Source organism: Mytilus californianus, unplaced genomic scaffold (genome assembly GCF_021869535.1).
Source record: "Mytilus californianus isolate M0D057914Y unplaced genomic scaffold, xbMytCali1.0.p SCAF_3, whole genome shotgun sequence".
Classification (NCBI taxonomy): Eukaryota; Metazoa; Mollusca; class Bivalvia; order Mytilida; family Mytilidae; genus Mytilus; species Mytilus californianus.
The window spans coordinates 4,051,658-4,340,015 of NW_026262679.1; the positions used below are offsets into that span (position 1 = coordinate 4,051,658).

General features: G+C 32.4%; 8 protein-coding genes and 1 long non-coding RNA gene across 15 annotated transcripts in view; 4 read left to right on the top strand and 5 right to left on the bottom strand.

The window, feature by feature from the left end:
- Window positions 1–7,830: 7,830 nt before the first annotated feature.
- On the bottom strand, window positions 7,831–27,384 carry LOC127732919 (cingulin-like). Its single transcript, XM_052242133.1, has 10 exons — window positions 27,296–27,384; window positions 26,236–26,350; window positions 25,238–25,339; window positions 23,754–23,818; window positions 23,424–23,528; window positions 20,114–20,310; window positions 19,687–19,861; window positions 17,095–17,237; window positions 15,622–15,790; window positions 7,831–7,955 (listed from the first exon to the last, which is right to left on the bottom strand). Exons 1-10 carry the CDS (start codon window positions 27,308–27,310, stop codon window positions 7,887–7,889), a joined length of 1,155 nt encoding a protein of 384 aa, XP_052098093.1. The 5' UTR covers window positions 27,311–27,384; the 3' UTR covers window positions 7,831–7,886.
- A 10,521-nt stretch (window positions 27,385–37,905) lies between these two features.
- Window positions 37,906–45,220, bottom strand: LOC127732931 (uncharacterized). The gene is made up of 3 exons (XR_007996507.1): window positions 45,143–45,220; window positions 38,278–38,362; window positions 37,906–38,054 (listed from the first exon to the last, which is right to left on the bottom strand). It is a non-coding gene; the product is annotated as an uncharacterized LOC127732931 (long non-coding RNA).
- Window positions 45,221–48,168: 2,948 nt separating this feature from the next.
- Window positions 48,169–76,776, top strand: LOC127732903 (junction-mediating and -regulatory protein-like). The gene is made up of 10 exons (XM_052242111.1): window positions 48,169–48,220; window positions 50,327–51,244; window positions 54,274–54,355; window positions 54,777–54,867; window positions 57,429–57,594; window positions 59,836–60,005; window positions 60,383–60,469; window positions 63,484–63,579; window positions 70,417–70,966; window positions 74,727–76,776. The coding sequence occupies exons 2-10, from the start codon at window positions 50,356–50,358 to the stop codon at window positions 74,951–74,953; spliced, it is 2,358 nt and encodes a 785-aa protein (XP_052098071.1). The 5' UTR covers window positions 48,169–48,220; window positions 50,327–50,355; the 3' UTR covers window positions 74,954–76,776.
- Window positions 76,777–86,733: 9,957 nt separating this feature from the next.
- LOC127732911 (myelin expression factor 2-like) lies at window positions 86,734–107,122 on the bottom strand. Of its 2 annotated transcripts, XR_007996505.1 has the most exons (15): window positions 106,963–107,122; window positions 103,693–103,895; window positions 100,850–100,910; window positions 99,663–99,756; window positions 96,914–97,093; window positions 95,804–95,957; window positions 94,791–94,886; window positions 94,158–94,238; window positions 92,750–93,327; window positions 92,281–92,332; window positions 91,672–91,770; window positions 91,144–91,212; window positions 88,904–89,001; window positions 87,515–87,587; window positions 86,734–86,891 (listed from the first exon to the last, which is right to left on the bottom strand). XR_007996505.1 is itself a non-coding variant. In XM_052242122.1 (12 exons), the coding sequence occupies exons 1-12, from the start codon at window positions 107,040–107,042 to the stop codon at window positions 91,154–91,156; spliced, it is 1,737 nt and encodes a 578-aa protein (XP_052098082.1). In that variant the 5' UTR covers window positions 107,043–107,122; the 3' UTR covers window positions 90,797–91,153. The 2 variants fall into 2 exon arrangements, 1 of the variants encoding a protein (XP_052098082.1); XM_052242122.1 differs by lacking the exons at window positions 86,734–86,891; window positions 87,515–87,587; window positions 88,904–89,001 and having other exon boundaries at window positions 90,797–91,212.
- An 8,433-nt stretch (window positions 107,123–115,555) lies between these two features.
- LOC127732906 (CREB-regulated transcription coactivator 1-like) lies at window positions 115,556–171,214 on the bottom strand. Of its 4 annotated transcripts, XM_052242115.1 has the most exons (14): window positions 171,073–171,214; window positions 170,841–170,957; window positions 170,587–170,715; window positions 169,402–169,463; window positions 164,754–164,789; window positions 148,825–148,919; window positions 142,537–142,604; window positions 139,944–139,984; window positions 138,209–138,536; window positions 134,733–134,948; window positions 133,040–133,249; window positions 130,026–130,284; window positions 126,819–126,932; window positions 115,556–123,099 (listed from the first exon to the last, which is right to left on the bottom strand). In XM_052242115.1, the coding sequence occupies exons 1-14, from the start codon at window positions 171,181–171,183 to the stop codon at window positions 122,882–122,884; spliced, it is 2,004 nt and encodes a 667-aa protein (XP_052098075.1). In that variant the 5' UTR covers window positions 171,184–171,214; the 3' UTR covers window positions 115,556–122,881. The 4 variants fall into 4 exon arrangements, with proteins under 4 accessions (XP_052098075.1, XP_052098076.1, XP_052098078.1 ...); XM_052242116.1 differs by lacking the exon at window positions 164,754–164,789; XM_052242118.1 differs by lacking the exon at window positions 134,733–134,948.
- A 12,051-nt stretch (window positions 171,215–183,265) lies between these two features.
- LOC127732917 (uncharacterized) lies at window positions 183,266–196,644 on the top strand. Its single transcript, XM_052242129.1, has 6 exons — window positions 183,266–183,404; window positions 184,260–184,404; window positions 184,986–185,475; window positions 191,608–191,726; window positions 193,233–193,379; window positions 193,846–196,644. Exons 1-6 carry the CDS (start codon window positions 183,285–183,287, stop codon window positions 194,088–194,090), a joined length of 1,266 nt encoding a protein of 421 aa, XP_052098089.1. The 5' UTR covers window positions 183,266–183,284; the 3' UTR covers window positions 194,091–196,644.
- A 10,954-nt stretch (window positions 196,645–207,598) lies between these two features.
- On the top strand, window positions 207,599–217,322 carry LOC127732918 (N-methyl-L-tryptophan oxidase-like). 2 transcript variants are annotated; one of them, XM_052242131.1, is made up of 6 exons: window positions 207,599–207,757; window positions 210,870–211,014; window positions 211,843–212,335; window positions 215,356–215,474; window positions 216,040–216,186; window positions 217,054–217,322. In XM_052242131.1, the coding sequence occupies exons 1-6, from the start codon at window positions 207,650–207,652 to the stop codon at window positions 217,296–217,298; spliced, it is 1,257 nt and encodes a 418-aa protein (XP_052098091.1). In that variant the 5' UTR covers window positions 207,599–207,649; the 3' UTR covers window positions 217,299–217,322. The 2 variants fall into 2 exon arrangements, with proteins under 2 accessions (XP_052098091.1, XP_052098092.1); XM_052242132.1 differs by having other exon boundaries at window positions 207,623–207,757; window positions 210,870–210,988.
- Window positions 217,323–224,577: 7,255 nt separating this feature from the next.
- Window positions 224,578–234,192, top strand: LOC127732928 (oligoribonuclease, mitochondrial-like). The gene is made up of 6 exons (XM_052242146.1): window positions 224,578–224,734; window positions 227,989–228,072; window positions 228,836–228,913; window positions 230,639–230,859; window positions 233,128–233,181; window positions 233,853–234,192. The coding sequence occupies exons 1-6, from the start codon at window positions 224,642–224,644 to the stop codon at window positions 233,917–233,919; spliced, it is 597 nt and encodes a 198-aa protein (XP_052098106.1). The 5' UTR covers window positions 224,578–224,641; the 3' UTR covers window positions 233,920–234,192.
- Window positions 234,193–236,326: 2,134 nt separating this feature from the next.
- LOC127732894 (myosin-IIIb-like) overlaps window positions 236,327–288,358 on the bottom strand; it is a 56,808-nt gene continuing 4,776 nt past the window's right edge. The window contains exons 2-30 of one of the 2 annotated variants that reach the window (XM_052242070.1): window positions 269,513–269,578; window positions 268,764–268,894; window positions 266,422–266,627; window positions 265,899–266,055; window positions 264,585–264,690; window positions 263,998–264,120; window positions 263,528–263,636; window positions 262,716–262,835; window positions 261,299–261,399; window positions 259,136–259,222; window positions 258,596–258,661; window positions 256,773–256,889; window positions 255,982–256,093; window positions 254,482–254,549; window positions 254,158–254,214; window positions 253,858–253,977; window positions 252,156–252,241; window positions 251,907–252,002; window positions 251,514–251,605; window positions 250,229–250,393; window positions 249,537–249,679; window positions 248,967–249,157; window positions 248,390–248,479; window positions 247,020–247,137; window positions 244,030–244,077; window positions 243,313–243,387; window positions 242,934–242,969; window positions 241,061–241,333; window positions 236,327–239,543 (exon numbers count right to left, since the gene is read on the bottom strand). In XM_052242070.1, coding sequence (XP_052098030.1) covers window positions 239,520–239,543; window positions 241,061–241,333; window positions 242,934–242,969; window positions 243,313–243,387; window positions 244,030–244,077; window positions 247,020–247,137; window positions 248,390–248,479; window positions 248,967–249,157; window positions 249,537–249,679; window positions 250,229–250,393; window positions 251,514–251,605; window positions 251,907–252,002; window positions 252,156–252,241; window positions 253,858–253,977; window positions 254,158–254,214; window positions 254,482–254,549; window positions 255,982–256,093; window positions 256,773–256,889; window positions 258,596–258,661; window positions 259,136–259,222; window positions 261,299–261,399; window positions 262,716–262,835; window positions 263,528–263,636; window positions 263,998–264,120; window positions 264,585–264,690; window positions 265,899–266,055; window positions 266,422–266,627; window positions 268,764–268,894; window positions 269,513–269,578 — 3,183 coding nt within the window. In that variant the 3' untranslated portion in view covers window positions 236,327–239,519. The remainder of the gene's footprint in view (window positions 239,544–241,060; window positions 241,334–242,933; window positions 242,970–243,312; window positions 243,388–244,029; window positions 244,078–247,019; window positions 247,138–248,389; window positions 248,480–248,966; window positions 249,158–249,536; window positions 249,680–250,228; window positions 250,394–251,513; window positions 251,606–251,906; window positions 252,003–252,155; window positions 252,242–253,857; window positions 253,978–254,157; window positions 254,215–254,481; window positions 254,550–255,981; window positions 256,094–256,772; window positions 256,890–258,595; window positions 258,662–259,135; window positions 259,223–261,298; window positions 261,400–262,715; window positions 262,836–263,527; window positions 263,637–263,997; window positions 264,121–264,584; window positions 264,691–265,898; window positions 266,056–266,421; window positions 266,628–268,763; window positions 268,895–269,512; window positions 269,579–288,358) is intronic. The other variant, XM_052242071.1, reaches the window with a different exon arrangement.

Here is a 288,358-nt window from a genome sequence, read left to right on the forward strand (position 1 = left end):
GTTGTTACTTTGAAGCCGATCCATCATCCAAGATGGCGCAAGAGAGGGACTTAGTTTAACATAGGACCCTATTGGAAATACATACAAATGTCTTCTTTTAGAGAACCCCTAAATGGAATGAAATAAAACATGGCATGAATGTTCCTTATGAGGTGCTGACCAAGTGTTGTTACTTTGTAGGCAACAATCATCCAAGATGGCTGCCAGTGGGGGACTTCGTTTAACATAGGACCCTATGGACAATACATACAAATGTCTTCTTTTAGAGAACCACTGAATGGAATGAAACCAAACATAACATGAATGTTCCTTATGAGGTGCTGACCAAGTGTTGTTACTTAGAACCCGACCCATCATCGAAGATGGCAGCCAGAGAGGGACTTAGTTTAATATAGGACCTGATGGGAAATACATACAAATGTCTTCTTTTAGAGAACCACTGAATGGAATGAAACCAAACATGGCATGAATGTTCCTTATGAGGTGCTGACCAAGTGTTGTTACTTTATAGCCGATCCATCATTTAAGATGACGCCAGAGAGGGGCTTAGTTTAACATAGGACCGTATGGGAAATACATACAAATGTCTTCTTTTAGAAAACTGCTTAATTTATTGAAACCGAACATGGTATTAATGTTTCTTTTGAGGTGCTGACCAAGTGTTGTTACTTTGTAGCTGATTTGTCATTGACCTTATAAAGTCATTTTCTACAATTTCAATGAATTAAATGGTAATTTCTGTAAACTTTACAAAAGTCTTCTGCTTTTGATTAAATTATGGGGCCAATATTAAACCAAATTTGGCCTCAATCATTATAAGGGTATCTGTTATGATTTTAATCTATTTTTACATGATTTCTAAAACCAAAGTAGAATCAGGTGAGCGACACAGGCTCTTGGGAGCCTCTAGTTTAGTTGTTATTGGCTTTGAATTAGCTCTCAGTTACTGTGTGTACTCTTAAATCGGTACTTTGTGTCTTTTAGCTTTTTAGATGAGTCAAGCCATTTTGATCTTTATCAAGTCTGCAACATTTTTGTGTCTTTTAGTCTAATGTTAGTTGCTTTTTGTGCATTTTGCCAATCTGATGAGTCAAGCAATTTTGATCTTTATCAAACCGGCAACATCTTTGTCACAGAAGTGACACATCAATAATTTTGTCAAAACTTCAATAAATTGTAACAGCAAATGTGCAATCAAGAATTTGTTACTTAAAAAAAAAACCTTTAATTGGAATTTTCAGAAATTTTGACAGAAGCTATTTTATGACCAAAAGACAGTATCCGAAGCAAAATTTTGAAAAATATTTATTTTCAATTTGGTCTTGCCTGCAAGACATAAGGATAACAATCTAGCTATGGCGTAAACTATTTGTATAAAGCTTTATATTTCAGAAGGTAGAAGACCTGGATGCTTCATCCCTTGTATGCAGACACCTTATGTTACGAAGTTTCCGTCTGTCATATGTCCATTGTCCTTGACCTCATTTTCATGGTTCATTGGACAATGTTAAGTTTTAGTGGCTTGGTCTTTTTCTCAACATTGTTCCTATTGAATTTTGTTTTTTTTGTGATTTGACAAATAAATACTGGAAAATGAGGATGTATAAATTAAGGTCTTCTTAAATGTATTCTTTAACTAAAAAAAAAATGCAAATTTCAATAGCAACAATGCTAAAAATTTTGTCAGAGATCAACTTTTTATGATTAAATCAGTGTTTATATTGAACAAATTGAAAGTATATTATTGATATTGAATTAATACAACATCACATGCAGTTTTGAGAGTTGATGCATATATTTTCATTTACTTAGAAGATAATTTTTTTACTCAGGTAAATTAATCAATGAGTGATGGATTTCTCTAAGAAGAAATTTAAAGGTCCCATTGAATAAACTACTTACATTAATAGCTATTGTATTTATTCAATGGGACAATAGAACTGACAGAAGTTTTAATACCTTGACCAAGAGGAGATGACTCTGTGGAAATGTTTCGTTTGGTTCACAATAACATAGTGTGGACCAGATCACATCCTGATACTCAACCTGACCACTGGAGCATGAACAAGAAGTGAATGTTACATTTGTTTGTCATCTTAGGTAAAAATGGGGATAATAAAATAAGAAGATGTATGATTGCCAATGAGACATCTCTCCAAGAGAGACCAAATAAAATAGAAGTTAACAACTATAGGTTACCGTAAGGCTTTCAACAATGAGTAAAAGCCATACCACATAGTAAGCTTTAAAAGGCCCAAAAATTACATATTAATCGTATTTGCTAATTATTTCTACTGCCATCATCAGTCACAAAAGTAAAACAAATGTGTTGCCTATATATATATTTAGGTCACGCTGAAATGCGATTGTATGACGCTGAAGTGTCTTTTGTTTTTCACACTGAAGTGTGATGGTGGCATTGTGACGCTATCTTGTTTGCTACGCTGAAGTGCAATGGTGGTAACGATGAAGTGTGATGGACTACATAATCTATATTTTTCATGTTCACGTGCTGATGTAGATTTCAATTTGTTTGTCAGAAGTTGCTTTTTATTTTATTTAAAGGAAAACATAAAGGTATTACCTGTTTAATTTAAAACAGTCATGGTAAATAGTCGTTGCATTTCCAGTCCTAACTGTAACGTTGTTGTGTAATTAGTAAATAGCTTGGACAACAAAAAAGCAATTGCTCAGAAATTGACCACTATAGCTGCTGTGAATTATCACAAGAAATGAGATAGATCACCCGGTAGATGGTTCTTTCTGCAACTGGAGAAACTATTGAATGTTTGGTATTTACATATAACCAACTTTAAAAAACTCTCATAATAGTTGGACATCTGTAGATTTTAAACTAGTAATTGCGTGTCTAATAGATCATCACACATCAGCGAAAGGTCCATTGCACTTCGGTGCAGACCATCGCACTTCAGCGTCCCCATTGCACCTCCAGTCCTACACATATATATATATATATATATTGCAAGTTTCATCAAAGGCAACTGCACAATATATACAGCTAAATGTCCCCACAGACTATCAAGGATGTGACATCAACACCAATTTTCTGAATAAGAAAAAATCTTTTAGTCATGTCACTGATGAGGTTGATGACTTGGAACAGGCACATGAACATGTTGAGGGGTTAAATTAGTTTTTATTGTCGAGCCTGCGACTTTTGTTGCAGAAAGCTCGACATAGGGATAGTGATCCGGCGGCGGCGGCGTTAGCTAACTTCTTAAAAGCTTTATATTTTAGAAGGTGGAAGGTCTGGATGCTTCATACTTTGTATATGGATGCCTCATGTTACGAAGTTTCCGTCAGTCACATGTCCAATGTCCTTGACCTCATTTTCATGGTTCAGTGACTACTTGAAAAAAAAGTTAAGATTTTTTGTAATGTTAGATTCTCTCTTATTATAAGTAATAGGATAACTATATTTGGTATGTGCGTACCTTGCAAGGTCCTCATGCCCGTCAGACAGTTTTCACTTGACCTCGACCTCATTTCATGGATCAGTGAACAAGGTTAAGTTTTGGTGGTCAAGTCCATATCTCAGATACTATAAGCAATAGGTCTAGTATATTCGGTGTATGGAAGGACTGTAAGGTGTACATGTCCAACTGGCAGGTGTCATCCGACCTTGACCTCATTTTCATGGTTCAGTGGTTATAGTTAAGTTTTTGTGTTTTGGTCTGTTTTTCTTATACTGTTTGCCATAGGTCTACTATATTTGGTGTATGGAATGATTGTAAGGTGTACATGTCTAGCGGGCAGGTGTCATCTGACCTTGACCTCATTTTCATGGTTCAGTGGTCAAAGTTAAGTTTTTGAGTTTTGGTCTTTTTTTCTAGTACTATATGCAATAGTTCAACTATATTTGGTATGTGCGTACCTTGCAAGGTCCTCATGCCCGTCAGACAGTTTTCACTTGACCTCGACCTCATTTCATGGATCAGTGAACAAGGTTAAGTTTTGGTGGTCAAGTCCATATCTCAGATACTATAAGCAATAGGTCTAGTATATTCGGTGTATGGAAGGACTGTAAGGTGTACATTTCCAACTGGCAGGTGTCATCTGACCTTGACCTCATTTTCATGGTTCAGTGGTTATAGTTAAGTTTTTGTGTTTTGGTTTGTTTTTCTTATACTGTATGCCATAGGTCTACTATATTTGGTGTATGGAATGATTGTAAGGTGTACATGTCTAGCGGCCAGGTGTCATCTGACCTTGACCTCATTTTCATGGTTCAGTGGTCAAAGTTAAGTTTTTTGAGTTTTGGTCCTTTTTTCTAATACTATATGCAATAGTTCAACTATATTTGGTGTATGGAAATATTTTATGATCTATTTGGCAGTCACACAGGTTTTATTTGACCTTGACCTTATTTTCAAGGTTCATTGCTCAGTGTTAAGTTTTTGTGTTTTGGTCTGTTTTTCTTAAACTATAAGCAATAGGTCAATTATATTTGTTGTATGGAAGAATTGGTAGCTGTACATGCCTGCCTAGCATGGTTCATCTGACCTTGACCTCATTTTCATGGTTCATTGGTCAATGTTTAGTTTACTTGGTTAATGTTAAGTTTATGTGACAGTTGTAATAAAGCTTTATATTTAGGACTATCAACATAATATCAATGATTAGTAAAGAAGGCGAGACATTTCAGCGTGTGCACTCTTGTTCTCAATCAGTGGACTTACAAAAGGTAATACAAGAGTATATATTTAAAACAATTAGTTCAGGAAAAGCACTTTCAACCGGGCACAGGCTGAAACAATGTAGTCTACTATATGAAGCAGAAACAATGTAATAGACATACCAAAAATATTTTACTTCTAAATAAAAAGTAAGAAAACTAGAGGCTCTGATGAGCCTGTGTTGCTCACCTGTATTTATGTGCATCTTTAACAACACTCTAACATTGTAGATTAGAATATAATTAATGACTTGCAGCATCAACTATTTGTATAAAGCTTTACATTTCAAGGGGTAGAAGACCTGGTTACTATATACCATACAGATGGGTATTAATGTTAAGAAGTTTCTGTCTGTCATACAACCATTGTCCTTGACCTCATTTTCATGGTTCAATAACTTCTTCCAAAATCTAAAGTTTTTTGTCTTGTGAATTTTTAAATTATTATGATTTATAGGATAACTAAATTTGATGTACATCATCCTTACAAGGTCTACAGTTCCGTCATCAGGCTTCATACATGACCTCATTTCATGGATCAGTGATCAAGGTTAAGTTTTCATGTTCAAGTCTGTACTCAGATACTATAAGTAGTAGGTCAAATATATTTGGTGTATAAAATAATTGTAACATGAATGGTTATTTTTCCTTTAATCTTCGAGTGAGTTAACTTCGGTTATTTTTAGCAGAGTGCTGAATGATTTTTTAGTTATTGCACTCTCCAGTCCAGCCGTGTGTCGCTTGTCATAGGAAAAGCAAAGAATGGGAGGAGCTTAGACCAGTGCTCTAACTTCCATCTCAAGTTTGTTATTTCACTGTCTAGCTCTGCCTCTTTGGCCTAGTAAACAATGAAATCAATGACCATAAAATGTCCTAATAAATTTTAAACAAAATACATACACAAGTTGTCAACAGTAAATAAAAAAAAAAATCAGGAAAAAGGGGGGGGGGGGGGGCTTGCCTTAAAACTACCCAAACTTGTAAACCTAACCCTAAATTAAAAATGGTTTCCTTTACTTCAAACAAATGAATGCCAGAGGAAAGCTACTAAAAGGAATAACGTGGTCTATAAAAAAAGAGGCGATATTGATAAATTGGTGGATACTTGTTTTTATCGTGTCAAAATGAATATTCCAAAAAATTGTCACTGGATTCTTAGTCGTTTCATTTCCTCAACTTTTTAAAGGTATATCTCGGTGAATTGAGCATGCTTAAAATACTTTTCTCTAATTTTTGTGCTATTTTCACATTTCTTGATCGGTGTGAGAAAAATATTTCTCCTCGCTAGTGAAATATCTGTTCTCGGCAATTGATTAGTCGAAATTTGATTATGACGTTAAAATGTTTTGTTTTCTTCTGAATTTTCCTATTGTGACGTCATGAAAAAAGGAGACCATGTCTGATGACGTCGCATATAAAGAACACAAGTTTCTGAAAATCTTTCAAAAAACGAAGGATAAAAATCATCAGAGAAACAGATTCCGACACCATAACTTGTGTATTACGATATTTCTCGCCTAGCGCTTTAAATAATAAAATTTAACTGTCTCGAGTGGAGAAATATCGTAATACACTTGTTGCAGTGTAGGAATCTATATATCTCTGGATCTTAAACAATCAACAGACCATTTATTAATCGATCATTTTCATGGTGTTGGGAAAGGCAGAAAACCATCACAATAAGTTTTAAAAAGTTTCCTTTGTTTATCTCTTCTAAAACTACACTTCCTATTGGTTTTGAAATCATGCAGTATGGTTTACATCTAACAATATTTTACATCTATCTCCTCAAGAATTTTCGCCTGGAGAGGGGGGCACTTCAGTGATGCAGAAATTTCTCTCTGGTCTTTAAACCATGATGAAAGTATCACGGCAACAATTCATTTACATATACATCTATCATTAAATCAAATCCTACTAAAAAGTCCGTTCCTTGAGTTCATTTTCTGAAAATTAGAGACATTTTGTCATAGAAAGCGACATGTGTCATCGCCCATTTATGTTACAAATCATAAATAGCCACGCCTTACTCATTTACATATTTAATCCACTCAAAACTACGCTTTTGGTACATTAAATATGTTAATTCGTAAAAGGCGTGCTATATATATAACTTGTAAGGTAAACATGTCTGTTTCACAGGTTTCATCAGAACTTGACCTCATATTCATGGTTCACTGTTTAATAATATGTTTTCAAGGTTAAATGCGTTTCTCAGATACTATAAGCAATAGTTTATTTTAGGTCAACTTTATTTGGTATATGGAATGATTGTAAGGTGTTCAAGTCTGTCTGGCAAGGTTCATCTGAACTTGACCTCATTTGCATGGTTCATAGGTTAATGTCATGTTTTCAAGATTAATATAAAAATAAGGAGATGTGGTATGATTGCCAGTGGGACAACTACCCACCAAAGTTCAAATGAAGTGGATGTAAGCTATTATAGGCAACCGTATGACCTTCAACAATGAGAAAAACCCATTCCATATACATTGTAGTAGGCTATAAAAGGCACCACCATGAAAATATGAAACATTTCAATTTAGAAAACTAACAGCCTTATTTATAACAAAACTTTGTGAGCGGTCAACCCTCCCCTAACATGGGACAGTGGTGTTACAGCACAACATAAGAACAAACTATAAAAATCAGTTGAAAAAAGCTCAACTCATCAGATTGATACAAAGCAGAAAAACATCAAACAGAAACACAGACTGGACATTGCAGGTAATTTATCCATCCCTCATCCCTAACAACAAAAACAAAAACACAGACTGGACGTTGCATGGTATTTATCAATTCCTCATCTCTAACAACAAAAAAGACACTAAGTACAGATATGAGAGTAGTAAAGTCCATTTCTCAGAAACGGGGCTTCTGGCGTACACAATTTTAATCCTGGTATCTATGAAGATTTTATATACTATAAGCAATAGTTTATTTTAGGTCAACTTTATATGGTGTATGGAATGATAGTAAGGCATACAAATCTATTTTTTTAAATGTAAAAAGTTAACTGACAAACAGACTGAAGATGGAGCAAAAGTGATGGTAAAAGGGCATCCTGCCTTATAGCCAGGTAAGCTAAAAACAGTATATGTCATCTTCTGGCCAAACAAAAAAAAACCATACTATTTTGTTTTGAACATGTATTGATAATAATCTAAAAACAATTCTGTAAGCTAAAGTTTTAAGGCTTTCCAAATTTTCCTTCCAAGAAATCCACCCATTCTTGTAATGTCTGTATATCTGATAGTGGCTGAAAGAAAAGATATATATATATATGTGTATATACAGGTTAATTTAGGCAAGTTTCAGCTATTATCAAAACTAATTACTGTTAGTATTCTGCTTTCCAATTTAGTTTTATTTCCACTATATAAGTTAATTTACAATTGTGTTGCCAATTTTCTTCATAAATAGTCTTAATATTAATATCAAATAGGAAAAAAAAAACAACCTCTAATTACATTTTCCCCAAAGTAAACAGTTTCATGGAAATCAGTTGACTTAAATTGGTACAATATGAAAAAAATCAATTTGTAACACAAAACAATGGATTAAAAGAGATTCATCTCAAGATCTGTGCAAGTGAATATTTTTAGTGTTTAGTGAGTTTTTCTAACATTACTGCTGAACTTTCAATAATCATGCTCATTAGCACCTGAAAGGTAAGAAGACTGCCAAATGGTAGTTAATGTTCCCTACTGGTTCAACTAAATAGAATATTGAAAGGTGTCACTCTATTCCAACATATTATTTTGACTCTGAACAAACAAGTATTTTCTCTTAATGATAAACTGATGAAAGCTTTTGTAGAAACATGAAATATGCTGTTGAAGTCTTCTGTTGAAGGGGGATTAAACCCATGGCCTTCAGCAGCAAGGTGAGCATGCCACAATGAAACCATTGAGGGATAATAAAAAGTATCAATTTACTGACTGTTTGGTTTAAGTTAAAAGATAACATACCTTACAATCCTCTACATATACATTTGCTGGTAGTCCACTGGTATTGGTTAGTTATCTCCCCTTTAAGTTAAAAGATAACATACCTTACAATCCTCTACATATACATTTGCTGGTAGTCCACTGGTATTGGTTACAGTTATCTCCCCTTTAAGTTAAAAGATAACATACCTTACAATCCTCTACAAATACATTTGCTGGTAGTCCACTGGTATTGGTTAGTTATTTCCCTTTTAAGTTAAAAGATAACATACCTTCCAATACTCTACATATATATTTGCTGGTAGTCCACTGGTATTGGTTAGTTATCTCCCCTTTAAGTTAAAAGATAACATACCTTACAATCCTCTACATATACATTTGCTGGTAGTCCACTGGTATTGGTTACAGTTATCTCCCCTTTAAGTTAAAAGATAACATACCTTACAATCCTCTACAAATACATTTGCTGGTAGTCCACTGGTATTGGTCAGTTATCTCCCCTTTAAGTTAAAAGATAACATACCTTACAATCCTCTACATATATATTTGCTGGTAATCCACTGATATTGGTTACAGTTATCTCTCTTTTAATTTAAAAAATAACATACCTTACAATCCTCTACATATACATTTGCTGGTAATCCACTGGTATTGGTTACAGTTATCTTCCCTTTAAGTATAAGATAACATACCTTACAATCCTCTACATATACATTTACTGGTAATCCATTGGTATTGGTTACAGTTATCTCCCTTTTAAGTTAAAAGATAACATACCTTCCAAAACTCTACATATATATTTGCTGGTAGTCCACTGGTATTGGTTAGTTATCTCCCCTTTAAGTTAAAAGATAACATACCTTCCAATCCTCTACATATACATTTGCTGGTAGTCCACTGGTATTGGTGAGTTATCTCCCCTTTAAGTTAAAAGATAACATATCTTCCAATTCTCTACATATATATTTGCTAGTAACTGGTATTGGTTACAGTTATCTCCCCTTTAAGTTAAAAGATAACATACCTTACAATCCTCTACATATACATTTACTGGTAAACCATTGGTATTGGTTACAGTTATCTCCCTTTTAAGTAAAAAGTTAACATACCTTACAATCCTCTATGTATAGCTGGTAGTCCACTGGTATTGGTTAGTTATCTCCCCTTTAAGTTAAAAGATAACATACCTTACAATCCTCTACATATCCATTTGCTGGTAATCCACTGGTATTGGTTAGTTATCTCCCCTTTAAGTTAAAAGATAACATACCTTACAATCCTCTATGTATACATTTGCTGGTAATCCACTGGTATTGGTTACATTTATCTCCTCTTTAAGTTAAAAGATTACATACCTTCCAATCCTCTACATACACATTTGCTGGTAGTCCACTGGTATTGGCTAGTTATCTCCCCCTTAAGTTAAAAGATAACATACCTTCCAATCCTCTACATATCCATTTGCTGGTAATCCACTGGTATTGGTTAGTTATCTCCCCTTTAAGTTAAAAGATAACATACCTTCCAATCCTCTTCATATACATTTGCTTGTAATCCACTGGTATTGGTTACAGTTATCTCCCCTTTAAGTTAAAAGATAACATACCTTCCAATCCTCTACATATACATTTGCTGGTAGTCCACTGGTATTGGATACAGTTATTTCCCCTTTAAGTTAAAAGATAACATACCTTCCAATCCTCTACATATATATTTGCTGGTAGTCCACTGGTATTTATTAGTGATCTCCCCTTTAAGTTAAAAGATAACATACCTTACAATCCTCTACATATACATTTACTGGTAATCCATTGGTATTGGTTACAGTTATCTCCCTTTTAAGTTAAAAGATAACATACCTAACAATCCTCTAGGTAAACATTTGCTTGTAGTCCACTGGTATTGGTTAGTTATCTCCCCTTTAAGTTAAAAGATAACATACCTTACAATCCTCTATGTATACATTTGCTGGTAATCCACTGGTATCGGTTACAGTTATCTCCTCTTTAAGTTAAAAGATTACATACCTTCCAATCCTCTACATACACATTTGCTGGTAGTCCACTGGTATTGGCTAGTTATCTCCCCCTTAAGTTAAAAGATAACATACCTTCCAATCCTCTACATATCCATTTGCTGGTAATCCACTGGTATTGGTTAGTTATCTCCCCTTTAAGTTAAAAGATAACATACCTTCCAATCCTCTTCATATACATTTGCTTGTAATCCACTGGTATTGGTTACAGTTATCTCCCCTTTAAGTTAAAAGATAACATACCTTCCAATCCTCTACATATACATTTGCTGGTAGTCCACTGGTATTGGATACAGTTATTTCCCCTTTAAGTTAAAAGATAACATACCTTCCAATCCTCTACATATATATTTGCTGGTAGTCCACTGGTATTTATTAGTGATCTCCCCTTTAAGTTAAAAGATAACATACCTTACAATCCTCTACATATACATTTACTGGTAATCCATTGGTATTGGTTACAGTTATCTCCCTTTTAAGTTAAAAGATAACATACCTAACAATCCTCTAGGTAAACATTTGCTTGTAGTCCACTGGTATTGGTTAGTTATCTCCCCTTTAAGTTAAAAGATAACATACCTTACAATCCTCTATGTATACATTTGCTGGTAATCCACTGGTATCGGTTACAGTTATCTCCTCTTTAAGTTAAAAGATTACATACCTTCCAATCCTCTACAAATACATTTGCTGGTAGTCCACTGGTATTGGTTAGTTATTTCCCTTTTAAGTTAAAAGATAACATACCTTCCAATCCTCTACATATATATTTGCTGGTAGTCCACTGGTATTGGTTACAGTTATCTCCCCTTTAAGTTAAAAGATAACATACCTTACAATCCTCTACATATACATTTACTGGTAATCCACTAGTATTGGTTAGTTATCTCCCTTTTAAGTTAAAAGATAACATACCTAACAATCCTCTATGTAAACATTTGCTGGTAGTCCACTGGTATTGGTTAGTTATCTCCCCTTTAAGTTAAAAGATAACACACCTTACAATCCTCTATGTATACATTTGCTGGTAATCCACTGGTATCGGTTACAGTTATCTCCTTTTTAAGTTAAAAGATTACATACCTTCCAATCCTCTACATATCCATTTGCTGGTAATCCACTGGTATTGGCTAGTTATCTCCCCCTTAAGTTAAAAGATAACATACCTTTCAATCCTCTACATATATATTTGCTGGTAGTCTTCTGGTATTGGTTACAGTTATCTCCTCTTTAAGTTAAAAGATTAAATACCTTCCAATCCTCTACATATACATTTGCTGGTAGTCAACTGGTATTGGCTAGTTATCTCCCCCTTGAGATAAAAGATAACATACCTTCCAATCCTCTACATATCCATTTGCTGGTAATCCACTGGTATTGGTTAGTTATCTCCCCTTTAAGTTAAAAGATAACATACCTTCCAATCCTCTACATATACATTTGCTGGTAGTCCACTGGTATTGGATACAGTTATTTCCCCTTTAAGTTAAAAGATAACATACCTTCCAATCCTCTACATATACATTTACTGGTAATCCATTGGTATTGGTTACAGTTATCTCCCCTTTAAGTTAAAAGATAACATACCTAACAATCCTCTATGTATACATTTCCTGGTAATCCACTGGTATTGGTTACAGTTATCTCCTCTTTAAGTTAAAAGATTACATACCTTCCAATCCTCTACATATACATTTGCTGGTAGTCCACTGGTATTGGTTACAGTTATCCCCCCTTTAAGTTTAAAGGATAACTTACCTTCCAATCCTCTACATATACATCTGCTGGTAGTCCACTGGTATTGGTGAGTTATCTTCCCTTTAAGTTAAAAGATAACATACCTTCCAATCCTCTACATATATATTTGCTGGTAGTCCACTGGTATTGGTTAGTTATCCCCCCTTTAAGTTAAAAGATAACATACCTTCCAATCCTCTACATATATATTTGCTGGTAATCCACTGATATTGGTTACAGTTATCTCTCTTTTAATTTAAAAAATAACATACCTTACAATCCTCTACATATACATTTGCTGGTAATCCACTGGTATTGGTTACAGTTATCTTCCCTTTAAGTATAAGATAACATACCTTACAATCCTCTACATATACATTTACTGGTAATCCATTGGTATTGGTTACAGTTATCTCCCTTTTAAGTTAAAAGATAACATACCTTCCAAAACTCTACATATATATTTGCTGGTAGTCCACTGGTATTGGTTAGTTATCTCCCCTTTAAGTTAAAAGATAACATACCTTCCAATCCTCTACATATACATTTGCTGGTAGTCCACTGGTATTGGTGAGTTATCTCCCCTTTAAGTTAAAAGATAACATATCTTCCAATTCTCTACATATATATTTGCTAGTAACTGGTATTGGTTACAGTTATCTCCCCTTTAAGTTAAAAGATAACATACCTTACAATCCTCTACATATACATTTACTGGTAAACCATTGGTATTGGTTACAGTTATCTCCCTTTTAAGTTAAAAGTTAACATACCTTACAATCCTCTATGTATAGCTGGTAGTCCACTGGTATTGGTTAGTTATCTCCCCTTTAAGTTAAAAGATAACATACCTTACAATCCTCTACATATCCATTTGCTGGTAATCCACTGGTATTGGTTAGTTATCTCCCCTTTAAGTTAAAAGATAACATACCTTACAATCCTCTATGTATACATTTGCTGGTAATCCACTGGTATTGGTTACATTTATCTCCTCTTTAAGTTAAAAGATTACATACCTTCCAATCCTCTACATACACATTTGCTGGTAGTCCACTGGTATTGGCTAGTTATCTCCCCCTTAAGTTAAAAGATAACATACCTTCCAATCCTCTACATATCCATTTGCTGGTAATCCACTGGTATTGGTTAGTTATCTCCCCTTTAAGTTAAAAGATAACATACCTTCCAATCCTCTTCATATACATTTGCTTGTAATCCACTGGTATTGGTTACAGTTATCTCCCCTTTAAGTTAAAAGATAACATACCTTCCAATCCTCTACATATACATTTGCTGGTAGTCCACTGGTATTGGATACAGTTATTTCCCCTTTAAGTTAAAAGATAACATACCTTCCAATCCTCTACATATATATTTGCTGGTAGTCCACTGGTATTTATTAGTGATCTCCCCTTTAAGTTAAAAGATAACATACCTTACAATCCTCTACATATACATTTACTGGTAATCCATTGGTATTGGTTACAGTTATCTCCCTTTTAAGTTAAAAGATAACATACCTAACAATCCTCTAGGTAAACATTTGCTTGTAGTCCACTGGTATTGGTTAGTTATCTCCCCTTTAAGTTAAAAGATAACATACCTTACAATCCTCTATGTATACATTTGCTGGTAATCCACTGGTATCGGTTACAGTTATCTCCTCTTTAAGTTAAAAGATTACATACCTTCCAATCCTCTACAAATACATTTGCTGGTAGTCCACTGGTATTGGTTAGTTATTTCCCTTTTAAGTTAAAAGATAACATACCTTCCAATCCTCTACATATATATTTGCTGGTAGTCCACTGGTATTGGTTACAGTTATCTCCCCTTTAAGTTAAAAGATAACATACCTTACAATCCTCTACATATACATTTACTGGTAATCCACTAGTATTGGTTAGTTATCTCCCTTTTAAGTTAAAAGATAACATACCTAACAATCCTCTATGTAAACATTTGCTGGTAGTCCACTGGTATTGGTTAGTTATCTCCCCTTTAAGTTAAAAGATAACACACCTTACAATCCTCTATGTATACATTTGCTGGTAATCCACTGGTATCGGTTACAGTTATCTCCTTTTTAAGTTAAAAGATTACATACCTTCCAATCCTCTACATATCCATTTGCTGGTAATCCACTGGTATTGGCTAGTTATCTCCCCCTTAAGTTAAAAGATAACATACCTTTCAATCCTCTACATATATATTTGCTGGTAGTCTTCTGGTATTGGTTACAGTTATCTCCTCTTTAAGTTAAAAGATTAAATACCTTCCAATCCTCTACATATACATTTGCTGGTAGTCAACTGGTATTGGCTAGTTATCTCCCCCTTGAGATAAAAGATAACATACCTTCCAATCCTCTACATATCCATTTGCTGGTAATCCACTGGTATTGGTTAGTTATCTCCCCTTTAAGTTAAAAGATAACATACCTTCCAATCCTCTACATATACATTTGCTGGTAGTCCACTGGTATTGGATACAGTTATTTCCCCTTTAAGTTAAAAGATAACATACCTTCCAATCCTCTACATATACATTTACTGGTAATCCATTGGTATTGGTTACAGTTATCTCCCCTTTAAGTTAAAAGATAACATACCTAACAATCCTCTATGTATACATTTCCTGGTAATCCACTGGTATTGGTTACAGTTATCTCCTCTTTAAGTTAAAAGATTACATACCTTCCAATCCTCTACATATACATTTGCTGGTAGTCCACTGGTATTGGTTACAGTTATCCCCCCTTTAAGTTTAAAGGATAACTTACCTTCCAATCCTCTACATATACATTTGCTGGTAGTCCACTGGTATTGGTGAGTTATCTTCCCTTTAAGTTAAAAGATAACATACCTTCCAATCCTCTACATATATATTTGCTGGTAGTCCACTGGTATTGGTTAGTTATCCCCCCTTTAAGTTAAAAGATAACATACCTTCCAATCCTCTACATATATATTTGCTGGTAGTCCACTGGTATTGGTGAGTTTTCTCCCCTTTAAGTTAAAAGATAACATACCTTCCAATCCTCTACATATATATTTGCTGGTAGTCACTGGTATTGGTTACAGTTATCTCCCCTTTAAGTTAAAAGATAACATACCTTACAATCCTCTACATATACATTTACTGGTAATCCATTGGTATTGGTTACCGTTATCTCCCTTTTAAGTTAAAAGTTAACATACCTTACAATCCTCTATGTATACATTTGCTGGTAGTCCACTGGTATTGGTTGCAGTTATCTCCCCTTTAAATGGGTAACCAGGGGGCATCTTCAGTGTAAACATTATGGTGCCTCCTTTACCAACTAACACTCTTACAAGGCCTTCATCTTGTATCCAATCAACAGCATGACTACAAGTCAAACTTATAACATCAACAACATGACAAATAAATTTCATTTTCAACAAGATGACACATTACTTTCAATGTCAACAATATGACACATAACTTTCGATATAAACAACATGACACATAACTTTTGAGGTCAATAACATGACAAATAACATTATTAATGTCAACAACAAAAGTTTCAAGGAGAAGGAAAAGATTTTTGCAAAAGTTTAGAGACGACAAGGGATGAAACATGCTAATTGATAGCAATAGCTTACACTGACCCTTTGGACCAGGTGAGCTTAAAATGATGAAGCATGTTTCTACCATTGTTTTCAATGTAGACATGAATATTACATTGAGCATAATCTGTAAAAAAAGTTTGTAGGCATGGTTTCAAAATGTTTTTCTGTCAACATGACATGTTTTCTATAACATTTTTTAATTTTTGTTTGTTTTGCAACAAAATAAATTCAAGCCAACTAGGTAACCACTTGGGATCAAATGCAAGGAATCTCTTCAAAACTCATGGAAATGATAACTTTGATTTAGGCTCTGTTAACAGACTGTAGCTGATACATTGGTATTAGTTTTGTTAACTCACAATGCATCCTTTAAAGAAGACTTAAGCTATTTTAAGTGTTTACTTTTGTTTTTAAAAGCATACATTTTCGAATACTGGATTCTTTTTTCAAGTTTCTACTTTTGAGAAGCATAAAATAATGGATTTATCTTTTCTATTTAATTTAAAAGCATTTGGATGTACAAGTAAGTTTACACAATCTCACTTGAGTGTATGTAAAAAAGAGGAGGGTATTTTGTTAAATGTACCCTCAGTTTTATATGTTGACCTATATGATACATAATAAACAGTAAGGATATCATAAAACAGAAATATGGAAAAAAAGATATTTTATTTAAAAAAAAAATCATGTACATGACATATACATATAAATACAGTAATACATAAATACAAAGGGATTCGGAAACAAGGTTTCCCTTACTGTAAACCAACTAATTTTCACGAGCCATTTATTTTCGAGACTTTCACGAACACAAAAATAACGCAAATATAAATCGTGGTGAATATGTAAAACTTAGATCTTTTTTTAAGTAATTACATCAAGTAAATTTAAAAATCGCAAAATTTAATCTCAGCAAAGTGGACTTGAAAGGGCAAAAAGAGATATAGAGTATCCGCGAAAATAAATTGGCTTACAGCATATTAATCCGTCTCCCTGTCAAAAAATTCTTTCAAACAGATATGGATGTTTAGATTTCAAATTTTGTTTTAATGAAACAAGTGCCAAGCCTGTAATTTTTACCTTTCAGAAACTTTGTCAATTTCTGTCATGATAGGATAATACATGTTCCATCTTTCTCTCAGCTGTGTGATCAGTGATCTTACATCATTAGTCCTCACTGCTTCCTCTATCAAGTCTGTACAATGTAATGTTTCTATATTCACCTGTATAATATATTTAATATAGTACCTCACACCTGTAAAACTAGATAATGCCTGCCATACAGTAGCAACATACCAGTACATAGCCAATATAACTAAAATCTTTGATAACCCCTTTTTAAAAAAAGAGAGGCTCTAAAGGCTCAACAATGGACACTCTCCAACACTGTAGACGAGAATAGAATTCATGACAAAAATCTTTGTTTTGTTGATCTTGTATTAATGATCATTTAGTATGTTTAGTTTCTCTCTATCTTCTTTAGTGTTTGCTCAAAACACATAAGAGGGTAAAAAAATCCTGATCTAAGGCAGGGCTTCCAAAAAATATTTGAGCCAGCCGGACATTTTATATCTTATCCCGATTTTAATCCCTTAAGACTAAGTCACAAAAGGCAATTATGGTAATTATGGTAATCAGATGGCCATCCCAATGATTGACATTAGATTAAAAAAAAAAACGATATTAAACTTTACTTTGATGTGAATTTGATGTTCGGACGTAAACTGTTAAATTGGCCGTGCATAATTGGAAGTATGCACATCAGTGTGCTCATAACTGCCTTAGACTCTTTATTTGTGCAAAATTACGTTGTCAAAAACTTTACTTTCGTTTTTAAAATCACATTTTCCTGATACCGGATGTTGACCTGACAATGGTAAAACATGGACCAGAAACGGATACGTAAAATACGTGTACGTTTACAAAGCACGACTGAGTGAAGTAGCTCTTTCCACGTTATTTCTTCAACAAAATACTTGAAATGAACGTTAGTTACAGGTATCAATGATAATTTTTATCATTTTTTAAGAAATGTAGGATGCATAATTAAATTTCCCTACTGCGCACATGCGCACACGTGTTCTAGTTCATACAACGTAGTTCTTACGATTTTTCATTTAAAACCTTTTTAAATTTTTCATCAAATCATGTTTATAAACGTATTTCTTATAATTTCAATCTTTTGGACTATATCAATTAGATAGAAACCGCTGAAATGTAAGAAATTAACTTTGAATAGACCGATCAATTTATACGATGTCCGGTACTGGAAATAGTTTACCTGTCACGTGAACAGGTAGATTTCAGCTGTCCAACAACTAATTAGCCTTGATTAAAATTAGAAAGTATTGAAGTAGGGGTTGTTTTGATATTAATTAATCATCATGTCACTTTTATGACCGGAAATGTGTGGCTGTTAAAGGCAAAAGGTTGAGTCAAAAAGATAGCGAATTATGCTAAAATGACCGTCTCTTAAAAAAGCCTTGACAACTAAAAAGTAGATGACCGTTTCATGCTTTGCCCAGCCGGACTTTTACCGGACATTATACAATTGTCTGGAATATATGACCGTTTTGGAAGCCTTGATCTAAGGGCAATCACTCATATAAAGAGTGACAGTCTACTAACTATATCGGCAAATTTTGACTTGTAAGTAGATCTTGCCTTGCTGATCATTTTTGTGATTTAAAGTGTCTATTTACCTATTTCAATTTTTATCATAAAAGGCAAAACGCAAAAACAAATGTAAAAATCATCATTAAAGGGCAATAACTCAATAAAGAGATGTCGGACAAATTCCTCCATATTGTCTTAATTACAGATCTTGTCTTGCTGATCATTTTTGCTTATTTAAGTTTCTATCTATCTATTATAATTTTTAAGATATAAGGCAAAAACGCAGAAAAAGGGCAATAACTCTAGTAAGTAGTCAACTGACGATTTCCACCATGCAGACATATTTTTAGATCTGGTCTTGCTGATCATTGTAATTTAAAGTTTTTTTCTATTCTATTATAGTTTTCAAGATAATAGGCAAAAATGAAAAAAAATTGAAAATTTGTCATTTAAGGGCAATAACTCCTATAAGAAGTTGTCTGTCAGTTTTGACGTATATGGACAATTGGTAGAGCTCTACATTTTGAACGTTTTTGCCCATGTCAGATTATCTCTTTTTATAACGGTTTTCAAAATAATAGACAAAACTTGCATTTTACCCCTATGTTCTATTTTAAGCCATGTCCGCTATCTTGGTTGGCAGACAGGGTCATCGGACACATTTTTTAAACTAGATACCCCGATAAAAATTGTGGCCAAGTCTGGTTAAATTTGATCCAGTAGTTTCAGAGGAGAAGATTTTTGTAAAAGTTACCAGACGACAAGGGACGCCAAGTGATGAGAAAAACTCACCTGGCCCTTTGGGGCAGTTGAGCTAAAAAGGAATTGCTTACCCTTCAAGAGCACCTGAGATTACCCTGTTTTATGAAGTTAATGTTGCTCAGTCTTTATTTTTCTATATAGTGTTTTGTGAACTTGTTTGTCTTTCTTTTTAAGCCATGGCACTGTCAGGTTCTCCTTGAGTTTTGAATGTCCCCTTGGTATCTTCAGCAACTATTTATAACATTGAGATAAAAACACTATTGAAATGCTTCAGGTCATCTAAAGGCTACTTACATCAGCATAACTAAGTTTGACATGGCCATACTCATCCTGTCTCAGCGTCATTGTAAGGTATAGTGTAGCTTCTGTCTGGGAAGTGTTTACAAATTTTATTTTGATTTGATTGTTATCTGCTGGACACTCTTCAATTCCACCAAGTCTTTGCATTTCTTGTAGCAGTTTTTTTAAACTGGAAGAACAATAAAAGGCACAGAGGTGTGAATAATAAAATCAACAAAACATATATCAATATGTATGACTTGACTGAAACAAAACATTCTGGAAGTATCACAATTATAAATCCTTGTGAAACCAACCATGGTCAATAGAATCAAGCAATTTAAGAATTTCAGACTATTATGCAGGTATGCAATAAATTATCTAATTCATATCTTTTATAAATAAGTTATTATGCATACATAAAATTGTCATTTATTCATACTTAGCTAAATCCTCTTTTGCAAGGAAATTCTTGACTTGTTGTTCCTTCTGGATATTAAGCTTCCCGTCTTTTTCATTCTTCATTCTCCTTGAAACTGTTTGTACTAAATCTCTATAATTCTGTATTTGTTTTACCATAGCCTCTTGTGTTTTTCTTCCATTTTGAATTTCCTTATCTAATTTGTCTATTTGCTCTCTCTGTATAAAATGTTGAGAATAAGAGTTATGCCAGTAGTGAATGACATGCCAATCTTCTCTCCTACTTATTGTTAACTGTGGAATTATTCTGATATAAAAAAGTCCTAAATCTATTGAACTATAAAATCGTAAATCTTTAAAATCATAAAAGAACTTGTTGTCATGAAACACTATATACAAATTTTGAAAATTCCCTTCAAAGCAAACTTGATTAAAAGAACTACTTGTAATTAATCCGTTCTTTGAGAGTAGTTAAACTTAAAATCTGAAAGCCTTTAAAATCAAAAGAAAGTCTCTCTTCATGGAATCAAACATAGGATAAACATTTCAAAAGATGAATTTTATCAGAAACATACTTGGAATTGTTTAAATAATTATTCTGGAAAACAAATTAAAAAAAACATCAAAATTAAAAGCAACTTGTCTTAAAGGGGCATTAGCTGTCAAATTCATGTTCACTGATTTGACTCAAATTCCCATATTTGATTTATAACATACTAAAACCAAAATCCAAATTACAAAAAATCTAAAATAAACAATTAGCAATGCATGCACTCGATAATATGTATCAACATATTGTGTGTATTTTTGTCTAGACGTCATCTAATTAACCATCGAGATGACCTCCGAAGACTGCTGACAGTCATATAACCCGATATAAACATATGGTTCATCCTTGATTCACTTTCAATGTTGAAATTCTTTTCCTTTTAATAGCTGAATACATGCGTAACCCATCTCCAGCTAAGGGGTTAAATTGAAGGTCACATGAATACGGATTCAATGAGGTCTAATTATTCCCTTGCAAGTGAATAATTCATCAGCGATGTTTCTTTGCTCATTTTGACAAAATTTAACCAAATTGGCTGCTAAAAGTGAATTATTACTTCACTATTTCACTTATATTAATGATTGAACAAACAAAAATCATATTCTATTTTTTTTTTTATATCTTGTTGCTAATGCCCCTTTAAGAAACCAAACCTTGCAAAGACTTTTGTCATGTTGATATTACAGAATCTAACAAATGGATTCAATTTTCTAGCTCAAATAATCAGAAAAATTTATCTACACAACTGTGCAACAAGTCAATGATCTATGAAATGTAGGTAAAATAGGGACACTTGATAAGAAACTTCTCAAATCCCTCATAGCAAATAAAAGTAAGGCAGAGTTATCTCCCTTTTCTTGACGCTACAGGCTTTTAAAAGACTCCTAGATGTATGACCATATCAATTGCATGAAGATAATCATTGAAGATACTTAATATTCAAAAACTAAACTCAGAAAACCAAAGTGAATAAAATATGAAATGATGGTTAGAGTTTTTGATAGGAAGATGACAGTCTCTAGTAGATGTAGTAAACAGGATGAGGATGAGCAATAAATCTCTAAAATACATCACACAGTAGAGCATGCTCATATGAAGCTGGATACCAAATTTTACAAATCTCTTATTTGACAATGAGCAAAACATGACCAAAATTTTAAGGGAAGGAAATACGGACAAATGTAAACCAGTTTATCCCCTCCTTTTTTGGAGAGGCAATATAGAAAACCCAAAGTAGGGATCTCCATGGAGGAAAATTTAATGATGGAGGAAATTTCACCATGACAAAACCCCACGTCTACAGCGTGGAGTGATCGAAGATTTCATTCCCCCATTTCCATTTAAGGAATGGTGAACAGACTGATATATTGCTTATTATGTTTATTTCATCATAGAATAACCAATATAATAAAATTCTTCATTAATTGTCATTTGTAACAATTCCAATGCCAAGCCTGCATGGCTGACCCTTAGTCAAGAATGACCACAAGCTGTCCTTGAGGTTCCCAAGTCGTTTTCTTGCTATTTTGGTAATTGTTTAGGGCTTAAAAATCTGGGGGATCTTTTTTTCACTGTCAAAGTCAGAAGTCATGAACCAGTATCAACGATTTGCAGCATCAACAACAAGAAGTTTCGTAACTGTTTTGTGAAACATTGAAGAAAGATTTGGAGGGCAAACGTTTACAACTTAAAAGGTTTTAATGACTTTAAATTGCAAATTTCATAGTAATATACTGTGCAACATGCATCTTTTGATTCTGAATTCAATCCGGATGTATCAATTTGATTGTAAACTACGAAATGAATTAGGAATTAAGATACAAAATTTCTTCAGATTGTCAAGTTGCAGTTAATCAGTTAATATCCATGCATTTACTTTTAAACTTGTAAAGTGATTCACTTTATCTATAATTGCTATACTCGTGTTATTTGGCATGAAATTATGTTCTGTTTTACGTCTTATTTTGAACTCTTTTATAAGGGGGGATGCTCAATGCGTAGGTCATTATAAAAGCATGTATTCGACTTGTTAAACGTTTTCTTCGTAACTGGATTAATTTATTTTTTAATCTAAATTTTCATTAGCATTTGCTGAAACTTTATTAAATAATGCAGTCAATCCTCAATCTTGATCTAACGATCTCCTGTCAGGTGTGTTGATATACCTGTACAAGTGATTAGCGATCTTCTGTCATATATCCCTCAGGGCTTTTAGACCCTTTGGATTATATAAAATAAGTCTAAGGGTTATGCAGTTACATGCAATTGATTATAATTGCTATCAAAAATGGCGGCGGCTAGCAAGACTAAAACAAATTTTGATAATGCTGGGATCATTTGACGATGGGGAAAGATAATTTTATGATGGCAGAAGATATTTTAACGATGGCGGTGCGCCATCATAAAACAGGTCATGGAGATCCCTGCCAAAGCAATATGTGCATGTCACAGTTTTACTTTGAGTTAGATTCAGATGTTAACTGAAGTCTATGAAACAATGTATATCAGAGTGGCTTAGTTTTGAGAAATGTTCACCTACACCTGTCCACACATTTCAAAAGTTGCTTGACTGTTCCTTCCTTATTATCTGATCTCAATTGTTAAAGTCCAATGAAGCATGAAATTAATATCAATTATTCCACTTTTTGAGGTTTACCAGACAGTTTCCATCTTTTATCAACAAATGTCTCTAAACACACCTTTATAAATTGTTAACTTAATAATTGTACCGTAGGCTAGAGACCTTTTCTGTACAATAACCTTGATTTGATTTGTAACACACCTTTTTAATTTTTACTTCTTCTAGAGTACCATCAAGAGAACAAGTCCCACCGATAGCTTTCATTTTTTCTTCATATTGTTTCTTTATCTGTTCTGCCCGTGTCAGCTAAAAGTATATAAATCAAAACAAGATTTATGATATACTGTAAATTCAAAAATTGTTGCAAGGTTTTTAACAATGCGAATAATATGACAAAGTGAGTATCACAATAATAAGAACTGGCATTCTGATATTCTTAAACATATATCGTATTCCTGAAATCGAAATAATCTCACATTTTTGTCCATTTTTCAAAAATCGATACATTGTTACTATTTATATCATAAATACCTTTTCTCCATCTTCTGATATTTTATTCTCAAGATCTTCAATGTTCTTCAGTAAAAGATTGTGACCTAAATATACAATTACATTTAATATCACTACAGGCTGACCAGCTCTTGTTGCAAACTTCTCTTAACAGAAATTACATCTATCAGGACCACCAGAATTCCCCCATTTGGCATTTGTTGTCAAATTCTGTGATTAATAAGTCATTTGATTGATTGCTGGTGTTTAATTCATTTTCAGCACTATTGCCTCTATCGTGGCAGTCAATTTATATTGGTGGAGGAGGTAAGTGTCTGGAGAGAACCACCAACCTTCATTAATTAGTAATCCTAGTGGCAGTCAGTTTATATTGGTGGAGGAGGTAAGTGTCTGGAGAGAACCACCAACCTTCATTAATTAGTAATCCTAGTGGCAGTCAGTTTATATTGGTGGAGGAGGTAAGTGTCTGGAGAGAACCACCAACCTTCATTAATTAGTAATCCTAGTGGCAGTCAGTTTATATTGGTGGAGGAGGCAAGTGTCTGGAGAGAACCACCAACCTTCATTAATTAGTAATCCTAGTGGCAGTCAGTTTATATTGGTGGAGGAGGCAAGTGTCTGGAGAGAACCACCAACCTTCATTATTAAGTAATCCTAGTCATTTGAAACGAAACATGCACTTAATCGGTAACAATTTAATACCGGTACTTATAAACTAGAAAACCATCATGTCAGCAAGAACCTGACTTGCACATTTTTGTGGACTGATGCAAACATAGCAAACGTTCATGAGATAAATTCTTATAAAGTTTGACCCTAGGAATAAACTTAGAATGTGTTCTACATAGATACCAAGTTTTGTTTAAATCTGAGTACTATGAATGTATTGTATTATTATGACAGCAGTTTAAAAAATGAATGACTTACAACACTGGGTATCAATTTTGAATAGCACATACATTATACCTATATCTATCAATTATTGTTGAAATCCAATTACAAATAAATATTTCCAATAATTTGTGATTATTAAATAAAAACTAAGGTTTTACCATATATTATTTTGGATTGTCACAAAAATCAATTAAAAAAATCTGTAATTTGGAATATCATTTCATACCTTTAAAATGACTTTTTCCTACCCTGTCACAATTTAATTATCTTAAAATTTGTGATTTTTTTAAACAAAACTAAGTTTTTACCATAATTTTGTTTCCAATTTTCACAAAAATAAAAAGAGGCCTTTGTTTTATAGTTAATTCAAAGTAATACTATAATGTCCCTTTGGTATCTTTTCCTCTCTTTTGCCTGTAAATGGTCTGTAAACTAAAACATGGTTGCCCTTAAGTGGAGTGATATTTTCAGCTGGAAAAATATTTAAAAAAATCATGAATATCTGCTGTAAAAGCTACATTGTATACACAGGAAAATTTGCTCAGATGGGAGATAACTCCTATTTAAATTTTAATGTTAAAATATTGAAAACATAATACTAAAATGTGTACCTCCTTCTGCTAACTCTAACAATTCATCAATCTGTAACCTTTCTTCCATTATCTTCTCTTTTATTTCACTACATTTCTGTGCTGTGTTTTTATACTGTTTAACTAACAGAATAGTAGTATATACAATCATAACATGTGAAATACTAATACAATGAGAGAGATAAAATCATAACATGTGAAATACTAATACAATGAAAGAGATAAGATTAATTATATTGTACCAATATTATCTGGAGGTCTACATGGAAACTAGCATAACAGTCATCAAAGAGAGTCTTTTTAGTATACATCATTTTACATTTAGTTTACCTCCATAGTATACTTATAGAAATCATGTTATTGACACAGCATTTACTTAGTTTTAGAGAGCTATGAAGTATATTATAATGAAATGATGCTTTTTTATTAATAATAGAAGATAACTTATCTGTCCATCATCTGTTAAATGTTAATTTTCTCTTTCCTGATAAAAGAAGGACCAACAAAGAACAGACTGGAAAACATAACTATTGTAGGGGCATAAAAACATATTTATTGTAGGGGCATAAAAACATATTTATTGTAGGGGCATAAAAAATGCTGTCTAAGATCAATCCTATAACAATTCATTCCATAATTTTAGTACAAAAAGAGAGAAGGAAGACATTTACATTCCAAACATGTTTGCACCGTCAGATTTTCTGTAGATATCATGGTTTTCAAGAAACAAATGTATAACACAATCAACTACATTTTAGTCATTTGTTCTACATAGATATAAGAAGATGTGGTATGAGTGCCAATGCGACAACTCTCCATCCAAGTCAAAATTTATAAAAGTAAACCATTATAGTATATCTACATGTATTTTTCAGTCATGGCTACCATAATCAGGAATAATATATGTAATGCAAAATCAGATAAACAGAAAACACTTTTGTACAGTCTGATAATACAATGTACTAATATTTTGAAAAGAATCAGTACAAATATCCACAAAATTATATAAATATGTTTACCCATTTCTTCTTCTTCTTGTTCTGTTGGCCATGTGTCTTGGTCCTGCTGCAAATACTGATAAAACAAAAGCTTCTTTCCTTCTGAAGTGCAGTTAACCTTTAATTCTGGCTTAATCTGAAAAAGGATATTTCACCTTAACAATTCACCAGTCAAGCTGCTGACTAAATATGAAGTCATTCTGTTCAGTAGTTTCTGAGAATAAGTTGTGATGAAAATATTTGTTGGGTGGACAGACAAGGTGATTGCAATATAGCCCCAACTCCTAGATTCAGGTATAATATTTGAACAAGAAAACACTCTACTTTGATATTGGAAATGTTGATGTTTAAAGAATTGACTAAATTAACAATAAGGGTTAAAAAATTCTGAGGGACATAGATTAAAGATGAAAAACTTGAGTTATCAAACTTCAATTGAATTTCCATAGTAATTTCAATTTTCAATTTTATTATAATTATTTACACAGATGGAGAAAAGTAAGTGAACCAAAAATTATAAATCATGAAACATTTTGTGTCTAGTTGTAGACAACTCCTAGATGTTCCAGCATATAAATTACACAGTGGTGCTTTTTTACAATACTATCTGTTGAATCTTATAAATGTTTAATTTAATTTAATCTTTTGTATGTTTTTCTATTCCATGTTTAATCCAACCACAATTTTTGTGCGCCTGTCCCAAGTCAGGAGCCTCGTTTCAGTGATTGTCCTTTGCGGCTGTCTACTCTATTTGTTTTTTGTTTATTGTTTTTAGCATAAATATGGTTGCTGGTTTTCTCTTTTGAATTGTTGTCCCTTTTTTATACTGGGGCCTTTTACAGCTTACTATACAACATGGGTTTTGCTAAATTTTAGAGGCCATACAGTGACCTATATATCCTGTCCTTTGGTCTCTTGTGAATACTAGTTGTCTCATTGGCAATCATACCACATAATGTACATGTATTATCTCAAACACAATCTTGTGTAATAAGTTATTACCCTTCTTTAGTCATATGAGTGTTTCTTTTGTCATGTGCTGAATACTGGTGATATGTTATGTATAATAGTTATATCTTACCATCTGTGATCCCATAAGTTGTTCAGATAAATCAGACAATTCATTTTCATTTGGAATATCAAAAATCTTTTTTGACCTGTATTCCTCAAGGATTCTAAATTGAAACAGAAAAGTATACATTTGAAAAGTTTAGTCTTATCATGATAATGGACCATTTAAAGTTGCACTGCACTGCATTGCAGAATAAATGTGGATAGTGTCCACATGTGGACACAGATGATACCCCCACTTGCATATCATATAGTTATAAAGGGACATAACTGAAGAACGGTAAAAGTGACGCTACCCAAATTTATACTTGATCTGAGTTTTGTGGTAATGAATATTGTGTATAGGTTTCATAATGTTTGGTTGGGGCAAACTGAAGTAACAGAATGGAAACTAAAAATTTTTTTTTCCTTTTTTTTTCTTTAAAATTTTCCATTTTAAATTGGTTACTTCTGATTTATATATAAAAGCAAATAATAATGATATGGTTTGAATAGGTAAATTAAAAAATTTTAAGTTCTTAGACCACATTCATTCTGTGTCAGTAACCTATGCTGTGTCAAATATTTAATTACAATCCAAATTCAGTGCTGTATCAAGCTTGAATGTTGTGTCCATACTTGCCCCAACTGTTCAGGGTTCGACCTCTGCAGTCGTATCAAGCTGCGCCCCAGCGGATCATTTTATTCCATTTATAAAGGGGCATAACTCTAGAACGGTTAAAGTGACGCCACCAAAATTCAAACTTGATCTGTGTTTTGTGATAATAAGCATTGTGTATAAGTTTCATTACATTTGGTTGAGGCAAAACTTAAGTTAGTGAACGGAAACAAAAAATTTTGCAATTTTTCTAATTATAAAGGGGAATAACTCTAGAACGGTTAAAGTGACGCCACCAAAATTCAAACTTGATCTGTGTTTTGTGTAATAAGCATTGTGTATAAGTTTCATTATATTTGGTTGAGGCAAACTCAAGTTAAGAGAACAGAAACCAATTTTGGGGCGTATGGACGGACGTACGTACAGACGGACAAGGGTAAAACTTAATGCCCCCTCCGCTACGCGGGGGCATAAAAAAAAGATAGACAAACCTATTTTCAGTCAATACTTTTGTCTTTGAAGAATGATAGATAAGATTCTTGAACCAATCATATGATATTGTGTTTTTATCATATGATATGATTTCAGTTTCCTTTGCTCACTTTTTTTGCAAAATTTAAAGAAATTTTTTTTTTTTCCAATCATACTCTCCATATTCCATCTATCATGTCTATGTGAGGAAAACTTCAATATGTAGAATACATTTGTATAAATAACAAATATTATATAATTAGAGAATTGTTTGATCAAATTGAAATTTTATGTATTCTAAGAGTTGGTCATGCTATCAAGACATTTTAGGTCAATCATTATAAATGGAAACAAAGGAACTCGTTCTTCAATTTTCAGGTAACATTTTTATGGAATTATAGAACTATTTGATTAATATATGATATAAGTAAACAGCAAGTCATAAAAGGGTTTACAGAACGCAAGGATTCTGAATTTTGTCTTGTAAATGATTTACACCTGAAAACGACGAAGATAGACATATCAGCATGTTATTTATATAAGTTTACAAAAAGAATTGAATTATTTATCAGGTGAGTTTTTCCCTAGAAACTCATTTCAGTTCATATCTTATAAATTGTATGTAGAAAAAAGCATTAAAAGATTCATTTCATTAGGTAAAACAAACTGAAGAAATTCAAAATATTAAACAACTAAATTTGTTTAGACCGGTGGTGTTAAATGTGCACCTCTCAAAAATACTGACAGAAAGAATAATGATTATCAATTAATTTTACTTTCAAAAAGAGTCTTAAAGAATGTATGTGCAAAGTCGAACAGGAAATAAAATGGAAATTTCAAGATGAACAAAAAATTTTAAAAAATAGCTTACACATTACTTTTCTACCAATTTGCCCGATACACAGTGAATAACGAGCTTCAAACCCATTAACACATGAAATAAAAACATGTTACACAAAAACAATTCTTTACCACCACTTCAAAATCAGATTTCTAATGTACAGTGTGTGGCCATAAGTATTCATCACTTTGGATTTTTCACTATATATTTCATATAAAACTACGTTTTCTCAAAAAATTATTTTGTGGTCATTTGTGGTTTGATTATAAGCAACTTGGTACCAATAGAAGCAGAATTGTCACAGGTTTATTTGTTTATTTGGTTGTATTTTTATTGTGGAGCATTTTCATTGTCTCATGAGATAAACACAAATATCATTTTCTGTTCAGAAATTTGCTATATATTTCAACCAAATTAAATTGTGAAAAATAATTATACGTGTTCACATCAGGAGAATACAAAAACAACTGAAGACAATACATGTGTACTATGACCAAATAAACAAATATTCTTTAGACAATTCTGCGTCTTTCAACACCTAATTTATAAAAATCCAACCATAAATGCCTTCAAAATCTATTTTTTTCAAAACATGTTAAAGATATATAACAAAAAAATGTAGGTGGCGAATACTTTTGGCCATGTACTGTATTTCATACAAGTTTCGTGAGGTCCAAAACAATATCAAGAAATACCGGTCGGTAGGTACAAATGTTGAGATCATTGATGCACTAACAACTCTAAACAAGCCTACATGTAGAGTTCTGGACTTTCTAAATGACAAGGCATGGACTAGTGAGTTGCTACAAACCGAAACTGTATGTTTTCAATATCAGTCACACTTGCATGGTGTATTATCATGATTATAATATCATGACCTATTTACTTTGGATCTTATATCAACTGAATCTTTGTAATCTAGATTATTTATTACTAAGGTTCATGTGGACCCAATAGCCAAAATGACTGCGTTTTCACCCCAAAATTTACTCTAGAGTACAGACAAACCTGTGTGTCTGGAAAAGTTTTAAGGCATAGCATGCCCTAGATAAATCAAATTCAAATGCATTGTATGTTTTAGAAAATTAAAAACCTGAACTGGATTTTGCAGTGCACTTTTTTTTCATTCCTACAGGAGGTGCCAAAATAAACAAAGTTCTGAAAGAGGTTTGAGAACTTCCCCATAGGTAATAATTGAAATGGAAAATAGAGGGACAATAGATACCTGACAATAATTGGTGATTTAAACTGTGTCACTGAGTGGACCATATCAAGTGAAACTCAACTGTTTGTTAATTTCATCAGCTTCTGTAGGGACGAAAAAAAGTGCACTGCAAAATTCAGTTAAGTTTTTTATTTTCCAAAACATTCTGAAAATGCATCCATTTTAGCCATATGTACATGTATGTATCCACATTAGCAGAGGTATAGGGAGAGGGTTGAGATCTCACAAAACATGTCCAACCCTGCCACATTTTTGCACCTGTCCCAAGTCAAGAACCTCTGGCCTTTGTTAAAATTGAGAATGGAAATGGGGAATGTGTCAAAGAGACAACAACCCGACCATAGAGCAGACAACAGCCGAAGGCCATCAATGGGTCTTCAATGCAGCGAGAAACTCCCGCACCTGGAGGCATCCTTCAGCTGGCCCCTAAACAAACAAGTATTCTAGTTCAGTGATAATGGACGTCATACTAAACTCCAAATTATACACAGGAAACTAAAATTAAAAATGATACAAGACTAACAAAGGCCAGAGGCTCCTGACTTGGGACAGGCGCAAAAATGCGGCAGGGTTAAACATGTTTTTGAGGTCTCAACCCTCCCCCTATACATGTACCTCTAGCCAATGTAGAAAAAACAAACGCACAACAGTACGCACAGTAAAACTCAGTATAAGAAAAGTCCGAGTCCGATGTCAGAATAGGAAACAAAAGAAAATAAACAAAATGACAATAATACATAAATAACAACAGACTACTAGCAGTTACTGACATGCCAGCTCCAGACCTCAATTAAACTGATTGAAAGATTATGTCTTCATCATATGAATATCAGGCACAATCCCTCCTGTTAGGGGGTTTAGTATTATACCGTCATAAAATATATGAGAAGAACATAACCCGCGTCATACCAACAACTGGTTTTAGAATAAATGTGTTAATTTCGATGCAAAGACCCTATAAGTGAATCAATATTAAAGCCAAAATATGCAATCTTTAATGACCTGACAACAGTATTGTAACTATTTCCCTTCTTAATAAGTCTGTTTAAAGGTTTTGTTAGCTTTTGAGGTGAATACTGACATTTTTGTGCTTTGTAAAGAATAATACCATAAAAGATTGGATGTGAAATACCCGAACGTATAAGATGTCTGCATGTTGAGTTATATTAACGAATGATTTTAGTCTTGTATGTTTTTTTAAATTTTGGTTCATTTATATGTTTCGGAGTTGAGTGTGACATCCATTTTTGCTGAACAAGTATACATTACTATTTAGGGCCAGCTGACGGTGTTTTCTGCTCTTTGGTTGGGTTGTTGTTTCTTTGACACATTCCCCGTTTCCATGTATGTACGTAGATCCCTTTTTTTTGGGACCACCCCTTGAGAGCTGCGAGGGTACAGTGGAATCCGTGCACAACTCCGTATCAGGATTTATGGAGATGTGTCACTAACGTATTTACAACAATATTTACAAGGACAATCCCCCACCTGAACACAAAGGAAGTGCTAGGACACCAGGCAGATTCTGTTATTATGGTGGAGGAAGCCGAAGTACCCGGAGAATACCACTGGGCTGCTCTGCATGGAACAGACAAACCAAAGAGATATCAACCGATTGATCTCCAGGTCAAAGTCGGGGGTAACTTTGACCAACGGTGGCCCCCAGAGTACCCATTCTAGTTAAACTCTGGTCTGGGTACCAGAGATATGCGTGGAACGGTGAAAATCACCCTCCTGATGTACTGAAATTTCCAGCGCCCCGAGTCAGAATCGTACTCAGGACCTTCAGCACTATTTCCATCGGTCTTAACCATTAGACTATGAACCCTCACCATAGGCATAGGGTCCACGTACATGAACCTTAAATCAATATATATGCCAAATGTTTATGCCCTTCGGGGCCTTAAATTGGAAATAAACACATTTCTTCTTCTAATGTATTTGTATTTTGAAAACAAAATTAACATTATACTTTTTTGCATCTTGCAATTTCACAAAATGATCTGAAATCTCTGTTTGTTGATGTTCTTTTACTTTCAGATCCATTTCGACAGGGGAATATAAGTAAGGGGGAAGGAAACCAATGATACTATGCTTGGAAGATTTCGTTCGAACCTCTCTGGGTTTGACTATAATTTATGAGAAAATATCAGAGCTGTTCGAAAAATAATTTGTGTCATGCTATTGGTTTAAAAGTTTTGACGGTAGCATGACAATAAGTTATAACATGAATATTTATATATTTGAACTCTGTTTTTCTATCACTAAAAGGTCAATACACAGTTTTGTTTATCTAGGCGGCGTATTAATCACAACCACGCGCCACCGTCGTTCCTCCATTATACTGTTGTAGAGAGTATAACCATTATCGACAGTGTTTTTTTTTATTAATTAATTTGTTTTTTCTGCTTTTTGCTTCTTATTTTTTTGTGTGATCGAATTAATAGAAGATAGTTTGTCGTTAATCTGCAATACTTCATGTACACTAGCTTATGCTTGGTCCGCGGTGTATTCGACTGACTGTTTCATTTTACCAAGGATTTGATTTCACTATACAAATCCTGGATTTTACCATAGATGTGCGTGTTTTTTATACAGCTATGATTTTACGTACGGTTGTTTTTCTCTCTCTTGTTACACTAGTCCGGAAACGTGCGCATTATCCTTTTTTTTCAAAGCCGGGTTTTTGGTGATATTTTCATTTTTCTTTCTTTATTTGGGGGGGGGGGGGCCGGGGGGGGCCCGGGGGGGGGTGCATTTGATAGTAAAAACGGTATATAGAAAATGAAATATAAGAAATAGTAAAATAAGCAATGAAAATATCAGAAAACAGAAATAGAAAGTATTGACTCCGAGGTCATAAAATGATTGGGCTATTATATTATAATTCATGCAATTTAAATTTTATGACTCCCTTTCTATTTCTTTTTAATAATCGCTGTAGCCGTAACCTTTGATATTGGTATTGTGTTTGAAGTTTAACACACGGTTTTCATTACCTTTATGGTTTATTCCTTTTCAAAGAATTTGTCAGTTTAACTGATTGTATTTTTTCTCATTATGAATTTAAAAATTTGAACTCTCGGTAGGATATGCAGATATACGAATGAATATATTTTGTATAAATTCATGATTTCCCTTAATACGTTATTTCATGATCATATCTTACTTTTTTAATACACGGGTTGGCAAGCGATCCGATAGGTATTTATTTTTCTTTCATTGGATAAATAATCCTACTTATTTGTATTGATGACGAAAAGGGATGTTACCACAGATGTAGGCCAGCCCTACATGCATTTGCTCCAGTTCCAATGTGTGTTTTCAAAATACCCTTGAAGAGTAATATATATGCATTGCTTTACATCATATTTTACCCTTTTTTCATCTTCAAAATGTTTCATATACCCAGAGACATATATATTTTAATTCTTTGTCAAGAGACAATATAGAAACAATTGCTAAAAAAATATACCACACTAGATAATTAAACTCACACAGACAGACATCCGCGCACGTATATATGTCTCTGATATACCATTTCCGTTGCTGATCCAGGATTTAAAAAAAAAGGGGGAACCACTAAAAAACATCAGGAGTGGGGCATACAGTCTATATGCAATAGACATGTAGTCCCATAAGGGTGGGCGGGTCCACTTGTCTACCCATCCCCTCACCTCAATCCAATTATGTATGGATTAAGGGAGAGGGCGTAGAATGCGTACGCCCCCTTTAATTGGATAATATATCATTGTTTAGCATTAAATCGTACAAGCAATTCTGGACCGCCCCAAATCTTTACAAATTCTTTTGATTCTCGTTTTGAAAACACACTATCAGAATCGGAAACGAAAATAAAATATGAATGCCAGCAACCAACGACAATCACCGAAATACTGCAGCACCTGTGTTGAAGACCCAGTGGCAGATCCAGAACTTTTCATAAGGGGGGCCCGCTGACTGACCTAAGGGGGGGCCCGCTCCAGTCATGCTTCAGTGATTCCCTATATAATCAACCAAATTTTTCCCACGAAAGGGGGGGCCTGGATCCGCCTATGAGACCCATTGGTGTAGGTCTCATTGGGGTCTAAGCGTGACGCGGGATTGCCGATTTTTTATAAGCGTGACACGTGAAAGTCAAATTATTGAAATAATAACGGGAAATGAAGTCTAGCGGGATACGGGAAATGAGAATTGCTTACGTACATAGTGTAGGCGGGATACGGGAATCTGTCAAAACAGTAAGCGGGATCCGGGATCAGAACCACCCAATGAGACCCCCATTGGTGGCTATGGGCTGATTTCTGCACTTTGGTCGGGTTGTTGTCTCTTTTAACACATTCCCCGCTTCCATTCTCAATTTGATCCCCCATGACATGGGACAAACGCATACAGAACCTGGCAGGGTTAATAATGTTTGTTAGTGCCCAGTCCTCCCTGTGACTCGAGACAGTGGTCAATTTAATCCATGACCCACTCTTTGTGACATTTTAAAGATAAACAAAACTTCGTCAGAAAGACACAACAAAGTATATAAGTTCAGCACTGATCCTGATATGAAGCTGTTATCAGTCACAGCAAAACGGTAAACTACAGGCTCAATGCGCCTAAAATGCTGATCTTTTTTTGTTTCAACTCGTCTTTTATTGACATACAATATTTAAGCAATATTTTACACACCACTAAGCACCATCGATCATGTCACTTTGGTTTGAATTGGTTCAGTAGTTTCAGGGAAGCTTTTTTAACTAGACAATAGTCTCTGTCACTCACTTGGATCTACATAAACTGTTATCACAGAGATATGTCTCGCCTTTTTGTAATTTTGATAATGCAAATGTTGAAATTCAAATAGCAATACTTTCACAGGTAAGTTATGCAAATATTCAAAGTCGATGAACCATGACTGAAGGTACATGGCTAAACAATCTCCATGGAATGAGATGTGCCAATGCTAATACAACTGCATACCAAATACCATTGACCTATTAAAAGTCGTTCCCTTTAAACAAACCTAAACACAAACATTAACTTGTAAACTATGTAAAAGTTTCAAAGTCAATGAACCATGATCAGGGGTGGGGCTATATAATCTCCATGGAAACGATACTTGCAAATACCAATACATTTGCATACCAAATATCATTGACTTAACATTAGCAGTTCATCTTAAACTGATCTAATCACAAACTAATACATGTAAACTAAGCAAAAGTTTCAAAGTCAATAGACCATGACTGAGGGGGCGGGGCCAAATATTCTCCATGGAAATGAGATGTGTTAATGCTTATACAACTGAACACCAATTAACATTGGCCTTACCACTCATGGTTCCCCTTGAACTGACCTAATCACAAACTAATACATGTTAACTTAGCAAAATTTTCAAAGTCTATAGACCATGACTAAGGGGGCGGAGCCAAATAATCTCCATGGAAATGAGATATGCCAATGCTTATACAACTGCATACCAAATATCATTGACCTACCACTAGTGGTTCCCCATAAATTGACCTAATCACAAACTAATACATGTAAACTATGAAAAGTTTCAAAGTCAATAGACCTTGACTGAGGGGGCGGGGCCAAATAATCTCCATGGTAATGAGATGTGCCAATGCTAATACAACTGCATACCAAATATCATTGACCTACCACTAGTGGTTCACCATGAACTAGACCTAATCACAAACTAATACATTGTTGACGCCGCCGCCGCTGACGCTGGAAACAGCATACCTATGTCTCGCTTTTTGACTCCGTCAAGGCGAAACAAAAATGTATTTGCATCTTCAAAAATGACCACTCTCTTACATTATAGACCCCATTCTAATTCAGCACTCATATCTTATTTGTTAATCAATGCATATTGCTGATCATTTTGGTTGGTTACAGTTTCTCTTTTAAACTACTATTGAATTTGCCCAAAATGCAAAAATTGATTAAATCACTATTAAAGGGTAATAATTCCTTAAAGACTCATCCAAAAGTGTTTGCTGTGTACAGACTGACCAGAATAAAAATCAACAAAGTTTATACTAGACACCATAAGAACCATTCACCTCAAGTTTGGTAAAAAGTTTACAATGGACAACAAGTAAGTTTATACAGTAGTTCAGTGGCTTTATGGGGATGTGAGCTAAAAGGTTTACAGATGACAAACAATGAACTGAGTATGAAGACACAATTAGTCACTTTTGCCAGATTAGCTTAAAAAAAAAGGATTCTCTCACAACTCATCTATTTTTAATGTGTGTATATGTCAATGTATACATTGTTTATTGTATTAATTTGAGTATTTTCTTGATCCAAAACAAACTTGTTTCATAGGTGGCTTTCAGTTGTCTGCTCTTTGGTCGGGTTGTTGTCTCTTTGACATATTCCCCATTTCCATTCTCAATTTTATTGTTTCATAAGTTTATGACACTTGCCTTCCTCATGTCAGGTCAAACTTGATATCATTATGATGCCAATGATGATTCCAACAGTCTAAATTGTTATCAGGTCAAATATTTGCAATATTACAAAGCCTTAATGCAGATTTTTTTAAAATTTGTTGGACAAAATGATATATTTTAAAAGGGAATAAAAACAAAGAAGGCAAAAACAGCATTATTATTTAAAACACATAAAACTTCTGTATCAGACAATTACTTTATTTTTGGATATATTGTAATGTATGTGTCAGAATTAGATCCTATCAAACTAGCTTAAGCAGTAAATTTTTTTTGTTTTAAATATGTACTACTTTCCAGTATGTTCTTTTTCGACTTAACCCGATTGAGTGGTGTTACATCTTACAAAGTCTATCCAAATTATTTTTGCAAAGAATTCTGCTAAAGCCGGTGCTAGGGGCTGTCTTCAACTTGCAGTAAAGTGAGAGTTTTTTTGCTCCGAGTTGAGGTCTCACTGTGACTTTGAGATGAAGAACAGCAATAAAAGCACTGTTCCTTTGCTTTTTTGTTGTGCATTTACTGATTTTGTGTCATGGATGGATACTTCATATCCTTTGTTTTTCTATTAATATTGAAAATCTCTAAATCCAAGTCACTGCACCATATCCTAGGGACAGGTCCTCAAAATAGTTGTCAAACTGATATGTACTGATAGTAATACAACTTTATATTAAATATCAATGATCTATCACAAGTAATACCTGTCAAACTTACTAACTTAAGCAGCAAACTTAACAATTGTTGATGCCAGAGCCATCATCGCCAGAAAAGGAACCCTTATGTCTCACTTTCCCGGACTTTCATCGCAGGCGAGAAAAACATATATAGTCGATTGATTATAGCTTCTCATACAAAGAATAAAATTATTAATGTTTAAATAACTTATAAATAAAAAGTCAAGTAAAGATAAAGTCACATATACATGTACCGGTACATAAAACTATTTAAGCTTAGTTTTCAGAATGAATTCAATTAATTTGCTTTCATACACTCAAATGGAAAAAAAAAGTTAGGTCTTTAAATAGAATATAGAACTCCTTACACAATTTATTCCTTGTGAAGAAGCTAATGAGGAATTGAAGAAATGAATTAATATCAGTCATTTCTTATGATTCAAAACAGCATCTGTATGTAACTCCTTCTTTCCACTACACAAACTTCCACAATCAGATGAGTCTCCTGCAAAAATTGAAATTGAGAGATGAAATAAAGAATAAAACATTTTATAGCAGTAAAAGGTAAACTGTTTTATCAAAATCAAAACATAAAAACTTTATTTTAATTTAACTACAAATGGTACAGTGGCCAATTACAATGCAAAATATTAATACCGATTTAATTTTACTATTGAAATGTCCCCTATTCAAAAAGAACAAACAAATTTACCACTGTGAAAACTCACCTATTTCACCAGTACTATAAAGACTGTTTAATATCTTTATCCAATCAGTTTTTCCCACTTAAGTGACCAACAGTGAACAAACAATCTGTAAATAAAAAAAAAATTGAAATATTACACTACCAGTAATATTCTTTGAACTGGAAAAAAGTTTTTTGTTCAAATAATGTTCTTTCATCCATTCTGTTATGTCAGGGTCTTGTATAAGGTATGGGTTTTACTCATTGTTGAAGACCATTTGTTGACTTATAGTTGCTTTAATCCTGTCATTTAAACTCTGTTGGATAGTTGTCTCATTGGCAATCATACCACATATATCCTTATTTTATACAATACTTGTTCTGTGCATTTAGTATATGAAATTGTTCGAGAAATTGAAGAAATTGATTTTTTTTTCTCCTCTTAAAATAACTCAGGGTTTTTCTGTGTAAAATGTTTATATATGGCAATGGTATTATGAAACTACAATGTGTTTGAACTGTTCTGTGTAAAATTAAAATTAAATAAAACATGACAATATTGACAGATAGTTTCCAATGTGGCACATATTTTATCTGTCCAAGGACAATTATATATTACTTGAGAAAAATTTGTTGGGTTCTTATATACTTCTATGTATTAAATATCTTACAAAATGTAGTCAAGAAATCCCTAACAATGTAATTTCCCTATAATATCTATTAACAAGCAGCATTATCCATAACTCCTGTAAAAACAATTTGACAGCACAGTTCCAAGACCTTGCTGGTATTAACCTTTGATAATGATTTTAATAACTTCTGACACCAAAAAATGTACAATGTATACCTACCATCAGATGGACGCAAGGTACAAAATATTCTATATCCCCCATCCAGCATGGGTCAAGAAAACAACAACCACATTACCCTGTACAACATGCATTTATCACCAACTTCTGGGGGTATTGCCTAACCTTAGAAAACCAGGTTTATAATAATTTGCCAACCCTGTAAAATTCAATGGCAAACTTTACATGTTATGTAATGTGAGTATGAACACTGCTTTGTGCTAGACAGACGCACTTTAGCCACTTAGTCAGCTTTTTAACATGCCATTTCTACTGTAAACATTCTACAGGAAGACATGAGCGGCTTAAGGTATCAGACATTTCACAGAGATGGATTTTGCTCCCCCCCCCCAATGGAGCTACATTTATGGTTAATTAATATATATGATACAGACTTGTTTCACTCCAAACATTATCTAGCTTTGGGGGTTTTCAACTCTAGGATCTGCATCAGTTTAATTATTGTCCTCAGCTGACCAAGTATTTACTCTAGTTACCCCTCAAAGCAGAGGGTGCTTAGCAGAGAAGCAGCAAAACCATTTTTCAAGTCAATAGATTGACTTGGCCCCAGATCCAACTTATAACTTCCCATGATTCATGCCTGCACACTACAGTTTAGTTACATTTTGTACCTGACATTACTACAAGACATCTGAGGCAGTTCATGTACATTGTACATATACAAACTGTATATATACATGTTTGTGTAAATGTAGAAGCAGCCTGCACTGTTAGCCACTAATCCAATTCCCCAGACTAGTAAAATTTTATTTGGACTAGTTAATTTTTGCAAAACTTTGTTTAACTTTAGACACACAAGGAAAATGTCTGAATATTTGCCTTCGGACTAGTAGTTGGAAAAGATTTTGGTGCAGACTGTCTAAGAAGAGGAATGTACAATATGTATTTCTATTAAATAATTAATTGCAATTTTGCTATATATATACATGTAATATATGAGCTTTTCTATTGTGGTAATGTGAATAAAAAAGATACAGCCAGGGTATATATCAATGTATGATGAGACAGCAACCATATGACACAACTAAATGACATCTAGGCCCTACATGTACATATAAATGTGGGATAGATGATCAGATGTACGGCACATAGTCATCAATATTATGATGGAGTGCGGAAACTGAAAGAAGAAGAAGATGGACACATATATGATAGCCAAGGCAGCTGACCTTGGCTATGGATTATACCTTCAGATAACTACCAGACACACTGCATAACTCAACATCCAAGCTGAACATGTATATTGTTTTGTACATCATGCATGTTAAACACTAATTATTGCATTACATATGGTTGTAAATTGCAAATCACTTTTGCTTCTGAACATCCTTTTCAGAATTAGGGACTATTTCTAGAGTTGGACATGTATTGGGTGGTAAACAATTATTGACGTTGTGTTTCATTAGCATATCAATAAAATAACAACAGTTGAACGGCAAACGCTTTAATGGCAGTTGAACGGCAAACGCCTGAATCTGACAGATAGAGGTCAATTTGTCGACAAAAAAAGTACCCGTATGTAAAATGTTTACGCCCACAAACAGCGCCACCTATAATTTTTTCTACGGCGTCTTTGAGAACGATGTTCCGTTCTGTAGTAAATTAAAACATTAAATTAACTAAAACATAGAAAAGTAAGTGTATAAAACTAATTAAAAGATATATTTGCACATGACTGGTTATGCATGATACGCTGGCAATGTGCGCAATGTCCTTTAATCCAAGATTCAAAATTAGTTTGTTTCCTATGTCAAAATGGCGGATTCCAATGTTTACATTTTTCCATCGATTTGAGAGCTGACACAAATTCGTATCCAATCATTAATTTGCATATTATGTACTGTGTAGGGTAGCTTATCCAATGGGATTTACTGTTATAAAGTGGCTATACGTTACCAGCCATCGTTACAACAGTGCCATGTGTTTTGTGTGTATAGCTCAGGAATGATGTGTATTCAATATTTACGGTAAATAATCAATGTTATGTTCATTATATTTCCATGCATACACAAGTCATAACAGCAAATGCATTTTTTATAGAACTTACTAGGTAAACAGACATGTTTAACTGTCTGCTTTAGCAAAAATTCGTGTAAATAAACCCGATGGGTCGTTATGAATATTCAAGCACAGCAGACAAACACGTGGTAGATTATTGATGTTTGTTTACCTAAATTGCACGCTGTTGTTACTAAATACTTAGAAATAACCATTATCGTGTTATCATTGTTTAACAGCAGATAAAATTAATTTTACAATTGCATTTAACTACTTTCAAGAGTTATATAATACACCTTGCCTAAGAAATCCTTTACTAGGTCCTTAAAAAAAGAGGCTGTAATAATGTACATGATGTAAATTACCATATTTACATTCCAGCATTTTTTTGCATTTGATATATTTCATATACATGTACATGTATGTACATAGAGAACAATAGAGTAAATGAACATACATGGGTTTAATTCCCACCCTAGGTATTAATTTTAATACTCATTAGAGGTTGGAGCAAATAGGGCAGATTGCAATCGACCATAATGTAGTGTCTAAAAATGCTGATTGATGTGGCCAAGTCCTCAACAACCTTTTTTCTAAGTATACAGCAGCTCCTTTAAGGATTAGTAAGGGAACACTTTACATATAGTCCAGTGGCTAAGTCCTGTCTTTTTTGTCTCTATTATTTCCTTATTTATATTATTATATTTCTTATATTCTCTTGTACATGTAGTAAGCTAAAAAGCTATCATTACTCTTTTTCCTCATCTGCCTGATAACAATGAAATGTATTCATTGTTGATGTCTGTAAAGTGACTTATAATTTAACTGCTAACAGACATTTGGACTCTGGTGGATAGTTTCTATACTGTTATCTCATTGGCAATCATACCACATCTCTTTATTTTAGTACAGGTTAAGTATTTAAAGTAAGTGACTAACAAACATTAAATCATTTGAAAGAAAAATTCTGCAATGATTTCAGTTTACATATATCAACAATAAGATTTGGTTGTATAAATTGTGTCATTATGTTTATAATGACCACTGTAATTGTGAACTGCCATGACTGTCTTGTACAAAATATATTTGAATAAGTTCCCTAATGAATAGTATATAGATGTTTAAAAAAACAAATGTATGTACTAGTTCCAGATCTATCAATTCAAAAATAATTGATGTTTTTTTTAATTAATTGAATAATAACAACTTATTGCAATAATCATGATAATCATGATATTAAAATACAAACTAGCATTCTTATATGTGATACATATATAACTTAATGCAGCTTATTCTGAAATTGTAAGGTATGTCATAAAAAAGAGATTTTTTGTAAAAGTTACCAAAATTGTCTGTATTTCAACCACATTTAGGCCTAGGAACCTTAAATTTTTAAGTGTAGAGGTTGACAAGTCATGACTGTAAATTCAGATATTATCATGAGGTTTTTATTAAAGTAAATAATGCGATTAAATTGATTATCTCAATAAAAAGAACTCTCATTCTGATTTGATACTATGAGATTTTTTCTGATATCAGAAAAATAAATATCTCATTGTTGTCCATTCTTCAAAAAATTTCTGAACATACTGTACATGTATTGAAGTCAGCTTTGTTTTTGTCTGAGACTACTATAACATGGGAAGTGACCAATCTCTATGTTAATTGTTATAGTAGTCTCAGGTTTTTGTTTTGTAGTTCAATTGACTATGCATTTTGGAGCAGTTAAATATGAATTTGGATTAAATTTGAAGTTGATTCAGTATATTTTATGACATAATAACACTCTTTTATTTAAACAAAGCATTTTCAGACTTTATTTACAGACCAGCTTAGCTAATCATTCATTATTCAATCAATAATTTAATTAAAAGACTCAACAGTTGTTTGTAGGACTTATGAATTCAAATATAAGGGAAAAAATCAAAACTTGAAGTAATACATGCAATAGGAATTATGAGAACTGCATGATATCAGATTGCAATACAGCTTTTTGTTCAGTTTTTTCTTTGTGTTGATTATAATGTTTTAAATCCATTTCTGGCTTTTTGGATGTTCAGATTTTTTCTCTTGATTAAGAGCGAGCAACGGAACTTGTACATCTTATATAGTTTCTTATCTCGGGGGTGGATCAAGCAAATTTTCAAAGAGGAGGGGGCATGTATTGTCTACATTTTATTTTTTTCCATATTGTATTTTAATGTAATGCAAAGTTAAATTCTATTGTAACACAAGTTCTGCTGACAAATGGCTGATAAACCCCTCTTGTATGTAATTATTTGGCATGAAATGAAATATGTTTTTTCTGTATATGGAAATTAGGAATAATCCACCCTCTCTTTATAAAAGACCTGGATCTGCTTAAAAGTTCTTGCTTTTCTCAGAATTTTCCATTGTTACATCAGGAATAAAGGCTACCAATAATCATGCTTGACAATCATTGAGGTCACACATAAAGAACCCATCTCTTTGCAGATCATAGTAGAAAAACAAAGATACAATGTAGTTGGTAACATAAATGTATTTAAAAATATCAAGAGAAACATTCCCATACAGACTCTCTGTCAATAAGTTATTTTTCCACTCTTAACAGTGAAATCTTAAATATGTAAATTGATAGGCAAGCCTCACATCTTGAAAAATAAAATGTCTGTAGGAAAGAACTATTGTTTCACAATTGATGCTGTGTTAGAATTTATAATATCACTCTTTTTTCTCCATATGATCAGCATAAAAAGTGACAAGTTCTTCAGTCTAAATAACTTTGTTAAATCTCATTTCTGATGGAACATTTTCAGTGCACCAGATTAACAACTTTCTATGTTAGATACTTATTTAAATATAAAAATTCAAGTCTAATTTTAGAGTGAAATTTTAATATATTTAAACAAACTGTTCTAAACAACCAACATGTACAAACACTGAGTTTATTTTCATATCCTTTCTAAGAATATTGATACAAAGAAAGTAAAACAAAGACTTGTATCATTCCATCTACCAAAAGGTTGTTTGAGAATATACAAATAAGTCCAAGTTTCAGAGAAAAGTCAGTTATCTATAATTTTCTTCTTTGGAAGTTTTCAAAAACCTGTTTTAGGGTACTTGAAAAAATGCCATATTCAAACATTCCATGACTATTTTAATGTTACAAGAGTAGAGGAACATAAAATATTGAATGGTTATTCAAGAAAGTGTCGAAATATAACTACAATCATTAATTTTACTCTAATTTACTGTTGTGAACTTGCAGTTTCCTACGACGCGTGTACGGAGTTATCTCCCGTTGATCTCCGCTTCGCCACGAATAAGCTGACACAATTGCGTATCCGGGGAATTTATGATCTATAATTAATATATAAGATGCAGAAAATGGTTTTACTTCATATTTTATACCCCTCCATACGTTACCAAACCCATTTAAGAAATGATTTGGGATTTTCCGTAGACCTACGCAAATTTTCCAAAAAAAATTTCAACTTCCATCGTTGTTTTAGATTACTTTTATAACACCTTTCATAAATAAGTATACATAATAATGAAGCTTATTCACTCAAGATTTGGACCCTACAAGTTTTATTTATGTACGAGTTACAATTAGACGATACGAGGTAAAAAACCAAGAGGTGTACACGTTCACAAGAAAACGGTAAACTCTGACCTTTTATCACGTGACCAATGTCTTGAACTTAGACGCCACATGCAACATGTGCAACTGAAAACTCGTTATTTTGTTTACCGATCTTACTTTTTCAACATATAATATCAAGTAACAATAATATATCAATTATATTTTAAGTTATAACTTAAAAAAATATGAAAGTATATCTTTTATACGCCAGAAAATTGAAAAAGTTGAAATCCCCATTATCTTGGGATTTCAATTTTAACATTTTTCAATAGCACAACTTTTTTGCAGTCAGATTTAACATATTTGCACCGTGTGATTATAATAGGCATATAGATAAATCGAAAGATCATGATCTAAAATAAATTATGGCGAAGATACAAGTCATTATTCTTCATACGATCTGCATAACCAACCTTTTTGTAAACACAAAACTAGATCTTCCCCGGATCGCCGCCATGTTTGCATTAGATTAATGAGTTCTTTCCCCTTACTGATTTCGATCTGGAAATCGTATCTGGCGCTTTCAGGGGAGATAATATTTGAGATTCTTCGTCTTACAGACGCTTGAGAGTAGAAATGGTTAAACTTGATTCTGAATCAAAGGGCTATCCGATTGTCTCCAACTGACGCGACAGGCAAACGTTAATCCACCATTTCTACATGAGGAAATGCCTGTACCAATTCAGGAATATGACACTTATTTTCCATTCGTTTGATGTGTTTGAGCTTTTGATTTTGCCATTTGTCAAGGGATTTTTTGTTTTGAATTTTCCTTGGAGCTCGGTATTTTTTTTTTTTATATTTTCTTTTTACAAACGAAGTTAGTCACAAGTGATTCGGCTAGAAATGGCGATACTAATTTATTAACAATTTATTATACAATGTATCTTGTGTCTTATGTAAAATGTAAATGTAATATGAGGCAGGCGTTACCTGTGAAAGGGGACGAAGTCTGTATGAATTATTTTTTTTTAATTCAAACATATGTTTTAACTTCAAAATCTGTTCAAAAAGAACGGAAATACCCTTACGTTTCCGATTTCGGTTCTGTTGTTCGGAATTTTAGTTGTGACGTTATTTATATTATGACGTCATATTCAATGTAAACAAAGAAACGCTATCAGGTAACGTTTTTTCATATCAAGTCATTCAAGGAATTATTAAAAATGGAATTGGTATTGCGTTCCTTCCTATATTTTACTAGACTGATAAATATATATTTTACTCAAAGACTCATGCAAACGAGACCGGAAAAAGGAAGTAGATTTCTGCGCAAATGCGGGAAAATAAAAAAGTCTGAAAATAAAAAAGTTAACGATTTTGAGTTCATTAGTACAATGAAAATTTCGGGAAATTTTCCCGATTTTTTTTTTTTTTTTTTTTTTTATTGATTTTTCTACCGTAATAGGGGACTTCGTCCCCTTAATATGAGGCAGGCATTACCTGTGAAAGGGGACGAAGTCTATATAAATTTTTTAATTCAAACATATGTTAAGTTCTAAATTTATCTGTTAAAAAAGAAACGGAAATACCGTAACGTTTCCGATTTTGGTTCTGTTGTTAGGGATTTTAGTTATGACGTCATATTCAATGTTCAATGTAAACAAAGAAACGCTATCATCAGGTAACGTTTTTTCATATCAAAGACTAATTACAAATGAATTTGTTATTGTGTTCCTTCCTATATTTTACTGGACTGATATATATTTCACTCAAAGTCTCATGACAAACGAGACCGGAAGAAGGAAGTAGATTTCTGCGCAAATGCGGGAATTAAAAAAAGTTACAAAAAAAAAGTTAACAATTTTGAGTTCATTAGTACAATGAAAATTTCGGGAAATTTTCCCGATTTTTTTTTTTTTTTTTTTTTGTTGATTTTTCTACTGTTATAGGGGACTTCGTCCCCTTATTATTGCGTTCCATTTCGGAATTTGATACTACTACTGTAGTACCATCGAATATCAGTTATCTTGTGTCTTATGTAAAATGTAAATGTATTATTGCGTTCCATTTCGGAATTTGATACTACTACTGTAGTACCATCGAATATCAGTTTAAATTAATCTTGCTTTATTTCATAAAAGTTATAAATTATTTATTCGATACTGCAGTATTAAAAACAAAATTAAAATCAAGTTTAAAGACAATATTTCTAAAATAACATGCAGACAAATGTTGAAATCTACAATAAAGACGAATTGTATTTAGAGTAGGCACATATATATGTATAATAAAAAATAAACATGACATCTGCAGGGGCGGATCCAGCCATTTTTAAAAGGTGTCATTACGGTATCAGTGGTAAAATCAATAGATGGATTGCCAGCTTCTTATCCCATCGAACGCAAGCAGTCGTAGTGGATGGAGAGAGCTCATCACATATTGATGTAGAATCTGTAGTTCCCCAAGGCTCTGTACTTGGTCCTGCATTATTCTTGTTTTACATCAACGACATGCCAGATGGGGTCAAATCCACTGTCCGCCTATTTGCTGATGACACAATAGCATATCTTACCATCTCATCTGACAAAGACTCAAACGACCTTCAAAGCGACCTGGACAAACTGGGAACATGGGAAGTCAAATGGAAAATGTCCTTCCATCCGGACAAATGCAACGTTCTTACCATCAGCCGCAAAAACAACACCATTCCAACATCGAACACATTGCATGGCCACAAACTTGAACCTGTCAAGAGTGCTAAATACCTTGGATGCACCTTCACATCCGAACTGAAGTGGAATGATCATATCAATAACATATGTAACAAAGCCAATAGGATAATAGTCTTCCTTAAGAGAAATCTAAACATAGGAGCAACTTCAGTCAAAGAAAATGCATACAAAAGCCTCGCAAGACCAATAATAGAGTATGCAAGTCCAGTATGGGACCCATACTTTAAAACCGAAATAGATCGTCTAGAAATGGTCCAGAGACGAGCAGCAAGATATTTTTCCAACAAACACCATAATCACTCAAGTGTCAGCAAAATGATTGAGCACCTGGAATGGCCATCTCTGGAAAGAAAGGCGAAAAGACGCTAGACTAACTATGCTCTATAAAATAGAAAACAACAAAGTGGCTGTAACTAAGGAAGGTCGTCTTATGCAACCAACACGACTGTCGAGGAACATGCACGACAAAAGTTTCCAAATTCCAGCATCCAGAAGTGATTACAGGAAGTACTCATTTTTCCCGAGAACGATCAGGGATTGGATTGGGAGCTCTCCCTCCTGGGGTAGCATCAGCACCGTCAGTCGAGGCCTTTAAAGCCTCGCTGACAAAGCTGAACTAAATTATCAAATTGGGGGGTGGGGGGAGGGGGTCTGTATGCGCACCTAAGTCATGGCATAATAATCAGCTCGTTGATTGTGGCCATTATCAGGCAGAAGCAGAAGAAAGCCACCGGGTCTCAAGCGTACGCCTATTTACAGAAACAAGTCCTTCCAATGTTTACATCATTTTCTTGAAAGCTATCTAAACGAAAATAGGTGAATAAAGACTAGAGTTACTCGAGACATCTTAAAAAACATCAAAATATACAAACATAAAGTAACTACCAACAAGACACCATAAGATTATTGGAAATTTAATGATATCAAGTCGAGTTATAATCGGATTATTTTAGTCATATGATTGATGGTCACTCATATCTAAAAATGTACTTTTAAATAATTTCAGTGTATAAGAAATCTGATTGAAATGAACTGTCAGAATCACTCTGCTTAAATCTATTGTGAATTGTCATGAAAACTATATATTTCATCAATACAGTGTTCTAGTCAATAGACAATAGACAAAGATCTATGGCAATTGAAACTTTTAATATAGTCAATAAATTAGCACCTGTCTGTTTACATGATTTATTAAATATAAAAGATTGTAAATATTCTTTCAGATATAGTAATATACTGGATATACCACATGTAAAAACTACACAGTTTGGTAAGAAAAGTTTTAAATTTGCAGCTGCTACTCTGTGGAACAGCCTACCTGACCATTTCAGGACTGAAAACAGTTTTTCTCAATTTAAGAGCCTTATACAGTCTTGGAATGGTTCAAAATGTTGTTGTTCTGCTTGTAGATAAGCTTTATCATATTTTAGAAGTTGCTCTAACATGTTATTATGCCTTAAATTTTTGCATGTGTGCTATATTCTATTTGTGCTTAATTTTAGTTGTGCTTAATTTTTAGTTGTGCTTCAGCTTTGGCTTTAGATATGTATTTTAAAAGTGCTTTGCATGTATTTCGATATGACTGTGCTGTTATATATCCTGTCTGCATGTTGTGTGTTTTAATGTTGTGTTTGTGTTACCTTATATTCGGTAAAAAGCTCTTAAGAGCTTATGTTTGTATTGTTATATGTGAACCGAATCAAAATAAAACTTTCGTATTCGTATTAGTCAGGATTTCAAGTATATAAAATAAGGGGGTGCACTTAAACATGATCACCCTTTAATAAAAAGGGACAATAACTATACATTTGCATTATCAGACAAATCAGAAATCAAGAAATTACATCTTTCATTGAGCACATGTGTTATATTAATAGACCTGCCAACTATCCGATTTTGGGTGGTTACTATCCCATTTTCATTCATGTAATGTTCCCCTCCGCCTATAAGTTATAGCCTAGGTCATTCATATTTGATATATAGAATGATTGTTAGGTGTAGAGTACATGCCTTTCTAATAGGGTGTACCTGAACTTTGCCTTATTTTCATGGTTCATTGGCCTACATTATATTTTTCTTTATAGGTTTATACTCCTCATACTTCAAGTAGAAGGTCAACTTTTTTCTATCTATAGGTGTACATGGCTTTTCTTACCTTGATTTAATTTTCATAGCTTATTGGTCAACATAAATTTTTCATGATTAGGTTTGTTCCTCAAATTAAATAAGCAATAAGTCAACTTAATTTGGTTTGTAGAATTATTTTAATGTGAACTTGTCTAGCTAGCTGTCACAGTTTATCTTTGACTCCATTTCCTGTTTCATTGGTCAATGTTAAGTTTTCATAACTAGGTCTGAATCTCAGATAAATTTTTTGTACTTTAAACTACATGTATAGGTCATTTATATTTGGAATGATTGTTAGGTGCACAGTATATGTCTTTCTGAGAGGGTTAAGCTGACTATTACCCCATTTTCATTGTTGATTGGTCAACTTTAAGTTTTCATGATTAGGTTTAACCTGGCTTATCTTACCTTGACCTCATTTTCGTGGTTCATTGGTCAACATTTGTTTTCATAATTAGGCCTGTGTCTCTCAGATACTATAAGCTATAGGTCAAATATATTTGGTGTATAGAATGATTGTAAAGTGTACATGTCTAAGGTGGTAGTGTTCAACTGACCTTGATCTTATTCTGAATTCTAAAAGAGAACTAGATGAAAATGTACTAAAGACAGTTGCAAAAATATGGATTTTCTGTAGATAAGTGGTAAGAAATGCATTTGAATAGAAATATATCGACTATGTTTTATCTTAAGTGTGAACAATATTTTATAATGCAATAAAAATACATCTTATACAATATAAATTTATCTTTTAATAATTTATGTTTTATCTTAATTTCCATTTACATTTTGTAGTATGTTTGAGGCCTATAATGAAATGGTAAATGAACCTTATAAAGATGTATAGTTATGAACGTGCAATGATGGAAGACACTTGTCAAATGGACAGTTTAGAGGACTGGGTACCAGTTAAACCAGGTCTCTTCAATACTGATGCAGAATCTTCCAAACGTTTTATATTCATGGTCAGCTGGAATGATGTATACAGAAAAGTTGCCATTACATGTCGCCAACACAACCGAGTGGCTAGTGACATAGAGGACAGTCAGAGTAGAAGTGGAATGTTTTCATTCAGTGAACTCAAGGCAATTCATGAGATACTGTGTCTGATTCATCCATCACTTTTGTCATATCTACCTCCATTACCTGATGAACCTCGATCCTTATGGGCATACCTAGGATACACAGGACCTGATTATGACTATGAAGAAATTTGTGTCCAACTAGAGAGATATTTTGTTAGAGCATTAGATACATGTAAAGAACATCTACTAATGACAACATTATTTGAAGAACCTGATACCAGGGAATATTTTGACAATATGAGTGAACTAAGAAGACAAAATCTTGAAGGTGATGTCTTAAAATGTGAAGAAAGGTTAAAAAATGTGATATTTTTAAGGACAAATGCCAGCAATATGCATGACATGAAAGATGTATATGAAAGTGAAGATGATGCTGTGATGAAGCTGCATGAGTCTTTAGCTGTGTTGTATAATTATCAACAACAGCCATTTTTGGACCTGAGAGCCATATCTCGTTATAAAGTAGCAGAAGCTAAAGAACATTTAGAGAATTCTGATCTTGGTGAAAGGTTTAAAAGACAATATGCTACTATATTTTCTGAATGGCAAACACAATTAGAACAGGCCATGGAAAATATTCAACAATTATACATAAAGTATTATAGTACAAGTTGCCAAATATATCAAGGTAATTAAAATTGTCTTTAATAGACATGTATATTTTTAATTAGACAGCTAATATTTGGAAATTGTCCAAAAATTGTCATTAGTGGTAAACTACATGTATTTAAAAAAAAAAAAACAATATTTTATTCAGTGAAGTAAATAATGCTACATAAGATAATATGTTTAGATATAAAAACATTGGATCCAGAAACAAGCAACATTGCTTATTTTAATCTGTCGCTAAACTGGTAAACTATCGAAGTATAACTTCATCTCTTTTTATTTGTGGATTGCATAACATCTACTGGCACATTTTACATTCAGATTTATGATAAGAATGAGTTAATGGCATAGGAGTCGCTTGAATTAAACTAACATAATTATTTACAAGGAAACAGTATACAAGAAGACAAGTCATTCCCATTAGCGAAGAAGAAAATGCTCATTTCACATCCTTACTTTTTATGCCCCCGCTGTAGCGGTGGGGGCATTAAGTTTTACCCTTGTCCGTCTGTACGTACGTATGTCCCAAAATTGGTTTCCGTTCTCTAACTTTAGTTTGCCTCAACCAAATGTTATGAAACTTATACACAATGCTTATTACCACAAAACACAGATCAAGTTTGAATTTTGGTAGGGTCACTTTTACCGTTCTAGAGTTATGCCCCTTTACAAATGGAAAAATTGCAAAATTTTTATTTTCTTCTAAATATCAAGTAATTTTTATACGACTGCAAAAAAATTTTTGTGGTCGTATATTGGTATGACGTTGGCGTCGTCGGCGTCGTCGTCCGAAGACACATTAGTTTTCGCACTCTAACTTTAGTTTAAGAGAATGGATCTCAATGAAATTTTACCATAAGGTTCAATACCACAAAAGGAAGGTGGGGATTGATTTTGGGGGTTATGGTACCAACAGTTAAGGAATTAGGGGCCAAAAAGGGGCCAAAAATAAGCATTTTTGTAACTTCCAGACATAACTTGTGTGTAAATGTATGGATCTCTCTGACATTGTACCACAAGGTTCCATATCACAAAGGGAATGCAGGGATTGATTTTGGGGGTAATTGCCTCCAAATTTTAGGAATTAGGGGCCAAAAGGGGCAAAAAACAAGCATTTTTCTAGTTTCATGACAATAACTTGTGTGTTAGTGTATGGATCTCTCTGACATTGTACCACAAGGTTCCATATCACAAAGGGAATGCTGGGATTGATTTTGGGGGTAATTGCCTCCAAATTTTAGGAATTAGGGGCCAAAAAGGGGCAAAAAACAAGCATTTTTCTAGTTTCATGACAATAACTTGTGTGTAAGAGTATGGATGTTTATGAAATTGTACTACAAGGTTCCATATCACAAAGGGAAAGCTGGAATTGAGTTTGGGGGTAATTGACCAAAAAGCTTAGGAAGAAGGGGCCGAAAAGGGGCCAAAAATAAGCATTTTTCTAGTTTCCAGACAATAATTTGTGTTCAAGTGTATGGATCTCTCTGAAATTGTACTGCAAGGTACCATACCACAAAGTGAAGGCTGGGGTTGATTTTGGGGGTAATTCCCTCAAAATTTTAGGAATTAGGGGCCATAAACGGGCAAAAAAACAAGCATTTTTCTAGTTTCAGGACAATAACTTGTGTGTAAGTGTATGGATCTTTATGAAATTGTACTGCAAGGTTCCATATCACAAAGGGAAAGCTGGGTTTGAGTTTGGGGGTAATTGCCCTAAACGTTTAGGAATTTGGGGCCAAAAAGGGGCCAAAAAACAAGCATTTTTCTAGTTTCCAGACAATAACTTGTGTTCAAGTGTATGGATCTCTCTGAAATTGTACTGCAAGGTACCATACCACAAAGGGAAGGCTGGGATTGAGTTTGGGGGTGGTGAATCATAAGGGGGTTCAAAAAATTTGGGGAAGGATTTTTTTTTCCTTTTTTTCTTTAGAATTTTCCATTTTAAATTGGTTATTTCTGATTTATATATAAAAGCAAATAATAATGATATGGTTTGAATAGGTAAATTAAAAATTTTTAAGTTCTTAGACCACTTTCATTCTGTGTCAGAAACCTATGCTGTGTCAAATATTTAATTACAATCCAAATTCAGTGCTGTATCAAGCTTGAATGTTGTGTCCATACTTGCCCTAACTGTTCAGGGTTCGACCTCTGCAGTCGTATCAAGCTGCGCCCCAGAGAGCATTTTATCAAAATTGGAGTTATCTTCCTTTGTCCATGATTATAGTTGAATCAACTACAATCAATGCTTTATACAATGCAATGTTTAATTTTGACTTCCACTGATAAAACACAGATCAAGTTGAATTTGGGTAGTGTCACTTTAACCATTATTGAGTTATGCCCCTTTATAAATCAAAAGATTGCAAAATTTTTAGTTTCCATTCTGTAACTTAAGTTTGCCCCAACCAAACAATATGAAACCTATACACAATATTCATTACCACAAAACTAAGATCAAGTACAAATTTTTTGTTTCCGTTTTCTAACTTTAGTTTGCCTAAACCAAATGTTATGAAACTTATACACAATGCTTATTACTACATAATACAGATTAAGTACGAAATTTGGTGGCAACACTTTTACCATTCTTGAGTTATGTCCCTTTACAAACATAAAAATAGCTGAATTTTTCGTTTCCGTTTTCTAACTTTAGTTTGTCTCAACCAAATGTTATAAAACTTAAACCCAACCGTTCTAGAGTTATGCATGTTTACAAATAGAAAAATTGCTGAATTTTTAGTTTCTGTTCTCTTCTTAAGTTAGCCTCAACCAAATGTTATGGGACTTACACACAATGCTTATTACCACAAAACTCAGATCAAGTTCAAATTTGGGTAGCGTCACTTTTACCGTTCTTCAGTTATGTCCCTTTATAACTATATGTTATGCAAGCGGGGGCATCATCTGTGTCCACATGTGGACACTATCCACATTTATTTGCTTCAAACCAGCTTAGGTTCATGCATTCAAAGCAAAACCACTACCATAGACCACCAAGAATCTTATACCTAGAAATGCAATCGAATGTTATATTCTTTTATTTAGCCATGCTCAGTAGAATGATAGAAGATAAGAGGTTGTATGGAAAAACTGCTTTTGAATTAATAGGATCTGAACGACTGCTCAGGTTAGTTTTAATACTTATAACATGTGTATAAAACCTGTTTTGGTTTGTATGAGGCATATTTATATGTTAACTTTTTACTGCAGAAGAATATTGTAATATTATTAGGAAATAGATACTGTTAGATTTGAAACAAACATATGATTATTGAATCATGCTTAGATTTAACATGCAAAAAACATGTATTTAACATGTTTCAGCTATTTGGCCTTTTCTGTTCAAAGTACAATTTTTGTAGAAATAATTGAGACAGGTGTAATAAAAAAACCAGAACTAGTAATTATAGATTTTCGTAAGAATTTGTCATAAATAAAGATTCATTGATTTATGTATTTGACATTGTAAGTGGTTTTATTTTTGTATTACCTCACAAAAGAAATAGATTAAAAGTTCTTTTCCTTTATTTACCACTTTTATATTCTAGGATACAAGAAGAATTGAGTACAGAGAAACTGCATTTACTGAATAGTGAAAAGAAGTTGTTAGTTCTAGAAAAAGATAAAGTTTTTGAAGAGGTAACTTTGTCCTTATATCAAAGAAAATACATTACATCCCATGCTAGGATACTTTTTGCACTTTTTGTAAACAAAGACCCATTTGAATGGGAATGATGATGCTGCTTGATTAGGGCTGTCTTATGATTTAATTTTAATGTTTGTGAAAAGGGTACTTTATTTAACCTCAAGCACCTACAGTAAAACATTTCTAACACCTATTTGAATCATAAATATTTTTTCTGGAAACTTGGTTTAACTGATATTTTTCATATATAGAAAAACAAATTTAGGAATCAGGATATAGGTTATAGGTTTGCTTAGTTTTCATATTGGGAAAAATAACACCAGTACACTTTTTCAGTCATAAAGGTGGTATGAGGTGTAATCACTGTATAAACCAGCTCTATTGTCAAAGTATTTGTAGTTGTATGAAAGCCATTCTAGGTTTCTTTTTTTTAGCTCACCTGGCCCAAAATGTCCAAGTGAGCTTTTCTCATCACTTGACGTCCGTCGTCGTCTGTTAACTTTTACAAAAGTCTTCTCCTCTGAAACTACTGGGCCAAATAAAACCAAACTTGGCCTTAATCATCCTTAGGGTATCTAGTTTAAAAAATGTATCTGATGACCCCGCCCATCAACCAAGATGGCGGCCATTGCTAAAAATAGAACATGGGGGTAAAATGTAGTTTTTGGCTTTTATCTCTGAAACTAAAGCATTTAGAGCAAATCTGACTGGTTAAAAAATGTTGATCAGGTCAAGATCTATCTGCCCTGAAATTTTAAGACGCATCAGACAACCTGTGGGTTGCTGCCCCTGAATTGGTAATTTTAAGGAAATTTTGCAGTTTTTGGTTATTATTTTGAATATTATAATAGATAGTGATAAACTGTATACAGCAAAAATTTTCAGCAAAGTAAGATCTACAAATAAGTCAACATGACCAAAATTGTCAATTGACCCCATAAGGAGTTATTGCCCTTTAAAGTCAATTTTTTTCACAATTTTTCGTAAATTTTTGTAATCTTTTACAAAAATCTTCGTCTCTGAAACTACTGGGCCAAATTAAACCAAATTTTGCCTAAATCATCGTTAGGGTATCTAGTTTAAAAAATTTATCTGATGACCCCGCTCTTTAACCAAGATGGTGGCCATGGCTAAAAATAGAACATGGGGGATAAAATGCAGTTTGGCTTATATCTCTGAAACTAAAGCATTTAGAGAAAATCTGACATGGGGTAAAAAATGTTCATCAGGTCAAGATCTATCTTTTTTTTTGAAATTTCAGACACATCAGACAACCCGTTGTTGGATTGCTGCCCCTGAATTGGTAATTTTAAGGTTGTTTTGCAGTTTTTCGTTATCATCTTGAATATCATAATAGATAGAGATAAACTGTAGACAGCAAAAATGTTCAGCAAAGTATGCTCTACAAATAAGTCAACATGATCAAAATTGTCAATTGACCCCTTTAAAGTCAATTTTTCACAATTTTTCGTAAATTTTTGTAATCTTTTACAAAAATCTTCTCCACTTAATCTACTGGGCCAAATAGAATTAAACTAAGCCAAAATTTTCAATAGGGTATCTTGATTGAAAAATGTATCCGATGACCCTGTCATCCAACCAGCATGGCCTCCATGGCTAAAAAATAGAACATAGGGGTTTACTATAGAAGTCTATGGGAAAATTGTAAAAAAACAATTTCAAATGGTCACAACTTGAAAACTAATTTAATTATGATAAGGGGTCTTCAGTAACTATTGTAAGACTACAATGGGATGACTTGCTTTAAGTTAAACTACTGGGCCGAATTAAACCAAACTTGGCCTCAATCATTATTAGGGTATCTAATACTATTTATTATGATTTTAACCTTATTTTACAGTAGATACAGGTGAGCGACACAGGCTCTTGAGAGCCTCTAGTTTTAAATATACAGGCAAGGTAAAGTGTCTCAATCTAAATTATGGACATTTGAAGTAGTTGCTCATGCATTTTTGAGTTACAACTTCATAATTTTAGCAAAATATAATTAGTTTGTCAAAATAAGAGTATGATTCATGTAAATTTTCAAGTTTCATATGGAATGGGAAAACATTGTTTGTAATTAAAATCAAATGCACACAGATTTGAAACTCAATATAAATACATCTGAAACCTTTGAACTGAATCAATAAATTATCTTAAAAGTTTTCTTATTAGTAAGTATCAGATATGCAACTTTTGAAAAGATTGGTTGTCTGTAAACAGAAGCTGTCTATTCATTCTGTGACCAAAATCCTTGACCTAGAACTCCCAATGGTTGAAAAAAAAGTGAATGCCTGCAGTCAAAACCGCTCTAAATGTTTTAAAAATATCATTAAAAGATGCCCAGTTTGTTAACAAAATAATTGGACACCCTTTTGCAGTATCTCAAATCATTTGCTTTTGTTGTAAAATAAAAGAAGGAACCTATTTTGGAATGTGATGTAGTACCCCTAGTACCCCTACCATGTACACAAAAAAATCTCATACTTATTATAGTTCATTCCATGACCTTATAAGAACTTTAAATAAATGCCTGTTATATATTTTACAGATAGCTAGTTTAGATGAAACTCCTAATGTACAAAAACAATTGGAAAAGTTAGAAACAAAGGCATATGAATGGCATATCAAGATCTGCCAGCAACAAATGAAAATTCTAGATGAAGAAGAGAAGATCTGTCAAGCCAAAATGGAGGCATTAAAGAAAAATCTAAAAGGTTAAAGAATTTAGGGTTTGGAATAAAAAGATTAGTCTGCTTTAGATTTTGTCAATATGAAAACAAGTGGGTCAATATGTGCAATTCATTTCAGGTAGGCGACAATGGTAACCTTTTCTTCCATTCCTCTGTCCCTATTGTAAACTTGGATATGAATGATAGTTTGTTTTCAAAAGCTGAGGCATTTTCACAGATGTGGTTAAATTTTCTGGGTACGAAGTGTGATTAATTTTTTTTACAAATTTGGAAAACCTGAAAAGACTCCATGTGATGCAGCTTCAGCAAGTAAAAAGTCCACTTTTTTCACACAGTAAAATTCTCTGAAAATTCAGTTCTTATCAAGCATTTAGTAACTCCTAAGTTTTACATCTTTATTGTACAGTCTTCTGCTCTTCAAAAAAACACAAATGGTTAATTAGCTCAGTTAATTACTAATGTCCAATATCATTGCATACAGATTTTTATACGACCGCAAAAAAATGTTTGTGGTCGTATATTGGTATGACGTTGGCGTCGTCGTCGTCCGAAGACACATTAGTTTTCGCACTCTAACTTTAGTTTAAGTGAATGGATCTCAATGAAATTTTACCATAAGGTTCAATACCACAAAAGGAAGGTGGGGATTGATTTTGGGGGTAATGGTACCCACAATAAAGGAATTAAGGGCCAAAAATAAGCATTTTTGTAACTTCCAGACATAACTTGTGTGTAAGTGTATGGATCTCTCTGACATTGTACCACAAGGTTCCATATCACAAAGGGAAGGCTGTAATTGATTTTGGGGGTAATTGTCTCCAAATTTTAGGAATTAGGGGCCAAAAAGGGGCAAAAAAGCGAGCATTTTTCTAGTTTCATGACAATAACTTGTGAGTAAGTTTATGGATCTTTATGAAATTGTACTACAAGGTTCCATATCACAAAGGGAAAGCTGGAATTGAGTTTGGGGGTAATTGCCCAAAAAGTTTAGGAATAAGGGGCCAAAAAGGGGCCAAAAATAAGCATTTTTCTAGTTTCCAGACAATAACTTGTGTTCAAATGTATGGATCTCTCTGAAATTGTACTGCAAGGTACCATACCTCAAAGAGAAGGCTGGGATTGATTTTGGGGGTAATTCCCTCAAAATTTTAGTAATTAGGGGCCATAAAAGGGCAAAAAAACAAGCATATTTCTAGTTTCAGGACAATAACTTGTGTGTAAGTGTATGGATCTTTATGAAATTGTACTGCAAGGTTCCATATCACAAATGGAAAGCTGGGTTTGAGTTTGGGGGTAATTGCCCTAAACGTTTAGGAATTTGGGGCCAAAAAACAAGCATTTTTCTAGTTTCCAGACAATAACTTGTGTTCAAGTGTATGGATCTCTCTGAAATTCCACTGCAAGGTACCATACCACAAAAGGAAAGCTAGGATTGTGTTTGGGGGTGATGAATGATAAGGGGGTTCAAAAAATTGGGGGGGATTTTTTTTTCCCTTTTTTTTCTTTAAAATTTTCCATTTAAATTGGTTATTTCTGATTTATATATAAAAGCAAATAATAATGATATGGTTTGAATAGGTAAATTAAAAATTTTTAAGTTCTTAGACCACTTTCATTCTGTGTGAGAAACCTATACTGTGTCAAATATTTAATTACAATCCAAATTCAGTGCTGTATCAAGCTTGAATGTTGTGTCCATACTTGCCCCAACTGTTCAGGGTTCGACCTCTGCGGTCGTATCAAGCTGCGCCCCAGCGGAGCATTTTATTTTAAATTTCTATAGTTGTGTTCCTAAATTTGAGGCGCATTAGAGGTATTGACCCAAGTGCAATATAAGTATATAAGCCCAAAAAAGGCTTCATCATACCTTCTTTTTGACCAAAGTAGTGATATGGATTTGTAAAGTAATCTTCTTCTTTTTTACTATTGCATAGGCAGTAAATGTTCTTATTTCTTAAAATAATCAATTTCCTTTCTTTGTTTTTTTTTTGGTAGACTAGTTTTATTTTCTACGTTTTATCTATATTCATCTTGGAATATCAGAGGACAGATTATAGCTAATAGTAACAATCTCTTAATTGTTTTAATTAAGAAAGATGAAAGAATAGAGTTTTAATTATATTTGTGACAAACTGCTGAGGAGAAAATAAGCAAATATATTTAAGGTATTTTAACTGAAATAACTGACTGATAACAGTATCTATCAAAACAGAAAGTATATAAGTATTTCTCACTGATTTATAACAGTACTTTTATCTATTTTAGCCAAGGAAGATGAGATTGTATTTTATGATGCTGTTGAGGACAGTTCACAGTTAAGCCCTGATGAAGATGAAGAACAAATATCATCTTTTAGCAGTAATAGTGATTTAAATACCATTAGGAGAAAAATGACAGCTATCAATAAAAAGAGGGCTACATTGAGGAATAAGAAGGTAAGTGTTTTTCAGCAGTATGAATTTATATGTGTTTTGCTTTATACAAAAAGTGGTTGGACGTCATCACTGAAATAAGAAAAATTTTAAAAATGCCTACAGAAAATCATTCCATTGAACAATTGAAAGCTAACTTTGTTGGAATGTTTCTTTGAATATCTTCTTTCAAAATTACATCCAGGTTTGTCTAACTACCAAGATGGTTATCATGACTAAACATTAAATAATAAAAAATCAATCAGATTTTTCTAAATATCTTCAATTGGATAAATGCAATTGAATATTTTCACTTTGGTCATAAATATGGAAATAAAGTATTAATTTAATTGCTTTTATTTAAATGATTTAATGTAATGAATATTGTTTTGTTTTTGTAGACTGCAATAGAAAGGCAAAGAAAATCGAAAAAAGAAAAGAAAGTTGAGGAAGAAGAAAAATTACGACAACACCATGCAATACAAACTGTATGTTACTGATGGTTATGTTTTGTCAGGGAAAAATCCTGCTAGGAATGAGACATTATTGTGGTTTTTCTTGGTTCATTAACACCAAATGCTAAGTATTCTGATTAGTTCCTTTTCTTGGTTCATTAACACCAAATGCTAAGTGTTCTAATTAGTTCTTTTTCTTGGTTCATTTACACCAAATGCTATGTATTTTAATTAGTTCCTTTCCTTGGTTCATTAACACCAAATGCTAAGTATTCAAATTAGTTCCTTTTCTTGGTTCATTAACACCGAATGCTAAGTATTCTAATTAGATTAACACCAAATGCTAAGTATTTTAATTAGTTCCTTTTCTTGGTTCATTTACACCAAATGCTAAGTATTCTAACTAGTTTCTTTTCTTGGTTCATTAACACCAAAAGCTAAGTATTCTAATTAGTTCCTTTTCTTGGTTCATTAACACTGAATGCTAAGTGTTCTAATTAGTTCCTTTTCTTGGTTCATTAACACCAAATGCTTAGTATTCTGATTAGTTCCTTTTCTTGGTTCATTAACACCAAATGCTAAGTATTCTAATTAGATATAAGAAGATGTGGTATGAGTGCCAATGAGACAACTCTCCATCCAAGTCAAAATTTATTAAAGTAAACCATTATAGGTCAAAGTACAGTCTTTAACACGGAGCATTGGCTCACACCGAACAGCAAGCTATAAAGGGCCCCAAAAAATACTAGTGTTAAACCATTCAAACTGGAAAACCAACAGTCTAATCTATATAAAAAACGAGAAACGAGAAACACTTATGAACCACATCAACAAACGACGACTACTGAACATCAGATTCCTGACTTAGGACAGGTGCAAACAATTGCAGTGGGTTTAAATGTTTTAATGGTACCAAACCTTCACCCTTATCTGAAACAATAGTGTAACTTCACAACATAGAAAGACACACTATAAAATATCAATTGAAATGGCTTAACTCAATCAAAAGACATATTAGACACCAGTGAGCATACACTGAACAAATAAATTTGATCTATGATACAATGTAAATACAAAATAAATAAACTAAGGGAAGAATAATTAAAGGAACATGTTATAACGCTGTGAAATGTTAAACAATTTAGGAAAAACAATATGCTTGAACAAAAATATCAGTCATTTGCAATTACTTTAAACACAGGTGAATGAAAATAATTAGTTCCTTTTCTTGGTTCATTAACACCAAATGCTAAGTATTCTGATTAGTTCCTTTTCTTGGTTCATTAACACCAAATGCTAAGTATTCTAATTAGTATTCTAATTACTTCCTTTTCTTGGTTCATTTACACCAAATACTAAGTATTCTGATTAGTACCTTTTCTTGGTTCATTAACACCACATGCTAAGTATTCTAATTAGTTCCTTTCCTTGGTTCATTAACACCAAATGCTAAGTATTCTGATTAGTTCCTTTTCTTGATTCATTAACACCAAATGCTAAGTATTCTGATTAGATCCTTTTCTTGGTTCATTAACACCAAATGCTAAGTATTCTAATTAGTTCCTTTTCTTGGTTCATTAACACCAAATGCTAAGTATTCTGATTAGTTCCTTTTCTTGGTTCATTAACACCAAATGCTAAGTATTCTAGTTAGTTCCTTTTCTTGGTTCATTAACACCAAATGCTAAGTATTCTGATTAGTTCCTTTTCTTGGTTCATTAACACCAAGTGCTAAGTATTCTAATTAGTTCCTTTTCTTGGTTCATTAACACCAAATGCTAAGTATTCTGATTAGTTTCTTTTCTTGATTCATTAACACCAAATGCTAAGTATTCTGATTAGATCCTTTTCTTGGTTCATTAACACCAAATGCTAAGTATTCTAATTAGTTCCTTTTCTTGGTTCATTAACACCAAATGCTAAGTATTCTGATTAGTTCATTTTCTTGGTTCATTAACACTGAATGCTAAGTATTCTGATTAGTTCCTTTTCTTGATTCATTAACACCAAATGCTAAGTATTCTGATTAGTTCCTTTTCTTGGTTCATTAACACCAAATGCTAAGTATTCTAATTAGTTCCTTTTCAGAATAAGATCTTTTCAGACACCATTGTTATGCAACATTATTAAAGTATCAATGCATATGAGCTTTAACCAGTATGTTATGGTCTGTTTTCTATTTCATGCAGGAGTGTTTATACTCAAATGTTCAGTTTTCTGATTACTTCCATTTTAGAACAAGTAATGTTTACTGCCATTTGTTATATAGTTTGTTGTCAGAATATAATCAAAACAAGATTTCCATTTACCCCTGTGTATTGATATGTTACATGAAGACCTGGTAAAAGCTTTAAGTGTGGTTTATTACAGAATGCTGCATTTAGTAGTCTTATATACATATAAAAGACTGTACAGAAACATACACTGACATTGAATATTTGGAATGAGTTCTTGGCAAAATGTTATTTTATTTTTCTTGCCTACATTGTGTAGTTTGAATACTCATGGAAATAATACATTTTACATTTGCCTCCTCTGAAAACCTTTCAAAATGATATCAGAGAATTGTATTTATATTACAAGAATATATCAGATTCCTTAATGTGTCTGATAACAAACCACTCACCTTTAAAAGCTTATAAACATAAATTGTTTAGATCAAACATAATGTTCATGAATATGTATGTATATATATATATATACAATTGAGAATGGAAACAGGGGATTGTGTCAAAGAGACAACAACTTGACCAGAGAGCAGAAAACAGCTCAAGGCCACCAATGGGTCTTCAACTCAGCGAGAAAATTCCGCATCCGGAGGCGGGCTTTAGCTGGCCCCTAAACAAAAATGTATACTGGTTAAAAAAAAATGAACGTCACACTAAACTCCGAAACATATAAATGAACCAAAATTCAATTTAAAACATACAAGACTAACAAAGGCCACAAGGTTTGTGAGATCTCAACCCTCTCGCTATAGTCTTTTTTATGGTTTTTTGTAAGTTTGGCTATACATCATATTAGTTATACCTTAATTCCATTTACAGAAAATTGATAAGAAAAAGGAAGACACAACAAGAAAGGCTGATTTTATTGTGGAAGAGAGAATGAAAGCAATAGACAGAATAAAAATGCACAAAGTTGTAAGATTTTGATTTTCATATTGCATCAATTACTTCTTTGAAATGCATGTGAAATTATTTATTTTTGGTGTTAAAAAAAATTAATATAAAATAAATAGATGTGGTATGACTGCCAATGAAATAACTATCCAACAGAGGATACTTGAAAGGGATTTAGCTACTATAGGTCACTGTAGGGTCTTCAGCAAAACTCATACTGTATACTCAGTATACTCAGCTGTATAAGGCTCAGACATGACAAAATATGAAACAATTCAAACGAAAAAAAACAATGTCCCGATTTATGACAAAATGGTTTTGTTGTTGTTGTGCTTTAGAAAATTCTGTCTTGCAATAATTTGTTGTGCATCAAGTTATCACCACTACCCTGGACTTTAATATTAAGGAGTCCATAAGTTAAATCCCTAATTTATATACTCCTTTGATGATATTAACATGATAATACTGAGATTTTTATTAGACACATTTTGCAGACAGACATATGTTCTTTTGGGGGTATATTCCACTATGGTAGCATTTTTCCTTTTTGTCGAGCCTGCAACTTTTGTCGCAGAAAGCTCGACATAGGGATAGTGATCCGGCGGCGGCGGCGTTAGCTCACTTCTTAAAAGCTTTATATTTTAGAAGCTAGAAGACCTGGATGCTTCATACTTTTTATATATATATGCCTTAGGTTACAAAGTTTCCATCTGTCATATGTCCATTATCCTTGACCTCATTTTCATGGTTCAGTGACTACTAGAAAAAAAAGTCAACATTTTTTGTAATGTTAATTTCTTTCTTATTATGAGTAATAGGATAACTATATTTAGTATGTGCATACCTTGCAAGGTCTTCATGCCCGTCAGACAATTTTCATTTGACCTCCACCTCATTTCATGGATCAGTGAACAAGGTTAAGTTTTCGTGGTCAAGTCCATATATCAGATACTATAAGCAGTAGGTCTACTATATTTGGTATATGGAATGATTGTAAGGTGTACATGTCCAACTGGTAGGTGTCATCTGACCTTGACCTCATTTTCATGGTTCAGTGGTCAAAGTTAAGTTTTTGAGTTTTGGTCTTTTTTCTAATACTATATGCAATAGGACAACTATATTTGGTGTATGGAAATATTTTATGATGTACATGTCAGTCTCGCAGGTTTTATTTCACCTTGACCTCATTTTCACGGTTCATTTCTCAGTGTTAAGTTTTTGTGTTTTGGTCAGTTTTTCTTCAACTATAAGAATAGATCAACTATATTTGTTGTATGGAAGGATTGTAAGGTGTATATGTCTGTCTGGCAGGTATCATCTGACCTTGACCTCATTTTCATGGTTCATTGGTCAATGTTAAGTTTTCATGGTTGAGTTTGTTTCTTAGATACTATAAGCAATAGGTCAACTATATTTAATGCATAAATTGATTGTAAGGTGTATATGTCTGTCTGGCATGGTTCATCTGACCTTGACCTCATTTTCATGGTTCATTGGTCAATGTTAAGTTTTCTTGGTTAAGACTGTTTCTTAGAAACTATAAGCAATAGGTCAACTATGTTTGTTTTATTGAATGATTGTAAGGTGTACATGTATTTCTCGTTTGGTTTAACTGACCTTGACCTCATTTTCTTGGATCATGTTAAGTTTATGTGTTACTTGTAGTAAAGCTTTATATTTAGGACTATCAACATAAAATCAATGGTTAGTAAAGAAGGCGAGACATTTCAGCGTGTGCACTCTTGTTTATTGACTTGCAGCACCTCAAGATGATGGATTTGTGGCTTATCATTGAGGATGACCTTTAAACCTTGGCTTTTGACCTTTAAGTCAGAATAATCGATTTTTAAACATCCACCCGTAAACCATATATTTATTTATATCTTGCTGACCATGGCCAGACCTTTCAAATACACCGAATATATTCTAAATTGCGTTGACATGACCTTTCTAGTTCATCATAGGTTTTTTCCCCATGTGGCATCCCTTGCCCTGCCAATATCTTTGAAAATCCCCACTTATTAACCATATATGTTCTTAATAACCTTGATTAGACCCTTTTATAGTCCACCATAGATTTTTTTCCTGGTGGACATGCCCCAGCCCCTACTCATCAATTGTTCATATTTACACCCTTAAATCTATATATTCTTTATTGTCATGACACTTTACTTTATCCCTTGGTTCATGCCCTGTCCGCTTATATCAAACTTTACTCAACATGCTCAAGGGATGTCTTTACATGCTATAGATAAAGGTGAGACATATGTTTAATAGATATAAGAAGATGTGGTATGAGTGCCAATGAGACAACTCTCCGTCCAAGTCACAATTTGTAAAAGTAAACCATTATAGGTCAAAGTACGGCCTTCAACATGGAGCCTTGGCTCACACCGAACAGCAAGCTATAAAGGGCCCCAAAAATGACTAGTGTAAAACCATTCAAACAGGAAAACCAACTAAAATAGTTCCACTAAGTTTTTATACGACCGCAAAAATTAAAAATTTTTTGGTCGTATATTGGTATGACGTTGGCGTCGTCGTCGTCGTTGTACTCGTCGTCGTCGTCCGGCGTCGTCCGGCGTCGTCCGAAGACACATTGGTTTTCGCACTCTAACTTTAGTTTAAGTGAATGGATCTCCATGAAATTTCACCATAAGGTTCAATACCACGAAAGGAAGGTTGGGATTGATTTTGGGGGTTATGATACCAACAGTTAAGGAATTAGGGGCCAAAAAGGGGCCAAAAATAAGCATTTTTGTAACTTTCAGACAATAACTTGTGTGTAAGTGTATGGATCTCTCTGACATTGTACAACAAGGTTTCATATCACAAAGGGAAGGCTGTAATTGATTTTGGGGGTAATTGCCTCAAAATTTTAGGAATTAGGGGCCAAAAAAGGGGCAAAAAACAAGCATTTTTCTAGTTTCATGACAATAACTTGTGTGTAAGTGTTTGGATATTTCTGAAATTGTACTACAAGGTTCCATATCACAAAGGGAAAGCTGGAATTGAGTTTGGGGGTAATTGCCCGAAACGTTTAGGAATTGGGGGCCAAAAAGGGGCCAAAAATAAGCATTTTTCTAGTTTCCAGACAATAACTTGTGTTCAAGTGTATGGATCTCTCTGAAATTGTACTGCAAGGTACCATACCACAAAGGGAAGGCTGGGATTGAGTTTGGGGGTGATGAATCATAAGGGGGTTCAAAAAATTTGGGGGGGGGGGATTTTTTTTTTTTTTTTTTTTCTTTTTTTCCTTTTTTTTTTCTTTTAAAATTTTCCATTTTAAGTTGGTTATTTCTGATTTATATTTAAAAGCAAATAATAATGATATGGTAGGAGATACACACCAAACAGGATGTGTAAATTATTATATAATAAGTATTGTGCAATAGCAAGAAATTTTCAATTGCACAGTATTGCACAATAGCAAGAAATCTTCAATTGCACAGTATTGCGCAATAGCAAGAAATCTTCAATTTAGCAGTATTGCGCAATAGCAAGAAATATCCAATAACACAATATTGCGCAATAGCAAGAAATTGTCAATTGTACAGTATTGCGCAATAGCAAGAAATATTCAATTGCACAGTATTGTGCAAAAGAAGATACTTCGTATAAATTGCTTATTTCTTGATCAATTTCAATGGGGTTTTATTCTTGAATTCTTGGGGTTCTTTAATATGCTGAATCTAACCGTGTATTAAGTTTTTGGATTTTGGGCCCCGTTTTTAAATTGGTCCACATTGAGGTCCAAAGGGTCCAAAATTAAACTTTGTTTGATTTCATCAAAAATTGAATTATTGGGGTTCTTTGATATGCCGAATCTAACCGTGTATTTAGATTTTTAATTTTGGGTCCCGTTTTTTAAATTGGTCTACATTAAGGTCCAAAGGGTCCAAAATTAAACTTAGTTTGATTTTAACAAAAATTGAATTCTTAGGGTTCTTTGATATGCTGAATCTAAACATGTGTTTAGATTTTTGATTATGGGCCCAGTTTTCAAGTTGGTCCAAGTTGGGGTCCAAAATTAAACTTTGTTTGATTTCAACAAAAATTGAATATATGGGGTTCTTTGATATGCTGAATCTAAACATGTATTTAGATTTTAGATTTTTGGCCCAGTTTTCAAGTTGGTCCATATTGGGGTCCAAAATTAAACTTTGTTTGATTTCAACAAAAATTAAATATATGGGGTTCTTTGATATGCTGAATCTTACCATGTATTTTGATTTTTTATTTGTGGGCCCGCTATCAAATTGGTTCATATTGAGGTCAAAAGGGTCCAAAATTAAACTTTGTTTGATTTCATCAAAAATTGAATTATTGGGGTTCTTTGATATGCCAAATCTAACCGTGTATTTAGATTTTTAATTTTGGGTCCTGTTTTTTAAATTGGTCTACATTAAGGTCCAAAGGGTCCAAAATTAAACTTAGTTTGATTTTAACAAAAATTGAATTTTTGGGGTTCTTTGATATGCTGAATCTAAACATGTGTTTAGATTTTTGATTATGGGACCAGTTTTCAAGTTGGTCCAAGTTGGGGTCCAAAATTAAACTTTGTTTGATTTCAACAAAAATTGAATATATGGGGTTCTTTGATATGCTGAATCTAAACATGTATTTAGATTTTAGATTTTTGGCCCAGTTTTCAAGTTGGTCCAAATTGGGGTCCAAAATTAAACTTTGTTTGATTTTAACAAAAATTGAATATATGGGGTTCTTTGATATGCTGAATCTTACCATGTATTTAGATTTTTTATTTGTGGGCCTGCTATCAAATTGGTTCATATTGAGGTCAAAAGGGTCCAAAATTAAACTTTGTTTGATTTCATCAAAAATTGAATTATTGGGGTTCTTTGATATGCCAAATCTAACCGTGTTTTTAGATTTTTAATTTTGGGTCCCGTTTTTTAAATTTGTCTACATTAAGGTCCAAAGGGTCCAAAATTAAACTTAGTTTGATTTTAACAAAAATTGAATTCTTCGGGTACTTTGATATGCTGAATCTAAACATGTGTTTAGATTTTTGATTATGGGACCAGTTTTCAAGTTTGTCCAAGTTGGGGTCCAAAATTAAACTTTGTTTGATTTCAACAAAAATTGAATATATGGGGTTCTTTGATATGCTGAATCTAACCATGTATTTTGATTTTGGACATTGGACCATAATAGGTAAATTAAAAAAATTGAAGTTCTTAGACCACATTCTTTCTGTGTCAGAAACCTATGCTGTGTCAAATATTTAATCACAATCCAAATTCAGAGCTGTATCAAGCTTGAATGTTATGTCCATACTTGCCCCAACTGTTCAGGGTTCGACCTCTGCGGTCGTATCAAGCTGCGCCCAGCGAAGCATTTTATTTAATTGATTATGAGATGCTTTGTTGACTTAACCTTTCCACATTGACTACAGATCTATTAGTGATTGCAAAGTTGTTTTAAAAGGCATAAAAGAATTTCACTATGTTCTTCATAAGTTAACCAGCCACATTTCATATTTGAATATTAGAAATTTAAATTTAACTTGATTGTTGAAAATTTCATCTTTAAAATTTTGAATATAAATTACCAATGAATAACTGTCAATTCAGATTTTTTATACGCCCGTTTACGGGACGTATTATGGTATACTGTTGTCCGTCTGTCTGTCCGTCCGTCTATCCGTCGTCAACATGTCGGACATTAACTCAAAAACGCTTTAACCAATTTGCATAAAACTTTGGTGAATTGTTTATATCTATTGACGTGAGCTCCCTTTCGTTTTTTATAAATTTTAGATTTTACATTTCCGAGTTACAGGGTTTTATTCATAAAAAAAAGGGGGATTTTCCAGTTTTCAGATAAGAAATCAAAGATGCTTTCAGCAGTTCTTATGAAACTTTGATGAATTGTTTATATCTATTGATGTAAGCTCCGTTTAGAATTTTATAAATTTTACATTTTACATTTCTGAGTTATGGGGTTTTATTCATTTAAAAAGGGGGGATTTTCCCCTTTACATTTTCATAAATTTCTAATATGACATTGAGAATTAATTGAACTTTAATTGTTTATAGTCTGACAACAGATTTACTAAGTATTGCGCAACAGCACAGTGTATTCCACAACAGCAAAAAATCTTTAATTGAATATAAATTCAATTCATATAACCAATTTCAAGTTCTTTGACTACATTTATTCAGAAACCTATAATATGTCAAATATTTAATACAATCCAAATTCAGACCTGTATCTAGCTTGAATATTGTGTCCATTTTTGCCCCAACTGTTCAGGGTTGGACCTCTGCGGGCGTATCCTGCTGCGCTCAGCGAAGCAGTTTATTTGCATGCAGTTATTATAGTGATCGTTAATTAATAGACAAAAATTAAAGATAAATTATTGCAGTTGCAATAAATGATCATAAATGCTGCTATCAAATTGAAAATGTGAATTTTCATTCTCCTCACAATTTTCACAATAATAAAAATATTGCAAAAATTTCAGAATTTACAGTAAAGCAGTTTATTGATATCATAGCCTACTAAAACCAGAAAGTAGAATCGTTTGAATGTAGTTTTAACTCAGTATTCTAGGAGGAATAATTACTTATAATATATATATGCATTGTCAATATTTTTGTTTAGTCCTTCACTAGATTTGTGGCTGATGTAAACATACATTTTGGTAGTTGTTATTATTGTAAATGTCAAGATGTTTGTTAGATTTCTATTTTAAATCCCCATAGAAGGTCAGCAATGGTGTTTTATGAAAATCAGTATTGCCAACAAAATATAACATTATATTTCTTATATGTCACAGGTAAGAGAAACATAGGAAAACTAACAATGAAATTGTAAATAAAATATTTTTTTCAGAAATTTCCAACACCTGAAACCATTAAACCTCCAAGATACCAACCACCAAGTCAAAGGAAATCTTCGTCAACAGAAAATGCAGAAAAGACAGAGACACCAGTAAAAATACAGAAACCTCTAACAAACACTCAAAAGACAATTAAAATACCTGTCAAATCCAAGACAACAAAAAGTGATAAGCCAGCTCCAAAACCCAGATATTCATTAGAGAAGAAGAGGAACGGATCCTCATCTTCTAGTGAAAAAAGTGCTTCTCCTCCCACATCAGCTACTGCTGTACCACCACCACCTACTACTTCTGTACCGCCCCCTCCTCCTCCTCCTGGTGCACCTCCTCCTCCACCACCACCACCACCTCCTCCTCCTCCTCCTCCTCCTCCTCCACCTCCAATGGTGCCATCACCTTTGTCATCTGCAGGATCAGTAACAAAGAAGAGTTCTAAGGAAGGGAGACAACCAGAAGCATCACATAATGGAATGCCCGACTTGAAAACACTGCTATCTAAAAAGTCACTTTTAAAGCCTGTTGAAGTTCAGGAAAAGCCACAAGGTATGTTTATGTAACTGCATGGAATGTTTATATTGATATATTAATATTTCCCCTATATGTCACACTGTAATTTTTGGTGAAAGATTTCTCAGTATTCAACTATTTATCACATTGGTTTGCAATTGTAATTTATTAATATCTTGGTGAGTTGTAAGGAGTAAGACTCCTTTTGGATTGTGGTGATATTCACATTAGTGGTTCCACAGATATTGAACTTGAAATGTCAAAAATAAGTATTTTTATGTGTACTTTTTAATAATAACTAAAGTGTGATTTCATTTAATCAAATGAAATTTATAGACAATGTTGCACTAAATAAATGTATTCTCCATTTTAATTTCAACCATTTTGGGATTATTTGTTCAAGATTAATGTCCTTTTAATTACCAAAAACTAAGCAATTTTTCATATGTCTCTAAGTAATTCAAGGATAATATCACAAATGCTTATATCTAAACAATGCTAGGACACTTCGTCTTTTGTCTTAAGTTAGTTTTAACTGAATCACATGCACATTTTTATACGACCGCAAAAATTAAAAAAATTTTGGTCGTTTATTGGTATCATGTTGTCGTCTGAAGACAGATGGTTTCCGGATAATAACTTTAGTATAAGTAAAAAGAAATCAATAAAATTTTAACACAAGGTTTATAACCACTAAAGGAAGGTTGGGATTGATTTATGGTTCCAACTGTTTAGGAATTAGGGGCCAAAAAAGGGGCCCAAATAAGCATTTTTGTAGTTTCCAGACAATAACTTGTGTTAAAGTGTATGAATCTCTCTGAAATTATACCACAAGTTTCCATACTACAAAGGGATGGTTAGGATTGACTTTGAGGGGTTATGGCTCAAACCATTTAGGAATTAGGGGCAAAAAAAGGGGAAAAACAAGGGTTTTTCTGGTTAAAGGACAATTGAGACAATTAAAAAGCAGTGTAAAAGAGGGACGAAAGATACCAGAGGGACAGTCAAACTCATAGATCGAAAACAAACTGACATCACCATGGCCAAAAATAAAAAGACAAACAGACAAATAATAGTACAGATGACACAACATAGAAAACTAAAGACTAAGCAACACGAACCCCACCAAAAACTGGGGGTGATCTCAGGTGCTCCGGAAGGGTAAGCAGATCCTTCTCCACATGTGGCACCCGTCCTGTTGCTTATGTTATTACAAATCCGGTAAATAGTCTTAATTCGGTAAGTCACATTCGTGAAAAGGGAAGGGTATAGTAGTTACCACATAAGGAACATATCCGATATCATCTGTGAAACGGTTATTCCATTACGGTCAACCAACTCGTGATGGCGTCAGTAAAATTTACGAAGGGATGATTTCAACTTCACCATTTGGAACTCTTGGCTTAATAGCTTCCTTGTGAGCAGCAATCCTCTATCAAGGAAATCATGATAGGAAACACAAGCCCGGGAATATCGTATCAATTGGGAGATAAATACTCCGTATGCAGTCGCTGCTGGAATGTTGCTACATAGAAATGGAAAGTTCACAATTGGGAAGCTGAAATCATCTCTTTTGTCGTAAAGTTTTGTTTTGTTGTAAGGGAGGTTATCCAAATCAATTTAAATAACAATGTTTGATTACCTCCCTTACACTGCTTGTAAATTATGTATTAAGAAATGATGATTGTCTGAGATACTGACCATAACTTGAGGGAAAGAATTATCTTTTTTGAATAAGGGAAAGGGGGGAGGTGAAAAAAATTGGAGGGGGACAATTTTTCTCATTTCAGATTTCAGAAATTAAAAGAAAATTTCTTCAAATATTTTTTTTTGGGGGTTAATATTAAACAGCATAGTGTATTGCACAAACGCAAAAAAAACGGGGTAAAATGTTTTTTTTTTGGGGGGGGGGGGTCAATTTGCATAGTGTATTGCACAAAAGCAAAAAATTGAATATAAATTCAAATCATATAACCAATTTGAAGTTCTTTGACTACAGTTCTTCTGTGTCAGAAACCTATTATGTGTCAAAAATTTAATTACAATCCAAATTCAGACCTGTATCAAGCGTGAATATTGTGTCCATTTTGGCCCAAACTTTTCAGGGTTGGACATCTGCGGTCGTATCCAGCTGCGCTCAGCGAAGCAATTTATTAACAAATGTATGAAAATTAAACTTCAGTTTTAATGAATTTTTATGTAAAAAGTAAAATAGCAAAAATACCGAACTCTAAGGAAAATTCAAAACGGAAAGTCCTTTATCAAATGGCAAAATCAAAAGCTCTAATTAAAGGAAAACAACTGTCACATTCCTGACTTGGTACAGGCATTTCCTCATGTAGAAAATGGTGGATTAAACCTGGTTTTATAGCTAGCTAAACCTTTCACTTGTATGACAGTCACATAGAATATTATTTATTGAATAATCATGTGTATTTAATTTTCTAAGTAGACAAATTTTTCATATCAAAATATTTAAACTCATGTATGCTTTCATAGACTTTCAAGTCTCAATTCATCATTCCTTGTATCGAGGAAACTGTCAAATTTGTGGATTTTGATTGGTTACACCTACATGTATTACAATTCTTACACTTGATTATTTTCCGATATATATATATATATATATTTCAGAAGGCTACTCTTCAAAACAAAACCATGCAACTATGGTATTGATCTGTTTTTGTATTTTTTCCCCCTTTTTTAGCTCACATGCTCAAAAATGCACATCACTAGGCATCTGAAATCTTCTGTTAACTTTCCAAACAAATTTCTCCTTTGAAAATAATTGACCAATTGGAACCTTACTTGGCTACAATCATTATTTTGTAATTCATAAACTTAGCTGAACGTAAAACATTTATCAATATTATACAAAACTTTCACATGGGAGAAGCCACTTGCAAAAGTTGAGTGCATTTTCGAAAGAAAAAAAAATCTGGTCAAGATTTCGGCCAATTTGAATATCACAGTTTCCATTTAATAAAAATAAATTTGTATCATTATACTTGTTTTATGCAAATTAACAGGGGAGCAAACAAGCCTCCTGTTTGACTTAATACCGGTGTACATGTACTTGTTTTGATAAGAACAAATGAAGGATGGTTGTGAATAACAGATTTTTCAACAGTTAACATAGCAAATGTAGATGAGCTTCTGAAAACATTTTCTACAATTTTGTCAGTTTTGGTGACTTTTTATGCCCCACCACCAGGCAAAGGAGGCATTAAGTGTAACCCTTGTTCGTATGTACATATATACGTAAATTCCAAAATTGGTTTCCGTTCTTTAACTTTAGTGTGCCTCAACCAAATGTTATGAAACTTATACACAATGCTTTTTACCTTAAAACTCAGATCAAGTTGGAATTTGGGTTATCTAGTTATGTCCCTTTATAACGTTATATGCAAGCAGGGCATCATCTGTGTCCTCCATTTATTTTACACAAGATTCCATCAAAGATTAGAACTATTCACAACCACAAGATGAATTGAATATCAATTGAAAATACAATTTTTCATCAGTTTTATAAAAATGGGTACTGATGGGAAGAAATGAATCTTCTGTTCTCTTTCAAGTCTTAGGTTTTCTTTGATAATGTCTTTTATTTAAGATCCCTAGAATATCTCTTCAACATTTGTATATAGTTCAAACCTACAGCATCACTGAAAACTAATTAATGGTTGAAATGGGCGTATGGTGCAGTAAAATTAGTACAGTTAATGTTATTAAATTTCAAAATTTTATTGATTGAAACTTTATATGGAATAATATAACTTTACATTTCATCTTTCAGCTGTGGATCCAATGGAAAATATATTAAAAATGGTGAGAAATGGTATAAAACTGAGACCAGTAAAACATAAAGAAGACACAGACTCTGAATCAGCTGACACTATAAAATTTACTACTCCCAGTGATTCACATTTGAAACTTCTACATGATAGACTCAATCATATTAACAAGTTTACAAGAGAAAGTTCTCCTGAATCAGACAGCAGTGATGATGGAGAATTTGATTAGCTGTGTGTGTACATATTTTTTTTTATTTGTTGGCTTTTACAATAGATGACTTTTGCTGAAAATTGGAAAAAGTCATGCCTTGGTGTCAGGAAAATACTCTGCTCTCTCAAATCTTTGGTATTTTTGTGTAACTGGACTATTTTATATATGGTACTTAATTTAACAATTAAAAAAAAAGTCATTCAATGGAGGAATAATGCCATTGGTTGAAATATTAACAGAGACAGGTTTATGAATTTCACTTTGCATCACCTCTCTCTATATATACTTATATGTTTACTATAGAATATTGCATATTTATTTGTTTAAACTTTTATTGAAATCTAGCAAGTATTAAAATCATTATAATAAGTTATGATTCTGTACATTTCGTAAACAAAAGAAAAATGGGGAGTCTATACAGCTCAAGGTTCAGAGTCGTACCAGATCAGATTTAAAGTAAATCCCTTATCATAGAAGGAGAATTGTGATTCACATGTAGATTATTGAATTCCAATAAAAAAAATACACATTCTATGTAATAATACTGTACTTGTGTTTGTACTTGCAAGAATTGGGATTAAATTCAATTTCTATTAAATCACACAATTTAAAAGTTTAAAGTTTAAGTCTTGAGTCATTTACTAATTTATGCTAATGTTTAAAATGAACACAAATCACCCAAGCTTAACTATCTAGCTAGGTGCACATTTTATTCTGTACAATAAATCGAAAGGCCACTTCTAAGTCATGCAAATAACAGGACTTTTTTTTTACAAAAGGTGAATAGGAAATGGTTCTGGGCAGGAGATAGATAAATAATGTCAATATTAGGTGGTTAAGTGGATTCCACTGTATACGTATAATAAATGAGACTGAAAGTTCATACACCAATAAAATAATAATGGTCCAGTATGCCTGGTCATTGCAAACTTGTTCATATTTTAAAGGGATACATATCATACAAAAAATTGTTAGGGCTATTTCAGACTTGCTTGAACTTTTATTGAACTAAAGCTTTGACGTGCATTTATTTTATGCTAATGATGAATAAATAGTAGGTTGTAAAAAGAACATTGTTAATTGCCTTAATTTTCACAGAAATATTTACTTTTAACTTCTAATTTCAATTTAAGTTCGTATTTAGATGATATTAAGTTAATGTGAAACTTAACAATACCTCTGTTTTAAGAAATTCTTGCATTCACTACATATTTTTTGATAGAATGAAGTAAAGGTGAAAGTGAAACGTAACAATACCTCATGTTTCTCATCCCTTGATATATATATCTAAACTAAACAGTTGTTTCTTCACCTCTCCCCTTTAATCTCAGTGAATATTTAATGAAGAATTTGATAATACATATCTATTTTAAAATCACTTAGATGCAAAATTTGTTTTATTTGATGTGCCAAACAAATCCATCAACACACCTTATCCTGTACTAAACAACATCATCCATTTTATTTTTACATTCAAATATGTGTGAAAATTGTGGGAATGATGTTTTGATATCAATAAAAACAAGTACAAATGATAAATATTCCACTAAGACTCTTTGTTTAGAAAAGTGGTTAAAGAAATTGACAACCACTTTTAAAATAAATATCACTCCATTGACCAGTGCAGTTTTGTTTATCATTGACAAAAAACAAAGAGTGTTGTGTTTTAACATTACATCTATCTTATTATTGAATCATGTTTCCCAAATGTGTGAACACTTATTACACGTGTTTTGTGATTTTACTGGTTAGATATAACCTTGAATGTTTGTAATCAAGAAATTAATTATTTATTGAAATTTCTGTGATATTGAGAATAAAGACAGTTATGATTGTTGAAATGATTTCATCATATGTTCCAAAGTATCACAGGTACATCATGTCTATTAAGTTTAAATATATTGTGTTGAAAACAACAAAATAGATCCGACACAAGTACATTGTACATGTGAAGTCTTCTCTTGGATACTATTATAACAATATTATATTTGAGTATTTATTTACATTAAACAAAGAATTATTTGAATCTGGAATAATTTTGAATTCTGGAAAATTGATAAGAAATGTATGATGAAAACTAACCTAACTAAAGAGGAAGGTTAATCTTAAATTCACTGATATTTCAGTATGAACTAACTAACCCCCCTTAGCCATGCATGCATGCATCAATAGCTAACCCTCCTAAATTGGGTTAGTTTTCATCATATATATCTTATCAATTTTCCAGAATTCAAAATTATTCCAGATTTAAATAATTCCTTATTATTACGTGAATATAAATTGACACAAAATATGCATAATTCAGAGTTAAGAGGAAAAAATAAGTAGGATCCGGTGATCGATATGGATACTGAAAAAATCCAAAGTCTGTTAGAGTATACACAATATAAGTCTTTTCCTCTTGCAATAATATGAAAACATTTTCAAAATCATGACAATGAGGGTCAGTTGAGAACAAAACTTTCCATTTCAATGTAGCAACATTCCAGCAGCGCCTGTATATGGAGTATATATCTCCCAGTTGACACTATATTAATTGTTGAGCTTGCATTTCCCATCATGATTATATCTTGACAGAGGGTTGCTGCTGACAGGGTAGCTATTGATTGTGACATCACCTAATGAGAAGTATCACAGAATTTTTAATTACCATGATCAACATGCCGGGTGCCACATGTGGAGCAGAATCTGCTTACCCTTCTAGAGCACTTGAGATCACCCCAGGACATGTTAGGGTTTATGTTGGTCAGTCTTTAGTTTCCCATATACTGTTTTGTGGATTTGTTGGACTTTTTTCGTATTTTGCCATAATGTTGTCAGTTTCTCTTCCACTTATGAGTTTTAAATGTCCCCTTGGTATCTTCTGAAACAGTAACTGCACTATTCTAAACCATAAATACCTTCATTGTTTTCCATGCAGTTACCCTAGTTAACTAGTCCTTATATCATCATCATAGTTCAAAGGCAAAACAGTGATTACATTGTTCAAGACAAATTAGCAAACTTATTGATAATAACAAAAGAGTACTGTATGTAAATTCAGAAATTATTGCATGCATTTATTATTGCGATTTTGTCATTTTAGACTAAAATGCGATTTTAATTTTTGCCATATTGAGAAAAATCCTGTTTAATTCATATAAAAAAAATTCAAAATGCGAGTTTAAATTATTGCGATTATAACCCTGTCGCATTTTTCGCAATAATAAAAACATCGCAATAATTTCTGAATTTACAGTAAACTCTTTGAGAGAGACAATTCCCTCATAGTTAAAGACAAACAGTGACATCATTGATCAAGACAATCTAGTGATCTCACTAATCAAGACAAAACAGTAACCTTATTATCAAGACAAAAACAGTGAAATCATTGATCAAGACAATCTAGTGATATCACTAATCAAGACAAAACAGTGAAATCAGTGATCAAGACATTCTAGTGATATCAATAATCAAGACAAAACAGTGACATCATTGGTAAATCATTGCAATCTATTGATCAAGACAAAACAGTAAACTCATTGATCAAGACAATCTAGTGATCTTATTGATCAAGACAATCTAATGATCTCATTAATCAAGACAAAACAGTAACTTCGTTGACCAAGGTAATCTAGTGATCTTATTGACCAAGATAGTCTAATGATCTCATTGATCAAGACAATCTAATGGTCTCATTAATCAAGACAAAACAGTAACCTCATTGATCAAGTAAAAAACATTAAGCTCATTGATCAAGACAAATTAGTGATTTCACTGATCAAGATAGTCTACTGAACTCATTAATCAAGACGAAACAGTAACCTCATTGATCAAGACAATCTAGTGATCTCATCGATCAAGACATAACAGTAAGCTCTTTCATCAAGACACTCTAGTGATCTCATTGATCAAGACATAATAGTGATCTCATTAATCCAGACAAACTTTGACCTCATTTTTTAAACAAAACTGTCACCTCAATGTTAAGACAAAACAGTAATCTTATTGTTCAAAAGATAAAAGTAACCTCATTGTTCCAGACAGAACACTCACTTATCAAGATAAAACAGTGACCCCAATGTTCCAGACATACAAGGACTTTCGTGTTCAAGACAAAATTGTGATCTCATTGATCAACAAAAACAGTGACCAAGACAAGACAGTCATCGCATTGATTAGGACAAAACAGTCATCTCATTCATTGGTCAAAGCAAAACAGTCATCTCATTGTTCAAGGCAAAACACTGATAGCATTGTTCAAGACAAAACATGCATCTCATTGACCCAGGACAAAACAGTCATGTCATTGATCCAGGACAAAAAAGGGATATCATTGATCCAGATAAAACAGTAATCCCATTGTTCAAGACAAAAAAGTCATCTCATTGATCCAAGACATACCAGTTATCACATTGATCAAAGACAAAAGCAGTCATCTTATTGATCCAGGACGAAATGGTCATCTCATTGATCCAGGACAAAACAGGGATCTTATTGATCCAAGATAAAAACAGGGATATCATTGATCAAGACAAGACAGTCATAGCATTGATCAAGACAAAACAGGGATCTCATTTGATCAAGACACAACAGCCATCTCATTTTTCAAGGCAAATAGTGATATCATTGTTCAAGACAAAACAGTTATTTCATTGATCAAGACAAACAGTCATCTCTTCGATCCATGACAAAACAGGGATCTCATTGTTTGAGAAACAACTGTGAACTCATTGATCCTAGACAAAACATTAATATCATGTTCAAGATAAAACATTGATCTCATTGTTCAAGACATAACAGTAATCCCATTGTTCAAGACAAACCAGCGACCTCATTGATTAAGACAAAACAGTGATCTATTTTTTCAAGAAAAACAGTGACCTTTTGTTCAAGACAAAACAATCATCCCATTGTTAAAGACAACAATGACATTATTTTTCAACACAAAACAGTCATCTCATTTTGTTTTTCAAGACAACAAAACAGTCATCTTATTGTTCCAAGACAAAACAGGGATTTCATTGTTTTCAGGACAAAACATTGATCTCATTTATTCAAGACCAAACAGATCAATAAATTATCAAAACAGAAAGGTGACCTCATTATTCAATACAAAAATTATGATATCATTGTTCAATACAATACATTAATCCAGACAAAAAAAAGTGATTTTATTGTTGAAGACTAAACAGCGATGTCAAAGTTGAAGACAAACGATTGATAACATAACTGTAGACAAAACAATAACAACATTTTTACAACTATAAAACAGCAACATATTTGTTGAAAGCCCTAGTAAGTTAGATTTTTTGTCTCACATACGACGAGTTTCAGAATTCAAGACATATGGATAACAATCCTGCAGCAGCGGTTTATATTAACTTTATATTTCAGTGGGTAAAAGACCTGGAGGCTACGCACCTTGTATACAGATGCCTTATGTTACGAAGTTTCCGTCTGTCACATGTCCATTGTCATTGACCTCATTTTAATGATTCAGCGACTGCTTGAAAAAAAGTTGTTTTTTTTTGTCATGTGAATTTCTCACTCATTATGAGTAATAGGATAACTATATTTGGTATATGGGTTCCTTGCAAGGTCTTAATATCCATCAGACAGGTTTCAACTGACCTCGGCCTCATGTCATGGATCAGTGTTACGTGATTAGATCCAGTTCTCTGATACTGTTAGCAGTAGGTCAACTATATTTGGTGTATGGAATGGTTGTAAGGGGTATATGTCAGTCTGGCAGGTTTGGTTTTACCAGACCTTGACCTCATTATCACGGTTCATTGGTCAATGTTAAGTTTTTGTGTGTTGGTCTGTTTTGCGTGTACTATTAGCAATAGATCCACTATAACTAGTGTATGGAATGATTTTATGGTGTACATGTCAGTCTGGTAGGTTTTATTTTACCTTGACCTCATTTTCATGGTTCATTGGTCAATGTTAAGTTTTTTGTGTTTTGATCTGGATTGTTTTATACTATAAGCAATAGGCCAACTATATTTGGTGTATGGAATGGTTGTAAGTTGTATATGTCTGTCTGGTAGGCAGGTATCATCTGTCCTTGACCTTATTTTGATGGTCCATTGGTCAATGTTAAGTTTCAGCACTTAAGTCCTCTTCTTAGATATTGTAAGCAATAGGTCAACTATATTTGGTGTGTGGAATGTATGTAAGGTGTACATGTCTGTCTGTCTTGGTTAATCTGATCTTGACCATTTTTCATGGATCATTGATAGTGTTAAGTTAATGTGAAACTTGCAGTAAAACTAAGTCTTTAGGACTATCAACATAAAATCAATCACGCGAGACATTTCAGCATGTGCACTCTTGTTTTAATTTGTACCTTCTTTCTAGTGTATGAATGTTGAAACGAATGTGCAATTACATATTTTTATACGACCGCAAACAAATTTTTGTGGTCGTATATTGGTAAGACGTTGGCGTCGTCGTCCGAAGACACGTTAGTTTTCGCACTCTAACTTTAGTTTTAGTGAATGGATCTCAATGATATTTTACCATAAGGTTCAATACCACAAAAGGAAGGTGGGGATTGATTTTGGGGGTTATGGTATCCACAGGTAAGGAATTAGGGGCCAAAAATAAGCATTTTTGTAACTTCCAGACATAACTTGTGTGTAAGTGTATGGATCTCTCTGACATTGTACCACAAGGTTCCATATCACAAAGGGAATGCTGGGATTGATTTTGGGGGTAATTGCCTCCAAATTTTAGGAATTAGGGGCCAAAAGGGGCCAAAAACAAGCAATTTTCTAGTTTCATGACAATAACTTGTGTGTAAGTGTATGGATCTTTATGAAATTGTACTACAAGGTTCCATACCACAAAGGGAAGGCTGGGATTGATTTTGGGGGTAATTCCTTCAAAAAATTAGTAATTAGGGGCCTTAAAAGAACAAAAAAACAAGCATTTTTCTAGTTTCAGGACAATAACTTGTGTGTAAGTGTATGGATCTTTATGAAATTGTACTGCAAGGTTCCATATCACAAAGGGAAAGCTGGGTTTGAGTTTGGGGTTAATTGCCCTTAACGTTTAGGAATTTGGGGCCAAAAAGGGCCAAAAAACAAGCATTTTTCTAGTTTCCAGACAATAACTTGTGTTCAAGTGTATGGATCTCTCTGAAATTGTACTGCAAGGTACCATACCACAAAGGGAAAGCTGGGATTGAGTTTGGGGGTGATGAATCATAAGGGGGTTCAAAAAATTGGGGGGGGGGGGGGGATTTTTTTTTCCTTTTTTTTCTTAAAATTTTCCATTTTAAATGGGTTATTTCTGATTTATATATAAAAGCAAATAATAATGATATGGGTTTGAATAGGTAAATTAAAAATTTTTAAGTTCTTAGACCACTTTCATTCTGTGTGAGAAACCTATGCTGTGTCAAATATTTAATTACAATCCAAATTCAGTGCTGTATCAAGCTTGAATGTTGTGTCCATACTTGCCCCAACTGTTCAGGGTTCGACCTCTGCGGTCGAATCAAGCTGCGCCCCAGCGGAGCATTTTATTTTATCATACCTTAGAGGGAGATTCCATTCGGTTATTAACAATTGAAACATCAATGAGACAACAACCCAAGTTGACAAAAATAGACATATGCAATTATGGTTACCAGTTAATTTTCAATGATTGTTAAGTACCCACAAAGTATGGCAAACTTGTATCACTTACATAGTGTAAACAAGTTTTAATATAATTTTGTCTGCAACACTTGTAATGAAAAAAAAGAATGGTCATACTAAGTTTTTGACAAATAGTACAAGAGCATGAGCCCTATTATAGGTTATAGGTAAAGATCATAGAATGGTTGTTTGACAGAATAATAAACACTTAGTGCTTTTAAATCATAATCAGTGGCGGATCCAGAACTTTTCATAAGGGGGGGGCCCGCTCCAGTCATGCTTCAGTGATTCCCTATATAATAACCAAATTTTTCCCACGAAAGGGGGGCCCGGGCCCCGCAGGGCCCCGCCTGGATCCGCCTATGATAATAATCATTGGTTAATTACTGAGATAGTCGATAATCTGTCACATTTACTTGTAGATGAAATAACTTGAGTACTGTGAATTCATTATTCTTGTGGTATCAATTTTCATGGATTTCTTGGGTATAAGTGAACCATGAATATAAACGTTCAATGAAGTACAAATAATATATAGGCTTACATGCAAACTTAAGCAACACCATAAAATCAAATATCCACAAAAATTGGTACCCACAAAATATGGCCACAAAATACAATTTTTCCTCATCCACGAAAATTGGTACCACTGAAAAAAAAAGAATCCAGTAGCCATCATGTTAGAAATGAGTTTCTAGAAGAAAGTGATTTGTCCAATATTTTATGTGGAAATCTGTTTTTCTTGGAAGTGAAGGAATTTGAGACTCAAATCTTTGTTTAGGTGATGTTTTGAGTAAAAAAAATACGCATTTCTTATTCTGTTTTTCCATTTATACAAAGATTGCATATATTTTCTTGGAGTATCTTTTGTTGGATACAATACATACATTTTTTTAATGGGAGATCTAAGTTTTTGGGGAAAAAGGTGAATTATTTACCTTGTACCAAGAAAATTTTTAAGATTTTACTTGGCCAGACTTCTTTATAATAGCTGTCTGAGATCTGTGCCTGATTTTAGGTGCATTAGTGCACAAGGACTTGCAGATCAAGTTTGTGTTTCCTTCTAGTTAACAGAGTTATTGCAGAATTACAGATAACTTTTCGAAGTTAAGAGGCACCATTTTGTGGAAAATTATCCATTTTGAGAATCCAGACTTTCGGATCTGTAATTTGTGTCTTTTGTGGTTATGTTAGGGATTTATATATACTCTGCCACGTCCGGTCTGTGTTTTTGTTAGATGTTTTCTGCTTTGAAACGATCTGATGAGTTGAGCCCTTTTCTACTGATTTTCATTGTTTGTTCTTGTGTTGTGCTGTAACACCACTGTCCCAGGTTAGTGGGAGGGTTGAGCACTCACAAACATTCTTTATGTGCCTGTCTTAAGTCAGGAACCTGTAGTTCAGCGGTTCATGTCGTTCATATTTGTCTTAAATTAGGCTGTTAGTTTTCTCAATTGAATTGTTTCATATTTTTCTTGTCGGGGCCTTTTATAACAGATTAAAGGCTATGGGTTTTTCTCATTGTTGAAGGCCATACAGTTGCCAAGAATTGCTTACATCCACTTCATTTGAACCTTGGTAGATCGTTGTCTCATTGGCAATCATACCACATCTCCTTATTTTCTTATTGTATTATAATGCTGGGAGAAATGAGTGGTTTTTAACTATTCTTGTATGACAGCTGCAGATTTTTTTCAAGATTGAAAAACCATCAAGCTCATCAATTATTTTAGAAAAGCACCAGTCATAATAAACTTGTACAAAATCACCAATTGTACTAATATATAAATCCAATCTGAAACCATCTACGAGGGAATAGTGTGTGGAATGTCATCTATATATATTTCATATTTCTTAAGACTCATTGCCTCAAAATAACTTATCTGTTAGTGTAAGTGGATAGTTATCTCAACTTGGTAAGTCCATTTGGTGGAGCAAATGCTGAAAGAGCCAAATCATGAACCCTCAAAATAGCATTGAATCCACACCCAATTACAAATAAACATTTGTCATTATAATTAAGCCTCAATAAGTTATACACTTTCTTGTTTATTCTAATGGCAGATCTGGTCTACAGTACCTTCTACTTTTCCAGCAAAATTTAAGATTTAAAGGTATATTAATACCTTGAAAATAAAATGATCCGCTGGGCAGAGCTTGATACAACCGCAGAGGTCGAACCCTGAACAGTTGAGGCAAGTATGGACACAACATTCAAGCTTGATACAGCTCTGAATTTGGATTGTGATTAAATATTTGACACAGCATAGGTTTCTGACACAGAATGAATGTGGTCTAAGAACTTAAAAATTTTTAATTTACCTATTTATATGGTCCAATATCCAAAATCTAAATACATACACAGTTAGATTCAGCATATCAAAGAACCCCAAGAATTCAAGTTTTGTTAAAATCAACCTAAGTTTTATTTTGGACCCTTTGGACCTTAATGTAGACCAATTTTAAACTGGACCAAAAATTAAGAATCTAAATACACGGTTAGATTCAGCATATCAAAGAACCCCAATATTTCAATTTTTGATGAAATCAAACCATATCATTATTATTTGCATTTATATATAAACAAAAAATAACCAACTTAAAATGCAAAATTTTAAAGAAAAAAAAAAGGAAAAAAAAAATCCCCCCCCCCCCAAATTTTATGAACTCCCTTATGATTCATCACCCCCAAACTCAATCCCAGCCTTCCCTTTGTGGTATGGTACCTTGCAGGACAATTTCAAAGAGATCCATACACTTGAACACAAGCTATTGTCTGGAAACTAGAAAAATGCTTATTTTTGGCCCCATATTCCTAAACATTTTGGGCAATTACACCCAAACTCAATTCCATCTTTCCATTTGTGATACTGAACCTTGTAGTACAATTTCAGAACGATCCATACACTTACACAAAAGTTATTGTCATGAAACTAGAAAAATGCTTGTTTTTCGCCCCTAATTCCTAAAATTTTGAGGTAATTACCCCCAAAATCAATCCCAGCAATCCCTTTCTAATATGCAACCTTGTGGTACAATGTCAGAGAGATCAATACACTAACACACAAGTTATTGTCTGGAAATTACAAAAATGCTTATTTTTGGCCCCTAATTCCTTAACTGTTGGTACCATAACCCCCAAAATCAATCCCAACCTTCCTTTTGTGGTATTGAACCTTATGGTAAAGTTTCATAGAGATCCATTCACTTAAACTTAAGTTATTGTGCGAAAACCAATGCGTCTTCTGACAACAACGAAGACGTCATACCAATATACAACATTTTTTGCGGTCGTATAAAAAGGAAAATTTATAATTGAATTTTCTCCCCATATGACAAGATTTCCTCCTATTGCTCTATAAAACAATTTTATGCATATTAGCCTATTTTTATACTTTAGAAAAGACTGAAACACTTGTGTAAGCTTAGTCTAGTCTTTAAATGTTGAAATACCATGTATATCTATCCACCTAACACTCTAAACTGCTATATCTATACCAGATTATCAATACATTTATAGGCAATCTATACACTGACCACTATGAAGAAACCAATAATTCTATATTTACAGTGCATATTGAAAGGATTTGTCCTTTCACAGTACCAAATGCTTAAATGTTTTACCAAATTGCAGTTTGATTTCACCTCTATAAACTAATCAACTGGAAAAGCATTCTAGTTCTTGGTTTAAGTGAAAGGTTATTAGTATATAAGAATTTGTATCAATAAGGGAAGCATGTTGGGTCTCTTGATATAGTGAATTGAGCTTTGACAATGGTATTAAAATCAGTTTAGTACCAATATGGTGAATTCAAAAAGGTTTTTGACCAGATGGATGGATAACAGACAATCCATAGACACTATAATTTCTTATATGATAAATTTTCTCTATAATCCCGACCTCCATAGAAACAATAGAATGACAAGGCTGGTTAAAGTGGGTATAGAGAAATTAAATGTCATCAGGATCATTTACATTAGACCAGTGATCATTCATTCTTTTGTTAAGTATTTGTTGTTTTTCAGTGAGCTAGATCAGTCCACAAAGAATTAGTTCAATGCCAATTATTACTGGTGGTCAAGTTGCTTTGATAATAGGTATCAGTAATGAGAATATCACAGGTTTTACAATATTTACTATTGCATTTAAAAATGAAACAATGTTGTAAGTTGTCATTGAAATTTAATATAGCTGAGAGTTGTACAGTACTATGAGAAATCCAACATCGATATAAAACAAACACAAGTCTACAGGATTTCATATTAAGATACACTATGTCAATACGTCTTGTGGTCAGTTCTACTTGCTGTCCAATCTACACAACCTGAAATGATTAAAAGTACTTACGTTCAGTATATCACTCATTTAAAAAAATAAGTTTACAAACATAATGTGTCATTTTAATGGATTCATAGTTCCATGATTTGTTGAAAATCACGGATCTGTGGTTTATTTTATATATAGCAAATTAAAGGAAAGTATGCATTTGTTGGGAATTAAATGTATTCTCTTGTCTGCTCTATGGTCGGGTTGTTGTCTCTTTGACACATTCCCCATTTCCATTCTCAATTTTATCTTCTATCAGTTCAAATGAGATATGGTTTGTATCACCAACAACTGATTTCTTTCAATTCAGAATTAATACAGTCATAACCCGAAGATTTTATTGGATAATTGATGTAAGTATAAACAGCAGAATCTTTCAAAAAATATAGGATTAATTTCTCACAGGATTTTTCTCTCTGAATTAGCAACATTACAGTGCCACTGGTGGCATAGAAACTATTGAACCCTTATTTTTGGTTGGGTTCGTCTCACTCAATCTTTATTTTTAGTGTAGTGTTTTGTGAACCGTCTTTTTACTTTGTCATCTTTCCTTCTAGGACTTATAAGATTGTTATTTCCCCCCTTGGTAACTCCCATTTTTATTTTAGCAAGATCACATACTTTTCAAGTTATTTTTTTCTCTCAACTTCTCCATTGACAATCTATCAATCCCTTAATCTCTTACTTCCATGTCCTGTAAAGACAAACATTTTTAATTAACTTACAATTTGTCTATTAAAGCTGTTACTTTTGTTATCATTGAGCTATTATTTTTTTATATAAATTTCCATTCATTACTCATTGCAGCAAGCTGAGATGGTACCTATTGATAATTTGATTTTTCACAATTACCAACTACAGCTCAATACTCAAATGCGTTATGTAAAGGTAGCCAGGAAATGTCATTTCATTATCTGTTCTAAAGCAGAAATAGTCCAACAGTGAAAAGTAAGACATCTTTTACTTTAAAACTTTGAAGATTGCAATTTTACTTCAGATCATTGTTGGTATATTAATTTGCAATTAAGCTCAAATATACTTAACAATAAATAATTTTGGTTTTTGGTTAGATTTGCATGTTGACCCTTACTTGTTTACATCTTCATCCTTTGGTCTTTGGTGAATAGTTGTCTCATTGGCAATCTTACCACATCTCTTAATTTTTATACTATTAGTTTTAATAGCAAATATGAAGTGTTGAATTTTCTTTTAATCAGATGTTAAAGCTCCAGTTTCAATTGTATTAAGGTAGATAGGGTGTCTTCCTCCATCTTGGATTTTGAAAAAGCAGGTAACAATCGGTCTAGATCTTTAATGAAATGAGTATGTAATTCATGTGTAAGACTTTTCATTTTAATATAGAAAATTGTGATTTATCATATTTACGGCTGTATTTTACAAAAATCAGATTATTTTTGTTTTATTCATTTTTTAAAAATTTTGCCATGTAAGGGTAGACAACTCAGATACAAGGGGAGATAACTCGATAAAGTAACTTTTGTAATAGAATGTGTTGTGAATTTACCTATTTTATTATGTAGCAAGAAAAAGAGTCCCGTGACCCCATTATTTCTTTTTCTTATCTGAAAGCATATTATTAGAGCTATATTCTCATATTTTATCTTAAAATTCTATGGTGTAGTTTTCACCAGTAGCGTGAAATATAGCGCAGTGACCCATACTTTTTATTATATTTTAAGAAGAAAAAAAGAAATAACTCTAGAACGGTAAAAGTGACACCACCAAAATTCAAACTTGATCTGTATATTGTGGTAATAAGCATTGTGTATAAGTTTCATAACATTTGGAAGAGGGAAACTTAAGTTAGAGAACGGAAACCAACTTTGGGACGTACAGACGGACGTACAGACAGACAAGGGTAAAACTTAATGCCCCTCCGCTACGGCGGGGGCATAAAATGCATGATATAAACTTCATTTTGACCCTCATGCTATAAAGCTGAAAAATGAGTTCAGTCGTCCATCAAAATCTAGTTTATATCATAAATACCTGTTTTTCATTTCTGGTAAACTGCAGACTTTCATATCTTTCATTTATGCATCACTGAGTCAATTTCCTTTAAAGCTCTAAAGGAGGTGAAAAAGGACCTATAAATCAAGGTATAAAATGCTTTAAATCTGACCAATAATGAATAAAATATAAACAATTTCTTTGCTTTTCAATATATTCTAAAGTAAATTTGTCAGTTATACTTTGACTTGATTAAATAAAGAAATCATTAAAATATTGTAATTAACTTTTGATGCATTATCCTTATTATTTTGTACCAAACATTTACAATTTAACTGAGCACAATTTTCTCATGGATTGACCAACTAGAATTTTCAGTCATGAAAAACGCTGCTCAAAACTTTACTCCAATAAAATTTCACCGATTTTCTAACACATGCAAAATTGACTGTGAAACAGATATAAACTATAAAACCCTCAGACTTCGTGTCCCTAGCATACAATTTTCTAGACACACAAACATTTATGAATATAAAACAGCAATATTTACCTTGAACCAGCAATAAAATTGGAAAATTTAAACATTACCAAACCTTCTGTATATCATTCCAAAGCGAGAATGAACAAGTAGATCCATCTATGGAGACCATCTTTCCACAACACAAAGGATAGATACTTCTGAGTAAACAATGTACAAATTCTTCAACTTCAAAATCCCATTCCCTTTCCCCTAATCCATAAACCCAACCCTTATATTAAACCCAGAATCTCTCTCCTCAGACAATCTTCTAGCTACAGAAATACTGAGCAAACAGCAAAAAAGTATAAATCTGTCAAAATGTAAAGACACAACATCAAAATACTCATCAAATTCATTACAATCACCGAATACATTTATACAAGAATCCACTAAATATAAGGTATCAATTTTTTTTAAACCATAATAATCAGAACATCCATAAATCTGATACTTATTTGTTAATCACATTTTAAGAAAAACTTCCAATTTTCCATACATTTAAAAATTTGTCTGGAATAAATAAACACCAGATATGGATTCTTATATAATTCCAACAAAATTCAGATCTAAATCGGCTATGGAAACATAAGAGCCATCAGTCTTTGAATATTCTATTTGAATCCACTATGGAGACTTAATAGCCATTTGACTTTAGTATTCTATTTTTAGTTAAGCTTTACTGCGTCTCCTTCAAAATATAATGCAAGTCCTGAAGATAACATTCACATCTGATCATCAAGTACTAATTCTTGGAACACTTCAGCAATGTGATTCCTTGAAGATAGCACCTAATCCACAAGCATTTTATATAGTACTCTACTTTTCAAAATACATCTACTGATATTAGTCTATCATACAGAATTAAGATAGCAGGAACCTGGCCTGCCAACATCCACATTTGCATTGATCAGAAAAAGTTTTCTTATCAAATCAATCTCAAGATATTTTTTTTTCTATTCATTGGAATATTTTATGCTCTCATTTGATGACTTAATTATAAGATAAAATCCAAAGCTGATGATTTTAAAAGCAAATACAAATCAATTCTACCTGTCCTGTGAAATATCAAATCCTGAAACTGCTAAGAAACAAGACATATAGTATCATTCCATAATAAAACAGTCATGACAAATTAATACAAATTTCAACAAGAATAACTTAACATCAGACTTATAAAAGGAAAACATTTTGAGGAAATACTACATGATAAATTTGACAATGAAAGCAACTTCCAAGATTTCTAAGGACTTGTTTTAATTGATCTGATTGCTAACCACATCAAATAGAAGAATTTTCAAGGCATAACCAATTAGATTTTTTAATTAATGCTTCCCACTGAAACCCAAAAGTCCATAAAAACTGTAGAATTCTTGTTGAAATAAGTTCTATGTAACCAAGTAAAATATGAACCATAAGAAATGAATTTTATTCTTCAGCATGGTGGACACCAAAACAACATGATTACATACATATGAATTGATTCCATTAACAATGGCACAATTGCACAAAATTATGACAATGAAATTAAAAATGTTTCAACAACCATGGTTGCCCTCTTCGACAACCACTCATAGCTAAAAATACAAATTCTATCAATACATATAAATGTGTAAAGATCCACAATGTCATTAATCAACTTTACAAGTCAACTAAAGGGCCAACAATACATGACCACTATTTTCCAAGATAGGGCTCGACAACGAATGAAAACAATTGGTCCAAATGATAGTTCCATATAAAAATGTTAATATCCTCGTACCGTTATTATTTTAACGGTACAGTTTGACATCAACCTCTCTGCCATCAATCCTTGTCCTGTTCATCATAGCTGTCAATGGTTAAGGTCTATTTGTATATCAATTGTATTATTATAATTCTCTTGGAATACTAATAAAGTATATTCAGTGTTTATCCCTTAAAATTTGATATTATATAGTAATCTTCACCAAGCAAGGACGACTTTCGACTACAACAACATCAGCAGAAAGTCTATATTTGTTATGTTCCTGATGTATAAAAGATATAAAACATATCAGTGAATGCAGAGCTGCATACAAATCAATCTTGACAAATTTTTCCAATTCTACATATTTCTCCTATTTGTTTAAAATACAAGAAAAACTGAATCCAGAACAGATTTTATACTTCACAAAAATTCAAAACAATTTTCAAACAAGCTCTTTTAGGAATGCAGATTTAAACCATAGACTTGCAAATTAGATTAAAACTATTACTCAATGAGTCACTGGATGTTAAGCAAAAACAACAAACAAACAAAAAAGGATACAGATAGCATTCTGTGCATCATCAGCAGAACCGAATCTGACAAGCCCCCAGCCTTGTGACTTTCCATTCTCCATCTTGATTTCAGCAAATTTCACATCAGCTACAATAAATTATACTCACAATTCAAAAGGTTAACTCAATACTAATTAAATATGTTTAGAATGGTAATCAGTATTATTAGGTGAAGTCATATTCAAGAGCCTCACAAATTGGACAAAAATAAGTTAAGGTAACCCTTCGTAAAAAAAAAGATCATTTTTTGAATAATCATCCAAAGTCTATTAAAAAAAATCAAGTCTTGGCACAAAAGCTAGAACTGTAGAAATCTTTTCTAAGGGTTGAAGAAGAGTTGCAAATATCTATAAGTATAAAATGTTAAGATGGTTGGCTGGTTTTTCTTTCCATAGAAATAAAGTCATCAGTAAATCAAACATATATTGGTCAACTATCTTGTCTATCAGCATTCTGATATATTTACTCTAATTAGGGGACAGAACTTCAGTAGCACTTGCCATTTCATAGTGAAAAACATTGTATTTTAAGGAAATATATAGATTTGATTTTACATCAACATATCATAACCATTATAACTGTGCAGCAACAAACTTACCAACAGATCTGAATTTTTCTTTCAAATCTTGCCAGGTAACTTTCCAAGGTAGCTGAAAAAGACATTAAATTTAGACTGAAGCTTGTAATCTTTTTGTTGAATTATTATTCAATGTTCAATGTCAAGTAGCTAATACTTCATGCATTGTAAATGTTATATAAATACACCTTATTTGTTAACACACAAGATAAGTCTACAGAAACAGGTCACTCTACCCGTACATGTTATAACAACTCTAAGCTGACTGGCAAATATAAACTTTTAAAGTTTTACATTTTTTAAGAAAATTATTATTCCAGTAATATCTAATTATATGTTTATGAACAAAATCCCCATCAAGTAAAATGTGATGTTTAAAAGAAAAACACCCTTATTAAAGTTAATCCTCTCATTTAACCTATACTAAAGTGTTTTATTAATCACCCTATCGATAAGTGTATAGGGAAACGGAAGGAGTTGAAGTACTTACATTTTTTACAACAACTGTACAATTGTCTGGGCGTGTGCTTCGATTACCACCACCATCTCGATCTCTGTCACCGCTCCTGCCACTACTTGTGGAGTAGGATTGTGTTCCACTACGACCGGATCCACCACCATATCCTGAGGAACCTCCCATTGATCCACCCAAGTCAGTGATTCCTGTGCTGTAAGCACTCATAGAACTGCCACTATTCATGCCAGATCCCATTCCTCTCATACCATCACCCATTCCACCAGACATGCTACTACCATATCCTGATGAGTTATAGTTAGAGTTGCCACCCATACTGCCGTAATCAGACATTCCACTGGACATGTTGCCCATTCCCATACCAGAGCTGCCCATACTCATTCCCATTCCACTGCTGCCATAGTTGCCAGATCCCATGTTACCCATGCCCATGCTGCTGCCACCTCCCATACCGCTGCCCATATTAGACATGCCCATGTTGCCCATACCCATTCCACTGTCCATTCCCATTCCCATACCTCCACCCATACTGCTGCTGCCCATATTACCCATGCCCCCACCCATTCCACCTCCCATCCCCATTCCGCCACTTCCTGAAAAAGGAAAAATTTCATAATGATTTTGCCCCATCAACATGTTCAACAAAACATATTTTTCATACTTTATAAAATATGTATATTTTTTTTTACCAAAACTGTGTTAAAGTATGCATTTTAAACATATATACAGGGTTTATGCTGGCAGTTGCCAAATTGGTAGAAACAATTGGCAAAAAGATTTTTTTCTTTCTATCATTGAGGTTGCCCTTTTCATCTATAATATCTCATTGGATTTCCTTTTTGGAAAAACCAGTTCAAGGGTGTTTACCGTTAACAAAATATGTGACCATATAATTTGAAAACGATCGAAAATCAATGATCAGCTGATTGTGTTATCAAAACATGTACAGCCACCGGCAAGCAATCAAGAAATAAGGTGATAATTCTCTTTTTCCAGTAATGGCCTTGTTTGATTGAATTCCATCTATCACCTAGAGAACTTACATGTTATCATATAGTACTGATTATTACTGTAGTATTATGAAGTAGTTGTAAACATATGTTTAGATACCTTTTTACAATTGGAAAACAGACGATATCAAATGTTAGTACAATTTACAGTAAGTTTTGTATAAATTTAGATGTAAATAGCAAAACTTTTTGTTAACAAAGAAACAAAAAACACAAAAATCCTAAACGACAGAACGAGACACTTCATACACATGATACATAAAATATATATAATTTTTGTTCTGTTTTAATACAAAATCTATTTTATATTTGTAACAACTAGCAAGCCCCCTACATTATTTATAGATAGACCTTCTTTCCATATATATCTCATTCAGTAAAAGGACCTCACTTTACAAAAGATTTCTACAAACCTGAAAATCCCATATTTGTATTAGCATTCTGTAAGGGCGTACCACCAGGTCCTAAACCAGCACCGATTGACTTCAGGCCACCTATAAATAAAATACTTTTGATGTAGGAATTATACAAGGGTTTCCTTCTCTTTAGATTGAATTTTAACAGATGTAAAAAATCAATTAAATCAAGAATGTGTCCATAGTACACGGATGCCCCACTCACACTAACATTTTCCATGTTCAGTGGACCGTGAAATTGGGGTCAAAACTCAAATTTGGCATTAAAATTAGAAAGATCATATCATAGGGAACAAGTGTACTAAGTTTCAAGTTGATTGGACTTCAACTTCATCAAAAACTACCTTGACCAAAAACTTTAACCTGAAGCAGGACAGACGGACGGACGCAGAGACCGAAAAACATTATGCCCCTAAGTGGGGCATAAAAATATCAGTAACTTTCTTATGCATTGATGCAAAGAAAAGTAATTTCCAAAATGTTATTAAATACTTAATATACATGAACAATAGAAACTTGGGTATAAAATTGAGAATGGAAATCGGGAATATGTCAAAGATACAACAACCCGAACAAAGAGCAGACAACAGCCAAACATGTATACATGTATTTATCCCAGTTAAATCTTACTTGGGAGTGGCATGGATGAAGATTTATCTGCAGCTCCCATTGCATCCATCTTTACTCTCATTGATCTGTCATAAAGACTTTGTCCATTAAACATGGCTGTAAATAGGTTAAGGATTCATCAGCAAATTATCACTTCAGCTCAGTCGGTTTGTATAAAAATCAAAGGCTAAAACTTCATTTAATAGATCATACTGTCAAACATTGTTCTGTCCAAACTTGGTATTGTCAAAAACTTGGGATAAAACCAGATACTTTGGCAGTGTTGATAAAAATTCTGTTTCTTCTGAGGCATTTAGTTTTTACTCTGATGAGTCAAACTTGATTGATATGAAATCTTAGCTTATTAGTAGTTTGAAGTACATAGAAGAAAAATGAACTCAATTTAAACTTGATATGTCAAAGCTTGCAGAACAAAAGAATTTAGAATGAAAAGATATTTGAAATTTTAAAAACTGGGTGAAATATTCAACAACTATGTTTATTTGCATAGAAATGTTTCTCCAATTCTTCCCTACCCTTACCATTGATAAGGGCAACAATTCCTTAAAGAAGTAAACTGACAACTTCAGTCAAGTAGATCTTAATTCACTGATAATTTTTTTACAATTTCTCTATTTCTATCATAGGATTCAAGATAATTGCCAAAACTGCAGAAAATATCTTCATTTACAGGCAACAACTCATACATTTGAGACATTTTCACAATCTGTAATGATTTTTTAAGATAATAAACAATTACTTGTATTTTAACCATGTCTTCTATTCAAGCCATGACAACATGTGGGGTGATTGGTAGGGGAAGAAAAATCATACTAGATACTCGAACCTAAGGATCTTTCAGCCCAAGTTTGGTTGAAATTGGTTGCGTGGTTCAATTTTTTTTTTTTTTTTAAAAGGTCACTACGATAATTGGTGACCACAGATGCAATAGCTCTCCTAGTCTAAGACAGTAATCTATTAATTTTTCACTATATAAATGGGTTTTATGTCTGTTGTTATGTATTAAAGGATACAAACAGCCTGAACTGCCTCAAACTGAGTTTCAAAAGTTACTGTTCCCATCCCTCTACTTTTTCCATCTTTGTCTTCTTTTATTTCAGCTCTTGTTACATTTCCAGCAAGTCTGAACACATCCTTTAACTTTTTCCAAGTTATTTTATAATCCAGCTGAAAATACAAACGTTGCCATTAAGAGCATGCATTTATAATTAAGTTCAATACACTTGGTCAAGGCTTGCAGTTTCATGAAAGACCTCTAGAATTGAAGAATATCATAATTGGAAAGGCATGGATGTCTGTAAAATAACTCCTCAGGTCTCCTGAATTTATAGAAATTTCTTATATAACAACATAAATTTAATCTAAATACAACAAATATATCATCCTGAAATGTGTTGCCTGCATTACTCATTAGGATTGAATTTTATGTTGAAAGTCTTTCAAAATCAAGGTCATACTACAGGTATAATAGAAGCTTATTAATGATCCACGAAAATGAGGTCAATGTCATATCAACTCTGCCAGAACGACACATTTGCCTAGATTCATTCGATGCACCAGATATAGTTGCCCTATTGCTTATAGTATTTAAGAAGAACTTATCCATGAAAACTTAAGGATGTTCGCTACTATTGTTTTTGAATTTCTGTTAGATATTCCAGATTCTCTAGTTTTATCCATGTAGTGCCAGTAAAAAATTTGTTTGCTAACCCCTACTTTTCTTTTCATAATTTTATAATAAATAGTTTAAAACTCCATTTATTAAAATTTTATGAAATCCTTGTTATTTTTTCATTGTTTTTGGAAGAAAACATGTGCCAATGTTAAATGCATGGAAAATCTAGAGAGAATCGTTTCCTGCCAAATTTTCAATTGATTATATCTCAAAAACAAGGACACAGACCTATCATTTTTTTTCTAATTTTTAAGTTCCCTTATTTATATTCTATCAATTTATATGTCCTTTAAAAATTTTGTTATTTTGAAACAAGAGGAGCAAACATCCTTGACCTTGATCTCTGATTGTTGATCCATGATTATTGTCATGCAACGGCAATAAAGGAAAAAACGTCTTTAAAAAAACAGAAGTGTAAATTCCCTTGGATAGGCATATCAATACCTACATTTGACACAAACACTTGATTAGTTACTGGTCCATCAATCCCCAGCTGAGATAATACTTGAGGTGAAATACCTCCTCCTCCTCCTCCACCCATACTTCCCATCATTCCTCCCATGCCTCCTGAAGGGCCACTTCCCATTACGCCACGTCCTCCTATAATGTTACGGTCACTTTCTCTCTCCTATGAAAAAGAATAAATCAAGTGATAATGTCCTTTTGAGGTGCAACAAGTGTTTACAGGTTTGTAATGAAAGGTACCAGTGTATTCCTTCTTACGTAACGTTAGCAAAGTTTTACAAAAAAACTCATGCTTACAAATATTTTTCAAGTCATATGAAACAGGTTTCTGGTGAATACAATGTTTATAAGGAAATTATTGAACCAATCAAAAATGTATAATTGACAAAACATATTTCATTCGATAATTGTTGATCAAAAACTTGGACTGACAATCAACTTACTGGCTACAGTGCCTAGGTTTACTGATCAGGATTGGATTATATACCAACACAGAACCATGGAACATGTGTATAGGAAGTCATTAAGTGAGCTGACAGAGTATTGTTTATTTGTTTTATTTTTTCCATGCGTTCCCATTTGTTATTTTAATTTTGTCAAAACAGTTGTAACATGATTTGATGTATTAAAAATTTCTTTTCAGAATCAGTCAATACTATTCCTTTCATCACAGTTTTCTCTCCGCACTTGCACTGTGCGATTGTCAAATTTCTAGTGACGGCAGTGTTCTCCCCAGGATTTTTTTAAGGCGCAAAATTCAAGGGCGCGTAACTCTTTTTTTAGAGTGATCTGAAGCAATGTCATAAATCATGACATGCAATATGAATTATAATGCTTTGTGTTATGTGTTTAATAATGCAGAGTATTAATGAATTACAAGAATATATATATGAAATAAATTGATTTTAAACACAAAAGTTATTTATATTCAGTCAATTAAAGAAGTCAAAATATAAATATTCATCTCTACTCTCTGCTCCTTCTAGGGATATTGTTTTTAGATAGTGTTATTTTGTTGGACAGTCTGTTCCTCAACTTTGTCTTTATCCTCTTCAGGGTTAAAAATTAAACCCCCACTCACAATAACTTTTGCTTATACCCCCTTTAACATTTCTAAGCCATGAAAACTCAGTCAGCCACTTGTCATTGAAACCAGAAACATGGTGCTTGCTTTTATCAATTGCTAAAACTTGAGCTTGGTTGGGATTAGATGCAATGAAATCTGCTTATACTGACAGTGTAGACGGAGGTGTATTCCCCTTTTCATTAGAAGTCATTGGTCTGAAAAAAACTTCTACTTCCATCATCTACCTTTTACCAAGGATTTGTATACAAATCCTTGCTTTTACTTATAATTCACCCCTTTGTTATTTGCAGAGAACATGTTCATTCAGAATTAATAAAATCGAATATGGTTAAGATATTTGGTATACAACTTTTTAAAACAATTTTTTTTTATAAATGAACAGCTGACCAGTTTCCGTAGTTTCACATTACGCTTCCGTGCGTATTAATTGTTTAATACTATCTTTGGCAGATAGATATAAACGAAAGTTAAAACCATTGAAATTATTTACCAGTGACATTATACAGAAGCTGTGGCGATACTGTACCCGTTTTGATTGTCACATATTTCCCGACGCACGGATTCACGATTGATGTTCAATGATCATTTTATTTCTAAAAATATGACAGTTTCAGACGAATTTACCTTGCAAGCAACATTTTTTCATTTTCTATTAAAGTAAATCACTCCTCGTTATCTTTAATCAAACTTTATTTAAATTTTTTCAACTAATAATACTTTCATTCATAGTTTTCATCGTAAATATCTTTAGCAATGTGTATTCAAATTTATCATGTGTATTCAACACGTTCATTGGTCGTGTTTAAATAGATTCTTCTTCTCGACCAATGAAAAAATTCGTTATATAAATGGTCAAGTGATCACACACACGATGCGTAAATACAATGTATTTGCGATCTATTTCTTCAATTTCTGCACTGAAGTTTTTAAAATTTTTTATTTTCTTCAAAAAATATCTATCTTCTTGATGATCACTTACGCTATTACCTGATAACATAGTCCGATAAGGCTGAGATAAGCGTGGCTCAGGTAAAACTAATTATCAGTTATTGCATAACACTGACCGACCCATCAGCGGTGATCAGTTACTTGACAATGTTAACCAACATTTATGTGAAAATTAACACGCTGCGGGATCAAGTATTAAGGGACAGCCGCCAATTAAGACGCTGCGGGATCTACAAAAATATTATGAAGGCGCTGCGGTACCGCAGCGTCATATCGGCCTGGGGAGAACACTGGACGGGTTTAGTTAAGGTCTCAGCATTTATAAAAGCTGTCTGGGAATTAGAGTATGGAAAGACAATAATTCAATAGCAGTACATTTCTGAAGTTGTGGATAAAATAAAGGATTTTCTTTTAAACAAGTCTATGTACAAATGTTTTATACTAAGACTTGAGTATAAATTTGTTAAATTTGAAAGATCGTTTGACTCGAAAATAAGAAATTTACTTGTAAAATTATACTTAATTTGAAAACAGCCTCTAAGACTAAGATATTTTGAGTTTTCAGATTTAAATCTTCAAGCTCTCATTGCACAATGGTACACATTGTAAATAAACGGTTAGGCCATCAGCACATGATACCCATACTAAATGATACTAACAAATCACCTAGCTAGTACAGTTACTGTTTAATACAAACCTCTCTAACTACAATATTCCTGTCTTTAATTTTATATCTGTGCATGTTTTCTATTGCTTTTCTAGCTGTGTCTTTATCTTTAAATTCAATGACTCTAGAAATACATTAATAATACAAAACATGGGTGTAATATTTTAACAGACTTTTCATCAACCAATTAAATCAGATGTTTAAAAATAAAATACTTTAAGGGGTAGAGTCGTTTAATTTTTCTTATATACCACTGATTGGTTAGGGGTCCATACATGATTGGCCAGTCTGATTTAAATTCATAATGGCATTTTTTATATATGACCTGCTTAGCTGGTACTCTTAAAACTAGTCGAAAACACTAGTAGGCGTACATTGTTGTGTGTCTTTTGCATATGATCTCTTAAGTAGTAGCAATGACTGTTAAAATAAATTATAGAAACATATTATCAAGTAAATCTGAAAATTCACTCTCATATTAATAGCCTGAATGTAAATTAATGAACATGTTGCAAATTCAGGAATCTCGGATGAGTTATATTTTTTAAACAGTATTAGAAAAAAGTTATTGTTCAATTCCTTGTAAAAAAAACGGTAAAACAATTATATTTAATAAACCTTAAATCACAACCTTGTATCATGTTTATGGAATTTTACCTTTTAGAATTTTAAATCTTTAAACAATTTGGCTTTACAGACATAAACAAGAATGTGTCCATAGTACACGGATGCCCCACTCGCACTATCATTTTCTATGTTCAGTGAACCGTGAAATTGGGGTCAAAAACTCTAATTTGGCATTAAAATTAGAAATATCATATCATTGAGAACATGTGTACTAAGTTTCAAGTTGACCGGAATTCAACTTTATCAAAAACTACCTTGACCAAAAACTTTAACCTGAAGCCGGACAGACAGACGCATAGACCGAAAAACACAATGCCCCTAGGTGGTGCATAAAAATAAAATTGAACATAATTCAGATTTTTTTTCTTCTACAAAACCTAGTCTCAATTTGCAGCAATTTTTATGCAAGTAAGAGAATCTCATATGAGAATAATTCATTCAAGACAAATCTGATAAAGTTTCAAACTAATCCTCACAAATTAAAGCTTCATTATTGGAACTGTTACTCCAAAACATTGTATTCATTTATCCAATACAACTAGCAAATTGTTATAAAAAGTTATAGTAAAAGGAAATGAACTGTATCTTACCCTTGGCCTTTAGATTTCCCTTGACCGTTTTCAAATAATTCCACGTAAGTAACATCTCCAACTGTAAAGATCAAACAAAATATGCATAAAGTCAATTCCTTTAATGTTATACCAGTTATATCTTTTAGCTACATGTTTACTTGTATGCATTGTGTGTAGACATCATGGTTTCATATCCATGATATCAGAACAGTTAAGATTATTATTGTTTTCTCCCTATAATGAGCATGTCCTGGTTTAGGAAAAGATGTTTTCAGAATTTATCTTTATCTGCTACATGTATGATAAACATTGAATATAAAATTGAGAATGGAAATGGGGAATGTGTCAAAGAGACAACAACCCGACCATAGAGCAGACAACAACAATATGAATGAACAGACTGATTTTTTGGTTCTACTTAATCGTCTATGGTTTAAGGAGAATGTTACATTCGTGTTACTAACCTATTATTTTTACATATTAGAAATCTCTGTATTTATATGTAGCAGCAGATTGAAAGGTTGTTATATTAATTATATTAACAATAATAACAAGTAAACTCTGTATTATGGTACATCATTTGTATCTGGTATTGAGCACCTAATTTTATATGATTGGCTTATCTCTTTTTTTCGGGGTGGTGTTCTGCTCAAGCTATAAGATTATATGTAATGTTTTGTCCTTTTCTTTGTTTTCTTTTTTTTTTGGAACTGTCTTTTTTTAACTTAAGATTTTTTATTGTTCCTTTAGTATCTTCTGCCTCTTTTAGGTACATGTATCTGTATTTGTATTGAGCAGTCTATTGAAAATCAGTGGATGTTCAAATTCCAAATGAATATTCATTATTTTTGTAATTTGATAAAAATCTTTCAGTTGAAATTTCCTATGACAAGGAATTTAGTCTGAACTATTAACACATGTAACAATGTGAATAGTTATTTCAGTGTTTTCCCTAGGCTATTCAAGCATTGCGGTACCGCTACACATAAATTTCGACCGCCATGCTTTCATCATTGCCGCTATGTGTGAAAATTATAACTGTAAAATATTTATTATCGATATTTTGAAAGTGAAGTGACAAGTAACAACACTCCACAGGTGTTTTAAACTCATCTGACTGATAATTGGATGCATCACGTCGCGCGTGCGGGGATTTTACAACCTTCTTGATTAGTTGGTTATACATTTGTAAATCGAGACTTCGGTTACATAATGGAAGTTGCCAGTTAGCTGATAAAAAAATAGTAAGATTAATCTCCAATGCATATCTTTCTGTGCTAAATAAAAAGTTTAACCTTTTCCAGTATAAATTTCACCAAAAAAAGGGCCAGTGTTTGACATCGTTGTTTTACTGTGATCTTTAAAAAAGTAAATTAAAAAAAATTGGTATAGTCTCTGGTATTATAAAATAAAACTAACGTAATTTCACCGAGAATGGACAAAACTTTTTTTTTTAAATAAAGTTTCGCAGTTTTTTCCATCAGCTATATCAATGTATATTTACATCGATGCATTATTTTTTGATTGGTCACAACAATCAGTTATTTTTAGATTAGTCGCGGTTGATTGACTATAACAAAGAATACACATCACCGCAACCGGGCCGAGAAAAAGACGTGTCTTATGAAATATTTAAAACATTTGATGGAAAAACTTTCAAAACATACGTAGTTATTTACGGAAATATTGTTTTTAATAAACTAGTGTTGTTCTATCTTTAATTCAATGGGTCACATAGCGGATTCATTTGCCGTTTTTTACACAAGTGGTCTTTCACTTCGGCAAGATACAATTATGAAGCGTCATTAATAAATCGGATAGGAATGTATTTAAAAAAAAAGTTAATTGTCATGAAATAAAATGTCAGCTTAGCTTCCAAACAGGTAATTTTCAAATATGTCATCCGTATGTCAGGTATTCTTCATTGACGACTTCTGTAATGAACGCAAATAGACTTTTTTATTGTTTCCTGTAAAATCTTTGTGAAGCAATGATGACATTCAAAGTTTTATTTAACAACTTGCTGTTGCTGCTGAAACCATTCTATCAGCAAATTGAGGACACTGTTAGTGAAAGAATGTAAAGACATGACATTTAGGCATTGGAACAAATATTCTATACCATTTATTCCGTTAGGAACATTTACTGTAATATTTATTCCAGTGGAAATAATATTCCAGAATATTGTTTCCATTTGGAACTTATATTATGAAGGAACTTCTATTCCGTGACAGTATCCTTGTCTGTCTAAGTATGCAGCAATTGGTCTTGTTTTGCAAGTTTCAACAGCTGATTGTGAAAGGTGTTTTTCATGTTTAAACAGAGTTAAAACACCTTTGAGAAACAGACTATGCCAAAAAGTGCTGAATTGCTTAATGAATATATCAATTGAAGGACCAAAGGAGGAAGATTTTGATTTTGAAAAATGTGTGGTGACCTTTGGAAAGTTGAAACAGAGGAAGATATCAACAAAATAATGTGTACATGACATTACATTTGTAAATAACTATTGTAGACTGGATTATTTTTAGTATTGTTTATAAGGTCTCTCATTAATTCCTCTCATCTGTAATAAATACTTTAAAGTTCCATGACTTACCTATAATAAAACAATTAGATTGGTATATGGCTATAAACATATAAATTATGTAGTGTAACTAATTCTGAAAAAGAAACATTGTGCGCCCCGTTGCAAATCCACCATGGACCCACCATGCATGAAAATTTTTCTAGGGAAGACACTGTATTTGTAGCAGTAATTATAAACAGGTGGATAACAGTAGTGACTGATCAACTAGATCATCAATAAATATTAATTCTTCACAATTTCATGACTATAGACTTAACACTATAAACCTCACCTTCTTTCCTAAATATGTCTTTGATATCTTGCCACTTCATTTCATATGGAATGTTACTGATAATAATTCTTTTTGAGATCAAATTAATTCTTCTGGCTCTGTCACGATGTCTTTCGTCCCGCCTAGGTGATCTAGAATTTGACCTACTTCCATTACTTCTGGATCTTCTTACGGGTGACCTTGATCTTGATCTCGACACTGATCTGTAATATTCAAGGGTTTGGTTAGACTATGATACAAGGGCATGATTGTGTTTTGTTACATGTGTATAAAGCATTGTCAATAGCATACTCAGCAAATTAGACTGGTTCAAACATTTGCTTGGGTGGCTTGAATTTATCTTCAGATCAATATTTTAGAGGAAGATCCTAATATTTTTATACAGAAATACATGACAACTTCAAAATGCATTTTGATATAATATTCTTAGGTCAAATAAATAGGTGTGTTTCTTGTGGCATGCCTGAAAACAGTAGGGTCAGGATTGTTTTTTAAATATTTTTTTTTCTTCAATCAATCTCGTCATGAAGTTCTTGGAACCGTTGTTCGAATGTTTTGAGTCTTAAACTGTCATAAACGTTTGTATATCAAGTTTATGGTTGCATTTCATCAACTGAACTGCGAGCCCAATAATTTTTAACCTGGCAATTTGTTTATAATTTTTCAGTCACAAAAACTCTTTTACAAAGAACGCAATTTACACCCAGACGATTTTGGGACATTCCAATGGAAGAGCTTTTTTCCACAGCCAATTCGGGGATATGCTGAAAAGACCTTTTTTTCTTCGATCACTACAAAATTTATCAATTTTCAATTAATTTTTTTTATCGAACTAAAAGTTACTGAAATATTTAGTCTCTCCAGCTATAGTTAACAGCAATATTTGTTGATCATATCTCTTTGACACCATATATTTAGGTTTACTGGCCACTACAAAATTTTTAATAGTTTTTTCAGTGATTCTAGATAATAATTTATAAGATTGCCATTAGTTTTGTGGAAGGTACATGTAGATTGATTGATTTTTGGTGTTTGGATGCCACTTTCAGCATTATTGGCTATTTGTGGCAGACAGTTTTTATTAGTGGAGGAAGTCAGAGTGCAAGGAGCGAACCATGACCTTCAGCAGGAAAACTGTCAATCCTTTTCTATTAAGATTGGAGTCAAACACACCTGCCACATGCTCGAACCTCTGAGGCTGTGTTGACAGGTTAATAGTACAGTGGTTGAACTACTTAAACCACTCGGCCATAAAAGCCCCCTTTCTCAGGTTGGGAACAAACCCTCTATATGGTGTTTATACCTGTATAGAGGGATTACCCTTCTATAAAGGGATAAAATTATCCCTCTATAGAGATATATATTTGTTTTATATAGACTGGATTTTAAACAAAACATGGCAATTGCGCATTTGCTACTTATTATGGTTGTAACCTGTAACATTTGATGCACCAATTGCTGTACTTAATTTAATATGCACATGTCTAGTTTACTGCTAAACTGACCATCTTTGTATACAACTATTGTTCATCATAAAGCTGTGATGATTAGGTAAATTCCACTCAGTTATGCCTCAATGAACAGATTTCTATTGTTAGAATTGACATAAAATTTAAAGGTCAAATGTCGCTATTGTTGTTGATCAGGTGTTCATATAGGTACACAATAGATTGCAAGTTCTGTCACTTTAGCAGAAAACTGAGCATCCCAATTTTAGTAAAGTGCAATAATTGATACATATTCTGCACTAGATTACAGTCAATATACATTTAACTAGAAAATGCCATTTTGTCATCTTCCTGCTTTAAATCCAGTCTAAAACAAATATATCCCTCTGTAGAGAGAAAATTTTATCCCTCTATAGAAGGATAATCCCTCTATACAGGTATAAACACCATATAGAGGGTTTGTTCCCAACCTGTTTCTGGTAGAAAAACCTGTATGTTACGATAAAGAATGTAATGTCACCGGCGCTGCATATGTACTTTTTTTGGAATTATTGCCCTTTGTTTTGGAATCCGCTCCATGTCATACATTTACTGAAATCGAAATCTTGAGCCAACCATGGCGAAAGTTGAACTCTTTTTATATATCTGACATTCACTTTAGTGTTATACATCAGTACAGAGGATGCGACTTTGGTTTGTTTTCCTGTTTTTGATCCATATCTTCAAAGAATATGCGCGTTGACCCACAACCCATAAAAACATTTATTAGAACGCTTACTAACTACACGAACAATTGTTTTTCATTATAACATACACTAAGGCAATAAATTGTGAACGTCAATTAATATTCATTTTAAATGTTTATTGTGATTTCTACAAGTATCCTCGCTCGTTAAAATTTTATGTATGGAAAGGTATTTATGTCATAAAATTGTCTAGCATACATATTTTTCAGAATTGTAAAAGTGATTATCTTTGTATTTTTAGTTTTTTACCATCATCCTGTAGTCAATGTAGATGTGTTAAAGTTTAAGGTTCATGTGGACCCTATGGCTAAAATGGCTGCGTTTTCACCTCAAAATTTACTCTGAGTGCAGACAAACCTATGCATCTCAAAAAGTTTTAAGGCATAGTATGTCCTAGATAAATAAAATTCAAGTTATGCATTGTATGTTTTAGAAAATTTAAAACTTAACTGAATTATGCAGTGCACTTTTTTTCGTCCCTGCAGGAGGTGATAAAGTTAACGAACAGTTGAATTTCACTTGATATGGTCCACTCAGTTTCAGTTTAAATCACCAATTATTGTAAGGTATCTATTGTCCATGTAAATCAATACAGTTCACTTCAATCATTACCTGTGGGGAAGTTCTCAAACCTCTTTCGCAACTTAGTTTATTTTGGCACATTCTGGAGGAATGAAAAAAAAGTGCACTGCAAAAATTCCTGTTAAAGTTTTTATTTTCTAAAACATTTTATATATTTGAATTTTATTTATCTAGGGCATGCTATGCCTTAAAACTTTACCAGATACACTGATTTGCCTGTACTCAAGAGTAAATTTTGAGGTGAAAATGCAGCCATTTTAGCCAAAGGGTTCACATAAACCTTAAATAATCTACTTGGTTATCTGTTACGCACGAGGTATTTATAGTTTTTCTATGGAAAGGCAAAAACTGAAGGCTTTAGTTGGGAAGATAGGAACACTGAGTATTTCAAAGAAAGAATCGGCCTCGCCGCACAAACAATGGCATGATCATACCACGCGATCAAAATATAATCAAATTATACTCTCGAAAACAAAGAATAGACGAGTGCAAACCTCTGTTCTTGTTCTTGGTCTTGTTCTTGTTGCATATTATCATTTGGCGATTGGGATCCGTCGTTGTCGTTTTCATACATCTTGCAGATTTCTTTCTGTTTTGTTGCAGATATTAGCAAACGGGAAATATTTCTTCGAATGGCGTCTGTCACGTGGTTTATAAAATTTTACCAATTGACAAACGAAACGAATTTAAAGGAGTAAGACAAATAATATCAATTGACACGGACTGTTGCAATAATTATTGACTATCAAATACCATTATTTTTTTCCGATTTTTCAAAAAAAAATTAACATCTAAATATAGTATAAAAATTTAAAAAAAACTAAAAAAAATCGGTAGATTTTATGTCATTTCAATCAGGCCGGCCAAACTCATGGGCTCGTATTGATAATTCTTTATCTCTAATGCATTTATCTCGAATTAACAATTCGTTTTCTCAGTTTCCAATCCGTGATCTCAATTCAATAATTCATGATCACGAATTGATCGGAATTACTTATCAGTTATCACGGTTTCCGATCCGTTATCCCGGATTAACAATCCGTTAATAACTTATATCGGTTTCCCAATCCGTGAGCTCGAGTTAACAATCCATTATCTCGAATTAACGATTAGTTTTCTCGGTTTACAAAATTCGTGATCTGAGGCTTCGTTAGATAATCCGTGATTTCGAATTGCTAATCCGTTATCTAGGTTTCCTCAGTCTTAAGGCCTGTTGGCACAAATCGTCTCAATGTGCAGATTTTCTCTTCGTGCGTTTTGCTCAACGTAGTTTCTTCTCTGTGCTTTAAAAGGGTATATGCGCTGGTTAAGATTTGGATTGAGAAACAGCAGTATCAAATCTGCCAGTTCTGTCAATGTAATGTGCCACTGTTTGTATAGTTTGGATTTCGTCTCTTCGATGTTCTTGCCGTCTAGTTTAGTTAACATTTTTTATTCCTAGAGAAGGGCGTTTCCTAACCCGTGAGCTCGGATTAATAACCCTTTATCTCGCATTCATTATCCATGATCTTGGATTAATAGACCGATATCCCGGTTTCCCAATCCGTGATCTCGAATTACTAATCACTTATTTCGTTTTTCAAAATTCGTGATCGCGGATTATTAATTAAGAAAAATTTATCCCTAGAGAAGGGCGTTTTTTTTAACATATAAATCAATACAAATCATATTAAAAGGACATACAATATTCAAACATACGTCATATGCAATCCAAATAAATACATACTGATTACAAATAATTAAAAATAATTAAATAGAAATATCAGTGCCATGGGAGCTGGGTAATGAACAAAACTTTGTTTTTATGCTTTTAAGCAAAACATGTTTTTATCGTAAACTTACTAACTACTAGACAAGACTTTATTTCTCACTTTCAGATCCCACTTTTAGTCTACACCTACACCACTACAGATATAGAACCGTGATTATGAACTAACACACATTATTTAAAAATAAGGCGCGGTGGTTTGATTGCCAATGAGACAATTCTCCACCAGAGACCAGATGACAGAGAAGTTAACAACTATAGGTCACCGTACTCCCTTCAACAATGAGCAAAACCCATACCGCATAGTAAGTTATATTTACTCACTTAGACATTTGTTCACGTGTATCTCTTTTTTCCTGTCTCATCTAGAATATTTATTTAGCTGTATAAAATATTTCTGCTCTTTGGTCGGATTGTTGTCTCTTTGACACATTCCCTGTTTTCATTCTCAATTTTATCTTCATTTGTCATGATCCAGGTTAAAATATTTTCTACATTAATGTTTCTTAGGTTTGGAAACTTTTGAAATACGTACGTTTTCTAAGAATTCAAATCTTGGTGAATTATACCGAGAACTCCAGAGCAAAATGTACTTCATTTTATATTAAATTATATAAACAGTGTTGATGGAGCCTTTCACATCTGGACAGAAGCTCAAGTTTCCCTGAGATTGTATTTAGTTTTCGTTCATGTCTCCCAGTATATTTTATCAAGCTGTGGTTGGTTACTCAGCCTAAATTTAGTTAAAGTTTGGTAGTTAAACTTCTTCATATTTAAGAGACTTTCATATTATTCAACGTCAAATTTGATTTTTATATATGTGCGGAGTTTTCCCGTCTTCTGGAGACATTTCTTTAAATACTATTTAAATTTATTTTTACTAATTGTTTTTTATTTTTATTTTGTCCATGTTTGATTTTTTTTTGTCCGTGATTGTCACACTGGAGTTTCTACTCAACATGGCTTTTAAGTACAACGAGAGGGATCAACCTGTTAGTCAAAAAGTCCAACATGAAGTATAGTGCTTACTGAATCAGAATCAGACGTATGACCAAGATGCCAAGTTGAATGCCATAAGAAAACCATTAAGAGGCGAAGGACTTGTTCCTATGAGGTTGGAACTTAACGCAACTGTACAGGATATAATCCAGAAATAAGACAGCATTTATGTAATCATTGGAAAGGCAGTAGACAGAGGACTTGTACACCGACAAGATGTGGATGGCAAAGTTCATGCAATGATCTAAACAGGATTGAAACCATATTTTAAATCAATATAAACTCATAAGTACGATATCATTGGAGATTTTGATGGACTACGGGTAGTGTTAAGACAGATAGAGAGGGGCCATAACACTAAGCGCAACAGATACTAAGACACAGATCAACACAGATATTACAACAAAACCTGAGGATCAAGGTCCACAAGAGATCAGGTATATGACTAATCAAATCCATACCAAACTGGATTTGAACGACGAAAGATAGGAACAAGCACCATGGAACCAGCAGCAACAACCTAGACTTTCACCAAGTCTTACTGATTAACAGTTTGACGAAGGACGTGCACTTTTCCGTTCTTACATGGACATCTTTTCCAAGAAGGATGATGATGTGGGTCACACTGACACAGTACAACACGTACAGGATCGACCTTCTAGAAGACAAACCATTTAAGAAGAGATATCGCCATATACCACCAACAGCAAATGATGAATTCAGTGCTCATTTAAGACAACTACTAGATACAGAAATTATCCGATCATCACATAGTCCTTTTGCCCCTAATGTGGTATCAGCAAGGAAGAAAGACTTAAGCCTACGCCTGTGTGTTGATTACAGTAAACTTAATCAGACACCGGAAAAAGACAGTCATGCTCTCCCAGAATAGAGAAACATTTGGATTGTTTGGCAAGATCAACCCATTATTCCGCTGTGGACATGAAGTCAGGGTACCATCATATAAGATCTATGAACCTAATAAAGAACGAACAGCCTTTATAGTCGGTTCTTCTGGTTTCTTTGAGTACAACCGGATGCCGTTTGGTTAAACCAACAGCCCATTCACTTACCAGACAACGATGGAAGACTGTCTAGCCGACTATAATCTGCGGGTATGCTGTGTCTTCATAGATGAGGTTATTGTTTACGAGAAGACAAATGAAGAACAGCTAGAGGACATCAAGTTCGTGATGGAAAAGTTTAGACAAGTCAACTAGAAGCTAGCTCTCAAGAAGTGTTCCGCATAATGTCAGAGGCAGGGAAGGAGATTGACCCAGAGATGACAGACAAAGTTACCACTTTGCAAACACAAACATCGCCAGAAGATATCAGATGCTTTCTTGGGTTTGTAGGATACCACAGAAGGTTTATCAAGAAAAAGACCACCGACTGATTTGGTAGCATCATCAACAGACAAGAAAGAAAGAAAAGGTAAGACCAACAAGTGAATCTGTGAGCTACTGCTCACTAATGATACCCCCGCCCCGCTTAAAGTATAAGGTAAACAGGAAGCTGTCGAGTGATGAATCTGAAAACGCATCACACGGTATAGCTGACTCATATAAACCCAAATTTCAGAAATCCTTGTAATGTGGTTCCTGAGAAAGATGCGACGAAAAATATTCACGGGACGGACGGACGGTCTGACGAACGCACCGACGGGTGGATGGACGGACAGACAGACAGAGGACAACAGTATAGCGAGGGTATAATGAGCAGATACCGTGGAACTGGGGAAAGACAGAGACAGCCTTTTGCCACCTTGCAGCTCTTTCTCGAATCAGCACCTACATTAGGACATGCCGATTCAACCCTACCATTTGAGCTGCACACTGATGCTTCGGAAATTGGATGAGGAGCAGTCTTATACCAAAAAAACAACAGGATGAGAAGAATGTGATCAGTTATGCAAGCAGAGGTCTAACGAACGCAGATAAGTTTTACCCGCCCTATAAACCATACACTCAGCTGTTTTGTCTGTTGTGAAGGATAATACTTACCATGCAGTCACATCAATATTATTTTATTATATAAGTATTTTGTTAGATCTGGAAATTTGCGCTAGCAAAATTTTTTATCTTCCCTTTCCTCGTCGGATATTTCTACGGTTGTAACACAGTACATGATGTATAGTGGCAAGTAGTTGGTATAACCTTCTAAACCCTAGATAAGGTCGACGAAGAAAGACCATTTACATGTTTAAGCCTATATTAAAATTTATACTATATTAAGAACATACACGTTGTTTAGATTGTCACCGGGTCCGTTTATGCATCATTTTTTCTTCTTTCCTGTCGCTAGCAATTGTCTCTTTTGTAAATTAAAAAAGTAAATATTTAATTTGCACATTGACATCATGAGCAGGTTACTCGAGGGTTGAATGTGGTATAGAAAATATATGGTCACTTCATCTTCCCTGTTCTGGTAGTAAATTCCTTGCTGAAGCTGGGCAACCGTTTAGCTATATGGGATGTATAAATAGTATTAAATACGCAGTCACTCATAGGATTTATGGGACGTTGAATCCGATGCCTTGTGTTGGGTGAGTGCCACAGTCTATGCTTTTATCCAACACACCCTTTATTTTTGGCAGTTAAAATCCCACCCTTCAACCCGACCAAACTATTGTATAAATTGTTAAATTGGCCATGTCCTAAATATGCATGAAATAATTATCACTGAATGTGTATATATAGTAGAGGCAACAGTAGTAACCGATGTTCTAATCTCGTTAATCGATTTTTAAAATACAAACCATGATTAATAGCTGTAACTACAAACGAACTGGACGGTTGTATAGACATGGTGATCGTCTTCTGCTGCTTTTCGTGCATCATCCAAACTCATTTACAATGTCACAATAAGGAATATGACATGTGTTGTGCTTCGTGTGTTATTTTGATGAAAATCCGAACAGACTGAACATGATGTTTTTTTTATAAAATCTGCATGGCATGCGATAGCCCCCAAGCATACTATAAAACTAAACATAAAGAATAATGTGTCCATAGTACACGGATGCCCCACTCGCACTATCATTTTCTATGTTCAGTGGACCGTGAAATTGGGGGTCAAAACTCTAATTTGGCATTAAAATTAGAAAGATCACATCATAGGGAACATGTGTACTAAGTTTCAAGTTGATTGGACTTAAACTTCATCAAAAACTACCTTCACCAAAAACTTCAACCTGAAGCGGGACAGACGGACGGACGAACGGACGAATGGACGAATGGACGCACAGTCCGAAAAACATATTGCCCCTAGGTTGGGCATAAAAATCTTACGTATAAAAATTCGTCAGTTGCAGTTGCTGTCTTGTATCATTAAATCAAAAAGATTTATAGGGTCTGTTTTTGGGGTTCGAAAAGAGGGGCGAAAGATACCATAGGATGGGTTCGAAATTAGCATTTGGAACCATGTTGTCATAATCGATGTTAAATGAATTAAATTGCGTGATGAAATAAATGTTATTAGACTACTAAGTATTCCACATCACTTTGGAACAAATTAACATACCCTTGTCACACATGAAACAACGTCCCCATACGTTACAAGCATATTTTTTTTTGGAAAACTGTAAATTTCAATTGACAACATAATTTTACTTTCAACGTTTGTATTGGGTTTTGGATTTTCAAATATTTTGGCCTCGAGCATCATTGTTCAAGAGACATTAGTTGTCGAAATGTATCTGGTACAGTAAAATTGGTATCGTTTAGATTATTGTAAGTGAGCGGTGTTACGCAATATGACCTGCATAAGCTCAAACAGGCAGAGATGGGCCAGAATATTGTAAAAACTTATGTCAGGGAAGCTCCGCCAAAAAATCCACTTTTTGACCAGAACCTTGCTTAACAAACATGTTTATCCCCGCCACATTCGTAATATGACTGTCCCAAGCCAGGAGGCTGTAGTTCAGTGGTTGTCGTTGGTTCATGTCTGTCATTTGTGTTTTTCGTAATTTTTTTCTTTATAAATTAGGCCCTTTTTTCTCGTTCGAATTGTTTCACATTCTCCATGTAGGGGGCTTTTAAAGCCGACTATACGGTATGTGTTTTTCTTATTGTTGAAGACCACACGGTTGCCTATAATTGATTGCAATTACTTCATTTGAACTCTGGTGGATAGTTGTCTCATTGGCAATCATACCATTATATGCAACATGCTTTTTATGGGCCGATAATTGGTTAAATAAAGTATGCATCCACTCATTGACCAGAACCTTGCTAAACTTAAACCAAAGCAACTCCGCCAAAAAACATCCACTAATTCATCAGAACTTTGCTTAACTTAAACCAAGGCAACTCCGCCAAAAACATCCACGAATTCATCAGAACCTTGCTAAACTTAAACCAAGGCAACTCCACCAAAACATCCATTAATTCATCAGAACCTTGCTGAACTTAAACCAAGGCAACTCCGCCAAAACATCCACTAATTCATCAGAACCTTTCTAAACTTAAACCAAGGCAACTCCGCCAAAAACATCCACTAATTCATCAGAACCATGCTAAACTTAAACCAAGGCAACACCGCCAAAAACATCCACTAATTCATCAGAACCTTGCTTAACTTAAATCAAGGCAACTCCGCCAAAACATCCACTAATTCATCAGAATCTTGCTAAACTTAAACCAAGGCAACTCCACCAAAAACATCCACTAATTCATCAGAACCTTGCTAAAACTGAAATCAAGACAGATTTCAAAGCAGTTCCGCCTAAATTACCAGAATCTTTCTGAAACATATGGCAAGAACGCTCCGCAAAAAATGTTCACTTATTGACCAGAACCTTTTTAAACATATGTCAAGGCAACTCCGCAAAAATATTCCACTGATTGACCAGAACCTTCCTTAAACAGATGTCAAAGCAGATCCACCAATTGCATCATTTTACTGGCCAGAACCTGGATAAAACATATGTCAAAATAGAGGCCGTTGATAAAACAGATATTAAGGTAGATCTACCAAAAACTATCACTTATTGACCAGAACCTTGATAAAACAGATGTCAAGGTAGATCTACCGAAAAACTTTCACTTATTTAAAACAGATGTCAAGGTAGACCTACCGAAAAATGTACACTTATTGACCAGAACCTTGATAAAACAGTTGTTAAGGTAGATCTACCGAAAAATGTACACTTATTGACCAGAACCTTGATAAAACAGATGTCAAGGTAGATCTACCAAAAACTTTCACTTATTGACAGATCCTTGATGAAACAGATTTTGTTATATGACTGTCATCAGTAATAAATCATAAAACAAAATCATAGGCCACTTTACAAATTCTAGTTTGTGTACATACAAAAGTAGCACAAGTGTTCATCATTTAGTGATTTAAAAAAATTAAACTGTTTTCAAGTGAATGTTCATAGGACACTGTGCCCTGCTCACACTATTTCACTTACAAGTTCTGTGAACTGCAAAATCGGAGTCAAATCTCCACTTTGACATGTCTGTTATAAAGTTCTAATCATAATTTCATTGTGTTCTTAGTTTCAAGTTGATATGACCACAATCTTTATTGTAAAATACCTTTAACCTGATAAGAGACAGACAGACAGATGTAGACCACAAACAGTATGCACTACCCTACTATTGCAAGCAGGGTATAAAAAAGATATAAAGGTGTCTGTTCACACCAAGTTCAAAAGAAATTAGTAAAAGACTAAACAGCTATCCTTATAAACTTTTTACACAGAGATATGTCTCACCTATTAGTTATTTTGATAGCATAATGTAAATGTTGATGACAATATGTTAACATGAAAACTATAGAAAAAAAAACAACATTCCAAGTCAACCACGACTGAATGTGCAGGGATAAATAACCTGTGATAATGAGAAATTTACAACTGCATACCAGAAACCATTGACTTATCATAAGTGGTTTCCTTAAAACTGACCTTAACACAAACTTGAACATATAAACTATGCAAAAGTTTCAAAGTCAATAAACCATGATGAGGGCTGAAGCCATATAATCTCCATGGAAATGAGACATGCAAATGCTAAAAGAACTGCATACAAATTATCACTGACTTACCACAAGTGCTTCCCGAAAAACTGACCTAATCGCATACTTATACATTGTTAACACCATCGACACTGGAAACTCCAAGCCTTCATCTTGCTTTTATTACATAGAGGTGAGACAAAAAAAAACACACAGGAACTGAAGATGAAGCAATATGAGCCCATACAAAAATCAAGGCTTAACTACAGTCCTCAAGAACATAACATCTTTATATTATTTCAATGCCTGTACAATCAAGTTAGCATAATGGACACTAAATGAGACAACACAAACACATTTTGATTCCTTTATATTTAAATGACTTCTGAAAATTAAGAGGGTAAACTGGCTTAATAACTTATCCTGCAAAACTTGCAAAGCTCAAAGGGGTTCAAATTTACTGTAGTTTACAATAAAAATAAAATATAGCTCTTATTTAGTAAAATTTGATCAATTACATTTATTGATTATTATTTAATAAGTGGACATGCCTTGAACTGTTTACAGAACAGATCTAAAAAAGATTCTGTGTAATTTTACTCATAGATATATCTATTGAACATGTGACAAATAAGACAAGAAATCAAAATGTAAGTACATATTTATTTCCAGTTTAACGAGAAGTCTCGATGCCTGGACAACGGTCATGTGACAAACAGATGACAACAGTGATGAATCCCTCTTTACAACGGTAATAAGCCGGACTAAAAAAAGATTGGACATACATACAAAAGATGTATTTACATGAAAAGGCTATACTAAATTAGCTACGATTCTGAAATATTGTATGGGAAAAGTAAACACTATTATCATCTTCTCAGTACATATTTCATTCGGTTTACCGGTACAAGTAGATTAAGATTAGATTTTTTCAACAGAAAAATAGATTTTTATACATATACATATCCATAAAAAGACAAATATAATATTATAAATTATCACAAAGTCAATATAGAACAAAAAATAAGTACTTTGAAATAAAATAGAATCTGTTTGTTCATATGAATACAAGAATCAGAGATATAATCTAATGCAGCCTCAGAACACAGCTACCTGCAATTGAAAGTTTTTTTTTTTAAAAAATGGGTCTTTTTGACCATCTAGCCAAATTTTGTTTTATTCCCCATTAATTTTTAAAATGTGTACAGAGAATAGGATTGGTTTAACTTATAATTTTGCCATGGAATATTTATATAAGGAACACTGAAAAGCAAAATACGAAAAGTTCCTTTAAAAAAACAAAACAACCAAAATAAGTTTTAAGCTAGGTACAGTAAATCTGACATAGATGGTCTTACTTCATGGCTTTTAACCAATGCTTATATGATTAAATGTCGTGAAAAATTTACAACACTAATTTTGATTTGAATGCTTTCACATCGAACTTTAATAAATAAAAATTTAAATCTGTGATTAAAGTAATTATACATATTTTGAAATTCTATAGCAACTAGAAGAAAATCTAGAAAAATACTATTGTCATAGTCAACATAATCTTACATGAAGAAAACCATAATTTCATAAAATCAAAAAAAGTAAAAAATCTTGTGCTACAGTGTGAATCAGCAGCAACACAAAAAATACATTTTTCATGACAGGGTTGGAAGAAAGGCAATCATTTTATCCTTGTTTATCATCATTAAATTAGTTACTAATGGTAAAACCATCAGACTCAAAAAATGGTGTGTAAAAAACAATCCAAAACTTTTGGAAAGGAAAAGAAGCATAAACATTGGTAATGTTATCAAAGATGTTTACTATTTTGGATTAAGGAGATCTCAATCTACATATTTCCCTTTCGAATATAAAACTACTAAATCTTAATGAATGCATCAATGGAACAGTGAAATATTATATTTTTGTGACTGGTTTTCATGTAGTTTAATGACATGTGATGATGAAATTAAGTAGCAGTCATGTAATTTTTAATTAAAACAAATTATATATCAAACCATAAGAAGTTTTAAAAAAAAGAATAAAAAAATTGTTTTGAAGTCTGAAATTGAAATACATTCTTTCAAATAGTCCAAGTGAGATTGTAATAAAAATATGAACAGATTACTTGAATTTTTAAACTTTTTAATTAAGTTTGTTTATAAGTGTATTTCTGAGGACAGACAATCTCTAATAGTTAAGAAACTAAAACTATATTGTACATGAAAATTGACAGGTCATATTGTCCTGTTGTTACGGTTTACTTTCTGAAAAAGAATATCAAGTTTGAAACTACCTTTCAGTTCTCCAAAATTAATCACAATATTATTTACTCGTTTCCCTAAAAACTGGTAATTAAATGAATCTAATACTGTTGATCCAAATCATTTCCTTTGTTAGAATTTTGATGATTGACCTAACTGTTTAAAGGATACTTCATTGAAAATTTTTTCAACCCCTTAAAAGCAAGCAGAATGTATTTTGTTTAAAGTAATTTCATATATTTGCCTTTACCAACCAAGTCTACAAGTTTGTCCCTTATCACACCTGTCTCTTAATAACAGGTCATTTTGTCATGGATTGTAATTCATATCATATCATCACAATATGTGTAATTCTATAGCTATTTGTTATCTAATAAACTCTTATAAATAACAACAAAAATAAATAGAATTTGTATTATAAATGTAAACTGCAATATGAAACAAAAGTTTTTTTACCGGTATCATTAATAGATTGTTCTTTTAACAATTTAACAAAGAAAATACATCAGTGCCATTTAAAACTCATTGTATATGTCATAAAAAGGAATTGTACACACATATAAACATAGGTAATCTATGATTACAAAGTTTGTCTCAATATTCATTTTGACTGAATGCTATGTTACTACCCAAGACCAATCTCAATACAAGAATGAATGGTCCTACTTCATAAGGACAATGCAATATGAAATTGGATGTAAAACCTAACCAAAGTCTATAAAGTATATACTATAGGTCAGAGTGACCTTTTATTGTCTGAAGGCTGAAAAACTCACAAAGGTGAATTGCTTAACAATTTGAGATGATCCTCTTACTTATAGGTGTCAAGATATGATGCTGATATACAACTTTACTAAGTCAATGAAGCATGAAAAGTAGGTAACAGAAACCCACTGTCGACTGGATGCTGACTTGAAACTCCAAAATGCATGTTTACACACTTTGAGTAATCTCATTACTTTTAGTTACTGAGATATCAAGATGGACATTGAACCATACTAGTCTCATAACCTTCTTTCAATACATTTTGCTTCCTTATATGCAAATTTACAAGATAATCTCCCTTTTAGTTGGCTGTGAAGATGCAAGCATACACTGATGTCAAAGGTACTTAAAAAGTTCTCCTTCAGCTTTGTTGAGGTGAATTGAAAATTAAAGAAATATTAATTATAGTATAAATACAAAAAACAAGTCTTTTAAAAATTGAATAATAAGATAAAATAGACTAAAAGGCAGCTGTGTTCAATAAAGAAATATAAATATAGCTATCGGGATCACATTAACAGTCTACAAGGGCACATTTAGAGGGACATCAAATGAAGAAATGATATTCAGCATCACCATTAATGAGCAATATGTAATGAAAATGTAATATCATGATTCTTAATTTACATTTGTACAAATGAAATTTATGTTATGTTAATTTAGACAAATTACTTATGAAAAAACATTACAATTTACAAATTTTTCAAGTAATAAACACGGATCAGTCCTTTAACTGGTAAGATTAACAAAATGGACAATAAATGAAGGCAAAATATTTTCACACATTCTTCATGCCGTAACATGGCATACTGTGAAAGTAATTGTATGTAAAAATTACTAAGCACTAAAAATTGTTTTAATTTAATCTAACTAAAATTACCAATATATTAGAGGATAAAACAAACGAGACACACAAAACCTTGAGTTATCAGATGATTTTGCCTATGAGGAGATCCCATATTATCTGAATTATGTAAATGTTTTATGGCCTGAACTAAAGGAAGAAATGGGTCAGAAACTTTCTACCTCTGTCCTTGCAGCCCCCACTTTCTAAACTTTTCACAATGATTAAACAAGCAAATTAGTCAGATTTTTTTCAACTTTATCAAGACTTCTCCCTGTAACAAAACTACCTTTACCCTTCTATTTCACTCAAGCAAACTTTGTTATTTTGACAGGAGTCTTATCATTTTCATGATGCATCTTTAGTAAAATGGCCTTATGCTGGCATCTTTATTCATAAAACAAACTTGGTCCTCAAACAATATTGCACTTTCATTTTAACAATTAACAACTGACCACTTTTACTTTACTTCTTTCCTGTCAGAGAAATATATGATTTCAACTCAAAAATCAAATATTTTAAGATATTTGCAGAAATAAGTTTCCATATTTGCTTTTCAAGACAAATATTATTTTGAAATGGCCTTATCTACTAAAGTGTTTTGTGTGCTCTGTTAGTATATTAAGTACTGTGACTAGATAATTGAAGTAGACATAAACTATGTACACAGTGCAGACTACTTATATGTCCATTTATACCATAAAATACCCAACACTCATTATCAACAATACTTAAATCACATTTTTTTTTTACTACAAATGCAATGAATTCCTTAAAACCAAAATTTACATCCATCTCTAAATTTTTTTTTTTTTAGTAATATTCAAAATCTCATTATATTAAGATGGAGATGTTTCTGAAAAAATATTGTTAAAATCTTTTATGTCCCATAAATAGTCTTGGATAAAAATAAAATTCAATATTATAGATTTCATTCATTTAATGCATGCTATAATCTAAGGAATGGCACTTACAGTTTACTGTACTTCATAGATCTGATCCTACTTACATAAAAGATTATTCAGTGTTACATCTATTTGTTCAACATTAGCTTTTTTCTAAAGGAATCTGACCAAAACTAACAATCTGATAACTAAATTCACAAGGATGTATGTTAAACATTAGCTTTTTTCTAAAGGAATCTGACCAAAACTAACCATCTGATAACTAAATTCACAAGGATGTATGTTGAACATTAGCTTTTTTCTAAAGGAATCTGACCAAAACTAACCATCTGATAACTAAATTCACAAGGATGTATGTTAAACATTAGCTTTTTCTAAAGGAATCTGACCAAAACTAACCATCTGATAACTAAATTCACAAGGATGTATGTTAAACATTAGCTTTTTCTAAAGGAATCTGACCAAAACTAACCATCTGATAACTAAATTCACAACGATGTATGTTCAACATTGTTTCAAAATTTCAAACGTTGCTCATCCTTGATAAACTTCAGCACGGTAAATGACTAATTTTTCTATATAATGTATATAGGTTTGAAGTCCCTTGGTCTTCGTAATGTCCTTTAATTATGACAGATACAATTTGACAGAAGCAGACCAACACAATGTTTGGTATTAACATTTTTTTTCTCCAGATCAAAATACATATATGCTTTACAATTCATTAAGAAGATCCTACCAAAATTTTGTGTTATGATCTATAGTATAAATGGACAGTTTTCACACATATAGCACTTGTAAGCTTTACTGGGTATGGCATTCACACTCACAATTTGATTCTGCTTACACAGCAGATTTATATACTGATATTTGTATTGCAGAATTTATGATATAAACCTACCAACTTGTACATAGAATAAATATTTACAATTACTAAAACAAAGTTTTTATAGATAAACGCTGCCATTTAGATCAATGCTTGAATGAAAATTCATTTAAGCCATAATAGAATCTGACCCATGTGAAATAAATAAAGCCGTCAATTCTCTGTAAAGCCTGCAATTCAAATTTTCACAAGTAAATACCAATTCAGACTATATCAAATTCAGAATTTCTAGAAACTCAAAAAGAAAAAAAAAAAAAAAAAAATTTTTTTAGTTACTTTTGCCTTTGTATTTCGAGATAGCAAATTATACTGTGAATCAAAATTTAAATGTATTTTTTTATTCAAAAGTAATCCAAATTGAATTTATTAATGGTATTTCATATCTTAAAGCAATGAAAATTCAGTTTTAAACCATACGAAAATGAAAGAACATGTTGTTTTGACAACTTAACTTCATGGTATCACATTATGTAAAGCTATTACAATGTGTCAGAAGTAATGACATACAAACTTTTCTACAGCAATTCAACTATCAAAAAAGTACTTTTTGTTATCTAGATTTACAGCAAATATGCATTGTCCCAAAATATTAAAATCATGTTTACAAAGTCTTGAATAAGAACAAAATATCAGAATTCCCCAAATTACTCTATCCATGTCACACTAAGTACTAAGTATTTAGAATTCAAATCATTTACATTGTCAAACACTTCAATGAGTGATCTTATCACCAGTGCTTTTGCCACATTTTCGTCAAAATTGGCTAGGGCTTTAGTAATTTGTATCAATTTGCTTCAACAAATAGAAAAGACTCTCTAAAGTGGCTTTTCAGCCTCAATTCATTAAACAAAATTGTCAGTCCTTACTAAAACTTTGATATACATGATATTATAGTAATAATAATTTGAATATGAAATTGTGATGTCATAATCCTAGCTTTATAATACTTAGATAATATTCAAAACAATATGTAGTGTTACCATGCCATTTCATTAAAGTTAAAAACGCTGCGTCAGATATAGAAAGTACATGTCATATAAGATTTACTGTACTTTTTTATACACAGAAAGGGATTTTTAAAATCCCTTTCTCAACCACTAGCTATCTATTGCAAAACAAAAATGACAAATAAACTTTGATCAAACAATTAACGAGAAACATAACAGTAATACTTAACAAACAGCACAGTATCCAGCACGTTCATCAGTCAAGGTCAAATATAAACCAACTTCATCTGTCAAGGTCAAATATAAACCAACTTCATCCGTCAAGGTCAAATATAATCCAAGTTCATCACAATTTAAAATCATTTCTATGGAAACATCTTCTTCCTTTTATAATAAATCAGATACCAATTCATATTTTTTTCACATTCTAAAACTTCAAAAGCATTATTCAGCTTAAAACCTTGAACATTTTACGTATTTGTTTTTAACTGTTACAAAAGTATTCCTTTTCTACAACAAAATGTTAAGAAATATATTTATCACATGATCAAAGATGAAATTAAAATATCACAATAAAACACAAAATTTCAAAGCTCTGTATCTATGATCATGGGCTTAACAGTTTGTTTTAGAAATGGAAATTGTGTATCGCTGCTTGGCTTTCTTAAAATAATATCTCAACTTAATTCAATGCCATCAAATAATTATCACTCTTTTTTTTGTTGTAAAAAAGCCTATTTGAATATGTTTATTACCCTGAAAGAGAAACATTTCAATGGTATTATTATTTGGACCATTCAACCTTTTTTTACCGAAAAAGTAAATTATCCAAATTTACTAGGACATGCAACAGAGACAAAAAGGTAGATATAAATGGTCATCAAACAATAACTCAGTTAATGCCCACGTTAAATGCTTTCTCCATTACAATTTATAACAGTAATGACAATATCATTAAAATGAAGTTGGTTTACATTAAATAAGGATGGAATGTCATAAGCTTTCAGATCACCAAAATAAAATATAAAGGTTCTCTTCTTGGTCATCACACAAGGAAGAATAAGTGATGGCATCCTACAATCTATCAAGTTTGAATGATTCTTCAGTAGCTGGATCAGTTAAATTATTTGGATCCGATAGCAACTGCAATTCTTGTAAATCTAATGGGTCAAGTCCAGCTTTTAAAGCTTCAACAGAAGGAAAAAGGTCCGTATCAAATCCATCGGGCATTCCAGTTATAGCATTTCCTAATTCTTTAGCAAAATCTTGTTGTTTCGTATAATCATCAGCACCTAAAACATAAATAAGAATTTTAGTCAAGACTTGTAAGAGCCTCTTCTTAAGTATCTTTCAAAAGTACTGTTTTTAAAATGGCTTTTCAGATCAATAATGTATATTTCAATAGATTCAGTGTTGTAAAAGAACACATGAACTGATATAAATCAGGTGTACAAGAAAAACATAAACTGAATTTTAATGTGATAACTTTTTATTCAACCCATGTTTTTGATGTATAAATTTTGTTTTGTTAGTGTAAATAAATATTTTTTGTTTTGGGAAAAGTAGTACAAATTCTGATCTTGCATACCAGAAATGTTGTGTTGATATGATTTTTAAATTTAAACAAAAGTGTTGTGTAAGCTCTCTTCAGATATGAGGATGTGGTAATCTTTAAAGAAAAGAGGGTTGGAAAGGGCAGATAAATACCCCTCATATAAGTATGCTGTATTTTGAATGGTTGATAGCCAGTGTATTTTTCTTGTACTTTTTTTATTATCAAATGAATATCATTTATATTTCACTCCTGCCAGGGCATATGCACAAGGATATGCTGTTTTACCCTCTCTGCCATGGTATTTGCTGATACGTATATGACATTTTTACCCTTCACAAATATGCTTGTTCATTAGTGCATTTTATTACATACAACAGCTTTTGCCTAATAGCAAATAAATAATAGAATTGAATTGGATGCTTAAATTCACCATTCATATTGCTTTTCCGTGGAATTAAACAGATATATCATGCTCTAGCGAGGTATTTGCGATTATTCCAGTCTTGTGAAGGATATTACTTGTTTAGAAAGCTCAGGAAATTTTACCTTGTCTCGATAAATATTTTGTAAATACCCCATGAAACATGATATACCAGTTAAAAATTTTACATTGCACAGTCATTAATGAAACCTTCTACAAGTTGTTTGCTGAGAAATTTTATCATGCAAAGGGTGTGGCATTCCCATAGCACAGGTACCATTCAGACCAGACGTGTCTGTGTTTTTTATTCAGAAAATTTATTGCAATATAGAATTGATTAAAATACAAAGTCTTGAGTAAAATGCAATCCTCAATCACATACTAGAACATGCTAGGAAATGTCCTTCATGAGATTTAGACTGGTAATGTAATTATAAGTGAGACTGCAGTGATTGTAAATACTGAAAAAATAAATTGCTTTGCTGAGCGCAGCTGGATACGACCGCAGAGGTCAAACCCTGAACAGTTGGGGCAAAAATGGACACAATATTCGCACTTGATACAGGTCTGAATTTGAATTGTAATTAAATATTTGACACAGAATAACTGTAGTCAAAGAACTTAGAATTGATTATATGATTTGAATTTATATTCAATTATTTGAATTTCAATTGCTTTTGAGCAATACACTTTGCTGATGAGTATTGAACCCCTCCCCCCCCCCCCCCACACACACACTTTTTTTTTGCAAAAAAAAATATTTGAAGAATTTTTCTTTTTAATTTCTGAAATCTGAAATGAGAAAAAATTGACCCTTCACAATTCCTTTTACCCCTCACTTTTGCCCCCAAAAAAATTCTTTCCCTCAAGATATGGTCATAATCTCAATTCAAATTTCCAATGGAGTTTGCAACCATAATTACCCATTTAAATACATCATAAAAGTCTTAAAATAGAAAATGACATACATAATCATGGCTAAAATTAATATTCCTTAATAGTAACTTCTAAAAATAAATTGACAGCTAATCATCTCAAGACAATACAACATTTTCTTTATACATCATTTAAAAGCAGTGTAAGGGAGGTAATCAAAACGTTATGTTTGGATTACCTCCCTTACACTGCTTTTAAATTGTCTTAAGTAATTGTCCATTAACCAGGAAACCCTTGTTTTTCCCTTAATTCCTAAACGGTTTGAGCCATAACCCCCTCATAGCAAATCCTAACCATCCCTTTGTGGTATGGAAACTTGTGGTATGATTTCAGAGAGATCCATACACCGTTCCACAAGTTATTGTCTGGAAACTAGAAAAATGCTTATTTGGGCCCTTATTTGCCCCTAATTCCTAAACTGTTAGGACCATAACCCCCAAAATCAATCCCAAACTTCTTTTTGTGATTATAAACCTTGTGTTTAAATTTCATACATTTCTATTTAATAATACTAAAGATATTGTCCAGAAACCAACTGTCTTCGGACGACGACGTCGACGTGATACCAATATACGACCGCATTTTGCGGTCTTATAAAAATGAGATGCTTTGTAATGAATGATTTGCTAGACTCTCTGTTGAACAAGTGGTTTGTGTAAGATGCCTTATTGTGAATAGTTTTTAGGGTCCCTTTGCTTGGCAAGCAATGTTAGAGATGCCTTGTTATGCATAATGTTAAGAAGATGTCTCCTTCTGAATGGTTTGCTGTCTTTTTGTTGGGAAAGAAGTTTGTGTATGATGCCCTATTTTATGTATTTTTCTAGTCTCTTTGTTAGGTAAATGATGTGTGTAAGATGTCTAATTATGAATGTTTTGCTAGTCTAGATATTTGACAAATGGCTTGAGTAAGATGTTATAAAAAGAAGGGTTTGCCAGTCTGTTTTGGGCAAGTGGTTTTTGTGTAAGATGAAGGGAAGTGCAATCATTTAGGATTTATATTCAATTCACATCACCATGTCCTCGACCTGATCATATATGGACATTAAACAACAACCCATCCATCAATCTTTACAAGTCACAATAAGTAATTATCCGACTAAAGCTACGAGTTAACAACTTGACGTTCAGATCCTTGTTAAGGCATTCAATAGAAATTTCACAAATTAATTAATTCAAGAAAACAAGCAGGCAAGTTGAGTAAAATATGAAGGATGGTTAAAAAAAAACATGCTTATAGAAAATAGAAAATAACTTAAAGCAGGAATTATTCTAGTAATTAGCAGTTTTCATACTTCAAGCAAATATAATTTGAACTGATGCAAATCGGTGAGGTTTTTAAATATACTTAGCTTGATTTTTAATTAAAATTTCTCTGTTGTTGGCAACTGATCTTAATTTATCATACTGTTTCATTATTGAAATAGTCTTTCTTGAAAATCAATAATGTTCAATTTTTTTAATCAATTTATAATAGAGAAGCAGTTTTTAAATATGCTTTATAATCTAAATTTAAATGAAATAATATAGGTTATATTTTACAATTACATAAAGTCTTCAAGTTTTATAAGCATTAGCATTAATAAATCTGCAAAAAAACCTTTGTGGCATTAAAAAAATGTTGATTTCATGATAGGAAATGCATAGATTATTCTTATATCTTGATTTCGTAAGGGATTTTTTTCTCTTTGTTATAAACATTTGCTGATACAAGGCACACAAAATAATGCAAAAATTGACAAACACGCAGACCTGCCTCTCTAATATAAAGCGTAGTGAGAAAAAATTTTGTTCAGTTATACATTAAGCCTATGTAACTGCTCTGTCTAAGCTATGAATATATTATTATTTAATACCAGTTAGAGGAAATAAAATTGGTAGAGCAAAAAGGTAAAAGGAAAGTTAAGACCATCTTAAACTAACATTTGAATAGAAAATACATTAGGAAAAAACTCACATTAATCCTATTGATACAACTATATACTTTTAGAAATATTCCCATTGAAATAATAAATAAAACAGAAAATCAACATTTTCTATCCTTTTCCACTACAGGTAAAAATAAAACAAGCGTAAAATAACAACATTTGTTTGTTTTGTACCTTGTTTTTGTGACTGTACCCAAATGCCTTGTTCCCCGATTATAAATCCACCATCAAACATTGCATTAGTGGATATATCATCTAAACTGACTTCTTCATTGCCAGTTCTGTGGTCTGTTAATTAAATACGGTAAACAATGCATTATGTGTGTGGATATAGTTGAGTAATCATGGACCCTAGTGAGAATGGATGTCTGTACAGACATTTACCTGGATATGGATGTCATCTTTGTAGTAACAGGTATGTAATATTGATTTTGTTATGTAATGTCTTGACATTGTAATCATTACTTTTTATAACAAATCAAGGTGTAAAATGATATTAAGACAGTTATTAGAATTATATATTTATAGTTTATCCTTAAATATCTAACTTATTATTAAGTCATAGCCTTGCATATTTTTTTTCTAAAAATCTTCCTTTACCCATGGAACGGAGCATACAAAAATACTGTACTAATTATGTTTCCATGCTGTTTGATGCATATTTGGGATGGAAAAAGTATTATGCTGCATCAAAATCGCAACTTAATATTTAATCAAACCTAGAAAGTAGCTATATAAGAAAATATCTGTTAAAAAAATTATTTTCCAGAGGTCAGTTTCCACCCAGGAAACATGAATGGAAAACTGAATAAAAACCCTCATTTTTGTGAAAAATACGCATATAATGATGTCATATCTTTGTAAATCTGGTATAATTCATTTATATTTCTTACTTTTAGGCATTTCCCTATATCTTGAGCAAATTTGAAGTAATTCCCAAAACTCCATCTTCTTTGGCCAAATATGGGCCTAAACTACTCCTGATACAGTTGATATAGAGTTAATACAAGGAATTATTTGAATCTGGAATAATTTTGAATTCTTGAAAATTGATAAGAAATGTATGATGAAAACTAACCCAATTAAGGAGGCTAAGCCATCCATGCATGCATGGCTAAGGGCGTTAGTTCATACTGAAATATCAATGAAAGTTACATGATACTTGTGAACCCATGGCTAGCCCTGCTTTAGTTTGGTTAGTTTTCATCATACATTTCATTTTCTAGAATTCAAAATTATTCCAGATTCAAATAATTCCTTGTTTTAAGTTCTTTTCTTGCACTTATTTTATTTTATGTTCTTTTATGTAACTTGTGTTAGCCTAATGATCTAGTAAACCTTTTTCTTTAGAACAAATCTATATATTTATAGGATAAGAAACTTATTAAATTCATTTGTATTTCAATATTTCATTTAGGTTTCAAAGTAATTGTCTGAATTCTTGATTTACAAGCACTAACAGTCAAAAGACTAAAACACTGCTGAATCAGCAATGTCAGAGATACAATTTAGGTTTGAATAATCAAATGCTTTATTATACTAATGCATTCTCTGTAACTGTACAATGCAATGACTGTGCATTTTAGTTTGTTCATACTGAAATATCAGTGAAAGTAACGTGAACCTTATTAATGGCTAATTAGTTTTTATTTAAACAGGAGGATCTATTCCATCTTACTATATACTTTTCAATATATATCAAAAGTTTTACAACTTTTAAATTTCTAATGAATTTAAATTATCAAGAAAGGATGTTTTAGTTACTACAGAACTATCATTTTACTTCTTTGAAAATAATGTTATATAAAATTTGATGTTCCATGTGGAAGGAGTTCCCGGACTGCAGAATAAAGTATGTCAACAAATCAAGTATCAGGGTAAGGCACGATGAAAACAATCAGAACTGCTGTCACAGATGATGCCCCCGCTTGTATAAAACTTTATAAAGGGACATAACTCAAGAACGGTAAAAGCGACGATACCCAAATTTGTATTTGATTTGAGTTTTGTGGTAATAAGCATTGTGTATAAGTTTCATTATATTTGGTTGAGGCAAACTAAAGCAAGAGAACGGAAACGAAAAATTCAGCAATTTTTCCATTTGTAAAGGGGCATAACTCTACAAACTGTAAAAGTGACGCCACCAAAAATCAAACTTGATCTGTGTTTTGTGGTAATAAGCATTGTGCATAAGTTTCATAACATTATGTTGAGGCAAACTAAAGTAGGAGAACTGAAACCATTTGTAAAGGGGCATAACTCTAGAACGGTAAAAGTGATGCCACCAAAATTCAAACTTGATAAGTTTTTTGTGGTAATAAGCATTGTGCATAAGTTTCATAACATTTGGTTGAGGCAAACTAAAGTTAGAGAATGGAAACCAATTTTGGGATGTACAGACATAATAATTTAACTGTGTGCAATTTCGGACTCTTTCAAATGCTTCAAGGAAATTTTGTTGGTTTATAAGAAATTATTGTTTTGAAAATTTGTTAAATGTATATATCTCTTTCAATTTTGCCTCTACAATCAATTATAAACTTGATTATTTCTTCAAATGAAACAAAAGAACACCATTCCAATGTCTCCTGCAGATGCATATATTTTACCTAGCCAAGGGCAATAACTCTAATGTTTATTTTGTTCTTTTCAACTTTTTAATATATATACCTACAAGAAATGTAGGTGCCATTCAGCTTACAAGGCAATTTTTCTTATCATTTCTATTTCAAAGGAACATTACTCTTGCAAAAATAGTTGAATATCATTGATTATCAAAAACCTTATTGATATAAACCTTGACTTAAATTTCATAAAAATCCAACAAGAAATGTAGTCGTGAGAGTGCTTACAATGCAATTTTCCATATAATTTACATTTAAAAAGGACATAATTCCAGTAAAAATAGTTAATCAGCACTGATTTTTGGCCTCTTCCAAGGCCTTTCTGATATAAACCTTTAGTATAAATTTCATAAAACTATGACAATTCTTTCCATAAAATTTACATTTCCAATGAGATATGATTTTTGGACTGGTCCAAGTCAATGATGATATAAACCTTCAGTATCAATTTTATAAAACTCCTAAAAGCAATGTAGGCTTGAGCGCGCTTACAATGCAATTTTTATGTGGGGAATAATTTCTCTAAAAATAGTTAATGGGCACTGATTTTTGAACTTCTCAGAGACACATCGCTGATATAAATTTCATTTAAAATCTGGCAAGAACTGTTTGTGTGAGAGTAATTACAAGACTGAAGGGACAGACATCCAGTATTTCTTTGTCCACAGCACTGTATTCATCAGCTAGATGTCTATGTTACAAGTCTGTATTGTGCTGATAGCTGGCACACCTGTAAATAGTAATAATGTAACCTCACCTGTAAATATTATTTCTGGTATTTTGTCATTATTTTGCTGATGATGATGATGATTATGATGGTTAGTCATATGTTGAGCAGAATTGATTCCTCTCCGTGAGGAGTTAAGATTAATTAAGTCTATTTGCTGAGGATGGAAATACGAGGGCTGTTGCTGCTGATGTAAGCCCATGGCCTGTGACATTATGATAGAATTCTGCTGTGATATTCCATTCTGATGTAATGATGTTTCTATTGTATTGTAATGGTTATCAGGTGACTGAAAAAGAAAAAAAAATCAATCAAGTTCAACAAATAACAGTGAAACCTGTCTAAACTGAACCACTTAAAGTTTGTTATAATTAGACGGGTGGTAAGTATATGCAGGTGAATTTATTAAAGAATAATCACTGTACTCCCAAGATTGATTTCAGACAGATATCTGTTTACACAAGTTAGACTGTATATCAAAGCATTCTATTTCTACAATGGAAGGAATTATTTCATTTCTTTGTCACTATTTTGGCATTGCAGTCAAAAGTAAGATGCTGTATAAGTTTCACAAAGTCTGTCAGGGGGTTCAGGAGCAGTAGCGGATACAAAAGCGGGAAGGAGGGACGAACAGAAAAATGGATGCACTTCTTCATCACTATATCCCTCCCACTACAGAAATCAGGGTATAAAACTTTCTTATGACTTGGGTTCTATGCTATATTGATGATGATGGAGATAGTTGTTAATGTTACACAGCAATATAAATCACATTATACAATTAACTATGGACATTCTAAAACAATAGTAGAAAAGCGTTAAAATGAATTAAATATAATAAAATGAAACATTCCAAGAACAATTCCAACTGTGTGTTATGAGATATGTAATGTATCATAACAGGTACTATTTTCAGGTATATATAAGGAATAAATCTCAATCGTACTCCAACATTTCAAACTTCCACCTACATTAACATTTATATCAGGTCAGTATTACTTGGTAACCTTTTGTGTGACATTTTATGAACTACAATAATGATTTATCATATCATCATAATTTTACTTGAATATATACATATATCACTTTCCAAAAATAGCTTCATTTACATTGTTACTGTTCCATTAAGACAGAACCTATATGTAGTAACAAAACAAACACATATGGCTTCAAGGCAATAATTACTTCTAAATAGAGCATTTAATATTGAAACTTAATTGTATCATTTATCTGTTTTGTTTCAGGCTAAAAAGAATAAATTATCTAGCATTAAGGTATTATTATCAAGATTAATCAAATCTAAGAGATCAAGCGATCACAATGTTCAATCGTCACTTTAGTTGAAGGTCAGTTACAATATTTTTTTTTTGTCTAGATCATTCTCTGATGAACAGAGGTAATTGATTGAAATGAGATTGACAAATCAAACACACCTACAACATGATTGTGAATTTGCTTATAATTGACACTAGATTTTAAATCTAGATTGAAAGAATATTTTAAAATTGACTTGTAAAACTGGTTTCACAATGTTTATATACTGTCCCTACTTTTGATTGACTCTCTGCTTAACAATTGACTATTAATAAAGCATTAATGAAGGTAGTACCTTAGCTAATAACTATTCCATGGTTCAGCTTAGCTGTGGAATTGTAGCTCTTAGGTCCTTAGGACCACTTGACAAATTGTCAAAAAATATCATAAGGATGTAACAGCTAGTTCCACAGCTAGGTTCAGCTAGCAAGCAAGCTAACCAAAGATACTACTTTTACCTACACACTCATCCATGTGTTGTAAAAATCTGTTTCATTTAAATTTCAAATAATAAATGTGGATAGTGTCCACATGTGGACACAGATGATGCCCCCGCTTGCATATCATATAGTTATAAAGGGACATAACTGAAGAACGGTAAAAGTGACGCTACCCAAATTTGAACTTGATCTGACTTTTGTGGTAATAAGCATTGTGTGGAAGTCTCATAACATTTGGTTAAGGCTAACTTAAGTAGAGAACAGAAACTAAAATTCAGCAATTTTCTATTTGTAAACATGCATAACTCTAGAACGGTTGTGTATAAGTATTAAGACAAACTTAAGCTAGAGAACGGAAACGAAAAATTCAGCAATTTTCATGTTTATAAAGGGACATAACTCAAGAATGGTAAAAGTGTTGCCACCAAATTTCGTACTTAATCTGTATTATGTAGTAATAAGCATTGTGTATAAGTTTCATAACATTTGGTTTAGGCAAACTCAAGTTAGAGAACGGAAACCAATTTTGGGACGTACAGACGGACGTATGTACAGACGGACAAGGGTAAAACTTAATGCCCCCACCGCTATGGTGGGGGCATAAAAATGTGTTGTTACAACACTGTAATAAGTAAAGGAGGGTTGAGGGCTCACAAAATAGGTTAACCCCGCCATATTCTTCATGACCAACGTTTAGTAAAGACGAGTATGCATAATCTAGTGGTTGCCGTTGGTTGCTGTGTTCCATATTTATTTTTTTGTTTGTAGTATATTAAAGCAAGCCATTGGTTTTCTTTTTTCAATTGTTTCAGATTTAATCATATTATTTATATAGCTTTTTTAAGCTTACTATTTAGTATGGGATTTGCTCATTGTTCAAGGCCGTAGTGACCTGCAATTTTTCTGTCCTTTGGTTTTATGGTTAGTTAATTAGTAATCATAACACTTCTCGTTGTTTTGTTTAACCTCAAAATTTAGCCACATTTTCCACATTTATACACCATCTCCTTTGTAAAATCTATTTCTTCTTTTCTATTTTAATAACATATGAATTAATAATCATGAAGATTGCATCATGATGTATTCTTGAATTGTGAAACCATATAAGTGTATAGAGGTTAATCTTTTTTTCACAATGAACTCATTAACATTTCATAAATTGGTTTCTGAGTCAAAAGGAATACATTTTAAACAATTATTAAATAGAATATGTGCTTGATAATATACAGGTAAACTTTAACACCCTTATATTGCACAAAATTGAAAGACTCTTACGGTATTGTTACTTACCATGTTAAATTGTTCAAACTGATGTTGTAACGCATTTGTTTGATGTTGTTGCTGCTGAAGCTGAAAATTATCTACAAACGGTGAATTACTATTCCATGACGGCGTAAGACCAGGTGACTGTGAAGGAGAATATGATGTTTGAGACCGTGGTGATGTGGGCGATTGGCAGTTGGAATCAGAAACACTGTTTCTATAGTGGGATAATGATGGCTAAAAAAAAAGTAAAGAAATTTAAAATTCTATAAAAACAAAAGCTATGGTCTTGTTAAATACATTTTGACCATATTAAAATTTATAATGCATGTAATATAGAATCTTAGCATGGAATAACCAGACCTGTGAAATAACATTTGTTATTTTGACCACTTGCAGGTGAAGCATTATGATTGAAACAATGCCAAATTGTTTAATGTTTATGTTTTATAAGAAGTTAGCCCATGAGGACCATTAGTATTTCATGAAAGCTTTTTTGTAACTGCATTGCCTTTCATAGATGGATTTCGTCCTGAATATGCATGAAATATTTGCCACAGTATGTTAAGCAACCAACAATCAATCAATCATTCATAGATGGATTAGTTGTTGATGGTCAGAGGGCCTGTTTCGGTGTTAGAAACTTTTGACCATTACTAATATTCTGTTTAACTTTTAACTCGTTGCTCATTGTAGAAAGATCAATGGTGTTATTTCTAGTATTCATTTTTTGGATACAGTTCATTCTTTTATAAGTATAACCCATTTTTCTTGCTCTATTTTTTTGTGGATTTTTATCCATTGGCCTGAGATGTCACCATTATGAATATGCCATTGCCACTAAGTTGCATCATAAAATATAATGGTCTGCCTAAACTAATGAAGACTGTTTCTAATAAGTAGCTGTATCCTTATTAAGAATTTATAAACCTATCTAAGATAAAAAAAAAATCTGTTTTAATATAATCTGAACAAAATCTTCATTTCAAAGGTGTTAAAATGGTGACAGTTACGGTAATGAGAAATAGAATACACAGAAGTGATAAAGTTTGTTACTAGGATTCCTGAATATGTAAAAGTGTAAGATATGCAACTTTAGGGAATTTTCTATCTGACAGTAGTATTCATAAAAATTTCGTTAACACAACTCTTATATATATTGTTTTTTTATGTATGACACTGATGTAAGCAACAACACTTATTAATAGATCATGAGAACCCTCGTACCTAATATTTTGTGTGAACAATAAACACTTCTGAACAACATATTTTTAAATCTGAAATATCTACAAGTAAAATAACAAAAATAAAGCATGCTTCAAAGAAACAAATATATATATACAACATAAATAAGTGTTCCAGATAAAGATTGCATGATTTAAAGTCTGATCCACATACAAGAAATGTTTGACTTCAGCTGTCATGAACTATTGAAATGATTACATTGAATCAGGATTCTGGTCATTGTTGTATATTTATTTCTGTAAAACTGTTCAGTAATGTCCTTAAAAAAATTCCATAAAACTGATGTTAACTAAAATCAGAACATTACATCTGGAGAAGACATTATTAAGTTGTAAAACTTGTGTCTCATCCATTTGTTTAGTTTCTGAACAATAAAATATGTTTAAACTAAAAAAACGTGTACTATTTTTTCCAAATAATTCATAAAATCAATGAAGGGAGGCAGAGATTATCTGGAACACTATGAGTTACTAACCTCGGTATCATTTTGGTCACATGCAGTTACACAAACTTGTGGCACCCTAGACCCCTGCTGTATATGATTGGATGAAGGAGATGGGTGTGACTGAGATACTTGGGGGTTGGGGTGTTGGGAGGCTCCATGCCTCTGCTGCTGCTGAAGGTGGTACAATAATTGCTGCTGCCTAATGCGGGGATCCAGCGGCAGTTGTGTAGGGTCAGGGTTCACAACCTAAAGGTCAAACAAAACACACACAAAATACTACAACGAATACTACAACAAGGATGGATACAGGTTTGATATTATATGAATACTGTGGATTCATTCACCCTTGCGGATACCAATTTCCTCTGATTGAGGATTGTTAACTTTCGTCAATATTTCAATTTGTAGTTTTGCCAAATTCTACATGCAAGTCTGTATGTAAACAATATATACTTTGTGGAAAATTGGTACCCCATGAATAATTATGGATCCACAATACAAGTTTTAATTTTTCAGCAAAGAAGACTGTTCAAAATGAAAAATATTTCACAACCAAAGTTAGCTTAGAAAAATATATATCAGCATGCATCCATCTTTGCAAACTTAAAATAATCAGTGCAAACATAATACACAATAAAAGGCTATTATTTATTTTCCATATAAAAGCACCCAATTCATTCTCATATAATTAAGAAATGCTGTAATAAACTGCTAAAATATTAGTGAATTGATATTAAATGATTTTATTGAGACTTTGTAGAATGAAACAAAAATAACCAATTTAGGAATTTAAATTTCAAATGATACATCACTCTGTCCTTAATTTTTAACTATATATATTCAAAAAAATAAGGTTTATCCTTCTGAATTTAAATTTCCAATGTTTTTATTACATAGAGTTTTAAAATATTTATGTGCATTTCAGTAATTGAAACCTGCACTAAAAGCTAGGTTTTAGTTTTCATTTTCATTGTACCAGCAAACAAAACTAATCAATTTTAACATGTCATACATTATGGTAAGAGTGAAGAATTTATGAACATTATTAGTTTCAAAATACAAGCTCAAAAGGTCGTAAATTTCTGATAATCGATGAGATAAAAAGACTACCAATGTGTAGTTATTTATCAAAGGAATCTTTTTATACATAATGTATCCATATAGGGCATGGATTTAACACAGCCTCAGTTACACCTGACTTAGTGGACAGCTTGTTTTGTTTTCATCTGAAGGAATACTTTCAAAAAAGATTCCTTGTAATATAAAGAGTTGACTAACAAGCCTTTGACCAATGGTAGCCTGTTAATCATCATGCAGTGGATTTCAATCATAAAACAAATTAGGGATGAATTTAACTGACAACATTCACTAACATACGATTACAACAAAACAGGTTGGCTGGTATAAATATAATTAATCATTCATGGAAGAATATGACTAAATAGAATTATAGGCCATACAAGCTTGTTTATTTGTTTCTCAGATTTATATAACTAAAGGAAATATAGGCCAACAATGCCTGGTTATCTCGTTCTCAGAAAAAAATAACTGTAAGGAAATAAAGGCCTTATAAGCTTGCTTATCTGATTCTCAGAACAATATATCTATAAGAAAATAAAGGCCATACAAGCTTGCTTATCTGTTTCTCAGACCAATATTACTATGAGAAAATGAAGTCCAATCTCTTTCTCAGACATATTTTAACATCAAATGGAAAATCACTTTTAGTGAACTTGTTTCTGCATATCAGTAATAAAAAGGGATCATCTTTAGTTTGGAGTAATTTCCTTTACAAATTAATTTTGTTGTTTGATTTTTGTCCACTGTCAGTAAATTAAGAATTTATACTCATTCATTGTAAATAATTTTGAAAATATTTTGCAACTCTTAGGCATCTTTTTAAGTATTTTCAATAAATCTCAATAATTCTATTCATAATATTTCTGAAAATACATGTCAAATGCAAATATTTTATAGCTATTAATATTCCTTTTAACCATTTAAATATAAATATCATATTTAAAGCATAAAACTCAGGCGATTAATTATCACACCAAAAACCTTGATTTCAAATTATGCAAAAATATTTTTTCAAAAACAGGAAAATAATGACATATAACTTTGTCATAGAAACTATATCCATATATATGCAGATATGACTTCCCTTATCAACGTTTCAAATTTTTTTGAATATGAATCTTTTTATATTTCAAACAATGTGTACACTAGGTTTACAACAATAAGCATGTAACTTAATGAAATGATATCTTTAACAGTATTAATCTAACTATGGTCATATATTTTGACAACAGCAATATCTAACTTCATAGAAAACCAAACATACAAATAATTCAATACTTTTATTTCAAGCATTAATAAACTATTGACACAGAGATATGTCTCGCTTATATGTAAATTTTTAGTATAATGCAAATATTAAAATTAAAATGGCAATACTTTAACATGGAAACCATGCAAAACATTCAAGTAAATGAATAATGACTGAAGGTGGAGGACCAAATAATCTCTGTGGCAATGAGAAATGACAATGCTAATACAACTGCATACAAAATATCGTTGACTAATTATAAGTTGTTCCATTCAAGCTGACCTAAACTCTTAAACTTTTACTTGTAAACTAAGCAAAAGTTGCAAAGTCAATAGACCATGACTGAAGGGCAGAGCCAAATAACATCCATGGAAATGCTATAAATATAACTGCATATTAAGTATGATTGACCTTTGAATAGTGTTTACCTATTAACTGACCTAATCACAAACTACTGTAAATTCAAAAATTATTGCATGCATTTATTATTGCGATTTTGTCATTTAAGACTAAAATGCGATTCTAATTTTTGCGATATTGAGAAAAATCCTGTTTAAATTCATATAAAATATTTCAAAATGCGAGTTTAAATTATTGCGTTTATAACCCTGTCGCATTTTTCGCAATAATAAAAACATCACAATAATTTCTGAATTTACACTAATACATTGTGATGCTGCAGAAACAACACACATAAGTATCTTTTTCTTAATTTTGTTGAGGTGAGACAAAAAGTTCTGTGAATTCATTAATATTGTCCGAATACTTATTTGTGTGGATTTCAAAGATACAAGAAAATCAAAACAACAAATTTAAGAACTTGATAAAATACAAATCACAAGTCTTTTAATTAGAGAAAATTGTACCCACCTACAATAAAAGAATCCAGAGTATAATTGTGGCTACAGCAAACAGCAATATTGAATCTGACTTGATATACAAGAGACACCCACTGAATTATTACTATTAAGTGTGGTATATGGGATAAGTAAAACTGACACTTTTCTGATGCTACATCTGCCACTGACCAACAATAATGTCTCTGATAAATAAAACCATGACAATATTATTTCTACACTGAATAAAACCATGACAATATTGTTACATACACTGAATATAAAACCATGACAATATTGTTACTTACACTGAATAAAACCATGACAATATTGTTACTTACACTGCCTGGTGGAGAGTGTGGCATTCTCATTTGAGGAGACTGAGGTCCACCACTCAACACAAGTGGACTAGGATGGCCACCTGGCCTTCGCCTTTGGTTGGGGCTCTGTTGTGTAGGACTACCAGGCTGAGGGCACATACCCTGCATGTGAGCACTTGTGGGAGAAAGATTTCCCTGAGAACAGCCATAAGCTTCTTCAGCATCAATTGGTGTTGTAAGAGGTGACTGGAAATGGACTACAGTTAAATCTGGCAATGAACCAGTATTACTGGTGATTGGAAGGTGAGTCATTTGTCCTATATGATTTTCTTCTTCTGTTGGATAAATGCTAAAAGCAGAATAAAATTTTAAGGAAATTATCTACTTTTCACCAGAAAAAATAAATTTACAATTCATTAAAATCATGGCTTTACAAAATATTTTAAGTATAAATATTGCTCTTCATGATCAAGTCATGAGAAAAAAACACACACAAAAAAGATACAACAATGTAAAAATATATTGTGTATGCACACCAGGAAATACATGTATCTTGTGGTCACCGGTCTCTCTTATTTCCTCGTCTGGCAAGTTCTAAATGTATTTGTTTGCTTATTTTTTCTTAGCCTCTGTGACATATTTACAAATGTTAAGATCCTAACATTTTCAAACTGTTTACATATTATAATAAAATATAATATTACACAATTCTTTTCAATTTTCACCATCTTTTGTTGATTAGAGGTGATCTGCACTCGTGATTCATGTACTGTATGTACGTATGTATGCCCTCTGGCATTAAAAACTCTTAATTGCGTAAACATCAATCTTAAATCCTTCCAATGAGGAAACACAGTAATATTTATATCATATAAATTGTGGTCTTTGAAAGTTAATTCCAAATCCAAGGAGTGCATCTGTCTAAAAACTTCCACAATAGATTAACATTAAATCATCCTCTACTTTGTAGGTAATAACATTACATTCCTTAGAGGATGATGACAAATTTACAGGCAAAAACACAATTTATGATCAAAGTTGTGTAAGAAGTAATATTTCCTAGTTTTATCATTAATATTAACCAAATCAGATATAAAACATCTATAAGCACCAATCATAAACCACATTCTATTTTTAGATGATGATGATGGATGGCTGTTTAATGTCCAGTGGCAAATTAAACGCATATTCAGGATAACAACATGTAAAATTTGATATGAATATGATCCAAAAACACAGAGCTAGATTTTCAACATGCTAGTCCTCAATGTAACAGTACACAAGAAGACATGTCCCCTAGGCACATCATTGGACTCTCAGCCAACCAGTCTTTGGTCTTTCCTATATGCTACATATTTAGCTTATCAAAGCAGCAGTAAATACCAATTTTCAAGTCTTTGGTTTGACCTGACTGGTAATCTCAACCCCAAATTTCCTTAAATTGAGACCAGCATGCTACCACAAGACCATTGAGGCAGTTAAACGTTATTCATATTCAAAAGTATCAATGTATGAAAATGGCAAATCTGTGGTATTAACAGCTCCTCATAGGAAACATTTTTTTAAATTAAATTTTTTAAATTATAACACAAATAAATAAAAAATCAATAAAAATTGAAACTAATAGTTTTGTCAACACTTTTATCTTTATAAAGAAAAATTACTTCTTTCACTGTATCATATGAAATTATAAATTATTAAGCAAATTGTAATTGCTCTTCATTGCCAAACACAAACATTTTAAGTTAAAACTTACTTAATGTTAGGTACTTCACATGATTTGGGTCTGGACTGTAACTGAAATGATCCATATAATAACATAAAATTATGATATATATCTCTGTTTTGCTCTGCTATTTCAAATTTGTGTTTTTTTCTGGAATTTTCTGGCAATATGAATTTCTATGTATTAGCAAATACCTGATAGAACTGATAGACCATTAAAGTTTCCTAGTACCAGGCATCTAGATAATTTTAGCAATTAAAGGGCAAACAACAATTTACTGTTGAACATGGATTTTTCCATTTGTAAAAGGCATAACTCTTGAAAGGTAAACGCCACCCAAGTTCAAACTTGATGTGTGTTTTGTGGTTATAAGCTTTGTGTTTAAGTTTCATAACATTTGGTTGAGACAAACTTAAGTTAAAGAATGGAAACAAAAAATTCAGCACCTTTTCCATTTGTAAAGGGCATAACTCTAGAACGGTAAAAGTGATGCCACCCAAATTCAAATTTGATCTGTGTTTTGTGGTTATAAGTGTTGTGTATAAGTTTCATAACATTTGGTTGAGGCAAACTAAATTTAGAGAACGAACTAATTTCTGGACGAATGTACTGACGGATAAGGGTAAAACTAAATGCCCCCTCCACTATGGCGGCGGCATAAAAAAAGCTTTAAACAAATAGTTTACGCCTTCACCGCCGCCAGATTGTAATACCTGTGGGTACATGTATACAAACAGAATCACTGCGGGTACATGTATACAAACAGAATCACTGCGGGTACATGTATGCAAACAGAATCACTGCGGGTACATGTATGCAAACAGAATCACTGCGGGTACATGTATACAAACAGAATCACTGCGGGTACATGTATACAAACAGAATCACTGCGGGTACATGTATGCAAACAGAATCACTTCTGGTACATGTATACAAACAGAATCACTGCAGGTACATGTACATATATTATACAAACAATCTGTTTGATGCATATTTTCAGTTGCTTTTCCCAAGTGTAGTATGGGTTACCATTAAACATAAACAAGTTTTGGGCAAAAAAATAACCTTAATTTAATTCATACTGTTCTTTCATATTTTACATTGACTACACAATAAATATCATTATTCATGAGAATCATGACAAAAACAATGTGCACTGAGACATGTGAACTTTACTTGTGATGTTTAAACACACTTATCACCTGTTAATGGTATAACCACAGGAGTACACTTGTAAACTAACTTCATATTTATTTTGACAACAAAAGAGACCTAAAGTTTAAAATTCTATGACTTCCAATGATAAAAGATGATTTAATAGTTATCAATGGTAAATCATGTCCCGTTATTGATTTTCTGGTGATAATTTAAATGCTATTAAGTTGTACTTTTCTTGCACGTTTTGAACTAAGTGACCTTGTTAGTAGAATTGTATTGAAGATTTGATTTAATAAGAGATCAAGGATATTGTTTACTATCCATGGGATATGAAATATAAAAATCGGAAAAACAGTTCACCGCATACATATATGCATTAGCATAGATAATCAACAAGCAATATTTTTTACTCTGTTTGGTACAAACTTGTCATATGTACTATTGATTTCAATGGAATGCGTAAAATTTTATTTATAAGATATTTAATAGATTCGAAGTAAAAAAACATGTGATAATATCAATCTTTTCATTATCCCAGTCTGTTATTGATTTACAGTACTGTTAAGTAACATGTATCTATCATACAGATGTCACACAAATAATGAGGAGAAAGATGTTACAGATAGTGTACTGTTAATTCATTATTATTCGTGGGGTACCAATTTTTATGGATTTCGTGGGTAAAGTGAACCACGAATTTCAATGTTTGACAAAGGATAAATTTTCTATATGCTAGTTTATACATGTATATGCAGACTTTGCAAAGCCACAAAATAAATATCCACAAAAATACAATTTTTCCTCAATTCAGGAAAATTGGTAACCACAAAAATAAATGAATCCAAAGTACATGAATTAAAACCAAAATGATTCAGACCGCCAAAAAAATTCATTCACATTTTTCACCATTATTGAGAAATAAAAATTTTGTTAGCTGCAATAAGAAAACTTTATATAATAGATTACAGTTTTCTCCCTCAGTGTTTTTAAATAGCACGACAGGATTTAAAATAGCACTGTTTCCATCAAACAACATCTATAAACTAGATTCCATTATAAAATCTATTCATATAGCACCATAGTGCAACCTGCTATAGGGCCTTGGGAGAAACCTGAATAGAAGTTTACTCATCTGATCAGGTCTTACTAAAATGTATATATGTATAAAATTATAGTCTTATAACAGAAAAGGAAAATTGGGCCACTTTTTCTTTTAAAAGAGGCATGTTACCAGTGACATAAACATTTAAAAGCATTCTTAGTACATTTGTTCCAATGTATCGATACTATTATAGCTTACGATACAGTATGGGTTTTACTCATTGATGAAGGCTGTTTGGTGACATATAATTGCTTATATCCATGTCATTTGAATTTTGGTGGTTAGTTAGTCTAATTAGCAGTCATACAACAACTCCTTATTTTTGCTGTATACTCTATACGGGTATAAATTATACATATTTACCTTTTTAGCATCCCAGTAATTTTTCATTGGATCACCATGTACATTGTCTCCTCCAACCACTTCAAGAACTGTAAAAGATGATTTTAACCATTCATTTAAGTACATTAATGCTTCATTATATTTAACACTTGCATCTTAATTTGAGGGAGGAGTGCTTTGGGGAAAACTTCACTTCTATAGAACCAACAGGAGGTTCTACTACAAAATTCAGAGTCTTTACATTTCTCACTTCATGTGTTGCTTAGTTTCAAAATCTTCAATTCAGGGTTACAAAATGTATTATGATGAACTCAAAAACTGATATCTACATGTATGAAGCCCATTCAGGACCTCCAAAAAATATATTTTTGAATTTGATGTTACGAATTTAAAAAGTTGTGATCCCATATAAAAATTGTTATCATAAATTCTATAATTACAAATCAAGGAGAAAATTAGTGATAACAAATCTGTAACATTTTAAAGTTATATAAAATTTTTGTAGTTCATGATCAAAGAATTTTTCTATAATTCATTTAAGTACATTAATGCTTCATTATATTTAACACTTGCATCTTAATTTGAGGGAGGAGTGTAGTGGGGAAAACTTCACTTCTATAGAACCATAGTTTCTATAGAAACTGCTCATGATAACAGATTCAATTTGAGATAAAATGTAAAATTGTCATAAAATAAAAGAAGAATGTGTCTGAGGACATGAATGACCCCACTCAAGCTGTTCAATTTTTCAAATTAAAAAGGGGCGTAACTCTAGTACAGTAAATGACTCACTGCCCAAATTCAAATCTATCTGTGTGTTGGACAAGACAAACTTAAGTTAGAGTGCGGAAATGAAAAAATTTGCATTTTCCAAGTTATAAAGGGTCATAACTCTAGAACCATTAATGACAAACTGCCAAAATTTATACTGTCTGTCTTAGTATTAGGTATGATTTTTTCAAAATTTGGATGAGACAAAGTTTGAGTGCGAAAAAGAAAAAAAATTTGCAATTTTCCAAGTTATCAAGGGGTATATCTCTATGATGGTGAGTGACTCACTGCCCAAATTCGAACTCTCTCTGCAAGTTTTGGTTTATAGCAATGTGTATGAGTTTCATTAAATTAAGATGAAGAAAACTTAAGTTAGAGTGCAGAAACTAAAATGGGACAGATGGAAGGACGGTAAAGGGTAACACTTGATGTCCCCGTTGCCTGGGGGGGGGGGATAAAAAATGGGACAGACGGGAGGAAGGTCAAGCGTAGGACTTAATGCATAAAAATGTTTATAGTTTGTTAAAACAAACTATTCAATTTTATGATTATGATTTTAATCATTGATCACATTTTTCCAATTTGAGAAAACAAATTTAATCTGTTATTTAAATTTTAAATAATATTTTTTGGAAGTCCTAAATGGGCTTCCATAGATAAAACAAATTTCTTTATTTACAGAATTATTATTACAATGTAGAAAAGTTTAAAAGATATGCTTAGTCATTTGATTTTATACATAAAGAGAAATAATTAGTGATTGAGAATTTCCTGTTTTACAGTTTATTTGGCTCAGATAGAAAACTTGACATCAGTTTGAACAAAGAATAAGAATCGAAATCCTACAATTAGCTCTAACTTTTTATGCTTAGGCATAAGAGAACATTGAAAATTACATGAACATTGATATACATTTAGATGTAGTTTGGAAGCAATCTTACAAGGGATTGTGGGATTGATTGTGTACTGAATGAGAAGTTTTATAGATCTTCAGTAACAGGGTTATTCAGTACAAATGAAAATACCAATATGTGATTTGTATGTTATAACAGGCATTGTTCTAGTGTGTGTCATTTGTTAACAATCACTTCCTGCTTTCAATAATATCGGTTAATATACAGAGAATCAAATCCAAAACAATTTTATGTCAATGAAACTGATGAAATCTTAAAACTCAGATGTCAGCATCCACAGGAACACATTTCATACGATTTCCTTATTAATTACATTTGTCATGCAAGGACCAGCAGGCAATAACAGATATAACACAAGAATTGTATTTATAAGATATCATTTAGACTTGTTACATTGATAATTGCGGTTCTTCTTTCTGACACTAAAGAATTCCATCACAATTACCACTTGATGATTTCTTTCCAGACTAAATGTGAATGAATGTTATTCCCACTTTCATCCTAACAATAATCTACAATTATAATCTCTCATGTGAAGTTGAGTGCTGGTCTTCGATTCTCTACTAACTTGGTCTACAAATTGTCTAGACTCAGGACTATACAAATGGTATATATATTGAAGGCTCAATGTTTTAATGGTTTGTGTTGATTAGTTGCTGTCTCCCTAATGTCTGTCCACACATATGTACATGTATCCGTTGCTTCAAACATTAAAGTCAACAAACAATAATTTCCAAGGTCTTTCCAAAATAAAACTGTCAATTCAGATCAGTGGAAAATTTACATTAACAGATTTCAGTCGAGTAGAAAATTACATGGTAATATTAGATTATCTGTGTTTAAGTTTGTTTAGGATCACAAATCACAAATCAGTTTTCAATGAAATTCTTTAGAATTGGTTCAAATGAAACATAAATATTATGATAATTTATCCAGCCAATAAAAACCATGCATAAATACAAACTACATGTACTGTTACCGTTATACCAATACTGCTGTACATTTGTATTTGACACAAAAACCCTTTCTTTCTGGTAAAAACATATGCTTTTCAATATTAGGAGGGCAAGAAAACTTTCTCAGTTCAAAAATAATATCAAAATCTGGGGTTTGCTTGAAGAAATAAATGGGGAATGTGTACATAGGACACAGATGATGCCCCCACTTGCATATCATATAAAGTTATAAAGAGAAAAACTGAAGAATGGTAAAAGTGACGCTACCCAAATTTGTACTTGATCTGAGTTTTGTGGTAATAAGTATTGTGTATAAGTTTCATAACATTTGGTTGAGGCAAACTTAAGTTAGAGAACAGAAATGAAAAATTCAGCAATTTTTCCATTTGTAAAGGGCATAACTCTAGAACGGTAAAAGTGACACCACCCAAATTCAAACTTGATCTGTGTTTTGTGGTAATAAGCATTGTGTATAAGTTTCATAACATTTGGTTGGGGCAAACTAAAGTTAAAGAACAGAAACCAACTTTGGAACGTATGGACGGACAGACATAAAATTTGTCGTAACATATAATTATTAAAAACATATTGTCACAATCATTTTTTTGGAAATTCTGTGCAAGTTAAAGGTTTTTTTCTTTTTGGGTTAGAACATTTTTTGTATTTTTGTCAGAGATTTTTATTTAATAGCATCATGGTCAAAAACATGTTAAGATAATGAATACCCTTGATTAAATATTAAAGTTATAAAGACTGAATAGGAAAGAATTAGAATTCAAAAACCTCATCTTGTATAAAAGAATACTCATAATAAAACTAAATAATTGTATAAGTATCAATTTTCACACATTTACTAACTCATCAATTTTGTAAAATGAAAAAAAAAACAGACTTACCTTTCATATCCACTGCATAACAAATTCAGTAAAAAGTAAACTTGAAATAAATGGGGAATGTGTCCCCGCTTGCATATAAAGTTATAAAGGGACATACCTGAAGAATGTAAAAGTGATGCTACCCAAATTTGGACTTGATCTTAGTTTTGTTGTAAGAATCATTGTGTGTAAGTTTCATAGCATTTGATTGAACAGAAACGAAAAATATATAAAGGTCACAACTCTAGAACAGTTAAAGTGACACCACCAAAATTCAAACTTGATCTGTATTTTGTGGTAATAAGCATTGTGTATAAGTTTTACAACATTTGGTTGAGGCAAAATTAAGTTAGAGAACAGAAACAAAAAAATTCAGCAATTTTTCCATTTGTAAATGGGCATAACTCTAGAACCATAAAAGTGACACCACCAAATTCAAACTTGATCTGTGTTTTGTGGTAATAAGCATTGTGTATAAGTTTCATAACATTTAGTTGAGGCAAACTTAAAGTTAGAGAACGGGAACCAACTTCGGGACATACAGGTGGACGTACAGACAGACAAGGGTAAAACTTAATGCCCCCTCAGCTACTGGGAGGCATAAAAACTTAGCAAAGCTCTCAAATTCATACCCCCAACTCAACAAATTGTAAAGAAATTATTTGGCATTAAAATTAGAAAGATCATATCATAGGGAACATGTGTACTACATTTTAAGTTGATTGGACTTCAACTTCATCAAAAACTACCTTGACCAAAAACTTGAACCTTAAGCAGGACAGATGGACGAACGGACAAAAGAATGGAAGCACAAACCGAAAAACATAATGCCCCTCTTCTATCGTAGGTGGTGCATAAAAACAAAGTCCATGTTTTGTTGGTGAAAATTCCCAAAATTATTCAAATTAAAAGATAGGATAGGAGATGCAGAATGTCATTATGTAAGCATTATCATAACAATGATCACATTACTGTAAATTCAGAAATTATTGTGAGGTTTTTTCATTAATGCAAATAATGTGGCTTGGTGTTCATCGCAATAGTAAGAACTCGCATTCTGATACATATATCTGTATGTAGATTTTTCTGAAAGAGCAACAATTAATCTTGCATTTTGTCTTTTCTTCAAAAATCGCATTAATAATTGCATGCAATAATTTCTTAATAAACAGTATTCAGTTGCTTCAGTAAAGTTGAGTAACCCTGGGTTAAATGACCATTGATTGTACATGTAAGGATTATCACTGAAGTATAGGAATTTCAATCATAACGTATCTAAACTCTTACAAGATGAATGTCAATCTCAAAACAAATCACAACCAATATTTTAGTCAATAAAGCAGTAATCATTTGGAATGTCAATTAAATGTTTAAATCTAAGTATTAAATAAATTTAAATCATAAACAAATTTGTTCAACTAAGTCCTTCACCCTAAAAATATATAGAAATAAACTGCTTCACGGAGCACAGCTGGATATGACCGCAGAGGTCCAACCCTGAACAGTTGGGGCAAAAATGGACACAATATTCAAGCTTGATACAGGTCTGAATTTGGATTGTAATTAAATATTTGACACATTATAGGTTTCTGACACAGAATAAATGTAGTCAAAGAACTTGAAATTGGTTATATGATTTGAGTTTATATTCAATTGAAGATTTCTTGCTGTTGTGCAATACACTGTGCTGTTGCGCAATACTTAGTAAATCTGTTTTCAGACTATATACAAAGAATTAGCAAAAAAATTGTGACCCAAAATTTTTTCTTTGGAAAATTGACAATTTCTTAAATCTTGAGGAAAAAAAAATTGACCCCCAAAAAAATTGTTTTTACCCCCTCCCCCCCCTTTAATAACATTTGAAGAAATTTTCTTTTTGTAAAATGTGGTACAATTTAAGAGACATCCATACACTTAAACACAAGTAATTGTCTGAAAATTAGAAAAATGCTTGTTTTGGCCCCTAATTCCTGAACGGTTTGGGCAATTTCCCCCAAAATGAATCCTAACCTTCTACTCGTGGTATTGAACATTGTGGTACAATTTCAGAGCAATCAAAATACTTATACACAAGTTATTGTCCTGAAACTAGAAAAATGCTTGTTTTGGGCCCCTTTTTGGCCCCTAATTCCTAAACGGTTGGGACCATCACCCCTAAAAACATTCCCAATCTTCCTTTTGTGGTACTGAACCTTTTGCTTAAATTTCATAGAGATCCATACACTTAAACTAAAGTTATTGTCCAGAAACCAACTGTCTTTGGACCAAGCCGACGACGTGATAGCAATATACGACCCCAAAATTTTTTTGCGGTCGTATAAAAAAAACAATTATGAAGGGCGTTATTTTCAATCAGTCTTGATTAAAATGACCGATTGTTGGTAATTAACACCATTTTACTCTAGGCTATATTGTGGTGGTCAGTTGTTATTGATGGAAGCCCGAGTACCTGGAAAGAAGCACCAACCTTCCGCAGGAAAACTAGACAATCCTCATCAATTAAATTAGTTGAATGTACCTGCCACTAGCTATAGGGGGGTTTGAACTCACAACCTTTTAATTTATTGTCAATAATATTGTGTAAAAATTTGGATAAGCAGTACATTTATAAAAGTGTGACAGAAGATTGATATGAATATTTAAATGATATGGTATGTCAACAAGTGAGTAGGAGGTTAGTTTGTTTGGTTGTTGTGGCTAGAGGTAACAAAACGCACCACCTCGATTACAATAATTCCAACTTTTAATGATCTAGGAATACTAGCTAGAAGCCTAATATTATAATTTACATACTTCTTCTATGAGCTGGAGGTGTTGTAGGGCTGCCCATATGGTCCAAGTCTGAAGGCCCCATTGTACTGGTATGTATGGCAGAATCGGAATTTGTTCTACAAAACAAACAAGCATTATGATTATCTTTGCAAGTACCTATGAAGATTTTTTCATTGACTCCATTTATATTCTTTCATATATAATTATCCATACAAATTCTAATTAACAATAAAAATGCTAAAATCTATTTTTTCTGACATTGATTCACATGTCTTAACTTAACACATCTATTCATATTTCTTCACTTCACACTTAGAGGACTGGGTGTTAAACATCTTATAATCTATGAATTCACACTGGATAATCAACATTTTTAATCAATAAGTTATTGGTCCTTTTATTGCAGTGATAGCCTGAGCTACAGAAAGTGTCTTCTTTGCTACATGTACTTTATTTCATTCTATCAAGCAAAGGGCTTTTGAGAAAATATTACACTTGGCATTTGCAGTCATTTTGGCCTATGTAGGAAGTCATTGCGGTATATTTAATGCCATGTTCTGTTCGAATTTATTGTCAGACTTTACTACAAATACTGACATTCAATAACTAGGTATAAGAAAGATGTATGGTATAGGCTGACAGATGTGTTTCTGTAGGATAACATGCTAGTGAGACTGTGATCTGCTGTACAATTTAAGCATGCATTCAAAGTATCTATCAAAGGTTTTCATAATATCCCTTTCAATGCAGTCATTAGACATAAGCAGTGATATTATGGTATATACTGGGCTATACACTACCAGTTTTCAGATATATTTGATTGATTAAGTTTTGAACTTCCACATGTTGTAGGACTATCTTTGATCACCACTGAGCATAACACTACAGTGAATATAGCACATTACTGATTTTATAACTGGAAAAAACTTGTTTAGGTGATCATCTGACATATATAGATACAAACCAGGATTCAACCAAGGTCAATTAAGAATGAAATTACTTCAAAAGATACATCTTTAAACAAAATTAAGCAATCCAACTGCTTGTATTATTGATACCAACTCAGTATAGCTAAGTATGAAATATAGGTCACAGTGACTTTTTTTACCTCACTGATGCTAAACTACTCCCAAAATAATAGGAACAAACATTTTGATGATCCTACTAGTACTACTAACTAAACATGAATTCCAACATACAAATAAATCAAACTTGAATGAAGTCTATATTATGGTTAATGATTGCCCAGTTGGTATCATCTCCCTCATTCTTTGTATGAAGCCTATAATTTACAACACAGCAACCTACTTTTGCCTGCATGTTGACCTACTCCCAAAATAAATAGTTACACACAATAAGATTGTCCTATTACTTAAAGGAAATTACAGCAACATGGATGCCAAGGGTACTCTAACAGTTCTTCAACACTTTGTTGAGACAAACTTATAAAAGGAATGCAGGTAATTTCAATTCGTTAATTATATATTTATAAATATGTTGAGTGAAAACCAGAAAGCTACATAAAATGTAAACAGGAATGTTTAATTAATTGTTGAGTTTTTAACTCCTACAGGGAATTATATTTTTCACACATATTCAAGACCAGAAGAATATATTCTATATAAGAATCTGAAAATTGGGTTGATTTTTGGGGAGATAGAGAGCAAGTATTTTAGAATTTTAAAGGAGCACAAGACCTAATTGGGTGGTTTAAAAATTAGCATTACAAGAAGACAGGTTGGATTTTTTAAGGAGTTGTTGCTAAGAGCTGTTAAGTGCATACAGCTGGGTTGAAGACTGCAAATGTGCTTTTAATTGAATACCCTCAATCAGAACAATACAATACATTATATTTCCAAATTAAGCCCACCGAGGAAATATACATGTAACAGCTATGATCTTTCACAACAAAAAAAAAATAAATTGCTTCCAAGAGCGCAGCTTGATACGACCGCAGAGGTCCAACCCTGAACAGTTAGGGCAAAAATGGACACAATATTCAAGCTTCATACAGGTCTGAATTTGGATTGTAATTAAATATTTGACACATAATAGGTTTCTGACACAGAATAACTGTAATCAAAGAACTTAGAATTGGTTACATGATTTCAATTTATATTCAATCTTTTGCTTTCGTGCAATACACTTTGCTGTTGCTGACCCCCCCCCCCCCCCTTTTTTTCAAAAAAAAAATAAATTTGAAGGATTTTCTTTTGGATTCCTGAAATCTTGAGGAGAAAAAATTGTTCCCCCCACCCCCACCACCATTATTTTTTTTACCCCCCCCCCCTTTTTTCCAAAAAAAAATTCTTTCCCTCAGTCATGGTCATAATTTCAATTCAAATTTCCAATGGAGTTTGCAACCATAATAACCCATTTAAAGACACCATAAAAGTCTTAAAATAGAAAATGACATACATAATCATAGCTAAAATTGATTCACCTTATTCAGCATTTTTAAAATCATAAAAATGGTAACTTCTAATAAAATGCTCCGCTGGGCGCCGCTTGATTTGACCGCAGAGATAGAACCCTGAACAGTTGGGGCAAGTATGGACACAACATTCAAGCTTGATAAGTTGATACAGCTCTGAATTTGGATTGTGATTAAATATTTGATACAGCATAGGTTTCTGACACAGAATGAATGTGGTCTAAGAACTTAAAAATTTTTAATTTACCTATTCAAACCATATCATTATTATTTGCTTTTATATATAAATCAGAAATAACCAACTTAAAATGGAAAATTTTAAAGAAAAAAAAAATCCCCCCCCCCCCCCAATTTTTTGAACCCCCTTATGATTCATCACCCCCAAACTCAATCCCAGCCTTCCCTTTGTGGTATGGTACCTTGCAGTACAATTTCAGAGAGATCCATACACTTGAACACAAGTTATTGTCATGAAACTATAAAAATAAAATTGAGAATGGAAATGGGGAATGTGTCAAAGAGACAACAACCCAACCATAGAACAGACAACAGCAGAAGGTCACCAACAGGTCTTCAATGCAGCGAGAAATTTCCGCACCCGGAGGCGTCCTTATTTGGGCCCCTTTTTGGCTCCTAATTCCTAAACTGTTGGGACCATAACCCCCAAAATCAATCCCCACCTTCCTTTTGTGGTTATAAACCTTATGTTTAAATTTCATAGATTTCTATTTATTAATACTAAAGTTATAGTCTGGAAACCAAATGTCTTCGGACGACGACAACATGATAACAATATACGACTGCAAAATTTTTGCCGACATATAAAAATTGTACTTCACAAATCTTTCATATAACAATAAGAAGAATGTATGAGTATGAAAGATAAATGATAAAGAAATGTCTTTATTATGTCTGCATTACAATTATTGCTTACAAAATATTTTGAACCAACAGTCAAATTACAGTTACCAGAATACCAGAGCATGGATTTTAAGCTGTATATATATATCACTCAACAATAATTAGAAAATGGGTACAAGGTACAAGAACAGAATTTAGAAACTTATATAAGGGCCTGAATAAACATATTTGAATGTGAATCAATTGATTCCTGTCAAACTATTATGACATATATATGATCCAAATATAGATGACCTAATATTTGATAATTATGAAATAAATCTTCCGTGTCATGTTCTATATAAATAAAGAGATGTATTATGATTGCAAATGAGACATTTTTTGCTAGAGACCAAAGGAAGAGGTTGTATTAGGGCACTGTACAGTCTTCAACAATGAGCAAAACCCTACCTTATAGTAAGCTATAAAAGGCCCTGGCATGACATAATTCATGTTTATTCTCTGTTCATTCTGAAATGGGTAGGCATATTTGTCGATACCTTTATTAGAAGCATAAAATACATTTTTTGGGGGTGAGGATAATCTTTGGTTTGACCTGGCCAAGGATTTGTATAGAAAGAATCTTACTTTACAAATCCTTGACCTGGCTGACCAACAGCGTCTCGCACTTGAGTTCATTATCCTACCAACAAACCAGTATCGTCTTTCAGAAAATATCAGACAAATACAGGATATATTGTCAGAAAACTTTCAAAATTTGTTTGATTAAAAGAGAAAATACTGCACTAAAGGTTTTGAACATCTTTGAGACAGCTAGCTGATCTTATAAAAGTTTAACAATTGTGTCTCGCATGCTTTATATAACTAGATACCATCATGACCGCAATGGGACTCTTCTTATTCATTAAACAGGGGATACAAAGGTTCATTGTGTTTTGCAATAAAACCTGTAATTCATAAAAATCTTAATTATTTCATGTCGTAGGTCATTGACCAAGATTTATCACGGTAACAGATGCATTACGATAATCAATGTACTTTTATCAACCAGTGTACAATTTCATTGATTTTTTTTCAATTTATAAACAGCTAAGCCTAATTTTATGACAGACTGTCCCCAAAAATATATTAAAGTTGCCAGAAATTACATCAAAATATGTCACATGCCTAGATCACACATAACTGATTTGAACACTGAAAGGATGAAGATATTAGAAGGAATGTAATAATCGGTTGACTTGGTGGTTTTATAGAATATTGATCTGTCACCGCACAGTGTGGGTGTAAATTGTCCTAATGACATGGTAAAAAATTCACTGATTATAAACATAAAAAACACATGTCAAGGAGATTTATGAATGAAATACGCCTCAATAAAAAAAAAAGGTTTAACTTCATCTTAATGGTATAATTCAACTAGAAAGTGATAATTAGAATATCAAGGAGGTTGCACTGATTTTAACCGACTTTTCACATTGCACTGTTTATATTCTGTGAGTCCAAAGTGATTCGTTTTATATTATGAAAAGGAAACCTTTTATACATTTATTCCAAGCAGAAACCAGAAGGTGAAGACCTCTGAAACCAGACCTATACCAATGGCTTAAATTGAAGGGAAGCTTTATTTTGAATTATTCTATCAACAAAACGAAAATGTAAATGTACTGCTCGGTTTTTAAGCAGATGGCTCTATCAATAGATAACCTTATCAAAGAATGTTATGGTTGAATAAAATCTTTAAAATCTTTAAATTTCTTCTTTTCACCACCCATTAATACATATTACACCACTGATCAAAACTGTAGATATACACACAGTTCTAGTAAAATGATAAACTGACTTCAGGAGGTATCAAAATACAGAACATTTAAACAATTATGCAAATAAATTAAATGTGCAAAATCATTGATGTTCTGGTGTATAAATTGGATTGCACTTCATTTCTAACAATATAAATAATTTATATTAACTCACTACAAATCTGTTGGTGTATCAATTATGCAGTGTTTATACAAAATATAGAAACACTGGAAATGCAGATATAGATGTACATGTATTTTCACTGTTGCTATCCAAGATGGAAGAGCTTCAAAGCTTAAGGACCAGAAATTTATTTGACAACCATATGATTATCATACTAGTCACCAATAAATTTTAAAATATATTTACCTAGTGTACAAAATGTATGTCAAAGGACAAGGTTTATGGAACAAGGACAATATGTAACAAGGCACCTATTTATAGACCAAATGTATATGTCCTAAAGCTAGATATAACAAGCTTTTAAGTAACCTGCATAACTTCCACCTCTGAGAACTTTAGGAAGATTTATTTAATATTAGAAAGAGCAGAATGTGCACATAATGAGCAGATGATCAAAACTGTCATGCTGCAAGTGCAATAGCCATTTCTTTTGTCTATACTTTGTATTCTTTTGGCTTAGGCCAGACATGTAGGTAATAACTAAAAGCTTGCACACTCGTAGTGAGTAATTCAAAGAAAAGTCATTCACTTATATAAGAAATCTCGACCTTTACTAGCAAAACAAGTTCCAGCTTGGTCATATTCGAAAATTCAGCTATGTTAAGGGTTTAGTGGGCGACTTTGCAACCTTTGAAAATGTTGAATACCTTACTTAAATTTGCTTAAAAATTACCTGTTGACCTAAGGAATAAAAAGTAAAATCACAAAAATACTGAACTCCGAGGAAAGTCCCTAATCAAATGGCAAAAATCAAATGATAAAACACATTGAACGAATGGACAACAACTGTTATATTCCTGTCTTAGTACAAGCATTTTCAAATGTAGAAAATGGTGGATTTAACCTGGTTTTATAGCGCTAAACCTCTCACCTGTATGACAGTGGCATCAAATTCCATTATATTTACAACGATGCGTGAACAAAACAAACATAATAGGTAACATTGTCAAAATATGGGTACAGCAGTCATCACTGTGTCACAATCTCAAAACAAACAAACATTTAACAAAGAAGCACAAAAAGCATCTATCAAATTTAACAACCATATTCATTTCTTACTTATAAATGTATTATAAACCAACCCATAAAGGATTGAAATATTTATAGTCCTGTGACTGCATTCACATCTACTTTTACTAGTTTTAGTGTAGAGTTGCATATTTGACGCCAGAAAATGTAAACGTCACACAGGAAGAAATATAAAATAATTTTGTCGTTCAAAGTATTTTCAAAATTATAATTTCACATGGGGAATGGTGGTATACAGGGTTGAAAAATCAACAGCTTTTGTTAGGACTAATTTCAGAAAAAGACCGAGATTTAAAATTATCTAGAAGTTCTTTAGAATTTTTAAGAATCCACATATGGTTAATACCACTACAGGAGTAAAATAATTTTGTCATTCAAAGTATTTTCAAAATTTTAATAGAACAATAACATAATGGTATAAGTTAACAGGGTTTCACCTTTACAATGAATGTCTTACATTAACAGTTGATGTGATTTTTCTTCAGACAGATGTTTATCTACACCTTTTGATAAACTAGGTCTTTAGTTTATCAAAATTTCATGAGGTTGAAGCTTGGTGTGGTGGAACTGTTCTAATTTAATAGCGACCTTTCAAAATGTACTTAAATTTACTTAAAAGTGACATGTCAATACAGAGTGAGTCATGCGTTTTAATTTCTGATGACATGAGAAACAACAAGAAAACAAAAGGTCAATGAGAACAATTCTGCAAAGGCATTAAACAAGTTTTTCAAATATTTTTCTTTATTTGAATAAGCGTTGCTGTATAATACAATGCACGTTGACTTCTTTTGTGATGGCTTCCCCATCTACTTCTGTCCTTGCTTTTACATACAAGAATGCATGTGTTTTCATGCTAAGCATACCCCTATTGTAATAAAATGTATTAGAAAACAGCCAGTAGGTGCCTGAATGATGAAAAAATGTTTTCACACATTTCAACTCATCACTGTCCTGCTGCTGATCAAATATGCAATCCTTCTGTTCAATTTGTACTGTGGAAATGTGTGATGAAAAATTCATCAAAAATTCAAAGTACCAGCAAATAAGGAATGAGTGTCGGACATCTTCAAAAAGTGCTAACACTTTACAACTTATCACTGTCAACCTGCTGACCAAATATGAAGTCATTCTGTTCTGTAGTACCTTAGAAATGTGTGACAGAAACATTTGTTAGAGAAACAGACAGAAATTGTGAAGGCAGTATATCCTTAATTTCTAGAATTACGGTATAATAATAATAATAATATAATAATAATTCTCTTATTCTGTATTCATTAATTTGGCTTTGATAAATCACATGTTGATTATATTTCTCTTGTGTTATTTCCCAGGATATGAATTTGGAACATTGCAACAAAAGTATATCATTAAAGAAATAGATTCTACAAACTATAAAAATATTCCTCACTTTACAATTAATTTTTCATGATTGGTTGACCGTTAACCTTGCACATTCTTTACAAAATTTAACTATCTTGTGTGGATAAATACTGTCATCAACAGGGCTGTGCGGTTAATAGATATAAGATGTGGTATGAGTGCGAATGAGACAACTCTCCATCCAAGTCAAAATTATAAAAGTAAACCATTATAGGTCAAAGTACGGTCTTCAACACGGAGCCTTAACTGAAATAGCTTAACTCAATCAAAGGACCTATTAACACCAGTGAACAAACACTGAACAAATAAATTTGACCTATGATACAATGTAAATACAAAATAAATAAAAATGTTAAATCTATATTTCTCTAATTCTTTGTCGATTTATACTTCTAATGATTAATTAGAAAAAATAAAACTGTGGTTCTCTTGATCTCTCTTCTTCATATGGTCAGACTTCTATTATGAAGTTAAATATTCCAATTTTTTGCTGATTCACTATTGTGACCTCACTTATAAACAGCTGCGCCATGAGCGCATGATACCCCCGTCGTCTTGTGTGTGTGAATTTTTATGCAATAAGCATAAATAGTTTCTGACATACGGCGTGACATGCGAAAACCCCCCCTTTTTTTTACAAAAATTCAACACACAAAAACAATATCTCTAAAATAATATTTTGAATCAAAACCAAAAAGTATACAGATCTTTAGATTAATATAACTAAGAAGTGTGTAAAATTTTAAGCAATAATCATAAATCGTTTTTGAGATATGGCGCGACATGTGAAAACCCCCCTTTAAAAAAAAAAAATCAATATCTCAAAAATAAAATTTTGAATCAAAACCAAAAAGTATACAGATCTTTAGATTAATATTACTAAGAAGTGTGTAAAATTTTAAGCAATAATCATAAATCTTTTTGAGATACGGCGCGACATGTGAAAAACCCCTCCCCCTTTTTTTACAAAATACTCAATAACTCAAAAATAAAATTTTGAATCATCACCAAAAAGTATACAGATCTTAAGATTAATATAACTAAGAAGTGTGTAAAGTTTAAAGCAATAATCATAAATTGTTTTTGAGATAAGGCGCGACATGTGAAATAAAATGCTCCACAGGGAGCAGCTTGATACGACCGCAGAGGTCGAACCCTGAACAGTTGGGGGAAGTATGGACACAACATTCAAGCTTGATACAGCTTTGGATTTGGATTGTGATTAAATATTTGACACAGCATAGGTTTCTAACACAGATTGAATGTGGTCTAAGAACTTAAAAATTTTAAATTGGACATTCACCTATTATGGTCCAATATCCAAAATCTAAATACATGGTTAGATTCAGCATATCAAAGAACCCCAAGAATTCAATTTTTGATGAAATCAAACAAAGTTTAATTTTGGACCCTTTTGACCTCAATGTGGACAAAGTTGATAACGGGGCCCAAAAATCAAAAATCTAAATACATGGTTAGATTCAGCATATCAAAGAACCCCATATATTCATTTTTTGTTGAAATCAAACAAAGTTTAATTTTGGACCCCGATTTGGACCAACTTGAAAACTGGGCCCATAATCAAAAATCTAAATACATGTTTAGATTCAGCATATCAAAGAACCCTAAGAATTCAATTCTTGTTAAAATCAAACTAAGTTTAATTTTGGACCCTTTGGACCTTAATGTAGACCAATTTGAAAACGGAACCAAAAATTAAGAATCTAAATACACGGTTAAATTCGGCATATCAAAGAACCCCAATAATTCAATTTTTGATGAAATCAAACAAAGTTTAATTTTGGACCCTTTTGACCTCAATGTGGACAAAGTTGATAACGGGGCCCAAAAATAAAAAATCTAAATACATGGTTAGATTCAGCATATCAAAGAACCCCATATATTCAATTTTTGTTGAAATCAAACAAAGTTTAATTTTGGACCCCGATTTGGACCAACTTGAAAACTGGGCCCATAATCAAAAATCTAAATACATGTTTAGATTCAGCATATCAAAGAACCCTATGAATTCAATTTTTGTTAAAATCAAACTAAGTTTAATTTTGGACCCTTTGGACCTTAATGTAGACCAATTTTGAAAACGGAACCAAAATTTAAGAATCTAAATACAGTTAGATTCGGCATATCAAAGAACCCCAATAATTCAATTTTTAATGAAATCAAACAAAGTTTAATTTTGGACCCTTTGGACCTCAATGTGGACCAATTTAAAAACGGGGCCCAAAATCCAAAAACTAAATACACGGTTAGATTCAGCATATTAAAGAACCCCATGAAATCAAGAATAAAACCCCATTGAAATTGGTCAAGAAATAAGCAATTTATAGGAAGTATCTTCTTTTGCACAATCCTGTGCTATTAAATATTTCTTGCTATTGCGCAATACTGTACAATTGACAATTTCTTGCTATTGCGCAATATTGTGCTATTGGATATTTCTTGCTATTGCGCAATACTGTGCAATTGAAGATTTCTTGCTATTGCGCAATACTGTGCAATTGAAGATTTCTTGCTATTGTGCAATACTGTGCAATTGAAAATTTCTTGCTATTGCACAATACTTATTATATAATAATTTACACATCCTGTTTGGTGTGTATCTCCTACCATATCATTATTATTTGATTTTAAATATAAATCAGAAATAACCAACTTAAAATGGAAAATTTTAAAAGAAACAAAAAAGGAAAAAAAGAAAAAAAAGGAAAAAAAAAATAAATCCCCCCCAAAATTTTTTGAACCCCCATTATGATTCATCACCCCCAAACTCAATCCCAGCCTTCCCTTTGTGGTATGGTACCTTGCAGTACAATTTCAGAGAGATCCATACACTTGAACACAAGTTATTGTCTGGAAACTAGAAAAAAATGTGTTTTTTGGCCCTTTTTTGGCCCCAAATTCCTAAACGTTTAGGGCAATTACCCCCAAACTCAAACCCAGCTTTCCCTTTGTGATATGGAACCTTGTAATACAATTTCAGAAAGATCCATACACTTACACACAAGTTATTGTCATGAAACTAGAAAAATGCTTGTTTTTTGCCCCTTTTTTGGCCCCTAATTCCTAAAATTTGGAGGCAATTACCCCCAAAATCAATCCCAGCATTCCTTTAGTGATATGGAACCTTGTGGTACAATGTCAGAGAGATCCATACACTAACACACAAGTTATGTCTGGAAGTTACAAAAATGCTTATTTTTGGCCCCTTTTTGGCCCCTAATTCCTTTACTGTTATTACCATAACCCCCAAAATCAATCCCAACCTTCCTTTTGTGGTATTGAACCTTGTGGTAAAATTTCATAAAGATCCATTCACTTAAACTAAAGTTAGAGTGCGAAAACCAATGTGTCTTCGGACGACGACGACGACGCCAACGTCATACCAATATACGACCACAAAAATTTTTTTGCGGTCGTATAAAAAAAACACACAATGGTTTACTTTTATAAATTTTTACTTGGATGGAGAGTTGTCTCATTGGCACTCATACCACATCTTCTTATATCTATACACACCGGTTTTAGTTACTAAGTCCCGTAACTCAAAAAGTTTTAATCTTATTTTCACCAAAAAGTATACAGATCGTTTGACCATCATAAGAAACAACTATGTTAAGTTTCATGAAATTTGGATATGTCATTCTCAAGTTACGGTGCGACATGTTTACGCCGGACAGACAGATGTACAGACAGACACCGGACATTTGTATACCATAATACGTCCCGTCAAAAATTGACGGGCGTATAAAAATTTAAGTTCATCTTCATATCTCCAAAAATTGTCAACGAAAAACATTCTACCACCTTATCTCTGTATCTCATATGATACAATATTTCTTCACTTTCAACCATTAAATTTAAATATTAAAAAGGATCAGTAAGCTTTGCTTTGAATTTGTATATTCAACTGCTTCGCTGAGCGCAGCTGGATACGACCGCAGAGGTACAACCCTTAACAGTTGTGGCAAAAATGGACACAATATTTAAGCTTGCTACAGGTCTGAATTTGGATTGTAATTAAATATTTGACACATTATAGGTTTCTGACACAGAATAAATGTAGTCAAAGAACTTGAAATTGGATATATGATTTGAGATTATATTCAATTGAAGATTTCTTGCTGTTGTGCAATACACTGTGCTGTTGCGCAATACTTAAGTAAATCTGTTTTCAGACTAAATACAAAGAATTAGCAAAATAAATGATGACCCCCAATTTTTTTTTTTTTTAAATAGATAAATTCTTAAAATTGATAATTTCTTAAATCTTAACCAGTCCCCCCCCCCCCCCCCCCCCCACCTTCCTTTCCAAAATAAAGTTAGAAAACGGAAACAAAAAATTTGTACTCAATCTTAGTTATAAGGTAATGAATATTGTGTATAGGTTTCATAATGTTTGGTTGGGGCAAACTTAAGTTACAGAATGGAAACTAAAAATTTTACAATCTTTCAATTTATAAAGGGGCATAACTCAATAATGGTTAAAGTGACACTACCCAAATTCAACTTGATCTGTGTTTTATCAGTGGAAGTCAAAATTAAACATTGCATTATATAAAGCATTGATTGTAGTTGATTCAAAATAATTTTTGGACAAAGGAAGATAACTCAAATTTTAAAAATTACTTGATATTTAGAAGAAAATAAAAATTTTGCAATTTTTCCATTTATAAAGGGGCATAACTCTAGAACGGTTAAAGTGACGCCACCAAAATTCAAACTTGATCTGTGTTTTGTGGTAATAAGCATTGTGTACAAGTTTTATAACATTTGGTTGAGGCAAACTCAAGTTAGAGAACGGAAACCAATTTTGGGACGTTTGTACGTACGCAGACGGACAAGGTAAAACTTAATGCCCCCAGCGCTACTACGGGGACATAAAAAAAAATATTTGAAGAAATTTTCTTTTTGTAAAATGTGGTACAATTTAAGAGACATCCATACACTTGAACACAAGTTAGTGTCTGAAAACTAGAAAATTGCTTATTTTGACCCCCTTTTCCTAAACGGTTTGGGCAACTACACCCTAAATGAATCCCAACCTTTTACTTGTGGTATTGAACAATGGGGTACAATTTCAGAGCAATCAAATTACTTATACACAAGTAATTGTCCTGAAACTAGAAAAATGCTTGTTTTGGGCCCCTTTTTGGCCCCTAATTCCAAAACAATTGGGACCATCACCCCTAAAAACATTCCCAACCTTCCTTTTGTGGTATTGAACCTTTTTTTAAATTTCATAGAGATGATTAGAGATCCATACACTTAAACTTAAGTTATTGTCCAGAACCAAATGTCTACTGATGACGACGCCGACGTGATAGCATTATACGAACACAAATTTTTTCGCGGTCAAAAATATGGTATCAAATTTGATGCAGTGGTGGAATCTATTTATAATATACATATCAATCTAGCTAGCACATGTATAAAAAGGTAAATGTAAAATCCAATTTCAGGAGACCATTTAAACCAAGTTGACCCATCACAGAGTTATCGGACCACATCATGCAAGGGAGATAACTAACATTTTACATGCTACACCTGTAGTCTACCAATACCTTTAATCAACATGCTTTACTATTAGCTCTGTTATTTATATTAATAATCTACCCATTACTCCAATATACATAGTCATTCTAACCTACTGTATCAACATAGAAGCATGAATACACAGCCTGTCACATGATCGCTTCTGATTTCCATATATTTAATACACAGCCTGTCACATGATCGCTTCTGATCTACATATATTGAAATATATGTATCAGGTAAATATTACTTCACACTTACAAAGTTTACAGGGTTTCAGCTTTATAATGAATGTGTTACATTAACAGTTGATGTGATTTTTCTTCAGACAGATGTTTATCTACACCTTTTGATAAACTAGGTCTTTAGTTTATCATACCTTCATCAGGTAGAAGCTTGGTGTGGTGGAACTGTGCTAATTTAATGTGAAATGATTGTTGGTAATTACAGGGTGACAAGTTCTTGCTTTATCAGGACAAGTTAATTTAAACTAGAACAAGTTCATGTAGCAGTGAAGCATATCTGTTATACTACTATGGGTTTATGAGTAGTCTGCTGAGTTGAATGTTGTGAAATACCAGTTTTCTTATTAAAGATTTAGCTATTAACCAATCCTTCAAGGCGTGTAATGTAGGTCATACAGACAAAATAATAACAGAAATGTAATATACCAAATGTATTCAAGGCATGGAATGTAGATCATACTGACCAAATAATAACACAAGTGTAATCTACCAAAGTTTTCAAGGCATGTAATGTAGGTCACACTGACAAAATAATAACAGAAGTATAATCTACTGTATTAGGAATATATCAAAGGAAAAATCAATGATATATCATCATGGAATCTTCAGAAAAAGTAAAATAAAGACACAATAAATATTTAACTTAATCAAGACAAGAAGTGCACCATTTTGCCTGTTACACAGCAACAGTGATGAATTTAAAAAAGGACCTTCCATCCATTGCTTCTACCATGGTTTGGTCCAATTTGCCCCATTAATTTAACAGATATGATGAAAATGAGAAAGGTCAATGATGCACAGATGGAACACTGGTGCAATTAGCTATGGCAAAATTACAATCCAAACCATTGGATTATCTTAATCTGTATCAATTTTGATGTAAATCATCATGTTTTAATATATTTTACATCAGAAAACCAGAATGTATTGTAAATATATAACATACAACTATTTCAATAACATCATCTTCACTATTTCAAACTAGATCAAACTTAATATTTGTAGAGCCTGAAGGGACATGTATATCAATATGTACAGTGAGAAAAAATAACAATGGATGACTAAAGTTAACCTGCACTGAATACAGTATAGAAACTGTTAACATGAAAGTTAACCATCCAATACATCATGTACATGTGGAGGGTTGTATCAGGTCTATTTACTTTACACATTCTATTGTCCAGTCTTAAAGATACCAGAAATTGATACTTAAAATTAGCGTTTTAATATATGAACATGTATGAAATGTATCTTAGTTTATTAAAACAGACGTACAAATACATGACAGTTACATGTTCATGTGACTTATTTTACAAAGGTAAATTTAAATATAAATTTGTACAAAGATTCATGATTAAGGGCAATGCATTTTCAGTAAAATAGTACTGTATTCCAACAAACCAACAAAAAGCATGTACATTTTGATAAGTCTGGAATCTGAATTTGAATCAAACAAATTTATAGGCACTGTCATTTTTTTCTGATCATGAAGAAAAACAATCTTCTGTCGTGATGACCATTCTTTCAAATACAAAGCTACCATTGGATTCTATACATGAATAGAGGTACACACTAAGTGATTCAGGTCTTATTGGTGTGGAGTGAATCATAGTCAGTCAGGGTAATTGCTGGTGATTACAGGTGATAACACTCTGATTTAACACCTGGCAATGGTATACAGAGACTCAGAGAGATATATTAGCGTGAATCACCTGCTATCCCCAGCATTCACAACACAACTGATTTTTACTGAATCCCATGGTGTGAATTGTGTATAAAGAGTAACTCAATTTTCAACAGTTAACATTTATAAGTTAATATTTTAATATGATCAAGCATTTCTCACAAATCAACATATATAGCACTGAAGCTGAAGCTTTGGATGACTTGATCATGATACAGTAAACATTAGTACCAGCACGAGCGCTCTAATCTGATACATCCCTGCAGGTACTTTTAAGCTGCATATAAACATCATTCCTACATGTATATGTACAAATTGCAGTATAATCACACAGAAAGGACTATTACATGGTATGAGGTATGAACTCCTTTGAACTTCAGAGTTGCTGCTTTTCTATAAACTCCTGTCATTAAGGCAGATTACTACATACCCTTATGTTCTTTCACAAAATTCATCAATGATAAATTTCAAAGTGAAGGTTCATTGGAAGATGCATATAGTTTAACATCAATTTTGGGGTGTTATTTAATTTGCTTACTTTTCAAAACAAGTTTAAGTTAAGTTATAATCTATATCATTCTTGAATATACAAACAAGCAACCATACAATTTGTACTAAAAAGAATGTATAAAGTGAAAGTACATATCAAGAAGCAATAATTATCACTGAAAAATGGAAAGATGTTCATACCTCATGTTTTGTTAGTATGATGTTAGGATTATTTTGTAAGTAGTTTGAGTCAGGATAGCTTGAAAATGAAGCGAAACTTCAAACTCACCGTGGAAGATTTGCACCATTTAGGTGTCTGAATAATCTGAAAAGGGGATGGCAGGTTTAAGGTCAAGGACAGAAGACTATTATGTTTCCCAGACAAAAATGGAAGATTACAGAAAAAAACTTTTAAATAAAAACCTCAATCATGTAGTGCAAAGATCTCTACTTTTTTTCCATTTTATAATATTCGAACTATTTCTTTTTCACTGGTTTTGTATGTATATACATGTATATGCTTAATGCATACATTTCTTTTCTTTAATAGTAAACAATTTCAGTCAAAAAACCTGGTTTATGTAATTAAAATGATTCATTGTTGACTGTTTTGATTTCTGTATCAAGACAAAAGGATGTTTAACAACATAAAAAGCTATGTTTACATTAACACTACATGTACTTGAGGACTAAAGAACTAAAATATTTGAACTAAAATTAAATAATAACTATACTATAACTGTTTGTTAAAAGCATGGACTATCTATGGATAAAAAAGGAGTGAAAAGACAAAAGATAAAATTAGCAAAATAAACAACATTAATTAAAATCATGAGTGACCACACAGCCAATTTTAAACTTTCAAAGGGAGATAATCTTCAAATGACAATGTACATGTTCTTCACAGTAACACATGATTACAGGTACTGGCTATCATTAAAATAAATTTTGTAAGTTACAGATACATGAATACCCAGGGCTTCACATTTTTCTATTGGTTGAAGGGTTCCAGATTGTCAATTTATCATTCTCATAAGTCTACCTTCCTTTGTTAAAATTCAATTTACATTTATGATGTCAATAAACTTTGTTTAGAAATTATGTAAAATATATGCACTAATAATAATTAGTCTATATGTAGTAGGATAGACACCCCATCCATTTATAATAATTTTACATACATTTTTACTAGACATCTACTAGACATCTTTATATCTGAATTAATAACAGTATCTGGACAATAAATAACCCTTGTTCTTTGTAAATTGTTTTGTTATAAATTAGGCCGCAAGTCAAAATGCAAGTTTTCTCAATTGAATTGTTTCATATTTTTCATGTCGGGCCTTTTATAGCCGCCTATACCGTATGGGTTTTTCTCATTGTTGAAGGCTGTACAATTGCCTATATAATTGCTTACATCCACTTCATTTGAACTTTGGTGGATAGTTGTCTAATTGGAAATTATACCACATCTCCTTATTTTTGTCTTGAATAAAGGTAGGATTTTATTTTTTATAAGGCAAAGAAAACTCACATATCTGCAAGAAGAAAATTAAGTTCAGGTAAACAAAAAACATAATAAAGGGGATATTTATATATGTCAATGTAAAAGATAATCTGTTGTAAAATAAATTGCCTAACAAAAGTGCACTTTTTCTAAGACTGTTCCCCTCGATCTCTGTCCTCAGTTTCTAGCTAGAAAACTGTTGAACCTTGACTAACTTTTACCAAAATCAAAATGTTTTGTTCATATCCAAGGCCAATTATCTTCCAAAGATTGCTAAAGATCTTAATTATAGCTCACAAGATAATAAGTTGTCCTGAATTAATTTTTCCCAAAATGCAGTTTACTGTGCACTATGACCTTGATCTTTGATACAAAAATCAATAGGGGTGCTTAAATTTCCTGTGGACATTTACAAGGTTAGTTTGAGGAAGGTTTGATATATATATGGTTCAAAAGATATCATCTGGAAACTAAAATTTTGAACCAAATTCAGTTTACCAATAACTGCTACATGTATGATCTATACCACCAACCTACTGACCCCAAAAATAATAGAGGGTCTTCTTCAATCAATTATCAAACTAAGTTTGGAATCAGTTGGACATACATGTATGGTTCAAAAGAAATTCTTTTATAGATAGAAAGATTTGGTTTTAATGTTTGGTTGTACAATGTACATTTGTACGTGTAGAATTCTTATATAAACTGTGATATCACATCCTAATTTTTATGGTAATGTTGTTATAAAGCATGCAAATTTAAATATGATTTATTGTTCCTTTGAATTAACTTATTTGTAAAGGATATTATTTGAACACTGAAGCAAGATCTTTGAACAAGGCTTTTATAGGTACACACACTTGATTTTTTTCTGGATAAATTAAAACATTAATTAATGCATGTACATGTATGTAATGCTTTTCATTTATGAAAACTTATGGTCCTTAATCCTGTCCATATTATGCACTTATATTTCCGAATCACACAAGGTTTTCCTCAGACTGTCTATGACTTCTTTACACCAAATTTGGATGTGTATTGATTAAATCTTCAGTCTGGGAGAGCCTGATTTATTGTATTGGTTGTTATTGGCTTTGTTGAACTAACTTTCAGTAACAGTGGTACATTTGTACTTGATTCAATACTTTGTGTCGTTTGGTACATGTATATGTTAGTAGTTTATGTGCTTCATCCATGCTGATCTGGTGAGTCAAGCCATTTGAAACTGATTTTTACAGTTTGTAGTTTTACTGTCACAACATTGTCCCTGGTAAGGGGAAGGTTTAGAGCTCACAAGCATATTTATCCCGGTCACATTCTTTATGTGTCTGTCCCAAGTCAGGATCCTGTAATTCAGTGGTTTGTGTTCTTGCTCATTGTTGAAGGCTGTAAGGGGACTTATAATTGCTTAAATCCACATTATTTGGACTCTATTGGATAGTTGTTCTCTTGGCAATCATACACATAAGGAAGTAGTCTGATACTTGTGCTGACAATTTACAGCTCATCACTCTAAAGATGCTGACCAAATATGAGAAAAGGGTGACAGAAATATTTGTTGGATAAACAGACAGACAAAGTGAATACATTATAGCCTCCACTTTTAATCCTAGAGTGGGGATATAAAATGATCATTTAAGAAGAGGTTGATGAATGGTTTCAGTCATAGTGACATTTTTTGTAAATATTGAATATCCGATCGCTTTGCTTATTACAGTTTCTGATTAACTTTTATCAATTATTGTTTTTTATGTTAATAAAAATAAAGGCTTATATTGATCTTTGAAAAAGTTTACAGATGACATACAGGTATATATGCCAACATGAACATGGCCAAGTGATGGTTATAATTCATGTTCTTATCTAAAATGTAGTTACTATAGGTTCTCTATTGGCTTTTGTTCATGATCGAGTTAGTATTTTAATCTAAAATAAAATTCAAAGTTACAATCATTGTGTTCATTATTTTGTTATCAAACTGTTTCATATTTTCAAATGAAGGGCTTATCAAATGCAAGTAAATATAAAATTAAGAAAGGTCTTTTAACCAGGGCTTCCAAAATTATTTTTAGCCATATGGACATTTTATATATTATCCTGATTTTAATCCCTTATGACTAAATAAACAAAAGGCAATTATGGTAATCAGTTGCCGAGTTGGCCATCCCAATGATTGACATTAAAATAAAAACGATATTAAACTTTCTTTGATTCAAATTCGAAGTTCTGACGTAAACTGTTAAAGTGGCAGTGCATCATTCTAAGTGTGCAACATCAGCGTACTTATATCTGCCTTAGACTCTTTATTTGTGCAAAATAACGTTATCAAAAACTTTACTTTCTTTTTTAAATATAATACCAGATGTTATCTTGACAATGGTTAAACATGGACCAGCGACGGATACGTAAATTCCGTGTATGTTTGCAAATCATGAATGATTGTAAGTAGCTCTTTCTGCATTATTTCTTCAAGAAAATATTTGAAACAAACGTGAGATAAAGGTATCAATGACAATTTAAGCATTTTTTGAAGAAATTAGGATGCATAATCAAATTTCACACCTGTGCACACGTGTACTAGTTCAAACAGAGACATGTCTCTGGTTCAAACAACGTGGTTATGACGATTTTTCAGTTTCACCTTTTTAACTTTTTCATCAAATCATATTTGTAAACGTATTTCTGAAAATTTAAATCTTTTTGACTAAATTAATTAGATGCAAACTGCTGAAATGTAAGAAAATAACTTTGAACAGACCGATCAATGTCCGGTTCAAAATAGTTTACCTGTCACCTGAACAGGTAAATTTCAGATGTTGGACAACTAATTAGCCTTGATTAAAATGAGAAGGTATTAAAGTAGGGGTTGTTTTGATAGTACTTAAATATAATGATCATGTCACTTTTATGACCGGAAATGTGTGGCTGTTAAAGGCAAAAGGTTGGGTCAAAAAGATCGCGATTAATGTTAAAATGACTGTCTCTTAAGAAAGCCTTGAAAACTAAAAAGTAGATGACCATTTCATGCTTTGCCCAGCCAAACTTTTACCTGACATTATACAAATGTCCGGAATATATGACCGTTTTGGAAGTCTTGCTTTTAACCTATTAAAATACAGAAAGCAGATTTTTTTCATTAAAAAAAAACACAGAGATTTAGCTTTTGGTGTCCCTTTCCATTGATTTGCATACTGATTGAAGTAAAACATCATTGTGCCCTTTTCTAATTCTTGACAAGACACCTCTCCATCCCAACAGCGTAAAAACATACCAAAACCATTCATTTCATTGTGGTACATGTACATAAAACCTTACATTCAAATGGTTTACTTGCATGACTAGCGTGTGATCACTCAATAATTAGTATTATAAAACTGGTATATTGTTAAATTAAAGCAACTTATAAAACAGAAAAAGAATTGCAGCTTACCTCCTCCAACTGGTGTCTGGTGGTGGTGACAAATACGCAGAACCATAAGGGGAACAATTTGTCTGAAATAGTAAATCTTATCGTTACAACTGTTCAACATGGTGCTTTAAAAGTGGTCTTGATCTTTTAAATGCCACTTCAGGAATTTGTATGCAAAAATCAGGTGATAGGGGTATGAAAATTACAGGGCTAAGTTAGTCCAAAAAAAATATATGTTTGTTTAAGGTTACATCATGAAAAAAATAGGTTCACGATTGTGAACACTTAGATGTATCAGGCAATTGATTTATTTTATTGGCAACTCTTAACTTCGCTTTTGAAACAAGTTCAGTTAATTTGTCACTTTCAATGGGAATAAAATGACTTAGGGTAGACGCTCAAAAGTAAGGTCAGTCGTGTAACCGTAAACAGAAACATATATGTTTTTTGGCCTTAGCATGATTTTAAATAACTCTAATAAACTCGGTTCTTTTACTAGAATTTAAAGAGTGCTATAAGAATCAATGTTTACATATATATAATCAAATGAAAAGTTTGATAATACTGCAGAGTGCATTTTGGGGTACTTGTCTATGACAAAAAAAAACCACCAATAAAACAAAACTATAAGACATCCTATGGCCAACATATCGTTTCTTGAAAATATCCAAATGTTCATAGAAAAATTCAAGTTTGCTGATAACTTTTTACATCACAGAACACTTGAGTAATTGTTTTGCAAAATCAATTAGGTCAAGTCAGACAAATTGCATCAAACTGTAATAAAGCTATGGAACATATATATAGATAGATATATATGTCAATCTCTTATCCAAACCTATTCTAGACAATCTATCGATAGATTAAACAGAAACTAGATATGCCATAAGCACAAAGTCAGCAATCCCTTGCACTATTTAGTAATAAGTTCACATAATTTTAATACTCAGTATGCACAGTTTCTGAAAGCTAGTTCAAAGTCCTTAATTTTTAACTTATATGATGCTAACAGATACTATATTTTTCCCAGGAACATATGTTTTCCCAGACTTAAATATCAAAGAACTTTTCATATCTTGTGTGCAAAATTATGTCAGTGTGACATCAACTTAAATGAAAGAAACAAAAGAGATGCATTTTTCCTGAAGAACCTATTTGTAAGACTGGTAAAATTTATATATTTAAGATAATAAAATGTGTGTGTACCCTTGCTTTATCTATTGGAAATCCTCGTCTGTGTGGACCGAGTGGTCTCCCCTTGTCTCTGACTGCATGGAATCTACTGTCCATCCGGTTTGGCATCTGTCTCAAATCATCCAAATGCTGAAATGCACTCTATCAAATAAATGAGAACAATTTAAATGATGTACCAAAAGAATTATATTTCATTACTATAAACAATAAAATGTAAACAATAATCACACGAGACAACAGTTATGTCAACATCGTAAATATCTCACCTGTAGATCTATACCGGAATTTGCCACCATCTGGTTGACATTTGGTAAGGACCCGGCTCTATACTGTGTACTTATGTTTTGTTGGAGTTGAAGATGCTGCTTTTGCATCGACGGGACCTACATATAAATAAATAACAGCGAAAATTAGTTCATGTTGACAAAACACGATTCATAAGTCGACATAATTTAGAATGCTACCGATAAGGCGTTTCAAGCGACAATAATAACAAACCTTCGTAACAGGCGTTACATCCCGCATTATTGCTTCGAAAGCAGCAGTTTCTTCTGCTTGTTTTTGATTGTGTAATGCTATTTTTTCACTGAACTTCCGTGGATTCGCCATGATGGCAGAAAAGGACAAGCTTGTTATGATTTTGACTTCGCAGGGGGCCTAATCTATTGTTATCCAATCAAATCCATCCGTGTAATACATGTGATCTTTGATAGGTGGCAGCACAACAAGCACCTGCTAATCTGTATATATGCTGAATTTTCATAATTTAAAAAAAAATCAGTTACACTAATGTCTTTATCAGTTATAATTTCATCTTGAGTAGTGACATGAAACATCCTATCAAAAGGATGGCGGTTTAGAACCTCTATATCATTTCATATCCAATGTCGTTCTAACCAATCACTGTAATTAAGATTATGTGCGATTAATTCATGTGTATGAATACATTTATATTGATCCTAGGTTTTAATAATATATATATATATATATATATAACAGGGGCGGATCCGGGATTTTAGGTTACGGGGGGGGGGGGGGGGGGTGCAAACTTAAATTTTCGAGGTAATATCACCGAAATATTCTTTATTAAGCTGAGGACAACCCTTGCTTTGCAATGTAAAAAAAAAAAAAAAATTGGTGGGGGAGGGGGGCGCACCCCCGCCTGAATCCGCCCCTGATATATAATATAAAAGTCTAAATTGAAAACAACGTTCAAACCTATATATATATATATAAAGTGTTATGAATGATTATTATGCCCAGCAATGGGCGCCACAATAGACGGCCGCTCAATGAAATATCTTGTATCTATCTGCATCACAACTGTGGTATATATAAGTTCCAAGAGCTCTGAAAAGTGTCATAATATAATTATTATTGTCTCTAGGACTACTTTATAACATAGTAGTCTCAGCTAGATTGTCTTAATCTGAATTCTTAGCAGTGGCGGATCCCGGGGGCAAGGGTTTAGTCAAAATGATTGTAAATAGGAATATCCCGAAATATTTCAAGAGCTCCATAATTCGAATTCAGGATACGCATAAATCCTTGAGGACCACCTGAAATATTTCAGGAACTCTATAATTCGATTTCAGAATGTCCTGAAATATTTCTGGATTTAGGAACCACCATAATTTGATTAAAAGATAACATGAAATTGAATTGTAAATTAAGATCCTGAAATTTGTCACGACCTCCTTAAATATACCCAACACTAACAAAAGAAACGCACCACCTACATTAATTTCTTTGGAGGAAACATTTCTATTGCATATAAAAAAAATCAAAATGATTGAAATTTGTCAAAATTTTACACAACATTTCTGAAACACCAAATAATGTGAAAATGAGAATTTTATATTTTTTTTTTAATTTTTGATATCTTAAAAAACACCTTTTAACAAAAAAAAGAATGTTGCCAATTTTGCGAAAACTAAAGTCGCGTATAACTTTTCACATGAAAAAAATACAATCGAAAATGACTTTTATTTTTAATTTCTCATCCGAATTCTTGTCTAATGACAATTTGAAATTGACTTATCTCAGACTTTTAATTTTTGACCTTTTTGATTGCTTTCTCTATGGTGCCACTAAAATGATTTTTTTTTAATGTAAACTCTGTATTAATTTCAAGGTTATGCTTAAGATATTATAGATTTCTACAAATGTGTAGCAAAAGCAAGAAATTGTGAAACTTCTATGGTAGGATGGTATGTTCTAAGTATAAAATCATTTAGGAAATTGTGGAGATCCTGAAATATTTCAGAATTTTCTTCAAATACAATAATTAAAATAATCATGACTTTAAGAAATGACAAGAAAAGTAAATACACCACTGCTTCAAGGATATTCACGTGTTAAAAAACCGCATTCCGAATATAAATTCAACCGCCGTCAATCAAAATTCCCCTTCTGAATTTATCACTTTTCACAATTGTGTCAAAGGTGGCAAAGCAGCTGCAGCCAGATTATTAAATTAAAATGCACGTAGATATCCACAAATATTCCCGTGCAATGCCGGAATATGACTAACCTGCTCTACATTATCTTATAATAATTCTGTTAGGTCAACAGCGAACGGGAGAACTATTTCACTCTCATTTTCCTGTGACATTACATGAAAAACTTAAAGCCTCATTTATCTCTTGCTTGAACAAAACCAAAGTGTGTTATGCAATATCTAGGACAAACAGGACGGGATTTTTTTTAGACGAACGCAGGAACATCTATACTGCTTCCGAAAACCTAAGAAATTCAGAAGTATAATATACATGTACTAACATTTAGGAAAACACAATCACAATATTAAACTAATAAAATTCCAACCTCTCGAAACGATCCCGAAACAACCAGGGCAATCGCATAAACAATTTGAAGATTCCCGTAAACTTATCGCACTGTCTTAGATTTAATGACTGTAGACATCATATCCCATTGGTCTAAATGACAATAAAATGGGACAAAGGAACATATATTAAACGTCTTCTATTGATATCATGAATATTGTTGATAAAAGACAACGTGACAATAGGTCTCATGACAAACGTATAAATCGAAATCAACGAATTAAACATCGTTCACATTATACACTTGACGATCTTCTATCTATATTCAAAAACAATGGTAGACATCAATTATTATGTAAACTGGGTCAATTACCGAGTAATAAATTACATGATATTTTCAAGGGGTGTGACACAATCTCGTTTTTGAGCCCACTCTATGATGTACACGTATCATTTCAGCTTTTCGTCACCATATGTTGTTCCCGCGTATCGATAAACGTGAACATCATAAACGGCCTTTTCTGAAAATTAGATATATTAACAGAGATATTGATTTTATCGTCTTATCTAGTATACTTAAGGACTCTACCATTTAAAACTTTATACCTCCTTATTTTGATTAACACAGAACCACCTATTATTTCTTATACATACACATAAACCAGCAGAAGTTTAATTTTTAGATATACGTCAGTAGCATCAGACGTCAGTGTAGAAAATAATACTCCTCTAACTTGAGACTGTGAATCGTTGAGTTTTAGATATGATCCCCATGGCCCGGTGTTATTACGGGGACCTCAATATCGTTCAAGACCGAGAGGTTAAAAACCTTTTGAAAAAATGACCAAAATATCGTCCTACATTTAAAGAAAGATTGGAAACAGTGTCGTCATGTCACAAAAGACTCTTTCAAGTACTTGCAAAGCGGTTTGTGTTTGTACCGGCTGAAAAAGCAACCAACACTGTGGTGGTGGAATGACGTAATTACTACACGGAAAATTTTAAGAATTAAATTATAGATTCTTCTACATTCAGTTCCGTGCGCTCCACAGAGAGTCATATATTTAACAATCATATCATAACCACATCACAGCTTAAGGCGACTTCTGAACATTGAAGGCCCCTACTATGATAACCTAAACTGCCAAAAAAAACCCCACAAAATATAGTCTCATCTCGGTCTGTAGTAAGTGTTCTACAACTAATGTTTCAGTGCTATTAACTAGTCCCTTAACCACTATCAAAGAAGTTATCAACTTTTGTAATAAATCATATGAAAATAGTGGAATTAACTATTTTTGGAGAGTAAAAAATTCTTTGGATGTTTTAGATAAATTACATGCTTTTTTTTTGCTTCGTGTTGAAGCCCTCACTGTGACTTTGAGATGAAAAACAGCGCTGATCCTTTGCTTTTTGTGTGTGTTTTTTACTGTGCATGTACTGATTTTGTGTCATTGATGGATATTCCATATCCTTTGTTTTTCTATTATTTTGATGGTTCATTTGATTCTGTTGACAGTTTTGACTTTTCAACTCTTTACACTTCACTTCCATACAATATTATCAAACATAAGTTTTCTTATATATATGATTAAATAGTCGTTTGAAATATCTGATTTCAAATATATTTGCTGCAACCCATTTAAACCCTTCTCCTTTAACGTGAAAGGTAAATTACTGTAGGTGTGATGAGATGATCGAAGCTGTTAATTTTCTCCTTGGCAACATTTATGTACGTTTCGGCAATAAAGTTCACATCAACAGGTTGCAGGTATTCCTACATGCACCAATTGCGCCCCTTTGATAGCAGACTTATTTTTGTACTGTCATGAATCACATTTTATAGCCAAACTCAGTAAAGACCCATCTAAATTGCATTTACTAGTAATTGATAAATTCAACAACACTTACCGTTATCTTGATGATATATTTTCGTTAAATAATCAAGAATTTTCAAAATATACCACCGAAATTTACCCAAAGGAACTTACATTGAATAAATCACGTATACACGGTAATAACTGTCTTTTTCTGGATTTAGATACTTCAGTTTTATGGGAAACTCTACACACAAAATTACGACAAAAGGGACGATTTTTCGTTCCCTATTATTAATTTCCCCCTATTTTGGACGGCGATGTTCCTTTGCCACCATCTTACGGTGTTTATAAATCACAACTCGTTCGCTATGTCCGTGTTTGTAGTGACGTTTTGTATTTCGATAAACGTAATCTATGTATTACTGGTAAATTATTATTTCAGGGATTTTGATATCACAAACTATTTAAAACCTTTACTAAATTCTTCCATAGATACAAATATTTGTTTTGGAAGTTTGGCTGTACCTGTATTTTCAAACGGGAAAGCACATCCTTATTTTTACGGAGATGTTGTTTACCGAGCCCGGAAATTTAAATAAGATCCGGGTAAACTTATCCATCCTTTAAATAAACTTATTCTAAAAGGTTACCAATTCAACTTTGAATATTGGGTATATTGGTATAAATATTGATTTTGTTATCAGTAAATTAAATCCAAACTGAATATTATTGTTATATACATATGCACTTTCACGGTTCTACAATCTGTTGATACCTGTATCTTGGCATTGCACAAGGTCATGTTTTTCTCTGACTATTAATGACATCTTCACGCTAAATCCATTGGATGTTGGACGTGTACTGGTTGATATTTCAGTCTTAGATACATGATTTTATTAGTTGTTACTGGCTTTGAAAGTATCTGCGAGTACTCTGAGATCTGTATTTAATGTCTTTTTTATTGTGGGGATGTATAAATACCCTGCCACGTCCGGTCTGTGTTTTCGTTTGATGTTTTCTGCTTTTTATCGATCTAATGAGTTAAGTCTATTTCATTTGTTATAGTTTGTTATTGTGTTGCACTATTATACCACTATCCCAGGTTAGGGGGAGGGTTTGGTGCCAGCAAACTATTTTAGCCTCGCCACATTCTATATATGCGCCTGTCCCAAGTCAGGAGCCTGTATTTGAGTGATTGTCGTTTATTGCTGTTTCTCATATTTTTTTTCGTTTATTGTTTGTAAAGTTTGTTCTTGTGTTATGCCGTTACACCACTGTCCTAGATTAAGGGAGGGTTGGTGCCTTCAAAAATGTTTAACATCGCCAAATTCTGTGTGTGCCTGTCCCAAGTCAGAAGCCTGTAATTCATGTTTGTTTTTCGTTAATTGTTTTGTACATAAATCAGACCGTTATTTTTCTCGTATGAATTGTTTTACATTTGTCATTTCGTGGCCTTTAATAAACGTATACCGGTATGTCATTTGGTCTCTAGTGGAGAGTTGTCTCATTGGCAATCATACCACGTCTCCTTATTTTTATATATAAATTGTTTACGAATATAGAAGCTTATTAAGCAAACTATGCTTTAAAGAATAATGATTTAATTGCGGTCCTCTGATATATCGTTCGTGATATTCTCTTCAAATATTGATATCTCCTGTTGAATGCAACTTCTATGTAGCTAAAGTGTCAATTATAACAGTCCAAGGTCATGAACATGTTAAGGGGTTGTCATTTTAACTACTTTTCCGCTTTTATATTGTTGATAGTCTGAACCGAATATGTGCAAAAAAGGAACAATTAAGTCGACCGGAAGCGATCACACGTTGTTCCAATTGGAATGCCGAATGCACCAAATGAAATTAAAAATGCAATCAATTAAAAATATATGCACCCTAGCTGGTGATATCAGTACCGATCGAGACTTTTTTTGTAAAATTTGAAAAAAAAATGATTTGTAGCCACTGAAACTAACACATAGTGTTATAAAGTAGTCTCAAGTAGGTAAATGAAGTCATATTATGATGCACATCATCTTCAAACACTACTTAATGTTTATTTGTTAAAATATCCAGAATCACATCTTTAGACAGGGAAACTTTAAAAAATCAATGGCTAACACAAAACATGGTGCATCATTACACATGTAGTTACATGTTTAATCCTTTGTTTACATTTGCAGGTTGATATATAGCGTATTTATCTACATATTTACCCCATATACATATGTATTAAATAGGTTAAACTGACATGCCTCATCAAACTATAATGTTTACATTAAACATATACTGATCAAAAGAAAAGATGCACAGTGGAATGATTGTTAAACAGAAAACAATACAAGAAGTCACTCGTCTAAACTCGGTCGATCCCGTTCCTCCATCTAAGAATAGAAATGGTTTGACATAGTACTCGAACATTATATATGATTTAATATCTGAAATTAGATATGATGTAACACAATGTATATCTATTTTCAGAATATTATCAAATATAATTAATAGTTCCAAATATTTTTTCTTTCATTTGTCACAAACTAATATAGATCTGCAACTTATCTATCAATGTCAACAACTTGAAATGTAATGAAATATATCCTTCAAATAAAAATAGATTATTATCTAATTAAAGGAGTTCACTTCATAAAAGAAAAATTATATATATAGCATTCAGAAAATTAGTTTATACAGAATAACAAAGAAACCTACCACAAAATTCTTCAAACAATTTATCAAAGAATAGAAAAAAAAATCAAAATGTCATTTATCATTAAAACAATGTCTTTTAAATTTTTTTCAAAAAAATGAGTTTCCCTTTGTACAGAAAAGGATTAATTCATCAAAAATTAAATTCTTGGGAAAGGGCTATAACTGAACAACGAGAAAAGCTAAAATCGTGAAAATAGACTTGACCTTCATTTAGTCACAGGAAACAAGATATCTAAATTCGAAAAAATTCTTTAAAGCGTTTTCATGTAAATGAATGGACACTGTTTGGCAGCCGACCGCCCACCCGCCCGCTGTACATCCCCAAATCAATAACCGATTTTTACTTCGAAAATCCGGTTAAAAATCATTAAATATACCAGTCTTAAGGACACAAAATTTCCGAAAGATTACCAAAATACAGGCTCAGCTACCGTAGATAATCTATTCCTTGGTTAGAAAATCTTTAGTATTTCGAACAATGCAAAGTTTTGTAAACAGTGAATTTACAAATAGGACCATATCAATGACATTTCATGTCAACACAGAATACTGACTACTGGGCTGGTGACCAGCAGTGACCTAAATAACGTTGTGTGACTACGGCTAAAGGTTTATACTACCAATTGGAAAACATGATGCATTCAACAATTGTTTTTAATTTCCACAGCTGTCTGGTGCGAATTGATTTACCTTATATCACGGCTACCCGTTATAACTGAAGTATACTATGATGTACGTCTGTCCAAAAAATAAATGCAAATTCCTGATAATTTGGGTTCAAAGAGGTCCAAATATTTTTCTCATTCAGCAAAAGTTTCATTTATGCAAATTCCGTTGTTAGTTATAGTAAACAATAACATCAAACACACTCAGTTTAGTCCAGGAAAAGTTACATCGATGCAGAATGGTTGAATTGCTGGTGTGACACCTTCAATAAGGTGGATGTTTTACGTATATCAAAATGCGTAAAACATACGTATTTAAGAATACACGTTTGCATTAGAATAAAAATCATTGGCAGTCTGTTTTAAATTATTTTTGACACCCCGAACGGAGGTCGGTGGCATATTATCATTCCCCTTTTTTCCCACCAATCTTTGGAATTTCCAAAATGGTCGCCATTGCCATGGAAACAGGAGGAAAGTTTTACATTGAACTATTGAGAAACATTACAGTAGTATTTTCTTACAGTAAATGGTAGATTATTAAAAATCCAGTTATAAACGGTGTTGATAAGTTACCTATCATTTGTCAGTGTGGCATCCGTCTTTGAAATTTTGGAAACAATTCAGAATGCTCTTACTTAATGATACTTTACAGAAATGTTAACTGGCATGTGTGAAGGTGCCATTTGACTTTTGAATTTTCAAAATGACTGCGGTTACTGTGGAAACAGCAGTAATGTGAAAATTTGATAAATGCTCCTAACTTTCTATAAAATTACAGAAATATGTGTTGTCATGCATTCATTGCTGAAAAGATATAAATTATCTGACGTTTAACGACAATTACCAGACCGGGGTGACACCCGCTATTGCTTGCAATGTCAAATCTGGTTGAATGTATGCTTTTTGTCCGTAAACATCCGTTTGAACGTAGATGCACTAAAAGTGTTATATTTTCATTTACTAGCACTGTGTCGCTACCACTGCTGGTGAACTGTTTGTCCCGAGAGTATTCGGCTCAGTAGTCAGTGTCGCTACCACTGCTGGTGAACTGTTTGTCCCGAGAGTATTCAGCTCAGTAGTCAGTGTCGCTACCACTGCTGGTGAACTGTTTGTCCCGAGAGTATTCGGCTCAGTAGTCAGTGTCGCTACCACTGCTGGTGAACTGTTTGTCCCGAGAGTATTCAGCTCAGTAGTCAGTGTCGCTACCACTGCTGGTGAACTGTTTGTCCCGAGAGTATTCGGCTCAGTAGTCAGTGTCGCTACCACTGCTGGTGAACTGTTTGTCCCGAGAGCATTCGGCTCAGTAGTCAGTGTCGCTACCACTGCTGGTGAACTGTTTGTCCCGAGAGTATTCAGCTCAGTAGTCAGTGTCGCTACCACTGCTGGTGAACTGTTTGTCCCGAGAGTATTCAGCTCAGTAGTCAGTGTCGCTACCACTGCTGGTGAACTGTTTGTCCCGAGAGTATTCAGCTCAGTAGTCAGTGTCGCTACCACTGCTGGTGAACTGTTTGTCCCGAGAGTATTCGGCTCAGTAGTCAGTGTTGCTACCACTGCTGGTGAACTGTTTGTCCCGAGAGTATTCAGCTCAGTAGTCAGTGTCGCTACCACTGCTGGTGAACTGTTTGTCCCGAGAGTATTCGGTTCAGTAGTCAGTGTCGCTACCACTGCTGGTGAACTGTTTGTCCCGAGAGTATTCAGCTCAGTAGTCAGTGTCGCTACCACTGCTGGTGAACTGTTTGTCCCGAGAGTATTCAGCTCAGTAGTCAGTGCTTCGCTACTGACATGATTTCTAAAATAATTTTTGTTTAAATTTCTCCGTTGATAAATTAATAAATTATCCAAAAGCTATAGTTCCAACCCCCACTCACCAGGCAAAGTTGATCTTAGATGAATTCGCCGGGATATTCTTTTTCGCTGCAGTTGGTCAATTGGCTCCCCGCTTAGTCATGAGGGTGTGATGATACCATGGCTGGAAGACTATTAGTTCCGAGGGTTTGGTCGATACCATGGCTAGAAGACTATTAGTCCCGAGGTTGTGATCAGCTCAGTAGTCAGTGCTTCGGTACTGACATGATTTATATATAGTAAAAAAAAATCAATTTAATAAATTATTTAAAAACTAAGGTTCTAACTCCCTCAGGCAAAGTTGACATTAGAAGAAAATGGCCCCCTTTGGTCTTATAACTCCTGAAGAAGGTAAATCAAGAAAAACGCTTTGAACATACGAAATTATATTTTAACATATAGCTGTACAATGCAACCCGAGTATAAATCTCACTAACCGAAAATTATACCATAGCTATCTATGGTATAATTTTCACAATTATACCATGGTTTTGTTGTATATGGTCTTCTAGAAGAAAAAGAAAGATAGCAAGACCAGCTGGCCGCCTGATTTTTTTTACATTGGAACAACAGATTCAGTGCGGGCCACTAAGCTAAACTGCCCGCTTTGTACCAGATGATATAAATGAATGCCTAGGGTGGGAATCGAACCCACGTACACCAACTCCATTGTCCTATATTTTTAAGTGGACAAAAATTCGCTCCTAGAACAAACAACCAAACAAATAAAGTTTAAAAAACATATAAAGGCGTTAAGATTTATATTTGTAAATATGTACTAGTTTATATACTATACTGGAAAATATAAGTTAATTTCGGTTATTGAGATGTATACTTAGATTGTATTACATAGGCTCCACTGTACAGCTACATGTATAGGTTTAAATTTGCCGAGGCGGATTTGGTTTTTTTTGGGAGGGAGGGGGTACGCTCCTTTTGATGAGCTTCATATATGGTAAAGACATAGACTTTTCCATTGTAGAACTCCAAATGTTGATTTGCTAGATCCCCCTTTCAAAATCATGGATCCGCGCCCGATTTGTTATACACTGCTGACATCTAGACTTTAACGAGGTTGCTTAAGTAATAACAACAATATTGGACCATTACATGTAAAATTAGATAGCGTCTGGTTACTCTAAATGAATCTTAATTTTTTGTTTAAATTATCTAGTCAACATGTGATTTTATTCGTGAACATTTTTAAATCCCTTTTAAATAATGTATGACTTGGTCTTCTGGTACAAATTAGAGTGTGGAATGATTCATCCGAACTCTCTGAAAGATTCTTGTGAAATTAATTTCCTCAGAATTATAAATCAATATTGAAAAACATTTTGATAAAATAAAAAAAAAATAACCCTTTCCAGTTCAATTTTTAATCTGGGATCCCAGAAATCTTTCAAAATATCAGAAATCTGAAGTTTCTTCCGTCTATATCCAGAAAATCTAATTCTTTCAAAATGTTTTCGTCTGTAACGTTATCCGTCACCAATGTAAATGTGCATTCATCCATCGCTGTCGAAAAAAACTGATTTTCCTGCTGTTTCAGAAGCCCGTGCTTATTTTAGAAAGTAGGCGGAGCTTTATGTGTAAGGCCCGAAAGGGGTTATTTAACTGACTATTATCAAAACTATTTTTATAGTAAACAAACTAAACTATGAAATATACAATTTTGAACAGCAAAAGATGCGATAGGTTAAAACAGATATTCCATATTTTTTGGATAATTTTTCGGTGTATCGTAAATTATACCATAGTTTTTTTGTTGAAACCCCTCGGCAACCTCACTCGACTTCGTCTCGTGAGGTTATTGCTGGGGATTTCAACAAAAGCTATGGTATAATTTACGAAACACCGCAAAACTATCATGAAGATATGAAATATCTATAAAAGTGTTATTTCATTTACTAGCCGTGACTGGTTTGCAATCTGATTAAAATTTAGATCTATAACAAATCGCATGCTATCGTATTATATGAGGATAACGAAATCAGAGATCTTTTAATTAGATTGACAGGTTTGATACTACTGCTAGTGGACTGTTAGTCTCCGAGGATGTCATCAGCTCAGTTGTCATTGCATCGGTACTGAAATGATTTATGATTTTGTTTTTTCTTGAATTCTCCTTTGATAAATTTGTTTAAAACCTAAGTTTTCCACTTTTCTTCAATTGTTACCGAAGGTGATTTTGGATGTTCTTTTTATAAAATTCCGTTTGTTTATACAGCTCATAATTTTTACAGGTCTTATGATACATCATTGGCTTTTAAGTTTGAGGTTAAGAGCGTTCCTGATGAAAGTAAGTTCAGAAATGCGCCTCGGACGCACGAAATTATATAAAGTATTATTTTTGATTGTTCAACATGCATGTGTACAACGCCTATAAGGTTTTAAGAGTATCAGATTACATATAATTGTACATGATATATACCTGTTAATCAATTAGAATGTGAGGGACTCGAATTAGAAATATCAAAACCAAGTTATTGGTATGTTTGAATATGATCAAAATCTTTAATTGGATATATTAGCCGTGTTGTAAACCCCAGCAAAAGCATGTCTTGTTGGAGTGGAAGATGTAAATCGAAAACTTATATGACATTGGAAACACTTTAAACATCAAAAACAAAAAATCGTTTTGTAGTTTAAAAACGAAAGGGCCTTATCAAGGACCATGTAAAGTCAACTTTGCTTTTTGCAACCTTGGTCTTTAACACACTTTATTAATCTTTGGAACTGAAAATCACAAATAAATCGTATTATATTAATTAAGTCAATACCACAACTCACTAGATTTGTATAATTTCCTTCGTTGACTAGTATATAATCTAAACTGATACGTCACAGATGCGTAATCATAATCTTATTAAATACACAGTCATGAACGGAGAACGAATATATGATCTATGTATTGTTGGAGCAGGTTTGATAGGGTCTGCAGCTGCAAGTCATGCGTCGAAATGGGGAAGCGTTTGTTTGGTTGGACCAGAAGAACCAAAGGTTCGAATATAAATAAGTTACTTTTATATTATTTCGCAACTCATTTATCATTTGTTCAACTTTCTCTTTAAAATGATAACTTTGTAAAGGGTGGACACGAATGATCTGAAAAATATCTCCAATTTCAGACGAATGCGGTATTCATGTATAGTTTATTGTTAATATTCTATGCATTAAAAATAATGTGGAAAAGTAAGAACTGGCAAATCGAACCTTTCATTTGATAAAATTACCATGGCCTCTTCCAGTGTCTAGTTTGAAGGTCAATTAAATCTGAAACTCTGTCAGGTAAAATTACATACAACAGGCGTGTGTGTGTGTGTTTAAAAAAGAGAAATTTTACCTGTTTTCAGATATACAAAAAATGATTATATCTTACAGGCTATTCATTTAGATAAGGAGCTTCCTTTTTTATTCAAATTATGTAATATTAAGCATAAGAACACTGTTTTAATCATACTTGTATAGTAAATCAATGAGTGAACGTTTTGGGACTATCAAAATAAGTGTGTTTGAAAATAGACACATAGCAATATATAGTTTCCACTCTCCAACGTACATAGCAAAACATCACAGGCACTTTTCTCAGAAAAACAATACCTATATACTTAAATATGTATTAAAGTATATAGGTAATTTTTTTTCACGAAACAAGTGCCTGTGTAAAATATATACAGTTTTAACTCTTCAACGTACATAGCAAAACATATACAGTTTTAAATCCTGAGCGATCATAGAAAAACTCGTACAGTTTTCGCTCTCCAACATACATAGCAAAACATATTTAGTTTTCGCTCTCCAACATACGTAGCAAAACACATACAGTTTTCAGTAACCAAGAATTTTTGTTCATAGAGTAGAAATGTGAATGATAAAAGAGATATATATGGCTGCCATTATGACGAGGGAAGAATAACGCGATGTACAGACCCAGATCCAGTGTGGGCTATGCTGGCACAGAAATCAATTGCTAGATATAGACAACTAGAAACAGACACAGGTAACTATTAATTAAAACTAGTAAGTTTCCAAAAATAATATTCAAATCATTTTGAAGTTCAAAATATGCTTTGTTGATTTCTTTTTGAAAAATGTGATTATATGACTTATTCCCAGAAGACCTAAAATTGTGAATGAATTTAGAGGTAGAAGCAAGAAGGCAATCAAAAACCTTACATAAATATTGTGTCATTATTTCAACGTATAATACTGAGTTCAAGGAACACGTCATGTTTGGGTAGTTCAACATGAGAGATAAGGGATGCAATTAAATAAAAATTCTAGAAGCATAAAAAACCAGAACAGAAAACAATACAGAAAACGGTTGACTTTACCAGAGGAATCGGCAGCCTTTGGGGTTTTGGTTATATTAGCTTGAATCTTGCGCACTAAATTCGTGTTCACTCAACTTATTAACTTACTTTGAAGATAATTCATAAATTATTCATCAAAAGCCTTAACATTTCAATGAAGTATGAGAAAAAAATCAGAAATATATATGACAGGGAAAAAAACCCGAAAAATTGTATTACAATCATTTCCCTAAATGAAGATAGACTCAGTTATGCTTATTATTAACAGGAATTCCCTTTTATGATGAAATTGGATGTTTAATGATAGGAGAAAAGGATTCCAAATTTCTGAACCAAGTAACAGATGTAGTGAAGACACAGAAAATGGATGCCACGTACTTAACAAATGAAGCCTTGAAAGAAAAATTTCCCTTTCTACATGTTTCTATATCAGACGATGCAGTTTATGAATTTAAAGACGCTGGGAATATTAGTCCTCGAAGTTTAATTAGTGCCCAGATCACTAAAGCAATATCTCAAGGTTGTCATCTTTTACCAGAGGTAGCTAATCGCGTGAGGCGCATTGAAAGAAACGGTGAATATGTTATGTGTATATCAACGGAAGCTTCACAGATTTTGGCGAAAAAAGTTTTATTAGCAACCGGTGCATTCACCGGGTTTAGAGAACTTCTCCCAGATGAATTACAATTAGATGTTAACCTTTGTCCTTTGACTGTTGCAAAGGTTGAAATACCAGAATCGGACGTGGAAAGAATAAGGTAACATTACGAATAACAATTTACTTCAGGCTACATATATATGTTCCATTAAAATTCAGTTTAACAACCTTTCCTTTATGCAGGCGTCACACTGTCCCGAAATTGACACCAGGTGGACACACGGTAAAAAGTAAAATCACAAAAATACTGAACTCCGAGGAAAATTCAAAAAGGAAAGTCCCCAATCAAATGGCAAAATCAAAAAAACAAACACATCAAACGAATGGATAACAACTGTCATATTCCTGACTTGGTACAGGCATTTTCTTATGTAGAAAATGGTGGATTGAACCTGGTTTAATAGCTAGCTAAACCTCTCACTTGTATGACAGTCGCATCAAATTCCATTATATTGACAACGATGCGTGAACAAAACAAACAGACACAATAGGTAAAAATGTTAAAAATAGGAGTACAGCAGTCAACATTGTGTTATCATCTTAATCACTATAAAAAACAAGCAAATGTAACGAAGAAGCACAAAAAAAGCATACATCAAATTTAAAATCCTCATTTTGCTTATATTATACGATTTTATTTATCTATGTAAAATCCACCCATAAAGGATGGAAGGTTTTAAGTACTGGCGTAAAATCGCGCGTTTGAAATTTGCACAGGTAGACATAACATAATTTTGTCGTTCAAAGTATGTTGTCAATAAGAAACTCCAGCATACTGATCACTTGTTCCTCTGTGTAGCATGTTTTACCCTTTTGTTCACTATAAACAAAATATGCCTTATGGTATCCCAAAGTAATAAATTTATAGCGTATGCTACAATTTTTATGATGAAAAGCATTGTGGATTATTTCTTTTAGACGGTTTTTCAATTTCACATGGGGAATGGTGGTATACAAGGTTGAAAAATCAAAAGTTTTGATAGAACTAATTTCAGAAAAAGACCGAGATTTAAAATTATCCAGAAGTTCTTGAGAGTTTTTAAGAATCCACATATGGTTAATACTACGCGAGTAAACAGTTTCACAGTATTTCTGAAGACCCTCTTTCACTGCGGACAGAATTTTAGCCAATCTAATGGACAATTCTTTAGTGGAACATGCAGATGAGCCGGCAATGTACCGTTTTTTGTACGGAATTTTGTGAAGTTTAGGTATCCAATACAAACAAGGTAAGTCCTCCGATTTGTTGTTCAATGCAATGTTCATTGAAGCCATGAAGGACTTATGATTCGCCAAAATCTCATCCTTGTCAAATGATATGTTTTTGTATGTGGGATTACCAGAGTGCTCATTTATTCCTAATTCTTTTACAAGACACTCGTAGTAATACGATTTACATATAAAGACAATATTATTTGAAGCTTTGTCAGCAGGAACAACAACATACTTATCTTGAAGAGATGATAGACATTTCACAGCCTCTTTGTCTCTGAAAACGGACTTTGGTCGATCATTCACACAGTTTTTCAACTTATGAATGCGACGTTTTATCAGAGACCTGATTGTTTTGACCCATTCTGACAAAGTGTCTAGTTGAACTTCTTCTCGTTTAGCCCATGCTGTGGCGTAGTCCTCAATGGAATCCATAATTATTTTGAAGTTATGGTTCCAATTGATGTGTTGGGGTTATCTAAACTTAGGACCATGCGAAATCACCTTTCGGAGATTTTCAAGGTGAATTATGTTTAGATCCCCAGTAATAACATGGCCAGAGGGGCCGTAATTGTAAGGCGAGTGGGAACAGTCACATGTCAGAGGGTTTTTTAGGTATTGTTCTAAATCAAGGTCCTGTAATGCTTGTTTATAGTTAAATATTTTGGGTGCAATGGTTTTGGTGTAACTGTAGGATACAATAGGAACAGACTGATTTTGAAAATAAATAGGAATTTTAGATGTTACCTCCTTGTGACGTAGAACGTTGCTGATGTTGATTGCATCAATTCCTCGATTGGTAAAGTAAACAGGAAGGAATTTCCTCTTTTTCTCATGTAAAGGTTCCAATCTTACTGGTTTAAAAAGACGGAAAAGAGCTACATCACAAATTATACTGACAAGTCTGTATATTGGAGAAAATGTATGTATGCATCCTTTGTCAAGTGCATAATCTCTCAAACATTTTAGAAAATTAACAGGCAGTGAAAAAAGAATAGTTCTAATGTAATGTAACCCTAGCGGATGATGAAGATGAGAAAGAAGGTCATGAAAGCTCCCAGAGGGCGATCTAGATTTGGAAGACTTTTTTACATTAGGCCGATGGTAACGTTTTTGCCCATGACTACGTTGGTTTCGTAAGGTAGTGTTAAATAAACTCATTACATTAACATCACTGCAGGCTGGACTTGACAAATTTCCTACTCCTTTGACTTATCATTGCAACCATATGGCATTGCAGTACCTAGTTACCTTATCCAGAATTTTTCTCTATCTTTTTTGGAAAGGAGTACTAAGTACAGGGCTATTTGTGTGGTGATAAATTTTCTCAATGATGCGTACTTTCATAGATAAAGACGGATCATGGTCTGGTTGATTAAAATGATTATAAAGAACCCTGAATTGCGGATCTTTATTATCAGACCGGTGTTGATTCATCCTTTTACGCAAAGTTTGTCGAGTTTCACCAACATAAAGTAGTCCACACAAAGTACATTCAATTCCGTACACTACATTGTCCGTGGAACAGTCCAGAGGCTCGAAAGATTTAGTATAATACGTTTTCCTGTTAAATTACTGGTAAAATCAGGAGTTGTGATAAACATATTACATGTCTTACACGTGCTCCTTTTTCCTTTTTTGTGTTTACAAGAAGAAATGAAAGGTGTAGATCCACTTGTAGCAGGTGTATTCAAACAGTTGAAAATATAAACGCAAAACAGCTTTAATTTATGAAAAGTATCTGAATTTTTAAAGTAGTAATTACCTTCTGGCTAAACGTAAGTCACATCAGGGGTATCCCGGAGGATATTCCGTGGAACACACAAATCAATTGCTACAGTGTTCCGTGCAGCAAAAGAGGACCTTGGTAACCCGGGCGACGTCCCAGCCGGTTTGTTCTTTGTATTATTTGTTTTCATCATGCATAAAGCTACCAAGTGAATGATGCCCTCGGGGAATAATCCACCAGCAGTAAAGTTTCTTCCAGGAAGAAACTTGACATCGACTTAGATTTACTAACCCTCTATGGATCCGTACGGGGTTAGTAGCGAACCATATAACTTATAATATGATATGCAAGCAGGGGCATCATCCTTATTTATCTTTACTATGACATGGACTTGGCAATTTCTATATATAGGAAAGTTTGTGAACTCAAAATTGACTACAGTTTTAAATGGAATGGAATGAAACTTTACACATTTGATGTACACCAGGTGAAGTTGTGCAAGGCATACATTATGTTAAAATTCGGGTGTGATCGTAAAAACATCGGGCCATTCGTGGGGGCATCTAAGGCCATCGTATGACCGCCGGTTGAGTTTTCAGGATCCGGCTACAACTTCGTGAGTGGTGGCAAAATCTTTGACATGGCAAAAAATTTCCGAAAGACCTATCATCGTATCAAATCATGTCATCTTCGTCTTTACTTCGTGTGATCATCGGTGCCATCGGGAATTGTTGGCCTCACGAAGACGAAACGAAGGAAACAAGAAGCTGCCCGAATGCCTCAAGAAGGCAACACAACTAAGCGAAGCTCTCGCAATGCCATCGTGTAGCCATCGTTTTATAGTACGATGACATCGAGATGGGACCACGGTGTCGGCGTAGACAGCCGAATTTGAGTAGCTCAAGCGTTTGACATGTGTCATGATAACCTGGACACATAAAAGGCTAGCCTCAGAGCATATTTCGCAGACAGTCCTGAGTAACTCTCAAAGCTTCAATCACACAATTAACCACAATTCAGTCCCTGCAGAATGGCATACTTTGATAATGAGACAATTATTAAAGAGAAAGCAGCAGCCTTGCTTCTTTTGATGCATCTCAGAGAAAATGATGAGCAACTCTTACATTCCCAGCTATTCCTCTTACATGCAAAAATTGTCTTATTTCCCTTTATTACATCTTGCTATTTGCCTTTCTAATATTCGACTATGTGCTTATCTTGTTTTGCCTTTTTATTTTCCAGTGCAGGAACAAACTGAGGCGAAGGAGGACACCGAGGTCTATGTGGGTCACAAAATGGTTGTCTGACAAAAGAAGAGAACGTTACGGTCCCTATAACACTCTATAACACTCTAATAATTCAGGAGCTGCAGACAGAAGATGAGAAGGCCTTCTACTAATACACAAGACTTGCCAGAGGCGTCTACGATGAGGTCCTACGAAGGGCATAAGTTGCTTCAAACACAATCTCTCTATTACTAGTATCAATGATGTCTGCGATGCCACCAAAGCCGAGTTTGTTGTTGAGGTGATCCAGTGTTCTACTACAACTGAGGAGTAGACCGCCATTGCTGAGCAGTTTTAGAAGAAATGGAAATTTCCACACTGCTGTGGTGCTCTGGATGGCAAGGATGTGACGGTCACATGTCCTTGGAATACTGGCTAAGTGTACAGAAACTACAAGGGCTTCTTCTCCATTGTTCTCATGGCCCTGGTTGACACTTGAAGTTTCTATGGATTAATGTCGGCTCTGATGGTTCCAGCAACGATGCCAGTGTCTACAATGGTTCAGAACTGATGGAAGGCCTGGAAAGTCTGAACAACATATTCAATCTCCCAGAAGAGAAGTCTCTACCTGGTGATGACGTTCCTGTCCCATACTACATAGTGGGGGACAATGCTTTTGAGATCAACAAGCACCTGCAAAACCAGTTCTCCATCAGAACAATAGAGCTCCATGAGAGAATATTTGATTATAGATTCTCCAGAGCCAGGCGTGTGTAGTGGAGAATGCCTTTGGTATTCTCGCACACAAGTTTTTTTTTGCTCAGGACTATGAATCAGAGACATGCAGAGAAAATTCATCAAAACTTGTGTGAGCCTTCACAATCTCATCAGACTGAGAAATGCAGCATCCCAAAACAATCTGATGAACTTACAGGACCAGAATCAAAATGTCATCCCCAGGGGCATGGAGAAATGACAAATACTTCTGAATGTTTACCATTAGAGGGCAAAGAACACTGGAACCCAGAGTGTGAGTCAAATTAAAATATACCTGGGTCACTACTTTACCCCAAAGGCTTGTTAGGTTCCATGATAGGACAAGATGATCCAGTAACTATTCCCTCGAAGCAGTGACAGTAAAATCAATGCATTGACACCATCATTATGATGATGAACAAATTATTTTTACATATTGTATTGTAACTTTAAGCAAAATGTGTATGGAGTAATAAATTTTATTTCTGAAAATTTGATTGAAAATTACTTTAATATAGAAATTAAAATAACTTGCAAAATAAAGATAAAGTTCCAAAACATTAGGTAATTAATTTAATTTCCCACGGTCGGCAGAAGGTTTTATACCATCGGGAGGTCTCGTGACACCTTCGTGACCAAGTTCGAACGCATCGTACTCTCAATTCGACATCGTATGGCCATCGTGTTGCCTTCGTGTTTCCGGCTTATACACATCGTAATAAAAATTCCCATCTCTGTGTTGCCTTCATGAATGGTTCGGGTGCTATAGTAATACATTCTGTAGGCATCGTACTTGCTTCGACTGATGATTAGCTGTTGACTAAGTTCAGAACCATCTTCGCCCGCAATTCAAAATTCCGAGTTCGTATGGATATCGGGTGTCAATTTCGGGACAGTGTGACACCTGCATTAGAAAATACATAAGATCTTTTCACTATCATGATTACACACTCGCTTGTTTGGTATTTGGTCGTAACATCTTCGATTAAAAAGGCAATTTACCTTAAATGATTTTTATGATTATTTTGGCATACATTAAAGTTTCCGTTTGTATCTTCCTAAACCTTTAATCCGAATTTTGAAAATGTTCTTGATCTTCCAAAGTTTTAGACTATCATATTTGCCTGTTCAAAATGAGAAAAATAAAATGTTCTTTTTTAAAAATATAAAAATAAGAACGATAGCAAATTTTGGTTCAAAGGCCGGGTACCCTCGTTATAAAAAAAAATTGGGAAGTCGAATTTAAAAATTAAACGTTGCTGTGTACTAAAATAGTGTAATGGATTATATCAAATACTTCATCCTTCAGGAAAATGCCAAGTGTCTTATATTCTGGTAAAGGAGCAAATGATTGGACCAAAATATTCCCTCGTTCTGAGAATGATCATATAAGTTGGTATATGCTACCCGCAGTGAAATATCCAGATGGTAATGTATTTTTATATGTTTACATTTAGGGAATGGTTATACTGATTACGAAATAATTAACCATTAGACAGATAAGTGTAACGAGTAAATCGCTTACTAAAAGATCATTTTTGGTTTTCTTTAAATTGCAAAAAATGATCAGCAAGACAAGATCTACAAATAAGTCCGCATGGTCGAAATTGTCAGTCGACTCCTTATTAGAGTTATTGCCCTTTGATGACGATATTTACCAATTTTTGGCGTTTTTGCCTTATATCTTAAAAATTGTAATAGATAGTTAGAAACTTAGGTAAGCACAAATGATCAGCAAGACAAAATCTACAATTAAGACAATATGAAGGAAGTCGTCCGACATTTCCTTATTGAAGTTATTGCCCTTTAATGACGATTTTACCATTTCTTTTTTTTTTGGCGTTTTGCTTTATATGATAAAAATAAGAATAGATAAATAGACACTTTACATAGTGATCAGCAAGGCAAGATCTACTAACAAATCAAATTTTGCCGATATAGTTAGTAGTCTGTCGCTCTTTATAGGAGTGATTGCCTTTAAATGGGGATTTTTTTACCCTATTTTGTGTTTTGAGCAAAACTAAAGAAGATTGATAGAAACTAAACAGACTAAATGATCAGCAATACAATATCAACAAAACAGAGATTTTTGTCATGAATTCTATTCTCGTCTACAATGTTGGAGAGTGTCCTTTGTTGAATATGCACATAGACCTCGGTGAGCAACACATGCTCTTTAGAGCCTCAAGTTTTAGAATAACCTTTGCACAGAACTCTCGACGTAATAGTTTTGAAGCCAAATGCACACAACTTCATTTTGTATAAGTTTAAAAAAACTGGGTGGAGGGTACGCTCGGGAACTAACAGTTCACTAGCTGCGATACCGATCTAGTGGAATAACAATAAACGTATAATACGAAAATAAAAAAATTGCACAGCTTTATTATATAATTTTTAAACCAAATTTTGTGGACGGAATTTTTGAGAAATAACAAATGAACGTAGAGACCTTATTTCATGTAAATCCTATAAAATTATAAATCAACTTTACCAATTATTAATTTATTGTATCGCAGGAAGTTTAAATGCTATATATTTCATTTGTTTTTCGACATTCAGATACAATTGAACGAGTTCTAAAGGAATACAACAGTTTCATAAAAATCAGAAATACTGTTCAATTACGTTAACTTCGCCTTTAAAAATAAATTGACAAATGCAGCCTTACCATTAGTGCGTTTTGAACTTGAAGGTAGACATATTGATAAATGGAGATTATGTGTATACAACGAAGCACACACAACGAAAAACAAAACAAAAGTCAACAAATGACATATGAGGTCAATATTTTTATTCGTATAATCAGAAAAGGAAATGACGCATGAACTGTAAACTCAAAGGCGATTTAGATAGAAAAAAGGAGTACAAAATTACTTACAAAATTTATCAAATGATTGTTCAACGTTGACTTATATGCATTTTGCGTTTCTTTAGGTAAATATTATATCAAGTTGGGACACTTTCACCATACAAGTTTTAAACGCTTTACCACCAGCAAGGAAGTGAAAGAATGGTTTTGTCGCGGAGGAGATACAAGATTAGTGAACGCTACAGCTGAGCTGATACAAAATGTTGTAAAGGGTCAGTTTACATCAACAATAATTCCAATTTAAGTTTAAATGCAACAAGGAAGCGAAAGAGAAACTAGCACTGTATATGATTAATATTACTAGTTTTCAAATTTGTAATTCATACACTACTTGAGTTAACCCCTGGTTTAAGGAAGGGTTAGAGTTGCTCAAAATTTGTGTTATCTGGCTAATGTTTGTATATTTGGCATTTAATTTTTTTGCCTTAATGTTGCGATTGTTTAATTATAAATTTTGTTTCCTTTGGTAACGTCTTAGACGAATCATGTGAGAAGAGATAATATTAATAACTGATTTAGTTTTTTTTTATACCACGAAGCCAAACTTCCATCTTTTTTTATCAAACCTCTTAAATGTTCCCATATGAGTTTACTTCTTATTTGCAGATTACAGTAAACAGGGAAGTGATGTATTTTTTTAACACTGTAAAAAATATTTGTTTTTGTTTTTCTTTGCAGGTGTTAATCTGGACAGATACCATGGTGATTGGTGTGTTATAACTGAGACCCTAACAGGAAGACCATACATTGATACAATACACTCTCAGCTTGGGGTATCTATTGGAGGAAATGGTTACGCAGCAAAATCTAGTGATGAAATAGGAAGAATCGCAGCAACTATGATGATGAAAAACAAATGGGATTCTACCATACCCAAAAATGTTTTTCAAGTAAAGTTCAAAAGAGAGTCATGTAAATTATAATGTGAACTGTCTCTATACGGTTTTAATGATGTATTGAAATGTGCTTAAATGTTATTCTTATAAATCGAAAATTATACTATCAAAAATACTATTTTTGTTTTTGATCTTAGCAGTAGAGGCAGGAAACAATATCTAAGTATTAAAATGTCTTAACTCATCGACTACTGCCTTCAGGTAAGAAGAAAATATCATTTACAATAATATGTAGCATACATGTTCATAAACATTTGCTTTATACGGTAAACAAGAAGAAAGATATTGCTGCTCTTCCTTAATAGCTGAACTAATATAACTCATTTCCAAACAAACATAACACATCTGGATGAAAACTTTCTTCGTTCGTCGCATAATATCGGTTTTGACCAAGAATACTACCAGCAAACTACAAAGCCTACCAGAACACCTTATCTTTTATTTTGTACTTAATCTAAAATTTGTATTTTGTAATGCTTTTTGTAAGTCGTTTGTTTAATTCATTTTTTTTTTATTTTGACAATGATAGACTTTCCTTTGATAAACATCATCTGTCTAAAAATCTACATGTATCTTCGTTAAACTGTTATCAATCAATCAATTATTCATGTATCCTCACTTTTTCATACAAACTTCCGATTACTGCAAATCCTATTACAATAAAAATCTTAGGTTACCGTGCACTTCGCTACCCAGTAATAACATATAATTTTTAAACAAATCATGTCGAGTTAATTCCAAGAAAACTCAATTTAAAGTGACAAAAACGTATAATATATATATCATTTTGTCGATATTCAAATGAAATTCAATAAGTTCTAAATGCATATGTGAAGAAATTGTCACGGTGCGACATAATATACTGCTTTAATTTCTGTGGCTATATAATAAACGTGCAATGATGAATGCTTATTTGCATGACATTTGTTGTAGATGTGTTGATTAGATAAAATTATTATTGGTGTCTTAAAAAGGCATTAGCTGTCAAATTCATGTTCACCGATTTGACTCAAATTCTTATATTCGACTTATAACATACTAAAATGCATATCCCAACTATAAAAAGTCTAAAATAAACAATTTACGGTACATAGACTCGATAGTATGTATCAGCTTTTCGTGTGTATTTTAGTCTAGACGCCATCTAATTAACCATCGAGGTGACCTCCGAAGACTGCCGACGGTCATATAACCCGATATAAACACAACCATAGATATAAATAGATTGCTAACTCGTGCAATTGGATTTTGCTAGGTCTGTTTGATTTCATGCTATTAAAAACTATGGTAATCATGGTTTTTACCTGTATAAGAATAAGTTTTTCTAGATCGAATCAGTCAACTAAATGGTTAACCCTTGTTTCACTTCCAATGTTAACATTCTTTTCCGTTTGATAACTGAACACGCCCTAGATCATGCGTAACCCACCTCTAGCTAGAGGGATCAATTAAAGTTCACATGCATATGGATTCAATGAGGTCAAATTATTCAGAATAATTCATTAAAGATGTTTCTTTGCTTATTTTGACAAAACTGAACCAAACTGGCTGTTAAAAGCGAATTATTATTTCACTATTTCACTTTCATTAATGATTGAACAAAATAAAATCATATGTTTTTTTTATATCTCGTAGCTAATGCCCCTTTAATGGTATTTAGATACAATTGTTTATCGTTCTTATTTAGGATTCATCTGACATCGCTTACATCTTTCTTTTCATTTTATTCATAAATTTTTGTAACCAAATCATTGTAATCATAGTAATCATTTGTACCAAATTTAACTTGATTGTTCTGCCTGTAATGGTAGTCTTTAATTGACAATAAGATATTGAACTTTAACAACACCCCTAATTGCTACGGTACTCTGTATATAGTAATAAATATATAATTCAATAAGATGGACTCGCTCATGATTAAAACACCCCTTGTTACTAGGCATCACAGAGTAATGAAATGATTTAATCTCATCAAGGAGTATATCAGCAAAAAGTAAAATAACAAAAATACCGAACTCCAAGGAAAATTCAAAACGTAGAGTCCCTTATCAAATGGCAAAATCAAATGCTCAAACACATCAAACTAATAGAAAACAACTGTCATACTCCTGACTTGGTACAAGCATTTCCTTATGTAGAAAATAATGGATTAAAGCTGGTTTTATAGCTAGCTAAACCTCTCACTTGTATGACAGTCGCATAAAATTCCATTATATTGACAACAATGTGTGAACAAAATAAACAGACATAATATGCAAAATTGGGGTATAGTAGTCAGCATTGTGTTATAATTTTAATCACTATAAAAGAAACAACTATGTCAACAAAGAAAAACAAAATGACAAATAGACAAAGCACATAAGCAGAAATGAAAGACAAGAATACAAAAAAAATACCACAGCTCAATAATACAATGGCGGGATGTATATGTTAACGGCAATAAGTGAAATTAGGCATTAAGCTTAAATCCTAGGCAATAAGCTAACGCCTAGGCAGTAAGTCTATTGCCTAAATAATGTTAGGCATTACTCTTAAATCCTGAAAATTATGTCCAGGCATTAATGCTAATGCCTAAGATAAAAATAGGAGTAAATAAAAGTTAAAATACATTTTGTACATAATAAAATAATAAGAACTGAAGTTTAAATGTCAATTACATGAAACAAAATCATAAGTAAAAAAGTATTGATGTTAAAACTCATTGAATAAATCTCTTAAAATATATGTTAACTTGTTGGATAGTTGTCTCATTAGCAATCATAATACACCTTATTTTTATATTGATAGAAAATTGTATTAAAATTTATTTGTTACCAATTGGTGTGAAGCTAGGCACAGACTATTTCACAGTTTTAGCAGTCACTAATTTTTTATAGCATTTATACCTGGTGATCGTCCAATACCTTTGTGTAGAGCAAAATTCCAATTGACCACTGTTAATTCGTTGTTTCCCATCCATGCAGTAAGCATGTCATGAATATTTCCGTTTGACCACTCAATACTACCCTGTGATTGGAAATGTATCAGCTTCCCGTGAACAAAAATAGTTTTGACCACATTAGCATTAATTCAGATATAACCTTAGCTGTAAATTCAAAACCTTTGTCACTTTGCTGTTTATGTGGCACACCAAATATTGTGAAAACAAATACTAAATTAGAAGCCACCTTTGAAGCACCCTTTGATGTAAGAGCTCTAGCAATATCATTTTTTTCAGGTGTTCTTGGTTCACCATAGAAAATATAGTTTGCATCTTACTTTGATTGGAAAACGATTAAATCAACCTATCCCCTTCTGTAAAACTCTTTTTATAAAACAGGTTTTACTACTACTCCCTTCCTTATGCACATTTTATCATTCTACAATTTTCACAAAATGGAAGAAATAGTACAATGGAATGATGGAAAACGTTTGCAAAGCCATTATTATGTTGTTTAATTCTACGGTCTATAAAGATGATAGGCCGATTTGACATATTTCTTTTTTTTCTTCCAAAATACAATACACTTCCTATAGAAAAACATAAACTTTGAAATTTCCCTAATCATTCTCTTATACTTTAATTATGAGTCTTTCAAATCGCCAATGGTATAAAAGAGGAACGAAAGATACCAGAGGGACAGTCAAACTCATAGATCGAAAACAAACTGACAATGCCATGGCAAAAAATAAAAAGACAAACAGACAAATAATAGTACAGATGACACAACATAGAAAACTAAAGACTAGGCAACACGAAACCCACCAAAAACTGGGGGGGGGGGGGGGGTGATCTCAGGTGCTCCGGAAGGGTAAGCAGATGTATGAATTATTCTAAATACTAAGGATTTTCTTATCCCAGACATATAACCTTAGCCGTATTTGGCACAACTTTTTGGAACTTTTGGTCCTCAATGCTCTTCAACTTTGTACTTGTTTTGGCTTTCGTACTTTTTTGATCTGAGCGTCACTGGTTAGTCTTGTGTGGACGAAACGCGCGTCTTGCGTATTTTAATTTTAAACCTGGTACCTTTTGTTAGCTATTATTCGTATGTTTCTCTGTCCTATATGTTCTCTCATTTATTTGTATTGTAGTCCTGTCATGTAATGTTGTCATTTTAATGTTATATCTAACATTGCCACAAAAGAGGGAGGTTCGGCTAGCCACAAAAACGAGGTTCAACCCACCATTTTTTTCTTAAAATGTCCTGTACCAAGTCAGGAAAATGGCTATTGTTATATTATAGTTCGTTTCTGTGTGTGTTACATTTTTCTCCTCTTATATTTGATGTGTTTCCGTCAGTTTTAGTTTGTAACCTGGATTTTTTCTCAATCGATTTATGAATTTCGAAAAGCGGTATACTACTGTTGCCTTTATTCATACCATTTTAAATTTTAATAAACTATAGAATCCTTATTTTCTGATTTTAAAAGTTTAATCTTTCAAAATTGCCAAATAATCATTGTACTTTTGCTTTGAGTATATGATTTTGTTTTCCCTGATTCAAATTTATATTCCGCAAAAATTCGAGAAATTTTGTTCTTGCTTAAATGCTAATAATCCAGATTAAGAAGTGAAAAGACAAGATGGGTATTTAAGAAAATTTACATATCCAATAAAACAGATGGAAAAACAGTGACTGGCACAATTTCATATCTTCAGTTGTCTAATTTTGACCAGCTCAAACCGGCTCTACCTTTGAAGAGCAATACCACAAAGAAATAGGACGAAGTTCTGTTTTAAATACGAAAAATACTGAAAATTTAAGATGTTTTAAAGTCAGTTTCTAATAATTTTTGGAATATAATTATTTAAATATTATTCATCAGAATATTTCACCAAATGTACATGTATTTGGAAGATAAACAAAAATCCAAAAGTTAACTTATTGCCTGAAATGATGTTTGGCAAAAGGTTGAATAATCATCATCAAATTCCAGGAAATAAGTTTAAAGCCTGAAAATTTCAGGCAATAACTTAATGCCTAGGCGTTAGCTTATTGCCTAGGATTAAAGCTTAATGCCTTATTTCACTTATTGCCGCTAACATATAAATACCGAGCCACGACATATGGATACTTCAAGACCATCATGTATTATTTGTGAAGTTGATACGGAATATATATCAACACGGTCTTGGTATCTTCCGATGAACTTTTTTAGAAAAAGGACGAGATGTTTAACATAACCCTGATTCATCAACTTTTTCTGCTCAGACACTAATGACGTTTCATCGGATCAAGTTACAGAAACATAGTACAAGTAGTAAATTTAGCGAGTGAAACCTGTAAAAAAATGAAAACAACACTTTTTAGATTTCATGCGTCCGAAGTGCTTTTCTGGATTTACCATCATCAGGAACGCTCAAAGCCGAATATTTGAAAGCAGGCAAATGTTAGCACAATCATTTAAATATTAAACAACATATAATATGAAAATAAGAAGATGTGGTATGATTGCCAATGAGACAACTATCCACTAGTGACCAAATGACTCAGAAATTAACAACTATAAGCCCAGTATTGTAACTAGTGTTTGGTAAACCCCAACCATCCCGTCCTATAATGTCTAATTGGTCTGTGAGAGCTTCCACGCTCTTGAACACGTGCAAATTCAAATATACTCCCTGATCCGATTGTATTGATTTGGGTGTGAAACTGTTAAAACAACACCAGTTATCAATGCACAAAACGGACAAAAGGTCACAAATAATGCCAAAGCCAAATTGGACAGCTTTATTGTGTTAATAACAATTTAATCAGATACTAACCTCTATCGAACAGATAACCGTTTTGACGATTGAATAATAGTTTTTTTCTTTCTAATTATTTAAAAAAAGATAAAGACTTAATCAATGAAAAGTTAGATTCCGTTATTCATGGTTTTATATTTTAGGAAATACCGCGAAACCAAATACATTCGAGTTCATTGGCAATACCAATTTCGGAGAGAGAAAAAGTACATATACAATTATTTGTTAACTAAAAGTTTTGATGCAATTTGCGCAAAAATGTATGGCATTTAAAATTTATCGGTCCAATTTGCATAATAATCTGAAATAACACAAATATATTTGTTTTCACTCCTGGTCATTGGTTACCTACAAAGAATATTCATGGTAATACATTTGGAAACTAGACTCTAATATCTTCGTAGTTGTTCGTTTTTATTTTTTCGGAGTCTTTCGTTTTGAACTTTTACAGTTATTGAACTATTGCTTCACATCAGGCTGAAGTTTTGGCCAGTTATATCCATTTACGATTTTGTCTAAAGTCTTTCTTACCCCATTACTGCTGAAATGCGAATTTCATGATATTGGTTCAAAACTGCTCTTCTCTCACTTTTTGGTAACACTGCTTTCGGTTACTGCTTTTGACGGTGCATAATATCATTGGATATAACAAAAACATCAAATAGAGACAAATGAGTCTTCACTGTCATTGACTCAGCACGAATTTTTGTTTCTTTTTCAACGCTACCATTCACGGACTATAATCAAATCATTGTCCTCTTTTTGCTTTTCCACAAAACAAATATCACTTGACTCCTCTTTTACATTAGGTTGAAATTGCCTTTTCGATATGGAATGCGTATGAGGTGTCACTAAGGTGTTGCTTCCAAGGTCTGTGGACTATTTTCATATCGTATGAACTAAAAATCTGGAGCCATCTTGTTATTTTTCACTCTGGCTCCTTTAAATTACGAAGCAAGCTAAGATACATGTGGTCAGTACGGACAATAAACGGTTTATCATATAAGTAATGCTTGAAATGTTTTGTACAGTGAACTACTCCAAGTAGTTCCTTTCGTGTCATTTTTTGGCAGACACAGGATCAACAGTAACTATTATTTCAGAGAAGACAATTTTGTCAACATAACGGAGCTTTAAACAACTGTCAAACAATCGGGAGGTTGAGCTAGCTAAAAAATTGCGTTTAATCCAGCATTTTCTTCAGAAAATGACTGTACCAAGTCAGGAATATGGTATAATATGATACTACTGGCTAGACGACCAGATTTGGTGAGTGCGTACAAGCAAGTCCTAACTGCATGTGGTGGCAAACTAAATAAAATATGTGAAGTTCGTTTACATTTATTTTTCCAGCTAGGTCAGTCGGTTGTTGTCGAAGTTACTGAAGCTCATATCACATTTGATGGCATCATTGGTTTTAATTTTTTAAGACAAAAAGACAATCAACGGTCAGATTAATCTTCAGAACACATGTTGGGTTAAAATATTAAGGATTGTTTTGATGTTTCAGTTTTGTTGATCAAGAGAAAGTGGTAGTTCTAGCTAAAAACAAGATGGTCATCATGGGAGCTGTGAGTATTCCAAAAAATAAACTATCCTTGATTCAAATCTAATGGTTGAGGCTGCAGTTTTTTCCAAAGGGAAAGAGGTAAAGTCGGACGCTCATTAGCTAAATCAGGTAGAAATGTTTTAGTACGTTTAATGAATCGCAGATTCGCAGGTTACCTCGATCTGCGATTGCTCAGGTAAGTCATGTGCAAGAAGTGAAATATAAGAACAAATATGAGAAGAGCCAACCAACATCAGATTTGCAGTATTAATTAAGGAGGTCACAACAACACTTGAATTTTACATAATATACTATGATTAAATGCCTACTCAAAGATACCACTGCTTTCTGTTTCAGACTCAGATTTCAGTAAATCAAATAGTAAAATCTAAAATAAATACATCTACAGCTTTGCCGATTAAACAATCATTAAGAAGACTCATCAGAACTCTAGCAAAAGAAGTTGTTAAAAAAAGTTCATGAAATGTTAAAAATGAATTGATCACTCTTTTCTTAGATCCTTGGACAGCTCCAATTATTATTGTGCGAAAGAACTCGACCACGCGCTTTTGTTTAGATAAAACGAAAATGAACGCAGTCGCAGTAAACGTCGCTTATTCGTTACCACATATTAGTGACTCGTTTGATCAATTATCTTGATTAACCTGGTTTTCAACTTTAGATCTTTCGTTTGGATATTGGCAGGTGGTATGTGAGTCTACAGATCAGTCGAAAACTGCTTTTGCAACAAGATCAGGACTACTCGAGTTCAAACTAATAGCTACTGATCCGGAGAAGACAAAACCAATTGGACTGTGCCAAGATATTCAAAAGAGGCTTCGATCATTTCCTCGGGTGTTGCGGCTCATACAAAAACCACAGATACTGTGACATGAAAGGAACTACTTGGAGTAGTTCACTGTACAAAACATTTCAAGCATTACTTATATGATAAACCGTTTATTGTCCGTACTGACCACATGTATCTTAGTTTGCTTCGTAATCAGAGTGAAAAATAGCAAAATGGCTCCAGATGTTTAGTTCATACGATATGAAAATAGTCCACAGACCTTGGAAGCAACACCTTAGTGACACCTCATACGCATTACATATCGAAAAAGCAATTTCAACCAAATGTAAAAGAGGAGTCAAGTGATATTTGTTTTGGGGAAAAAACAAAAGAGGACAATGATTTGATTATTGAACCAATATCATGAAATTCGCATTTCAGCAGTTTAGGGGTAAGAAAGACTTTAACAAAAAATATAAATGGTTATAACTTGCCAAGACTTCAGCGTGATGTGTAGCAATAATTCAACAACTGTAATAAATGTTCAAAACGAAAGGCTCCGAAAAAATAAAAACGAACAACTACGAAGATATCAAAGACAAGTGTCCAAATATAACGTATTGCAATGAATATTCTTGGTGAGTTACCAATGACCAGGAGTGATAACAAAAATATTTGTGTTACTTCAGATTATTATGCAAAATGGACCGATTCATTTTAAGTGCCATACATGAATGCGCAAACTGCATCAAAACTTTTAGTTAATAAATAATTATATGTACTTTTTTCTCTCCCGAAATTGGTATTGCCGATAAACTCGAGTGTATTTGATTTGAAATATAAAACCAATCGTCAAAACGGTTGTCTGTTCGATAGAGGTTAGTATCTGATTAAATTGTATTTTCCACAATAAAGCTGTCCAATTTGGCTTTGGCATAATTTGTGACCTTTTGTCCTTCTATCCTTGATTTGTTTTGTGTATGGATTATTGGTGTTGTTTTAACAGTTTCACACCCAACTCAATACAATCGGATAAAGGATTATATTTGAAAATGCACGTTTTCAAGAACGTGAAAGCTATAACAGACCAATTAGGCACTATAGGACGGTATGGTAGGGGTTTGCCAAACACTGAGCTTATATGTTGATGAACATTTAAATGATTGTGCGAACATTTGGCTTGCATATATTCGGCTTTGAGTGTTCCTGATGGTGGTAAATTCAGAAAAGCGATTCGGACACATGAAATTTATAACGTGTTGTTTTCATTTTTTACAGGTATCACTCGCTAAATTTACTACTTGTGCTATGTTTCTATTGTTTGATACGATGAAACGTCACTAGTGTCTGAGCAGAAAGTTGATGAATCAGGGTTATGTTAAAGAACATCTCGTCCTTTTTCTAAAAAACGTTCATCGGAAGATACCAAGACCTTGTTGATATATATTCCGTATCAATTTCACAAATAATACATGATGGTCTTGAGGTATAGATTTTAGATACTGACGTAATTTATCATCTTAATTACGTGTTATAGTGTTCTTTTATTTGTCTTTGTATATTATTAACATTAACTGTTAAGTCCATTTTTTGGTAATATCCTTTTGGCGTGGCTCGGTATTTATACATCCCGCCATTGTATTATTGAGCTATGGTAATATTTTGTATTCTTGTCGTTCATTTTTGCTTATGTGCTTTGTCTATATGCCATTTTGTTTTTCTTTGTTGACATAGTTGTTTCTTTTTTATAGTGATTAAGATTATAGCTCAATGTTGACTGCTGTACTCCAATTTTTGACATTTTTACCTATTATATCTGTTTGTTTTGTTCACACATTGTTGTCAATATAAAGGAATTGTATGAAACTGTCATACAAGTGAGAGGTTAGCTAGCTGTAAAACCAGCTTTAATCCACCATTTTCTACATAAGGAATATGTCAGTTGTTTTCCATTCGTTTGATGTGTTTGAGCTTTTGATTTTGCTACTGATAAGGGACTTTCCGTCTTGAATTTTCCTTGGAGTTTGGTATTTTTGTTATTTTACTTCTTTTTATTGATAGCGTTCGATTTTGTTTTTATGTACTGCACCTTTTTAAATTTGCCTTGGAGTTTGGTATTTTGTTATACTTTTTTAATATTCTCTTGTGTTTCGTCCATTCCAAACTAAAAGACAAATTGAAAGAATTTATCCTGCTTTTTTTTCTCTATAAATTCTCTGAAACTGACATTATGAAGACGTCGAATATTTGAAAGCCAAGGATGATTCAAGGAGGCGATGGTAGATTTGAAAACTAAACCTGATGATTTTTCAAACAATGTACTAAATTCAGTCTCATTAAGGCCTGTCCTAGGCAAAAGCCAGAACGGATAAAAGTTATGTGAAAGAGTAGACAAGCTAGTGTAATCTATTAGAGATATAAATATACCATAGCATTTAAAATTTGATACCGCATAGGTCATGTAGTAAAGTATTATAGAATTTAGCTTAATTTGTATAAATGTTCATGTTTTTTACTTTCAGAAAGAGATGACAAAAATACAAATAAAACACATATACCATACAATAGATATTCTTGAAATATTTATAAAAACATGAACATGTTTTTCGGTCAGATATTAATTCCTAGACTGGCGTGTATCAAATGTAACTCTTTGTGCACCTTAAAGTTCCCTTCGTAGCAGAGTGTCTGCTGTCTCCGTGTTTGTTAAGAGTGAGCAACTTCTAAGGCTAAATATATTTGATACCGGTACTTTTGGTTGATGTTTATCGCTGATTTGGTTGAGTAGAGAATTAAACTACCAAGAATTTTAGAAGGTTATTCTTGTTACAAGAATGGTCAGAAAGATCTGCTCAACCCATACTAGAGACGTGGGTAATGTGACGAAATTCTGCCGGACATTTCGATTTTAAGAGTTTTTTTTATATCTTTGGTTATATCATAAACTTCCATTGAAGGAACTTGCAATGAAAATGCTTATTTGCATGTCATTTGGTGATTGTAAGGTGGTTAAAGTATTATTAGCGTATAAATGGTCCTTATATACCATTGTGTATCTTTCTTAGTATTGGTTACATCTTAGTTAAAACATTCCTTGTTACTAGGCAACAATGAGTATCGTATTGCCAAATAATGGTATGATCGAATCCTCTTAAGGAATATATAAACAAATGTTGGTAGTCTTGGTCGGTAATGCTTACAAATTCATACATGGTTGGTGACCTTCTGCTGTTGTCTGTTCTATGGTCGGGTTGTTGTCTCTTTGACACATTCCCCATTTCCATTCTCAATTTTATGATAAGTTTATCACATCAATGCCTAAAGCAAGCAGAAAAAAGAAGAACATATACCAACATATTTATTTAAACTCCTACAGACCATTAAATATTTAGTGTAGTCCGATTACACACGCAGCCACACATACATAATATGTTATTCAGGTCTCAGACAGTGTAGATAATGTGACATTCCCAGCTTAGTATTTAAATTCGAAGCCGAAGCCGAATGGACGCCATTCAAACTAAAATCGTCTTTTATCGCAGTCTGGATCTGTTTTTTATCATGAGATCCCTAGCACTAGCGAATAAAGATGAACATCTGGACATTGTTTCGAACATTGAAATGACTGTTCTATGTTTACCAATACTCTGAAACTGGGTAGAATTATTTTCTCCTAGCTTATGTATGCTTGAGAGAAGACGAGACATTGAACAAAGTGAGCGTTAACCTTTAGAAAGTAAAGAAAGATTACTGAGCAAGATGAGTTTTAGAGCCAGAAGAGATGATTCCATATAACTAGAAGAGCTCTAATATAGTGAGAAATATTAGGTAAGATATTAATTCGCGCCTTCGTAGATAGAAGAGCTTACGGGGTCGAAAGAACTAATTAAGAACAAAAGTCGTCCTCCTGATATATAAGTCTCAGATCAATTCTCGAAGTTTGCTGTTTGGCATGATTTTGTTTTTGCTTTAGTTTATTGTTTTTAGCATAAATCAGGTCGTTGGTGTCCCTTTAGAATTGTTTCACATTTAATCAAGCCAGGAACTTATATTGCTTGTTGCATGCCAAGAAATCTTAGCGCAAAAATTCAGGTAGACTACCTATGGTCCTCATGTGTAGTTAATATTTCGAATTAAAGAAATAAGGGTATGATCCGTGTCGCTTAAAATAAGGTCATGTATTCAAGGATGTAATAAACCAGCCATGCAATTGGCACCATGGGGATGTTTGCAAAATTTAAGGGATGGCAATTTTTTGGCATGCAGCTTAGGGGTTTCTTACATTTTCAATTCTTTATGAACACTTAATTGAGATCACCCATTGTTGTTTTTCTTTTTTGTCATGGCATTGTCAGTTTGTTTTTCGACATATGAGTTTAAATATCCCATTTGTATCTTTCGTCTCTTTTTTTCCACAACAGCATGGACCCAATAAGTATTATCAGTATACTCGTCGTCTGAAACTACATTTCCGATATTATCAGTATACTCGTCTGAAACTACTTCGTCCTCAGTCGATATACCACTTTTGGCATCGACCTCATACTTTGTCCTCAGATCATATACTTTTTTAAGTCGACACATCCTCGTATCGACCTCATTCAAAGGTTATAATTGTAAAATATTGCATGATCATGTAAACATTGTATTTTTATGTACTGTAATTCGGAGCGGACTTCATAAGTATTATTCACTTGTGTCCAATCCATTTTAATTTTAGAGGCCCCTCATGGGGGTGTCCAAGTAATCACATAATCACAATTTTTTTACCAATATAATCACATAATCATTAATTATTTTTTTAAACAAGATAATTAAATAATCAAAAATACAGTCCTATATTATCAAATAATCATGAAATATTTGGTCTGGTAATCAAATAATCACTATAAAACGGCCAAGTAATCACATAATCAAAAACCCATGAGGAGGCTCATTTTACTTATTTTAGTTTTAGTAAATAAAATGTGTTTAAACTAGAAAGAATAGACGTATATTGGTTTATTTAAATCACAGGTACTAGACGAGTTTTTTTTTCAAAAAATAAGTATATATACTGAATATACTGAATATACTGTATTGTATTCAGTATATATACATATTTTAAAAAGAATCTCGTCTCGTATCCGTGATTAAAATAAACGAATTATAAATAGACTGATTACGATATCTGTTGTTATTTTCGCAAAAAAAAAAAGACATTTTGGTTGAAATACAGATCCTGTTGATTATGTAAAGGAAGCAACAGGATCTGTATTTCAACCAAATTGTCTGGTTTTTTTTTGCGAAAATAACAACAGATATCGTAAGCAATGCTATTCATTTTGTGAAAGTAAATAACATATCACTTTATTTCTTGAAAGGCCTAGTCTCTGTCCTTTCAGCGCGTTAAAACAGTATTAATAATTATATGATACATCGTAGGTACATGACTTTGATAATTTATGCAACAACATCACGTGATTATTGTTTATATGACAAAGTATAAGGTTAATATCTAGGCTGTCGTTGTTGTAATGGTATTTGACCTTTGTGTTGTTGGTGCTGGATGTATTGGGTCAGCAACTGCCAGATATGGATCAAATATTGGGACTGTATGCCTCATTGGAGTTAAAGAAGCAGAGGTAACAAATCGATTCACATCAAATGCATTTACTACCTTAAAGTTGCTTTCTTTAAAAAAAGAAAAGTAACACGTGAACCCAAGACCGCTGACTGGTCACCAAAAAATTGTTGCTGAATTTTTGTTTGCTTTTGAATTGAAATACTTGACTTTCAATAGATAAGATAATGATAATGTTAAAACACCTTTATTGAAAATATGCAATTGTGTGTAGATTCTTGCACAAGTCAGTTGAAAGCAATGTTGGATAGTTGTGAATAGAAAATGTGAATAGAAAAGTGTATATATACAGCTTCTATTTTATAACACTCAATAGTGTGTTAAAGTTACATTCTTAGGCACTTATATGATTTAATGTAGTAACTGCATCAGTTTATTTACAAACTGATCCACGCCTAGATAGATTGAATGTTGATTGTTGCTATTTTTAGACACTATATACAGCTTCTATTTGAATATATATTTTAAAGCTCGATTATTTTATTTATTACTTGGGAATGTACATCATTTTTTCATAACCCTTTTGCAAATCCCAGTTTCTACAAACCGGATGTCTAATTCAAATTGCACAAACCAATCGCAATATAAATTTAAGCACTCAGTTTGCTTAATAATCTGGATGCATTTATTTTATCTATCATATCTTCATCTTTTGTTTCCTGCATGGATGCCTTCAATTATTCTCAACTTGTTATTGAAGCTGTTTGTACTCATGGTAGATGTTGTATAGATAAATTTAAAGTCCAATTTCCATGTGAAGTGAAACCCTGTGTCATGCAATTTATATAATAATGTTTCGTATATTTTTCTTGAGAGTAACACCCCCAGCTTCATTGTGACCTCTTAAATAGAGACTTATTTTGGTCTCATAAAACATCTCAAATTTTAAGGACTTCCTGATTTTACTTACATCAATCCATATATTCTACAGGAAAACTTGGTTTTGATGAATATCTAATTTTCAGAAGTTTTATGAATACCTGAACATACTCTCAAAAGAACCAATTTATATAAAAAGATATGTAGATATAAAACGATACCAGGATGAAAATGTTGTACGCCAGACGCGAGTTAAGTCTACAAAGAATCAACAGTGACGCTCGAATAAAAAAAGTTAAAAAGGTCAAATAAAGTACGAAGTTAAGTAATCTATTCCTTAGGTAGAAAATCCTTAGCATTTCGAAAATGTCTAAGTTTATAATAGTATACAGTGACTAAAAAAAAGAGAAACAGCTAGAGGTCAGAATACCGTAAGTAATGATAAACTTGCTTGAAAGTCACATGGCAAGCTCTTATATTACTGCCGTGAACTGGGTGTAGATAAGAAAAGCGAATATTCGCATTTACGAGTGAAATAAATATTTATGCATGCACGTGGTATTTTTGCGCAAGAAATAGTAAATAGAAAGCATACGCATTGATACTCTGGATAAGAATACGCATTTGTACCATAGTACAAATATTTAGATGCTATAAGGTTGAACTTTAAAACAAACAAACAAAAAAAGAATTGAAATTCATAGTACATACATACCTGTTAGTAATTTTTTTCCGAAAAATTTAGAATATTATTTTATAATATCAATAAACACAAACGTCAAGTATTTACGGATGGGCATTTTATTTATCAAATTAATCTCTTTTTAAAGTCTAATATTCCACTATATGAATATATTGCTATACAAAATATAAGCAGAGACTTATGAATCCATTCTAAAACAGTATAAAATAATTTACATTATGATTGTAAAATAATAATTACGTTTTTTGTGACATGCAATGATTTAATTTAAAAGTCCTTGTGAATTGAAACCATGCAAGTATTTTTTCATTCACGAACGTTTAAAATTTAGATATTTAGCTAACATTGGGTACGCATCCCTGCTCATTGGTGCTCATACGTTGCATATAAGTTTCATAAATATAATGACTGTTCAAACCTGTGAGACATGATGCACGTACATGTATATATGACAATTTTAATTATATTCTATTAAGAATAAATTCAGTCTCAGTTTAAACTTAATAATGAGTATTCTCTTAGTCTGGTAGTATCTATAAATGAAATTCGATATTTTTGACAGAAAAGTCCTTTTGTTTGATTATATTTCTGCTTTCCGACCACTGTGTTTTCGACCTAAGATAAATATTTTAAAAGAAATATCGTTTTCTTAATTTTCTTCATGCTTTCCGACAATTTTCCATGCTATGATTGAAATACATAATATCAATTGATAAACGTTCAGAAATAATCAATTAATTCTGGGACATTATATATCAATAAACTATTCCCAGGTTTGTCACAATGCACAACAGCACGCTGTATTAAATACTACACACACACAACGCGTTCAGGGGTCGTCTCAAGGCTTGAATTATATAATTGCGTTATTATTTTACTTGATATTTAGTAAACATTCACATTATTAAAAACACATATGTTTTGTCAAAAGGCAAATAGGTTCTAACGTATAAATGATTTTTTGACTGCAACCTAGTCTATTGTTTTACTTTCCAATCTACAAATGAACTTTGATTGTTGAAATATACAACGTCACGTGCCAGTCGCCGAGCTTAGTCAATTGCGCCTAAATGCCTACTGTCAATTTATAAGGGCCAAAATTATTATTTAATTATCCTGCAAGATTAACATAACAGATATAAACTAATCAAATATACCGTGAAGATACCAGGTTTATAATTTGGTACACCAGACTCGCGTTTCGTATACACAAGACTCATAAGTGGCACTCGAATCAAACCAGTTGGAAAACCAAATCAAATATAAAGCTTAAGAGCAAATAAAACCGAAAATTCCAAAATATGTGCAAAATACTTTTTAGACAGTCCATATATACCTGAAGTAGAAAAACAATAATGTTTGAATATTTCAACATTTAATAAACAGTAAATTTACAGAAAATGAACATATCTATGATATTTAATGTCAGCTCAAAAGGCAAAAGAGCTTTCATTCTTACAAAAAAAAAAGAAAAAAAAAAAAAAAAGCGGACTTCGGACCCCTCAATCTAGACATAATAAATTCGCTTTTTAATTACAACAATTTTCAAATATTGTAATCCTTCTAATGATTGTCTTTTTTCTTATTCAAGGACCCAAGTGCATCAGGTGAAAGAGATATATTTGGTGCCCATTACGATGAGGGGCGAATTACAAGGTCTTCAGACAGTGATTTTGTTTGGTCGAGTCTTGCCAAAGAATCTATTGCCAGGTATCGGGAAATAGAAAGTTCATCCGGTATGGAAAATATTTCGAATTCTTCTTTACTAAGTTTCTTCATAGTGACTCCAAAGGTTGCCTGGGGTATAGAAATATAATCACCCAGACTCCTGTCGAACAGCAAGAACCTCAATCTAATTAAAATATAGAACTCGGATTTCGTTATACTACATACGTATAACGAAATCCGAGTTCTATATTTAATTTTTAGTTAGATTGCAAGAACCTGTGAAGATGGCGTCGTTTGCCTGTGCGGGATGCATAAAGACGCAACTATGTTCGGTTGGAATAGGGGCGTCAAATCTGATGTCTCTCTAATGGAGACTGCCTCCCCTCTCCTTATAAAAGAACTCTTTGCAAATCACTAAAATGAGAAGCTAATACGTGGCGAATTACAAGCCAAAATGTCTGCCCATATCGAACATATATTCTTTTTTAATCGGCGGTCCAAATCTGACGCCCTTCATTCCGGTTGAAACTATTGAATTTGTTTTTAATGTGTTCTCGTCCTGATTATGCATGACATATTTACCATTAGCTTTAAACAATCAACAATCAATTTATCATATGAATAAGCGTGAATTTTGACGATTATATATAATAGCTTTTATGTCCTATCGCACCTCTTTTTAATATGCATTTATAACATTTCATGTTCATCGACTCTACATAGCCATTTTGTACTGCCTTTGAGTTAACATTTACAATCAATTCATTTTCTTTTCTTCTGATTTTTTTTTAAAATCATGTAATTATGCTGGAACCCCCAGACGCACATTTAATAGAATCCAATTACAAAGAATATAGATATGTACCTGTGTTGTATATCAAATTACCTTTTTGTAGGCATACCTTTTTATGATGAAACTGGATACATTATATGTGGTTCTGTTGGTAAAGAATTCATGAGGACAAACAAGGAATGTGCCAAGAGCCATGGAATAAATACCAAATTGTGGCCAAGCAAAGAACTGAAAAACCATTTCCCATACTTGAATTTCTCCGAATCTGATGAAGCTATTTACGAAAAGAATAATTCTGGATATATAAGTCCAAGGCGTTTAATAGAAGCGCAAATTACAATTGCAAAGAGACAAGGTTGTCACGTGATTGAAGCGGTGGCAAATGAAGTAGAGAGATGTGTTATTGGCGGGGAATATTTAATGTGTGTTTCGACAGAAAGCGGTCAAAAGATATATGCAAAGAAAGTATTACTTGCAACGGGTGCTTTTACTTCATTCAGGAAACTCCTGCCGAAATATGTCAATATTGATGTATCTTTGCGTCCAATTACTGTAGCTCGAATCGAAATTAGTCTAGACGATTACAAAAAAATTAGGTATGGTTATATTAAAACGGCAGTTATAGAATGAGTTTTTAAATTCATTAAAAGATTATTGTGAAATTAACTAAAAATAAAAGATTGACAAAATCAATGTTATTATATGGTACAAGTATACGATGAACACAAAATAACCGACATTAAAGTAAAAACAAAACATTCCAGTTTACATATAACAGAACGGGAATCCATTTTTTCTCTCACCTTTTTAAACCGTACACGTTTTTTATTTGTAATTCCTAAATATTAATTTTCAATTTTCAAAGTGCAAACTATTTTTATATGTATATTTATCTTCAAAGTCTACTCATATGGAGCCCATGCCACTCCCAATTCCCCTCCAAAAGGGGGACTTATTTTCAATTCTGAGTCGATTAAATTCCTTTGTATATATTCAAATTCTTAACTAGTACTCCAGCATTATTTGGCTTGTGCTCAGATACTAGAAATAAGTATTTGTTTGCTGTATGAAATTACGGGATTGCCGAAACAACCCTGCAAATGAGCAAGATCAGATGGGTAATTTACTAAACACCAATTTCACTGTCGTACAGCCAGTAATGGTCATCACATATAATGTGCAGAAGGTTACAACAAAATCTTTAATGTATTAGAAATGAGCGAAGGAAGATCGGTTTTCCCTCAAACAGAAAACAAAACTAATTCCGTATGTTGTGTTCTAGAGAAATCTATGATATTAGTAAAGACACTTTTTATTTCGAATACAACAACAGGAATATAATATAGATATTTTGCATCATAGGTCACGATATAAATATGGCCATACCTAATAGTAAAACAAATGTTCATAAGTTTTTCAGTTTCCAAGACGATGGATGGATGGATCCTATTCCCATTAGTGGCACTTCGTTTTTTTCCTCGGGGATAACAATATTTTCAACTTTGAAATGGCAAAATACTTTTGAATAACTTAATTTTTTTTAAAGTTTACTTTGATTTTTTTATTTATTCTCGATAAAAACTAAATATTTTCACTTCCCTTCCGGAATTTTTTTTTGTCCCCATGAAATTCAAAGTACACAATTAATTAAAATAACATTTTCCCAAAGATGAATGGTCTATTCCTTTTATCATTTAACAGGACACAAAACTACCGAGAGACTGAATTCACAATTATTTCGTACTTTTTCTAATTGTCTTTTCGTCAAGAAAAAATAATCATTCAATCAAATTATAAATTACTGATCAAATGTATTTAACATTGATTTCGATACAAAGTCATGTGTAATAAATACTATTCAGTGGCGTAGCTAAGCCATTTTTAAGTGTACGCCCGAACCTCGGCGAGGGGTTTGAGGGTCCCCAGCGGGTACAGGACAATGGACCTCCCAGCAGGGGTCCGACGGAAGCTAACGATTTATTGAGAGAGATACTATTTCTGTCATTAAAACTCATCAATAGCAACATACTTTAAAGTCTAATTTCTTGATTTTTTCATGTATAATTTATTCAGTGTGTTGATTTGGAATCTAATGGCCAGTAGTTGTTACTATGAAATATGTTTAAAGGGAGATGTGGGGTAAAAAAAATCAATCGACCAAAGATCCAAACCTTTCGAAATATAAAAAAAAGCAAGTCTACATTTTCAATGGTGTCGTTCTTCTGATTATTATGACTTAATCTAGTTTCCTCCCCTTTTATGCGCAAATTTTGTAAATGGACAAGTACATGCAATAATAAATCTTCATAGATGGTCATGTGTGATATAAACATACTCAAAGGGTTCCGTGGAATCCTGTGTTTCGCCTGGGATTGCTGCTGTCGGTTAAACTATAAAAAGTGAATCCATTTATTAGTCAAATACAGGATTTAAAAGTAATCAAACTTTTCTTTAAATGTTTTTCTTGATCTTGGAAGATAAGCTTCTGTCCAAGTTTCATAACAATCTATGAAAATTTACAAATGTAGCAGGTGGAAAATATTCAATTCAAGACCGTCTGCTAATTGCCCCCCAAAAAAGGGTAAAATACTGAAAAATGAAAAAAAAAATTTAGACTGAAATTTGCTGACTGTTGTAAAAGTTTTGAAATCATTTAAAAATAAAGGAATATATCTCCCCCGTGCAAAGCTCTGATTCTTTGTCCGGAATTGGCTATACTTTAGGTACAATTTATTTTGATCAGTTCTTCCAATGTTTTTATTTGGTTTTGGATTTTCAAATATTTCGGCCTCGAGCATCACTGATGAGACATTAATTGTCGAAATGCGCATCTGGTGCAAAAAAAAAAATCGTTGGTGTTAACATTTTTACATAAAATTCGATGAAGTTTTGACAAAGTAATTGATGCGTAACAAACAGTATCTACTTGTTAACTAATAAAAACAATGTTCTTTTCAGTAAAATGCGGAAAAATTAAAAGTAAATTTTCATAATTATGCTCAGGATACTCTTTTGATCATAAAAAAATTTCTGCCTATATTCTGTAAAATTTCATAAAGGTTTTACAAATTCATTGATGTTTTAAAAAAAAATTTAACCACAGGCTGAACATAAATATTGACGACGCCAACGCCGATTACGGAATGTCTCGCAGGCTCGACAAAACTGCATATCGTATCTCAGCAGATAATGAATTGCTTTAAACTATAGGAAAGGGAGAATAATTCACAGTAGATTCAGATTTTGACAGAAAACGAACAAATAAATAATATGATACCATTTGATTAAAAAGTAAATTTCTTCCGACTGTTATTTTCAATTACAAGTCAGTGGAGAAAGAACTACAAGGCTCATGTGCTTTTAGCCAGATCTTTTAATCTATTTAGATTAAAATATTTTTTTTCCAAAATTCATGTGTACGCCCGGGCGTTTTGACGTAAACGTAGCTACGCGCCTGAATACAAGATAACAAACTTCAAATCGTGGAAATGAGGTATGAGGGTCATCTTAGGCACTGCAGTGTGTGTTTTATGTTGTAAACTAAGTTTTTAAATTTGCCTTTATGTGTATGGGGAATGTTGGAACATTTCTATATAATTATATGACTATATTTCAGAAATATGCCATCGATTTCTTATTGTGGTACTGGCGCTGCAGATTGGATGACAAAATTTATTCGACGGTCAGATAACACAGTAAAATTCTATATGCTGCCACCTGTAAAATATCCTGATGGTATTTCAATTAAAATATAGTGAAAATTTTGTATGTAGAAACACACAGATTTTTCAAAATTTGCCCAAGGTGTATTTAATAGAAGAAAAAAAATCTTAGCTTTATCTTGAAAATTTCGTTGAAGAAAAATTTCTTTGTATTCTTTTGTCCTGGCCGAAACTTTATCATCATTTGACTTTGGCATGAAGGCGTACTATCATACGACGGCGTGTCGCATATCATCATGACCTTCGCAAGTAAGATAAATGCTTGCTTAAAATGAATAGAAGGAGATGTCACAAAGGCTAGACGAATTCTTCCCGAACAAATCAAATCTAAAATCAGATTTTAATATACAATTTGATTAAATGTACGCTATAAAAATTTTGTATGTTTAATAGATATTATGTTGCACTTTTGTCAGAACAGAATGATTTGGCTTTTAAGTTAAAGTCCTGGTTAACAATCTTTATTTTGCTTTAAAGTTCTAAACTATAGGTTAACATATGAAAATAATCCAGAAAAGAACTTTGTAAGCCGAAAAATAAGCATATCTTACTTTAAATTCAAAATGTGTTATTTACAGGAAAGTACTACATCAAATTAGGTCACGACAGTGATGACTTCCCTAAAATATTGAGCACAGCAACAGAAGTAAAACATTGGTACTGCAGTAGAGGTGATGAAAAAATGATTGAAGATATAGTTACTATTATCAAAGATATTGTTAAAGGTAAAATGGAGATTTTGGGGTAAAAACAGTGACAGATGCAAAGGAGGACAAAGAGGACGAACGTCCCCTTTTGATCGGAAGATTTTTTTTTTTAGTAAAATCATCAACAACAAAAATCGATATTTTTCCTACTATTTTAATAGGACAATTGCGCACATCCTGCCTCTAACCCTGGATGCGCCACTGAATGGCATGGAGACAGCACCCAAACAAAACAAACTATTCTAACATAGATAATTATCTAGATATCACAACGGACCAGCAACCAAACCATATCGCCTTAGTTTTATGGTTTTATATATAATTCATGTGACCATTCTAAAAATTGTTCATACTAGGTGGTCATAAATCTAATCATGATACAATACAACGAAATTATATTTACTGATGACATCTTTACTGGGTCTGCGTTTAAATGATATTCAGGACGAGAACATTTTAATGTAATATGAATATTAACCATGCTTTGTACTAGACCGACACGCTGACCAGGATTTTAACGTGCTAGTTCACATGGTAACAACTCCGAACCGACCAGTCTTTGCTCTAACTCCTTGATGCCGAGTGCTTAGCGGAGAAGCAGAACATACAAATTTCAAAGTCTGGTTTAACCCGGCCGGGGTTCGAACCTACTACCTCCCGCACTAGAGGCCGGAACACGCTACCACGAGAACATCGAGGCGCTTTAGATTTTAAGAAAATATAATTGTAAATAAAAACCTGTAAATTATACTTTAATAGACATTAAAATAATTAAAATTCAGAACTGCAGTAGTTATGTTTTTGAACAGTTATGAGTTTTATTATTTGTTCCATTTTTGCACATCCGTTATATATAGTATACCAGTTGTTTTGTTTTACTTTCAGGACCAAAGCTGCAATCTTATGTCGGTGATTGTTGTGTTATAGTGAAAACTCCATCAGGTAGACCCTACATTGATCACATTCACTCACAGTTAGGTATAGCTGTTGGCGGGAATGGATACGCAGCAAAGTCATGCGATGAAATTGGTCGACTTGCCGCCTTGTTAGTAATGGAAAATAAATGGGATACTACCCTTCCAAAAGGCTCGTTTAATGTCAAATATAAGACAGAAGGAAGTAAATTATAATAAAAGTAGATTTTACTAAAAAAACACACAACTGTCTTCTTCATTTTTAGTTCCAGGTTTGTGAAACGAGTGCTGATTTTATCACCCCTCCCCAAGAAAATAAACCCCAAAACCCACCTCCTTTAAGATAAATGAAAAGTGAATTATTGAATAAATGATTTACAGAATAAGAGAGTTCTGCATCAGTAGATTTAGCCAGAAATATAGACGAATCACAGCAATGTTTTCTCTCTCAAGAAAGTCACTCTCTCCTCTGGTAATACATTCTTGTGAAAAAGGACATTCATCAAAAGCATCACAGTAAATTCGAAATTCTTTAAATTCTTTTTTACCCTCCACAAAATAAGTTTCTATAATTCTTTGCTGACCAGTACTTTTCCAAAATGCTTATGCATTTTTGTCTCGCCCTGAGGAAGTCGAAAAAACGAGACTTGGGTGTGATGTTTCAAGCGGCTGTGGCAAACATATTAGTTTGTTATTAGGTCAGTTTTACAGGGAACCAGTAGTGGTAGATCTATGATATATTTGATATGAAGTTGCATTACCATTGGATCATCTCATTTACATGTAGATAATTTGGTGCTCCCTCAGTCATGATCTGATGACTTTGGAACTTTTGGCGAGTTTAAATGTTAAAGTTTGGGATAACAAATGTAGGTCAGTTTAAGGGGAACCACTAGTTGTAGGTCTGTGATATTCAGTGATATGTAATTGTATTAGCATTGGCACATCTCATTTCCATAAAAATACTTTGGCCTATCCCCCTCAGTCATGGTATATTGCCTTTGAAACTCTTACATAGCTGGTTTACATATTAAAATTAGTTATTATGTCAGCTTAAGATGAGCTTCTAATGCAGTTGTATTAACATGTCCGTGCATTTCCATGGAGATATATGGTCTTATGCACCTCCTTATCATGGTTCATTGATTTTACAACTTTTGCATAGTTTACTAGTTAAGATTCGTGTTAAGAACAGTTAAAAAGAAACCACTCATCGATAAGCCAATGTATCTGATATGCAGTTGTATAAGGGTATGACCATTTGATATTCGGAGAGGGGGGGGGGGGGGGGGGGGTCATTTATTTCATTATTGCTACGCATGCTTATTTATTTGAAGCATGAACATTATTTTCACTTTTGTACACATTTGACTCCTGCATTTTGTGTTGCAGAAAATTCATTGTGCAAGTTATATATTTTCTGTTTTTACCAGGCCATGTTATTTATTTTCAAAATTATCCCTCCCAGAAAATATAATGGTCATCCTCTTAGTATTGGCATTTCTTATTTTCACGAAGGTTATTTGGCCCTGTACCTTCAGTAATGGTTCATGTCTTTAAATGTTTTGCACAGTTTACACATGTGGAGCATGATCTGCTTACTCTTCCGGAGACCTGAGGTCACACCCAGTTTTTTGTTGGGTTCGTGTTGCTCAGTCTTTAGTTTTCTATGTTGTATTTTGTATACTGTTGTTTATCTCTTGATCGTTTTTATATTTTTGCCATGGCATTGTCAGTTTGTTTTCGAGTAATGAGTTTGAATGTTTCTTTGGTATATTTTGCCTCTCTTTTATACTAGCTTCAGCGTATTGCCATTTTAATTTCAATTTTTGCGTTATACCTTCAAAATAACTTATAGGCAGTATTAGCGGTTAGTTTGTTCTTGATTCGCATGTTCTCGTATTTGTATTTTCTGTAAAAAGTAAAATAACAAAAAATACCGAATTGCAAGGAAAATTCAAAAGTCCAAATGGCAAAATCAAAAGCTCATACACATCAAACGAATGGAAAACGATATGCTGAAATATTGAACGGTGAAAAACACGTATAAATGAACATGTTCTTAAACTTTTCCAAAGACATTATCCTCGTCAGTGGTTAATTTTTTTTATTTCTTGATGTTTTGTGTTTTAGGATGGTTGGTGTTGAAAGCAAATCGATTGATAATCTCAGTTAAATCCATTCACAACTTTTCGAAATGGGGCTATTTAGAGTTTGATATATTCTGTAGACACTTGTATATTGTTAGAGACGATATTATTGACCTCTAAATTTCTTTCTTTGTTATAAATTAACTATCGCATCGTTGGGTTGCTGTTTCATTTAAATATTCCCCATGTCTCCTTTTATTAGCGACCATGTCTGCATGGTGACAGCGTACAAAAGCTAAACAAAATAAAAGGTTGCCAAGCCATGAAACAGTTTCTACCAAAGAATCACATAGGATATGTTTTCTGCACATTTGATCTGAACATTTCAGTATCTTGGGAAGGAAAAATAACGATTTCACTTCATACAATGTGAATACCTAAAAAGAAAAAAAAATATAAAAAATCCAATTATAACATTAAACAATAACTACCAGTTCACGACGGCAGTCAATGCATGTTTCGGTGCTGGCATGCATGATATGTGATGCATTTTATCCATGAAATAAGATGCAACTCTTTGAGAGAAAAAAAGTTGGTCTTAACCGATTTAGGCTTTCTGTTTAGGCCTCTGCTTCTTGTGTTCTCATGATATAGTTGGTTTATCGAGCGTACCCGATGAAGGTTAATCCTGAAACATGTGCTGTACAGAAATCACACCAATCGTTTTTATCACACCTTTACCGGTACTGTTACTAGAGGATAACTATTCCCCAAGGGTATCATCCGACCCAGTTGCCAATACGTCAGTCATTACATGGTTTAAATGATGCATTTTGTTCTAAACATTTCATATACGTACGTGTTTATTATAAAACTAAAGTTGGAAGTCCTCTAGACAAAGTTGACCTTGGATAGGTTTGACTGTTCTGCATACGTTATTTTGGTTTTATTGCCCTCAAACGTTATGCATTTGCTTTCTAAAACTCGAGACTATGTCTATAGACTATAGAAATCCTGAAGCAAGGCTGTCCGAAGGAAATATTCGAAAATCCATACATGACAATCCAATATAAAAATAAGAAGATTTGGTATGATTGTCGATGAGACAACTTAATTTCCACGAAAGACCAAATGACGTAAAAGTTAGCAACTATAGGTCAACGTACGGCTCTCAACAATTAGCAAAACCCCGATATGACAAATGTAAAAAAAGGAAAACGGAAAAAACTGCCTGATCTATGTACAAAACAATTAACAAAAAACAAATATGATATACAGCAACAAACGACAACCACCGAATTACAGGCTCCCGACTTGGGATATGCGCATACAGAATTTTGCGGTGTTCAACATTTTTGGGGTGCCCAACCGTAACCTGAGACAGTGATGCAACAGCACAGCACAAGAACAAACTGTAAAAAAAATAAACGAAAAAGAACTATGGCATACAGCAACCAACCATAACCACTGAATTACAGGCTCCTGACTTGGGATAGGTACATACAGAATGTGTGGTTATTCGACATGTGTGCGAGCGCCCAACCCTCTCCTGACCTTGGACAGTGATGCAACAGAAAAACACAAGAACAAACTTTAAAAATCAGTCGAAAAATACTTGACTCGTCAGATCGACACAAAGCAACAAAAAACAAAGCAAAAATCACCTAACAAAAAGAACTCGCAGTTACTAAAAGCGTGTCCGAAGGAACTTCTTTAATTACGAATATCGGGAGAAATGACAAACAGGTCAATATAGAAAAAAGTTAGCAAAATCTCTATATTTTATCGTTGTAATTGGATATTTCAGTGATATTGTAAAAGCTACCAAAGGGACCATCATAATTCATAAGTCGAAGAAACCGTAAATATAACTATCCTACCCGTGTCAACAGCATAAAGGGGAACTTTTAGATTTACATTGAATCCTGTGTAAATTAATTTCTTCATAAGACAAGTCATTTATCAAACAAATAATCTGACAGAAGAACAAAGTCAAAATTTTAAGAAAAATTAATATCTTTCATCTAAAAGCACAAATATACATGAAATGTTGTGTTGATTTACAACAAAGGAGTCTTATCAGAATGACAAACATTTGAAAGCACTAATGGGCAAAATGCACTATACAGAAGGGGGCAGGGGTCGCGGTCCCCCCCCCCCCCTCATATGGAGCTAAATATATGATAAATGCATATACTTTTTACAAGCATCAGTCCAAATGTTGGCTAACGTTTGTATAAAGGTATATAGAGACAAGACTTAAGTGCCCGTGGTTCGACTCGTATATGAGTGACTTTTTCATCTTTTTCACATTCAACTACAAAATGCATCACATGTACGCACATGTATGTTATCAGACATCCTCGGTATCAACTTTGCTGTATTTGACAAAACTTTACGAAATTTTTGGTTCTCATTGCTCTCCAATTTCGTAATTTATTCGGCATTTAACACTTTTTTGATTCGAGCGTCACTGATGAGTCTTTTGTAGACGAAACGCGCTCTTGGCGTACAAAGTTATAAGCCTGGTTTCTTTTATGAGTTTTTTTTTTTGCATGTGAACAGGAATGAAATCTTTAATTATCATTCAAACAGTATGAGATCCCATAACAACGCATTCCACTTATTGAAATTTAAAAAACTGTTTGCATTTCGACAGTATACTAGTAAGCTTATGTGAAAACAAGATCTATCATCTGCCGCAGCACAGTTTCGTGAAGAGCGACTTCTGTCGGACCATCGGACTTTCGGATTAACAGATTGTCGGACTATCGTACCGTCAGACTATTGGACCGTCGGACTAACAGTCTGTCGGAATTTCGGGGTGTCGAATTAAAGCTACGCTCCTCGTCAGGCATTGTCTCTTGTGCCTTCAAAATTTTACGGGAACCTCTGTGAAGTCCGGTAATGGCGGACAAATAGCGATAATGTGTAAAACACAGATGGGTAGGTTCATTATAACATAGAATAGAATAGTGTTTTATTGCTAGTCACAGTGCCCAAAGCTGAGCTGAATAATTACATTAAATCTATATACAACGATTGAAATGATTACAATGATTTAATGAACAATTGGAAGATGAAACCCCCCCCCCCCCCCCCAAAAAAAAAACAACAAATCAAAGTCTAAACTTTCAATCAAAACCAGCTATAAAATCAGATGAACTGAATATATTAAGTACAGTAACCCAGTTTCATAATACCGACAAGCTGGAACAATTTAAACCCACCTGCCACTTTTAGCTATAGTTGTAATAAAGGATTACTATAATTTCATATGAAAAAACTATCAATTGACTATAATTGTAGGAATTCCTGTCTTTTTTTTAAATAGTAAGACTAGATATTCCTTTTAAGGTTTAATAATCTTGGGATCCTCATAGCGCATAAGCCAGACAAACTTAGACTCTTCAGTTAATGCTTTTATATTAGGCACCCGTTATTCTATATATGCTAAAATTTGCTTGCGCTCTTTGTCATATTTTGGACATTTAAGTAAAAAGTGTATTTCATCTTCGATGTTATTTTTACAAAGTGGACATTTTCTATCATGCACATCTAAATTTTCTATTGCTAATTTATGCGCACTTAGTCGAAATATAGAGATTATATATGTCTTTGTTCATTATTTAATTTAAATATATGGCTCACATTTAAATTGAGATTTAAACAATCTATATGTACGCATATTTTTTTTTCTTATAACCATCTCTCAAATCAGAAAATATTTCAATTTTCTAATTAGTTATAAATTGTAATCTCAACTGTGAAAAAAATATTTTTTTAAATTTATATTTTGAGAATTTGTAAGTATCTTTATTAGATGTAAAAAAAATAAAATTGAGAGGATGTTTCCTAGCCATGATAATTTGCCCTGCTCATGTAACTCTGAGGATTCCTGCATCGATGCAGATAGTAATCTATCACTATGTTTTTTCCTAAATATTTCCAGTATTTTAACATATTGTATATTGTTTCTAGAAAAAATGGATAACGACCAATCTCTCAAAATTAGTTTGTTTATACACATCTTTAATGACATTATATTAAAAATAAGAAGATGTGGTATGATTGCCAATGAAACAACTATCCACCCAAATTCAAATAAAGTGGATGTAAGCAATTATAGGCAACCGTACGGCCTTCAACAATGAGAAAAACTCATACCGTATAGTCGGCTATAAAAGGCCCCGACATGAAAAATATGAAACAATTCAATTGAGAAAACTAACGCCATAATTTATAACAAAACAATTTACGAAATACAAATATGACAGACATGAACCAATGACAACCAATAAACGACAGGCTCCTGATTTGGGACAGGCACATAAAGAATGTGGTGGGGATAAACATGTTTATGAGCGCTCAACCCCCGACAGGCTCCTAATTTGGGACAGGCACATAAAGAATGTGGTGGGGATAAACATGTTTATGAGCGCTCAACCCCCCTTACCTGGGACAGTGGTGTAACAGCACAACATAACATCAAACTATGAAATCAGATGAAAAAGGTTTAACTCATCAGATCGATACAAAGCAGAAAAAACATCATACAAAATCACAGATCGGACGTGGCAGGGTCTTTATCCATCCCTTATCTCATATTCCAATGCTTCGTAACTCATAAATCGATAGAGATAAAAACAAATCCGGGTTACAAACTAAAACTGAGGGAACGCATCAAATATAAGAGGAGAACAACGACACAACAAAAACACAACATTAAAATGTAACACACACAGAAACGAACTATAATATAACAATGGCCATTTTCCTGACTTGGTACAGGACATTTTAATAAAAAAATGGTGGGTTGAACCTGGTTTTGTGGCATGCCAAACCTCCCGCTTTTATGGCAACGTCAAACACAACACCAAAACGACAACATCACATGACAGGACCACAATACAAATAAATGGGAGAACATATAGGACAAAGAAACACACGAATAATAGCTAACAAAAGGTACTATAGGCTTAAAATTCAATACGCCAGACGTGCGTCTCGTCCACACAAGACCAACCAGTGACGCTCAGATGAAAAAAGTTTGAAAGCCAAAACAAGTACAAAGCTGAAGAGCACCGAGGACCAAAACTTCCAAAAAGTTGCGCCTAACACTTTTAAAACGTGAAAAAAAACACGAAAATAACTAAAATTAACAGAAAAAACGAATTTCTTGGGGGAAAAGCAAAACAATTGTTCTGTCCCCAAGTACCTGTGCAAATATTAATTGAGAATTAAATGCAAATATCAGACATGAACAAATACCACAACATAGGAGATTATTGTATAACAATACGTTTCCCGCGCTTTTCTATTTATAGTTAAGTACTTTCGATATGAAATCGAAACCGAAAGTAATTTCCATACGGAATTCCTCGTACTTTATCCAGTCTGTCAATGAATTTTATATACAAGATTCCCGCCAGTATAACACGGCGTTATTTTTGCAATATTTACAGAAATATGTCTTCAAACGGAGGAGATGCGTCACCGACGAAGAAACCAAAGCTTGTCAATGATGACAAAAGTAAAAGATTTGTTTGGGTCGATTTGGAGGTGTGTAAATATATATGACCATATATCGCTCGGTGTATGCACAGTAGTCAGTATATGCCAATATGGACACTGAATCGATTATATTTTATTTCCAATAAGGAGCCCTTGTGGGGCATACAGATACATACATAATAAAGCAATGCAAAATGCAAAATATCCTCTATCCTCTTTTTTGTAGATAGAAAGTTTGCTCCTGTAAAACTGCATTACTTGATATTATTGAGATATATACTTTTGATAGTCTAATTAAACCTATTTTCACATATGGTAATGAAATATGGTTATCCGATTATAACATAAATTTAAATAATTTTGACAATCTACCAATTGATAAATTACAACACAAGATGTTGAAATCTATTCTGGGAGTCAAAAGACAGTCATCAAATATGGCTAGTAGACTTGAATGTAACAGGAATCCAATGTTGATTTTCTCATTATGTTTAATGTATAACTATTATATGAGACTACTTAAAATAAATAGAGATAGAATATTATATAGTGCATTTACTGCAGATCAAGAATTATCTCAAGAAAACTCAAAATGCTGGTTTTCTACCCTAAATAAAGTATTTAAAGTACTTAAACTTGATACAAAAAATTTGACAAATAATAGTGTTTTTAAAAATAGTCTAATAAGATACTATAATCAACAATCTGACTCACAACCACAAAAAATCAAATCAGGAGCTGTGGACAGTAAACTGATGTTTTTCAGTAATATTTTTGTTCCAAATTTTGTTCCCTCCTATCTTCAAACCAATCTTACCAAAAATATAAAAAGTAAAATTACACAAATATGTATCAGTGCTCATTGTTTATATATAGAACGGGGTAGATATAATAAACCCAAAATTCCATCAGAACAACGTTTTTGCAAATTTTGCACTGAAGTAGAGACAGAAGAACATTTTTTTATATCATTTTGTGATAGATATAAAGATATAAGGCAAACTTTTTTCCAATCTTATGGTTTAGATTTGAAAGATTCACATAATAATTATTTTTCAGTTTCTAAACTTTTTAATCCACAAAATATTACTGAATGTAATTATTTATACAAATTTATTAGAGATGCATTATAAATAAGAAACAATTCTTAAAATTATGGGTACAATTGTATTATTTATAGATTATCGTTGGTTATCTCAACGAGATTGATTTTCTCGCTTGAGCCGGTACGTGGAAAGCGAGAAAAGCAATCGAGTTGAGATGACCAATGTTAATCTGTTTATCGCTATTTTACCTATGAAGACATTGTTAATTTCCTTGACAACGGCATATGTTCCCTTAGTTTCTAGCGATAATTTTCATATCACTCAACTCCGCTGAGAACGGGAATTATCAGTCAACAAGATCAAAGGAAACATTCGTAAAATAGCGATAATATTATATATATACTACATGTGAAACTTTGAAATGTTGTTTTGTATATTATCATATGATTTGTAATGGAGAACACTAATGTACTATTAGTTATCTTAATAAAGAATCTAATCTTATCTATAAAGATCTATAAAATTTGAAATCTGGTGAACAATTTTTTGGCATTCAGAGTGCTATCCTAGTCCAAATAATTATGAGGTCTTTCAATCTATTTTAAATTTTGTGAAGCTAGAATTCACAGCAAAAAATTAAAATAACTTCATAGACGTCATAATTATTTGGACTAATGGAAGTCCATGACTGAATCAAATAAAATTGAGAATGGAAATGGGGAATGTGTCAAAGAGACAACAACCCAACAAAAGAGCAGAAAACAGCCGAAGGCCACAAATGGGTCTTCAATACAGGGAGAAAATTCTGCACCCGGAGGCGGGCTTCAGCTGGCCCCTAGACAAAATGTGTACTAGTTCAGTGAGAATGGAGGTCACACTAAACTCCAAAACATATAAATGAACTAAAATTAAAAAACATTCAAGACTAACACAAAAAAACTTTATCAGAGCCTCTGAGGGCAAACGAGCGGTAGTGGTCAAAGAACAGAGAATGTTGTCTTGGTCTTGGGTCCTAGTCTGTTTTTATACAACATAAATGTCATACCAACACACTCTACTGTTCGTCTGTTTGCAGATTTTACAAATGCCTTTCTTGCCATTATTAAATAAAGTCAACATCAGTTGCTTTAACACTGCAAAATACTATTGTAACAGGAGGGGGTCAGTGTTGACACCTCCCAGAACTTGTAGTGGCAAGTACTTCGTCCCTATGCGATCATCGGGATACCTGATATCAGATTTTGGCTGAACAGAGACGCAAATCAAATAGAACTCAACAATTTATTTACAAATGTACAACATTCAAATAAAACATAGTAAAATGAAACAAAAAAAGAAGAGTATTTCAAAAGTGAAGTTCAAAAATGAAATGTAATTAAATAGTAATAGTTTGCAAACAAAATGAATTCAATTAAAATAGTAATTCAAAAACTAAGTTTCTAAAGTAAATGCAATTGTATTTAGAATTAAAAAAATCATTTAAAAATACGGCAAATATAGTTGCTGTTTTATAACTGGAGTGGAATCAAACCGGAGCAACTTCTGATTATGAATAATAATAATAAATTTCGAATTTATTTTCAACCTATTGTTGCACCATCATATATTCAATTGTTGTTTAATTATTTAATACTTCCTTTGTGTGAATATGCCATTCTGTATACCTTTGTTCATACATGTTGTGCTAGTCTATTTGTTACAATAAAGAAAATTCATTATAAAAAAAAACTTCTGATTATGTTTCAAGTAAAAACTTATCACTTTCTAAAATATATTAAAAGACAGTATTGAAGAAATATTGAATAAATGAATATTCATCAAATATATATATATAGAGACATGAAATTTGAATACTTTTATAGTTAAATCACTAAAGCTACTTTGTGTTGTAGAATGTTTGAATTAAAATTAAAAAATAAACATTTAATTAAGAAATTACTAATTTGAAACTTTTAAAGGAAGACTATCAAATCACATCCATTACACTCTAAACAAATTCTGTATGGAAACATCTTGGCAAACAGCTATTCATCCTGACAAGAACAAAACAAGTTTGACAATATGCACAAGTGTAGTCTGAATACAAATTCTAATGCAATCTTTATGTAAGATTTTCTTTCATTGACTAAAATTTACAGTCATAATGTTATCCAAAATGGAGTAAAAATCAACAAAGTTTTATTGACATGGTGAATAAATAGAGAAAATCAGAAAAAAAATGATAATATAGAAAATTGGTATTGATATTTTTTGCAGATGACTGGATTAGATATTGAAAAGGAACACATTATAGAGATGGCATGTCTTGTTACAGATGCTGAACTCAATGTTGTAGCTGAGGTAAATATACTGTGTAATTGTCACATCAACAACCAGCAATCATTCGTAGGTTAGATCAAAGTTTTCTGTGTTTTGACTCCGATTTGCTTGTAGGTTTTTGATGGTCTTAAGTTTAATAAAAACCAAATACAAAAACTATATTTCAGAAAATGTCAGTGAATGTTTTGAAAATAAAAGAATAACTTTTTAAAGGGACATTTGAACTTGAGTCTTATGAATGATGTTAATCATAATGTGGTTCAAAATGAAAACTTTACATACTGGCGAGTAGTTTATAATAGATAATGTGTGTTTTTATTTTTGTGTGTGTTTTTCTACCTTGCTGGATGGAAGTTATAAAACTTTGACTTGATGCAAAACAAAATAAAAAACATACACAGCCTGACAAAAAGCACATATATTTCTTTCAACAAATATGTTTATCATTGTTAAAGAGAGATAAATTCTATCAAGGTAGATAAATTTTCAAATTTTACAGTGCCACGATTGTGTAAAGTTCTGTTTATCTGTTTTTGTTAAGTGTGCAGAGGTATTGAATTTAACATGATAGAGTTGAAGAGCCTATTTCCCAAAGACTAGTAGTTTGTATTTGATTAATCAATGATATTTTTTGATACAGACATTGCAATGTTAAACTTTTCCATTCAATGTAAATCTAATCAAGTTTATGTTTTTTAATGAAAGATTGTTTAATTTTAGATTAAGATTTATTGCATTCAGTTATGTTATAACTTATGAATAACACATGCATTTGTTTTTGCAGGGTCCTAATTTAGTTATTAATCAACCAGATGAAGTTTTAGATAACATGGGGGAGTGGTGTAAACAACATCATGGAGAGGTAAACTGTTCTGTTTTTGTTAGAAGTATTTTCTCTGTTCCCAGTTAGTAAACTGTTTCATTTATAGATACAATGTATAAGTAAGGTACAATGTATGCAGGAAAGGATCTTTTAAATGGGTAAACCACCCATGATTTTAATGACTCAAAATGGTAAATTTATCAGACATCAATAACTTTTCTTTCGATTTTGAAGATTTTGCAGTCGTATATTGGTATCACATTGTCGTTGTCGTCGTCTTCCGAAGACATTTGGTTTCCGGACAATCACTTTAGTAAATGTTAATAGAAACCTATGAAATTTAAACACAAGGTTTATAACCACGAAAGGAAGGTTGTGATTGATTTTGGGGGTTATAGTTCTAGCAGTTTAGGAATTAGGGGCCAAAAAGGGGCCCAAATAAGCATTTTTCTAGTTTCCAGACAATAACTTGTGGAACATTGTTTGGATCTCTCTGAAATTATACCACAAGTTTCCATACCACAAAGGGATGGTTAGGATTGGCTTTGGGGGTTATGGCTCAAACCGTTTAGGAATTAGGGGCAAAAAAGGGGAAAAACAAGGTTTTCCTGGTTAATGAACAATTAAAAAAAGTACAATGTTATGTTCGGATTACCTCCCATACACTGCTTTTAAATTATGTTTAAAAATGTTGTATTGTCTTGAGGTGATTAGCTGTCAACTTATTTTTTAGACGTTACTATTTAAAAATGCTGATTAAGGAATATTAATTTTAGCCATGATTATGTATGTCATTTTCTATTTTAAGACTTTTATGATGTATTTAAATGGGTAATTATGGTTGCAAACTCCATTGGAAATTTGAATTGAGATTATGACCATATCTTGAGGGAAAGAATTTTTTTTGGGGGAAAAAAGGGAGGGGGGGGGGGGGGTGGGGGTGGTCATTTCACAACATCATAGTGTATTGCACAAAAGCAAAAAATTGAATATAAATTCAAATCATACAACCAATTCTAAGTTCTTTGACTACAGTTATTCTGTGTCAGAAACCTATAATGTGTCAAATATTTAATTACAATCCAAATTCAGACCTGTATCAAGTGCGAATATTGTGTCCATTTTTGCCCAAACTGTTCAGGGTTGGACCTCTGCGGTCGTATCCAGCTGCGCTCAGCGAAGCAATTTTTTTTATTTTGCTGAACATTTTATCTTGAGTTATCAGTATATGGGACCATCTGCACTTTTGTCAGGATTCATATCAAAAATTGCAAGTAAAAATTGAAATGGAGACACCAAGGCGTGAAAAAATAGGGTTGGCAGGGAAACCCTAAACACAAGTGATTTATGAATTTTTTTTTTACCACACATAAAATGTGTGTATTCCTTAGGAACTGTACATGATTAAATGGAAACTACAACACATTATCTTTTCAATTTTATGCCAAATGCAGTGTGGTCTAATTAAAGATTACTACTCACTTCTGAATTTAATTTTGAATCCTGACTGTAACTTACTAGCGTTGATTATCATTCGTAATCACAGGAGTATAAGGATTTGTAATTGATTTTATTTCATTTTAATATGTTTTTTTTCTTATCTTCATAAAATAATAAATAGAGCCTTTAATTGTTAATTTCAAAGTTCATACTATAAATTATTTTATTAACATCCGTGAACAATAGGCATACTAGTGCTCAAACAGTTTCATTAAACTGTAAATAAATCATAAAATGTAATAGCTTTTGGTTTTTTTTTTTCAGTCTGGTTTAACAGATGCCGTACGGAAAAGTGACATATCTCTAGAAGAAGCAGAAAAAAACATGTTGAACTTTGTCAAGGAGCATACAACAGAGAAAACAGCTTTACTTGCTGGAAACTCAATCCATGCTGATAGAATGTTTCTAAACAAATACATGCCAAAATTCTTAAATCATCTACATTACAGAATCGTCGATGTCAGCACAGTTAAAGAACTTTGTCGGTATGTTAGGTGTGAAATATTTTCTGAGAAGATGAGTCCGAAAGTAAATAAAGATACGATTTTAATCAGTTGGATACAATGTTCATTACTTACTAGTTCTTCTGGTTTTCATGTGAACCACATCTTTGGTGTTATGGTCTTGTGCTTCCTTGAGTGCAGGAGGTTGAGAGATCTATCCCTCGCTGGGTCAAACCAGTGACTTGAAAATTGGTGTTTGCTGCCTCTCCTTGAAGCAGGTTGATTTAGGAGTAAGAGCAAGACTGATCGGTTCAGTGTCAGAATAAAATGTATGGGTATGATTACCTGTGATCCATTGGACTGTAACCTTTTAAAACATTAAAATCCAGCTCAACATGACATTCTAATACAAAGCAGGGTTCATATTCTATCACATACACATGTGCTTCGTCCTAATATGTATGCAATATTTGCTACTGGACAGTAAACACCACATAAATTCATCCATCGTTTCCTAGTTACAGTAAAATCTATCCAAAGCAAACATACATCAGTTACATGTTTAGATAACTATTTAACAAGTCTTACTATATTTAACAGTTTAAAGTATTATATATATGATTCATTTTTTAGTTCCCATATTTTATGGATAAGTATTCAGTATGTGTTTTGATATAAACTCTCATTACTAAAAGTATATATCTACAATAAATGGTTTATTTCATTTATTTTCTGACAAAAAATTTTGTATTAAAGGGGCATTAGCTACGATTTAGAAAAAATAATCAAAATACAATTCTTTTTGTATCAAGTGTTAATAAAAGCAGAATTTTAAAATAATGTTTTGTTATAAGCAGTCAGTTTGTCCCAAATTTGTCAAAATACTTAAAAAAACATCTGTGATGAATTATTGACTAGTAAATCAATAATTTAACCTCAATTGGTTTCCTATTCATGTAACATTCAGTTTAACCCCTTAGCTTGAGATGGGTTGCACAAGTTTATTTAATCTTGAAGGGGCATTAGCTACAAGATAAAAAAAAAATTAAAATATGATTTTTTTTGTTCAATGATTAATGAAAGTGAAATAGTGAAATAATAATTCGCTTTTAGCAGCCAATTTGGTTTAATTTTGTCAAAACAAGATAAGAAACAGTGCTACTGAATTATTCACTTGCAAGTTAATAATTCGACCTCTTGAATCCGTGTTCATGTGACCTTCAATTTTACCCCTTAGCTGGAGATGGGTTACACATGTATTTAGCTATTAAAAGTAAAAAAATGGATGAACCATAAAGTTGACTGATTCCATCCACAAAATTATTCTTTCACAGGTAAAAACGATGATTAACATATTTTTTTAATCTATAACATGAAATCAAACAGACCTAGAAAAATCCTATTGCACGTGTTCTATATCTATTTGTAATTATATTTATGTTTATATCGGGTTATATGACCGTTGGCTGTCTAGATGGCGTCTAGACTAAAATACACACGTTAATGTTGATACACATTATCGAGTCCCGTGCATAATTGTTTATTGTAGACTTTTTGTTATTTGGATATACGTTTCAGTATTTTATATATCAAATATGAGAATTTGAGTCAAATCGGTGAACACGAATTTGACAGCTAATGCCCCTTTAAAGGGGTCATTAACATGGTTATAAATCAGACTTCCTTTTTTGGAAATTGTTACCAGTAGTATAAAGTAAACATTATCCATCTAGGATGATTGACAGGAACTATCCTAATAAGCAAACACAGAAGAGGAATCTGTAGCAAATTGTTATGTACACATGTACAGTAATTGAAGAAAATGGGATGCAAGGAGAGAATATTAATGTAGTATGCAAATAATGTTTCTAAGTAAAATCTCTGTTTGCAGAATGTTTAAATAAAAGGTTCTGATGATAATGGAATGATTGCTTTACAGAATTTTAACATAATGTTATGGATTATAAACTACAGATAAAATATGATTTTCCCAGATTGGACATTTACTGATCAAGAGTTACATCCCTTACATTGTAATTTTTAAAAATCTCATTATATAAAGTTAAATTTCAAGATTTTTTGGATTCCTTTCAAGAGTTCTGCCGAGGGGGGTGTATCTGCAATCACTACATCACCTAATTTTAGTTTTATACTAAAATTATTTGAAAGGTATAGCATAGAAATGTTATTTATTAGATGAGATCCACATGTAGCTTCTGGCTGTTAACAATCCTCTTTAAATAAATAAAGAATTAAATTTAAACATTATATAAGTATGTATTATATGTTTGGTTTATTTTTCTGATACAGGCATTGGTATCCAGAAGAATACCAAAAGGCACCAAAGAAAAAAATAGCTCACAGGTATTACACCTAATTATAGTATTACATTATGACCTCAATAAAAACTTGACACTGAAATGAAAAAATTCAAAATAGCCATTTTGCTGTGTATACTTTTTCGATATAAAAATACGATGTGGAATTATTGCCAATGAGACAACTCTCCACCAGAGTCCAAATTACATAGAAGTTAGAAACTATACGTCATCATAGTCTCCAACAATGAGCAAATCCCATACCCCATAGCAAGCTATAAAAGCCCATGAAAGAGGAAATATAAAACAATTCAAATGTGAAAAAGAATGATCTATGTTCACCGTCTTCAGTTTGGATATGTTAAAGGGGATTACTTCTATCTGGACAATAAAAGTTGAAATAATTAAAGTATGTTTTTCTTGGCTTCAACCATTTATAAGATTGGAATATTGTATAATTGTTCTTTTTCAGCAGTGTTTGATTCAATTTCATCTAGACAAGTCCAAAAACATTGCTGATACATTATTGACTTGCAAGACAATAATTTGACCTTATTTGATTCATGTGCATGCAACCTTTAATTTGACATTATTTAGAGATGATAGCACATGTGCTCGGTTATTGAACAGAACATTAGCTGAAAAATGAACTTGCACACATTTTTTTTATCATTCATTGTTGAATTAAATATTGATCAATGATTTTATTTTATTTAGAGCACTTGATGACATCAAAGAGAGCATGCAGGAACTGAAATTTTACAAAGGAGCCATTTTTAAATAGCTTGTACAAAATGCTCATGCATTAAAGTTGATTGAAATCAACACGAAAGTACAGTTATTGCAGATACAATTTGCACAGCCATGTTTTGTTTACAGGAAGTGGATGAGAATGACTACAGTAAACTGGAATTTTTATGAACCTTTTACACTCTCTATTAACACGTGTTTATATGAACTTGTTGTAAATTTATTGTCAACTTTTAATGTATACTGAATATTTTTTTTATACTTGTGCATAGGTAGTTTATATGTTATACTAAAAGAAAGAACTTCAGTTGTTAAATGTAGTATATACTTTTCATGCCAAATACGCATCCATCAAGACCATTTTCCTGCCTTTTACTACCTTTTAGTTTAAGATACTATCTTAATAATGTTTGGAAGATTTTATGTGGTATGTAAAACATATACCTTTTATTTTTCCCCTGATGAGATTAAGAGGGGAGAGTTGTTTGCTAAAATGAAAAGTTCATCCCTGCCAGATGTTCATATGCCTTTTCCGACTGGATTTCCTAGTGGTTGTCTGAAGTTGTATCTGATAGTTTTTATGTGTTTTTTATCAAATTTTGAATATCCTGTTTAATTTGTTTTACAACTTGTCTGAACATCATATCACATATGCAAGATTGTAATGCTGAATAATTGACATTACGCCACATATGCAAGATTGTAATGCTGAATAATTGACATCACACCACATATGCAAGATTGTAATGCTGAATAATTGACATCACACCACATATGCAAGATTGTAATGCTGAATAAATTGACATCACACCACATATGCAAGATTGTAATGCTGAAAAATTGACATCACACCACATATGCAAGATTGTAATGCTGAATAATTGACATCACACCACATATGCAAGATTGTAATGCTGAATAAATTGACATCACACCACATATGCAAGATTGTAATGCTGAATAATTGACATCACACCACATATACAAGATTGTAATGCTGAATAATTGAGAGCTATTTGGTACATATTATATAGACACTATTTATTGTTGGAGACAATAGGTTAACTACAAGGAGTCTTAATTTTTGTTGGATTCACGTCTCATTGAAGTACCCTTATCTTTTATTTAATAAAAAAAACTAACTGTTCACACATTACTACAAATTCAGCAACCAAATCCACCAAAATCTTGATGAACTCCGATGCTCCATAGTGTAAGTAGTTCCTGCTCCACAATTTGCACCTGTCTTGTTACTTATTACAAGTAAAAGTTTATTGATGCCATAAACTGGGAAAGGGGGACTTTATTGTGGCTAGGACTGAAAAATATATTTGATCTATGACACAGATATTAAGTGTAACGGTCAACTAGCTTTGTCATGATAGCGTTCTTACATTTTTTAAAGTGATTACTAAACTTTACCATGAAGAACCCTTGGTCCAGAAGTTTGTTTGTATATAGAAACAATGTGCTGTTAATTGTAATAAAAAATACAAACTGGAATATAGTATCAACTAGTGACATATACTCCATGTGCTGTTGCACCAAGATAATGGGAGTATACAACTTCTAGCTGATACATAAATTTTTATAGTACACAATAGAAAAATTAGTCATCTCTGTTATCATAAAGTTGAGTTCTCAATAACCACTCCCTTTTTGTTGATTTCCAAGTGCAAGTCGAGATATATTAGCACACCTAGCTGTTTAATTTTAACTTCAAGGGGAAATATGTTGTCAACTTAAGTCTCAAAATTAATGAATTATTAAGTGGAAGGACATCATTCATAAAGCAGAATATAAAGTTTATCCATTTACTGCAGAGAGAATTTACAAAATTGAATTTTCCTTTTGCAAACAGCATCACTTCTGAATGGTAGTAGCCATCATAGTAAAAATAATACTTGTACTTTAGTCAGTAGAACTTGTCAATTTCAAAAAAATTATTAATTATCATTTGTACTGTACAGATTTGAAAAGTAGGGCTATGTTCTCACCATAATGTTTTCATGGAGCATAACATAACTTGGTCAGCCCATTGTTAATAACATCTCTGCCAAGATTGGTCCAACAGGCTAGATTGTACATAATTATATTTCAGACAATGGCCTGCAAAATTGTTCAACCCCACCACACACTGCGTGTCTGTCCCAAGTCAGGAGCCTGTAGTTAAGTGGTTGTCACTTGTTTTTAGTTGATACTTTTGTACACAAATCAGGCTGTAAGTTTTCTCGTTTGAATTGTTTTACATTTGTCATTTTGATGCATTTTGTAGCTTGCTGTGTTGTATGGGTTTTGCTCATTGTTGAAGGTCATACAATGACCTATTGTTGCTTACTTCTACACCATTGTGTCTCTTGGTGGATAGCTGTCTCATTGGCAACCATACCACATCTTGTTTTTATAATAAATGAAAAATTTGAATAAATAGCAAATCTGCATTTGCTTTAAAGAACCTTTATTATATATGCCTGTTTATTACAAATATAACAATTTAATATCTTATGTATCAAAATACTAAATGAAAGTAGATATAAAATAAAAATGAAAGTAGATATAAAATAAGAGAACAGGTCCAACCTCATGTGGTCCGATTAGTAAGCAAAAGACCAACAGCAAATGACCTTCCCTTATGGTAAAAGATTTATAGCCAAGATTTGATATAATATATTACTTGTGGCCACTAACCCTGTACACTCAATATAATATATAAATCTTCTCTATTAACTTCTAATACCATTCTTCTGTTGTATATATCTACAAATCACAGAAGCCACAGATGTGTCTCATGATAAGGTGAAATATATGACCTGCATATATCTTAAATAAATGTGTTTAGAAATATTAATTTATTCATTATTGTTTAACAGTAAATGCTTTAATGCAGAAGATTTTTAAAACAACTGCCACACTATATAAATCGAATAAATTAATGTACATAAATATAACAAAATGATTGCACACATACATTCATATAAGCTGAATAACATCATTACACATTATGATAAAATCATTACACATTATGATAACACTATCATTGTTATGTTTTTAACAAGTTGAACAAAGTGAAACACTTGATGCTGCCTGTTCAACAAGCATTGAACTAAGACAGGTATTGCAAAACTATAATGTTTGCCACTGTAGCTAAGCTTTGACATGGATAAAAATATGTCAGCAAAACTGAACAATCACAACATTTAAATAAAAACTTTTTACAATCTCAAAGGTTGAATCTGTATGACTAATGCTGGTCAAATAATGCATTAAATTTATTTTGTTGAGTATTATATTTTTAAAAGGTGGTTTTATTTTTGGCATCTGACAGTACTGTCAATCTTCGTTGATGATAGTTGGCACTCAAAAGTGAGGGGTGGAAGGACATGTTTCTGGACATCGGGATTGGGCATTTATTTTTGAAGGAATTCAGGGTTGGGTATTTGTTTTCATGGGAATTCAGAATTGGGCTTTTATTTTCATGGAAATTCATGATTTTCACTTATCGAGACTCAGGAATTAATGATTAATTTTTCGGTATCCGTAGTAAAGAATTTTTATTTTTTTCTAAAATTTGGGATGACACCCTCTCCTACCGCTACTCAAATGTGTAACAAATGAACTTGGAAAATAAGAAGTAAATAACTGTTCTTTTTCAAAACAAGAGGCTTGGATAAAACAATGAACCTATTATGCCTCAACAAAAACTTTGATATTAAAGGATGTAAAGAGCATCAAAATAACATAGAAATATTATATACACAATACACATCAAATTTTCATTAGAAATATTAAAAACAAAACGCATCAAATGTATATTTATCTATAATTTATATGGTGAACATTAACAATACAATGTTTGACAATTGGGACAATGCATTTATCAGAGGCTATAACAACTGCAAACACTAAAAATGTTTGGCTAAAAACAGGATATAATTACAGGTTAGAATCGGCACCAAATATTTGTGAAATGAAATATAAACTTATTTCCAATTACAGTTGATGCTATTATGCAGATGAAGATTTCTAAAGGAAGGGAGCTACCATTTGATTTTTATGGGGGGGGGGGCTAGGATGAAAAATTTTGTCCTGCATTTTTTTTTAGTTGTATTATCTCTGTCCTGCCTTTTATTTTTCACTTATCGGTCCTGCCTTTTTTATACCCCCGCTTAAAAAAAGTGGGGGTATACTGTTTTACCTCTGTTCGTCAGTCCGTCCCATGAATATTTTTTGTTGCATCTTTCTCAGGAACTACATCATAAGGTTTTCTGAAATTTGGTTTCAGGGTTTATATAAGTCAGCTATACCATGTGATGCGTTTTCAGATTCATCACTCAACAACTTCCTGTTTACTGAACACTTACATATTTTTACACTTTTAAAATTATCCAGTTGCAGTGGTGGTATCATCAGTGAGCAGTAGCTCACAGTTTCACTTTATTTTATTAGTTTATCCTGACTTTTTTTACATTGTCATCCTGCCTTTTTTTTTTGCAAAGTTGCTCATCCTGCCTTTTTCTTAACTCCTGTCCTGCCTTTTTTTCAAATTTCATCCTAGCCCCCCCATACAAATCAAATGGTAGCTCCCTAACTGCCACACTATATAAATACTAGGATATATAATCGATATAAATTTACCGACCGTGCGAGGGATGTACATCCAGTCAAGGTCGTTAAACACTTCCAGTTAGATATAAATTAATCATCAGCTTATTGACATGAAGTTCAATCTTTTTATATTTGTATGTTAATCTGAAACTTAAATATACCAACTTATTCAAGATTAAAGTAAAAAATAAAATGGAACTGTGAATGAACACACAAAAGGAGCCCCCAATTCCGCAATACTATTAGTATACTTATTACCTCCCCTTAAACTAGTAAGACAGGGGAACGATATTAGTATTGAACTGTGTAAAGTGTTATCAATATCCTTCTAGTTTAGGAGGAGTAGCAATTACTAGGCACATTGACAGACAGATGAACAGGTTGATTCTAATAAATGTTTTTTTCATATATAAAACTACAAATTATGATTGATAAAACAATTGACACATATAGTATTTTAAATCTCGCAAAATTTCATAGGTTTCTTATTTTAACAAAAAAAAACCCAGATAAACAAACAATGTTTCCTAAGGTATCAAATTCTAGCTTTATGGACCTTCAGGTCACAACAACAGATATTTCCAATATTGGACATTATTTGACTTTAGCAGTAAACTGAAGTGGTACGTGGTCCATGACAAGGTAATTATATAATGATAACCGGATCAATTGTGAAATTTATTGACATGCTCATAAACAAATGAAGAATTTGTAAATAATAAAATATCCAAGGAATGTTTGAATCTTTATAACATATACTCTTGGCAATGAACATTTCTATATTTGTTAGTAAACAAGTCTGACAATAGATTATACATTGCTTCCATTAAGAATCCTGGTCCACAAATATACAGCAAATAAAATCAAGTCTGCTCAATTCTACTATATACATGCAGTTTTGCTCAATCTGCTTATATATGTTTGTATGATTGAAGGAAGTAGATCAGCAGTCATTTATACTGGATTATAATGAAGTACAACACACACATATTCTATGATTGTCTACACATATGTCCTCTAGCTATTTCTTCAATGATAACCATGCTGTTCATTCTGAAAAGAAAAAAAAAAATTGATGTAATTAAAATAAAAATCTTGTCTGAGTTCATGCATGGGTTGATAAATATGAAGGAAATTTTGTTTGTTTATAACAATTAAACTTTTTTAGTTTTAGTAATTCCTTAAGATGGTTCATTCAAAGAAAACCCCTTGTTTATAAGCATTAGCTATGTATCTAACTTCAATCATTGAAAAACTAGACATCATTGAGATGGGAGCCATCTCTGTGGGCCCCACTGTGAATAACCTGTGGTAAAAAATTTGAATCTTTACCATAGGACATGGGGTTGTCAACTGAAACCAAAGTTTTTTTACCTTTGACCTAGGAAGTTGTATATACATTAGGACACACCCTCTGGTGTTGGTTAATATACATGTCAAGTATAACGGTTCTCAAGATATAGAGCGGACACGATCTTTACCATAGGACATGGGGTTGTGAACTGAAACCAAAGTTTTTTACCTTGACCTTTGACCTAGGAAGTTGTACATACATTATGACTGGTTAATATACATGTCAAGTATAAACTTTGAAATCATAACGGTTCTCAAGATATGGAGCAGACACGATCTTTACCATAGGACATGAGGTTGTCAACTGAAACCAAAGTTTTTTACCTTGACCTTTGACCTAGGAAGTTGTACATACATTATGACACCCTCTGGTGTTGGTTAATATACATGTCAAGTATAAACTTTGAAATCATAACGATTCTCAAGATATAGAGCGGACACTATCTTTACTATAGGACATGGCGTTGTCAACTGAAACCAAAGTATTTTACCTTGACCTTTGAACTAGGAAGTTGTACAAACATTATGACACACCCTCTCGTGTTGATTAATATACATGTCAAGTATAAAGTATGAAATTATAACGGTTCTCTAGATATAGAGCAGACACAATTTGTTACAGACGGACGGACGGACAGAATGATCACTATACATGTCAAGTATCCCTAATTAATGATACATAACAATACCATCAGAATTTCTGATATTTCATGGGATAAGTGTTTCATGTATATCTACACTGTATTCTTTCTTCTCCAATATAAGGTAATTCAACAAACACAAAAAATATGTAATGCATAATACTATAGTCAGTGTTAATAATATATTCCTTTAAAAGTATGATTTACTCAGTGACATTAACAATAAAACATATCAAATTAAATAATATTAATAATATTTTCATTCTTAGAATTTGGAGTTGGTTAATTGTGTTCTGTGAATTAAAATCTGGCCTACTCAGGAGAAAATGTATACATGGTATACATACAGATACCAGCTATGCAAATCATTTTAATTAAAATATATAAAAAAATTATATTATACATTTAAACCAGACAGCCTCACACTTTAACTGGATGCAAATTTAGCTATATCATTTTTTAAACAAATCACCTAAATAAAAAGCACCCAAATCTTAAGCATAACCATGTATACACATGCAATATTAACATTCTGATAACAATCTATCTTGACCTTTATGTATAACAGCCCATTACCTGATTCTGTAGCAGTCTCTGATAAGCCTCGTCAGGTCGCTTGGGTAAAGGTCGTCCACTGACTTGTGACTGTCTATCATGATTCTGTGACTGAGTGTAGTTTCTCTGTGGTATAGGTGGTGCTGCCTGCGACTGACGAGTAGGTACTTTATCAGGGGTTGGGATTACCTGGGACTGACGAGGTGGTATTTTGTCAACAGATGGAGCCACTGGTTGTGATATTTTCTTCCCTTCAGCACGAGGAGGCACATTTCTGCTAACTCTGTTTCCTTTCTAAAATAAAAATATCTTTTATGAGTTGGTGTCATTACTAATTAATACTGGTTATAATACCTGTGTCATTACAGTTTGTTTATCAATTCCCATCTAACTTTTGGGTAAATAAATAGACGGCTTTTTTTTTATATAATAAACTTATAAGTTAGAGTGATGGTGCATTTTTCTAAATTTTTTTTGGCTCTAAAAACTTCTAAAATCTGTGTGTGAATATTTATCCATACATATAAAAAAAAGTAGCATTTTATAACAAGATAAAAAAAAATGTTGTTCTTAAAATATATTACAAAATTGTTTTAACCTTTTATAGGGAAATCACAGTAAGTGTATAGTGTTTATGGTATATTTACATGGTCTACAATACATTACAATGAGTAGATCCCACATTTAAGAAGTTATATTTCTATATATCTTTATATTTTGCCAAACAAATATAGACTAGCTACTGGTACATTAAATGAATTAACTAATATGATTTGGAAACAAGTAATGAATGATTTAAAAAAAATCTCCTGGTGATCATCAATTTATATAACGGTACATGCTCTTTGGTGAATGGACAAATAACAAAAGACAAAAAAAAAGTTGAATGCTTAAAGAATTTCTGTGAAATTAATAAACACATAAATAGATAAGGTATGTAATGCCTCAAACAAGTAACATCATTTAATTCTTTGAATTAGTATTTTTTAGCTGAAACACAGTCCAAATTTAGATCCAATGAATTTCTTGACAAGTTCAGAGTGAAAGAGTGCTATAGTGGTGAAATATATGATTCTAATGATTTAAGGGAATTTGGTTTAAAAACAAGTTATACAAAATCTAGCTTAAGCGTCTCATGCAAGTTACATTTCTTAAGGAAAAGGCAAGGAAACCACATTTAAAAAAAAATTCAAACATAAACTTCATTAAACTGATATTAACATCCAAAATGAAATTTTCTCATTTTGTGACATTTCCCCCAAAACAGAATTGGTCAATTTGGCAATGCATCACAGAAGCGAGTTGTTTATTTAATATTGTAAGAATCATAACACTTAGTGTCCAATCATATATGAACATGCTGATGTGAAAATACACTTTTCTGTTTAAAAATAGTCTTTAATATAAACCTCAATACCATGATATTGTTTATCCAGTTACCTGTCCATTTCAAAAATGAAAAATGATGGATTAATTCTAGCAGCCCTAACCTATAACCATGGTAATAAATGATATACAGCAACAAACAAATGACAAACAGCCTCAGTAGTATGATGTAGTTGTAAATCAAAATGGATGAACTAACTGAAGCAAATCTGATCTAGCATTCACCTCTGTACAACTATAAAAGCAATACAGTGTTATAAATAACATCAATACCATGCTTTTTTCATACATTTAACAATTTCCAATTAGGAATAAAAACTGACCAGCAACCATGACATAGAAACGCCACAGTAAACTATGACATTGTAACAGTCTGTAGTAAACCATGACATATCAACACAACAGTAAAAACTAGCAAAGAAAAACATGAAAGCAATTATATTTAGCAATAACTTTACTTCTCAGCAAACTCTGAAAGCTAAAAGCAGGGAAATAATAAATGTCTTACTATCACTGCTGATTGTCTCGGTCTGGTATATACAGGCTGTAAACAATATAGACAAATATATCTAAATACAACTGATATTAGTATGTTTATTAAAGTACTTGTGGCTATTGAATGTGTTAACAGTAAAGAATAGGTTAAAAAAGTAGTCCTATCAATTAGGAAAGATTTCAGAAGAAGGAAAAGGTTAACAATTTTGAAAATCAAAATGGAAGTTAAAAGCAACCTTTTTATTATTTTTTTTTTATAAAAAAGAACAGTTTAAAAATGTAGAGATACTTAGTAAAATAAATTAATATTAGTATTAGTTAATGTGAAGCTCTAGAAACACACTTTGAAGTCTATATTTATTTTGTGAACATAAAAATATTGTGTATCCTACCTTTTTTTGTTCTTCTTCAAGGGTGAAATAAAAGTTATCTCCCATGAGATCCTGGTAATCACATTCCCCATGTTCCTGGATAATAAAAACAAATGATACGTAAAACTGTGAAAAACAAATGGTACGTAAAACTGTGAAAAACAAATGGTACGTAAAACTGTGAAAAACAAATGGTACGTAAAACTGTGAAAAACAAATGATACGTAAAACTGTGAAAAAACAAATGATACGTAAAACTGTGAAAAAACAAATGGTACGTAAAACTGTGAAAAACAAATGTTGCCAAAATCTATTGTACTCCATCTGCAACATTAATTACATAATCATAGCATAAATTAACTGTGTTTTCAAATACAGACTATTAAAACATGTTTAGGAAAAAAGACTATTTTCTAACACTAACACTATTTGCATAACTGTTTACTTGACCTTGCTTTGGGGTTTAGAAAAAAATCTACAAATGATTTGTGAATATTAGATTTATTGAGGATGTCACAGCTCTAACCCAAGATAAATGTTCTTTTGAAGATGTTTCATATCATTTTTTAAAACATAAACTTCATTTTGCAAAAAAAATCTTGAGTTCTGTATTTCATATTGCTATACAAAATATTATCCAGTAAAAAGCAAGTTAATTTTTTTTTTAAGTAACATAATATAATGATGCTAGACAAATAAAGAGAAATAAGTAGATTTTTATAATTAAGGAATTATCACCTGTCCACATGGAACTTGAAGAAAATCATCCCAATTAGACAACTTATTCTGAAAAACAAAATGTACAATAACTATAACATTAAAATTGCTGTTGTTAAGTAATATTTATAAAGTAAAATTTATTTAGGGATTAATATCAACTATATACAAGTACTGTTTAAAAATATGTGTGATTAAATATTATGAAATAAAACAAATATAGTAATGCTAAAAACGATCTCAAGTTGATATCCTTCCAACGATAACCCATGAAAGTATGTCTAATTATTTCCAATGGAGTCTTTAAAATGATTGTTATGATCAAATACAGTTGACTTTAACCTATAAAAGTACTAATATCTGTCCTGCCTGCAATGAATGACACTGAAAACAAGGCATAAGTATTCTTATCTGACAACTGCAAACAACTTCATATTTTTAGTCACCTACCGACGAAGTTAAAGGGGACTTTAGGTTTGCACTCTGTCTGTCTGTCTGTCCATCTGTCAGTCCGGCAAATCAGTTTTCTGTCTATCTGTCCATCCGTCAGTTCGGCAAATCAGTTTTCCACACTTTTTTTCTTCATGCTTGAAGATATTGATTTTTTTGGTGTATTGTTTTATCATGACAAGTTACAGATCAAGTTTGAATATTGTTCGGGTCTGATGATTTTATGCAGAGTTATGGTCCTTGGACTTAAAAAATTCACTTAAAATAACCAATTTTTAACACTTTTTTTCGTCATGCTTGAAGATATTGAATTGATATTTGTTATATATGTTGTGTACAAGTTATCATTTTGTACAAATTATAATTTGTACAAAAAAATTGTACATATCATAATTTGTATTTTGACTTTGTACAAATTGTAATTTGTACAAAAATGTACAAATTGTAATTTGTACAAAAAGTGTTTGTACAAATTACAATTTGTACAAAATTTGACTAATATTCACTTATAACTTATACAAAAATTTATAGTATGGATTTTGTTATAAAAAAGCATTAAAACACACTATAGAATTGTTCATCAATGATCATGAAATAAACCTTATTTACAAAATACAAAAATAGTTCTTTATCATTTGTTTGAGCATGTGAGTGAATTATGGCATAGGGAATTGAACAACATCTTTTGCTTTTTACATTTACATTTAGAAGTGCTGCACCCCCCTTTGCATTTTCATGAAAGAAACCCCTGACCACCAGATTTTGAAAGTTTTTTACTGGTTCCATAGTGAAAGTTGAAGCTCAGGTACCGTTGCTGCGAATAAAGATATGTCTTTAACAGCTTCAATTTAGTTTCTCGACAAATATCATGTAAACATTTCTACAGCTGTTCCAATGCGGTACCCAAATTCTCCAGATTCAATAACTACACCTAAGATATTTCGAGGATTAGTTGGGGCACAATCATACTGAGGAATTGGTATAATGACATTATCCCCCACAGCAAGTTCTGATAATTTCCGTTTCGTTTTCTTGGTTTGATATTCAGCTTGGATCTGTTGGCCAAACAGCCCACGCTTCCTGGCACGTATGATTGGTTTTTCAACGTCAGTGTCATCCGAATTGTCACTGGGGCCAATTTCTATTATACTATCAGATTGTCACAGGGGCCAATTTCTATAACGCAATCTGAATTGTCACTGGTGCCAATTTCTATTATACTATCAGAATTGTCACTGGGGCCAATATCTATTATACTATCAGAATTGTCACTGTGGCCAATTTCTATTATACTATCAGAATTGTCACTGTGGCCAATTTCTATTATACTATCAGAATTGTCACTGGGGCCAATATCTATTATACTATCAGAATTGTTACTGGAGCTAATTTCTATTATACTACCAGAATTGTCACTGGGGCCAATATCTATTATACTATCAGAATTGTCACTGGAGCTAATTTCTATTATACTACCAGAATTGTCAATGGGGCCAATTTCTATTATACTATCAGAATTGTCAATGGGGCCAATTTCTATTATACTATCAGAATTGTTACTGGAGCTAATATCTATTATACTACCAGAATTGTCACTGGGGCCAATATCTATTATACTATCAGAATTGTTACTGGAGCTAATTTCTATTATACTACCAGAATTGTCACTGGGACCAATTTCTATTATACTATCAGAATTGTCAATGGGGCCAATTTCTATTATACTATCAGAATTGTTACTGGAGCTAATATCTATTATACTACCAGAATTGTCACTGGGGCCAATATCTATTATACTATCAGAATTGTTACTGGAGCTAATTTCTATTATACTACCAGAATTGTCAATGGGGCCAATTTCTATTATACTATCAGAATTGTCACTGGGGCCAATATCTATTATACTATCAGAATTGTTACTGGAGCTAATTTCTATTATACTATCAGAATTGTCACTGGGGCCAATTTTTATTATTCTATCAGAATTGTCACCGGAGCCAATTTCTATTGTACTATCAGAATTAACTGGCATGCATGTATCAATTACATTTTGGGTATTTTTGTATTTTGTAAATAAGGTTTATTGTGTGGTCATTGATTAAAAATTCTATAGTGTGTATCAATGCTTTTTTTATAACAAAATCCATACTATAAATTATTGTACAAGTTATATGTGAATTTTAGTCAAAATTTGTACCAGCACTTTTTGTACAAATTACAATTTGTATGAAGTCAAAATACAAATTATAATTTGTACAATTTTTTTGTACAAAATGATAACTTGTACACAACATATAGATTACACCATGACAAGTTATAGATCAAGTTAGAATTTTGTTCCAATTCTATGAATTTTTAACCGGTAGGGGACTATGTATTGCCATGCAATACTCACAGAATGCTTGTTTATACAAAGTTTTATACTCAGAAGATAGAATTGCTAGAAGGTTTATACTTTGTGTATCAATGGTGTATTTGTATGGTTTAGATCGATTATACTTTTTATAAGAAGGACTGTCTAATAAATTTGTCCTCTTAAGAAGTTTTAGTATATTTCTTACTTTTTTGTGATATTCAACAAGATCTTTCAATGTTCTATGAACTTTAGGCTCTCCAATTATAATGAACTTTTTATTGGCTAATTGGTCTATCATGTAATGTCTTGACCTATCCTTTGCTCTATAAAGGAAAAAAAACCTAAAATTGTATTAACATGACAAACATTTTCTTACATATTGAAGTAATTATATTAAGCTATCATTTACCAAAATAATAAACAATATATAACATACATTTAAGCATATTCATGGTCAAATAATTAATTCAATCTAACTTATCTTTGTCATTTTTCTAACAATGAACTTGATCACGGTGATTATTTTTTGTATGGTTGTTATGGTAAATTTTTCCTGTTCTTTTACACTGTAAATTCAGAAGTTTGTGCATGCATTTTATTTTTGCAATTGTTGAACAAAAGACACAAATACGAATAAAATTGAGAATGGAAATGGGGAATGTGTCAAAGAGACAACATGCTGACCAAAGAGCAGAAAACAGCCGAAGGCCACCAATGGGTCTTCAACATAGAGAGAATCCCGTACCCGGAGGCGTGCTTTATCTGGCCCCTATACAAAAATGTGTACTATTTCAGTGATAATGGACGTCATACTAAACTCCAAAACATATAAATGAACTAAAATCAAAAATCATACAAGACTAACAAAGGCCAGAGGCTCCTGACTTGGGACAGGCGAAAAAATGTGGTGGGGTTAAAAATGTTTTGTGAGAGCTTATTATTGCAATTTAATGAAATGCTGTCAAAATTTAAAATTTGAATTTTATTTTTGTGAAACCTATCCAGTCACAATTTTCTCAATAATAAACATGGGGAAAAATTCTGAATTTACAGTAATTGTTATGGTTATAGATTTTAAACAAACTTTAGTGGCAGAAATGAAATTACCTTTATTATAATATATCTGTTAACTTATAGACATGAAATTATAGCTAAGTGTTGTAATGATTGGTTTGATTGATTAATAGCAATTTGATGCAGGGTCAGCACACATTCAAGGGCTATGTCAAGTTGTTCCGCAGATCGATTGCCACTTTTAGCTATATCATGGCGGGCAGTTTTTACTGGTGGAGGTTGTCGGAGTGCCAGGAGAGAACCACTAACCTTCAGCAGGAAAACTAGCAATCATAATCAAGATTGAAGACAAACTCACCACCCCAGTTTTGACAGGCTAGTTATATAAAATAATTATTCATACAACTCGGCCATCAAGGTCCCAGTTGTTCCCCGGGATTGTCAAATGCTGAAATAAATACTGCTTTTATCATCTTATATTTTACGAAAAGCTTTCTAAAAGCTCATATATCTACCTGAATATCATTTTGGGAGTAATTAAAACTGTTAACATATGATTACCTGAAAGAGAGGGTGTAACCAAATCTACTCTCACTGACCCTGACAAGAAAACATCCAACGGATTTACTTTTTAATAATCTTTCTGAAGTTCTGTAAAATACATAAATTCATTTTAATTGAATATTACTGAAAGATTACTGAATGTCAACAATGAAAATAAAACAAGGGTATTGAAAATATACATAAAGGAATAACAATGTACTGAATCTGGAAATTCATCGTTTCAAATTTCTACAACATTCCTCCAGATGTTAGCATTATGAATGATAGTGCAATATTATACATAATTGTGAATACAAATGTATATAAATGACATTTTGATATCTAAATCCTAATTAACCTGTACACTTTCTGTCCAACCAAGTTTTAAAATAAGACAAAAACATTAAGATGCAATTATATACTGCATCATGCAAAATGGTACAGTACTGAAAATCCAGAAATTCCAGAATGTTTTTATTATTGCAAAAATATGGAACCATTCAGCGATATAAAGTTACCAGTGATGAATACTTACTTCCTACTAATGGCACCATGGAACCATTCAGCTATAAAGTTACCAGTGATGAATACTTACTTCCTACTAATGACACCATGGAACCATTCAGCTATAAAGTTGCCATCAGTATTGACAGGATCATACACCTGTTGGGTTTGTGTTTCTTTAAACCACCTAATCGTGGCATGTTTTGTCCCTGGAGGACCAAAGTTTGTGGATGATATTGGTTTAAATTCATCATCTGAAAATTCTGACTCTGAACTACTGGCCTGCAAATACATGCAAAATGAATATAGTCATTTGTTTTCTGAGTGATTATCCTTTATAAAAACATCTAATAAACCTTTAGCAATAAATTACTCTACTATGTATTTCCAAAATAAATTTACAAATTTTTAACTTCATACCAAATTCTTTGTCCTATGTCTAATTTGCTCAAAACTTTGTAAAATATGCAATGATTTGTTTTTGTTATTATTGTTATTGGGTTGCTGTCTCATTGATGTATACCACACATCTCCTTTATTCATTATCAAAGATAACATATTTGGTTTTATGAAGTTCTTCCAGAAACGATTCTTTTTAAAGTAATTTTTTTTTAACCCCTTCAGGTATTATGCTTGTAATCACACCTAGATATGTAATTACCTGAGTTCCCATTTCTCGTGAGGTTGGAGGAGACTTGGCAGGTTGTTCATAACTCCTCATTGATGGTTGTATAGATATTACATCAGAATTAAACGATGGGATATATGGTGGTTGCTCATTCTCTTCATATTTCCCAAAGAATGCTGAAAAATATATTGGAACTGTTCATATTAACATTTCTTATGAGGAAAACACTTTTCATGGTCTCAGATAAATTAAATTAAATGTAAAGTGCATAATTTCTTTCATTTCTAATTTTGAATTTGTCAGTATAAACTTCTAAGAAAATTGATTTTTCTTTCAGTGCTTTATTTTTTTTGCTTGAACTTTATCTTGTCATTCTATCATATTGAGTTTTTATTCATTAAATTTTCTGATAAATCTTTCTGTTTCATGTCTGTAGGACAAATCTAACAATTATTCTGCTCAGAAGATATAAGCCATTCACCTGCCATAAAGTCCTGTAAACTGAACTGTCTGATCCCATATTGTGGCATCAAAATCAACATAAATACAAGTTTCAAGTTTCAGGAAAAACAGCTTATTTTTCCCCTTAAATTTTCAGAGTGACCAATTTTTTGTCAGTCAGAAAAGTCCTTGCAATTTGCCATACCAAATGTCAGAAAATTCTCTGATGAAGTTTTATGAAGTCTGTTTAATTTAAAATACAGGGGCAACTAAATCAGAAGTACCTTTTGGAATCTTTTGATCATTTAACAGCGCCACCTGTTGATAATTACTCAGATCTATACTAAGATTCTGAATACTCTCAAGTAAATGTTGAACTCTCATTGCTTGCTGTCTTGCCTCGGCTAGACGTCTTTTGTAGTCACATCTTCCAAGAAAACCCCTTACCACTGGAATTCAAAGAATAAATTTATTAAATCATTATGAAAAATGCTTTTATGAAAAGAAGTTGATTTCAATTCTTGAACAGGCAAAACAATTCAATGAAACAAACCGATTTTGTTTAGTATTGAATGTAGCGGGTTTAATAAATCTTGAAATCTACATAAACTGTTGACACAGAGATATGTCTTGCCTGTCTCAGAAAATTTGAAAAAGGACAATCTGATGGACAGCAACATTGCTTATTAATTCAATGTCGCTGGACCATGACCTAAGGGGGCAGGGCCTGGAAATAGTTTTCAAACTGATATGTACTGATAATAATGCAACTTTATAGAAATCATCATTGATCTTTCACAAGTAGTTCCCATTAAACTAACTTAAGCAAAAAACTTAACATTGAAAAATGCTAATTAATTCAAAGTTGAAGGACCATGACCTAGGGGTAAGGGCCTTGAAATAGTAGTCAAATTGATATGTATTGATAGTAATGCAATTTTAAAGAAAATATCATTGATCTATCGCAAGTAGTTCCTATCAAACTGACCTAAGCAGAAAATTTAACAATTGTTGACACATCCTACGCCGCTGCTAACATCTATGTCTGGCTTTCACAATGAAAGTCTCAGGCAAGACAAAAAATGAAAAGCAACAAATGTAAAGAAGCTATCCAAAAAATAATGATTACAGTAACAATTATTTTTTTCTAAGAACCATTAAATTGGCTGTCATAAAATTACAACTAAGATATAATAAATATGGTCATGCCTAAATGCTGCACAATTAATGACAGATGCTGAATTTAACTCAAAGAAGTTAATCAGTTTTTCAATGAAAATGTTAAGAAATAAAAATGGTCAAATCCTATTCATCCAGTGTTTTAAGTAGCTGGTGAACAGATAACTTTACAGGACCTATCAGCCACTACAATATATCCTGTTTCTATTCTTTTTATGTAATATACCTTGTCAACTACTCAGCAAATGTCTGTTTATGAAAAAACACTCTTGCTCCTGAGGTTGACAAACATAAGCCATAAAATGGTGCTTTAAAATGAAAGTGGTTAGGTAAATTTTGAAAGTCATTAATTGAGTGGTCTGATATTTTTTAACAATTAGCATCACTTACATTTCTGTAACTGTACTGCTGATTTTCCCATTAATTTAAAGATATCTGCTAACTGTTCTATGTGATAATACTTTAAAAATACTTTAGTTTTTCTACAAGTAAAATTATAAAATTAAAGTTGATATACTATATATATATTCACATCCAAGTACTAGTAGTCAGTCTAAACTTTCTTTTTATAAGATCACATTTTCTTTTTTACAAAATATCAAGGGTTTTTCATTGTATCTTATTTTCAAAATATCCAGTACCAGAGACAAAATTATCAATATATATGGTATTTTATTTTAACATTTTACATTTAAATGAAGATACTTATATAATAAAATACACAGCATTTCATATATCTGGGACCTTAAATTCTCCAGTTTAAATCAAAGTATTAATACATACCCAAGTTGCCACCCTGTTATTTTACTGGCTTTCAAAATCTTTAAACAGTTCTCCTTTGTTCCTGGTAAACTTGCTTTACATACTATTATTTTGTATCTGTAAGGAAAATTATAAAATAATGTCAATGAATATTGAAAGTAAGGTTGACATGAGGGGGTGGGCGTTTACCTTGTACAAGACAACCTCATTATAATTGAAAAACGGGCTTATAAAAGTGTGAAAACAATTCATATTCACCATACTACTTACTTGTCAACAAATTCAGGAAAAGTTGGTCTGACAGCAAATCCTTCTCTTCTTATTTTTGTAGTTTCCAGCATTCCTGTGTATAAAAGCTGTAAAAAAAATCTCATATTTAATTTGGGTTTTGATGTTAAATAGCAATTGGAAAATTTACAGGTCCAACTTTGAAATATTGTTTCTCACAAAATAAAAAAGATAAAATTTCAACATGTCATTTATAATACTTTATACAATTTTTATCCTTAATAAAAGCAAGTAAATAAAGATCTTCATTTTATAATTTAGGCTTTAAAATTTTATTTCTATGAATTTCATTAGCTAACCTCATTGACAGCTTGAAATTTATGGATTTAGTGAGGCTACTGTTAGTTTTTTCAAGTCATACATGAATAACAGAAAACAGCAGGTAAACATTTGTAATGTTTATTCTGAATAACAACATGTAAAATTTGGTGCCCCCCCCCAAGGTTCTATACTTGGTCCTCTATTGTTTGTGCTATTTATAAACGACCTTCCCTTATGCATTGAAAATTGTGAAACAGACCTATATGCTGATGACACCACTCTTCATAAATCAGGGAAAAACATAGAAAATATACATGATGATGTTCAAGAAGATTTATACAGGGTTGAAGAGTGGTGCAAAATGAATAACATGTTCATTAAAGCAAATAAAACAAAATGTTTGGTTACTGGAACAAAGCAGAAACTATCAATTCAGACTTATAAACCAAACTTGATAATAAATTCAAAAGTATTACAAAATTCTTCATGTGAAAAAATATTAGGTGTTAAAATTGACAGCACACTTAACTGGAGAAATCAAATTGATCAAGTTTGTGCTAATATATCATCCAGAATATACCTTCTTTCTAAAATAAAGAAATTTTTAGATATAAATGCACGGAAACATAATACAATGGGTATATTCTGTTCCTAATTGACTACTGCTGTATTATTTGGGATGAATGTAAAAATGAAGGGATAACAAGAATTTTAAAACTCCAAAAAAGGGCAGCAAGATTAATTCTAGATGCAGATCCTTTATCCCCCTCAGCCCCCTTATTTAAAAAACTTGGGTGGATGACAGTTGACAATAGAATCAAATACCACAAATATTTACTTCTATATAAATGTATGCATATGGAAGCACCAATGTACCTATTTCAAAAGTTTATACTGAAATCAGATAATAATCCTTACTCCTTGAGAGGTGTCACTCAAGGTAATCTGATTGTTCCTTAGCCAAAAGCTGAGCTATTTAAGAAATCTTTTGTTTATTCTGGATCAGTGTTATGGAATGGATTACCACACAAAATGCGTAAAGCTCAAAACACTTATACTTTTAAACAAAGTATCAAGAAGTACTAAACACAGTCCTGATAAGATTATGTTTTCTACAATGTATTTGTATATATTTTTTTTTAAAATTTTTATTTGTTTTTTTGACTACATGTACATCTTGAACAGCTTTATATCTTATCATGTTAACAATATTACATTGAACTACTTGACTCTAAATTAACTATGTGTAAATATCTGTTTTTGATTGTATTGTAATTTGTATGTGAGGGCCTCAGGGAAGATTAGTTTATTGTAACTAACTGAGTTTACCCTCTTTAAATAAAGAATTTATTATTATTATTATTATTATTATTTCAATGACTGAATAGAGTATTCAAGAGGAAAAATATTCTCATGTACATACCTGTTGTTTGATGTAGACAGTGTCAAACTTTCCAGGACTTTTGACATGATTTGGTTTGAGACATCTCACAAATATAGGCGTGGCAGACGTCATTCTTTCCATTAATATTTGTAAAGAATTCTGAAATTATTAAGTAACAAATTAAACATGTCCCAATCTACTGAGCCAAAAAGTGGAGATTTCAAAATTTTCTAGTAGTAAGAGCTTTAGTTTCTCAGGTGGCATAATTCTAATTTCATAAATTTTCAATACCATATGATTTAAAACAAATGGAAATATAAAGAGTTGATTATAACTGACCTTGAACTGTCCCCCGACCGTCTGCTTCCTCTTTCTTCCTCCATCGACTGATGGTCTCTGTAAGTAAATGTAAAACGTTAAACTACCATTCTACAGTCACTTTCTTAAAGCCATCAAATAAAACAAAATGTTTTAGACTTGTAATATCAGTTTTATAAATTATATACACGGATATAACAAGGAAAGTCATCAATATTTTTGCAGAATAAACAAGATATATTAATTCCATTAAACTAACATCATATTTAAGGGTATTTCAATTTTTAATCTACTTTTTATTTATTTCTAGATTCTGATAGTTAATGCATTATTAGATGTTCTTACCTTGCTCTTCCTAGTATGTCTGGATTTTCTTGACTGTAGTGCTAGGGTACCAGTTCTTGTTATTTGAGCTTATAAAAAAATAATGTAAAATGTAAGAACATTTCCATCAATTGTTTTTATCTATATTTACTTATTTGAAAATAAATTACATTCATAAATCTTTTGAAAAATAGAAACAGAAAATCTATTTTGATTCTGCTTTCTTATTACTTTAATTCAAACTCTGACATTATTTGCTACATTCACAATGATTTCAAAGTACATTGTATTCAAACAAAAATAGATCAAAACTCAAAAGGAGAGTGGCACAGAATGTTTCTTAAACAATAACATGAATAAAAAACAATTAAATAGGGGGAGGGGGAGCACTCACAAACATGTTTAACCCTGAAACATTCTTTAAGTGCCTGTCCAAAATCATGAGTCTGTTATTCAGTGGTTGTTGTTGGTTGCCATCTACACTAATTGTTTTTATATCATTGCTTTTAGCATCAATCAGACAGTTGGTTTTATCTTTAGAATTGTTCGACATTTTGTCATGCCAAGTCAATTACCATACAGTAAGGCTATTGCACGTTGTTGAAGGTAGTATGATGACCTATAGTTTTTTGCATCCTAATCTTTTGATCTATGGTGGATAGTTGTCTCATTGGAAATCATTCCACATCTCCTTATTTTATATAAGCAGGTTTTGCACTTCATGCATCCAAGCCAAAATTTCTCAAGCACACAGCTGATAATATTGTCTATTTATTACATTGGTTGCAATGAATTACATTGATTTCCCAGTGAAATAAAAACCGATAATTTCACATGTGAAATAAACGTGGTTATTTCACTCCTCTGATGTTATACAACAATAGGCGTTGTCAAGACGTCGATAACGTCGGATCAAAACAAATTGTGAATGCGTAGAAAAAGATATAGTTCCTTACATTTTCTACTTTAATTTCATAAAAAAAAGCCATTTGCCAATGTAATAAAAAGAATAACTAATCAAAGAATTCAAATATTGAAAAATATTCAACTTGTGACCGAACAACACTGATAATTAACTCGTGCGCTATGCGCATTCGTGAATTAATGTGTCGTTCGGTCACTCGTTGAATATTTTTCTCTATTTGAATTCTTCGATTAGTTATTCTATAAATATCAAATTTGGTTATTATACAAGAATAAAAATCATTCCCACTAATTTTAATTAGACTAGCCTGCTGATTTCAAGTTTTACTCCAGAGAACAGGTATTCTACTTGAACCTGTTGAAATTTTAAAAAATTTTATTTTCAAAGGACAGGTATGTACAGCCTACCTCTAAATTAAGTTTAGCTAAGTCCCTAGTACAGGTAAGTATCCTACACCTAAATATCAGTTTAGCCAAGTCATTAGTAATGGAATATACAGCCTACCTCTAAGTATAAGTTTAGCCAAGTCATTAGTACTGGTAAGTCTGCTACCTCTAAATATAAGTTTAGCCAAGTCAATAGAACTGGTATCTTACCTCTAAATATAAGTTTAGCCAAGTCATTAGTACTGCCTTGTAACATTTCTTGCAATCCTGCAGGTAATGAGTCTCGATTCTTCTCTAACCATTCGGAAGCATCATAGGTTACCTACAAAATATATATCATCTTATTAATTTCAAATCATTCAAATTATAATTTTTCTTTTCAGCAGCTATTTCTACATTAAAAGTTGAAATCAAATTTTTCTATTAAAGATTTTTCACTACAAACTGAAAAGCCTATAAAAAAAATCTAATTCTCAGATATGCTTTGATATAGATAAGTAGATTTACTGGTGATTTAAATAAAAGTATATTGACATTTGCCAGTTATCAAAGCTGGACACAAAATCTGGTATTTATGGTGTTTTATCAAAAAGTAATTAACAACATCATAGAATATTCATAACTGCAACCAATCAAAAAGACTTCATCCATTCTCTGAATTATCATAAAAATTGGATAAGCACTTGATTTATAAAAATTGTCACTGCATCAGATTTATATCACTTCTAGGAATAAGTAAAGATTCTCATATGACCTTTTAGTTCCATAAGTGAATTTTTGTTATATATTTATAAAATATACATATTTTATATTTCATAAATCTAACTACCAATGTCATTTATGAATATGCAATGTCAGAAAACCTGATTAATTCTACAAAGCCAAAGTTCCGTTACTGATCAATCTATTAAACAAACGACTAGCTGCCTTAATCAGGTTTACACAGTTAAAACCTACAACAGAAAGTATCTGTGGTAAAGACAGGTTGATTTCAAACTTACTTTTCCAGCATAGTGACTGATGGTAAATTTGCTAGATTTCGTGTGCTGTGATTTGCCATAGTAACTGTTTTTACCAAAATGTTTATTTAATTTATCTACAAATGTTGCATCTGTAGCCTGTAAATAGAAAGGTAAATGAGAAGTCAAAAGCAGTTTCCTAGGATAAAATAAAATCTTATAAATACATGTATTTTCCATCATCTTGTTTATTGAAAAGTGTCTTTTAAGTGATTTAGACGTTTTTATTTATGGAAATGTTTAATGGGAGGGTAAAAAACATTTATCCAAATTCATTATGCATACATATAGAAGGGAGCAAATAAATAAAAATATTTATTTTGAAACATTCCTCTCTGACAAGAAAATATTCACTTTTCCCCTATAATTAAATATTCCTAGACAGACCAAATGTTCAAAAACAATTTATAATAATTTGGCATGAAGGTTTCATATTGATGTTACTTTTTTCACAATGCAAACTTAGAGAAAATTTCATATTTACAATTAATAATATATTGAATAACATTAAAAAATACATTAACTTGATAACAATAAAGGGAGACAATTATTATTCAACCCATTTCAGAATCATACAGATATATAGAAATACTTTTGCATTGTTTTTTTTATTGTCATTGAACACCTTATTTCTTCTAAGGGGAGACAATTCTAATATTTTCATAGAAACTTTTGAAATAGAAATCATGATTAAAGCTATAAAATTTTATCGTGACCATCGTTCAATGTCAATAAAAAAGATGTACTTGGGACTATTTCATTTATATTTTTCAATGTAGATAGTGGGTCTTCCACCATCTTGGATCATAAAATAGCAGAAAACAATAGGTCAAGATCTTTAATGAAATATAAAAAAACAAGAATGTGTCCATAGTACACGAATGCCCCACTCGCACTATCAGTTTCTATGTTCAGTGGACCGTGAAATTGGGGTCAAAACTCTAATTTGGCATTAAAATTAGAAAGATCATATCATAGGGAACATGTGTACTAAGTTTCCAGTTGATTGGACTTCAACTTCATCAAAAACTACCTTGACCAATAACTTTAACCTGAAGAGGGACAGACGGTCGGACGGACAAATGGATGGACGAATGAACGGACAGACCAGAAAACATAATGCCCCTCTACTATTGTAGGTGGGGTATAAAAATGGAGACAGGAATCCCATTTAATTGTCTCTTCATCTCAATGAATAAGATTTTGTGGTTTTTCTTATTATTTTGACTGTTTTCACAAATACAGAATATTCTTTTGTTTGATTTAATTTTTTTCATCTTAGCCATACAAGTGGAGATAACTCAGATAATTTAATATTATAAAGCGAATTATCTTGGTTTAGTTTGTAGCAACCCCAATTTTCTTTAAATTTTCTGAAAGAAGAGCTATCTTCTCATATTTTATTTCAAAATTCTATTGTTTAATTTTCTTTCTTTTGACACAAAAGTGAATTTTCCATATAAAATCAACTGCCTTGGTGGTCTTGAGGAAGCAAGTTCTCCTACAGTGTGGGAGGTTAAGAGTTTGATCCCTGGTCGATGAAAACAAAGACTTTAAAACAGGTTTTTGCTGCTTTTTTAGACAATTTTGCACCACTTGTAGATTGCAAAAAGATCTTTGACCCTTTTTTTTTAATTATATTTTTTAAATGAGCCTGATATAAATATATTTATGAGAAGTATTAAGAAATTCTATCGTTTTTAATTTAGACCCCCAATCTACATGAAATTGAATTTTAAATTAACATTTCAAATTATGAATACTGACTTATATTTATTCATAAATTTGCAGTAATTCATTTTTACCTTTGGAAACTGACTTTCTTCATCAAGTAAAGATAGAATACCAATGGGTTTCACAAGGAACAAATCCTGTAATACAAAAAAGAAAAAAATATTTAAAATACAAATTTTTATATATATATATATAAATATATGATAATCTATAGTTGGCAAAGACTACATTTCACATCAATTAATCAAAGTTCATTAAAATATTGTCCCTAGCGCTTTCATGCCTTCTGGCAATTTTCAGGGGACAATTTTACAATGTCCTTGACGACACTGCTGTTGGAATGTTATTCCAAAATTATCGATAATCTAATCTAGTTTGTAATTCTGGAACCCAATGATATCTGAAATATCAAATCACTGAAACAACAAATGAACGAGATAAATAATCCAGTTTATTGTTATAATTATAGGATGTAAGAAAGTAAAATTATATTATTACAATCACTCATTCCAAGAATGATGTGCCAGTCATGAAAGCCTATAAAATTAATATTACTTAATAGTATTTGACTAACTACAAACATTTAATTGAAGAACTTGTATGATACTAACCAATAATGGCTGATTATCCACAAACTTGATTTCCTTCCAGTCTATGCCTTCCTTGGTATACTCTTCCTGCTCAAGTCTAAATACATGCTACAGAGAGATACAAGAATCATATTACTTCTTGGTCAAGTCTAAATACATGCTACAGAGAGATACAAGAATCATAGTACTTCCTGCTCAAGTCTAAATACATGCTACAGAGAGATACAAGAATCATAGTACTTCCTGCTCAAGTCCAAACACATGCTTCAGAGATAAAAGAATCATATAACTTTCTAGTCAAGTTTAAACACATGCTACAGAGAGATACAAGAATCATATTACAACCTGCTCAAGTCTAAACACATTCTACAAAGATACAAGAATTATATTACAACTTGCTCAAGTCTAAATGCATGCTACAGAGAGATACAAGAATAATATTACAACCTGATCAAGTCTAAACACATGCTTCAGAGATAAAAGAATCATATAACTTCCTGGTCAAGTTTAAACACATGCTACAGAGATACAAGAATCATTTTACTTCCTTCTCAAGTCTAAACACATGCTACAGAGATACAAGAATCATATTACAACCTGTTCAAGTCTAAACACATGCTACAGAGAGATACAAGAATCATATTACAACCTGCTTAAGTCTAAACACATGCTTCAGAGATACAAGAATCATATTACTTCCTGCTCAAGTCTAAACACATGCTAAAGAGATATAAAAATCATATTACTTCCTGTTCAAGTCTAAACACATGCTACAGAGATACAAAAATCATATTACAACCTGCTCAAGTCTAAACACATACTTCAGAGATACATGAATCATATAACTTCCTGGTCAAGTCTAAACACATGCCACAGAGATACAAAAATCGTATTACAACCTGCTCAAGTCTAAACACATGATACAGATATACAAAAATCATATTACAACCTGCTCAAAACACATGCTTCAGAGATACAAGAATCATATTACAACATGCTCAAGTTTAAACACATGCTAACAGAGATACAAGAATCATTTTACTTCCTGCTCAAGTCTAAACACATGCTAAAGAGATACAATAATCAGATTACAACCTGGTCAAGTCTAAACACATGCTACAGAGATTCAAGAATCATATTACTTCCTGATCAAGTCTCAACACATACAACAGAGATACAAGAATCATATTACTTCCTGATCAAGTCTCAACACATACAACAGAGATACAAGAATCATATTACTTCCTGGACATGCAACAGAGATACAAGAATCATATTACTTCCTGATCAAGTCTCAAGACATGCAACAGAGATACAAGAATCATATCACTTCCTGGTCAAGTCTAAACACATGCAGCAGAGGTACAAGAATCATATTACTTTCAGGTCAGGTCTAAACACTTGTTACAGAGATACAAGAATCATATTACTTCCTGATCAAGTCTCAACACATGCAGCAGAGGTACAAGAATCATATTACTTTCAGGTCAGGTCTAAACACTTGTTACAGAGATATAAGAATCATATTACTTCCTGATCAAGTCTCAACACAAGCAGCAGAGGTACAAGAATCATATTACTTTCAGGTGAGGTCTAAACACTTGTTACAGAGATACAAGAATCATATAACTTCCTGGTCAAGTCTAAACACATTCTACAGAGATACAAGAATCATATAACTTCCTGGACAAGTCTCAACACATGTTACAGAGATACAAGAATCACAGTACTTATTAAATCTTCCAAATTGAGTTAATCACTTCTTAATTATCATATCTATATAAATATATACATTATATGAATCAACACACCACATTATTTTGCACACTGAAAAAATGACTGTACAACAAAATCAATTCTTTTCATACAAATATCTGTTAAATAATTATACCAGTACATCTTAATGAGTTGTATTTGTTGTGATCAATATATATAAAATTAAGGAAGCTTTCAAACAAAGAATACTAGATTCATAGTTTTCTTATTGAATGCATTGCAGTAATTTCTAAGATTTGCAATCAGTAACTATAAATTCTTTGATTTTTTCTTCTTATTTTAAATGGTAAAATTATAAAATACATTGTATTAACTATCAAATGATAGTGATAATAAAAATAGTAAAGTTCCAATTGTTAATATGTTTAAAGTTAGTAAAATACAATCTTGTTATGATAAAATGATCACCTGGTTAAAGAAGAACTGTAACTGTTCATTAGCAAGGTTTATACAAGCTTGTTCAAAACTGTTCTTTTCAAAATGTTCAAATCCAAATATATCTAAAATACCTGCAATTAAGAGATACAATCCATTGTTAATCTTAAAAACATGTTAACTTTCTAAATCATATGATGTACATGTTATGCATGCTTTTATCAAGGAGTTTGGAATACGAAAACTAATGAATTTATTTGTTCATACTAAAAATGCAATTTAATATGTAAAAATAACAATGTATATGTCACCTACTTTCTTATAAAGTTTTGAGGTTGTAATAGGAAAATTTAGAACATTTGTATATAGAGTTCAACCAATAAGACACCTACAAAAGGCAGCCATTTTGACTTGATGAAGCCATAATGTTGTAGAAACCAACCGTTTCACTATTAAAACATGAACAGATACATGTAAACTTTATTTAAGTATGATTCTATTTAATATCTTAGCAAGCATCACCAGCACAAATATCCATTTTGATCTGCAGTGTTGTTCAAAATACAACTGAGAATGCAATTTTAATTGTGACATCAATAACCCATGTTCTATTCGAATTAGAACATGGGTTTTATTTACAAAGCAAAAGAAGAACGTCATATTAGAATTGATATCTAGGATTGTCACCAAAATATTCAGTCTTCCAAACTACTTACATGTGAAAGTTTAAAATAAACACAAACTTAAACTGCTGCAGTCAGCAGGTCAGAACAAAAAAAACATTACAATTATTATTTCCTACATCTCAGTCAAACATGCAGCAATTAGTATTATGATATATAAATATTTAAAATAAAAATGTCATCATTCAGTCATACATTCATATCATTAGAAAGTAAAATGATAAAAAAAACTGGAAAAAAAGATTGTCTTACCTTACATCACATTTAAAATACCTTTGAAAATTATATATCTGATATAAGAATAAAGATATTAAATTGTACTTTAGGCTACTCATTCTCACGGCACGATAGAATGTTTCTAAAGTGTGTAATTAATTGACATATTTTCTATTGAGTTACAGTGGATTTAGTATTAATCTAAGGACCTAATTTTCTTGGATTTTGTGGGTATACGTGAATATTCAACAAAATACAAAGAGATAGGAACAATTTCCCATGAATTTGTTTTCCACCAGGGCCATTTTCTAAAGGCTCTTTTATCTAATTAAAAAATCACAGTATCATAAATTCAAATGTGTTTTTTAAAGGTTTAAACAACATTTTGGAGTATTTTTGAACAAATGACCAAATTAAAATGCCTAAAGATGGCTCAAAACTACAATTTTGATAGATTTTGAAAAGATGAACTATATATTACATGTTGACCTGTAATCCAATAAAGAAATTTCAATAGTATTTCTTATACATGTTGTAAATGTAAATAGTACCTATCTCTCTCCTGTCTCCTTCCTCTGTATATTCTTGTGGAGCCAACAGCTGATTTATTTTGTTCACAATCCAACCAAACATTCTACCATAGATAGCCTTAGCAATAGCATCTCTGGCATCTGTAAAGTTTATGTAATACAATATTACTTACTTATAGTAGTCAATGTTTCTGTTAAAAATACATTCAATTAATCCTCATAAATAGCCTTATAAAAACAGCCATAAAATGTCAGAAGTATGGAAGAACAGAAGGCTATAGTAGCCAAGTGGTGGACTTAAAAATTTTGGCTTAGTGTGCTCATATGCATTCAACCTTTTTCAAAATAAAAAAAATCTGTTTTATCATTTTCTATAAACCTTTTTTATAGACTCCATGTGTAATTAGAAAACAACCACTCTAACAAGTGTTTAAAAGAGTTAGATGATAAATTCTAAAAAGTATGCTGTATGAGTTTTGCTCATAGTTGAGGGCCATACATTGACCAATCATTGTTCACATCCCTGTCCTTTGGTCTTTGGTGGATGATGGTCTCATTGGCAATCATACAACATGTCCTTGTATTTCTAATTTTAACAAGTTACCTGCAATCATATTTATCATTTCTGATTCAAATATAGAAGTTATTATTATTAAAAGTATTTACCCTGAACTTAAAACTGTGGGAGCATATGTGACTAAAAATGTATGATACTTATACAATTCAAGAGATGTGACTGCAGCAATTCAGGTGAAATTCCTTGAAGCTCTTAAAGCATCAAATTTTTAATATGTTTTTGTAACTTGGGCAAAAATAAGAGAGAAGTAGAATACCTGCAGCTTGTTGTTGTGTGTAGTTCCTTTTGACCTCTTCACCCCTGGTATAGGTCACCATAGAGGTTAGTGTACCAGCCACTTCCTCTGTAGGAATTCCAAGAAGAGTCTGAAATTTATTTGTTATTACATCATACTTTTTCTTATTATTAAAGACAGTGTTATTGATTTTATTATTTCTTTCACTGGTTCATATTTTGTGTGAATTATCAAATGGCTTCTTTGACAGTTTTATTCTTGGTTTTAAGATTAAAGTTTTTACTGATATATTATAATATACATATACTTACAATGGCAACTATATACTTAAAGAGGCAACTATATACTTACAGAGGCAATTATATACTTTCAGAGACAACTATATACTTAAAGAGGCAACTATATACTTAAAGAGGCAACTATATACTTACAGAGGCAACTATACACTTTCAGAGACAACTATATACTTACAGAGGCAATTATATACTTACCGAGGCAACTTTAATGAAAGAATTGTCATCTTCGACAAAAGATGCTTCATCATCGTCCATACCAAATTGTACATTGCCAAGGTTTAGTACAGCTGCTATCATGTTAAACATATTTTCTTGTTCCTAAAACATAGAACAGTTTTTCTATCAATAGACTGTACATATATATAGTATAACAAGAGTGCACACGCTGAAACTCTCGCCCTTCTTTACTGATCATCATTGTTTTATGTTTTACTTACCACACAGGCATACAATAAACGACTAAAACTTGACAGTAAACAATCAGTAACTTAAGAACAAATTGCAAAATTTTCCCAATCAAAAGTGAGGTTTCTTCTTCCAATTTAAATTTTCTATTAAAGGTTCATAAAATTTGATTATAGTATTTTTATGCTTTTGTAAGATGTTTTGATGGACAGACTAACCATGGTATACCATTATACATAATAACATCTCAGACAGACATATAAAAACAAAGACAAAGTACTAGACTTTTACGAAATATTAAAATATTAAAATAGTTATAATGAATTTTATCTGAATTTGTTATTGTCGATTTGTTTTTTTCTTATTATACAACTTACATCATCAGTAAATCCAACCAAATCTAAGGAGTTTCTCAGGTCTTCATAGTTTTCTTTTAAACTTTTCTTTTCACTTTTTAAACAAGATGCACCATTAGATAAATATCTACAAGTAAAAACATCATTGAATAGTATTTTATAATTTAGCTGCATACATAGTGTCATATTGTAAACAAACATTCTAACTTGACTAGATTGCAGCCCTTGTAGGTACAGTGTATGCTGTTATGTTTTTACAGCTATGGAGTATTTATTCTTGAGGTAATTCTCTTATGTGAACTATTTATTTTTCTCTCTTTCTGCCAGTGTATTCATTAACCGTGTTTTTCTAACATCTAGAACTACTTGCCATATTCATACAGTATTTCATAACAAGTCATGTAAAATTCATTTCAATATGCCCCATCATTGTTTACATGTTTGTATTGTTCCTACAGTATCTGGCAGTGACATTGTCTGTCATTTTATATCAATATTTGTTTTATTTTGTGGTGATCGATATAATGTTCTAAAAAAGATTTTTATTACAAAATGGAACATGGGACCTGAAAATACTCTGTATAACATACTTCATATGGAGGTTATCCCAACGTGGATGCAAATAATCCTGTATAACATACTTCATATGGAGGTTATCCCAACGTGGATGCAGATAATCCTGTAATACATACTTCATATGGAGGTTATCCCAACGTGGATGCAGATAATCCTGTATAACATACTTCATATGGAGGTTATCCCAACGTGGATGCAGATAATCCTGTATAACATACTTCATATGGAGGTTATCCCAACATGGATGCAGATAATCCTGTATAACATACTTCATATGGAGGTTATCCCAACGTGGATGCAGATAATCCTGTAATACATACTTCATATGGAGGTTATCCCAACGTGGATGCAGATAATCCTGTATAACATACTTCATATGGAGGTTATCCCAACGTGGATGCAGATAATCCTGTATAACATACTTCATATGGAGGTTATCCCAACGTGGATGCAGATAATCCTGTATAACATACTTCATATGGAGGTTATCCCAACGTGGATGCAGATTATCATGAAGAAGAATAACATTGTGTCTTCCAAGAAATCCAGAATATATATAGTCTACTGCTGAGGGAATTGAAACATTCAAACGTGCATACAAAATACATTTGCAATTAAAAGCAGAGAAAGTTTGCCTGTAAGAGAAGATTCTATATACAACCTGTGTAACTCTTTTAGTTGGAGCCACACATTTTCCTCAACACTGAATATTTGTTCTTTAAGTATTATAGATTATTATATATATATATATATAACTACCTGTAATTTTCAGGATTCTGCAGGTGAAATCTTTGTTGGTATTCTGTTGTTAAACCAGCAAACATGTAGTAAAATATATGGAAATTTTCTTCTCCTGGGTTTTGTCTGACTAACCGAGACCTTTCCAGCAGATATTCCGATATTTTTGCTCCAATCACTACATTCAACAAGGGGGAAAATTTTAAATCAATTATAAGAAGCAAACTTTTTGAAGCTGATGCAAATTGCTAACAATTGGCAAATCTATGTGAGAAAAGTCTTAACTGTGGCACTACAGATTTATTTTTTGTTCCAAACAGGCTTCATTTCAGGAAAATAACACTTAACCTTCTTTGATAAGAATACAGAATGTGGCTAGAAACTATATCAAAAATTTTTTGAAAGTTTTCAAAAACTGCAAACTAAATATATTTTCCTTATCCAAGAAATAAATTACTGTTTAAACGTTTGTAAATCAGCATGATTTTTTTCCCTACTTAACTGATTTTCCATAAGCACAAAGTGATTAAAAAGGAAAACATACCATGACCATTCCTGAAGGCTAACTGTATATATTTCCCAAATCTGCTGGAATTGTTGTTCATAGAAGTTTGAGCATTTCCAAAAGCTTCCAACAGTGGATTGACCTGAAGAATCTGTTGTTCTAGCTGTGTATTGCTTCGACATAGTTCTATTAACTGTTTTATAATTAATTTTGTACTTTCAGTTTTTCCTGCTCCACTCTCTCCACTGGAAGATAAAAGTTTAAAATCAGCAAAAAATATGGAAAGATGAAAAGACAGCGCACTGGTAAACTAGACATTCAAAATAATTTAGCTTTTTGCAAATCATTAGATATTTTTTTCAAAATCAATCAAAACTGGACATTCAATAAAAAATAAATATAAAATAATAAATTTCATAAAATAGAACGTTACAAAAACAATCAAACCTGGATATTTAAGATAAAATAAGTTTTTTTTGGTTGGACATTGAAAATAAAATAAATTTATCAAAATCCTTACATGCCTTAATTAGCTATATTGGTAAAAAAACAAACTAGAAACCTACATATCCAATACTTGATATCTGGGGTGCATTCAATATCATAGACTGAACGTAGATTTGGACAACTGAATGCATGGCTAGTCTAACTGCTAAATAAAAAAATTCATGCTATCTAAGAGAATTCAAAATGGTGTCAGTGGAGCCATCTTGATAGGCTAGCTAGGTAGACTATAGTTCAACATAGATAGATATCTAGAGCATTATAAGTGGCTGCTATGATATAGAAAGTAAACCTGATATGAAATAGCAGTCACCCTCTCTTTATGGCTACCTGTGTAAAATTTGATGTAGATACAAAGCAAGAGGCAAGTGCTATAATGTTGTTTCTATATTAGCCGTCTTATTACTTTAACCTTTTACTATTTATCTTTATATAAAAAATACCAATAATTTACTGACATACAAGTGAGAGGTTTAGCTAGCTATAAAACCAGGTTTAATCCACTATTTTCTGCATAAGATGATAGGAAATACCTGTACCAAGTCAGGGATATGACAGTTGTTTTCCATTAGTTTGATGTGTTTGAGCTTTTGATCTTGCCATTTGTTAAGGGTCTTTCTGTTTTGAATTTTCCCTTGGAGTTTTGTATTTTTGTTATTTGACTTTTTACTGTTATTCTATTGTGGAAACTATTGTGCTGAGCTTGGATGTATACAGTAACCTATAATCTATTAGGTAAAGGGAGGTATGGGGCATACACCAATCACACAAAACAACATGTCTGTCATATTTGTTTTTCCTAAATTGTTTTGTTATAAATTAGGCCATTAGTTTTCTCAATTGAATTGTTTCATATTTTTCATGTCAGGGCCTTTTATAGCCGACTATACGGTATGGGTTTTTCTCATTGTTGAAAGCCACACTGGCCTACAATTGCTTACATCCACTTCATTTGAACTTTGGTGGATAGTTGTCTCATTGGTAATCATACCACATCTCCTTATTTTTATAAAAACATCTAAGAGGTATCTACACAATATGTCAAGCTCTTATTAAAGGTGTCTATTGAGATGTTGTAACTGATACAGATGGCTTCAGATCCCTTTAGCAACTTTATTCATTTACCTACCATATGCAAATCTTGGAACGAGGGTGAGTATAATTCTTGTGGTTTGGGCATACACACATGCATTCGGGTATTCATGTCTTCATTTATTTACCTAACAATTTTTTGCTGAATAAACTGTTCATGTACTTTGTTTAGAGGTGTTTATATTTTCATGAATTTTGCAGTAGGTATATTTTCGTGAAAAACAAATACATGTATATGCAAATACAAATGCAGACTTCATGCATATATATATACCACTGAATAAATATCCCCATACATTTACAACTACAAGCATGTTTACCTTGTTTACATTACATAACCTCAATTGAACTGTGAAACTGATAATACACCACCACTGATCCAGACAGAAAAAAAATTAAAAGATAAAAAATTTGCCCAAAGCCAAATATAATAGTTTTATTGTGTAACTAACAATGTAACTATATAATAACCTCTATCACACAGACTACTGTTTGGATGACTGGATAATATTTGATTATTTTCTTCATATTGACATTTAAATATTTTCAGTCTGGTATTAATGTTTTGATATTTTTGAAAAATACCACGAAATTAAATACATGTACACACAAATTCATTGGAAATACCACATTAACTAAAATAAGTATACAACATGCACAGTACTATTAAATAACAAACTGAGAAGGTTGCATTTTCCCCAACATGAATATTCATTGACCTTACATAGAACAAGTACAATGCTTCATTTGTGTCTTGTCACTATATAAATATTCATGAATATTACCTGATAAGTATACACTGATTGGTTGGTGTTCTCCCTCCATATCCTGTTATACATTGATACGCTGCATCAGATATTGCAAATATATGTGGAGGATTTGAACTCTTCTTCTCTAGATAGTATTTCTGACTTTCCTACAAAACAGAATATTGTAGAACTTTACATTTCTTAAATCTAGGAGATTTATTTCTGTTATCTTTAATTGTTCAGCTACCAAAAATAACAGCTTTGTTTAGTTCTGAAGTAAAATTGAAGCTTCCTTTAGAAAGTATAAAAATTTCATACCAGAGTAAATATAAAAATTGCCTTGTATTCTTAAAATACTCAACCATTTCTCTTTAGCATATCCTGGGTGTAGTACAAAATGTATTCACCTCAAAACTGGTGATAACACTTTTGGTGCAATTCTGCTTTATATCTAAGTTTTTAATTTAAGGTAAGATATATTGTCCAACATGAATACTGTATACATATATACACACGAATTCCTTTTTAAGAAGACAACCGATACTTATTAAATTGCAGCATAAATTTAAATAAAATAAACAAATATTTCATCTGTTTCAAACAGAAGTGTTTCCGTAAAAGATTCAAATATGGTGAAACAAGTATTTTCTTCTTTTTGCACAATATACATTATATATAAATTTCTCTTGACTTAAAAACTTCCATTATAATTATAACAACTAGTGTCTCCTCCTGTCTGCACAATTCCTTAACTTAATAAGTGTCTCCTCCAGTCTGCCTCTTACCTCAGTTCCGTATATATCAAGATCTCGGAATGGATTAACTGCAATTAAAATGTCACCAACATATGTCTGCAAAAAGAAAAGAATTAAGAGATTCATGCAATAAAACCTGTCTTCTGATTCATTCTTAAAATATTAATGTTAATATTCTATAAAATTCAAATAAATTTCTATGGGATATTTCAGTTTTAAATTAATAAACTGCAAACACATTTAGTTGGATCACCATGATGACCAACTCATAATTTTGACCCTTAAAATTTGAAAATTTTTAACTGCAATAATGTTGTGAAATTTTGAAGAAAACATGTTAAAATATTTTTCGGACAGTTTTCTGAATGGTGAAATATTTTGTACATACCATATTCTTTACTTTTCAATCAAAATTTCAATGGAGGAGTCTCAGTTGGCACCACATATGAAATCATGATATATGGTTGAAAAAGATGACAAATTCTTAGAAAAATGGACTTGAATAAAATCTTATCCTATTTTAGACTAATATATATATATATATAGATATAAGAAGATGTGGTATGAGTGCCAATGAGACAACTCTCCATCCAAGTCAAAATTTATAAAAGTAAACCATTATAGGTCAAAGTACTGTCTTCAACACGGAGCCTTGGCTCACACTGAACAGCAAGCTATAAAGGGCCCCAAAAATTACTAGTGTAAAACCATTCAAACGGGAAAACCAACGGTCTAATCTATATAAAAAATGAGAAACGAGAAACACTTATGAACCACATCAACAAACAACAACTACTGAATATCAGATTCCTGACTTAGGACAGGTGCAAACAAATGCAGCGGGTTTAAACGTTTTAATGGTACCAAACCTTCACCCTTTTTCTGAAACAATAGTATAACATCACAACATAGAAAGACACACTATAAAATATCAACTGAAATAGCTTAACTCAATCAAAGGACATATTAACACCAGTGAACATACACTGAACAAATAAATTTGACCTATGATACAATGTAAATACAAAATAAATAAACTAAGGGAAGAATAATAAAAGTAACATGTTATACCGCTATGAAATGTTAAACAATTTAAGAAAAACAGTATGCTCGAACAAAAATATCAGCCATTTGCAATTACTTTAAACACAGGTAAATGAAAATAATTTTGTTGTTAGGTATACATGTACAGTTCAAATAGAGAAAGGAAATATTTTTACAAAATAAATAATTTTGATCTTCATAGTACGAAGTGAAAATTTATAATAATACCAAACACTTATCAAAGCTGGTATATAGACCAGATATAACCCTGAATAACATTGAATAACAAAAAAGCATTACAATTAATATCAACAGGTCAAATAAACAAGAAAGTACGATTTGAGAGTACTCTCAGTTACTGACAGCTAGTTAAAAGCCAAAAACAATTAATAATAAAAAATCATGCACCAGAGACTAAAATCAACTAAAACACATCCCAGGGATTTAGTATTTTAATGTCATGGACAGTCAAAGAAGACATGACTTGTGCAATGCCAAAAATAAATGTATCAACAGGCAGTATGATTATAAGTTAGTTTAACCTCTTTATAGATCAAAATGAACGTGGGTGTGTCTTTATACATCCCGTTTGAAAAGAATACAAATTTAGTTATGTTTTAATTTGCTGATGACAAAATCGATATTAGTGCCAATGTAAACTATATTCAAAGAACTAATTACAACATTGGTAAGATAACCTTTACTAATAAGTTTGTTTAAAGGTTCGATGAGTTTACACGGATCACATAGTGATTTCCGCGCTTTAAGTACAATATTACCATAAAATATATATCTATATCATATGAAGCACTTACAATTTCTTTTTATATACTTTCATAAATTATGCATTTAGCAATGTTTAGCAATACATACATATTAGATTTACTCAAACAATTAACGCACCTATACAGGACCATTTATTGGGGTTACTGGTTGTAATCCTTTCAGTTGAAAATAATTGTAAAGCATCTAGCAGTCTGCACATTCATGCATTTTCCTGAAGGTTTCAAATTTCACAATTATGTTATTACATCACAGTAAGAGTTATTAGGACGTCAACCATTTACATGTTGACCCCTTGTTAACCAGAGTAACTCAAAATTGGTCTATTGTCTCTACCTTGTTACAATGATTGTGAGTTGGAAATGTAATGTGCTACCTCAAATAGTGATCAGAATTGGTCTATGGTCTCTACCTTGTTACACTGATTTGAGTAGGAAATGTAATGTGCTACCTCAAATAGTGATCAGAATTGGTCTATGGTCTCTACCTTGTTACAATGATTGTGAGTTGGAAATGTAATGTGCTACCTCAAATAGTGATCAGAATTCTAATTTAGTGTATGATAATATAATTCTCAAAATGAAGGAAATGGTTTAAAACTTTTATTGTGATTGGAGATATATAATAAAATGTGCATATATTGATTGATTGATTGGATTAATACCACTTTCAACACTATTGTGCTACTTCGTGGTTGTCAGTTTTTATTGGTGGAGGAAGCCGGAGTACCCAGAGAGAACCACCAACCTTCGGTAGGAAAACTGACAATCCTAGTCAATTAAGATTGGAGTCTAGAGCACCTGACTCGTGCGGGATTCGAACTCACTACCTCAGTGTTGACTAGTGATACAGTAGTTCGACTACTTAGACCACTCAGCTACCGAGTCCCCTGTATATATTGATGCTATTTTCGAGTATAATTTTTTGTAACATTCTAACATTTACTGCTAAATGAATAAATGCATTGCTTGTATGGTATATATATGCTTCAACTTCCATCAGGAACAAGGTTTCTCTTTTGTGTACCCCACAGACCCTTGGGTTACACTTCTAGATATGGATTGTAAAAAAATTTATTGTATCCAAGTTGTGACAGTTCAGTCCTGGAACGGTTTGGAATGTCACTGTTCTGCTTGCAGATAATTCTTGAGATGTTTATTATTTATGCTGCTTTTGGTTGCTCTGGTCTAGCATGTTTTATTTCATTTTAAATTTGTTGCTAAATTTTTATTGCATGCTATGTAAGTGAGATTTAACTTCGTATAACAGGTTGTTTTATATGTCAAATTAGACTGTTTTTATGTTATGTATATGTTTTTATATTCGGTCAAAAGCTCCTTAGAGCTTGTGTTGTGTCTTTTAACTTATGCCGAATCAAAATAAAGTTTTCTTATCTTATCTTATGACAAGTATGTGGTATCAAAATAGAAAATTAAATCTTTAGTGCAAACAATGAAAATAAAATAATATCTTATGCTGTACCCACACAGGTGGCTCGAATATCGCTATGACAGGCTATGTTCCAGAAAATATTGCCTTTCACAAAGTGTGTTTTAGGTGGCACGGTAGTATTTCCTGGTCCATAAGGGATAATGATAGCCTTTTTAGAATTTTCACCACTTTCTAACACTGCTAAAAATTCTACAGTCACTGTTAACTGAAGTACTTTCATTTTACTATTCAGAAATGAATTTGAATATGTATCATGACCGTTTACTTTTTTTGCTATCTTTAAGAACCTAAGGCCACTAGTGCTTTTAGGTCTTTTATCGTGCAGTGAATACAAAATTTAAAAAAATTCTCAAAAATTCATTTTCATCTGTATGTAAAATTATTTCATATTTTTCTACACCTGATTCATCCCTCAGTTTGGGAAAGTATGTTCAGTTGATACTGTATTTTTTGTCCAATCATAATGTTCAGATACATTGACTTAAGTAGGGTACACAAAAGAGCAACCTAAATTCTGGAATGCAAATACTACCGTGCTACCTTAACCAAGACATTTCAAACTTGAAATCAGTCATGACACCTATGATGCATAGCCTTCTTACTATGTAACATATTACAATAAAGAATACTAGTCTGCACTTATTTCTTACCAAAAAAAAATGAAAGATTACACCCCTACCCCAGCTGGCAGATTTTCACTTTTTTATCATCTTACCATTTTTACTTAAGGAGTGAACAAAATCCAAATATATGATGTTTCAAATCAACACAGAAGTCAAACATGGTGATTCAGGAGGAATTATTGGATTGCCAACTCTATTTATAGTTAATCTGACTAAAAGAAACAGTTTAAGCACCAAATCATGAAAAATGATATTAAAGTCCATTCCACATTTTACAGCATGCCTTACATTACTTTAAGCATTCTCAGATTATGAAGGCAACACAACAAGATTCTTTAGATGGCAGTTAACTATTATTCTAAAATCTTTTTGACAATATATGTACTAGAATATATCCCTTAGTTGACTGTTTGTCTATTTCTCATATATGCATTAAGTTAAATTATGTCCCCTTACATAATCATTTTACCTTTATTGTGCTTTTCATTGTCAGAAATTCAAAACAATTAATGACATTTGCATGGAAAATGAATAAACTATTTAATCTTGCTGATATACAGTCATAATTACATTCTTTGTCAAAAAAAATGTCTTGTCAGTGTAAAGAAACCCCTACTGCTATCTCTATTTCAGCCAAATATGAGGGCTAAATGAATAAGTAAGGACCCCTTAACCACTTGCTGGTTCCAAAAAAGCTCATACTGGTGTCATGTTACCACAGAACTACAAATTAAACCTAAAGAAAACTAGTACAGCTGTACTTGTGTGGAAAAAAATAAGAAATTATGCAATTTATTTATTACGGTGAAAATAATAGGATGTACAGACAAATAAAATATGTCGCGTCTCAAATTCCATTGGTTGCACATGTGTCAGACACTGCGAAAAGTTAAAGCGAACATTTATAATTAAAAATGTATTGCAAGTTACATAAAAATAATGAAGTTCTACTTTCTAGGTAAATTTTTACTTTATTACCCACAGATCAGGCAAAATTTACTGAATCAGCAATTTTCACTCCCAGGGGTGGAATTTAAGGGCTGTTTTTATCATAGTTGTCCTTAATCAACTTTTTATTGATAAACTTACAAATTGCATAGGTAAAAAAAAATCCTTCATTGATTTAGTGTAAACATGTATATCCCCCTTAAGGTGGCACGGTAGTATTTCCTGGTCCATAAGGGATAATGATAGCCTTTTTAGAATTTTCACCACTTTCTAACACTGCTAAAAATTCTACAGTCACTGTTAACTGAAGTACTTTCATTTTACTATTCAGAAATGAATTTGAATATGTATCATGACCGTTTACTTTTTTTGCTATCTTTAAGAACCTAAGGCCACTAGTGCTTTTAGGTCTTTTATCGTGCAGTGAATACAAAATTTAAAAAAATTCTCAAAAATTCATTTTCATCTGTATGTAAAATTATTTCATATTTTTCTACACCTGATTCATCCCTCAGTTTGGGAAAGTATGTTCAGTTGATACTGTATTTTTTGTCCAATCATAATGTTCAGATACATTGACTTAAGTAGGGTACACAAAAGAGCAACCTAAATTCTGGAATGCAAATACTACCGTGCTACCTTAACCAAGACATTTCAAACTTGAAATCAGTCATGACACCTATGATGCATAGCCTTCTTACTATGTAACATATTACAATAAAGAATACTAGTCTGCACTTATTTCTTACCAAAAAAAAATGAAAGATTACACCCCTACCCCAGCTGGCAGATTTTCACTTTTTTATCATCTTACCATTTTTACTTAAGGAGTGAACAAAATCCAAATATATGATGTTTCAAATCAACACAGAAGTCAAACATGGTGATTCAGGAGGAATTATTGGATTGCCAACTCTATTTATAGTTAATCTGACTAAAAGAAACAGTTTAAGCACCAAATCATGAAAAATGATATTAAAGTCCATTCCACATTTTACAGCATGCCTTACATTACTTTAAGCATTCTCAGATTATGAAGGCAACACAACAAGATTCTTTAGATGGCAGTTAACTATTATTCTAAAATCTTTTTGACAATATATGTACTAGAATATATCCCTTAGTTGACTGTTTGTCTATTTCTCATATATGCATTAAGTTAAATTATGTCCCCTTACATAATCATTTTACCTTTATTGTGCTTTTCATTGTCAGAAATTCAAAACAATTAATGACATTTGCATGGAAAATGAATAAACTATTTAATCTTGCTGATATACAGTCATAATTACATTCTTTGTCAAAAAAAATGTCTTGTCAGTGTAAAGAAACCCCTACTGCTATCTCTATTTCAGCCAAATATGAGGGCTAAATGAATAAGTAAGGACCCCTTAACCACTTGCTGGTTCCAAAAAAGCTCATACTGGTGTCATGTTACCACAGAACTACAAATTAAACCTAAAGAAAACTAGTACAGCTGTACTTGTGTGGAAAAAAATAAGAAATTATGCAATTTATTTATTACGGTGAAAATAATAGGATGTACAGACAAATAAAATATGTCGCGTCTCAAATTCCATTGGTTGCACATGTGTCAGACACTGCGAAAAGTTAAAGCGAACATTTATAATTAAAAATGTATTGCAAGTTACATAAAAATAATGAAGTTCTACTTTCTAGGTAAATTTTTACTTTATTACCCACAGATCAGGCAAAATTTACTGAATCAGCAATTTTCACTCCCAGGGGTGGAATTTAAGGGCTGTTTTTATCATAGTTGTCCTTAATCAACTTTTTATTGATAAACTTACAAATTGCATAGGTAAAAAAAAATCCTTCATTGATTTAGTGTAAACATGTATATCCCCCTTAAGGTGGCACGGTAGTATTTCCTGGTCCATAAGGGATAATGATAGCCTTTTTAGAATTTTCACCACTTTCTAACACTGCTAAAAATTCTACAGTCACTGTTAACTGAAGTACTTTCATTTTACTATTCAGAAATGAATTTGAATATGTATCATGACCGTTTACTTTTTTTGCTATCTTTAAGAACCTAAGGCCACTAGTGCTTTTAGGTCTTTTATCGTGCAGTGAATACAAAATTTAAAAAAATTCTCAAAAATTCATTTTCATCTGTATGTAAAATTATTTCATATTTTTCTACACCTGATTCATCCCTCAGTTTGGGAAAGTATGTTCAGTTGATACTGTATTTTTTGTCCAATCATAATGTTCAGATACATTGACTTAAGTAGGGTACACAAAAGAGCAACCTAAATTCTGGAATGCAAATACTACCGTGCTACCTTAACCAAGACATTTCAAACTTGAAATCAGTCATGACACCTATGATGCATAGCCTTCTTACTATGTAACATATTACAATAAAGAATACTAGTCTGCACTTATTTCTTACCAAAAAAAAATGAAAGATTACACCCCTACCCCAGCTGGCAGATTTTCACTTTTTTATCATCTTACCATTTTTACTTAAGGAGTGAACAAAATCCAAATATATGATGTTTCAAATCAACACAGAAGTCAAACATGGTGATTCAGGAGGAATTATTGGATTGCCAACTCTATTTATAGTTAATCTGACTAAAAGAAACAGTTTAAGCACCAAATCATGAAAAATGATATTAAAGTCCATTCCACATTTTACAGCATGCCTTACATTACTTTAAGCATTCTCAGATTATGAAGGCAACACAACAAGATTCTTTAGATGGCAGTTAACTATTATTCTAAAATCTTTTTGACAATATATGTACTAGAATATATCCCTTAGTTGACTGTTTGTCTATTTCTCATATATGCATTAAGTTAAATTATGTCCCCTTACATAATCATTTTACCTTTATTGTGCTTTTCATTGTCAGAAATTCAAAACAATTAATGACATTTGCATGGAAAATGAATAAACTATTTAATCTTGCTGATATACAGTCATAATTACATTCTTTGTCAAAAAAAATGTCTTGTCAGTGTAAAGAAACCCCTACTGCTATCTCTATTTCAGCCAAATATGAGGGCTAAATGAATAAGTAAGGACCCCTTAACCACTTGCTGGTTCCAAAAAAGCTCATACTGGTGTCATGTTACCACAGAACTACAAATTAAACCTAAAGAAAACTAGTACAGCTGTACTTGTGTGGAAAAAAATAAGAAATTATGCAATTTATTTATTACGGTGAAAATAATAGGATGTACAGACAAATAAAATATGTCGCGTCTCAAATTCCATTGGTTGCACATGTGTCAGACACTGCGAAAAGTTAAAGCGAACATTTATAATTAAAAATGTATTGCAAGTTACATAAAAATAATGAAGTTCTACTTTCTAGGTAAATTTTTACTTTATTACCCACAGATCAGGCAAAATTTACTGAATCAGCAATTTTCACTCCCAGGGGTGGAATTTAAGGGCTGTTTTTATCATAGTTGTCCTTAATCAACTTTTTATTGATAAACTTACAAATTGCATAGGTAAAAAAAAATCCTTCATTGATTTAGTGTAAACATGTATATCCCCCTTAAGGTGGCACGGTAGTATTTCCTGGTCCATAAGGGATAATGATAGCCTTTTTAGAATTTTCACCACTTTCTAACACTGCTAAAAATTCTACAGTCACTGTTAACTGAAGTACTTTCATTTTACTATTCAGAAATGAATTTGAATATGTATCATGACCGTTTACTTTTTTTGCTATCTTTAAGAACCTAAGGCCACTAGTGCTTTTAGGTCTTTTATCGTGCAGTGAATACAAAATTTAAAAAAATTCTCAAAAATTCATTTTCATCTGTATGTAAAATTATTTCATATTTTTCTACACCTGATTCATCCCTCAGTTTGGGAAAGTATGTTCAGTTGATACTGTATTTTTTGTCCAATCATAATGTTCAGATACATTGACTTAAGTAGGGTACACAAAAGAGCAACCTAAATTCTGGAATGCAAATACTACCGTGCTACCTTAACCAAGACATTTCAAACTTGAAATCAGTCATGACACCTATGATGCATAGCCTTCTTACTATGTAACATATTACAATAAAGAATACTAGTCTGCACTTATTTCTTACCAAAAAAAAATGAAAGATTACACCCCTACCCCAGCTGGCAGATTTTCACTTTTTTATCATCTTACCATTTTTACTTAAGGAGTGAACAAAATCCAAATATATGATGTTTCAAATCAACACAGAAGTCAAACATGGTGATTCAGGAGGAATTATTGGATTGCCAACTCTATTTATAGTTAATCTGACTAAAAGAAACAGTTTAAGCACCAAATCATGAAAAATGATATTAAAGTCCATTCCACATTTTACAGCATGCCTTACATTACTTTAAGCATTCTCAGATTATGAAGGCAACACAACAAGATTCTTTAGATGGCAGTTAACTATTATTCTAAAATCTTTTTGACAATATATGTACTAGAATATATCCCTTAGTTGACTGTTTGTCTATTTCTCATATATGCATTAAGTTAAATTATGTCCCCTTACATAATCATTTTACCTTTATTGTGCTTTTCATTGTCAGAAATTCAAAACAATTAATGACATTTGCATGGAAAATGAATAAACTATTTAATCTTGCTGATATACAGTCATAATTACATTCTTTGTCAAAAAAAATGTCTTGTCAGTGTAAAGAAACCCCTACTGCTATCTCTATTTCAGCCAAATATGAGGGCTAAATGAATAAGTAAGGACCCCTTAACCACTTGCTGGTTCCAAAAAAGCTCATACTGGTGTCATGTTACCACAGAACTACAAATTAAACCTAAAGAAAACTAGTACAGCTGTACTTGTGTGGAAAAAAATAAGAAATTATGCAATTTATTTATTACGGTGAAAATAATAGGATGTACAGACAAATAAAATATGTCGCGTCTCAAATTCCATTGGTTGCACATGTGTCAGACACTGCGAAAAGTTAAAGCGAACATTTATAATTAAAAATGTATTGCAAGTTACATAAAAATAATGAAGTTCTACTTTCTAGGTAAATTTTTACTTTATTACCCACAGATCAGGCAAAATTTACTGAATCAGCAATTTTCACTCCCAGGGGTGGAATTTAAGGGCTGTTTTTATCATAGTTGTCCTTAATCAACTTTTTATTGATAAACTTACAAATTGCATAGGTAAAAAAAAATCCTTCATTGATTTAGTGTAAACATGTATATCCCCCTTAAGGTGGCACGGTAGTATTTCCTGGTCCATAAGGGATAATGATAGCCTTTTTAGAATTTTCACCACTTTCTAACACTGCTAAAAATTCTACAGTCACTGTTAACTGAAGTACTTTCATTTTACTATTCAGAAATGAATTTGAATATGTATCATGACCGTTTACTTTTTTTGCTATCTTTAAGAACCTAAGGCCACTAGTGCTTTTAGGTCTTTTATCGTGCAGTGAATACAAAATTTAAAAAAATTCTCAAAAATTCATTTTCATCTGTATGTAAAATTATTTCATATTTTTCTACACCTGATTCATCCCTCAGTTTGGGAAAGTATGTTCAGTTGATACTGTATTTTTTGTCCAATCATAATGTTCAGATACATTGACTTAAGTAGGGTACACAAAAGAGCAACCTAAATTCTGGAATGCAAATACTACCGTGCTACCTTAACCAAGACATTTCAAACTTGAAATCAGTCATGACACCTATGATGCATAGCCTTCTTACTATGTAACATATTACAATAAAGAATACTAGTCTGCACTTATTTCTTACCAAAAAAAAATGAAAGATTACACCCCTACCCCAGCTGGCAGATTTTCACTTTTTTATCATCTTACCATTTTTACTTAAGGAGTGAACAAAATCCAAATATATGATGTTTCAAATCAACACAGAAGTCAAACATGGTGATTCAGGAGGAATTATTGGATTGCCAACTCTATTTATAGTTAATCTGACTAAAAGAAACAGTTTAAGCACCAAATCATGAAAAATGATATTAAAGTCCATTCCACATTTTACAGCATGCCTTACATTACTTTAAGCATTCTCAGATTATGAAGGCAACACAACAAGATTCTTTAGATGGCAGTTAACTATTATTCTAAAATCTTTTTGACAATATATGTACTAGAATATATCCCTTAGTTGACTGTTTGTCTATTTCTCATATATGCATTAAGTTAAATTATGTCCCCTTACATAATCATTTTACCTTTATTGTGCTTTTCATTGTCAGAAATTCAAAACAATTAATGACATTTGCATGGAAAATGAATAAACTATTTAATCTTGCTGATATACAGTCATAATTACATTCTTTGTCAAAAAAAATGTCTTGTCAGTGTAAAGAAACCCCTACTGCTATCTCTATTTCAGCCAAATATGAGGGCTAAATGAATAAGTAAGGACCCCTTAACCACTTGCTGGTTCCAAAAAAGCTCATACTGGTGTCATGTTACCACAGAACTACAAATTAAACCTAAAGAAAACTAGTACAGCTGTACTTGTGTGGAAAAAAATAAGAAATTATGCAATTTATTTATTACGGTGAAAATAATAGGATGTACAGACAAATAAAATATGTCGCGTCTCAAATTCCATTGGTTGCACATGTGTCAGACACTGCGAAAAGTTAAAGCGAACATTTATAATTAAAAATGTATTGCAAGTTACATAAAAATAATGAAGTTCTACTTTCTAGGTAAATTTTTACTTTATTACCCACAGATCAGGCAAAATTTACTGAATCAGCAATTTTCACTCCCAGGGGTGGAATTTAAGGGCTGTTTTTATCATAGTTGTCCTTAATCAACTTTTTATTGATAAACTTACAAATTGCATAGGTAAAAAAAAATCCTTCATTGATTTAGTGTAAACATGTATATCCCCCTTAAGGTGGCACGGTAGTATTTCCTGGTCCATAAGGGATAATGATAGCCTTTTTAGAATTTTCACCACTTTCTAACACTGCTAAAAATTCTACAGTCACTGTTAACTGAAGTACTTTCATTTTACTATTCAGAAATGAATTTGAATATGTATCATGACCGTTTACTTTTTTTGCTATCTTTAAGAACCTAAGGCCACTAGTGCTTTTAGGTCTTTTATCGTGCAGTGAATACAAAATTTAAAAAAATTCTCAAAAATTCATTTTCATCTGTATGTAAAATTATTTCATATTTTTCTACACCTGATTCATCCCTCAGTTTGGGAAAGTATGTTCAGTTGATACTGTATTTTTTGTCCAATCATAATGTTCAGATACATTGACTTAAGTAGGGTACACAAAAGAGCAACCTAAATTCTGGAATGCAAATACTACCGTGCTACCTTAACCAAGACATTTCAAACTTGAAATCAGTCATGACACCTATGATGCATAGCCTTCTTACTATGTAACATATTACAATAAAGAATACTAGTCTGCACTTATTTCTTACCAAAAAAAAATGAAAGATTACACCCCTACCCCAGCTGGCAGATTTTCACTTTTTTATCATCTTACCATTTTTACTTAAGGAGTGAACAAAATCCAAATATATGATGTTTCAAATCAACACAGAAGTCAAACATGGTGATTCAGGAGGAATTATTGGATTGCCAACTCTATTTATAGTTAATCTGACTAAAAGAAACAGTTTAAGCACCAAATCATGAAAAATGATATTAAAGTCCATTCCACATTTTACAGCATGCCTTACATTACTTTAAGCATTCTCAGATTATGAAGGCAACACAACAAGATTCTTTAGATGGCAGTTAACTATTATTCTAAAATCTTTTTGACAATATATGTACTAGAATATATCCCTTAGTTGACTGTTTGTCTATTTCTCATATATGCATTAAGTTAAATTATGTCCCCTTACATAATCATTTTACCTTTATTGTGCTTTTCATTGTCAGAAATTCAAAACAATTAATGACATTTGCATGGAAAATGAATAAACTATTTAATCTTGCTGATATACAGTCATAATTACATTCTTTGTCAAAAAAAATGTCTTGTCAGTGTAAAGAAACCCCTACTGCTATCTCTATTTCAGCCAAATATGAGGGCTAAATGAATAAGTAAGGACCCCTTAACCACTTGCTGGTTCCAAAAAAGCTCATACTGGTGTCATGTTACCACAGAACTACAAATTAAACCTAAAGAAAACTAGTACAGCTGTACTTGTGTGGAAAAAAATAAGAAATTATGCAATTTATTTATTACGGTGAAAATAATAGGATGTACAGACAAATAAAATATGTCGCGTCTCAAATTCCATTGGTTGCACATGTGTCAGACACTGCGAAAAGTTAAAGCGAACATTTATAATTAAAAATGTATTGCAAGTTACATAAAAATAATGAAGTTCTACTTTCTAGGTAAATTTTTACTTTATTACCCACAGATCAGGCAAAATTTACTGAATCAGCAATTTTCACTCCCAGGGGTGGAATTTAAGGGCTGTTTTTATCATAGTTGTCCTTAATCAACTTTTTATTGATAAACTTACAAATTGCATAGGTAAAAAAAAATCCTTCATTGATTTAGTGTAAACATGTATATCCCCCTTAAGGTGGCACGGTAGTATTTCCTGGTCCATAAGGGATAATGATAGCCTTTTTAGAATTTTCACCACTTTCTAACACTGCTAAAAATTCTACAGTCACTGTTAACTGAAGTACTTTCATTTTACTATTCAGAAATGAATTTGAATATGTATCATGACCGTTTACTTTTTTTGCTATCTTTAAGAACCTAAGGCCACTAGTGCTTTTAGGTCTTTTATCGTGCAGTGAATACAAAATTTAAAAAAATTCTCAAAAATTCATTTTCATCTGTATGTAAAATTATTTCATATTTTTCTACACCTGATTCATCCCTCAGTTTGGGAAAGTATGTTCAGTTGATACTGTATTTTTTGTCCAATCATAATGTTCAGATACATTGACTTAAGTAGGGTACACAAAAGAGCAACCTAAATTCTGGAATGCAAATACTACCGTGCTACCTTAACCAAGACATTTCAAACTTGAAATCAGTCATGACACCTATGATGCATAGCCTTCTTACTATGTAACATATTACAATAAAGAATACTAGTCTGCACTTATTTCTTACCAAAAAAAAATGAAAGATTACACCCCTACCCCAGCTGGCAGATTTTCACTTTTTTATCATCTTACCATTTTTACTTAAGGAGTGAACAAAATCCAAATATATGATGTTTCAAATCAACACAGAAGTCAAACATGGTGATTCAGGAGGAATTATTGGATTGCCAACTCTATTTATAGTTAATCTGACTAAAAGAAACAGTTTAAGCACCAAATCATGAAAAATGATATTAAAGTCCATTCCACATTTTACAGCATGCCTTACATTACTTTAAGCATTCTCAGATTATGAAGGCAACACAACAAGATTCTTTAGATGGCAGTTAACTATTATTCTAAAATCTTTTTGACAATATATGTACTAGAATATATCCCTTAGTTGACTGTTTGTCTATTTCTCATATATGCATTAAGTTAAATTATGTCCCCTTACATAATCATTTTACCTTTATTGTGCTTTTCATTGTCAGAAATTCAAAACAATTAATGACATTTGCATGGAAAATGAATAAACTATTTAATCTTGCTGATATACAGTCATAATTACATTCTTTGTCAAAAAAAATGTCTTGTCAGTGTAAAGAAACCCCTACTGCTATCTCTATTTCAGCCAAATATGAGGGCTAAATGAATAAGTAAGGACCCCTTAACCACTTGCTGGTTCCAAAAAAGCTCATACTGGTGTCATGTTACCACAGAACTACAAATTAAACCTAAAGAAAACTAGTACAGCTGTACTTGTGTGGAAAAAAATAAGAAATTATGCAATTTATTTATTACGGTGAAAATAATAGGATGTACAGACAAATAAAATATGTCGCGTCTCAAATTCCATTGGTTGCACATGTGTCAGACACTGCGAAAAGTTAAAGCGAACATTTATAATTAAAAATGTATTGCAAGTTACATAAAAATAATGAAGTTCTACTTTCTAGGTAAATTTTTACTTTATTACCCACAGATCAGGCAAAATTTACTGAATCAGCAATTTTCACTCCCAGGGGTGGAATTTAAGGGCTGTTTTTATCATAGTTGTCCTTAATCAACTTTTTATTGATAAACTTACAAATTGCATAGGTAAAAAAAAATCCTTCATTGATTTAGTGTAAACATGTATATCCCCCTTAAGGTGGCACGGTAGTATTTCCTGGTCCATAAGGGATAATGATAGCCTTTTTAGAATTTTCACCACTTTCTAACACTGCTAAAAATTCTACAGTCACTGTTAACTGAAGTACTTTCATTTTACTATTCAGAAATGAATTTGAATATGTATCATGACCGTTTACTTTTTTTGCTATCTTTAAGAACCTAAGGCCACTAGTGCTTTTAGGTCTTTTATCGTGCAGTGAATACAAAATTTAAAAAAATTCTCAAAAATTCATTTTCATCTGTATGTAAAATTATTTCATATTTTTCTACACCTGATTCATCCCTCAGTTTGGGAAAGTATGTTCAGTTGATACTGTATTTTTTGTCCAATCATAATGTTCAGATACATTGACTTAAGTAGGGTACACAAAAGAGCAACCTAAATTCTGGAATGCAAATACTACCGTGCTACCTTAACCAAGACATTTCAAACTTGAAATCAGTCATGACACCTATGATGCATAGCCTTCTTACTATGTAACATATTACAATAAAGAATACTAGTCTGCACTTATTTCTTACCAAAAAAAAATGAAAGATTACACCCCTACCCCAGCTGGCAGATTTTCACTTTTTTATCATCTTACCATTTTTACTTAAGGAGTGAACAAAATCCAAATATATGATGTTTCAAATCAACACAGAAGTCAAACATGGTGATTCAGGAGGAATTATTGGATTGCCAACTCTATTTATAGTTAATCTGACTAAAAGAAACAGTTTAAGCACCAAATCATGAAAAATGATATTAAAGTCCATTCCACATTTTACAGCATGCCTTACATTACTTTAAGCATTCTCAGATTATGAAGGCAACACAACAAGATTCTTTAGATGGCAGTTAACTATTATTCTAAAATCTTTTTGACAATATATGTACTAGAATATATCCCTTAGTTGACTGTTTGTCTATTTCTCATATATGCATTAAGTTAAATTATGTCCCCTTACATAATCATTTTACCTTTATTGTGCTTTTCATTGTCAGAAATTCAAAACAATTAATGACATTTGCATGGAAAATGAATAAACTATTTAATCTTGCTGATATACAGTCATAATTACATTCTTTGTCAAAAAAAATGTCTTGTCAGTGTAAAGAAACCCCTACTGCTATCTCTATTTCAGCCAAATATGAGGGCTAAATGAATAAGTAAGGACCCCTTAACCACTTGCTGGTTCCAAAAAAGCTCATACTGGTGTCATGTTACCACAGAACTACAAATTAAACCTAAAGAAAACTAGTACAGCTGTACTTGTGTGGAAAAAAATAAGAAATTATGCAATTTATTTATTACGGTGAAAATAATAGGATGTACAGACAAATAAAATATGTCGCGTCTCAAATTCCATTGGTTGCACATGTGTCAGACACTGCGAAAAGTTAAAGCGAACATTTATAATTAAAAATGTATTGCAAGTTACATAAAAATAATGAAGTTCTACTTTCTAGGTAAATTTTTACTTTATTACCCACAGATCAGGCAAAATTTACTGAATCAGCAATTTTCACTCCCAGGGGTGGAATTTAAGGGCTGTTTTTATCATAGTTGTCCTTAATCAACTTTTTATTGATAAACTTACAAATTGCATAGGTAAAAAAAAATCCTTCATTGATTTAGTGTAAACATGTATATCCCCCTTAAGGTGGCACGGTAGTATTTCCTGGTCCATAAGGGATAATGATAGCCTTTTTAGAATTTTCACCACTTTCTAACACTGCTAAAAATTCTACAGTCACTGTTAACTGAAGTACTTTCATTTTACTATTCAGAAATGAATTTGAATATGTATCATGACCGTTTACTTTTTTTGCTATCTTTAAGAACCTAAGGCCACTAGTGCTTTTAGGTCTTTTATCGTGCAGTGAATACAAAATTTAAAAAAATTCTCAAAAATTCATTTTCATCTGTATGTAAAATTATTTCATATTTTTCTACACCTGATTCATCCCTCAGTTTGGGAAAGTATGTTCAGTTGATACTGTATTTTTTGTCCAATCATAATGTTCAGATACATTGACTTAAGTAGGGTACACAAAAGAGCAACCTAAATTCTGGAATGCAAATACTACCGTGCTACCTTTAACTTTTTGTAAAAATTCTAAATGCCTGCACGAGACACGGATTTCTTCCGTATTGAAGACGATTCGAGTGCACCATTACCGTTCGAAATGTACATGGATTTTTATTCAAACCTCCAATTAACCTTGGACTATAGTATAATAGTCCCAGAATTAACAAACTTTTCAAATGAAGGTTATTCGACAAACACGTGTCGTTCAACGGAAATCGTTTTTCATTCTCAATTTTGCAACAAAATTATTTTAGGGTGTTCGCTACTCTTGGCTTTGACTTTTTTGTCAGATATTCGGAATCCTCTAGTTTTATCTATGTAGTGCCAATAACAATTTTGCCCGCGAACCCCTACTTCCCTTTTCATAATTTTATAACATATAGTTTATTTTTTGAAAATCTTATAATATCCTTGTTATTTTTTATAGTTTTCAAAAGAAAAAAAAGTTGCCAATGTTAAATGTATGAAAAATCTAAAGAGAATTAATTACCGGCAAATTTTCAATTGATTATATCTCAAAAACAAGGACACAGACCTGTCCTTTTTTCTGCAATTTTAAGTTCCATTATTTATATTCTATCAATTTTATAGCAGTCTTTTAAACAGCTTGTTATTTTAAAACAGAGTAGCGAACATCATTAAGAATGAATAAAGCATATGATAAACAATATCAAGAAATTAAAATCAAGCTCCAGAAAAAAATGAGAAACTCATACTGGCAATATATAGAAAATATAATTTTTGATGTTGAGATAAAGGAGCCAGACCAAACATGCTCCAAAACTGTGAATACTCATAAAAAACTCTATTTTTGCATTAAAAGCCAGAAAAATGAAAAAAAACCGGCATAGCTCCTCTGCGGAGTGAAGGTACACTGCACTCAAGTCCATCTGAGAAAGCAAAAATAACTTAACAAACAATTTCAGTCTGCTTTTACATCTGAAGCAAACACTAAGATCCCAGATAAAGGTCCTAGTATTCATTCCAAAATAGAATCCATTACAATATATAGGGATGGTGTTTATAAACTAATCAAATACATAAACCCTAATAAAGGTAATGGTCCCGACACCATCGCAGACAGAGTACTAAAACAAAACATTGATATATGTACAGACATCCTCACTTTAATATTCATTAGATCATTAGAAACAGGCAAAGTACCATCTGACTGGAACCACACAAACCGTCACACTTGTTTTCAAAAAAGGGGATAAACACAACCCAGGTAAGGGAGTTACCATTTGATTTTTATGGGGGGGGGGGGGGGGGGGGGGGCTAGGATGAAATTTGAAAAAAACAGGCAGGACAGGAGTTTTGAGTAAAAAAAAAGGCAGGATGAGACACTTTGCAAAAAAAAAAGGCAGGATGACAATTTATGTAAAAAAAAGTCAGGATAAACTAAAATAAAAAGGCAGGACCAAATAAAGTGAAAAATAAATAGGCATGACAGACATTACAATTAAAAAAAAGGCAGGACAAAATTTTTCATCCTAGCCCCCCTAGTCACCTACAAAAATACCAATCACATCAGGTGTCCCACATGGTAGAGTGCTGGGACCAATACTATTCCTAATTTACATCAATGACCTTCCAGAATAAATCCAACATAGCCGAATCAGACTCTTCGCAGATGGCAGTATAATCTACCGACAAATTGGATCTCAAAACGACTGGCCATAAAATGGCAACACGACTGGCTA

What these genes read in the sequence shown, in the direction of transcription:
- LOC127732919 (XM_052242133.1), bottom strand. An exon ending in GCAAAAGAGGATTTAGCTAA is followed by an intron (nt 19,862 to 20,113) that starts GTATGAATAAAT and finishes TTGTTCTTCCAG; the next exon opens with TTTAAAAAAACTGCTACAAG. An exon ending in TATACATAGAGGATTGTAAG is followed by an intron (nt 7,956 to 15,621) that starts GTATGTTAACTT and finishes CTTTTCTTTCAG; the next exon opens with CCACTATCAGATATACAGAC.
- LOC127732903 (XM_052242111.1), top strand. Translation starts at nt 50,356, where the DNA reads ATGAACCTTATAAAGATGTATAGTTATGAACGTGCAATGATGGAAGAC. An exon ending in AAGTTGCCAAATATATCAAG is followed by an intron (nt 51,245 to 54,273) that starts GTAATTAAAATT and finishes TCTTTTATTTAG; the next exon opens with CCATGCTCAGTAGAATGATA. An exon ending in AGTTCAGGAAAAGCCACAAG is followed by an intron (nt 70,967 to 74,726) that starts GTATGTTTATGT and finishes TTCATCTTTCAG; the next exon opens with CTGTGGATCCAATGGAAAAT.
- LOC127732911 (XM_052242122.1), bottom strand. Translation starts at nt 107,042, where the DNA reads ATGTATGAAAACGACAACGACGGATCCCAATCGCCAAATGATAATATG. An exon ending in AGACATATTTAGGAAAGAAG is followed by an intron (nt 100,911 to 103,692) that starts GTGAGGTTTATA and finishes TGATCTTTACAG; the next exon opens with TTGGAGATGTTACTTACGTG. An exon ending in AGAAAAATTCAGATCTGTTG is followed by an intron (nt 91,771 to 92,280) that starts GTAAGTTTGTTG and finishes AATTTATTGTAG; the next exon opens with CTGATGTGAAATTTGCTGAA.
- LOC127732906 (XM_052242115.1), bottom strand. Translation starts at nt 171,183, where the DNA reads ATGGCGAATCCACGGAAGTTCAGTGAAAAAATAGCATTACACAATCAA. An exon ending in TTCCAATAGATAAAGCAAGG is followed by an intron (nt 169,464 to 170,586) that starts GTACACACACAT and finishes TTACTATTTCAG; the next exon opens with ACAAATTGTTCCCCTTATGG. An exon ending in CCAGACACCAGTTGGAGGAG is followed by an intron (nt 164,790 to 169,401) that starts GTAAGCTGCAAT and finishes TCCCCTTTTCAG; the next exon opens with ATTATTCAGACACCTAAATG.
- LOC127732917 (XM_052242129.1), top strand. Translation starts at nt 183,285, where the DNA reads ATGAACGGAGAACGAATATATGATCTATGTATTGTTGGAGCAGGTTTG. An exon ending in ACAACTAGAAACAGACACAG is followed by an intron (nt 184,405 to 184,985) that starts GTAACTATTAAT and finishes TATTATTAACAG; the next exon opens with GAATTCCCTTTTATGATGAA. An exon ending in TCGGACGTGGAAAGAATAAG is followed by an intron (nt 185,476 to 191,607) that starts GTAACATTACGA and finishes TTCATCCTTCAG; the next exon opens with GAAAATGCCAAGTGTCTTAT.
- LOC127732918 (XM_052242131.1), top strand. Translation starts at nt 207,650, where the DNA reads ATGGTATTTGACCTTTGTGTTGTTGGTGCTGGATGTATTGGGTCAGCA. An exon ending in GACGATTACAAAAAAATTAG is followed by an intron (nt 212,336 to 215,355) that starts GTATGGTTATAT and finishes ACTATATTTCAG; the next exon opens with AAATATGCCATCGATTTCTT. An exon ending in ACCTGTAAAATATCCTGATG is followed by an intron (nt 215,475 to 216,039) that starts GTATTTCAATTA and finishes TGTTATTTACAG; the next exon opens with GAAAGTACTACATCAAATTA.
- LOC127732928 (XM_052242146.1), top strand. Translation starts at nt 224,642, where the DNA reads ATGTCTTCAAACGGAGGAGATGCGTCACCGACGAAGAAACCAAAGCTT. An exon ending in AACTCAATGTTGTAGCTGAG is followed by an intron (nt 228,073 to 228,835) that starts GTAAATATACTG and finishes TTGTTTTTGCAG; the next exon opens with GGTCCTAATTTAGTTATTAA. An exon ending in AAGAAAAAAATAGCTCACAG is followed by an intron (nt 233,182 to 233,852) that starts GTATTACACCTA and finishes TATTTTATTTAG; the next exon opens with AGCACTTGATGACATCAAAG.